We start from the raw sequence: 288,358 nt of genomic DNA, 5'->3' as shown, positions 1-288,358 counted from the left end.
AGCAGTCTTCCCCATGATTGTGTAGCCTACAGAACTAGACTGAGAGACAATTTAAAGGCTTTTGCAGGTGTTTTGAGTTAATTAGCTGATTAGAGTGTGGCACCAGGTGTCTTCAATATTGAACCTTTTCACAATATTCTAATTTTCCGAGATACTGAATTTGGGACTTTCATTAGTTGTCAGTTATAATCATCAAAATTAAAAGAAATAAACATTTGAAATACATCAGTCTGTGTGTAATGAATGAATCTAATATACAAGTTTCACTTTTTGAATGGAATTACTGAAATAAATCAACTTTGTCATGATATTCTAATTTTATGATCGGCACCTGTATTGATTTGGGAAAATGTTACACCGGATTCCCTTCCTGATGTAACCCTCCCCATTTATCCGGGCTTGGGACTGGCACGAACAAGCACACTGGTTTGTGCATCCCCTGTGGCTTATTAAGAAAGGGAAAATGTTTAGTGAAATTATAATACAAGTATTAACGAACCGAAACGAAACCTGCTATGTATGCCTAGGGAAGACCAAATGCTGTCTGTGTTTGTCAATTCTCCAGCTAGCTGTTATTTTGCAGCCACAGAGTGTCAGCCCTGTGGTGCTGGTGAGGCAGGGCAGGAGGTCATAAAGAAAGGTCAGCAAAAGGCTTCTGCAATATTGTGGTGCTGTCATGTGATGACAGGGTGTGGGTTTGCAGGGATTTTTCACTGTTGCAGAAAATATGACCAGTGTAAAACATTATTATGACTGCAGGATATGAAGAAATTATCTATGAAAAGATATGCAAATAATATATTATAACTCAACAGGCTGTCAACTGAAGGACTCAGGGACTGCAGTTCTATCACCAATCCAGAGGCTGGCACTGTGTCCTAAAATTTTTTATTTTCCTCCTGCAGACCAAATGATTGATGGCTATAACACGTCTGTCACCTCTGGCATCCATCTACCAGTCTGAACACTGGATGCTCCGCCATCTTATTCAGTTCTATCCTCAACTTGCATTTGTAAAGACATCTTTGCAATTATTGCATGTTTTTCTTTTGCTTTGCAATTCAATTATACAGAGTTACCTGGCTGTAACCCCCTATTGTCCTCTTTTTTCCTCTTCTAAAGCATAATGTATTATGTATTGCAAAGTTCTAATTAGCCATGTTATATAGTAGTATACATTACATAGCATTAGTCATATTAATGGCCTGATTTCTTTGTTATTTAAAGATGAGGCAGGTTCTATGTGAAGTGAGGATATTAGTTTAATCTCAGGATCAATGCCAGAGTTTAGAGAGGGTTGTACTTCTGGGTACATGCCAGAGGTAACAACAACTGAAGAGGATAAAGAAAAATACTCGGGTAGGGTACTACAAGCTTTCATTACTTTGCACATCTCCCATCCAAAGTTCTTCATCTGTTTTTTTTCTGTCCGCACCAACAATCCCCAAAATAGAGTGCGTTGCGGATGTGGTAAAAGTGATTGGAATTTGTAGCCTTAGATATTTGGGGTACAAAGCTGAAGTTACTTGTACTCTACAGGATATCACACTTGAACATTTAATCTTGTTGCTCCTTAGTAATTATTTAACTCGCTTGCACCAACATCTAAATGAGAACATTAAAAGAGCAAGAGACAGCTTATTGAGGAATTATATGTCTCTTTTCTTTTGTTAGCAGTTGCCATGGTGGCCTAGTAATATCCTGCAGTAGGGGTGGGCTGGTCTGAATAATGTTCCTCCAGTGCTGTAAGACAGTCCCACTCTTTCCTTGGTAGGCAGTAATGATTAATTTGATTTACTGGACGGAGAGAGGCTTCCTCTGATGTTGTGCAGGACCCATGAAGCTCTGTCTTTAAGGTGACATCAATCATAAAATTCAAATTATACCTGACACTTTCCTATACTTTTGTCAACTGAACTCATTTGTCACTTGTATCCCTTAATGTCTCTGGCAAATTTCTTCATCTGATTTGGGATTGTCCCCCATTTTTGTTTTTCAGTCTGTAATCTGTCTGTCTTCTTTTCTCTCTTTTAATATTTCCATCTTTTCTACCAGGATTAATTCTTATCCTCACTTTTATAGAGCAGTGGTTATTTTTCATAGCATGGTTGTTGCGAAATTAATATCCTTGCCTCGCACTGGTAATAATTTTGATTCTTTCTTTGTAAACTTTGCAAATGTGAAAGTTCAATGACACATATCAATGTATAGAAAATTGTTTTGGTTCAGAACCAGTTGATCAGTGGTCAGCATTGCATCCACAATCTTAATTTCAAAAAATTACAACCAGGTTTTATGCAATGAGTAGTGATTTTATATAAGTTAGTTTTTAAATGTAAAAGCATGATTGTTTGTCCAACATAAAACAAAGAATAAAAATGTCTTACTTGATGTACTTTGTATATGGAGGTTGGTAGTTCTAGTCGTAAGATATCAATGTAGCAACAAGACATCATTTTTTAGTAAGTATGGTTTTTCTGCTTTTTGATTCAGATGGTTTGATTTTAGTTTAGTACATGGACCTATGGGTTTTTTTGGTCTACTAGGGGACTTTGCCCCCTCCTTGCTTCGCTCGCCAACATCCCCCTGGGCCAGGGCTACGTGCCAGCCACTTCCCGTCTCTGCCGCTCGCGTTGTGAAGTGGAGGGCTGAACACACCCCAAAGAGATGCGGTCGCTCCTCCGAAACCCCCTCTTAAATGGTGATACAACGGGAAACAAATAGGCTTTTTTTTTTTTACCTCCTCTTTCCTCGATCAGCTGCTGGATTGCTGGTACTGCTGCTATGCCGTGTGATCTGCATCTTGCACGGCGTACGTCTGTCATATCACCTATGTCCATATATTCGATCTCTTTTTGCTTTTATCTTTTCATCAATATCACATTGAATTTTGATTCCGTGGTTGGAATTACATCATGACAACGCAATGTATAACTGTCCGTGAGTGAATATCGTTTGTTTCTCTCTACAAGAAATGTGTCTGACAATAGCTTTCACACAAATGAGAATTGATTTCTCTCGTGGGATTTCACTTTCACCAAACAACAAATCTTTTAATTCTCACAGATACGCCTCTTCATTGGGAAGAAACACTACATTTTATCCCCTGATGGCAACATGAATTAGATGATCTACAAGTCTCCAACTTAAAGTTTAAATCTGAACAATATATTCGATCTCTTCTCACTCTTCCATTATTTCACCGAGTAATAATTTCCATTTGTTTGCGCTAATCATTTTTTTGACTATTATTTTTTTGAGACTTTTGAATTTTTGTACTTCAATTATCTCTAAACTGCTCTGCATGTGTACCATGCCAACGTTTTTGGAATCTTTTATTTCCGCCCCCGGGTGTGGTTAAATCTCTTGGCACAAAGATTCGTCTTGTAGGACGTAACAGTGTCCTTTCAACCTTACAAGATTTTTTTTTATAATAGAGAGATGTCGACTGAGTCTATACTTAAAAAAAAAAAATATTTTTGATGCAGCATCTGTACATTTTAAGGGTCATTTTAAAAACTGCACCAAAATTAGTGCACTTAGTTTTTTAGAGCATAACAGAACCAGCTGTAATGTAACTTGTCAGTATAAGGAGATAGATACAGTAGATAGATGGATAGATAGATCTTTGTCTCTTGGTCTGTGTCTCTTCACTAATTTTGGGCTCACTGTGTCTGTCATGTTCCTCTCACCAGTCTACATGGGCATCAATAATGTTTGATTCATTATAACTCTCTTTTTATGGTTTGTTGTGGGTTGTGAATGGGAGGTTCTCAAAACTTACCTTTTATTGTTAATATTTAACTTAAATTGATTTTCATAAATGTGTTTTCTTTTTGAACTTAATTAAAATTTGATCATAAAAAAACTCCTGACATTAATGCTTGCACTTCCTGTATTTGCCTATTGTTTTCAATTTATTGTTTACCTTACTACACCATGTAGAGGTTGCTATGTGCAATCATTTAATTATGTATGGCAGGACGTTTGCAAGCCCTTATGTGTATTTTGTTACATCTGTTGTTGATGGGGATTCAATTTATTTATGTATTCTTATCCTTATCATCTTATCATGTGTCACATCATAAAGACCTTTGACAGGCTGGTCTTGGGATTATATGAGTCCTCTTGTGTTAGACCATCTGGACCCACTGCAGTTTGCCTACTGTACAAAGATAGGAGTGGAAGATGCAAGTATCTACCTGCTTCATAAGGCTTATTCCCATCTGGATAAAGCAGTTAACACTGTGAGGAATCTGTTTTTTGATTTCTCCAGTGCCTTCAATACCATCCAGACATCCCTGTTAAGAGGTAAGCTCAGAGTTATGCAAGAGGGATGAGCCCGGTGTTGTTCTGGATAATGGACTATCTGTCAGGCATACCACAGCTTTGAAGACTTGAGGACTGTGCATGTGAGCAACACTGGTGCATCACAAGGGACAGTTCTATCTCTGTACACCTCAGACTATAAATATAACACCAGGTCAGGTCACAGGCAGAAATTCTCAGATGATTATGGACTGTTGGGGTGTACTTTTTTTCTTGGTGCAGAAAGAACTGTCTCTAACTTATCAGCAAAACCAAGGAATTAGATTTTGCTGCACCAAAGAACCTCTGTGTCCAGTCAGTATTCAAGGAGTGGCTGTAGAGTTGTCCCCTCTCTACAAAAATGTAGGGTCCACATCAATGATAGGTTAGACTGGTCTAGTAACATGGAGGAACTATATAACAAAGGGCAGAACAGACTCTTCTTTTCTTAGGCGATGGTGTTTCTTTAATGTGGGTAATGCCATCCTTCATATATTCTTCAATTCTGTGATGGCCAGTGCGATTTTCTATGCTGTGGTGTGCTGGCCTAGTAACATCACTTCAAAAGAGGTCCACTGAATCAACAGATGAATTTAAACAGCAGGATCAGTTATGGGAGGCACCCTGGACCCCCTGGAGGCAGTAGCAAAGGATAAAATTAGAACAAAAGTGGCATTATGAACAAAGATGCACATCCTCTCTGTGACACACTAACACTGGGCATTTTAGCCAACAAATTATTCAGCAAAAGTGTGTCAAGAAATGCTACTAGGGCTTCTTTATATCAAATAGGAAATTTTCTTTCTTTTTAGTTATTCTGGTGTGTGTTCACTCAATAGTGTGTTTGTATGTATTTATTTAATGAGATTCTGTAAAAAGCCAAATTTCCCCTTGGGGACAAATAGATAGATAGATCTATCTATCTGTTTATCTAAGTAAATGAATCTATATATATATATATAATTCACTAAGGCAAGACACCCATGGAAAGCACGCTGGAAGGGGTGTGGATTCACAAAGCCGCCGACAAGTAAGATGGAGCCACGCCGGAGGTGAATCACCATATACAGCATGTAAAACGGTTTACGAGGAGTATACCATGGGATCCTTAAAACAATCCTTTACAACTGAGGTTAAAACACAATGAAGTAAGCAGTCTTTGAAAACTGAGTTTTCGCTTACGACGCACGACCGCGTGCACCATAGCAAACTGTTTTACACGCTACATACAGCAATTCGCATCCGCGACAAACATGCGTCTTCTTAGATACTCCTGCAGGAACACGGAAAGTCTACATGAGTCACAGGTGCATCTGGACTGTGCAAAGACAACAACGACTCAAGTGACGAGTTGGAGGTAGGCACATGAGCGATGGCGGTCCACCAGTTTTTAGTCACGGACGATTTTGTGTTGGTTCGTTCCGTGCATTGTTACAATGTTGCTTTTCTTGCTGATTTATTACATTACTGATTTTTCAATTGTTAATTTTCTCCCTGTGCTTAAAAATCATTAAAAAAAACGGCCTGATTATGCGACATTTGGTACGCTGCAGGTTGACTAGTAGCAAATAATCTCTTTGGTTTTTTTCCTCCACCCAATCCCCAATGTTTACTCCACCCAGTGTCGGAAGCAGTATTGGCACCAATCAATATCAAGTCATTTTTATTGAAATTCACAGCTAAAAATATTATAATACATTACAGTAGGCTTAAAATGTTGCATCTTTGTATGTGTCTGCATTGGTTTACATTAATAAAGAATACATAAAGCATATTACAAGTGAGAAGAGGTACAGTCTGAAAGATCAAACCATGAGATGTTGTTGTTATGCTTGTACCCCAGCCCCAAATGCAGCTGCTGCTGATGGCCGGCAAGCCCACAAAACTGGTAATGCAAGTCCATTGGGCTCACAGACTCATGGCAACTATTTACTACTCAGCTGAAAAGTTCAACACACACACCAGCTGGTTACATGGCCGCAGGTCAGTTTCCAGGAGAGAATCCAAGTAGTTTGGTGGCCAGTCCCAAATGTGCTTTTATTAATGTACTGGTCCTTGAATGCCCAGATTGGACTGCTGATGCAGCATTGAATTGTAAGGCTGATGGGGTCATCCTCATGGGCAAGCTACAAAAGCCTCTCCATGGCAGCTGGAAAGCAGATGCTTGTAGGAGTGATAAATCACATGGAATACACTGTGGTTGTTTTTTGATATGAAGCTGCTATTTACAATAAAGCTTAATTGAATACTTTGATGAGATGAAATGGCATCTCCATATCCCAAACTCCCACTCCAACACTGTCATATGTAGGGAAATGGGTTAGAGGTGGAATAGTAAAAAGGAGGCAGAGAGACCTTGGTAGATGAAACTGCCATATCATCAAAGATAAAGCACAGAGCTGGGCAGCAGAGTGAGTATCCAGGACTGAAGTGCCTGCTAACAGAAGTGTATCTGAGCCTTGGCTTCTAACAGAATTGAGGAAAAGTAAGACGAGATTGGTCACCTGAGAATGCCATCCATGCTTGGGGTGTGGGCCTTTTTTCTGAGTCGGTGTTGCCTATTATTAAGCTCTACAGAAAAGTTACGCTGATTGATTATTTAACTGATAAGGGCACTGACAAAGAAAGGTGAGAAAGCCACAAAGCAGGGTGAGCAAAGGAGAAATTCTGAGTTGGGACATTAGGCAAGGAGAAGAAAAGAGACATGAATCATGAAGAATGAAATATATGGGGGTTACAGCAAGGTGGCCAACAACAGAGTAAAACCAATAAACTTAAGGGAGGAGAAAAAGGAGACGATGTGTTAACTAGAGCTAGGCATGAAAGAGAAATTGAAAGAATCTGCAGATATGAAAATCCAGTAAAAATCTGAAGAATGTGTAGAAAGAAATAAGTGCAAACAACAAATGTGAGACATACAGTATAAGGGAAAGAGGGGTAGAAGGTAGAAGTTCCCAATGGATTTTGTGTGTGATCTGCTTTAAATAAAATCTTGCTCTGTACACTTTGTTGTCAGGTAATATACTCACTTTAATGAAATATTTAAAAATAAAAAGGGGAAATAAAGATATATATATATATATATATATATATATATATATATATATATATATATATATATATATATATATATATATAATGTTATAATTGCAGGCTTCCCCTGCTTTGTGAAGCTAATGCATTCCTGAAAACCTCTTTTGTAAGGTCCAATTTTTATTTAGCTTTTAAACTACTCTATGACTTTACATTGAAAGGAATGGCTTTTCCGTTTTTTTGTATTTTTTTCAGTTCTTTTACAATCTTTTTAAGAGTCATGACTCTCACAATAAGAGAAAAGAGGTCAAAAGCACAGCACGTGAATACAGCATCAACTGTAAGGGTGTTGTCGAGTCAGAAATACCACATGAAAACTTGACAAGCTCAAAATTACAACTCGAACAATTCAGATAAAACCGAGCAAGCTGTATGTAACATAATGCTGACCTTTCACCCTAAAACATACAGTATAACCTGGTTGTCCCAAAATGCCTTTTTTCTTGGACAAAATGTATTTGGACTGAAGTGATACATGTTCATTATGTTTATTTTGCTCTTTATTTCCACAGAAAAATTACATTTATCTTTAATTTCTTTTTCTGGCAGACTAAGTGACAAATCAACAGTGATTTTGCATTTTTCCAAATAGTCCGACTGAAGTGCAAAGGTGAAATGTTGCAGCAGGGAGTTACGAAAAGTCTGGTAGTACATGAATGCAACGGAAGACTATGATTGGGCATCACCAACTCCCAGCCGCTACCCTTCTGCAAGTTGCAGTGAGGTCTACTTGGAATGACTGTGAAAATGATCAGATGTTAGCGCCAGGGGTGCACATTGGAAAATTGTCCCAGGCTTGGTCTGCATAACTGTGAAAATTGAATTTCATTTTGTTTCATAAGATGGAAAGTGGTACTAAATGATGTTCTTTAAATATGAACATTTTCATAAGCTGGTGGTTCATAATTCAGGGGAAGCCCCTGCTAAGCGGGTAACTGCTTTTGCACTGGGAAGTATTTCTGTATTCTTGCCTTGTTATGCAGGTAACAGTCCATCAAACAAGAATGAGAAATATGTATTAACCTTTGAGAGAAGTTCATTCATGTCAGATGGTAATAATACCTCCTTATACTTAAATAAGCAGGTAGTCACTGTGTAACTATAATGTAAGTACACTATAACGTCAGACAGGATAGTGCTAAAAAGATGATAAAAAGAAGAGAAAATGCATAGAGTCTGAAATGAACAAGGCTGAAAGGGAGCAATGAATGTCAAAGAGAGCAAGATTCAAACAGTAATAAAAAGAATCTCCAAGAAAATAGGGGTCAAAAAGTGGGAACTTCAAAAAGAATGAGTGGCATAGACAGAGAAGACAAAAAACCAAAGCATGGTACACCAGCACAAGAGCTCAGACAGGTAAGTGAACATTTGTATGAAAAATTACTAAAAATACAAAGGGGAGGCATAAGAAAAGATATTTAGACAAATAAACCGATGGAAATAGGAGAGCAATGAGGGAAATTGGGCTCAAACAGCACAAACCAGAGGGTGACAGGTTCACTCAGGGTCGTGTATCCCAGTGAAAACAAAACCCATAGAAAAAACACTTATCTGATGGCAGGACATATTTAGTTGAGTTCCTTTGCATGGGCACATGGTGTGCTTGCAAGCTCTGTGTCGTGTGTGTGTGTGTGTGTGTGTGTGTATGTGTGTGTGTGTGAGTGTGAGTGTGTGTGAGTGAGGTGACCCTAACAGGAGCCAAAGAACACACAAACTGTGTTCACTTCCCTTTAACAAAATGTCAAGCTGGCAATCTAAGAACTCGGGTTTTGTGTATTAAAATGGCAACTCACAATTGCATAGCGGGCATAAATGTTGAATCAGACAAAAAGATGGGATAAAGCTGCATGGCACTTGGACAAGAACTCCTAGTGTCATGTTATCCCAGATACTGCTGCGCACAGCAACTTTGGGACTATTTCTAATAGTGAGTAAGTTAAACAATGATAATAATTATAATATCAATCAAAGGGAAGTGAACTGAACTTCATTGCCACCCACAAATAATCATGCTGTCGTGCACCAAGTACGTACTGGCAGTGAATTTAGTTTGGCCTGATGCCTAGCATGGTGTCTACATCTTGCTCTGGTTGAAGGGTGTGCCACTGGGCGATGGGGCGTCTCGGATTAGCAAGCATGTCTGACCAGTGACGAAGCTCAGTGCCTGAAGAGTTGCAGCCCACAAACACTTTGCCAATGGCGTCGTTCTTGCCCAGCTTGTCATAATCCAGGACTGTGAGGACGACCTGAACCTTCTGCCATGTGGGATAGAGAGAGAGAAGTCAGTGAGAGTTACAACAGATAGACAAGATTGACAAGCTAAAATGAAAGGGAAAAGACAACCATTGCAAGGATTCTGAGGACAGTGGTTGAAGTGCAGCTCTGCTCAATGAGACCAGCATTTTACAATTCCAATGATCAAGAATATTTTAAGCATTTTCCTATAACATTGAGCCATTTGTACATACATAAACATCAATAACCCAACTTTCCACTCCTGTCAATGTACAATAATCAAAACATACAAAATATTAAAAGGATAATGGAATTACACTAATTATAGGTTAGGATATAATCTTATATTCTATATAGGATTGTTAGTTGCTAAAAGACCATATTAATCCATATTGATAGAATGAACATTCTATAACTGCAGCCACTTAACCAGCTGCTTTGTGCAGTTATGACATGTGTATTCCTCCATCCCACCCGCTTAACCCACATGAGACAGCATCAGCACAAGTCATAAAACAAACCTGGATAGGAAATCACTCCACTGCTCCACTGTAAGGAGCATACAGCTAATGGGGCAACTGACAGCTCTCACGTGGGATATGGAGAGTGGTATAAAGAGGACAACCCCGAGAAAAACCCACAGAAAAGCAGAGAACATGCAAACTCCACCAAGACAGTGAACAGAACAGAGTTTATACCCAGTCTCCTGGAGCTGTGAGGCCACGGTGCTAACTACTGTGCCACTGTACTTTCAGAACAACTGGCCTCAAAGTGTCTATTCTGGCAGTTAAAACCTAATGTGGACTCGCAGTGACAATTCCTACAGTGAAACTGTGCAGGCTGACATACATGGTGGCAAGTAGAGATGCCCTATTGTCTGATAAAAACGGGGCTATGAATTAACTGACAATGACAAAAGTGGCCTTTAACTGGTGCAGTTGCGTTTGCATACAATGTGTTAATGCACCATCCACAATTGAATGTCTATAGGATCGAAACAAGTTCTTTTGGTTTGTCGCTGTGACACCCCGTGTAGTGGGAATTGGAATCACCAGCCTACACTCTAGGTGTCTAGTATGTGGGACCGAGCGTGACCAGGATGATGGTGTAAGACAGGGAGACACAGACACAGACACAAAAAGGGTTGGGTTTTTTGAAAAAGAAAGTGAGGTTTTATTTACAGGTGCACTTAAAGAAAATAATCAAAAATAATGTCCTGCGGAATTTATATATTAAAACACAGTCCAATGCCGCAAAGGACACTCAAAATCAGTAATGGAGCCCAAAATGACTATATACAGTATTTACAGTGCTTCCTGAAAGTCCCAAAAGAAAAAGAATACTGCACGCAAACTTGTGGAATCCAAATATATACATGCAAGGCAAAATGTGAAGCGGTCTTCCTCCACAGTGATCCAAGTCAGGAAGCTGCTCCTCCAAACAGTGTATAATACAGAATTCACTCAAAAATATTCAAAATACAGAAAAAAAAGAGTATATACAAAAATAAACAGTGCACCACTAACGACAACCCAATAAATACCTCCACCAATGTTAATCCAGAGATATTTATATGAAAAAAATATTTACAAAAACAAAGCACAAGCCGTAATGTTGTTCTGTCAGGTACCTTTCTCTAAGAAGATCTAGTCAGAAAGAACCCCCTCTAGAGGCCACGATTCCCTTTTGTATTCGGGCGCCCTACGCTGACCAATTAAACCGCTGTACGTCATCCCTCCCGGGGTACGCGATGACGTGAACAAGTTTGCGAAAAGCTGCGTCTACTATCCCACATAATTGCTATAAAAATCGAGCAGCCGGCACGCGCGCGTATAGTTGTGCCGGCTTTTCAGACACGGACTGCACTTCATGCCTTAAGTGAACGTAAGCACTTTCCATTTTTTCCTCCTTCCCTTGAGCTACAATAACTAATATTGAGGCGCTTCACACTTTCTTTTGGTCTTTTAGAGTTATGATGTCGCGGGAGGCACATGCAAGAGTGGAGGACCGACAATGCCATCCCGGCCGGTCAATGGCAAGGCTGTCTCTCCAGGCTACATGAGATCCACCGCAACACTCCCCAAAAGACGCTAATATCGTCAGCGAAGACATCTGTCTGCACTATATAAATGAAAAAGGCAAGTTTCCTTTCTTTATACCTTTTTTCCTCAAACAAAAGCCTCCCTTTTTACACAGCAGAGGACGCTAAACTAATTTTATTTAATTAATGGTAATGCCAGTAAGGCACATTACCACAGTCGCACATCTGAAAACTCACTTCTCTCAGATATCAGCTCATCACTTACTGAAACATACCAGAAGAAATAACAGCATTATAACAAAAACACAAGTTACATTTCATAGTTTTCTCCTTAAAACCATTGCTAAAGCCTTGAAAACAATACCCTCTAGGCACAGATAGAGGAACCGCGATCTGCTCATGATGAAATTACAGCTGATGGACTAATTCTTGGAAAGGCCAGATACAAAAGTAACTAAAATGATCAAAATCGCTATGACAAGTTCCCTTGCAAAGGTTAATCAAATGAGGCTGAGTGCCAATTGGCCATGTGTGTCAGCTATAAAAGACGTCCAACAAATAAACTTCAGTGTGTGAGTTAAGCAACTAGCAGAATTCCAGAGAGACCATACAGTCAGTGTCCATCAGTCACAAAAACTGCAAACTTATTTCATGTGTCAAGGGGGGGGCATTTTCAAAAATAATGACACTTTGCAGCATTGGTCACACGTTGAAGGACTCCAGAAGGAATAGAGTGACACTTCACAAGGAATCTACTAAGTGCTTCTAAAGTACAACCTCAAAAAACACCACAGAATTGAATTAGCACTTCTCTGTCCCTGAACAACCTCTGTGTCAACAGAAGCTGCACATTGTGAGTTTACAGATATGGAATTTATGGCATCTTGTATCTATAGCCAGTGCACAGAGATGCACAACCTGGTGTAAGGAGCACAAACCTGGACCACTGAGTAATCAAAAAAGTTGTCTTTAACAATGTTTCCTACATCTGGACAAGTTTCTGTTTGGAGAAAGTCAAAGGAAATTTGGGCTTCCATCCTCCCATTTTCTGAACCTGCTTATACAGAGCAAGGTCACAGAGACAAGGATGCCCTCACCTACAATATCTAATGACAACTGTTGAACATAGTGGGGGATCCATAATGGTATGAGCAGCTGTTGTTTTGGCAGCCATTGCTCTGCGTGGTTTTATAACAGTCAAGAAATATGATGCCAAACATTGATACAATGTTGTTCCCTTGTTCCAGAGTTATCATGGCACCAAACCCATGCTAAACTAGTTCAGGAATGATTTTGGGAACACCTGGATGAATCCAAATACTGTCCTTCCTGACCTCCATAACTTCCAGATCTGGACATCACTGTTTTTTAATGTAATGTTTTAATGTATAGCAATTTCCGCCTCCTTCATCTCTCATAGAGCTGGGGCTACACACAGTTCAGGACTTGTATGACGGCACTCCAAGAAGGATAGAAGTGGATCTAAATGCAAAAGGGGATTCTACTCCTTATGAGGTCTTTATTGCTAATACAGCTTCATTTTTACAGTTATTTTTTCCGCTAAACAAAGAGGAAAAAAGTGAATGCTGAAAAAAAAAAATACAAATATACGGCCTCAATTGAAGAGTACTTTTTGAAAGAATCATACAAAGAAAGAGAAAAAAATCAAAACACCACAAAAGTAGGAGGAAATCTGGTGGAAATCATGAGAAGGTATCATGAGTAGCAAGGTGGTATGAGGTGGCCCTGGTTTAGTTATCTCAGTGGAACTTGCACGTTCTCCTCTTGTCTGCTCAGATTTTCCTTCCACACTCAAAACACATGTCTGTTGGGTTAGCTGGCAGGTTTAAAATGGCCCTGTGAGTGTGAAGGAGTGAGTGAGTGTGTCCGTTATTCCAGAGTTGGATTCTTTCTTGACTCTGATACCGTTGATATAGGCAGCAGCCTCTCTGACCCTGAACTGCAATAAATAAACAGACTAAACAATGAACAGATGTTTGGATAAGAAAAAATAAAAAGGTTTTCATTTCTGGTCCCTTATTTAAATCTGCTTGGGCTCCAAATGTAAAGGTATACATTGCAACAAATTATGATGCTTATGCAAAGGGATCTGTGAAAGTGCAAGCCTTTATAGGCAATATACACTATATGCTATGAAAGAAATGTAGTTTTTTAAAATTGCTACTATTGCACATTGATATAAAACTCTTTTATTGTTTTTTTAGCACTGGGACTTAAAAGAAAGCTCTCCACCTCACCTGAGGAGAGGAGATGGACGACACTTGCCTGGGAGGAGTGGAAGAGAAAGAGAGAATAAAGGATTGTGCTTTGTGAAAAGCAGTCTGTTAAAGGTACACTGCTCAATTAAAAAACTTATTTTGAAGCCGGGGACTTGTGTCTGAGGTTTGGGGCTTGGTGCCACCCTCTAGCGGTCACACATTCATATGCTAAATATTCTCTTTTATAGTCATACTCCATAAAGCCTTTGAAGCCTTTGTCTAACAAAGGATTGTCAACACCACCATTGCTGCATTGTTTGTTGTGCTCCATGGGCGTCTTTGTTAAATAAATTTCTTACATGTTCCTGGAGTCTGCAGAACCTTTTTATCTAAGTAGAACCCAGGATCAAGATATTTTCCCTGTCAAAGGTCATGCTTATCATAGTGTCAGCAAAAACCAAAGAAGAACTAGAGGTGGGCAAGAAGGCAAATTACCTGGATTTGTTCAAATGGGACCTCAAAACTGAAGGACTCATTATAATAGGGATTAAGCGTGTTTTTCTTTATGGTTGTTTTCTTCTTCTTGAGTCGCTTGCCATTTTGCATCAGATGGATCTTCACATACGGATCTGCAGAGAAAGTTAGTGAGAAGAGTTCAGGAGACTGAGGGTGCAGGGCAAATAGCATTAGTGGCAACTACACTGTCTCAATGTTCATGCCGGCTCAGCCATGTCCTGTTGTTGACTTTCACTGGATATGGCTAAATAAAAACAACGAAAGACAGATTATGAAACTATCTCAGAGATATAGACAGACAGGCAGACATACCGAGTCTATGCAGAAACATACAGCAGATACATTGAGAATCTACTCAGGTGGATCACATGAATTAACTTCAGTAGTTTTAGTGTTTAGAACTTAGACACTGATTATATTGCATCAAGTCAAAATGAAACACAGGCTGGTCAAGAAAAAGTGATTTGATCACAATGTGATGGAGTTAATAAACAGCTGGAATGTGTTTGGACAAAGATGGTGGAGGAGGACTAGGTACTGTCTGTCCAAACAGACCAACGTTGATAATCGTCTGCTGACTCTGGTCAGGTGTGTTTGGTCAGGAAACACTTAAATGTTTGCAGAGCTGAGGGTCCCAAGGACATGGATTAAAAGACCCCACCTCTGTGACAGGAGGGCCTGTACCTGAAGCAGCACTGAGTACTGTTCACCTGGGTCACTTGTGGAAATCTGGAATAAAGCTTTTGAATCATAACCATTTCTTTCATTTTTAAATGAAAACTTAAGAATGTTTTCACTAACACAAACCATTAAAACTGAATGAAGAGAATGATGCCGAATAATGAGTGAATTTTGCAAGGCGTACATGATCAGATTATATAGCAGAAAACAATAATATAATGTATAAATAACAAATCATTTGTGATGGGGTAACTTTATCAAATCAAAATTTACTTGAATAAAAATACACTAAACGAGTTTAATATTTAGATGTTGAAACCATGCAGAACTGCAGGCATGGTTAAAGCAAACTATTTATATGAATTCTTACTTCACAATTCGAATGAGCCTCCAATGTATCAAAAAACAGACTAGTGTGGACATTTTCTGCTGTTGATTCTAAGAAGCCACAAATAAATAGAAAGAGTGAAAGACAGGTCAAGACAGACAGGTTTATGAAAGGTGCTGTATTACACAGATAGAGAAATGCACAAAATACCAAAGACAGACACACAAAGACATCATCTGGTTCTTGAATATAACCAACCATAGATAAACAGAAATAAACACAAACATACAGAGTACATAGACAGATCATCAACTATAAAAAGATTAGATAGACAGACAGACAGACAGACAGATAGACAGACAGATACCGATTCTATGCAGACAGATAGATACCAGACAGCCCCCCTACATCCATCTTCTTGAGGTTTTTGGCCTCCAGGACAATCACCGTCAGTTTTCCTGCGGTCGGCACATAGCGGAGGGAGAAGCAGATATCTCCAAGCTTCTCTTGCTGCAGAGACAGACAGAGAGTGAGGAGTTCCCACTGACAGACTAAAGGACAAAGGAAGTTAGGCAGACTAAAAGAGGGGTACAGACTGCTCATGCTTCATTTGATGGGACACTGACAGGGCTAATAACTTCCCTGGCAGTCACCTTGGCCTTGTGGAGGTTTTACTCTCAGCTTATTCTTACTTGTGGCTGCTATGTTCAACTGATTATATACTTTCAAATCCATGTGGACTGCAAATGCTTGCACTAAATAATATTATTCTATTTATTTATTTTTAACTGAAAATGTGATCCCAGGGTTTTCATTCTTTGCTGATGTCCCACACAGAGAAAAAACACCCTTGCCTCACCTCCTCTTTTTCAGCGCTTTGCAGGTCTCTCCATTCCTCAATCAGGTGTGCCAGGTCCACTTGGTTCATGGGGATGCGCACCTCTCCTATAGCATCATGTTTGGAGAATCGGTCAAAGTCATATACAGCCATCACTAGGGTCTTTCCACCAAGCTCTGCATAGGGGATCTGTGGAGGAATGAAAGCAGAGGACGTGTGGAAGACAAGAGAGCAATGAAAATCTTAACAGCAACCATAGAACAAATAGAAGAGAAGAAAGCAGGACCCTAGAGGATTACAAGAAGACCTTTAATGCCAGGAGCTGGAGTCCAATGTAGTGTCCAAGGTTTAAGAGACGGCTGGCAGCTCAACCCGACCGGAATGCCCTTGATATAGAAGGATGGGGGAAGGCAGCATTTTTAGGACACTGCCTCCCCGAAGATGCTAGATGGCACCTCCCCTGGAGTGTAGTGGTGCCCCAGATTCCCACAGGGCATCCTGTGGCTTGGAGTTTGGTATCTTAGCCCTGTTGGGTGCCAAGGGTGCTGCCAGGGGGTGCTGTGGAAGGATGTTAGGAGATAATGTTCTCGCCTAGCCCAGAAGTACTAACAAGTCATGGGAATGGAAGCCCAGAAGTACTTCAGAGATGATTAAAAAAACTTAAGTTCTCCATCTGACCCGGAAGTGCTGGCAGGTCATGTGGACAGAAGAGCAGAAGCACTTCCTGGTTGGACACTATATAAAGGACTGCCGTGAACCCACAGGCAAGCCAGAGTCGGGTGGAGGTGGATGAAGCTTGCTGGGAGGTATGGAGGAGAAAAAGATAGAAAAGATTTGTGTTTGTGCTTGATTATTTGCCTGTTTACTGTGGCTGTGCTGCTAAAGAAGTAATAAGAAATAAAAACGATCTTGGTGCTTTTACCTTGTGTCCTGCATGTCTGTCTGTTGGGTTTAAGGGGCAACAATAACCCATAGCGTCCACAAAGGATAATCCTTGATAAGGTACAAAGTGTAACTGAATATACTGTATAATGTTAAAACCCCACCTTAAAGTAAAAAGACTCATTGAAAACTGGACACAGTGTCTTCCGATGGACCTTTGTCTCATACTTCTTCTTCTTGTCAGGCAGCAGGTATATTTTCACGTAGGGATCTGACGTACCGCCGATGTCCATCGCCTGGAGGTCCTTGGCTTGAAGGATGCCCACAATGAGCTGCCGGAGAGATGGAGGTGTTTATTGTCATCCTGACTACTTATGAGATTTTTGCCATTGTTTAAACTTTCTTCTCTGTTGTCTCTCATGACAAATATTTCAAGGCATAGTCCTACCAGCAGTATCTCTGTCCACCTGTCTTCTATAAAGCTGGAAATTGTCAAGCCCTTCTGTCCCTTTTCTATCCTCTACAGTGCCAAACACACATCTTTTTCCACTGACAGCCATATTTAGTGGTAATGCTAGTGACCAAATTCTACACATATCTGTGTCTCATTTCCATAGTGCTTATGATATTTATATATTTACGGTTATGTTGGAATTAAATAATTATTACCTGCATTTGTATGTCAAATGAGGAAAATATGGTATAATACAGTATATACAATTGACATTCAACATGCAATTTTATGATCAGCTTATTTTGTGAACTTGTACATTCAGTGCTGGATGGGGTGCCAATGTGCTGGAGGGCAAAATCAGTCAATAAATTACCAGAGTCAATTTATAGACACCAGATAGACACATCTTTAGAAACTGGAGTCCCAGGAGAAACCTCAAAGGTAGAACACCTGCAAAGTGACTTGGCCAGGATATTTTTAGATTTTAAGCACTTTTACCATAAAGCATAGAGCTATCCCAAAATCTGTGTATACAAGGGGGTGTTAACAACTCAAATAAAAAGTAAAATGTGCAGTTCACCCTGATAGTAGGCCTGAAGGTCCCATTGCGGTGTTCTACACACCACCAGCGACACGTATCCCTAGAATAAATTCTGAGCTCATTAGTCTGTTGTGGTCTGGTCAGGGTGCAGTGGCCTATTGGGAAAATTCTTGATGTTTTCATCTAGAGCACACCCATTATTTCAGCACTTCGAGGGAACACATTTACAAAGAGTGGGACCACCTTGCATTTAGCAGATGGCCCTGTATATTTGCCCACCTGTCCTGCCTGGAAGTCATAGTCCAAGGAATACTGAAGTGTTCCAAGCTTCTCTTGTTCTGGCCTCTTCTCATCCAGACCTGCGTCCAGGTCCTCTACGTCTGGTTGCACCTGTGGATATACACAATACATTTATTGAAGACTTTGAATGAGAAGACAGGTTTCTATCTGCCTGTGTGTAGCCATTTGTTTTAATGAAACATGGCAGCTCAGAGGAATATGTAAGACTATAGCATCAGAGTCATCGTCACTCTTCTGTTTAGAGTGGGTGGCATCATTAGGTGAACTCTAAAAAACAGGGTAGAGTGTTCTTCTTATTAATGACAAAAAATGAATGAGGTGAATCTTCACATTGGCCAGAAAGACAAATGGATTTCAAAATAAAGTTAAATTTTAATCGGGAGAATTGGGGATCAAACCATCAAAACTCAAAACAGAACCCAAATTTGTAGTCAGAATTCAAATAGGAAAAAAAAGATGAGAGAACCAGAAAACCCAAATAAAATTTGAAAATGCTTTCCTTTGAGAAATTTTGCAAAGTAATTGACTTCAGGATAAGCACTTTATAGTCAATAAACTGAGACCATTTGATGAAGTCACTAGTAACCAGATGGCAACCAGTCAACACAACTGTAGAAAATAGCAGTTCCCATAATGAAACAAAAAGACATTACAGGAATGCACAAATAAATTGAAAATAACTATGAATTAAAAAACTGATATCAGGAATATATTTCTAGCATCAGACACTAATGCAAATAATTAAATCCCAATGAAGAAGAAAGTCAGACATGGCAGAAAATAGCACAGAAGACATTTCCAAGTATTAAAAAGATGAAATAACAGATCTGTTTGGTTTGGTAGAAGTTATCTTGTCAAAAAAAATAGTACTTATTAGGGTTTCTTAATCTACTGGTCATGACCCAAAATGGGTCGCTGGTTGCCGCTGTTGGGTTGTAAGTTACTGTTGTATTTAATGGTAATGGGTTGCAGATGGTTTGCAAAATGGGTTGTGGTAGGTCATCGCAGGTTGATTAAGCAATCGACATTTCTCCGATGATCATTAACCACCTCCCAATCATTGTCAATGATTCTCAAAGGTGGACCCTGCTCTCCAAGTGGGATCTCTCCCCCACACTGACAATCGTCCAGGTATTCAACAAATAATGGGTCTCAAAGACACAAAAAACTGAGAGATTGGGTCGCAACAAAAAAAGTTTAAGAAACACTGCTACTTATTATTCCAGGGAAAACAAACTGGAACCAGAAGCAGACCATTTAAGGTGATCAATGGATGAAAAAAATATCGAATCTCTGTAACCAATCTCTCCAGTCCTTGTGGTCTAGACTAAAGTTATCACAACAGGGTAAAGTACCTTTAGATGTTTCTGCCACATTTAACATAGGTGCTTCAATACAGTACAGTATGTCTGATAAATTTGCTCCATCAAAATTCTTTTAGTTGAACAGTAACTGTGCATTTCAGGACCCTAGGAGAGGATGTTAGTTTACCTTCTTCACGCAAATGATTGTGGGAACTGGAAACAATCTAACAAGTCATGTAGCCGAAGCAAAAAGTTTAACAACTTTTGAAGGGTATCTGACTGAGATATTGGGTCAACTTGGCTAATACCTAAGTAACCAAAGTCTCATTTTGCTTGTTAACATAATCATTTTGTTAAAGTCTGAATCAACACATGAAATTTTACTTACTGTTTTAGAGATGTATCAGAGTTTTTCAAAGATTTTAATTGGTGGTATCCATAGGGAATGGCTCTTGGGATACATAAAAGGAGTTCAGGTCAACGGAATTGGATTCAGTTGTTTTCTTATGAAATACATTGTTAATAACTTGTAATACTGGGGGTCTTTAATGTTTCATTAAATTAATGTGTTTTAGTCAAATTTATTTAATTCATACAAAAGAACCTGGATGGGCCACCTCATATCGGGACCCAAGTGCTGCTGTGCAGTGGGCGATGCCTCAGCACCACACCAGTTCCAATCCCCAAGAGCCCTGACCCCACTGGCTGTCTTTCAGTTTATAGTTTTCCTGTGATGAAGCTCCTGAGGGTTTTCCCTCATCCCCTTCATAACGCAGGCAGTCTTTCTTTTTTTTTTTTTTATTTATTTTTTATTAATTTTATTGTAATCATTCCATACAAATCGATCAATTTTTACAAAAAATAGGATTGAGAACAAGTCGACCTCTACACCTGAGAGAGAGAGCATGGCCAACGGGGTAAAACTTAAGGCTTTGTAAACATACCTAAATTGATGAGTTTGACAGGCCAATAGAGATGAATGGAGAAGAAAAAGAAATGCGGAAATAATTGCTTCCTCGGTGCTTTAGGAGCTTATTCTGAAATATTATTGATTAGATCCTGCTATGTTCTGAAAAAAATCTGTACAGATCCTCTAGCTGAGTATTTGATTTTTTCCAATTTCAAATAGTATAACACATCAGTTTCCCAAAGACTTAAAAGAGGAGAGTTAGGATTCTTCCAGTTTAGCAAAATAAGTCTGTGTGCCAAGAGTGTAGTGAATGCAATCACAGTTTGTTTGTCCTTCTCCACTTCGAGCAGCCTTCCTTTGGGCAGCTACAGCAGAGATAGTACCACGGAGAGCAGAAAGGAGTCCTTGTTCTTTTTGGAGTTTTTATGGTGGCTGGAATGCCAATCTTGTCACCAACCACAAAGTTTTCTTTGCAATTTTGAGGACCACTTGCAGGGCGAGACACAGTTTAATGCCATACTCAAGACAACAGGTTCCAGGCCTTTAATTACATCTTGGGTGCAGCCATCAGCAGTGTGTCTGTCTGTGGAGAGAATGTTGACCTTGTCGAGAGGTTTACTTACCTCAGCAGTAACATTCATGTCTCTGGTGACTCTTCCTATGAAGTCAGTAGACAGATTGAGAGAGCATGGGGGGTCATGAGTTCGCTGGAAAGGGGTGTGTGCTGCTCCGGATATCTCTGCAAAAGGACTTGACTTTGTATTGAAAGGGAGGTTGCTTATGGAGCTCTGGATGAGGCACATTACCTATATTGTGAGGGAGCATCAGTTGCATCACTACGGCCATGTGGTGAGATTCCCAGAAGGTGATCCGACTTGTGGGATCCTCATTGCTGAGGACCCGAGTGGCTGGCTGGATTTTCTGTAGGGTGGGACTGGACTGTGTGTCTGCCTGATTTAGGGTTGCCAGCTGGGATCCTGAGCTGTTTCGTTGTGTAGTGGAGGTGGAAATGTGCGGTACCAATGCATGCTCCACCAACCTGACTTGATACAAAAGAACTCCACCTACTGTTTCTTTATGGGATTTTCCACTACAGGTATACATGGTGGTTAAGAATGTAGATCTTACTTAAGATGATGTTTTATTGTACTGCACAGAGGCACTGAGTGTTAAAATGGAAAACCAAGCCACACTTAGGTTGTAACCTTGGCAAATGCTGTTCACCACCATGAAGAGAAAGAGGAACTAAAGTTTCTAAAGCCAAGAATTCTTAAACTTTACTTTGTCTTTATTAGTCACATAAGCACCACTATGAAATATCCAGTTCCATCCACTAAGAGCAGTGTAGCAATGTGACGTTTCACTTGTTATCTCAATCATGAATATTTCACCTTTTTCTAATCCAGTACATTTTAATGGTATGAAGAAACAGAAATAAATAACAAGGCCAAAAAATAAATTAAAATAATTTCTTATTCATCAGAAGTCAATTTTCCTGCAGTGGTGTGGCAAGGGGTGGTCTGCCTCGGGCAGCACATTTTTGGGTGTAGCATAAAAGGCCAAAAGGCTCAGTACAATTCGTGTGTAAGCAGCAGGGTCTGGAAAAATACCACTCATGAATGAAAAAAGTAAAATTCTCTGATTTTTTCAACAAATGCTTCAAAAATAATTTTCAGACTGTCCTTCTGTGACCGCATCAGACACAGCAGTTGAAATACTAATTTCTAGGAAGATAAAAAACTAATTTACAATTGCTAATTTTTTTTCGTTATCAATCTGAATGTGTTCTTGCTCTGCGCAGAAAACATCCCCACTTATCACGTGTATACTACACTGGTTTTGGTTTTCGTAGTGTAATTATATTAAACTAATAATTAGAATACGGCTTATCAGTCAGTCTATACCATATTGTCTAGTTGATGCTTATAAATAATTATATGTGAAAAATTATTGCTGTTTCTTTATATATGAATAAATCTAAACAAAATTTATCTTCATTTGTCTGTATATGTCATTTTAATTTTCTGTTTAAATAGGTTAACATATTCAGATATGTTGGAGGGCGGCAAATTGAAGCACCACCCCACCCCGAGCGACGCAAACTCTAGCTGCGCCATTGTTATCCTGTTAAAAGTGTTGTTGACTTCAGTAAGGAAGACTGAAGTTTCAATGTAAGGTGATTGTTTAGCACATGCAAGTACAGTGGAACCTCGGTTCACGAATGTCTCGGTTCATGTACAAATCGGTTTACAACCAAAAAGTTCGCCAAACTTTTGCCTCTGTTCATGACCACACACTCGGTATACGAACAAGCCAGTTTCCCTTTCAGTTTGTACGTGTTCAGTCTCTCCCTGTGCACTTCCTGTGCAGCGAGCGATCAAGAGAGCACAACACACATACAGGCACGCGAGAGAGAGACACACACACACAGGCGCACGAGAGACACACACACACACAGGCGCGCGAGAGAGAGAGACACGCACACACGAGAGAGAGAGCTGGATGCATAAGGTAGAGAATGCAGTTAAAGAATGCACTGGGCTTGTTTTTGTCTTCAGTTCTGTTTACAGCGATCGGTTCGTAGCGTGCATTGTTGCAATGTTACTTTTCTTGGTGGTTTATTAAATTACGGATTTTTCAAATGTTCATTTTTTCCCTGTGCTTAAAACTCATTAAAAAAAGTGTTTTTAGTGAGCGGTTCTTAGCGCTATAGCGCAAACTATTGCAGTGTTAGTTTTCTCTGTTGTTCAAGGTTTTCTCAGTGTTATTCAATGTTTTTACATTTAGTTTACTATTACCCTGTGCATTCTATGCTATTAATTAACTATATTTGTGCTTAAAATCTAAAAAAAATATATATATTTACATACAGTTTGTACGGTCTGGAACGGATTAATTGTATTTACATACAATCATATGGGGGAAACTGCTTCGGGTCACGACCAAATTTGGAACAAATTATTTGGAACGGACAGATTTGGAATGAATTACAATATGGTTGTGAACCGAGGTTCCACTGTAAGACTTTCATTGTATACTCTTAAAAATAATGATTCTTTAACAACACTTTATGGTTCTTTTTTGGGTTGTGTGGTTTCGCATAGAACTATTGCTTGACCAAGCACCATTTTGTTCTGGGAAGGGTTCTTTGTATACAGTGCGAAACTGGTTCTCTGTGCTATGAAAAACTTCCTAACAAGCTTAAATCTTCAATGTATGGTAGGCTGTTGGGCACTAACAGATTAAGAAAACCTGAATTTAGCCAGTGCTACTGTATGCAGCAAGTGTCCTTCTAAAATTGTGACCCACTGGTATTTCACAAATCTGTTACCATCTAGTCATAGTTATAGTGGTGTTATGGACTAAGGAACTGCATATCCCACCTGACCCTTTGGTGTTGCACTATTGGACAGTTTCTGGACAGTGGCTAGGTAGGAATAGGGCCTGTCAAGGGAGCATGATGTATAGGGTGGGTGCTACACCCAGTAAGTTGGGAAAATTTTGGTAGAATGAGGGGAATGGAATGTTGTGAGTCAAATAAGGATGACGAATGTGTTGGGAGATAACAACAATATTAAAAGTAAGGTTTGCCCATCATTTTTACTTGATCTGAGTCTGTGTGTGCATCATGCAATAAAGCTTGATTCAACTGCCATTCCTGAGACTCCATGTGCATTTCTTGGGAGAGAGGGTGTCCCCTGACCCTCCACAACATATTCTTTGTCTCTGTGTGAAAGTGGTGCTAGTCAGTCCAAGGCCAGGTGCGTTCCTGAGATCCCCACCAAAAAAAAAATAAAGCAAATCACTACATAGTTATTTACTGTTTGGAACCTGTTACAGATCTAAATAAATTAAAGGTTTTTCTGGAACCTTCATGTGGATGAGTTTTTTGGGAACCAATGGCATTGCTCTGATGAATCATTCTGGCACTTTAATTTTTTAGAATGTACAGTGTACACACAATGATAATGGACTAAAAAACATATACAAATTTCATAAATTAAGCATACACAGCTTTCAGGATTTCAATTGCCATGACAAACTGGAGCAGACTGTGTTTTTTTTTTAAATTTATAATTCAAAGTGAAGGGTTTAATTATAACTTTCTTTTGTGTTAAAAGTGGGAGCGTCGACTTGAATAAATGAGCAATTTGAAAGTAAGAAATTGGCATTTTCAGTGTGCAATCAACCTTGAGCTGAACCGAGCATTTAACCAACTGTATAATGAAACATAATTACACTGAAGAGAAACCAAACATCATATTAAAAACAATTAATATTCATCTTACTTAGGCGAAGATTCAGAAGTTCAAATAATGTGCAGTGATTGCTTTTAACAAATAAAATATGCTGTAAGTTAGTTAGTGGAAAGCTGACCAAAACAAAAAAAAAACAACAGTTTTAATAAATTTAATTTATATAATACAATTAGTGATATTTTTACTTGGTTCAGTTTATTAAATGTGTACGTGTAAAGCTCTTAACTGATTGGTTACAATAAGTTTGCTGGTAAATATTAATTATTATAATGGGTTTCAGTGAGGACTGCAGTTGTCTTTCTCTGTTAGTTTTGTTCTTTTTGTCATTTTTATCATTTATCCTAAATCTCTGATCCTGGTTTACATTTTTTCCTGTTTCATCTCTTTGTGTTCAGTCCCTTACCTCATTTCTAATCACTTCAGGTTCTTAATTATCTAAACACCCTATTTAAGACGCCTGCTGCCACAGCTACCTTGCTCTGGCATTTTTTCTTAGTTTCAGGGTTCTTTGACTACTTTTAGGGTCCCCTCGTAGGTTTGTGTTGTTTTCATAGCAGTGAGCTTGACTGCTTAACTGTATCTGAAATTTATGGAAAATTGGAACAATACAATTAAAGCTGAACAATCTTAACTGATAATGCTGGCTCATTGAAAAAAAATAAAATCATTAGTTCACGAATTGCACAACACAAGTTTGGGTTACCCAATGTAATGTTTTTTGATGTTGTAGTGTGAAATTTTGCATACAAGTTGATAAATATTTTGTATGTCTTAATTTGTAAGTTAGGCAAAGCAATGTAATATTAGTATTTCATTAGTGAGAAGCATTCATATTTATCCCCCAGGATTAAGTCAGGATAGTGAATTTTACAACAGGGTTGGGTGGGAAGTGCCTCAAACAAGTTTGGCAGATGTTTCTCTGCTGAGTCTCTCAGCCAACCCACACTACAGGAAGGCCAGACAGCGTAGCTGGCAAGCTTCACGGGGGCAGGTGTGAAGGTATTGTCTGCCCCATTGGTCTGAAGTATGGCTGTTTGGAATTGGCTTGTATCAGAAGCCTTTAAGAACCATGATGTCCTATTGGCTGTAGGGGTTGGACAAAAAATCTATAAATTTGCTTGCTTTACCCCTCTCTCCCTGTCTTACCAGCTAATAAAGGAGCATCTCACACCATGAACTGAAAAGGAAAACACAATGAAGAGCACAGCTCGGCAGTCATGTTGAGACAGGTATGTGGCCTGTTCTGAGGAAAGCTGACCGAAAATGAGGACTTAACTTGAGACATTTTAAGTAACTAACAAGTCTGGGTGCCGCCTGCAACTACACCTCAGCATTTATCAGGTTGTATGGTTGCCAATATTCAAATATACTTTGCATATTATTATTATTTATGAATATTAGCAATAATACATTTAAATTGTAACTTAACTCCTGTTTGTCTTTTACTACACCTAATTGCCTAAATTTATAAATGTAGAAGGGAAGGTGGGGGGTTATAAGTTATATGGTACAATACCTTATAAACAGTCTTAAGTCTGTGAGATTTGAGGCATTCTGACAAAGGCTACATATTCCATCCATCCACCCATTATTCAACCCACTGTATCCTAACTACAGGGTCACAGGGGTGTGCTGGAGCAAATCCCAGCCAACACAGGGCGAAAGGCAGGAAACAAACCCCGGGCAGGGTGCCAGCCCACCGCAGGGCACACACACACCTAAACACCAAGCACACACTAGGGACAATTTAGGACCACCAATGCACCTAACCTGCATGTCTTTGGACTGTGGGAGGAAACCAGAGCACCCGGAGCAAACACACGCAGACACAGGGAGAAGATGCAAACTCCACGCAGGGAGGACCCGGGAAGCGAACCCGGGTCTCCTAACTGCGAGGCAAAGCTACATATTAATAATATTAATACATTAATATTAATGTATTACTCTACCAAGACAAAACATTTGGCTATAGGAGATGTGCCTGATAATGAAAGTTAAATATATATGCCCCAGAGTATTAATTTTTATCCAGGTTTGTTGTCTTCTGTTTTGTGGTGTTCAGCAGCTGCCATACAGAATGGTGTGGTGTGATCTCTTTACTTTTAATCTGGCACATTTTTAATAAAATGACATAATTGTTAAATTAACAGGGAAAGCAGCACCAGCCCCAAAATATTACACCAATTAACATTTATAAGCAACTGAGAGATTGCTAATAACATTTGTATTAGCCAATTGAAGAGCTTAAAGCAACTTGAACTTGTATTTAATCTGAGTAGTTGTTGGATTTTCTAAAATGCAGACTAAAGAATGATTGGAAAACTGAAGCCCTCCCTTGAACAACAAAGGAAAGCACACCTATGACCTCCTGGGCTGGGATTGTTTTGCTGAATCCTTATATGCAAAAGCCCTCTAAATCTCCAAAAGGACTAAGATAATAACTTTTAAAGGCAAAGAGACATCTGTTGATAACTGGAAGTATGGTCTGTTCTCAGTGAAGAATCCAACTACTCAGTATCCTTAGGTAAGGTAAGCCACAGGTGCCAAGGACTTCTGTAAAGGGGACTGTAAGATTAGAGTTCAAGTAACTACTGCACAAATTAGGGGGTAAAATAATCTCTAAACAGAAGACCCCTTTTTTCAAATGAAAGGTAAAGGTACCAAGGGTGTACTCATGACTGAGTTTATAGTTACTAAGTGATATCAGTTAGTCCCATATACCTTGAGAGATGTAAAGAAGTGTCTGTTTAGAACATTGACTGCAGGGAAAGACCTTGAGATTTAGCAAAAAAGAAATGGATAGTTTTTGAAACATATCCAGAAGAAAAGTCATAGTCTAATGCCAAAAAGAGTTGAAAACAAAGGGATTCAGATGCCCAGTTACCAAAGCCAATATCGCAAAACATAATCAAAGTCAAAAATACTAGCATGAGTCGAGACCAGACAACATTTTCAAGAAATGGATTTAATTTGAACAAAAGGGGTTTTGGAATCTGCCAATTCATCTTTTTGATGATATATTAAACTCATTGTACTGCTGACAAAGGTTACAGCCTTTGAGGACATGCCTCTAACAACACAGGAGCACAAATGGTGACAACAAAAAAGGAAGTGAAAACAGCCCAAATAAATGTATAGAATTGAAACCAAGCTGCTAATCCGCAAACAATCTAGGGTATTAAAAAAATTCTCAAAATGAGTCCAAGAACTCAAAAGAAGTGGTGGATTTCATACATAAAAATGAAAGAAAATCACAAATAATAACAGGTAGACTGTGGCAGGACTCTCTCTCAGTGTCACGTAAGAAGCACTGGTTCCCATTGAGCACCGACAAACCTGCTAACTGGTTTTCGACAAATGTGCGCCGACAAAATCGCGAGAGAGGCCAAGAGAGTGGGACGCCCTTGCTGCAATTCTTCCTACATATGCAGGGCGTGATCTTAAGGACTATCTGCGTGCCGTGCTGATGGCATGCCGCGTCTCATAATATTGACTTCTAAAATAAACATTATTATATATGCTTTAAACTAGTAATTCATATTTCATGAAACTTTTGCGATTTTGTCGGCGCGTTTTAATCGGTGCTATGTTGTCGGCGCGCAAATGACAGGTCACAAAGAAAACAAGGGAATTTTAAATGAAGGAATGGTGCAAAACCCTCTCTATGCCGATAGTATGGTTCTGTTCATCACTAACCGTAATGTATCACTGTCAGCTTTAATAAATGCATTGAATTACATGGATTTAAAATTAATCAGCAAAACGTCTGCTTTAACACTTACAGTATATTAGAAGGCTAACTGCTGACATCAATCTGGGCGCTACAGTTACTAGTAAGCTTGCTGATCTTTTTAATACCATTTGAACAGTTTGAAGGAAAGCACTAAACAAGATATCAATATATAATCAATGTTTCACCTCTCTCTAGGCAGAAGAAGTAATTTATAATGCATATTCTCTCCAAATGTGTATCTCTGTTTCAAAGTATTTCTATATTATTAAGAAACCAGTAACAGTGCACTGCACGATTATGGGCACTGAATACACTTGACTTTAGCAGTTTTCATCCTTTTTCTCTGTATGTTTAGCATTCGTTTGCTCGGAGGTTGATGCGCTTGCTGCTTCCTGAGCAGCTCATCTTCTCTTCACCCTAGTGACCCGTTGCTTCTCTTCTTTCACCTGCATCTTTTCGCACTAAAAGTGATTAAGTCAGTGTTTGTGTTGCAAATACTTAGTACATTCGCTTTAATTTTTCACTTAAGCTGGCACTTAAGTCTTCAATCTGCCTCAAGAATGATTTAAGATATAAAGAGGTAGGGGAATTGACAATGAAGGTGGTAGGGATGAGAACGGCGCCCGTATGCATGTGCTGCGTAACCACACTGCTGGCTGCTGCTGAGAGTTGATTCTACAATAAAATGAAATAAAAAGAGGAATAACCTTGGAGGTCAATCATCACCCCAAAAGCGGACAGTAGACATTACGTAGTATATGTGTTCCAAATTTCAGGTCAATAGTTCAAATGGTTTGCGAGCTACAAACAAACAGCCACCGTAGCGTATTATATATAAAGATTTTTTAAAAGATCGAAATTTATCGAAACTTGTTTTTAAGAAAAAAAAACTTTGTAATAAAAAAATCAGCTTTAAAAATATCAAAAGCAGAGAGCGGCATGGTTCTGGGTTATAAATATTCATAGTTTGAGACAATGGAAAGAAAAAAAAAATTGTTGAATATGTACCAACTAGCTGGAACTAGAAAGAAAATCTTGTCAGAAGTCCCCAGTATGTTCTATACTATGCAGTCTTATTTTTTTAGATAAGAAGTGTAAAATTTATGATCATTGCAAATTTTCCAATATCACTGTTTGGAGTTATTTCTGATGATTTTGGACTATTAGGTAATAAACTGTTTTTTATTTCCTACACTATATTGTTTGCCTGTCGACTAATTCTGCTTGGTTGTTAAGATTCTTAATGCACCCTTCAAAATTCAGTGGGAAAATGATATTTTATCTAAAACTAGAAAAAAAAAACATTTCCTTTGTGTGGAACTGTGCAGAGACTCTGAAGAAACTGGCAAATATTCATTAATGTTGTTCTAAAATAAGCCTGCTGGGCTCCTGCCAAAACCTCTGCTAAACTCCTATTGTTTTAATTAATATGAGGATGTGTGACATAGTGGGCTTCTTTATATTACTGAGGGTGAGGTTGGTGGTGTTTGTTTGGTTTATGATTACATTTACTTAATGATTACAGTTATTGTGTCTGAGTTATATGAGATTGAAATGAACATCTAAATGAACAGGCTTTTAAATATCTTAATTGTGTTTCTCTGTAACTTATGTTTGATTATTAAATTATGACACTTTTATAATGCATATTCTTTGAGGAAATTAAATATTAATAACAAAACCAATGAAAATGTGATGGAATATAGGCTTATTTTGCTGGATCACAAGAAGATACGCGATCATGGAATGAAACCCATATCTCCAAGGACATTGGAACAAAAGATATTGACTCCTCAAGCATAAAAATGGCAGGGGAAATAATGTCACTCTAAGAAAGAGTGTGGAATTTCTTTCCTTCTTTCTTTTTTATAGCAGAGAAGTTCACCCAATCCCACCTGTTTCAGCATCTGGAATATTTTGCTGACACACATTTTGAGTAAAGAACTCAAAACAGGATTGTGGGTGGAATGATTTATGGCTCCACTGCAATTCAAAGATCATGAAACTGATGGGATTCTTTTATTCAAAATTTCCAAGATGACTCTGGAGCTTTTGTCCCTGGAGTAAAAGTGATGAACCTTAAATGATTTTTGCCCTAAAAATGAGTTTCCAATGAGTCCTATAAGTGTTACTGATAAGAATTCCTTTTGGCCAGGGTAGAAATGGGTATTCAAGATAGGAGGAAAGACAACCAGACTTGATCAGATGGTACCTAGAAATCCCACAGGGAAGGCTCCTGTCCAAAGATGCCTCCAAACAGCTGAAAAGAGTTTTATTAGAAGAGCCCCATGTTGCAGAAGCAGGAACTACCTGTCATACTACATGCCTGGCCCGTAATATCTGAGTTGTGTCACCTCGCCCTCCTTGCTTGTGTGTCCCAAGGCTGACCTGGACAAGGTAGACTCCCTCCCATGTAGCAACACACATCACCCTCTCACCTTGTCAACATAACTCTGGCCAATCTCATGGACCTCCCGGATGTTGATATGAGCCCGCACTTTCTCCTTTGCTTTCTTCCCTTTCTTCTTCCGACCGCAGCACTTCCTATAGATGCAAACACAGCAGCACAGGAGCAGCAGGGCCACCAAGATGAAGGTGCAAGCTATAACCCATGATGGTACTGAGGAATGGGAAGACAGAAAGAGACATCATTTATTTATTTAAATTTCCTTTGTATAACAATTTGTAATTGTAGAAAATGACAAAAGTTGTTATTTTTATAGACGTCTCCAAAGGAGAAGAATAAAGTGGTAGGAATCAGACAAAGCATGAAAGGCAGAGAACAGGTCTACATGAGAGCCAATATGCAGGTAGCAATATAGGTATCCACAGGAAGATCCACAGCTTTTTGTCTATGCCTGTCAGAATCTTTCCAATCCACACTAAAGGCTTTGTTGTAGTCCAAAAGGCACTATATAAAAATAGACTTGTGGACATCATATGAAGCTACCATTTACTGAATAGAAAGGAGTAAGCTGATTTAGTTGCTGGGCAACTAGAGATAACAGAAAGGAGGCAAGCTGGTCCCTATGGCAACATGAGTCCAAGGTCCAGGCCACCTGGGACACCCCCACCTACACTTGCATGGGTGAAAAGCAGACAGGAGAGAAAGTATAGTACAAAGGGAGCTAAAGGAGTGGAGTAGTGGGCAACCACTGATCTGCTCATTTGGGAGTAGGAGTCGGCGTATCTTACCTTTACTACTGTGGTCTGTGGACAGGACAAGAGAAGGAAAATGACAGAATGAGAAGTTATTGAGAGCGAGGATCAGGCTGAGTTCAGCCCAGAATAGCAAAGAGAGCACGACACCTGGACTTCAAAGAGTGCAATGGAGGTAGCAGAACAAACAAAGTAGCTGCCACTTAAGGCCTCCTGTGTGTCCTACCATGCATCTGCACTTGCACCTATGCCTCTGTCCAGTGGCTTTTATATATTTGGTCTGTCCCAAACAGACACCCTACTCATCACAAGGTTGATGCAGAGAAATCCATCTTGCAGGACAATCTGAACTGCCTTGAATGCAATCTTCAGTCTTGTTAAAGATGCTGCTCAAAATAAAAGTTTATGATGCTAATGGTAAAATACACTGTATTGATAATCACTGTACCCATAGTGCTCACTTTCAAAGATCAATCCATTTTTAAACTGTTTTAGTACAAATAAGGAGAGCGAGGCAAGTAACAACTGTGAGTGGGATGTCATTTCATCACAGGGCTCACTCACACGGACACCCACACTCATTCACAGCTTAGAGTTGCCAATTAACATAACAAACGTGTGTTCAGGAACAGAAAAGTACCCAAAGGAAAACCCAGAAAGACATGGGGAGAGTGTAAACTCCACACAGAAAGTGACTGGACGCAGGATCTGAACCCAGTCTTCTGAACTGTTAAGACAATAAATCACTGGGCTACCATGCAGGCCACTGTCACTGATGATACTTAGAAAAACAGAGCTAAGACTTTGGTCACATCACAAAAACTTCATTTGATAAAACATTTGCTGCAAAGGGTTTTGCCACAGTCCTCACTGAAAAAGGGGCAACATGAAATGAAGATTGACTGGAAACTGTTTCGTCAGGTTTGTCCTGGGTGATATTGTTAGATATGATATTACCGACTGTAAAGTGCTTGACTGCTATGAGTGTGCATGAATGTGCCTGGTGAACAACCGATGCTGGCCCAGGAATGGTGCCTGTCACTACACCCAGGAGAAAATCCATCTATACAGACTGCTGAACTGGATAAAGTGGGTACAGATAATTGTTGGATTAAGTTTATTAAAACAGGTACTGACTATGAAAGATGCTATGCTATATAAACTAAGACTGCCTCTGAAGAATTTTATTATATCTTTTATTGTGTAAAAGGAACTTTATGAAGGATTTAGTAACTAATAATACTCACTGTGAAAATTGTTCCATAAAACAAGCTATAAAGCTCAGGGTGAGTGATTGAACATTAGTACATTAGAAAAACATTTGACAAGAACATGCCATTCAGGATAAACAAAGCTTGCTAATCCTATCCACCTAATTCATCCAAAATGACATCAAGTCTAGAATTTAAGATCGATAAGTCCTAGTGTCCACCACATTACTTGGCTCACAATACGCTTCTGTGTGTGAACAAAACCTTCCTAATGTTTGAGCGACATTTACCCTTAACAAGTTTCAAAATGTGTTCCTGTGTTCATGTTGAACTCATTTTAAAATAACAGTCTTGCTCCACTGTACTAATTATTCCATAATTTTTAAAACTCCAATCATGTTACCTTTTGATCTTCATTTCCTTAAACTGAAAAAGTTCAACTGCTTCATTTTTCCTCATACCTCATCCTCTGCAATTGTGGAATCAGTCTAGTTCAGTGATGGCAAACCATTTAGAAACCAAGTGCCCAAACTGCAATCCAAAACCCACTTATTTATCGCAAAGTGCCAACATGGCAATTTAATCTGACTACCACCTAAAACTGAACACCAGTATAACCAAGGAGCTGGTGGTGGATTTTAGGAGGCCTATGCCCCTCATGGACCCTGTGATCATCAGAGGTGAGTGTGCGCAGAGGGTACAGACCTATAAATACCTGGGAGTGCAGCTGGATGGTAAATTGGACTGAACTGCCAATACTGATGCTCTGTCTGTCTATCTACTGAGCTTTTAGTTTAGAAAAGCCACTCATACATTAACATCTTTTGTCTCAAAAGAAAAGCATAATAATGGAGCTTTCAATGATACAAACAACTTTTGTTGAAAGGTTAAAGTTTGCATTCGGTATGCTTTTGAACAATTAATGTGCTTTTTGCTGTTGTATGCATGCTGATAATTTGTCTAACCTTGGCTCATACTTTGTAAGCTTGAGAGCAACACATGCAGCACTCAGGTCATCTGTTAGTCTGTTTCTGGTGTCAGATTTGATTTAATTCAATCACAAGCATAAGATGTTCCAAACAAAGTAAGGAAAACAATCTCAAGTGCCTTCATTGACTTAAGATTATTTGGCAGTGAATTCCACACTTTAAGGATTTCATTTTCATAACTAACTGTGCTGTCCTTTGTCATCCCTTCGATCCTCTCAAGTGTTTCACGCAGGTCTTCCCTATTAAGCTCCGCCCCCAAAGCTTCCATTATACAGTATATTACGGGGTCGTGGATCAGGTGTGGCGATTAGCAACTCCCGGCAATAATTACAGATGCGGACGACTCCTCACCTATACGCTTAAGCGAGGACTGCCCGCGTCACAAAGCTCCCGGAAACCGCTCCGGCCACTCTACCACAACCCCCTTTAAGCTATCTGTTAAAACTGGCCTTTTCAATTTTGAGCTGTGGACCCGCTATACCACATCCCCTCCAACCCCACCACGAGAATCACAGGCTCAAAAGGCTGCAGTCCGTGCCGCACCCTCAAGCAGCATGTGTGCCGCCCGCCTTACCCCAGACAGGAGAGGAAGGAAGTGCTCCCATTGGGCTGCTGGGCAGAGGGGCGGGTGATGTGAGAAAAGTCCTCCGGCGCGCGTGAAGAGGGGGAGCGGTGAAGGGAGCAGCCCGGCCCCACATTCCTCTGGCTTTATAGTAACGAACTCTGTGCTCGGGCGATGGCGCGCGTGCCCACTGAGAGGGCTCTGAGTGCCCCCTTTGGCACGCGTGCCATAGGTTCGCCACCACTGGTCTAGTTGCTCTTCTCTGGGCTTTTTCTAGTGGTGCTATGTCTTTTGATTAAAACTTCACACAGTACTCCAGGTTGATTAATTCATTGATTGATGGATGGATGAACAGATGGATGGATTAAGTAGTTGTTTTCAGTAATACAGCTTTTTAAAATGGAGGGATGACATGCAGCTTCTAATATAAGAAATGACAATGCAGCCTTTATATGAAGAGAGATGGGGTGTAAGCAAATCTGAATTCTGAGAATGAAAGTGCAGAGCTACCTACTGTGCGCCCCGACAAAGAATAGAAGGAGAAATGCTGCAACATTAAGGAAAACCTTAGTTGGATTAAAAATAATGAACTCTTTAAATTACACAGACATCTTTCTTTCCGGATTATACTAAAGTAAAGTTTGCTTTTACAGACATTGATTTAAATCATTCATCTGCCCCAGTGTGCTTGCTCAAATAATTCATTGTTTAGTTCACTTCAAAAGAAATGACTAGGAAACTGGAACAATGGTTACCTGGCAGGAGAAGCTCCTTGTCCTTGTTGGACTATGTGTTGGATGTTTGTTCAGGTATGAGCTGTGCTCATTCTTTTAGAATTATGTGGCCCTTTCAGGGGTAACAATGAGGTAGCCAGCCTCTGGTCTCTGCTAAGGTACTGAAGCTGAGGTTGCCAGCCTCGGTCAAATAGCTCTATTTGAAAGGCAATGATCTGGGAAGTCCCAGCAGCAGTGCAACTGTTGGCCTTTGTTGAGGTATTCTGAAGTACAGCTCTTTCATGGGAAGGGACCTATGGGCAGCAATAGGTTCTTGGTCCTGTTAAGGTATTCTCGCTGGGTATTTGATCTGTAATGTGGCAGGGGCAGTGACAGACCCTTGGTCACTGTTGTGTTTGAGACATGAGTGATGAGTGAATGTAACATAAGTAATGCAGGGTGTATATGTAAATTAAATTTAGGAATTTCCAGTAGTAATTTGCCCACCAATTTAAAAATAACCTTGGAGGTTAAAGTACCTTTTATGAACAATTTCACATTAAAAAACAATCATGACATAACAAGTTTTAGCTCAATTCAAGGTGTCTTAGTGTCATTGCCTTTCCTGGCAAGAAGGAACCAACCCTCTATGCAGTCCAACCCATTGTAAGGCCCCCTTGTGCACACGATGATCCAATTCAGGGTCACATAACAAACGAGGATTCATTGAGCAGGGTTTACAACACAAACCTTAGGCTAAACACACAGTGATATGATGCAGAGCAGCTAAGCTCCCCGTGTGTACCTTTACTGGCAGATAGCTTTTATTCATAATCAATAAGACACAAAAATTCCTTTCAGACTCTTCGCTAACTCGATCAGAAGTAGCTGCTTTGTGTTACATCTGACATCAGCTGACTGTTAAACAATACGCAGTCCTTGCCTGCCTGGCATTTAAGTGGTGTGCAGTGTTTATGTATTAGCAGCAGGACTATTAGAATTGCAAACTGGAACGAATATAGTCCCTTTTTATAATAAATGATGGCAGCTCTGGAAAAAGCCCTGGAACTCTTGCTGTGCTACACAAGCATGACCTGTGATTAGGTTCCTCTCTAAAATGTGACCAATTTTCACATATATGATCATTCATGTGGTGAACCTGTCACGGATTCTGAGGTGGAGTTGGGGGGTTTGTAATTCTCAGAATTTGCTGCTTTATTTACATTTTCTACTCTCGCTTAACTTGCATATTGGAAGGCTGCTCTGAGAAGGCTGCTCTGAGAGTGAACACACGAGGTGCATTGCAAGTGTAGGATTAAAGAGTTTGTATTTGTGTTTGTATCTGATTTTTTTTACAGTGTAAGATGTCAGATATTCAATAAGTGAGACCTGAGAGAACAAATAACACCAAGGCTGAGTAGCATAACTGTAGGCGGTGCTGGTGAGGCAGTTGCACAGGCGCCCATGGGACTGCACTGTTATTGCTTCACAAGGCTTTATTATTAACATGCTTGCGTACTTGAAATCCTAATGAAAATGTTAATGGTGGTATCCCCACAACTCCATAAAGCCTAGTTATGACTTTTGACCTTTAGTGTAGCTTATATCCCACTGACAGCGTTTAATTTTTTAATTGACTTTACTTTAAATTCATATGGGGTGTGTGGTTAATTTATTTTTTGCACTATAGCCCATTAAATTCAACTTATGCCACAGCTAAGGATGATTCTCATTTAATGAATAAAGTTATTCATTACCCAATATGCTTTATGAAATAGTAAGTGCCACTCACACTTTGTTGCAGGTTATGCACATTCATCATCAAAAACTGCAAACAGCTATTTCCAGCAGTTATTGCAAGGTATCTCACAGCATTGTCAGTGTGCTGTTTCTTGCAAAACTACTACAATTCATTGACATCTGAACATTTTTTAAGCTTATTTTTTAAGCTTGGTTCAAATATTAATACTAACAGTGCATCCGGAAAGTATTCACAGCGCACCACTTTTTCCACATTTTGTTATGTTACAGCCTTATTCCAAAATGGATTAAATTAATTTTTTTCCTCAGCATTCTACACACAACACCCTATAATTACAACGTGAAAAAGTTTACTTGAGGTTTTTAAAAATTTATTAAAAATAAAAAAAACTGAGAAATCACATGTACATAAGTATTCACAGTCTTTGCTCAATACTTTGTCGATGCACCTTTGGCAGCAATTACAGCCTCGAGTCTTTTTGAATATGATGCCACAAGCTTGGCACACCTATCCTTGGCCAGTTTCGCCCATTTCTCTTTGCAGCACCTCTCAAGCTCCATCAGGTTGGATGGGAAGCGTCGGTGCACAGCCTTTTTAAGATCTCTCCAGAGATGTTCAATCGGATTCAAGTCTGGGCTCTGGCTGGGCCACTCAAGGACATTCACAGAGTTGTCCTGAAGCCACTCTTTTGATATCTTGGCTGTGTGCTTAGGGTCGTTGTCCTGCTGAAAGATGAACCGTCACCCCAGTCAGAGGTCAAGAGCACTCTGGAGCAGGTTTTCATCCAGGATGTCTCTGTACATTGCTGCAGTCATCTTTCCCTTTATTCTGACTAGTCTCCCAGTTCCTGCCACTGAAAAACATCCCCACAGCATGATGCTGCCACCACCATGCTCCACTGTAGGGATGGTATTGGCCTGGTGATGAGCGGTGCCTGGTTTCCTCCAAACGTGACGCCTGGCATTCACACCAAAGAGTTCAATCTTTGTCTCATCAGACCAGAGAATTTTGTTTCTCATGGTCCGAGAGTCCTTCAAGTGCCTTTTGGCAAACTCCAGGCAGGCTGCTATGTGCCTTTTACTAAGGAGTGGCTTCCATCTGGACACTCTACAATACAGACCTGATTGGTGGATTGCTGCAGAGATGGTTGTCCTTCTGGAAGGTTCTCCTCTCTCCACAGAGGACCTCTGGAGCTCTGACAGAGTGACCATCGGGTTCTTGGTCACCTCCCTGACTAAAGCCCTTCTCCCCCAATCGCTCAGTTTAGATGGCCGGCCAGCTCTAGGAAGAGTCCTGGTGGTTTCGAACTTCTTCCACTTACGGATGATGGAGGCCACTGTGCTCATTGGGACCTTCAAAGCAGCAGAATTTTTTCTGTAACCTTCCCCAGATGTGTGCCTCGAGACAATCCTGTCTCGGAGGTCTACAGACAATTCCTTTGACTTCATGCTTGGTTTGTGCTCTGACATGAACTGTCAACTGTGGGACCTTATATAGACAGATGTGTGCCTTTCCAAATCATGTCCAATCAACTGAATTTACCACAGTTGGGCTCCAATTAAGCTGCAGAAACATCTCAAGGATGATCAGAGGAAACAGGATGCACCTGAGCTCAATTTTAAGCTTCATGGCAAAGGCTGTGAATACTTATGTATATGTGCTTTCTCAATTTTTTTATTTTTAATAAATTTGCAAAAATCTCAAGTAAACTTTTTTCACTTTGTCATTATGGGGTGTTGTGTGTAGAATTCTGAGGAAAAAATAAATTTAATCCATTTTGGAATAAGGCTGTAACATAACAAAATGTGGAAAAAGTGATGTGTTGTGAATAATTTCCGGATGCACTGTATATAGGCCATTCAAAAACTCTTAATTTCTTATTGTTAATCCATTTTGATGTAGATTATTTTAATATTTCAGATATTAACAACAATAACTAACAGCTTCACATCACTTATGGATGGCCTGAAATTCCCAGCAAAATCTTCTGATACAGAACAGTGTTAGCAAAGATAATATACCATTCATGCTCTGGTGCAGCATTTATTCTGGCCAAGGCTGATCTAAATCAGGCCTGATTTTTAGCCTACAGTAGGTACCAAAACAGCTAATACTTATTATCCCAACAAGTCAAGTTCATGGTGAAACGGGGAGGGGCAATAACTTTTTCAAACCATGAGATTGCATGTTTCATTATCTTGTACACAAGACACGGAACATCAGAACATTATACTCTGGTGTCATTATGCATCTCAGAATATCCTTATATATAGTCCACAAAACAGCTGACTAAGGAAAGAAATACAAATATATAGTACATTTTCTTACACAGACTGGCTAAGCGGCATGTTCAGTGTCAAACAATAACTTGGAGGCACACTTTGGCTGTCAGCCTTAAGAAGTAAAATCTAGTGCCTTAAAATTGTAAAAAGGTCTCATCAAAGTCACAAAAGTCAGGGAGTGTCCTAACTGCAGGGAGTAGTAAGTGGCAGGACATTAGTCAGAGTGGATCATGAAATGACAGGCTATGTGATGAACTGAACACAACCAAAATGTTTCAAACCCAAATCATCCAAATCATGATCATGGGAGGTTGGAGCTAATCCCTGAAACATTGGGTGCAATATGGGAACCAATCTTGGACTGGATACGAGTGCATCAAAGAAGGCAGAGCTCAATCAAATAATAAGAATACAAATTTTCCACAGATACAAACACTGGGTGTGGGCAAACCCAAACAAGAAGTTACAGGATGCTCACATAACACTTTTGACTACAGCACATCAATTAATTAATCAATAAATCAGTTAACTGTTAATTAATTGAACAACAAGTCAATTGCTCAATTAAGCAATGAACTAATTAAATGCTTGGTTAATCAATCATGAAACAGATTAACCGATCAAATGGCAAGCATCTCTGACAAGAAAACAATTGTTCTAAATGCCTCAACAATGCAGGAGTGAGAGTTGTTTCATTTACAGTGGCATTGTTGACTGCATCTACTTTACAAAAGAATCCATTGGGCTTTTAATCTGTCCAGCATATAAGATGCTTTTCCCATGAAAAATCAAAACTGAGCTTTGAGCATTACAGTTCTATGTTAGCAGATTGCCACATCAGCTCATTTATTTTATTCAACACCGTTATGAGAGGTCTACACCTATCGGCCATCATCATTTCACCCTTGCTAGGTGGAATAAATTTGTGTAGTCAATTTGGTGTTCTGTCAGTGAAGGTCATATAGTGAAGCAGATAAAACAAGCAAATGTGATCAGGGGCAGATCTACCACCAGGGCATGCTGGGAATGTGCCCAGGAGTATTTTCATCAATACAATACACACCTCTCTCCCACAGCATATGTTGAAATGACCAAGATGGGCATACTCAATGAAATGATGCAGATACCAAGTGCCAAATGACCAAGCGGACTCGACTATATTCCTGCTTGATGAAATGATCAAGTCTCTTTATGCAGAAATGACCAAAGGGACAGCCACCTTGATGAAACGGTCAAGTCTCCACATGCTGAAATGTCCAAGGGGAACACGCTCAATGAAACAATGTAGAGACCAAGTGCCAAATGTCCAAGGGGACTCGTCTACAACCCTGCTTGATGAAATGATGGAATCTCCCTATGGTGAAATGACTAAGATCTGTGAAGGTCTTAATCCTGGCTTGACAGAGATAGTAACTTATAGTGGCTAACTAAAGCAATGACTTGTTATTACTGTATAAGGTATTGTCCCCTAAGCTATCCAAATGACTGAAAAATTCACCCCTTACTACCTGGCAGTTTAAAGATATAGGTGGCAAAAGGGAAAACAGGCCAAGCTCAGAGACAGTATGATTGGGAAAGAACAGTGGCATTTTGGTATCACAAACACTTGGGAAAGAGACACTTTTAGAAGGGACAAAGCCATCCTGCAAAGCCACACAGAGGTTGTATTTGTGTGTGTGTTGAAGGTAGATGAGAGTGATAAAGAGAGATAAAGTATGATCAAGATTGGGTCATGGCCCCTTCTTCAGGCAAGGAGTTATCCTTAAATAGAATATGTTTCAGCCAAAACCTTGGGCCTATCTTGTGAAATACCTAACCTAACCTCTGCCAACACTTTTCTTTTTGGTTGATGGAGGATTCATCCAATGCAACTCAATCAGTCTTTTATGGGATGATTAGATCCATCCTTCCACCCATTGTTTGAACCTGCAAAGCAAAGTCAAGAAGAGCCAAAGCCTACAAGAGCAGCAATGGGCACAAAGAAGGAATCAGCCAGTGGACAGGATGGGAGTCAAAGACAAAGTGCACTTTAATTCGAACAAATATACTCATTCTCAAAATGACGTAGAGGCAGTCTGGTTTCCAGGGTTACGGTAAGGTTATGGTCAGCCAGTTCCTTAGCAACCAGTAAAACAAACATTAGAAAGCCTTGCTGAGATAAGTTTGAATTGATGCACAGCAAACCATGGATAGTCCTTTGTCTCTTTTTATACACTCAGTGTAATGCAGTACCGATTGGGTGACAATGGTAGGCAGCACTTCAAGAAGGTCAATCACATGCTGGGACTGAGCTCTTGAAAATGTTAGTGGTGGCTAGAGGAACGAATTGAACATATGTCTAATTTGGCATTGGCTTCTGTTTCGCACCATACCTAGTTGGCAGTGGTACCCAAAATGGAGCAGGAATGACCAATTGACCCCCAGATACCCTCCTCAACATCAATGAACTACACTGCAAGACAGACAGAGTCTTGATGGCAATTTCCAAGAGCTTAGCACAAGAGGAGTAGGGCAATGGCACTTGAAAGTTGATGAAGCCAAGTAGATATATCAGTGGGCCCCTCATCTAGGGCATGAAAGGGGTACTTGCTAAGAAGACAGCTGTCACTGTAGTTCTGTCATGGTTTTAGGACTCTCCAGAAAACCGGATGAAATCACTACAATTATACGTGATTGTGTGTAAAGGTGAATACACCACTAGAGCAGTCTTGCGTTTAAACTTTTCTTAAGCTAATGTTAAGGTCTGACTTCATCCATTCCCCAGCCCAATAAATTGTTGTAGAGCCTGTAAATTATACCTAAGGCAGAATCAACCCTATGTCTATTTCTAGTCCAATTCAATTTCAAAAGCCTAAAGCATTTCTTATCTGCTGGATTTAAGAAGTATGAAGCACACGAAATGCTTTGAGGTGAAGAAGGAGGCCAAAGTTGAACCTCACTAGAAATAAACTCCTTAGTTGGGAGCTCTTCAGTCACTTCAGGCGCAGCTTTCCTGAACCTGTTTATTCCAGTGTTACAGTACCATGAAAAAAATGAGGAGGACTTCTTTCAGGGGCACAAAAACTATATTTACACTTAATTTCAGTTAAATCAGTGGGATACTCATTCATACATCTAGCCTCTTGGAGCCTCATCACAACTGCCATAAATGTTCTCTGCATTGAACATACATCTACTTTGGAATTAAACTAGCTGTTAGCTTAGCATGTCAATTCTTCAAAACTTTTAAGAAACATTGAAAAATCTTTGTTATACATGTCTATTCCACCCACCCAGGCTCATGCTAGTCCCAACAAGCATCGAGTGCAAGTCAGGAACAATCCCAGGACAGGGCAGCAGCTCATCGCTGGATGAATATGAGCACACACATACACTAGTAGTGTCAATTTAGCATCACCAAATCCCCTAACTTGAATGCCTTTGGAAGGAAACTGAAGCACACGGAGGAAACCCACTAGGAAAACATACAAATTCCAGGTAGAGGACGTCAGCCCCTTACTGCAAGGCAGCAGCACTTCTGCAATGCCACTGTGCCTCCACATGTTTAATTATTTACAGTATACATTATTTAAATGAATTTAACAATTTATCTGTAAAATGTAATATACATTAATGCATTTCATCATAAAAATGATATCAAGTATACATCCTAGTATTCTATAACAGCACACAGCTCCAAGAGGATAGCCCTTGGAAAACAAAATCGACTTAGAAACCAGCCACCATCATGGGACAAGAAATTGATATGATCTCTAAATATTCACTCTCTTTTGATTCTTCCATTTGTGATGTCTTCTAACAACGCAGTTTGGCCCTTCTGTGTAGCATTATATTGTTATAGATTGATTACAATCAAGCACCTAAAAAGTGTAAATGATATGCAATTAATTTTGGTGCATTTGATAAAGCCTGCGTCAAGGATGTGGATCTAGAAAAGAAAGGAAGCAGAAACGTGTACGCACGGTGTGAGGCTACCATGAAAATGTGAGTAGCATTACGCCAAGTCTAGTTTTTCTACATCTCGACTTGAGCGTGGAAACAGCATACATACATAACATTTTTTTGCTTACACACCATTTATACATGAGGCCCCAGGTCTGTTTTTTTCTATTTTTTCTGAGAAGACAAGAAGACATGGAGAATATATTGACTGACCCAGCTGGCACAGAGGGCACAAGGCTTTGTGATCCACAGTTGCATAAGTGAGATGTGATCAAGTGCAGATAAAGGGCCACCTTGAGCACATTGCCTTTGAGAAGCATTCTTGGATACCCCCTTGGAAGTTTTCACATTTTATTGTTGTACAACATTGAATCACAGTGGATATAATTTGGCTTCTTTGACACCAATCAACAGAAAAATACTCTTTAATATAAAAGTGAAAACAGATCTCTGCAAAGTGATCTAAATTATTTGCAAATATAAAACATAAAATAGTCGATCTCATAAGTATTTACACCTTTAACCCTTTAAACTCATCCTAATTATTTTGGACCGACTGGCAGGACTGAACAATAATGTCTCTCTATTATATAAAAAAATCTTGGGACGAAATGAGACCTGTTCAGAGAGACGAGACGTGACTTTCTCAGAAAGACACTTTCATGTCCTGTGAGACGAGACTTTGTGCCAAGAGATTTCACCACACCCGGGGCTAGAAAAAGACAAAGAGTAGATGACAAAGTAGAACGTCGTAAAGAATTAAAAAATGTTGGCGCGATACACATGCAAAGCAAGTTAGAGAAAATGGAAGCAGGAAAATTCGAAAGTCTCAAAAAACTGATAGTAAAGATTGTATTAGTGCAAACAAACAGAAATTATTGCTCGGTGAAATAACGGAACAGTGAAAAGAGATCGGATATATTGTTTGGATTTAAACTTTTAAGTCGGAGACTTGTAGAGCGTCTAATTTGTGTTGCCAGGAGGGGACAGTTCCGTCTCTCAGTTAAAAGAATAGAAAATCTGCCACTTCATAGGGGCGCACCTCGGGAGCGGGACCCCCAACAGGAGCAGAGGATGTCAGGGGGAGAAGAGAAACAAGGCAGTGAGACAAAAGGACAGCTGGGGTACAGGCTTTTAAACGTTCGAAGCACTGCATGAGATGCAGATCACGCGGCATGGCAGCAGCAGCAAGCCAGTAGCTGATCGATCAAAGAAGAGGTAAAACAAAATTGTATTTGTTTCCCATTGTATTAACATTTAAGAGGGGGTTTCAGAGGAGCGACTGTGTCTCCTTCGGGTGCGTTCAGTCCCCCTTTCCACAACTCGAGTAACAGAGATGTGAAGTGGCTGGCGCGTAGTGCAGGCTGGTCTAGAGTGTTGGCGAGTGAAGCGAACAGGGGGCAAAGCACCCTAGTAATATTAAAAAAAAGTAAAAAAAACTTTCAGTGTTTTGCTATTAAAATGCTGTATTGCATACCCCAGAAATATTTACTTATTTGACTCACACCTTTATCCAAAGTGACTTACAACATTTACGATTACAATTGGTTACATTTCTCATGGTTTGCCAATTGGAGATGAGGCAGGTCAAGTGACTTGCTCAGGAATGCACAGCCTCAGTAGTGGGATTTGAACCCACCATCTCAGGCTTTGAGATCCAAAGCCTAAACAACTTCACCATACGTCCTGCCATTGTAAGGTTTCATTTCTTCCCTCAAAGATGGACAAATTGCTGTATCACAGCAGCATCTGTGTGGAGTTTGCATGTTCCTCCCGTGTCTGCGTGGGTTTCCTCCGGGCGCTCCGGTTTCCTCCCACAGTCCAAAGACATGCAGGTTAGGTGCATTGGCGATCCTAAATGGTCCCTAGTGTGTGCTTAGTGTGTGTGTATGTGCCCTGCGGTGTGCTGGCGCCCTGCCCGGGGTTTGCTCCTGCCTTGCGCCCTGTGCTGGCTGGGATTGGCTCCAGCAGACCCCTGTGACCCTGTGTCAGGATATAGCGGGTTGGATAATGACTGACTGACAGCAGCATCTGCACCAACCACCCTCATGTCTTTCTTGGATATCCTGATTCAGCCGTGTACTATCTGAAGGACAGACTACTATCTACCACATGAGAGGGATGTTTCAACTTTCAAATGACAAAAAATTCCACTTTCTATGTTTTCTAATTTCTATATTTAAAAAAAAGTATTTTTTTTATAAAGAAGTTTTTGAATTTTGTAACTACTTGTATTGTAATTAGGATACATAAAAACATTTCTTTGCCAACTATACATGTTCTGACAGAGTAAGATCCACCCTTTAGAATGACACCTAGGTCATGGGTCTTCAAAAATAGATGTGTATGCTACGTGTACTTATTCGAAAACAGTAAAAATGGTGAAAAAGAATCTAATATTTGTACTGCAGTACAACTATATACAATATCTGTAGATATGTTATAACCATTTTTTCTGGGTGTTCCTGATGCATTCAGTGATACTTTTATAGTGTTTGGAAACTTAGTCCAACATCTGTGTAAATAAGAATAACATTCAAAGTTCATTATTTGGTAAAAATGTTAGTGAATTTTGCAACTAACTATGCTGTAACATATTCTTCAGCAGTACAATTCTGAACGAGAAATGCCTGAGCTTTATTTTGAGGGGTAAAACATGAATATTGAGTGAAGCGTGATGAAGTGATAGCCAGTTAATTCAAAGTAGCAGAAAACAAACAAACAGGAGTTTGCATTTAAAGGGTGAATATGGCACACCTAATCCTTTACTGGTGCAGCCAATTGGTTTTAGAAGTCACTGAATTAGTTCAGTGGCGATCACCTGCCCTATTGTCAAGGGGTTTACGTTGATTGTAGTAGAGATTCACCTTATCTGGGAGGTCCAGCTGGGAGTGAGCTAGTATGGTGGCCTAACCTACACAACAAAGATGAAAAAACACTCCAAACAACTCAGTAAAATGATGACTGAAAAGCACAAGACAGGGGATGGAGACATGAAATTATTAAATGTCACCGAACATCCCTTGGAGTATAGTGAAATCAGTCATTAAAAATGAGTGATTGTGCAAGAAGAAGGGACCACAAAGAGACCTGCGATGACTATGAAGGACTCACAAGTGACAGTGGCTGAGATTGGAGAAACAACAGTTGTACCCTGGGTGCATCACCAGCCACAGCTTTATGGGAGACCCTCAGTTTAAAAAATGCACATGGCATCTCAGCTAGAGTTTGCCAGAATGCTCATATGAGACTCTGAAGTGGAAGATGGAAGAAGGTTCTGTGGTCTGATAAAACTAAAGACTATCAGACTGAATCAGACTAAACACCATATTTGATGTTTGCCAAACACTACACATTATCAAAAACACACCTTTCCCACTGTGAAGTATAGAGAGGGCAGCATCATGCTGTGGGGCTTAGTTCTGTGCAGCAGGCTCTAGAAGACTTGTGAGGGTTAAATGAATGCAGCACATGCAAAGAAATCCTGGTGGAAATCCTGATGCAGTCTGCAAGAGACTTGCCACTTTGGGAGAAGATCCGTTTTCCGGCAAGAAAAAGGCTTCATGCATAAATCCAAAACTAGAAAGGAATGGCTCCTGGAGTGGCCGAATCGGAGTCCAGAAATGGAGAAAACTGCAGCATCCAGATGTACAAAGCTGACAGAGTCTTGTGCACATAGATATAAGGCTGTAATGGCTAACAAAGATGCATCTACTAAACACTGACTTGTAGGGGGTAAAAACATATGCAATTAATGATTGTGTGTCAGACCACTTTGTAGAAATCTGTTTTCATTTTGACATTAAAGAGTATTTTTCTATTGATCAATATCAAAATAGCCAAAATAAATAAAATGTGAAAACTTTCAAAGGGTTGAATACTTTGTATAGGCACTGTGCATTTGGAAAATGCAGAGCTGGGGGGAGAGTTTGGCTGATAGTTAATGGTAGGTGGTCATGATCAGGTAATGTCGTTGGAGGTGAGAAGAACATGGTAGATATTAATCTCAATATATACTCTCTGAGAAAATTATTAGGGTCACCTGTACCCCTGCTTATCCATACAATTATCTAATCAGCCAATCAAGTCACAGGAATGTAATGAATTAAAATCATGAAGATACACATCAGGAGCCTCAGTCAATGTTCACATCAAACACCAGAATGGGGAAATAATAAAATCTCCATGATTTCAACTGTGGCATGATTGCTGGTGCACAACAGTCTCTCTCTCGTGTTTACTCAGAATGGTGTGAAAAACAAAAAAACATTCAGTGAGCAACAATTCTGTGGACTGAAACACCTTTTTGATGAAAGAGATCAGAGGAGAATGGCCAGACAGGTATGAGTTGACAGAAAGACTACAGTAACTCAGATAACCACTCTGTACAAATGTGATGAGCAGGGAAGCATCTCAGAAGGCATAACATGTTGAACCTTGAGGCACACGGGCTACAACAACAGAAAACCACATTCCATTCCTGTTAGCCAAGATCAGGAACATGAGACTGTAGTGGGCACAGACTCACCAAAACTGGACAATTGGAGACTAGAAAAATGTAGCCTGGTCTGAAGAATCTGTTTCTGCTGAAGCACACAGATGGTTAGGTCAGACCTTGGCTCCCACAGTATGAATCCATGCATCCAGCATGCCTTGTGTCAACAGTCCAGGCTGGTGGTGGTTGTGTAATGGTGTAAGGAATATTTTCTTGGCACACTCTATGACTGTTAATGCTAATCAAACATCTCTTGAATGCCACGGCCTTTTTGAGTATTGTTGCTGACCATGTGCCACAGTTTACCCATCTTCTAATGGCTACTTCCAGCATGATAATGCACCATATCACAAAGCTGAAGTCATCTCAAACTGGTTTCGTAAACGTGACATTGAGCGCAGTGTTCTTTAGTGGTATTCTCGGTCACTGGATCTGAATCCAATAGAACAACTTTGGGATGAGGTAGAATGGGAAGATCAAATGATGAATGTGCAGCTTTCAGATCTGCAGAAACTGCGTGATGCAGTCATGTCAACATAAACCACAATCTCAATGGAATGTTTCCAGTGTCTTATGGAATCTGTACCACAAAAAACTGAAGCTGCTCTGAGAAAAAAGGAGATCTTACCCAGTATTGGTATAATGTTCCTAAGAATTGCTCACTGAGTGTAGATTTAAAGGTTTATAGCAGTGTTTCCCAAACTCCGTCCTGGGGACCCCTGGTGGCTTCAGGTTTTTGTTCCAACCAGCTTGTTTTTAATTGAACTCCTGGGCTAATTAAGTGATGTATTATTTACCAAGGTCTGTGTTTTGGGAACAATATAAAATTAGAAATTAGAAAACTAAGTTTATATATATATATATATATATATATATATATATATATATATATATATATATATATATATATATATATATATATATATATATATATATATAAAAATGTACCGAGCAGTTATATGGGAATAATGTATTTTTTTCTTTTTAACAATATTTTCATCTTGATTTTACTTAATCTATTTTTCTAGGTGTTCTATAATTGTTTAATTAATCCGTTATTTACTAATTAGTGGGTCTGATGCTAAAGTAGTTGCAGCCTTTGATTATTCAGTGCTGTTTGCCAGTGTGTCTGCTCTGCTCATTTTTGATTGTCATTAATAAGATACAACAAATGGAAAAAACTGCACAGAGAAAGGGAAAAATATAATGAAATTACCAAAAGAGAAGTTAAGCATTTAAATCTATAGAAAAAGCAGATATATTTCTAAATGTCTTATAAATGTAAAAATTATGCTGCTGTGCTTTTCTGAATGTAAAATAAGAGAAAACAAAATACCAGCTAATTAAATGAGTTCAGTGTTATCAGGTGTTGTCACTGACTAGGAATCTGGTTGGAACAAAAACCTGCAGCCACAGGGGGTCCCCAGGATCGAGTTTGGGAAACACTGGTTTTTAGGGTCAGTATTGTCAAATGTACAGAGTACAGCAAAATTCTTACTTGCAATACTCATGAAGATGGGTCTAAAATAGGAATTGTAATGTTTCATCCCTGTTTCAGGTCTCCAAGATTCAGGAGCAAATTGAAAGATGGCAGCACATCACACCACTGTGCCAATCATGCTGACCATGCACATTAAAGTAATTGCACAGATCTGGGCAAAGTAACAATGAAGCAAATGTGGTGAGAAAGTAAAACAAAAAATGGAAAAACAACAGAGGGCAAATTCAAAAATAGTATCCAAAAACAGAGGTTATTAACAAGCAATTCAAACAAAAACAGAATCTCAAAACATATTTAAACAAAAAGAAGAAGAAAGCCAAAGATTAAAACTGGGGGCGCTCCACATGGACTGTTGAAAAAGTAACAAAAGACAATGCTCAAGCAAAACGCCATTAGAGATCCTTCAATGTCCCTGCTCTTCAATTATATGTTAAATGTCACAGGCATAGAAGTGAGAGGTCAGGGGACAAATGATAGACAAAGAGAAAAGCTAAAGGCAAACTCCCAGCCAATTCTCAAAATAAAGGAAGGAAGGACTGTTTACCTTGAAGCATTCCTCTTAAAATAAAGATCAAGAAATTTCACAGTACTGTAAATTTAAATCTTTCTGTCGACTGCTATACTAGAAATAATTAAATTGGTCACATCAAAGAGGCATTTCTGTAACTCAAAATACAGTAAATCTACATGGAACTTCAAGATCCACAAACAGGTTTGCTCACTCACGGGGTATGGGTTTCAGTAGTTCATAAAATTTGGCCTTTAGGTCATCAAAGCTTTTTGTTTTGTTGCCACTGGGTGCCGACTCTGTCGCCAACGTTGCATCCTCCAACTGGATGGATGACCACCTCAACATTCTCACCTCTGGCATGGGTGTCACACGCATTTTCCCCTGAAAAAAAAGAAAGAAAAGACCCATTAGTGAAGGTAAGAGTCTAAGCAGAAACCATCCAAGCTTAAAATGGCAGGCTGCCGATGGACTGCAGTGTGTCAATCAGTTCACTCTCAAGTGGTTTGTTTGGCAGTTCCAGCTGCAGACTCATATCATAGTACTCCTCTGTGCATTATCTATAGAAATAAAATCATAAAATGTTTGTATGTCTGTTAATTTGATCACTAATAATCTAAAAACTGGTGTTGTTGGTCCAACTTCAGATAAAATGCTGTATGGCATATGCAGATGAGAGAGTGCAAAGGGAGGGAGACAACCCTAAACCAGCTCCAATATAGGGACTGCAATTCCCATCAGGCAGCAGGGGTGCACTGAGACTGATGGAAGGACATCATCATCAGAGCTTGTAAACATTTCTTATTTAAGACAGTAGGTACAGTTTTAGCTTGTTCATTTATATCTGGGCAATGCTGGGTACCACGGCTAGTATACCCGTATAGTTATAATTTGTCCCACCATGTCGATAAAGAGTGTAATGGGAGGTTCCTGAGGTCCAGCTCTGTGCTTTCTGCTCCTCTTAAACTGAATGCTTGGCTCCACTTTCAGAAACACCCCACCTCAGGGAATCCACTATAGGCAAACTGAATGTGCCAAAGAAAGCAGCATTTTACTGTGGCCCTAAAGTGCAATGCGCAAAAACAAATGAAATCATACAAAAACAAATCAGAAAACACAAAAACAAATTGGAAACACAAATACAATCAGAGACTTTCCCTGAAGCCTCCATGTTACTCCTGATGGCTCTTGCCTTGCTTGCCCCCAAGATGCCAAGGATTCTATAGGTCTTCCACTGGGATTGTCCTACAAACCCCCTATAGCACACCTCTACAGGCAAGCACCTTGTTCTTCACCTTCACCGCTGACAGCCCTCAACCAGCTCCTCACATTGTGCTTTCTTCCTCTCTCGGGTCTCCTCCATCCTCTCCTTCCATGGAACCGTAAGCTCTACCAGAATGAGCTGTTTTGTGGCCTCCAAACTGATAAAGATGTCAGGTCTCAGTGTGGTCTGGATGATGTGAGATGGTATTGTAAGTTTTTCTAAGTCAACTGACATCACCCAATCCTGTGCTGTGTGTAGCACACCAGTCTCACTGTGCTTTAGTGGCTGCCTTGGCTGCTCTCCATCCTTGATAAATGGTACCACTTTGGTAGACATGCGGACAGTTCTACTGGCATCTGTACCCTTTCTGATCATGGTGACAATTAATCCATACAAAATATTACGCCTGAGAAAGTTAATGCATTAATTAATGTGACCTGTTTAACATGTTTGTCACATCCATGGCTGGCAACGAGGCTTTAGTGAGGATGGCATTTCATGTAATTTTTTTGTTTAACAATATGATACAATAATACAAAAGAGTTAAGTGTGTACCTAAAGAATTACATACATATCCGGTACTGTATTTATATAGCACCTTTAAAAATTTAATGAAATAAAATTTTCATAAAGGTTTAAAATTTCGTATTACGTGATTCACGGCGATAATGTCACTTATCAATACGTAGCACTGGATTTACTTACTGACATAGGTGCAGGGGAATGGGAGGAAAGAGGGCGGGAGGGTGGTTTATGCCAATGCTGGAGCAATGCTAGAGAAAATTTGCAAAGGTAAAAGTTATGCTCTCTTTTTTTTTTCATTTCATGTTTGTGTAAAATTTAATCAATGTCATGTCACATAAGTGCTAAATAAGCTATCTTTGAGTGTCACTAAAACCAAACGAGGATCTACTACAGGCAGCGTTAATGTTGGACCCAGACTGAGTGACAGCACTATCCGGACTGTGATGCATTTCTGAGAAATGAATGAGAATGATAACATTCATGCAGCAATTCTTTTTTTTCTTCTTAAGGTGTGTATGTCTATTTATGTCCCTCAACAGAGAGAGAATCAATGCATTTGTTTCAGTGTTTTGGGTAAAATGTGTGGATGCAGCAGAAAGAAATAAAAGAAACTAAACCGCAACAGGGAGCAGGGCTTGTTCCAAAAAAAGGAAAGTAAACACAGAAGACTAAACTTTCAAAGATTAATGGATGAACCAATATATGTTAATCCCTTCTTTGTCTCCTGTACTCCGAAACTCTGGCTTTAGTAAAAAGTAGCAATGTGATGCACCACTATGAGAAAAAACACAGGTTGTTTGTGGAAACGTATTCACTGCAGTCCGAAGTGAGGGAATATAAAATAACTGAACCGAGAGCTCACTATGACGGATCCACCAGAGTCCTCTCACATTCATTTACAGCCCAGCAGCGTGAAAATGAATGTTTGAGTAAAGTAGTGTGGATTTTGGGGCTACATAAAAAAACATTTTGTGAGGTAAAGGAGTGCACTTTTTAATTTTATTGACATGGTTCTGTTTTGTTTTCCTTAAATGTAAATGCGATAGGCCTACTTTTATTTTTTATTAAATAGAGTTGTTTATTTGCTTTGTATATTATGTTTAAGATAGTCATTTGTATTTCATACAAATATAAGGCCAATTAAAATCTAAGGGGCCACATGTTTAAAGTCCTTACTGAAAATTGAAAATAAATATTTTTGAAATGCTGTGGTAATTATAACTTTTTTTTTTTTTATAAACATTCAACGACTACATACAGTATATAAGGATTTGAATTATAGCACAAACGTAAGGTTCGCACCTTAGACAGGAGAAAATGTTGTTGGTCAGACCTCTTTAAATTTGAATTCATTGTCCTGTTTTAGCACCCGCGTATTTAACTCGCCAGTCTGCCAGGTAGCTTACAGTGCTGACTGTCCTAATATACTGACGAAACGAAAGAGCAATGTAATGATTAATAATAATAATAATAATAATAATAATAATAATAATAATATATTTTATTTATATTGCGCTTTATATTTAACAATCTCAAAGTGCTACAAAATAAAAATAAATTAACAAACAAGATAATCTATAGAAATAATTTAACAAAATGCCTTTCTAAAAAAATAAGTTTTTAGGTTTCGTTTAAAAGCATCAGTCGACTGTGGGGCTCTCAGGCAATCAGGGAGAGAATTCCACAGCCTCGGTACCACCGAAGAAAAGGCCCTATCACCCATACTGCTAAGCTTAGTTCTGGGAACTTGCAGAATGTTAGTATGTACAGAGCAGAGGGTGTGTGAGGAAGTATGAGAGATAAGGAGTTCCTGTAAATACAGAAGAGCAGATCCATAGATGCACTGATGGGTAAGGAGGGAAACCTTGTACTCTATTCTAAGTGGTACAGGGAGCCAGTGAAGGGTTTTCAAGATAGAAGTGATGTGGTCCTACTTTCGCACCCTCATCAGGATCCTGGCAGCGCTGTTCTGAATGTACTGGAGTCTCTGGATACTCTTGCCAGGAATCCCAATGAGAAGCGCATTACAGTAATCCAGCCTGGATGAGACAAAGGCATGGACAAGTCTCTCTGCATCTGCCAGGGTAAGTGTTGGACGAAGTTTAGCAATGTTCTTGAGATGATAAAAAGATGACTTACAGAGATGTTCAATGTGGGTGTCAAAAGTGAGTTGAGAGTCCATTTTAACACCCAAAAATATAGAAAGAGGAATGTTTTGACCAGAAAAAGTGATGCTGGTGATGGCAGAAGAACGAATATGGTGTGGTGTGCCAACTAAAATAGCTTCTGTTTTAGATATGTTCAGCTGAAGGAAGTTGAGCCTCATCCATGTCTCTATTTCCTCCAAACAAATAGTCAGTGTAGATGTTGGCAGAGGAGCAGTAGAGGAGGTGGGGGTAGTCCTAAGATAAAGCTGTGTGTCATCGGCATAGCAATGGAAAGATAGACCATGTCTGCTAATGACACTTCCAAGGGGGAGCATGTAAATGATGAAAAGGATGGGGCCTAACACAGAGCCCTGTGGAACACCACAAGTAACATTATGGGTGTGAGATTTTGCACTGCCAAGAGCGACATTCTCAGTTCTACCGGTCAAATAAGATTTAAACCAATTGTGAACATTTCCTGAAAGTCCAATGGTGTATTGCAGATGGTGAAGAAGAATATTATGATCAATTGTATCAAAAGCAGCTATCAGGTCAAGGAGAATGAGTAAAGAAGGAGAACCAGTATCTGCTGACATCAGAAGGTCATTAGTGACCCTGACCATTATTATCCTTACCCATTTTCCAGTTTGCAGTATCTTCACTAATGTATGCAAAGAATGCAACATAACCATCCAAGTAATGCACAGTGTCCGTTTTTAAGCGAGATAGCAGCTACTGAGATCTTTTTTAGTGATCCAGGAGCAAAGATGTAGGTAGAGCAGTGTTTTCCAACCTTTTTTCTGTGGTGGCACACTTTTTATAACCCAAAATATTGTAAGGCACCCCACTATTCTACCAACCCCAAAAGCATTAAATAACTTAGACATGCTAAACTCTCTGAAGGGGTGGAGCAGGGGGGTAACAAAAAATGCAGCTCGGAGATTGATATTCACAGACACAACACTCAGTGAGCACTTTGGAGGCATTTCCCAGCTGCTTCATCCCTTTGCCCACTCATACAGGCGGTCCTCTCTCTGCCTCACTCCACTGTCCAAGGGTCAGAGGCAACTCGTATGCCCACTGGCCCTTGTCTCTGCAAGATTCACTGGCAAACATGCACCCACTCAGAAGGAACCTCGATACATCTCCTGCTGCTGAAGTACTCTCTAAGTGCCGTGTCTGCAAAATGGCAATCACGGAGCTGCATTTATGTCAGCTTCTCCAGGTAGTCCCATCCTTCTCGACAGGTCTCGACCACCTGAGGAGCATGTGTCTCTCAGGTCAGGACCCGGGTTACTACACTGTTATTTCCATGGTGCGTTAGCTGAAAAACACTTCTGCAGAGTATAATTATCAAGTCGTTGATGGTCATGAACAATTTAGGATACTATTTGCGGAGTTTTGATATATGCCCATTTAAGAGATCCTTGTAATTTCAATTAAATCAGCCTTCAGCAGTGCATTCAAAGTCAACAGTCGTTTCGATCATTTTTTACTTTGAGACATCTGTGTCTCATATACAATGCCAAATTGAGAATTAATACATTGGCCTCATTTTGTTATTGCCTTATTTTCAACTTGCCTTTTAGGAAGGCATTTAATATCTGGCTGCACTTGCTCAAGTAGAATTTTCTTAAAAGTTCATATTTAATGTCATTGTTTAAGTTTAAACTATACCGTTATTTTTTTTTTTAATTTCTTTTGTGTTGATTCTACATTAATTTTGTGATTCAGTGTGCATTTACTTCATGATTTATGTGATTAATTAATTTTTAATCAATTCCCATCCTTAGAAAATACACATCAATTTTTGAATCTAACAATTTTAAATCATGGAACTGCAGTAAAATATAACAATCACATACAGTGCATCTGGAAAGAATTCATAACGCATCACTTTTTCCACATTTTGTTATGTTACAGCCTTATTCCAAAATGGATTAAATTCATTTTTTTCCTCAGAATTCTACACACAACACCCCATAATGACAATGTGAAAAAAGTTTACTTGAGGGTTTTGCAAATTTATTAAAAATAAAAAAATTGAGAAAGCACATGTACATAAGTATTCAAAGCCTTTGTCATGAAGCTCAAAATTGAGCTCAGGTGCATCCCGTTTCCCCTGATCATCCTTGAGATGTTTCTGCAGCTTAATTGGAGTCCACCTGTGGTAAATTCAGTTGGTTGGACATGATTTGGAAAGGCACACACCTGTCTATATAAGGTCCCACAGTTGACAGTTCATGTCAGAGCACAAACCAAGCATGAAGTCAAAGGAATTGTCTGTAGACCTCTGAGACAGGATTGTCTTGAGGCACAAATCTGGGGAAGGTTACAGAAAAATGTCTGCTGCTTTGAAGGTCCCAATGAGCACAGTGGCCTCCATCAACTGTAAGTGGAAGAAGTTCAAAACCACCAGGACTCTTCCTAGAGCTGGCCGGCCATCTAAACTGAGCGATCGGGGCAGAAGGGCCTTAGTCAGAGAGGTGACCAAGAACCTGATGGTCACTCTGTCAGAGCTCCAGAGGTCCTCTGTGGAGAGAGGAGAACCTTAAAGAAGGACAACCATCTCTGCAGCAATCCACCAATCATGCCTGTATGGTAGAATGGCCAGACGGAAGCCACTCCTTAGTAAAAGGCACATGGCAGCCCGCCTGGAGTTTGCCAAAAGGCACCTGAAGAACTCTCACACCATGAGAAACAAAATTCTCTGGTCTGATGAAACAAAGATTGAACTCTTTGGTGTGAATGCCAGGCGTCACTTTTGGAGGAAACCAGGCACCGCTCATCACCAGGCCAATACCATCCCTACAGTGAAGCATGGTGGTGGCAGCATCATGCTGTGGGGATGTTTTTCAGTGGCAGGAACTGGGAGACTAGTCAGAATAAAGGGAAAGATGACTGCAGCAATGTACAGAGACATCCTGGATGAAAACCTGCTCCAGAGCGCTCTTGACCTCAGACTGGGCGACGGTTCATCTTTCAGCAGGACAACGACCCTAAGCACACAGCCAAGATATCAAAGGAGTGGCTTCAGGACAACTCTGTGAATGTCCTTGAGTGGCCCAGCCAGAGCCCAGACTTGAATCCGATTGAACATCTCTTGAGAGATCTTAAAATGGCTGCGCACCGACGCTTCCCATCCAACCTGATGGAGCTTGAGAGGTGCTGCAAAGAGGAATGGGCGAAACTGGCCAAGGATAGGTGTGCCAAGCTTGTGGCATCATATTCAAAAAGACTTGAGGCTGTAATTGCTGCCAAAGGTACATCGACAAAGTATTGAGCAAAGGCTGTGAATACTTATGTACATGTGATTTCTCAGTTTTTTATTTTTAATAAATTTGCAAAAACCTCAAGTAAACTTTTTTCATGTTGTCATTATGGGGTGTTGTGTGTAGAATTCTGAGGAAAAAAATGAATTTAATCCATTTTGGAATAAGGCCTGTAACATAACAAAATGTGGAAAAAGTGATGCGCTGTGAATACTTTCGAGATGTACTGTAGCATATACAATCACACACACACACCCTGCCATCCAGACACCAATTCCCCTTAACTACACACACAGAAAAACAAAAAAATAAACACAACGTAAACAGAGAAAGTACAGCCTGAACTGACATCCTTGACAGGCCACTCACTATCTGGAACAGCACAAAATGTATACAACTCAGCCCTGTAAAAGGGTAGGGTGAGCTCACACCATGACAAAAAAAATGTTTTAAATGAATTCAAGTCAGACATTATTCAAATTAACAATTTTTCAGTGACCACACTGTGCCTGGCTGTTTTGTAGCTCAGGGGAAAACTGCATTAGCATTAACATAATATAATAAAGAAACTCCTGTGTTTTTATGTACTCATTTTGTCTTCAGATGCTGCATATTGATAATTGGGGGAGTCCTGCTGGCAGAACACTGAAATCTTATTGCCTTACTATGAAGGATTTGCCTGTGTTAGGCATATAAATTGAATTATACACAAATAAAGAGTTTTCAAACAAAAAACATACCAGCATCACGCGGGAAAAAAGACACTTTTCTTCAACGATGCACACTTAAAGGCTGTCTGTCACAGAATCATGCAACTTTGCTTTGACTTTTGTGTTTCTTGCTTAAGTTTGGATGCCAGCTTCTTACAAAGCGCACCTATCTCCCATTGGTCCTGTATGTGTTCGGTGCAAGCTGTCCTCCCGGTAGTACTGTCACAGAATCATCCCGATAATGGGTTTGTTTATTGAACACTGCATTCTAAGAGCCTAATGAGTCCAGTTATTTTATGTCTGCAATTTTACGGATAACAGGAAACAAAACTAATTCTTTGAGTATTAACAATTGCTGTTAGACTCTTCACCATCTCTGAGAAGATGCTCCATACAGGCAAGAACTACTGTAACACCTACATGGAGGGTTCTAATTTAGTTATTTTAAGGAAGTCTCAGCTCCCTTTCCCAAACACTCCTGATTTAAACAATGTGCTTTCAGTCCTTACCAATGGACTGCAACCACTCAAACATCTCACCCCGTCCAGCCTGCTTCCAGAAACTCATCCTGCCCCTTCCAGATTGTGAAGCACTCACAGACTACCATCTTTTAAATCCTGTCTGTAAAGAGCTTTCTGTGGTGATGATCTGCGCCACCATCCAATCAAAGCACCGTGCTGCCCCACCATTACTGGATTGAAGGACACAGGTCCACATGACCATCATCATCAAGTTCTTCCATGTGAAGCATGAAAAAACTGAGGACTGATTGAGATCTTTTATGTTAGGTAAAATGCCTAGAAAGGGGCTGGGTGGTCTCGTGTCCTGGAACCCCTGCAGATTTCGTTTTTTTCTCCAGCCGGCTGGAGTTTTTTTTGTTTTCTTCTGTCCTCCCTGGCCATCGGACCTTACTTTTATTTACTTTTTCTATGTTAATTAGTATTGCCGAATTTTATTTTTAGATTTTGTCTTTTTTTCTCTTTCCTCATCCTGTAAAGCACTTCGAGCTACATCATTTGTATGAAAATGTGCTATATAAATAAATATTGTTGTTGTTGTTCTGTACCACTCCAATGTCACAGTGGTTTCTCACCATTATATAGGCTAAAAATTCACAAAATACTGTATCTATTTCTGATTCTAAAAATTAAATCAATAGCTTTGTGGCTGGATTTGTAAAAGTCTGGAGCAGTCCCTTTGGGTCTGAGGCACTTTCTTACTTCAGCAGAGGTTGCAGCAGCATCCTCTATATCAGTGACTGTGCCACTGCTCCATCTTTCTGGATCCCTTTACCCAAAGCAACACCGATGAGGGTAACAAAAGGTTGTACTGTATATACATTGGAAATGAAGGGATGAATAAAGGAAAATACAAAATAGGAACAAAAAGATAAAAACAACATCCATAGCATGAACTTGTGATCCTTCTAGTTAAAATTGACTTTGAACTCCCATGAGTCAACCAGTTGCCTTTATTGGACTGAATCTCTCTGGAAATTCCTCAGTTGTTAAACCTAAGGAGGCTCAGGATTTGGGTACAGCCAATGCGGGGCTGAAAGTTATTGACAAGCCTCTTGCCAGTCATCACTTTTCATGGCCTGCCACCATGTGCTGGCCCTTATCAGATGACCTCCTGCTAACCCCTTGTGATCTGGCTCTCTTAAACAATGGTCAAGCATCACTGACACCTGCTAGGTTGTTTGTCCTCTAAGGCCCAGGGAAAGAAAAACAAGTTTCCAAACCTCTGTTTCTCATACTGACACTGCCTTTTCATCCCCCGAAGCATATGCAGGACTTACAGTAACACTTCCTAGCACAGAAGTAGCTGTAGTAGTCCTGTTGTCAAATGTACAGATTATCGTGAAATTCTTACTTGCATCTCCAAATAACACTCAAAATATCATCACTTTGTGGTGCCATGATGAAGAAAAATGCCTTAAAATATTAAACTTCAACAACATCTGTGCTCCTATTACCTGAAACCTTGCAAGAAAGAAACCTGACTCTGTTTACATCTAGTAAAATCTGCTCCATAAATTATCTTGATAAGAAAAAAATATATTAAAAGTCAAGTCACAGCACACCAACTTGCTGTCAAATCTTTATTTAAGATGCAGCATCTGGACATTTGTATGGACAGGACGTCTCCGACAGCAGTGTGGCTCATTCACTCTGTCATGGAGATCTCCTGTGGTATATGTCTGGAATATTCCTCTTTGATGTCCTTACTCTTATGACTATCTATCTATCTATCTATCTATCTATCTATCTATCTATCTATCTATCTATCTATCTATCTATCTATCGTCTGTCATATTGATGCACACATTCATAAATATCAGATTTTAATAAGAACACTCTGCACTCATGAATATGATAATACACAAAAACAATGTTCTTAGGTACAAAATAATCACAAGGTAGGAGTGACTTCATCTGTAAAAGATCAATATGGTTCCACTCCAAGTGCTACTGTTTATTGGCCAGGAGATGGTTTACCCTCCAACCAATCTTTTGTCGCCTTTTCTTACCTCTAAAAGGAGGGTCATGCTTCTCTAGTTAAGGTGACCATCTGTCCCCGTTTTCCGGGGACAGTCCCCATTTTGGACAACTGTCCCCACTCAGAAACATGTCCCCGTTTTGTCCCCGGTTTCCTGCAACTTTGGCGAGAAATCACGTGATAAGCTTTCGCTTTGTATGTGGTCTACGCTCCTCTAACCTCCACCCCCATGTCCCCGGATTGGCCCAAAAAATTCTGGTCACCTTACTCTAGTTGCAATTTGCTTTCTCAAGCTTTAAATATATTTTAGAAAAATAAGAAAAGTTGCTGCAAATGGAAAGTATTTTATGTTGTGTTTGATATATAAATATTAACTATTGCCTTTTCTAAATACAGCAAACCTGGACTGGACACAGGACTTACAATCAGCCATACATATGCAGAATGTACAAGGAACTGCTGTGTTTCTGAATATACTACATGATGTCTCATTGTTAATATTTTAGCATTATCTTATATTTCTTTTAGCCAGACTAAATTTAAAACTATTACGTATTTCCTTGGGCTCTTCAGCAGAAATGCACTTAATAAAAAACACATTGAATCGAGGCCAAATTACATCCGTGTGTATCCCCAGGATTTTTCTGTCAGGGCTTTGAAGTATTGTTTTCAGTTCACCTTTCCACAAAAAAAGTGCTTAGTGAATTTAGAAAATGGATATCCTGGCCATCGTGGGCATTGGTCTAAAGATCAGGAGCACTCTGCCCCAAATCTTAGCCTTCACAGAGACACGGACAAGTGGATTAGCAGCCTGGAGCTTATCGCATGTCCGTGTCAGCAGTTTTCTGTCTGACCGCTAATCTGATTAACTGTGGCTCACACCCACACTCTTCTCACAGAGCTGCTGAAGGCTTTCTAATCACGCAATCAATGACCAATAACATGCAATTTTTAAATAAATCAAGTACATTTACTACAAAAAATACAATACAATGGCATTGTTTTTCCCGAATATTTGACCAGCTTGTGGCATATTAATGTCATCTAGTTGATATATGCACACTCAAAAACTCACTTTAGCTATCAATCCATTCACTTCTCAAAACAATTTATTTAACTCCACAATCCCACAGTGATGAAGCATCAGACGCAAGGTATGAACTAACCCTGCACAGAAGGCCAAGCTGTTGCTGGGTACACTGAAGCACAACTTGACATAGGGACAATTTAGAGTACTCAGTATGCCACTGATTGACCAAACACAGAGTTTTGAGAATATGATAGGAAAGCAGAATACCAGGAGAAAAAAACAACACAGAAACAGAGAGTATGTGGACATTCCACACATACATCTACTGGACCAGGTGTCTGGGGCCATAAGGCAGCAGTGCTAACAACTGCATCACATCATAATAAACAAGATGGTCAAATATGCATTATGAACGTGGCACAGTGGCAAGCACTGATCCCTTGTTGATTCAGTGTTCAGGGTTTGAATCCCATGTCCTGTAGTTATTGATGTAGAGCTGACACATTCTCCCCATGACTTTACAGTCTTTTTGGTGCTTCAGTTTTTCCATCCCATATCTCTAAAGACACACACGTTAGGGCCATTGCTGACTTGATATTGTACCGCATGTGTGAGAGATTAGGTCCTATGATGGACTGGTGTCATATTACAGATGGCGTTACTGGCACTGGCACCCAGCAATTGTGAACTGGATTAAGCAGATCTACAAATGTTACAAATGTTATGTTAAGCTACTACATAATGTGATTTAATAGGTACCAGAGAAATCATTACATGAATATGAACTGAATTGACAAGTGATGTAGCAAATTACATTTAATACTAATACATGATGCATTTTACATAAAGTAAGAAAAAATGCACATTATTTAGTGCAAATGAAGTCATTTTTTAGAAAAGCCCAATTTATAGATTCATCAAGTGACTGCAAAAGCTCACAGAAGTTGGATTGTGTGGAGAAGAAGTCAAGAAAGCTTGTTCTTAAACTGTACGGCACAATTGTCCATCTTCATCTGGAATGCTGCAACTCAATTTTGACTCTGCATTACAGAAAGAAATAAGAGAAGAGGTTCTACAAGAACTGCAGAGCTGTGAGGAGTTCAATCTTTAAAGCTCAGTCTCATGAACAGCAAACATAGTACAAGTGTTCAAATTTAAGAAGGTAATAGGAAGTACTTTAAAAAGGCATTCCTCAACAAAACCAAGGAGGCACAGATGGTTGTTTAACCATCAGCCACTTAAATAAGCAGTTAGTTATATTTAACCAACCTGTAGATATTCATCAAACTGCTTTTGCTCTAGACCCTTTATACTTACATTAGTTAAGGAGAAATTCTGTGCAGAATTCATAAAGAGTAGTAAATACAGCAGCACCTCAAATTTCAAATTGACATTATTCTGAAAGCATTAAATGACTGGGAATCAAAATGTAATACTGAGTGGTGATTTTTATCAAATAGATTAGATTCATGGATAAAACAGCCTGTCTTCCTCTCCTTTAGAAAAAAGTGATGACAAGAAGTGATTTGGCTCCATAAGTCTGCTTTCCAAAATTAGCAGAGTGAGTACATTAATCTTCTCTTATTCTTCTTCATTAGATTGCAATGCATAAAATATGAGCGGAAACTAAAAAAAATAAATATATATATATATTGTAAAAAGACAGTGTAACCTGATGTGCCAACCAAAGCTTTCACATGACTTCCTTCCATTACTTTTATGGGAAATGTGTGGTACTTCTTTCTTTCTTTCTTTCTTTCTTTTTTTCTTTCAGAACTTTCTTGATCGCTCTTTGTAAATAGCCTATATGTAAACCAACAGCAGGATGACCTTTAACCTGTCATAGTAATGGATTCATGGGCTAGCGAGATATCTTTGCTGACGCCTGAGAGTATGTATCTGGGTACCTCATCTCTGCTTATATTAATTTTCAATGGCATCTTATATTAACTGCAGTGGGCTGGCGTCCTGCCCGTGGTTTGTTTCCTGCCTTGCGCCCTGTGCTGGCTGGGATTGGCTCCATCAGACCCCCGTGACCCTGTAGTTAGGATATAGCGGGTTGGATAATGGATGGATGGATGGATCTTATATTAAGAACACAATCACAAAGCATTTTATTTGAGTATTATGTAATCTTAAATGTTCTTATGTGTTCTCAGTGCTATACTTCATCTTTTTTTATAGTAAATAACTTACAAGAAATTCCTTACATAAAATTTGGAAGGGCAGTTGAAAAGAACAATAATCACAGTGTAATTCCCAGTGGAATACAATCCAAAGCTCTGTGTGGAATTGAACACAAGACATGAAATCATCTTGGATAAAGGAGCATTGGAATAATTGGATGGAAAGCTTCTCTCATCAGATTGGACAGCTAACACAAAATCCACTGTTAAATACCCAGGAAGGGGTAGGTAGGGGTCTCCAAATCTGTGTGTCTGCCTTTGTTTTTGACTTTCTCTTTTACAATTTTAATCTTGTTTGGCATATTTCATCCATTCATTAATGGACAGATATTGTTGGTTTCCATTTCTGTTTAATCATTTCCTACATCCTTCATGTCATTTAACAAATCTGTATTTTTGTGTGTACTAGTTCTGTATTTAGTAATTAGCGTAATCCATACATGTTTTTAACTGAGAATTGTTTACAGTGATCTGTGCCTATATGCAATAAAGAGTGCCATATGAAAATAAGTTTTAATTGCCATGGTAATTGTAATTGCAGCATTGTAAGTATTGAATCTTAAACCTATCCTCAAATATACTTGATTTTTCCTTTCGTCAACCCACTCTTTTCAATGGTAAAGCCAAACAGTCCACCTTAAGGTCTACTGCATAAGTCTTTGTTATTTTCCTACAATTTTATTCCTTTTATTTTCTTACCACTTTGGTTGAAATCCTTGAGTTCAAAGGATCTCTTTTTTCATCTTATTGTCCCAGCAAAAGCATTCTCCTGCCTCCTGCTTGAAATGCCCACAACCACACTCATCACATCATGAATCCTATCACTTTCTGTAGCTTACACCAAATGCAAGAATGTAGCTGATACACGTCTCCATAAAATAGCGTCCCATAGAAACATAGGAATGTGAACAATATCATATTAATAATGTGAAAACCAGTAAGCTATATTGTTGCAGAACAATTGTGTTGGGTTTGCCGGATAGATAGATAGATAGATAGATAGATAGATAGATAGATAGATAGATAGATAGATAGATAGATAGATAGATAGATAGATAGATAGATAGATAGATAGATAGATAGATAGATAGATAGATAGATAGATAGATAGATAGATAGATAGATAGATAGATAGACGTTTCAATTACTCAATATAAGTCTTTCTCTGTTGCTTAGCAGCATCAATGGCATAGCTCTTGCGCAGCTTCTCTCTCTCTCTCTCGCCCTTTCTTTCTCTCGTTTCGTCTGTTTTGTAAATTAGGGATCCATGCACTCACTGTACTGGACAAATTGGGTTTACCACTCACCTTTTTGTGTGACCCACTTCTCGATGATACAACCCCAGAAGTGACTGGGGTTCGTTCGGGAGGGGTGTGTGTCTGCACGAAGTCTCTTGGTGGTTTCTTCAGTCCGCCCACGCAGCTTCCCAGTTCGCGCGTTTGTCGACCACCCCTGTGCGCCGACCACGACCCTCTTTCAGTGTACGGTAGATGCTAATCCCTTTCTTCTTTCCCCCTCTCTCTCTCTCTCTCTCTCTCTGTCTCTCCCTCTCTCTCTCTCTCTCGCTTCCGTCGTTGTCTCTCGACACTTTCTGGATCACCCTCTACATACACACCCCCACCCCTTTCTCCACCTCCCCCGTTAATCTGCACATTTCCTTTCCCTCTTTCCGTGTCTCTGTTCCAGCCCTTCCTGCTTCGCAATCCCGGTTTGCTCTCGCCATCCTGAGTGCTTTTTAGTTAGAAAATGTATCTTTAATCGAAGAGTATAGTTAAGATAACAGGCGCCCAGGATGAGCTCATTCTTTTATGACATGATTATTTTTATTGCAAAGGCGAAAAAATGTATTGATTATATACACACAATGGGGAGTGTCGCACTTTCTTTCTTTCTTTCTTTCTTTCTTTCTTTCTTTCTTTCTTTCTTTCTCCATCTTCTGGTTTGCTCCATCACTGATCCCCTGCTCTCTCCCATCACTTCCGTGCACTCGTCTTTCGTTGCTCCATTTCAGCACCGAGTAACTTTGACAGCTCCTGTTCTACGGGCGTGTTTGTTTGGCCGCTACATTAATCATAATAATATAAATAAAAACATACCGAACACTCAAAGACATTACAGAACTGCCCTTTCCTATTATCTTACTGTGCCATTTCTTACTATTTACTTTGTATGTACATATCGTTAATCCATTTATCTGTAAGATTGAATTTCGGGACATTCAGACTATGGATAGGCGTTATTTAATAATCGCTGAACCTTACTCATATGTAGCACTGTATGCAAGGCAGGGGCTCCGTGACGCACACACACACACACTCGTTAATTACCTCCCACCTTCACCCTCGTCTCTACCTCAGCGCACTCCCATGAGGTTTCTTAGTGTATCTGGAGGGCTAAGGCGGGGCTGCACGGGGTTTCCGATAAGGCCTCGCTACTTCAGGGGATCAGGTTTGATTCCTAGTCTGTACTTTCGTTCGAGTACAACGGTTGGTCCCAGGTCTCAAAAGCATTACTATTGGATTCGTTGGAGTGACTTTTTAACGAGTTTGGGCTGCAAAGAACTGGCGCACCATATGAGGTTGATTCCTACACTATGCTTCAGCAACTGGGAGACGTAATAAATCAGAACAGCATCATAAAGATCTCCATGTAACACTCACTGAAAACGGACCAGTTTAAAGGTCGAAAATAAACCTCACATTCGAGTCTTTTGGGCATGGGAGGTAGCTGTAATTCCAAGAAATGAATACGGGGAAAATGCACAAATTTCACGCAAACAACAAGAGCCGACTGCTTTCCTACTGAGGTAAGGCAGGAGTACTAAGCGCTTCGCCACCGCGCAGCCATGCCGGTATTTATTAATTTATTTAATCCGCCAATTCGAAACCGGCTTAATTGACCGTTTTGAACAAGAGGACCAATAACCTATTCTGACAGTGTGAGTTCCAGAACGTGTTTTTCGTTTTAAATCCTTGTGCAACTGTAGTTATTATGATTTTTTTTTTTCATTTCAGACCATCCTGCTAATTGCTCCAGTGAGCTTCACTCATCCATTATTTGAGCGGTTAAATCGAATTCATGTTCCTGAAATACACGACACGATCCAACAGCGGTTGCGACAAGGGGGCGCCAGTCTAATGCAAGGCACTGCAAGTGACGGCTAAATACACACAAGGAGTTGGGACATTAGCGGAGAACTGGACGCATGGCAAAAACCCAAGTGGCCACAGGGAGAACATGCCCACTATTTAATAGTACGCGTATAAAACTGCCCTACGGACCCTCATATTCCCCCCGCCATGCCCACCGTCCCTAAAAAGATTTGCTTCAATAAATGCGATCCTTGGTGTCAAAAAGGTTGGGGACGACTGCACTAAAGGATCATTCTGAAGTATCATACACAGTATTTATCTACATAAATAATACACGTAAAGCAAACCTTTAAAAATATAATCTATTGTTAAATTTAAATGAATTTTTAATACACACTCGGCACCTGAACTGAACAGCCTACAAAAGAGGATTTTCTAATTACAGTATGATGACTAATCCCATCCCTCGTGACTTCCAGTGCGCCTTCCAAGCATTCGTTCTGAACGCTGCGATGTGTGGTTAGTTGCGTTCGTTAATGTCTGCTCCCCTCGGAATTTTACAGCCGCTTTGATGGACTTGATTGAACCTCATGAGGATATTGCATTTAAATACCTGATATTTGGGTTGCAAATTGCATGAGAACATTTTCACAAAGCGCTCATCGTGATCATTATTATGTGAAATAAAAGTTAGCATTCATTACACGAACAGACGAGTTTTGTAATGTTTACTATAAAAGAAGCAGTAAACACCAATTGACGTGATGATTCTTGCTGTGAAGGTATAACGATACATTCTAACACATGATTGATGTCTGTGACAGCATTCGTTATAAACGTTACGTACAAAATAATGGCTTAACTTACTGACTGCCTGTTCGACAACCCAACTGCTCTTTAATTTGAATTATCGGGACGACAAATTGTTGAAGTACTCACAAACAAAAATGGTAATACCTGTGGCAACTTGATTGTACATATTATAAAAGGTGCTAAACGTAACATTAGCTTGTCTTTGGACAGCGCCAAGTATAACGGTGTTATCGGAAACGGACATTCCTTTGAGTGAAATAAGGCACTATGAAAAAAAACACCATGTATGAACAGTCTGACCAAGAGCGGTTAAAAAGAACACGGTTAAGGAAATCTGACAATGATGGTTGCTTGCGTATGGAGTTAGATTACGTGGTACTGTACTCTGACACGGACTTTTGACAGTAATCTAACTCTGGCACTACATGATAAAAAATACCGATTTGAACTCATTTTTTTTGTTCGTAATCAGTAAACAAACCAACTAAGCCAGGTTGCAATTAATGAAGTTTTGCTCTTCCGTTGCGCTTCTCCTTAGTGATAATGTCGTCATTTTCAGCGTTTCATGTTAGTTTCAGTTTATACAAATGCATCGTGACGTTGGTGCTATTCTTGCATGTTCAAAATGCGCGTCTTCTACGAGAATAAACTTGTGGACCCTTCAATTACGTGCTTTGCAAAGAAACCTGGAACCGTAGCATGTAATGTCACTTATTGTAATTCTTGGTCAACACAAGTTAAATGAAAGTGCTAGGTAGTTATTTAGGAGTCTGACAAAACTGGGTTTATAATCCAAATGATTTCCAAAGGGACCGTGTATTTCCGTTGAAATGTGCCTAGACTTTAAAATCGCTACGTTATAGCGCCGCACCTGGGCAGCTCCTTAAATCAAGCAGAGACGCCCCAGCTCAGAATAATCTAACAAAACAGACCTGAGATATACCTGTGCCACTTACAAATGCAGCTGCCGACACACGAGGTTGCTTTTTTTTTAGTATACCCCGTGCGAATGTAGTAATTACCCACATTAACTTCTCTAAACAATATACCTCGACCCAACCCAAACAATCGTTACTACTGTAAAGTGAAATTAACGCATCAGAATAAAGCCAGCAACAAAAGAATGAAGTACAGTATATTTGTAATTAAAGGGAACATGAGGACACCGATGATGCTGAAGAGGAGTCTTGTCAAGTCTGGGTGTATAACTGCTTCAGATTTTTCTTCAGTCTGCAGTGTTGGGTCTGGCTAATTTAAGAAGAAAATGCAGATATTCTTTCTGGGCGAGGGTGACCATCTTCCCTCACAATCCCCCCTTTGAAGAGGCATGCTTCCCAACAAAGGCTTCACTCCATGAGAAATTTGATATGGTGACAATTAAAATGAATGTGAACATGACTGGTTTTAATGTTTTCATTCACAGGCTGATGTCCCTTCAGGTCCTAATTACCCAGGCTAGCAAATTTCAAACACACAGAGGTAAAATCCATAACCTGGGCATTTCACAATGTTGGTTGTTATGCAACTGACCTCAAATACTATGGGCTACATTTGTATTCTGTGTAGTCTTCAAGTCAGCAAGAAGTGTTTGAGTGTATTATAAAATCACTCTTCATTTATGGAAGCTTTATTTCTTATCCAGTCATAGCCCATGTGTCCTGTTGAACTCTGTGCCCCCACAGTTCTAACTGCCTTAAATATCTGTACTCACTTTTAATGTCATAGCTCAGTACTGCTAATCTGAAGATTCATTTACATTTTTATATGGCCTATTCTCTGCTCCCCATTCACCATACAGACAGTATCTGACAACCCCTGCTGAGAAGCAAATTCATGTCAAATTGACCGACAGTTTGAAGCCAGGTTTAACTGACCAATAACCAACAGTTAAACATACAAATGCTCTAAGCAGTTTTATGAAATCTGACATTTTTATTGGAATGACAGTCACATTTAAACAAATCCCCGTGGAGTATATAGGAAAGCTCAACATTTATGGTCACATTGTAGCATACCACTAAAGAGAAATTGGGACACAATACCAAGTCCTGTGCAACCAATGGAATGCTTACTAAGCACTATATAAAATTCGGTTAACTGCTCTCCTTCAGGGAGAGTTTATCAAACAAATATTCTGGCAACCCACTGCTTGTAGCTCCAGTCTTGTTCAAGGTGGTGATGTAGTTGCCCATTTTCTTGATGATTTCCACCTCTTCATTCAGAAAGTGGCTTTCTAGGAAGTCACATAGCTAGGGAATCAAAACAGTTGCTTTAGGGTTCTATCATAAATACTTTCAGTACAATCAAGAGGGGTTTAAGGTTGTAGACCCACATACACACCTCAAAAGCCCTAAACAGACAATGTCCTTTCACTAAGCTTGCTATACAGTGCATCCGGAAAGTATTCACAGCACACTTTTTCCACATTGTTATGTTGCAGCCTTACTCCAAAATGGATCAAATTCATTTTTTCCTCAGAATTCTACACAACACCCCATAATGACAACGTGAAAAAAGTTTGAGGCTCTTGCAAATTAAAAATAAAAACTGAGAAATCACATGTACATAAGTATTCACAGCCTTTGCTCAATACTTTGTCGATGCACCTTTGGCAGCAATTACAGCCTCACGTCTTTTTGAATATGATGCCACAAGCTTGGCACACCTATCCTTGGCCAGTTTCGCCCATTCCTCTTTGCAGCACCTCTCAAGCTCCATCAGGTTGGATGGGAAGCGTCTCTGTACATTGCTGCAGTCAGTCATCTTTCCCCTAATCCTGACTATTCTCCCAGTTCCGGCTGCCGAAAAAACATCCCCACAGCATGATGCTTCCACCACCATGCTTCACTGTAGGGATGGTATTGGCCTGGTGAGGAGCGGTGCCTGGTTTCCTCCAAACGTGATGCCTGGCATTCACACCAAAGAGTTCAATCTTTGTCTCAGACCAGAGAATTTTGTTTCTCATGGTCCGAGAGTCCTTCAGATGCTTTTTGGCAAAGTCCAGGTGGGATGCCATGCGCCCTTTACTAAGGAGTGGCTTCCGTCTGGCCACTACCATACAGGCCTGATTTGTGGATTGCTGCAGAGATGGTTGTCCTTCTGGAAGGTTCTCCACTCTCCACAGAGGACCTCTGACAGAGTGACCATTGGGTTCTTGATCACCTCCCTAAGGCCCTTCTCCTCCGATCGCTCAGTTTAGATGGCCAGCCAGCTCTAGGAAGAGTCCTGGTGGTTTCGAACTTCTTCCACTTATGGATGATGGAGGCCACTGTGCTCATTGGGACCTTCAAAGCAGCAGTTTTTTTGTAACCTTCCCCATATTTGTGCCTCGAGACAATCCTGTCTCGGAGGTCTACAGACAATTCCTTTGACTTCATGCTTGGTTTGTGCTCCGACATGAACTGTGGGACCTTATATAGACAGGCGTGTTCCTTTCCAAATCATGTCCAATCAACTGGATTTACCACAGGTGGACTCCAATTAAGCTGCAGAAACATCAAGGATGATCAGGGGAAACAGGATGCACCTGAGCTTAATTGTGAGCTTCATGGCAAAAGCTGTGAATACTTACGTACATTTTATTTAATAAATTTGCAAAAATCTCAAGTAAACTTTTTTCACGTTGTCATTCTGGGGTGTTGTGTGTAGAATTCTGAAAAAATGAATTTAATTCATTTTGGAACAAGGCTGTAACAATGTGGAAAAAGTGATGCACTGTAGAAAAACATGCAATATTCAAACAGACTAATACTGAACAGAGATGTGCATCCAAAAAGAGAGCAAATGCCAGTAGCTATATTTTTGTAATTGCTTATGTAACTGGCAGGATTGACTTACTATAACCAGACTGCTTTTTAAAAAAAAAAAACCACCACACACACACACACAACAAAACACACTTAACTGCTAGGTCACCATGCTGATGCATACTTACCTGAGGGTCCCCACGGTCAGATGCCATTTTGTGAAGGTCTAGTAAAGCCTGGTTGATCGTTTTCTCTAGCTTTAGAGCCGCCTGCACTGCATCAAGACCACAGCCCCACTCATCCTTTTCCGGTTTCTGAATGGATTTAAAGTTAAAATTAAAAAATAAATGCAACATTTCAGGACAAGAACCAACTATATAAAAACGTTAAGGTCTGTGGATGTCCAGTTCCATACAGGAAACTGATTGGTCAGAACTGTCAACACAATCGAAACAGGAAGTGCTAGCATTACACACAAGGAGTGACGGTGTAGGAGACACCTAGTCTTGCCTTAAAGAGGAGGAATGCGAGAGGATAGGTGGTGAGCAAGGAGCCTTAAAACAGCCAAAGAAGCAAACCCTTATAGGAATGCGACAGAGGAAGTGCTGGCCAAGACAGGCACTGAGGGTACACATAGGTTACATGAGATAGAAGATTCATATTACCTGGTAATATGGCTAGTTTAATATATGTCAAAGCCACAAAACCGCTGCACACAAACCTTGATGTCCTGAAGGAAGATGCGACCACCCCTTTTGTTCTGATATTCCATCAGCTCCTGTGCGTGCTCATTCCCTTCATCACTTTGCTCTTTGAAAAATTTTGCAAAGCCTTCCAGGGCCACATCATCACGTCTGAAGTAGTGAGACTTAAAACAAAAACCATAACAAAAAAAAAATAAAAAATTTGCAAATCACTCATCCATTTGTACACTAATTCTAAATTAGCTAAAGCCTGCCTAAAGTAAAACCAGGCTCAAGGATCATTATCATATTCATATACTTTGAAGGTCAAATGTCTGCTATACTGTAAAAAGCAAAATACAACAAACACTTTCCCAGTAAACCCTAACACAAACTTAGAATTATAGACATGCATTGTCAGTTAAAACAGTGCTTCATTGCAAATGCATTTCAATCTTCATTCAGCTGCTCCCATTAGGAGTTGCCACAGCGGATCATCTTCTTTCATATCTTTTGGTCCTCTGCATCTTGCTCTGTTACACCCATCACCTGCATGACCTTTCACCACATCCATACACCTTATCTTAGTCTTTCACATTGAAATGGCAAGAGGAAGGCCTATTTTATGAATTAATGTACTGCCAAAAAATGTAGTACTGAATTCTATGATTTGCATAAAGTTAGTATGCACCCAAGGCAACAGCCCATTTGCAGTAAAGCTGCAAACTCTTCCTTGTAACTCATTTTTGCAATTGGGGAAACATTTAATGAGGGTTTGCAAAATAACGAGTTTTCAGATTTTGTGTTTAAGGAAGCCGATTTATGCCAAGTTATCTTCAATATAATGGGGAAAATTCAGAAAAGCAACAGCTACATAATCCAGTGGAGATGGGAGTTACATTCTGTATATATCAGATTACTTGCAATCACTAACATTTGCTGGTTGATGTTCTATTTAATCTCATACAGGTGAATAAGCGGTGTATTGAACATACAGTACAAGTTACATCACTTATTTAGCTTCAGTTGTTTTGATTCGACACAACTGTAAGATGCAACTAAAAACAGCGTACACTGGTCTATGCTCCTTAAAGTTTTTCGACGGTTATTATTGGTATTGCATCCGATAGTAATTTAACCGTTAAATTACCAAATGTTTACGGCGTAAAGTCAAACAGCCAGAAGTTACTGCATTCGATACGCACGTAGACAGAACAAGGCATTTTAAAACTTCCAACTACAGCTGACAAGATTGACGCGCAGCCTAAGAATAAATGAGCCTCATTACCCGTAAAGAAAAACGATTTAAGCAGCAGCACTGGATACGCCCTCCACGACTAATCTGTTGTTCTGATAGTTATACACACCAACTTAAAAGAACTGGTGTATTTGTACATAATGGGTGCAAATTAAAATACAACACTAGCGCGTGTTAGCCAACTCCCCAGGTTATGCCTACCCATACGCTGACAGCACCATGCTCATGTTGAAACATCGGTATAAAAACCTATTAAAACAATCTACTGTTAACCCCCGCTTAAATGCTTTCCGGGAATCCATTCGTTATTAGTATGCGCAGATAGGTTATCAGAACCTTTTCATTTGATACCGTTTTATACTTCCAATTGTGAACATGGCGAAAAGAAAAATGCTGAAAATCTGACGTCACGCGTCAGTCACGAGACTACACGGCAAACAAAGAGCAACATGCGCTCGGTTGCTCATTTTACCAACACGTGGCAGAAACCAACCTGGAAAAGCAAAAACTTCAAATAAGGGAATTTCGGGTAGAGATGCCAAGTGGGCTGTAGCTATCGAGGATGCAGCCAGTGAACAGGCCGCACTCACCATCGACATGTAGGTGTAGGAGGCGGTCAACTCCATGTTAACCATGCGGTTGATGGCGGCTTCACAGTCGCTGTGGTAGTTCTGGCGAACCTGGGATGCCATTGTGAGAGTTCCTCTAATGACTGAAATAAACAACAGACAATGAAGTCAGAAAACGTGGACACTGTTGGACTTTGGGGGGGTTCCGTTCAATCACTGTTGAAGCAAGAACAATTCTCAATCCTACCGATTTGAAGTCGGGTCCAACCCCCTAAAGTGGTATTTATAACAGCACAGCGAGAAGGGCGGGGTCAGAATGAGTACGTTTAGGGAACGAGAGAAGCCCTAATGCCAATGAGCGACGGCTGGAGGCGGGCTCTGTCGGAGAAATGTTTGGAAAAAAACAGCACGTCTCCTTTCCACAGTAAAGACTGGCTTTTCGTGTTGCATAAAGAGTGTGGTTTGAATTTAATAGAAACTCCGCAGGAAGTTGCGTACAAGTAAATGATCGGGTATATAAATGCTAATCAAACGTCAACTTTACATACATTTCAATCAACGGTAATCTGAGTGCCAGTGCCGGATAAAAGACACGGGGCAAGGGGGGTGGGGGGTTTGGCGGGTACGGGGATTTCCAAGCGCGCGCCACTTGAATAACTTAAACGGTGTTCCTCGGTGCCCATACCACGTTTTCGGTATTATTAGACTTCGAGGTCCGGAGTACGCGCAACTTTTGTTACCAAAACGGTGGAGGGAGTTTGGGCCAGTTAAAAACGCACGAGAACGGCGTCCGTATATCACCGAACGGATTGACCGGCAATCCACTGAGTTACCGTCTGTTGCAGGGATGGGTAAATTCAGTCCTGGGGGACCGCAGAGGCTGCATCTCTGTCCTTCTTCAATGTTGCATGAATGTTGGTTATCAACACACTCAGCATATTTCTCAAGAATTGTATATGAAAGGCAGACTCCTAATTTCACAGGAGTTTTGACGATTCCCACTCAAATTCACATTGAAGTTGGATCCACCTGACACCTTGCTGACCTGCAGATGATTTTGTTTTGTTCTTTATTTCGCCTTATACAATTTCTTAGGAAAATTAGGAATTTGTTAGTTTTCGCATACCCCTTGGGGTATGTACCCCTTGTACAGGTTAAGGGTCTTGCTCAAGGGCCCAGCAGAGTAGGATCTCTTTTGGCAGTGACAGGGGTTCAAACCGGCAACCTTCTGGATACCAGCACAGATCCTTAGCCTCAGAGCCACCAGTCCTCCCTTTTGTTTTGGAATAAGTGAAACTAATGAGCGCTTGTATTTTGTTTAAGTAATGGTGGATGACTACAAAATCCACTCTGGCATTTTCTCTTTACCTACCCATATGAAATTGATGTTCTTGATAGTTTTAGTTACAGGTACCAACTTCATATTTTGTTCATTTAGTAATTAAACCAGGTTTTGTCCAGTGTTATAATTTATTTTGTGGTAGACTTTGTCATACATGGACAATATGCATTTGGAATATAGGCATGAAGTGATTTTTCCATTATGAATGCCTCATAAGTCAGAAAGTTTGATTCTTGCCGACAGATGCCTGGTTGCTAATGAAGAACTATAACATGAGTAATACCTATGAAAAGTTAAAAAAATCTAAAGTGGTTTAGAGTGAAGATATTAAGGGCCAAAGTTCCCCTAAAGCAGAATATAGTTTATTTTATACAATTTTCAGCAATCATAAACTAGCAAATATGCAACTGTGGACCAAATAACTTAGACATTAAATAAATTTACACTAATACTAAATAATAATCCCTAAAAATTGAACACATCAAACATTAACATTTCAAAATGTATGACTTTTGGAACATTGTCATTTTTTTTAGTAGCACTCATTTTTTGAGTATAATTTTGGCGTCACCCAATTTTTAAAATACACGCCTAAAATTTTGCACAGTAGTTACTGGATACAGTGACATTATTTTCAGCAAGTACGTATGAAGAAAATCGAGGATGGCCAGTCAGGAACATTTTCTAAAATCTGTGGATTTGAATTGGATTGACTATTTTAGCTTTGAATGAGACTACATCGACTAAAAATACATTAGTAATGTATTATTTCAAGTCAATTAAAAGAGGCACATATCAAAAAGTATGTCAATTTAATCCCTAGTACTGTTAGATTTTATGTAGCTTTAACTTTACTCCAGTCCTTCACTTTGACCTCAAATGGCATCCCCTATGTATATTTGGTTTTGTGATATGTATTTTCTGCATGGTGACCTCTACTTGCATTACTTCAGGTGGAATAATGTATGCTATTACCGTGCCTTGATAAATGTGTGACTGGTCATGTAATGTGACGTGGTACACATTAAAAGGCAACTGTTTTGTTACTGTTTCCTCCACTGTCACCTCTAACATAGTTAACAATGCACAGCATTAGTATTATCGTTACTTTTTTTTTTTTTTAAATAAAGCCTGAAATAAACTCTAGGTATCTGATAACACTTTCATTAAAACTGGTATGTGGATTTAATGTGTGCTTTTGTATGCACACATGAAACAAAGAGGACCTTAATGAATGTGAGATGTCTGACACATACAGCAAAGAGGCCATAGAACTACTATTATTATGGTTTCTTCTAAAGTCAATTATTACCCAGTTTACAATTTAAAATAAAAATGCAGTCAATAGGCATGTTGGTGAAGGGAACAGTGGAGACGAGGAGGTGATGGGTAGGTATGGTGTCAAGGAGAGGAATGAAGAAGGTCAGTGGATAGTGGATTTTGCCAAAAGGATGGACATGGCTGTGGTGAATATGTATTTTAAGAAGAGGAAGGAACATAGGGTTACGTACAAGAGTGGAGGAAGATGCACACAGGTAGATTACATCCTATGCAGAAGAGTCAATCTGAAGGAGATTAAAGACTGCAAAGTGGTGGCAGGGGAAAGTGTAGTTAAGCAGCATAGAATGGTGGTCTGTAGGATGACGTTGGAGATCAAGAAGAGGAAGAGAGTGAGGGCAGAGCCAAGGATCAAATGGTGGAAGTTGAAAAAAGAAGACTGCAAGGTTGAGTTTAGGGAGGAGGTGAGACAGGCACTGGGTGGCAGTGAAGAGTTACCAGACAGCTGGGAAACTACAGCAGATGTAGTAAGGGTGACAGCAAGAAGGGTGCTTGGCATGACATCTGGAAAGAGGAAGGAGGAAAAGGAAACCTGGTGGTGGAATGAGGAAACACAGGAGAGTATACAGAGGAAGAGGATGGCAAAGAAGAAGTGGGATAGTCAGAGAGATGCAGAAAGTAGACAAGAGTACAAGGAGTTAAGGTGCAAGGTGAAGAGAGAGGTGGCGAAAGCTAAAGAAAAGGCGTATGATGAGTTGTATGAGAGGCTGGACACTAAGGAGGGAGAAAAGGACCTGATTGGCTAGACAGAGGGACTGAGCTGGGAAAGATGTGCAGCTGGTTAGGGTGACAAAGGATAAAGATGGAAATGTACTCAAAAGCAAGGAGAGTGTGTTGAGCAGATGGAACGAATACTTTGAGAGGCTGATGAATGAAGAGAATGAAAGAGAGAAGAGGTTGGATGATGTGGAGATAGTGAGTCAGGAAGTGCAACGGATTAGCAAGGAGCAAGTCAGGACAGCTTTGAATAGGATGAAAAATGTAAAGGTCATTGGTCCAGATGACATACCTATGGAAGCATGGAGGTGTTTAGGAGAGATGGCAGTGGAGTTTTTAACCAGATTGTTTAATGGAATCTTGGAAAGTGAGAGGATGCCTGAGGAGTGGAAAAGAAGTGTACTGGTGCCAATATTTCAGAATAAGGGGGATGTGCAGGACTGCAGTAACTACAGGGGAATAAAATTGATGAGCCACAGCATGAAGTTATGGGAAAGAGTAGTGGAAGCTAGGTTAAGAAGTGAGGTGATGATTAGTGAGCAGCAGTATGGTTTCATGCCAAGAAAGAGCACCACAGATGCAGTGTTTGCTCTGGGGATGTTGATGGAGAAGTTTAGAGAAGGCAAGAAGGAGTTGCATTGCGTCTTTGTGGACCTGGAGAAAGCATATGACAGGGTGCCTCGAGAAGAGCTGTGGTATTGTATGAGGAAGTCGGGAGTGGCTGAGAAGTACGTAAGAGTTGTATAGGATATGTACAAGGGAAGTGTGACAGTAGTGAGGTCTGCATTAGGAGTGATGGATGCATTCAGCATGGAGGTGGGATTACATCAGGGATCGGCTCTGAGGCCTTTCTTATTTGCAATGGTGATGGACGGGTTGACAGACGAGATTTGACAGGAGTCCCCGTGGACTTTGATGTTTGCTGTCATCTGTAGCAATAGTAGGGAGCAGGTTGAGGAGACCCTGGAGAGGTGGAGATATGCTCTAGAGAGGAGAGAAATGAAGGTCAGTAGGAACAAGACAGAATATATGTGTTTGAATGAGAGGGAGGTCAGTGGAATGGTGAGGATGCAGGGAGTTCAGTTGGCGAATGTGGATGCGTTTAAATACTTGGGATCAACAGTACAGAGTAATGGAGATTGTGGAAGAGAGGTGAAGAAGAGAGTGCTGGCAGGGTGGAATGGGTGGAGAAGAGTGTCAGGAGTAAGTTGTGAGAGATAGGTACCAGCAAGAGTGAAAGGGAAGGTGTACAGGATGGTAGTGAGACCAGCTATGTTATATGGGTTGGAGATGGTGGTACTGACCAGAAAGCAGTAGACAGAGCTATAGGTAGCAGAGTTAAAGATGCTAAGATTTGCACTGGGTGTGACAAGGATGGATAGGATTAGAAATGAGTACATTAAAGTGTCAGCTCAAGTTGGAAGGTTGGGAGACAAAGTTAGAGAGGCGAGATTGCATTGGTTTGGACATGTGCAGAGGAGAGATGCTGGGTATATTGGGAGAAGGATGCTAAGGATAGAGCTGCCAGGGAAGAGGAAAAGAGGAAGGCCTAAGCAAAGGTTTATGGATGTGGTGAGAGAAGACATGCAGGTGATAGGTGTAACAGAACAAGATGCAGAGGACAGAAAGATATGGAAGAAGATGGTCCGCTGTGGCAACCCCTAACGAGAGCAGCCGAAAGAAGAAGACTGGCATTCCGAAAACCTTAGATATTGCAGATCACACAGACTCTACAATGAAATGTGATGCAACGAAAGAAATTGCATCATTAAGCAACAAATAATGGTTTATTTTAGATACAAAGTATGTCCATGTGTGATGAAGCTCATGCATACTACTAGCTATAAAGTTTGTGCATGCTACTAGGGAGGTTTAACATCAGCTCTAGCTCTGCTGGATAAAATATTTTGTTCACTGAAGCTAATGAGACATTAAATCGGTAAAGGACTTTAATAATATTCATTAAGACTAACAGAAAGTGTAAACAATCAGCAGCCATAGTACATTGCACACAGTGTCTATGTGAGGTGCACACAGCAGGCACTGTGCTTCACTAACTAACATTCTTTTAATAAATCATCCATTTTCTATACCTTCTTATCCTGAGTAGGGTCATGGGAAGCTGGAGTCTATCATAATATTAATAAACTAGGAAACACTCTGACCTCGTGTTGTCAAAGAAAGATGGCTCATGCACTTCTTATTAAACACAGCATCCTAGGTCACTCTTGTGAAGGTGCCACCAACTCTTTTATGGCCTAATGATGTGTCTGACATACTGTATATGCAATTAAAATTATCAGTTGGCCTGTGAAATGTGCCTTACTGTCAGCAGATGTCGCCATTGTTCTTTTCTGGACTTGCATGGCCATGGCACCGCTCTTTGTGAGAAGGACCTCCCGCCCAGTTTTGTGGTGGAGGCAACCCGCATCTCAAATTCTTTGTTTGTGTATGACTTTCTTTTGTGCTTGGAGTGTATGACTTGTGTTTGTGGCAAAAACAGTAAGTAGACCTTGGTAGTGTGCTTCACTGTCAGCAGATGTTTCCCAGGTTCTTTTCCTGTCAACAATGCAGTTTGAAGTGCCATTCATCCTGTCAGCCATGACGTGTGGCTGCAGCACCATTTTCCATGAGAAGGATCTGAAGTCCAATTACGTGGCTGAGGTAACCCGCACCTCCAATCGGCCCAGTGGATCACAAGTTTTTGCATGACAGACAGAAAACCCATACCAGTTTATAGACTGTAGATTTAAAATGCAGAGCACAAAATAACGTTTGTGTGTGAAGTGCATAGCACAGAATGATTGGTTGTTGCTAATGTATCATTGTAGTAGCAGTATTGCTACATGTAAAGAGTACGGTGAAATTCTTATTTACATGTCAGACCGACATGTTGCCACTTATCAGTGCCATGATAAATAAGAATATACTAAAATGCAGATGTTCATTATAATAATAGAAACATACCAAAAAAAAACCAAACAAACAGTATTATACAAATGGTGGCTGTGCACATGCATAGCATAGCTTCCTAATTAAGATTAAGGCTTTGAAAGGCAAGGTAACAATGGTCCTGACTGCAGACAGTACAGGTAATCCACTAGTATTTGTGACTGGGCTTACATGTCTAAATGAACTCTCACTACTTTACTTGTGGATGATACTTTGGCACCTTGGTTAGCACTGCTGCTTCTTGGCCCCTTTATCCTGGGTTTGAATCCTATGCCCAGGCATTCTACATATGTGTTGCTTATATGTTCTGTCCTTGTCTGCATGTTTTTTGTTAAGTTTTTCTCTTACATCACCAAAGATGTGCTGATTAGATTGATAGGTGAGTCCAAAATATCTCTGAGTGTGGGTGTGTATATGACTTGGTTAGAGAATTGTTATTATGCTTAGTTTCTCTGTCATCGTAGTTACTATTAATCCCTGTTGGCTGGTGATACCAATTTCCAGAAATTGTCCTTAAAACCAGAACAACACTTACATTAGTATATGAAAAACTTCATTAATTGAACTTAACTTTATCATGGCACTGTATACTATGCCCAGCCCACAACAGATCTTTACTTTTTTGTTTGGCAATTACACTGTGTAGCAAGAAGTAGGTCAAACATGGAAGCAAAAACAAATAAAAGTACATAAATTAGAGGCATGAATCATTTTCTAAAGAATCCCATAGAGTTTTAGTGACTGTAAGGCAATTGCATTCTCCAAGATACTGCAAGCTTGGAAGCTAGAGACAAACTGCATGAGGTGGGTACAGATAAGTAGGGATAATAGGAGAAGGGAGGTTAAAAATGTGCATTCTCCAAAAGGTGTTCATCTTTATCAGTAAAGCTCTTACATTCGGTCCCAGTCACAAACATAATATAACATTCTTAAACTGGCATGATCCAATTTCAGGTTTGAAGAGGACTGTAGGACTGTATTAAACACCAGAAAGCTGCCATTCTAGGCCTTTTTTTTAAATGTGCAAAAAAAAAAAAAAAATCCAAGGGCACAAGGTAAACATGTGGAATGGACAAGAATGCTGGATCTATGAGGCGCCAGGGCCAACCACACCAGCACTCCAGTCAGAAACAGCCAAGGCAGGTTTTGTTCTTAACAGGAAGCCTAAACCTCTGATCAGGTTCTGCTACATGTATAACAGAAATGATGTGCATGTTCATATTTTCATGGTAAATCACTTTTTAGGGATGCATTGGAACTGCATCTCAGTTTCATATTATTTTGGATACTTTCAACCAGCTTTTGGATTTATTTTTTCTTTCAGTTTGTTTCATTTAAACTCCTTTGAAAAGTGCATTTTGGTTAATGAAAGTGTAAGACTGGAACAGCAGACATCCATGTTCAACATATTTATCCATTGAATAATAAGTTTTAAAATAAAATACATTTTACATTATAAAATTAAATATTTCTTTAAAATAATTGTCTTCAAGTAAAAAACTGTTATTTTTACCATTTGCTGATATGAAATATTGCTTGTTATCTGTGTTTTTATATGTCATTGTTAATTTTCAGTCGGAATGCAATATTGATCGTGTGCAGTTGCAGCCAACATCAAGATGATAAGAAAAAAGATCCTAATGTGTGCTTTCTGCATGAGTAGCCATGAGTAATAACAGAGGTCCACACTCACGCTGGTGTAAAATGATCGGAGCGAGATATTCTTTTCTTTGTAGTTGTAATATTTTACACTTAAAGCGGCTCTCTTTTGTTCCTGATAAACGGAAAGTTGCTTCCATTCACAGAGTCAAGCAGTTGGCATGGTGATGCTGGCAAAATTCCCACATAGCTGTTTACAGCAAAAACACAGGAAGGAAGGTGAGGGCCGTGTTTCTTTGAGTCATGAAATCGCAAAAGAAGCTGTGAAGAAAAAAAAAATGCACAGTCCAACTGTTTTTTGTTATCTGTATGAAACATGACCATAGGGACATCATGTTTACTGAGGCTATTGTCCCATTTCTGCTGTGTCACTGCCCCCTTTCTCACTCTGGACTTTCAGATCAGTGGACTTCTCATTGTGCAAAAATAACAAAAAGAAGGACCTGCAGAGTGAAAATGAGAGAATTAGAATGAGAGAGTGAATTTCCCCTTGGGATTAATAAAGTATCTATCTATCTATCTATCTATCTATCTATCTATCTATCTATCTATCTATCTATCTATCTATCTATCTATCTATCTATCTATCTATCATCACAAGAAGTCCTGCCATTGAGGATGATTTGTACGAGAAGCAGTCTGTATGTGATATTGGCAGGTCTGTTGAGAGAAAGATGGAAATCAGAAGCTCTGAGAGCATTAGTTTAATAAGATATATGGTTTTAGTTAAAGCCACAAAATCTGAAAGGGTTTCCAAGACTGTTGATGGTGAAATATAATGAGAGAAAGATGTAAGCACAGAAACAGAGCTCTTTGTTTACTGCAATCCAACTCTATTTTAACCAGACCCACCTTTAGAACCACTAAGAGTTTATTATTTGGAGTCTCTTCATGATCTCTTTGTTCAAAAGAGAAAAACAAACAACAACACTCTTGATCATTTTTTTCCAGTTGCAAATGCTTGCTCAGTCTTGTAGTATATTCCCAAGTTAAGCCAAAGAGGTTGGTACACAGGCTTTTAGCATTCACTCAGAGTCTGCTCCGGCATCACCGTCCTGCCTGACCAGCTCCCCTCTTGACTACTCTCTTATGTCTTTCATTGCATTTCTGAGTTTTGTGTTTGTTTCTCTGTCCTATAAATTATTACATTGCTGCGAAGTAAGGTGAAAGCCCCCCACACTTTTGTATATTTATGCATTCTCAATTTGAATGACCTGAAGCCTCCTTGTTAGAGCAGATCTCTAAAGATGCTGAACTTTGAATGGAATAGACAGAAGCACCTGATGTAACAGTGTGCAGCCATTACAAACTGACTCCACTGGGAGTGAGATCATCCCAGCAGCATTAACCTGCACTTTCTGTGAGTTAATGAGCAAAGTCTTTAAGCAACTGGTTGTGACCGGTGCAGGCCTGAGTTATCAGGTTTCTTGAACAAGAAGAGTATAGCAGGTACACATTTAGCCTTCATGACCCACACATTTAATGCGTGACCTTGACAATCAACACCTGTGCTGACTGTTGCTGACTCAGGACTTGAAAATATTTAGGGATTCAGCAGTTTTGAGGTTGTGGTAGCTGTCTAGTCACATATCACTCATTACAGTTTGTATCAAACTTGTACTCTTGCTTTTGTTTTTATCATTGTAATATACAACAATTACATGTTATTATAATTCTTGTTATCGTTTTTGTGTTATGTGGCTTGAACTTATAATGCAGGTGTCAGAGTAGAAAGATATAAGAGTGCCTTCATTTTGTGAGGCGTCTGAGGATAAGTAGGATTACTAAGTGGATTCTTTACATTTTATTGCTGCATGACACAAAGTCTCTTGCCTTGCGGCATTACTGTGTGGTGGATAGAAAGGTCATTCAGAAGTTTGTGATACATGCTCAGAAATCAAAGACTAGAATCATGACTTGTCTTCATTTGAAGAGCTTTAGTATGGCAGCAATTGACAACATTCCCAGGCACAAAGTATTATAACCTAAATGGTCTGGAAATTAGCACTTGGACATTGCCATGTTCACAGACAGTTTTTACTCTCCACACTGTGTGTATGTCATTTTTGCACCCTACCTTGCTAAAGTGCCATACGCTATTGTGCATTTTTTTTTATTTCCCATACTACTTTGGGGTTTCCCTATGTACTTATCACATAGTATCATTTCTAAACCTCCAAGGACTGGAATTAACCTTGGCAGCCTTGGATACAAAGCAAGAACCAGTCTTGGACAAGGTGCCAGTCAATTGCTGAGCTCACTCACATCCCACTGTAATTTTTTAATCTTTTATTATTTACACAGAGAATACAAATAGGAATTTCCCTGTGTCAGTTACACTGGTCTGCACCAAAATCCTCATACTCAAAAAAATTATTTAGGTGTGCTAAATCCATTACTGAAATTAGGACTTCTCTACCACAAGCCATTTCCACGAGATATCGGATTCAGTGAAAAACATAGCTTTCAAAACAAAATAGCTGGTTTTTAAAAAAAAATCATTTACATTTGTTTTATGTCATAAGTATTTTTCATGTGCAGAATATTATGTGAAGTATAAATTGAGCTGAAAAATGTCAGTCTTCCTCATTCTTAACGTCAGTTGAGGTGGAAACAACCCAAAATCAAGTATTTGCTACATATTTTTTGCTCCAAATCAGTATTTTTTCCTTCTTCTTATTTCTTCATTCTAGCCCGGATTTTATATGTAGAATGTAAGTAAGAGGCCTTTTTATTTTCCAGAAGACAGAAAGCTGTTGATTAAATAGTTTTTACAGAAATATGGAAGGTCAAGTTGATTCACCACTTTTCTGCATCAGATAACAGTTAAGCAAATGGTAAAATAGAACATGTGACTGGTGTCTGATGAACTTGGGCAGATGTTCTACCTGGACATCACTCAGAAAGCTAGATGGTATAATGGAAAGTAGAGTGTGTCCATGTTAGCAGACACCTGTTGGTTATTCCAAAGCGAAACAACTTTCAGAGGGCTATACGAGAAAAAAGCTACCAAGTGACTACTATTTTGTAATAAGTTATAATTATATTTTAAATATATGTATGTCATGTCATCTCATTTTCTAACCTGCTTAATCCAGACCAGGGCTGTCGATATGTAATGGGAAGTGTGGCGCCTAGCCCAGCTAGCATAGGGTGCAGTGAAGGCAGGAACAAACCCTGGAGAGGGCGCCAGAACATTGCAGGCATATACTGTAGGTGTATTTTACAGTATATATATTTTTTCCAAGTCTAAATAATTATTTTAAAAATATTACTTAAAATAGTGCTTTTTCATTGTAAAACTTCATCTCTGAACAACTGGCTGTAATAGAACAATTCTCTAGATTTGGATTCAGCATCCTCAGGTCTAGAAAGAGCACCTACATTTGTTTGGAGACCAGTGTTATATAAAGAATATAAAATAATAAACATCTTGCTGTAAATGTTTTCATCAATGTGCTTGTTAAGGTATGACTGACAAGTATCCAAATATTATCCCAGCTATTCAGAATATTTTGTTTATCAAGTTATTCCATTTCATTTTACTCCTAGAAAGCAGTTGTCAGAAACAGTGAAACATTGTAATACCATTAGTATTAATATTGTCACGTTAATCGACTACAGTTTTACTTGAATGTCTAACCTGCATGCAGCATGTCATTGGTCTCTAATTCATGATAAACTTTTTTATATTTTATAAGATAGATAGGTAGGAATGGCACTACATAAAAGGCAGATTGCTATGAAAGGAACATTATTAGATAGATAGATAGATAGATAGATAGATAGATAGATAGATAGATAGATAGATAGATAGATAGATAGATAGATAGATAGATAGATAGATAGATAGATAGATAGATAGATAGATGTACAAGGTCAGTACAGTATATGGCTGCTTGTGCACCTTCACTGTCAAAGACTCTTAACTGATAAACCTATGAACATTGGATGGACTGTATAGTGCCACAAATGACGAAGAAGCATAGCTGCGAGTCCTGTGGAGAAATACACTACAATATATCTTATGGATTCCTTAAAACATGTGTGCTGTAAAATCAAGGAGCTGCAAAGCTGAAACATCTGTCATTACCCACTCATGGCCGGCTAGGAAAGACCCTAATAACATCTAGATCATCCCTTTTTTAAGTTTCCTACAAAAAAGCTGGAGCCTATTGTAACAGCATGAGGTACAAGGTGGAAACCTTTCCTGGACGGAATGCCAGTCCATCATAACGTACACTAACATATCACACTCCAACACTCGCTCATACTGGACCAGTTCAGCAGAAAAAAGGAAAACAAACAGTTATTACATGGTTATTCCTGAGTAGTATGTACAACTGCAGAAAGAACATTTGAAAATAGAGCTAAGTTTGGTTTTACCTAGGAAGAAGTCCATGTTTGTGGGTAATGCTGGACTCTGAAGGCCACACTTGGTCATTATAAGAAATGTAAGGTAAAGAGATGCTAAAGTCTGGCTGACCGCAGTTGCAGTTGTCATGTGTCATGCAGTGTTGTGAGTTTGTGTAAACTTTGTATAGTATGACATACCCCTTGTCACTATTGCTTTTGCCTTCTTGTTGAGTCATGCTTAGTTTACTCTCCCAATCCTCAGTGGATCTTGTGACAAAGAGCGACTGCCATAATTCGTATTAAACAGGAACACAAGCTGCTGGCCGCACTTCCTAGCTTGCCTCACACTCCCTGATCTGTTCTCAAGTTACGCAATTGCATTGGAGAACAGATAATGAGAAGAGCAGTGGGGGGAGGCCCGTGCACATAACAGCCAGCTTGTGTGACAGCACACCTGAAGGACCGCCCTCCCCTCAGCAGCTGCCTCGCTATAAATATCTGCATTTTCTCCCAGACAACTCATCCAGAGCTCTCGCTTCAACAGTGATTGAACGGAGTCCTGGTCACTTTGTGCTCCAACTTCAACCTTTGAATTTGCTGCATCTGAGCTCACCTTAAAATATCCACCATGACATCCCAGGTCCGCCAGAACTATGACCGTGACTGTGAGGCCGCCATCAACCGCATGATCAACATGGAGCTGTTTGCCTTCCACACGTACCTGTCGATGGTGAGTCTGGGGTAGTGACAGGGGTATATCGGTACTGGGGACTTGCTGCTACTTTGGTTGTTTACATGCACATAAACAAAAAATGTGGAATCCATAGATAAATCAGTGTGGCTGAAGGGCCTGATGCTTTGGATGTGATGTGTCATCTGTGCATGTTTATGGGGTTTAAGATTAATTTCCATTTTTTAAAAATTCACCACCTTTTTAGAGATACAAATACAAAGACAGGTCATTAAAACCACATAGAAAGAGTAAAGTGACCTTTCATCAGTGCATCCCCGTCATCTTTCTGTTGTCAGTTTGTTGCTTAGAGAGGAGCTCTTCCTTCTCCTTCTTCTTTTTCTGTCTCTGGCTGCTCCATCTTGCTTACGACTGCTCTGTCCCTCTCCACAGGCTCAGTACTTCAAGCGGGACGATGTGGCTCTCGAAGGCTTTGCCAAGTTCTTCAAAGAGCAGAGTGAGGAGGAACAAGAGCATGCTAACAAATTCATGGAGTTCCAGAACAAGAGGGGTGGCCGCATCTTTCTCCAGGATATCAAGGTGGGTTCCTCTCTTGTCATACATTTCTTGTTAACAAGATGGCTAGTTTCGGGATTGCTAAGTACAACTCCTCTCTTTATCTCTGCAGAAGCCTGACAGGGATGAGTGGGGTTCCGGTCTGGATGCAATGCAGGCTGCCCTGCAGCTGGAGAAGTCTGTTAACCAGGCTCTGTTGGAACTGCACAAGCTTGCCTCTGACCGTGTCGACCCTCATGTAAGTTATAGGCCTGGGTGACTGGTGTAATTGTTTGTAGGGTGGACATCAAGCTCTTGCTTATTGTATAGCTTTTCATGGCTCTTTGTCTCCTCCTTCCCTCAGCTCTGTGATTTCCTGGAGACACACTACCTGAATGAGCAGGTGGAAGCCATGAAGAAGCTGGGTGACTATATTACCAACCTTCAGAAAATGGGGGCACCACACAATGGCCTTGCCGAGTACCTGTTTGACAAGCACACCCTAAGTGGGAGCAGCTAAACTGCACATGTGGGGTCGGCTCACAGTCATTGGTTTGAGAGAACAGTGCAATTTAATAAAATGTGTACACTTGTAACCTGAATAAAGTTGTTGAGCTTTACTTGGTGTGTGTGGTTTATTGTAAGGTGGGTCCCAGACAAGGTGGGAGGAAACTGGCCATACTGAACATGGGAAAAGAAGAGATTTGTATTTATGGTTAGGGTCAATCAGTGTTTGATCTTTCAAGATTGTGGCAATGCCATATTCCAGATTATGTGGGGGTAAGGGGGCTCTTTTTAAGACTGTAAAGCATTTCTTACTGACTATAAGGGTCCTAGATATTGTAGTGCACAGCAGGGCAGCCCCTTGACTATTTATAATCCTTGGAGGCTCTCCTGTTCCTAGTGTAGCCTTTGGAGGTTTCATCCAGCAATAGCATCTTTACCTGGCCCTTCATGGCCCTTAAGAAAGTGGGACTGCTGAGTAAGCAAAACCAGGCTGATCTTATGTGACCAAGGGATTTGTGGTCTTCAGTCCTCCAGAATGACAGAGTGGAGGAAGGGAGTGCAATCCAAACAATTCATGCTTTTAGGCAGCTGCCGGGCCTGATTTACTAAACATTTGGTGTCAATTTGATTACATGAGAAGTTAAAAATCCCTGGTGGTCAAACATAATCACTTTACAAACCTATGAGGGTCATGCTGAATGTGCCTAGGCAGCAGCTTCATATGTCACTAATGGATCTGGGCTTTTGTGGAGCCATTTCTGCCTCAGCAGGATTAAAGAGGATCTTTAAATCAAGTGTAATGGTCAGAAGACCTAACGGCATCACTTTCCATGCAACAAACCATAAATCCATCCATCTTTCAGTTGGAATCTGCTTCTTCTATTACATGCTTGTAGGGTGCCAGGGCTTTTCCTGGTAGGAACAGTAGGCACATACAAACCCAATATAGACAATAACTGAGCTGTAGTTTGAACCCATGTATATAAAAATGGAATGGATTGTAGCTATGACAGTATTTCCCAGCTGTCCATTTCATAGTCGCATTGTACCAGTGCCTGTTCCAGCCAGAATCAAGCAATAGATGTGGTTTGGGTGCATTGCAGGCTACACCTATACTGAAACAATTCAGAGTCACCAGTCAATGTAACAGGTGCGTGTTTAGCTTATGGAAGGAGGCTGGGACACCAAGAGTCAAAATCCACACATACATAGAAAGAATGGGGCCAGACTGGCAATCAATCCCGGGTTCTAAGAGCTATTATACAGATATGTTACCAGTATGCTACTTTGACATCTGTTTGGTTCTTGATGCTTGTGGGAAACACTGCTGGTCCATAAAATAGGTCATTATCTAGGGCAAGGTATAAGATTTGGGGAAGTTACTAGGTATGGCCCACATTTAGTGAGACCTTAAAAAGATCTAGGAGGAACCCAAGAAAATTTAAAGCAGGCCAGGTAGCAAAGGAACATTTATGGATGCCTGGTTCTTTAAAACAAAGTTAAGAGCTCATGGATGTAATGGAATTTTGCACCAGCAGTGGGTGCTGCAACAATATAGCCCCAGGATTTTGTGACAGAGGGCTGTGATCCCAGAAAGTATTTTTTGGGGGGTGGGTTGTTCATCAGTGGGGCTTTAAAGGCAGAATTTACTAATCTGATGTAAAGTGAGGAAGGTTAGGAAAACCAGGGGCACAATCCTTGATGGGACATTGCTTTGGAGTCAAACTGCAGATTTGCACTGTGCTTTCTGTAAAATGTTGCACTACAGGGCTTTTCCTGGCCTTTCTTGGCCTCAAGTCTACAGTATGTGACTCCCCCACCACCTTCTATCTCAAGATCTGCTGAGCAGGGCACATATTTATCAAGTGTCTCAAAAATAACTCCTTAAGTCTGACTAGGATAAGCATTTTTCCTACATCAGATTAGAATAAAAGAAGGAGTTGTGAAGAATCCTACACCCACTCCCAGCAAGAAGTAGACGTACACATTTGAGAATAAACAATGCCACATTTTAATGGCACCCCAAGCCGCAAATTGACACTCGTTATGACATTTTGTAATTTTCTGATACTAATGCTGAGGCTTCACCACAAAGATAATAATAATAATTGTAATAATCTAAGAAGAATTAGGAAAGCATAACAAAGTAGGATACTGTGCTATGCTGCACGTAACTGTTTCCACTTTAAAACAAACAAAAAAAATGAAAAGACACCGAGACACACACACCGAATGAGAGTTAAGCCTGATAACAGGCACGTTTGTTAAACAATGAATGATCCACAGCCATACTTTCAGAAAAATGTTGTGGTGTGCTGTTATGTCTATGGGAAACATCTCATAAAGTAATAGTTACTGAAACTAGCCGTGGCCATTTCTGTACTGTTAGTGAAGTTGCATTCCCAGTAATCTTCTAAAGTTGCATGCCATGTCTATCTCTGTGATTCCCCCTTATCTTACACGAGGCTCTATTTATCCAATGTCTCGGAAATCTCCATCTGCATTTTTGAACTTTGTAAAGTGTAAAGCAAATATCCCAGAAGTTCATGGAATGCAAAGCTCAGCATACCTGTTTGGCATGTCACTGTCGATTGCCCAACCAGCTCCATCTGTCTTTAGGTTAATATGCTGGCCACTGCAGTACAGCTTTCATCCACGTGTGTTAATACTGTGATATCGCTTGTGATTCAAAAATGTGTGCTCATCCACAATGATCTTTATGTGCACCCTAATTTGCATGAATGCTGCTTGCTTTAGCATTAGTTTGCAAATTAATCTGCGTATTACCTCACACATGGTGAGGGCATTCAAAGTTTGGTGCAAAATTTGAGAAACGCTTGGTTGTGACATACCTAAAATTTTAATATTGCAAAGCTGCCTCTGCCAACCTGACCAACACTTTAATTTCAACTTCAGCTTTTCTGTATAGATGGATTGATCCCATAACGTACATGATTTGTTACAAATATTGTTCCATCTCTGGCAGATCTATATATTTTTATGCGTTCATTGTTGTCCAGTGTTTCCAAATCATCCGGCATTTCCAGGAATGTGCGTGTTGATCTCTGCCTGAACGCTATCTTCTTTCAGCTCCTATTAAGTTAGGACAGCTCATGACAGGGCTCTAGAGTGCGACCAATTTGGTCGTACGTGCGACCTAATTTCTCAATGGTGCGACTAAAAAAAATCAAAGGTTGCACCGGTGCGACCAGCTGTTCGAGGGGGAAAAAAACGAAACTCCGTGACTCTTAAAGTCTCCCTGTTGTTCAACAACAGACACACATTAGGCCCATATCGTGGTCTAAACCAATCAGAGATAGTGAAGGGCGGATCCCGCCCCCCCTCTGATTGGCCGTGGTCCAGATATTCCTGTACGTGTGTGTACGTTTGAAAATGCATGTGATGCAGTCAGACAGAGAGAGGTGAGTAGCCCATAAGGTAAACAGTGGATGTAGCCGCGGATTATGAGAGAAGATGAAAAGAACGATTGACAGCTTTTTCGTTAAGAATGTTAAGTTAGGGCCAGATCCGTCCGAAAATCATAACCAATGCTCTGACACGGAGCCATCAACCTCCCAAGTTATAGCAAGCCCTGGTCCGGAGACGGCATTAGATAATGAGCCACATACGATCGAGTCCGAGCCCACTGAAATTAAAAGGGGTAAAGTGTATACATTTCGAAAAGAGTGGCTTGACCAGTTTCCCTGGCTAAGATACAGTAAAGCCGATAATATAATGCACTGTATTTACTGTAAAGAGTGTGGGAAGACCATGGCCGGCAGTAGTGCATTTGTGACTGGTTCTAATACATTTAGAATTGAAACGCTGAAAAAGCACAATACATCTATAAAACACATTACATGCCGCGATAAATGCACTGCACAAGTGTCCCCTCTCCCCGCTGCCTTTCAGCGGCAGGCAGCAGCAAACAGATCAGACGAGGCCGAGATGATAATTAAGTTTAACGTTGCCTACAATATTGAAAGAAGAACTTCCCTTCACTAAATTCAAGTCCGAAATAATTCTTATGAAGAAAAATGGCTTGAACGTAAACCCGACGTACAGCAATGATGTCGCGTGCGCCCAATTTATAGGAGTCATCGCAGATACATTGAAAAAAAAGACGTCTGTGCAAATTGCGAACAGTGCGTACATGGCATTCCTGATCGACGGAGACACAGATATCGCCACAAAGGAATGCGTCATTGTGTACGGTCGTATCTTGCGGAGAGGAAGACCGGTGAATATACTTATTGGACACATTGAGGTTGAGCATGCTCATGCCCAAGTCTGGAAGATTTTGATGCTAGAGAGAGTGTGGCCAGCTGGTTTAGTCAAGGCCAAAGATCAAGAAGGCCAAACTACAGGAGTTGGCCATCCGAGGGCATGTGACTGCAATGGGGATAGTCCATAAGACATTGAGCCATGAGATGTTCAGTTTGAAGCCCTTAAAACACTTAATTTAGATTTTCTTTTTAGTTAATTTATCTTGAGATTTTTTAAGTTTAAATTTCAGCTCAGTAAAGCACTTTAAGCACCAACACTTTTTCAGTAAGTTACCTTTCTTGTAGAATTGTGCTTGCCTTCAAATAAAGAACTTTATATTGACCAGATTGTTAGTTAATCATTTACAAGTCACTATTGCCTATATGGACAGCGATTAAAAAAAAAGAAATAAATAAAATAAATAAATAAAGTGAACGTGTAAAACTGGTGTTAAATGTGATGCGGTTGAAAATTTTGGTGCACCTAACTTTTGTGCTGGTGCACCTAAGAAAAAAAGTTAGGCGCACCAGTGCAACCAGTGCAAAAAGTTAGTCTAGAGCCCTGCATGAGCTTTCTTAAACCCTGGTGAAATTAGGAGTAGTTTCCTAAATTATGAACATAGATAAAATGCTTTTACTTCTACTCTTAAGAGTAACGCCAAATTTATGTCACTCTAAAATTTTTGAGCCAGTTAGGACCGTTTTCCTACTCTATGATGAACTCTGGAGCTGCTTTCGTCATGCAGATGGGACATTTTCTTTTACTGTTCCACCCTTTATGTCTCAGTGTTGCTACAAGCTTTCTGCAATCTGCCAAACTTAAATGTTTGAAGTAAGAAGAATACAAAACTTGCTTGTACTGAGGGTCACATGTTCACCTAGGGTTGAGTCTGACACCTTGAGTGATGATCAAACAGTGGCAATCTGATGCCTGACAGATGCACTCAGTGACCTAAATTAATTTTTAACCTAACTCCACTCTACCTCTCTAATTATTGTCACATCACTGTGCAGTAGTCACCCTGAGGTACACAGAACAAGTGACTACAAAAAAGCAATACCAAGAGCTGAAGGGATTCAGGAGTTTGCCCAGACCTGCATCAATCTGCTCTGCTGAGGCCCTTACTTTAAATTAGTGTTTTATTTTCATTGCATGTTCTTTTAGGAGCTGCAAACTACACATAGAGGAACACAGATGGCAGGGAAGACAATGTTTGTAATAAAATATGGAAGATTCACACTGCTCAAGGGACCCTCTTGCTGATTCATTTTTTCCTAACCCAGATAATTACAAAGCTGTGGAAATGGCCTCCACATGGGACTACTGTCTACTAATCTAGTCTTGATGTTAGCACATGAGATTTATTGTTTTAGGAGTCCATTAGCTCTGTGGCCACCCAGCTCTTGGGAACCAGGATTGTGGGGAATCCTGAAAGCATTGGGGTTAATGTAGGAGCCAGTCCTCATACTCATACACAGACCCACTTTCTGGGATACAGGGCCAGTTATGAATAACCAGTCAAGTTAATATGTACTGTATGTCTTTGGGGTGTGGGAAGAACATTGAAGTACAGGGAGAAAACCGCATATAGGAAGAGAGAGAAAATGCAACTTCATACAGTGACTAGTCCAAATTGTGAACAAAGGAGCTGTGATGCAGCAGAATTAGTGCAGTGCCACTATGCTGCTAACCCAGGACTGCTCAAACACAGATCAGACAAACAAGACCGCAAAGAGACTCTCCAGGATTATCCATAATATCTGTCTGTGTGGCTTCTGAGATGACATCTGTGGAAACTTTAGACAAAAGGCTACAAGACTCTCTAGCATTAAGTCAACCAGGAGAAAATCCTTCAGAATCTATAGAGAAGAGACTATATCCATGAACCTCATGTAGAAGGCAGCCTTGATCACATTTTCTAGATACAGTACCAGATAGTTTAGGGAAATTTGGAATGCCAGGAGCTGGATACTTCTTTCATCAATGGTTTGGTCACAACCTGGCATTTGTTTCAGACTCCCAGAACTAAGTTCAGTCATCAAAGGGCATAACTGAGCCAGCAAATGAACTAATCCAGTAGAACCCCGTGAGGGATGGATAAACAAAGGGTCACAGTTTCCATCTATCCTTGTTCTGAAGCCACTTTTAACTTTTCCATGGTTGAGGAACGTCAACGAGTATTCCAGCATACAGCTTGTGCAAAGCAGCAGCAAACCATCAGTAGGATGGCAGTCCATCTCAGGCCAGGGTACAACAGTGAGCCCAATTAGAGTCACCCATAATCTCAACCCTCATGTCTTTTGGATGTGCTTAGAGAAAACTAACATGAGGAACATACATATGCTGTAGAGACCACAACCAAGCCAGGAATCAAAGTCAGCTAATCCTTGAACTGTACCACCCTCTCAGACATTGAGCATAAGCAAATCTTTTCTCCTGACTACCCAATGAGCCCATCTGCAGCTGCCTTTGAATGGCCCACTGGGTGTCTGTTGTGGTGTGAAATTTTGTATACAGGTTTATAAATGTTTGTATGTCTTTATTTAGTCAAGGCAGTGTAATATTAGTGCTATATCATTGATAAGAGCAGCAAATAGTTTGAGGTTTAAGAAACTCCCTCCACAATCTTTAGGACTGAATGAAGAATTTTATGACATGGTTGGGGGAAGTGCCTAAAACCAGTTTGGCAAGTGATTCTCTACAGGACTCTCTCAATCAAACCCCACAGAAAAGCCAAATTACCTAGTTGGCAAGCATCAGCTCAACAAATGGTTTTGAGGGCAGGTGTGAAAGGCATTGTGTGCCTCTATTAGTCTGAAGTATGGCTGTTTGGGATTGGTTTGAATCAGAGACCATTCTGTAGCAGTGGTGTGTGGCGAGGTTCATGGCTGGTGAGGCACTGACTGCTTCATAGTCTTCTTTAAAAATATATGAACCCCAAAGAGTAGCTTATTCATCATTCAATTGGCAGTATGCACCTTGACTACTGGTTATATTTCATATCTCATCAGCATTCTTTACACACACATAGGTAAGGTACTTATTTGGCTAAGAAAGGACGTTACATTTATAGTGGCAAGAGAGAGAGTGCATTATCTCTGCCCCCTCCATGTGTTCTAAATTCGCCGTTGCAATTCCACAATTCATACTCATTGAATACAAACGAAAGTATAGAGTGGTGTACAAAAAAAATGGATTTCAATTTTGACCTTAATTGAAATATTTAGTTGTTTTTAAAACCTTTTAATTCTGATGCTTAATCAATTTTAATACAGACTGTTCAACAAAAGGATGACAAGAAAAACAAAAGAATATTTCATTTAAGGTCAAAAATTAGTTCTTAAATATTGGATTTTTTTTTTCTTAGTCTGATCCGATTTTTTATAAACTTGAAAACCATTTAGGGCCTTACTTTTATTTGTAAATGAAGTCCATGTGCCTATCCTTCGCCACAAAAATCTCACTTTCTTGTAAAAGTCTTCCTAATTTTCTTTTGGTTTTAAAAATCTTAATCTTCCATTTTGGCAGTCAGTTGGAACAAAAAACAAAACCGCTGCAGTGCACTTGACTTCCTGATATCTCTAACTTATTTGCACCTCTGCGTAGAAGAGCAGCAACAAGCACCTGTTCATATGTACCCCCTTCGGTGCGGCACGTTACTGTTTGCCTCTACTTGTGCCTTCTCATTTTGGTTTTATGTCCGATCAGCAAGACTAAATAAGTCACACACATTCATTAAACATATTAGCCAGACTGTGGAAAGTCAGGGAGTATAATGAACATGTCTGTAAACATTATATTGGTGACAAACGGAGAGACAGCAACAGGCACGCACCAACTGCATGCATCAACCCCATGTGTGAGGGACAGTGCAGTCCGAGGTGAGGCTTGGCTTGTTACTGCCGCACATTGTGTTTCTCCCCTGTATTTGAACAGGAAATGCACCAAATTCAGAGATTTTGACTAATAAAATGTTAAAAATTATTGAAATCATACAGAAAACAAATTTATAACACAGACCAGTGGACAAATTTATTTTTATGTTATCATTATTAGTTTTTTTTACTTTTCGTGATGACAGGTAAGACTGTGCCTCACTTGTCTCCCTTGTTCTGTAACACAATGCCCTAATGGTGAAAGAATTTAGACAAAGAATGTATTGTGACAGATAGGGGGGCGCTATCGTTCCCTTGAACCCTCAGATCAAACTCCAGATCGGTAAAAGTCCAATAAGTTGACTTTTTATTATTCAACAGTGCACTAAGCACCCTCCTCTCCAAATATCATTAAATTAAAAAAATACACTAATCAATAAACCAATCCTCCACTCCCAGACGTGTTGCCACCCCTCCACCCAGCTCAGCTCAACGTTTGGGATTTCCCATCGTCCTTTTATAGTCCCCGTGTGTTTCCCCAGTGTTTCCAATCCCCCAGTCCATGTGATATCCTATCACTTCCAGGTCAGACAAAACGTCTTCTTCTTCATCCCGGAAGTATGTCATTCCTCTTGTCCATGTGACTCGGACGTACTTCTGGGGCGTAGGGCAAATACGACTCTCTGGGCCTCCCTGCAGTGTCCTCTGTTGGCCCCTGTGGTATCCAGCAGGGCTGTAGGGGAAAACTCCATCGTCCTTGATTCCCTGCTGGTATCCGGGGCACCTCCATACTGCAGGGAGAGCTCCATCTGGCGGCCTGGGGGTACTGGCCGGGATGACAAGCCGGCCATAGACCACAGTATACATTTGGTTGCTTTACCCCTCCCTGTCTCTCTCTCACACTATCATGATGAAGTAGCATCTCACACTGCATGGACTGAATACTGAGACAAGCATGTGGCCTGTTCTGAAGAAAGCCGACTAAAAATGATGACTCAGCTAGAGACATTTTAGCTAACTAACAAGTCTGTGTTCCTCCGGACACTACATATCAGAATTTATCAGGTTGTACGATTGCCAGTATTCAAATGTATTTATCTTATTATTTAATGAATATTATCAATAATACATAAGTTGTAACTTTACTCCTGCTTGTCTTTTACTCTATGCAATTACCTGAGGTTATAGATGTAGAAGGGAAGGTGGGGAGAAGTTATAAAGCACAATACCTTATCAACAGTGCTAAGTCAATGAGGTTTGAGGCATGCTGACAAAGGCAACACATTAAAGAATACAAAAGGGGAAAGTAGAGTAATATAGAACTCTACCAAGACAAAATAGTGTCACTTGGTTAAGGCACATAGGACCTTTTGATACACAGAGCAGAGGTACAGAGTAAAATCAGCAGTGTTAACATGACCTCCTTCAGTGTTAAAGCAACCCCTAAAAGTGTATGTGTTGAAAACATTAGCCCATTTATCAGGGTTGCCAGAATTAATAGGTGCCTTATAGCCCAATCAAAGTCATAATCCCTCCCAGTCCTACAAAATGTGGCCCAGAGCTGATTAGTCCATTTCAAACAAGCAAACTGCCACCCAAATACGCCTTCCTATCCCCAATCTGCAAACATTCATGAATGTCACTCTTGTGACTGGCCAACGGTCCTTCATTTGTATGAGGGGGTGGGGCCAGAGAGTAAAATTTATCGGAATAACTAAGATCTGAGTGTAGAACCCACAGAGCAAGGCCTTTAAATGTATTTCTTTAAATAATTATGATGTACGGCACAAAAAAATATAACGAGAATCCATTTGATTATGTGCGTTGCATTTATTTTTAACATAACAGATGGTGAAGAGTTGTGTCTGCTTACAACTGCAAAGGAAAAAAGTTAACAGGTTATTTCCATGCTGAGTAAGAGATACAAAGTAAAATCATCACCATGCGTGACACCGAGATGTTGTCTCTTATCGACTTTCTTGCTCAGCTTGCATGTAACCTTTTAACTTTTTTCTTATTTTGACATTGCTAAACCCAAGCACTACAATTACAAATGTCACGGTAAAATACAACGCACTGCACCCATTCTTTACAAAAACATAGTACCAAATGCATACACATTTTTAACATTTTTTGTTTATTTTATAAGCAAGTATTACTTACCAACTATACTTCAAGCTTTAACATTAGTATTGTCTGAAAGAACAAAAGTGATCAATTGTTTTAAATCAGGCATTATCTTCCTATACCTTCCAATACATTTCCTTTTAGTTTTTAGACACATTTTTATATTTTTCTTTTTTTTGACAAAATGTGGTCCAACAGTCATTGAGTTACGGTGAAAATACTTTCTGTACTGGAGTTATACCACCTCTTTATGCTTTTAGACAGTCTGTTTTATCAGCCATAACTGGTTGATTCTTACTGCATTTCCCAAGTTTATTGATAATTGACATAGCAGTAGCTGTGACTGCAAGGTCAATGGGTGAATGAAGTTTATCTGTGAAACTGACACGTTTTAAACTTTAATGTTGTATGAAATTTCACTGTCATAGGCTGGAAAGAAAAAGGAGGTTTCAAATTTTACAATCATCCTACGATAGAAGTGGGAAGCCGGAAGTTGTAATTGTGTTATTTGCAAACCCCCATACGTTCACTCTACCCATGTATTACAGTAAACATGGATGCTCCTATGAAAGCAGGAGTTTGACTGATGTTGGAGCAACAAATACTAGATTATAGTTCTACCAGTAGTTAACGTGCAGTGAATACACTGTCATCCTCTTTCTCTGTACATTTAGCATTCATTTGCTCAGAGGTTGATGCGCTTGCTGCTTTCTGAGCAGCTCTTCTTTTCTCCACCCTAGCTGCCCGCTTCTTCTTTTCTTTCATCTGTATCTTTTCTCGTTGAAACTGATTAAGTTAGTTTTTGTGTTGCAGTTACTAATTTTCTTTAATTTTTCACTTAAGCCGTCACTTACTGTAAGTCTTCAATCTGTCTCAAGAATGATTTAAGATATGAAGAGGTAGGGGAAGTGAAGGCAATGGTGGCAGGGATGAGAATGGCCTGCATTGCCCTACTGGCGCTAGAGTTCATTCTACAATAAAATAAAAATAAAAGGGAATGACCTTGGAGGTTAATCATCACCCTGAAAGCAGATAGTAGACATCACGTAGTATATGTGTATGAATTTGAGGTCAATAGGTCAAACGGTTTGCAAGCTACAGGTGATTTAAAATCCTGGACTGACAAACGGACAGCAATGGTAGCGTATTATAATGTATATAACCATATTATGCTGAAGAAGAAACTGAAGAACAAGAAAGGTACAAAATGTATATTGCAATGTCTAAAAAATGTTAATGCTCTTGACTATGATAAATAGTACCATTTCTGCTTAGAAACTGCCATTAAAAAGTGTACAAAGTAACCATTAAGCTCAATGTACTAACGGTTGTACATATCAAGCTAACATCAGTTAGTCCATTATTGTTCTTTCTGGTAATGTTAATGCTTATGTTCTCAATATTTAGTATTGTGTACTTACTTTTTTTTGTCTGCTCCTGTTAGGGTTGCCACAGCAGATAATCTTCTTCCATATCTTTCTGCCTACTGCATCTTGTTCTGTTACACCCATCACCTGCATGCCTTCTCTCACCACATCCATAACCCTTCGCTTAGGCCTTCCTCTTTTCCTCTTCCCTGGCAGCTCTATCCTTAGCATCCTTCTCCCAATATACCCAGCATCTCTCCTCTGCACATGTCCAAACCAACGCAATCTCGCCTCTCTGACTTTGTCTCCCAACCGTCCAACTTCAGCTGACCCTCTAATGTCCTCATTTCTAATCCTATTCATCCTCATCACACCCAGTGCAAATCTTAGCATCTTTAACTTAACTCTGCCACCTCCAGCTCTGTCTCCTGCTTTCTGCTCAGTGCCACCATCTCCAACCCATATAAGATAGCAGTTATTAATTTAAAGTAAATTCTTCTAATAAACAAATTAAACCTATAAAGTGTTACTGTAGTGTTCATGGTGTATGTTGCCATTTTGGATTGACGTCATAATCTGAAGGCAGACAAACACTGACTTGAGATACCAGTTCTGAATTTGTGACTAGGAATTTCAAATTTGGGGCGCATATTCTTTCTGTTTTCCAAGTTGAAGGTCAGATATTTTGAGTTCCGAGTTTTAGTCGAAAGCAGCAATAGTTTAAAGGGAAGTGGAAATACAAATAGACATTATAGTGTTTACAAAATCATATACAATTTCAAGAAAAGCAGCCTAAAATGAGACGTCATACCCAAGTCATTATTCTCATGTACGTTTAACACTAGACCAACTTAGTGTGGAACTGCCTAATCTGGCAGCCATGCCAATTTAATGTTGCCGATTTTACTGCATAGTGGTCCACATTTACAGAGCAGTGGTCTTCATTACTTTAATTCATCCATCCCATTTATCAAGTTCAGGGTCTCAGGGCACAAGATAGGAACCAACCCTGGATAGTGGTAAGGTCACGGAATTTTTCAAATACATATTATTATATATAGTACTTCTTGCCATGTAACACCTTTGATACCTCTGATAAATGTTGTTCCATTTCTAGCAAATTAAATGACATACTCAGGGTCATGAAGACATTCATTCTAATCCTTTAATCACAAGGCCACATCAAAACAACTGTACATCCTACTGAGTTAATAACATCACCCTGATGTGGACAAGCAGATGCCAGAAAGTAATCAAAGGACAGATAAAGAAAGACAAAGACACAGAGTCTGCCTTCTATTGACTTGGTCTCCTGTCTTCCACAGTCTGCACTAGTCTCCATTGAACAAATGATACACGATGACTCGGCCTTGCCCTGTGTTACCATCATACTGCAACAATGTCATCATGGCTAATCGTTTTCTTTTGAATAAGTAGGTGCTGTCCACGCTGAGTCATCCCTGCTCCTCTCTAAGTGAAGCGTGGCACCCATCAGGCTGCAGTGGAAGAATCATGACGTCTTTCATCCCCCTTGGATTGTAGCAACAAGAGAGCCAGGCAGGAGCAAAACAGTGCCAGCTGTCTAAACAAGCATCATCTGCCATGCCCAGCCACCTGCACCCCACAAGACACACCCACAACAAGCAAGCAGGGCGTAAATTCTCAGTGCTGAGGCTAACAATGAACGGCATATGTGGATACTGGTGCAGTCATCCATTCATTCACTTCCTGAGCCTGCTTTTTGTAACATAATGGGGAGCAGGAGCCTATAAGGAGCAGCCTCAGGCTCAGAGAATGAAACAGCCCTGACCAGGGTGACAGTCTATAATAGAATATAATCTGTAGATTTGTATTTCATTTTCCAGACCTGCTTATTCCAATACAAGGTGCAAGGAGCACTGTAGCCATTCTGACAGCATTGGCACAAAGTGAAAATTAATGCTAGCTCATTACATGGTCCAATTCATTCATTCATTCACTTTCTAAACCCACTTATTTTAATATAATGCCACAGGAGGCTGGAACCTCTTTTGGTAACAGGACTCAATGGGTGTCAATTTTAATTTTTATATTATATTATACTAGTCAGATAGTCAAAGTACTGGTCATCACCTGAGTGTATTTGTAGAATGAGTTTTCTCATAGTTATCATAGTTTTCTTTAAAAGGTGACTCTGTTATTATTACTAGCTGTCCCATCTGTCGTCCACATTGCCTATTAATGTCTCTGCTCTCGTGAGTTGAGAATTTGTTCATTTAGGGACCTAAATAGATTCCAGAATCACTGTAACTCCCTGCTTGGTGGTAACCATGATTTATTTATTTTCTTCATTCAAGGTGGACAGTTTCTTGTGCTTAATTTATGAAGAAATACAGACAAAGAAGGAAATAAAAAAATGACCCTTTGATTTTCCTTTGTGTTACTCTTCATTTCACTCTTGATCAAGCCTCACTCAACACCCCCCTTCAAAAGCACATGATACTCCTCTTTGTATTACAGTAGATGGAAGAAGCACGCAAGTAAGTAATGTTAAGTTCTGCTCATTTTGTCTACTACTCTGGTTTCATTCTATTCGAATGTTTCACTTGCTCTGAGTCACAGGTGGACCTGGTGTGCAATCTGTAGCACACAGGATAAAAAACATACTGGGACCCCCAGGGTCAGCATTTTAGGATTCAAAGTAGTCTGTCTTGTGTGTATGGTCCTTGAGAGCAACTATGTAAAATTTGGTCCAAATTGGTCAAAGGGTGTAAGATTGTATAGGGAACATACAGACAGACAGACATTATATTATATTATAATTATATTATATTATATTATATTATATTATATTATATTATATTATATTATATTATATTATACCAGTAACGGCGTACTGCATGATAACGTGTGAATACTCTTGACTTGAGCATTCCTAGTTTTCATACTCTTTCCCTGTATGTTTAGCGTTTGTTTGCTCAGAGGTTGATGCGTTTGCTGCTTCCTGAGCAGCTCTTCTTTTCTCCACCCTAGTGGCCCGCTGCTTCTCTTCTTTCGTCAGCATCTTTTCGCGTTAAAACTGATTAAGTTAGTTTTTGTGTTGCAATTACTTAGTACGTTTTCTTTAATTTTTCACTTAAGCTGGCACTTAAGTATTCAATCTGCCTCAAGAGTCATTAAAGATATGAAGAGGTAGGGGAAGTGACCGCGAAGGTGGTAGGGAATGAGAACAGCGCCGATACACATGTGCCACATGGCCGCCCTGCTGCACGCTGCCGAGAGTTGATTATACAATAATAAAATAAAAATAAAAAGAGTAATAAAAATCATCACCCGAAAGTGGATAGTAGATGTCACGTAGTATATGTGTACCAAATTTCAAGTCAATAGGTGATACTGTTTGTGAGCTATAGGTAATTTAAAACAGACAAACGAATAGCCATGGTAGTGTATTATATAAGATTATATTATATTATTCAGCTTCAGTAAAATTTTTAATTTCCCCTTGCGGACAAAATAAATTGTAAAGAATGCCCCAAAGTGTAATTATCTGTTCATTACTGGATACAATTCCTTCCTTCCTTCCTTCCTTCCTTCCTTCCTTCCTTCATCTTTCATCTTTACAAATGAACAAATTTCCAAACAAGACTGAGACAAGCCTGTGTCTATCCTGATGGCAGTGGATGCAAACCAGGAATAAACCTGCATACGGTACCAGTTCATCACAGGGCATACTTGATTCATTAATTGTTTCTGAATCCACTTATTTCAGTATAAGATCATGGTGTCATGATTTGGTATGCTTTTGGGTCCTCAAAGGCCGCCAGTGTTTATTTGAATTGTTAGGTCTACTACCAGCATTGCTAGGGGTGTGGCCTCTGAGATCAGACCTTTGCGTAATCATTGCGAAGGGATAAAAAGACAGCTATGAGTGCAAATCTTTATTCAATCTGCAGATGCCAAATCTCTGGAATATTCAAAGTTGATCTTTGTGCTCTTTCCTCATGTCTACTTTCAGTTTTCACTCACTTGTTCTCTAACCCACAATTATTGTCTCTCATATTGGGCTTCAGTTTCATTTCGTTTTATATCTTTTTGCTTGTTTTGCTTTGAATTTTATAAACATGTACTGGTTTTTGCTCAAAGTTTGATCTGCCAATTCACTGACAGAACACATGAGAGATGGGAGCAGTTTCTGGCAGCATCAGGTACAAGGGTACCAACCCATCACAGGGCAAATCTATCTATCTATCTATCTATCTATCTATCTATCTATCTATCTATCTATCTATCTATCTATCTATCTATCTATCTATCTATCTATCTATCTATCTATCTATCTTATCTAATTACTGCAAAAAAGACCTAAAACAAGGGTTTTTGCCTTGTCTGGTAGCATAGGACACAAAGCAGAAATAAACCTAATTAGAATTCCTCTTTTTTCATTCATTTCTTTATCAAACCTACTTTTCTATTTTAAGGCCATAGGCACTGCCAGTGCTTTTCCTTGCATAATTGGATACAAAGTCTGACAAAACCTGTATGGGATGGTAATTCATCACATGGCACACATCATTCTTTCATTTTCTGAAACCATTTATTCCAATGCAAGGTCACAGGAGACTGGAACTTCTTTTAATACCATCAGACACAAACCAGGAATCAACCATGGATGGGCTTCCAGCACATTGCAGAGCATATTTTATTCTTCCATGAATTATTTAATTCCATTTTAGATTAGATGAGATATATTAGATAAACTGTATTAATCCCATGGGAAAATTTAGATGCATACAGAAGCACAATCATAAAAAAAACAAAAATGCAGACTCACAGGACAGATAATACAGCCAATCAATCAATTAATAGATAGATAGATAGATAGATAGATAGATAGATAGATAGATAGATAGATAGATAGATAGATACTTTATTAATCAATCAATAAATAAAAATAAACTTAACAATTACATTGCATGGAAGCATTGAATTGCCTGATAGCAGTGGGCAGAAAAGACCCCCAGAGTTGATTCTTAGCACACCGTGAGCCTGTGGCTAAAATTGCTCCAAGAGAGCGCCTCCTGGAGGGGATTGGAGGGCATTTATTTTTTGCCAACATACAGTTAAGATCATGGCAGGGGCTTTGCAGTTTACCTGACAACATTTGACACAAAGTAGAAATAACCCATCCATTCATTACTCAACCTGCTATATCCTAACTACAGGGTCATGGGGGTCTCCTGGAGCCAAACCCAGCCAACAAAGGGCGCAAAGTAGGAAACAAACCCTGGGCAGGGCGCCAGCCCACCACAGAGAAATAACCCAGGACTGGCACAATTCATTCATTCATTCTTTTACTTTCCAAACCCACTTTTTCCAAGTCAGGGTTAAAACTGCTGTTAGAAACTTTTCCGTTAGGGCTCAACTGAAATCAGGGATCAGCTCCTAGTGAATGGCACAATTCATAGATTCACTTATTCAGTCAGTTACTCGAAGACATTGTCACAACAGGCTGCCTTGGCACCTTTCTTTTTTTTTGCTCATTTATTCATTTTCTAACCTGCTTAGTTAAATGAGAGTCAGCTGGGCACAAAGCTGGTGGATGGCACGTGATCAGATATTTCAAGCTATTTCTAGATTTTTCTTTAAATGATTCAGTTCAGATTTACTTTCTTAAGGCTACTTATTGCTGCTCTGATGGCACAGTAGTTAGGGTTGCTATTTGGATCCCAGCATGCTTTGAAATTCTCTATAGAGATATTAGAGCATAGCAAAAATAATTTGCAGAAAGTATGGATGAACGGATTTTGTTTTGTAATTAAAAACTGTGTGGGTACCTCAGGCTTTAAAGCTGTCTTGTGGCCTTTACTGTCACACCCCTTCTGGGCTCTGAAGCAGCAGTGTGTGGACACTTGGCTGAGGAGTGCATTGATTTAGCTGATCTCCGTAATTCTTCTGCCCCTGGCTGCCTCTGCCCAGGTCTTCAGTGTTTGACAGCTGCATGTCATTCTGACTGACCTGACCAAGCCAGGGTAAAGCAGTTGTGTCCTTGCAGCCTGGCTGTATCATCTCTTTTAGCTTGGGCACATTTAAAATATTTACTGGGTTTATCAGGTACTCCTGCACTTTCACAAAAGTCCTACATTTCAATGTGTTGTAACTCAAATGATAGCAGTGTGTGGTATAAAACTGGCAGATCAACGTTTTTAGTGTCACCTAAAGCTCAGTTGAGTGTTTGAATGACTGAAATGAGTGATTTTGAGCATGGAAAGATAGTTGGCAATAGATGTGTTGAACTCTCCCAACCAGTTTTCAATATAGACTTTTCAAACAGGGTCCTCCTTGCGTGGAGTTTGCATGTTCTCCCCATGTCTGCGTGGGTTTTCTCCCATAGTCCAAAGACATGCAGGATAGCTGCATTGGTGATCCTAAATTGTCCCTAATGTGTGCTTGTTGTATATGTGCCATGTGGTGGGCTGGTGTTCTACCCAGGGATTTGTTCCTGCCTTGCTCATGTGCTGGCTGGGATTGGCTCCAGCATACCCCCATGACCCTGTAGTTAGGATATAGCGGGTTGGATAATGGATGGATGGATGGACTTTCCAAACACAATGGCTTACTGAGCATAACACAAATAGGCGAAAATCTACCAGTGACAGTCCATACTGTGAACAAAACGGCTTATATGTCAGAGGAGTTAAAAGGAAAATGGTAAGAATCATTTAAACAAACAGATGGGCAAATTCATACAAATCACATCTGAATTGAACACTATGTGCAGAAAGTCATCTCAGAAAACAACACCTAATGAATGCCATCTTAAGTGCAAATGTTGTTTAGCGATATTTATTTAAAAGTTCCTCTACAGTGGCTACAGAACTGTTGAGAAAAAGAAAAAAAAAGTTATAGGATGAATTCAGGTTCCTTTTGCATCATACTGGTCAGAATTTGGAGTGAGCAATATGTGTCCAAAGAGCCACCTAGTTTGAAGTCATTAGTAAAGGTCAGTGAAGGCAAGTTTCATGGTGTGGGAAATAATTACTAATTACACACTATGACCCTACTATCATTGAAAAGCATTTCAATGGAAAAGCATATCTGAACGTCTTTACTGACAAGTTCATCCCTTCATTGCTGCAGTTTTTCTACATTTAGACGGACATTTCCAGTAGGTTTTAATTGTTTCAGTGGCTTTAACACTTTCTGGATCTCAACCCTACTGAACATCTATGGGATGAGGTGTAAAGAGCGTTTTGTAGCACACCTGGCCAGCTCTCCAATTTGAAGCAACTCTAATTTCCACATAGCAAACATTCTAAAATATAAACATTCCAATAATTATGAACTGCTACTAACCCTACACTGTTCTGTTTCTTTTCTTGGTATCTTGTGCCACTCTGTGCCACTGCTCTACTGCGAAGCTGTTTTCCTGCCCAAGGAAAAGTAAACTCATATACAGGTAGCATTGAAATTAATGAATTGAAAGCTCTGTCATCAGATTTGCCGGCCCAACACAGACTCTGCTACAGAATTTGGGGTGAACGGCCAGTTGGCAGAGGTTGCCAGGACTGGTGGTGTCTGACTTCAACAGCAACTAGTCTGAAGCCTGCTAAATTCTTATTGATCTTCAGCTGAGGAAGTGGGAGGCCCTGCCCCCTTGGGCTCAACTTAGAGACTAATAAAATTACAAGCTAAACTGGTATAATTAAAAGAAAAAAAGGAAAATTACAAACAAGAAAAAGCTTTAAGGAATATAATTAACTAAAAAAACAGGTAATTGCATTAACAAGAGCAACACAATAATTTACAAAATATAAAAAACTAAACTAGCAAGAAATAAAGGAACTAAGGCTAAGGATCAAGTTCTACTAAAACTTTAACACTTACTGTATAAGCTCAGGACATATATAAATATGTGTATTTGCATCCTGCATGTATGTGTGACATATGATGCACACTAGTGGCCTGCAGAGGCTTAACCATACGAGGTGTGATCAAAAAATACGGTGAATGTTTTAAAAAAGAAACGTTTATTGCAGTAAAAGATTTACAACCACTAGCCACCCTCAAAATACTCTCTTCCACTTCAAATGCATTTATCCCAACGCTCCTGACACTTTGTGAGGCAGTTCTGGAAGTTTTCTTTCGATAGTGTCTTTAGTAGGGCTGTTGTGGCTGCCTGGATGTCCTCCATAGATTGAAATTGTTTGCCATTTATAGTCATTTTCAATTTAGGGAACAGCCAGAAGTCGCACGGTGCCAGATCTGGCGAAAAAGGTGGATGCGGACACAGCGTAACATTTTTATTCGACAGAAATTGTCATACTAGAAGGGATGTGTGACAAGTAGCGTTTTCATGGTGAAGAATGAAACCGTTTCAACATTTTTCTTGTTTATTGATGTTGAAGGACGTCATGATCTTTTCTCGTCTTCAACCGAGTCAGATCCATTACAAAATTGATCAAACCACTTGTAAAAAGTCTTAATTGTCGATGCAGTGTCACCATAAACCAATTTTAACATCTGATAGGTTTCCTGAGCTTTTTGTAATTTGAAACAAAAATTTCATGTTAATGCGTTGCTCGATATCAATTATTAACGACAAACTTGAAAAACACACCTGAACTCAACAGTGGCTCACAAACGACTGCCAGTATCAAACAAGTTGAAACTTGTCACAAACTAGGCTCTAGGATGGACATGTCAGAACCTGCATTGAATTGTTTTGCGTTGCTCTTGAACGGTGCTCTGCATCAACATTCACCATACTTTTTGATCACACCTCGTATAACCTATCAATTTCTATAAATGTTAAGTCTAGGTCACACTGGATGGTAAAAATGTACAATGGATTGCTTACAACTCACATTATGTATTGAATTTTAGGACTTTGCTCAAAAGGTCCAGAGTTAGTTCAACAAAATATGTAGCAGAAAAGGGAAAACAGTAAAGCTAGAGGGTGTTCTTTGTCCTGAGATCCACTGGGCTTTACAGCAGAGTAGCCAGACAACACATAAGTGTTTGCTAAGAGTTTTCAAGAAGGCACCTATAAAATACTCTCAGACTAGGAGAAACAAGATTCTCTGATGATAATGGTGATAGTCTGATGAAGCCAAGTTTGTTTGATGTGCTTAGCCACATTTTTAAGCATCAAATCTGAAGGAGACCAGGCACTGCTACTCAACTGCATAATACCATTACAAAGGTGGAGGCAGCATCATGCAGTGGGTTGGTTTTTCAGTGACAGATTCTGAGACACTAGTCAGGGTTGGAGGAAAGCTAAACACAGAAAAGTACAGAGATAACCTTAATGAAATCCTGCTCCAAAGCACTCTGAACTCTGGACAGTATTGTGTGAAGGTGCAGGTCATCTCCACGTTTCCAGTTGCATCTCATGAGCCTCTTGAACCTGCCACTGTTTCTAATGTAACCAAGTGATGAGCCAAACAAATGAGGACACACACAGCAAAGGGGTAGCTGCATAAAATGATTATACTGCTTTAATTAAAGCCATCAAAAAAAATATTGTCCAAAAACAAACTTCAGTACTCAAAACTCTTCAATAAATAATCCTTTAAAATTGTGACTGTCCAGGAGTTAAAAATCAAGAATTAAAATGAGAATAAAAACCACCAACACAATCATCAAGGCAATGTTCCTTTCACTCTTGGATGAGCCCAGCACATCTTGTCCTTCGTCTCCCCAGCACACTGGATATTCACTCAGCTGGTGGAGACACTAGCAATCGTGGTCCTTACCAACCCGACCCCCGTCTTGGCTGCCTGAAATGGCATCAGCTAGGCTGCTTGGGGTTGGTTGTTCTCCCGTCATCCTTCTCGCTCCCCTGGAGTATTTTGGATCCCTGGAGAGTGCTCTGCCTCGATCGTATCTACTCCTCCAGACCATCAGTGGGGGCGATGTGCCCCTAGAGTTGCTGATCCATTGCTCCATTGCAGGCCTACGACCGCGTTGTCTCTCACACACTTGCTGGCTCATCCTGCCTCTTCTCCTGATGCTGTTCTCATGGCTCAGTTCTCTCTTTTCTTTTTCTTTCTCTCTCTTCGATTCTTCCCCTTATATCCCATGCAGGCTCCTTTATCTTCTGCTCCCTAATTGGGTACGGGTGCAAGAAGCCGCTCCCTCCGCAGCGTCATTGAAGTGCTTGACTAATCCGCCTGTCTCCACATGTATATGTGGCGCAGTCAGCCAGCTCCCCAATTAACCATGGAGCGAAACACACCCAATTGGAGCCTCCACCTTCTCAAGGCATTATTATTTATTTAAAATTGCCCACTGATTTTCTAGCTGTGGACCCATTGTAACACAGATTGGCTTAGGGTCAAGTCTAGGAAATGTTCTTAGGTGGATTTGATTCCAATCGAACATCTCTAAAGGGACCTGAAAATTGCTCTCCACTGATTATCTCCATCCATCCTGATAGAGCTTGAGTGCATCTGCAGAGAAGAATGGCAGAAAATCCTCAAATCCGGTTACACAAAGCTTGTTGCGTTCTACGCAAGAAGACACTAGGTTGTAATCCCTGCCAAAGTGACTTTAATGAAGTACTGAGTAAAGGGTCTGAGTAATTGGGCAAGTGTGATTTTTCAGTTTTTTGTTTTTAAAGATTAGCAAAAATTTCTAAAATCTTGTTTTTGCTTTATCTTTCTGGGGTATTTAATGTTGCTTGATGAGGAAAAAAATAAATTTAAATGATTTGAGCATGAGGTTGCTATACAGCAAAGTGTGTAAATTGTGAAGGGGTCTGAACACTTTCTGAAGGTACTGTAAGTTATGTGATACCACTGGCCTGTCAAGATGATCCATCCATTTGCTGAACCTGATTAATCAGCTTACATGGTAATGGGATGCCTCTCTGGGCAACATTAAGTGCAATGTGGGGACCAATGTTGGACATCACAGAGCCAAAAACTCCAATCAGACCCACCCGTACATTATGCCCCTGCATTTAGATTGAAGAGTACCTGATGCCGACCACTTGCTGGGCACTCTCACCAACACACATATACACCAGACCAAATCAATTTTTCCATTTAACCTAATCTACACATCTTTGGCAACTAGGCCATCAATTATGCTGTCTGTTAGGCTTTCTCTGAATTTACTGTCTTAATCCTCTTTATTTATTTATCTGGTTTGTACAATGCTATATACTGTATACCCTGCCGTTCTTTCTTAAATTCTGTGAAGTGCCTTGAGCATGGGAAAGAATAAAATAAATAAAATAAAATATATTATTATTATTATTATTATTAACTGGAGAACCTGTATAAAACCCCACAAAGACAACAGAAGAGCATCTGAACACCACACAGACTTTGATTAACCAGGACATCTTCTAAATGTGTCACAGCAGCACTGACCACTCTACTTCTACACCACCCCCATCAAGATTAGTTAGTCCATTTATCCATTTCAGATCTTGAATTTTTAAGCTATGTCTTGTTTATTTTAGTTATCTGTCTGTCATTCATTCCATGTCATTCCATGAAAACTACCGAATAATTACTCCCACCACATTCACCTTGAACTGTTATCACTTTCATCTGCTTTGTGGCAGCCCTGACACAGCTGAGTCATGCTTGCTTGTCTATTCCAAAAGCTGTACCTGTCCGGGAGAAACATCAGCATCATGCCACTCTTTCATTCTTCCAAGAGTTAATTCACACATGGTTTCAGTTTCACTCCCATATGCAGGTTGAATTATTGATTTTACGCCCGGAGAACATTTTGTGTTTTCTGCAGAAGATGGAGATCTCAGAGTTAAGATAAAGAGAAAACAATGGAAATCAAAGACATGATTCTTAAAATAAACAACACGTGCTTGCCTTGCAAAACAAGAAAAGCTCATGAACAGAAATATCAATGAGTTTTAGTGAGAGACAACAACAAGCACCAGGATGTCATCTTTATTCTAATTAAATGTGGTCTCAGTGTGACACTGCACATAGGGGACTGAGGTCATGTTACACTCACAACTCAGCTGGCACCTGCCCTCCTCCATTGGTTTGACTGCTAGCACAACCCTCCCGATGATACTATAAATTTGGCTGTCACTTTCAAAGAGCACCTCAGAAAGCCAGAGAAACCAGAACTTCTGCTTCAGCAGTGACTGAACGAAATTCTATACTCTTTCTAACTTTGCTTTTATTTCTTTTGATACCAACCAACCCATCACAATGGCATCTCAGGTCCGCCAGAACTATCACAGCGACTGCGAGGCCGCTATCAACCGCATGGTCAACATGGAGTTGTGTGCCTCCTACACCTACCTGTCGATGGTGAGTTACTTTCTTTTTATTTTTTTTTTTATTTTATTGATTTTATTGTGATCATTCCATACAAATAAATCAATTTTTACGAAAAAAATAGTATTGAAAACAAATCAACCCTCATCCCTGAGAAAGACAGCATGGCCAATGGAGTAAAACGTAAAGCTTGTAAAAATACAGGTGAGTTACTTTCTATCAGTAGTGTGTGAAGATTTCATTCTGTGTCAGCTCCTGCCTGAGGGGGCCCTCTTGATGAAGTCTTTAGGCTTAAAATCACATCAGAGGAAAAAAATAATCTTTTAGACAAGTATATTAAGAGAGGCAACTGTCTGCTTAGTGTTGTCTCCATAAGGAGTTAGCAAACTGCTTTAATCATAAAACCTTATGCAGCTGACTTGGTTCTTAAAAAACTTTATTAAATTCCAAGTGGATGGCCCACAAGAGAGAAACAATACAACACATGGTTGCTAGGCTTGGACCCTTCTGCAATGGCATAATCTTTAAATCAGTTTCAAGTTCAGTTGTATTGTTATATGTACATGGTACTTTGAGATTTTTACTTGGGTGATTCCCACAGATTAGTGGCTGTAGTACAACAACAACAACAGGCAGTACCTTACATTAAAAGCACTGCCGGTCACTTTCTCAACACTTCTCTGTATGATCTGGGTGGTTATAAACCACCTCTGGTGAGTTATAGCTTTGAGGAGGACCACATGCATAATTGTTTGCCTAGACTCACCAAACACCAACCTTCTGGGTAACAACTTTCCATAGAGCAGCCACAAATGCTATGTAGCATTCTACTGTGGGCACCAAAACCAAAGATTTAGGGATTAGTTTCTTCCTAAGGTCCCAGAAATACATTTTGCGGGTTCCATTCATCCACTAATGCCACCTTTTGTACATATAAAATTCAACATAATTGTCTACTCTGTTCTGGGTTTCCAGTGGTAAAAAATTTCCAAAATTCCATTTTGTATTAGCTTTACTATGAAGGTAAAAGACAATCTAATCTTATTGTTTGTAATGATGCATGTGATGATATTTCTCAAAATGAACTGCTTGAGATACACTATTGTTGTGTAGAATCCAAAATCATATGACACGGGTGGTCTTGGGTGTGGCTGCATATTATGCATGGCAGGTGTAGCATCAGAGTGACCCTTTTAGGCTGTAAATGGATTTATGAGTGCATCGATCACACTGTCCACTCATTGATTCAGATGTTTGTCTTTTTTTTCTTAGCAATGTGTGCTACTACAGTATTTATTTTTTGATAAATGTGTATTTGGTTCACTGTTTTTGGACTTTTTTCATCTGGTGTTTCTGGCTTTTACAGTTTTAATTATTTACATCACTTTTGTGTTTATTTTGCTCACAATCAGGCACTTAGTGCAAATTTTTTGTCACTTGAACATCAGGAAAACTCTTATTTACTACTAATCAAATGTGAACCCTTCCTTGAAACCTTTGTATTTACTATTCACCAAACGTTCATATAATGAATAGTGAGTGAAGTATTATCTATGAGCTGGACCATAAGATCTTTGTAATTTGCACTATTTCCAGGCTAGCAACAAATTATTATGAGTCCCAAAGTACATAAGACCTAAAAACACATCCAAAAATGCCCAGTAGAGGTGGAAATCGCATCAAAAATCCTGGCTAGGCACATAAAGGACCTCGTTACATTTTTATAAAACAAAAGATTTATTCTTCACAAAAACTGCTCTGTAAAACTGTGAAGTTCTAAAGAGCACAAAAGGCACACAATACCTGTTAAAGGCAAATCCAAAAGCAAACAAAGTCTCAATGCAGAGACCAAAGAGAGGTCAAGAGAATAAAGCAGTATGTCAAAAAATTCAAAAACAATCAAAAAAGCACTACGCGCAGCAAAACACAACTTACCAATTGTAGAATCCATTCACGATGAACCTCCAGGGACTGTGGGTGATTCTACAAATTTACAGGGCGGAGGGGCAGTTCCTGGCTGAGGCTTTGCATGTGACTCTGCCTCTTTGAGGACCACCCACACAAAACATAGAACATAACATGGGCTTAGATACAGATACATTAGATGTAAAGAATACAGCAAATCATAAACAGAAGAAATAGTAACACATCCAAATAAATCAAAAATGTACAACAAAGACACAAAACAAGAATTTGAACACCAGCCCTGGAAGAAGCTCTGAATGACATGTGACACATGTGTTCTCTGCAAAATGACGAAGGTCCAAGTGTTTAAAGTCCTGGTGCTTCCTGTCTTGCTGTATGGTTGCGAGACATGGGCACTACCCAGTGACCTGAGGTGAAGACTGGACTCCTTCGGTACTGGGTCTCTTCAGAGAATCTTTGGGTACCGTTGGTTTGACTTTGTGTCGAATGAGCGGTGGCTCAAGGAGTCCCAAATGAGGCACATTACCTGCATTGTGAGGGAGTGTCAGCACTACGGCCATGTGGCGCGATTCGCAGAGGGTGATCTGGCTCGCAGGATCCACATTGTTGAGGACCCGACTGGCTGGACCAGTTCAATGGGATGCTCATGTAACACCTGGCTGCAACGGTTGGTCAATTCCAGAGGGTGGGACTGGACCTTCGTGTCTGCCTGGGGGGGTTGCCAGCCAGGATCCCAAGCTGTTTCGTCGTGTGGTGGTTGCGGCAACACACTGTAGCAGTGCATGCTCCCCAACCTGACCTGTTCATTGTTTTGTCTGCCTGTTGTTAGAAAATTCCTTAATGACGAGTAGTTTCTTTGATCCTGTTAATTATTTTGATTTGTATACAATCTAAACTGTGACAGCAACATCCTTACATGTCCAAACACAGTTTCAAATTCTTTGTGACATGCAACAAAGTCCTAAATATGACCTGAAATGGGGGGACCATATTTAAAAAGTGGTCATTTCTACATCATGTGACTGAAATATATGCAAATACCCTTAAGTGAAAGTCTGCAATGTGCACTTTAATTGCATCTGAATTGTTTAATTTGTAAATTTAAACTGTGGAGCAGAGGGGTAAATCAAGGTATGTGTCTTTGTCCCGAACATTACAGAGAGTACTGTATATGGAGCGAGGATCATTTAAGGATCACGGACTGATTGTTCTCAAAGATAAGGCTATGATATTAAGGTTTGGAGTACAAAATATTTTAGACATTTGGGCAACATCTTTGCATACATTTAATTTTAAATTATATTTATCTGCAGCATTTTTTGCAGCTTACAGTCCCATTTCATTCCAAACTTATTTCTTAACACACAGGCTCACTACTTCAAACGTGATGATGTGGCCCTGGAAGGCTTTGCTAAGTTCTTCAAGGAGTTGAGCGAAGAGGAAAAAGAACACGCCGACAAGCTCATGGAGTTCCAGAACAAGAGGGGTGGCCGCATCTTCCTGCAAGACATCAGGGTGAGAATTTGCTGTGGGGCTAAGAAAAGAGTGGGGAGCTCTGATTACCTTAACAGAAATTTAAATAAATAAATTTCAATTGGCCTAACAAATATATTATAAAACCAGCCAGCAATTTAGGGTCATTCTGACAGTATCTGGGTCCATGAAGGAAACAGTCGTGAATATGACACCAGTCCAGAACAAAGCCCACTCAAATTCATACTCATACTTTGACAAATTGGAATCATCAGTTAACCTGACAAGCTTGTTTTTTTTTTTTTTTATAAAATGTGTATCTGGAGATTGCAAATATATTAATACTCTGCATACACATATCCTAGCCGGAACAGATGCAGCAGAGATGAGACCCACTAAGATCCAGTAAGGGGCATTGCAGCACTCCTTAATCACAACTGTAAAACAAATAGAGCAGGTGTATTATCCAAAGTACCTTACAACAAGTGTCTTACACATTGTGTTTCCACAAATGTTCTTTGCTCCTCTCTCTCCCTCTATCTTTCTTTCTTTTATTACTCCACTTCTCTCAGACGACTGTTGTCCAGCTCCTCTCCTCATTCTCTCTGGGTGAGATTGAGCGGCTTCTTTTATCTTAGACCTGGGAGTACTTCCAATGCTAGGGCATAGCCTGACAGAAGCACTTCCGGATCGAGCAGAAGTTCCCGAGAGTAAGAATCACAAATTCTCACAGAACCACACCTCAGACTACACTTCCCAGTATGTCTTGTGGGTGTCCATACTGGTAGTGGTGCCCAGGGATAATGTCATGTAATGTATTGGGGGAGCATGTAGCCCTGACCACTTGTCTCGCCCGATTCTTCTGTCACACTGACCACCTGGCCGGGTATGGTTCTTCAATTCAGTTCTTCCGGGATGGCACCATACCTAGTTCTAAACTGGCATCTTCTGCCATCTTTGTGGCTAAGGCAGAGAATGCCTTTCTTCTTGAGCTTCCAATGGGCTGACCCATCCAATAGGTACCTTGCCCTATCTTGCAATAGGTGCTATCTACTATAATAGATAGATAAACAGATAGGGTTCAGTATTGTGGTAGAGGGCCTTCAGTGAGGCATCTCCCCATTTCATAGATAGATAGATAGATAGATAGATAGATAGATAGATAGATAGATAGATAGATAGATAGATAGATAGATAGATAGATAGATAGATAGATAGACAAGAATGTGATAACACACAACAATTCTACTTTTACCTCCACCTCAAGTGATACTTCAGTACTTGTTTCACGTGGCTCCTTACTTCAATGGCACTTATTCCTTAAAGCATTAGGTCATGTGACAAACCTTTCTACAGGTGTGATGCCCAATCAGTGTTCAGCATTTTCTTGTTTCATTCTCTGCTGTCCATGGTGCCTTGGCACACAGTTGTTTGCAGACACTGTAGCTTACAGATGGTGATATTGCTCGATCTTAAAGACCAACAAATTGTCATTGTTCTGGTTACTGCATAATAACATTCACATCACAGATAAGCTAACATTCTGCAACCCCCATTCTACCCTTGAAAACGGACCTGTCAAGGCTGACATGCCAGTGTGACATCAATGTTCTTTCTTTACTTTCAGAAACCTGACAAGGATGAGTGGGGCAGTGGTCTGGATGCTGTTCAGACTGCACTACTGCTGGAGAAGAATATCAACCAGGCTCTTCTGGATGTGCACAAGGTTGCCACTGATCGTGTGGACCCTCACGTAAGTATAAAGATTAGCATGTAAAGCTGTGCCAGACAGGCCATTTATTGTGCTCAAATCTCAAAGACTCAAGAGTAAGCCTTCATTTACATATAAAATATACAGAGCACAGAAGCTACTAGAGACATGAATTTGCAAAAGTGTGACACCATGAAATCCCACATCTTAAACTACTAAAAAACATCTGTTCATTTAGAAATAACATTTACCCAGTGAAGTCAAAGCTGACAAACACCTGTGCTTTGGTATCAAGTTGATGAATAAATAATCTGCCATCCTGTGAAGTTCACAACCTCGATGTAGATAATTTGAGTTATGTGGTATTACGAACGCTTTCAGACAGCAAACACAGAACAATGGGAGCTGCTCTTCATTTACCTTTAGAAATTTAAGAATTAGCGCTTTGGAGGTGATCTGATCTTTTTGGCTCAGATAGCACCACTAAAGCAGACGGATGAGTCCCCTATTATCTATCTTGGTCTCCTTCATAACTCCCTATTTTTGTAATTGCCATGTTTAGGGAAGCTCTGCAGTGGGCTGGCACCCCTCCCAGGGTTTGTTTCCTGCCTTGTGCCCTGTGTTGGCTGGGATTGGCTCCAGAAGACCCCCGTGACCCTGTAGTTAGGATATAGCGGGTTGGATAATGCATGGATGGATGTTTAGGGAAATCAAAAATTCAATGAATAATTAGACAATTGAAGTTGAGACTGAAATCATAATAAGCAGAACTATACTAAGTATGGTTTATGAGAAAGACTAGAGAGTCTTATTGTGCAGAAGACATTACAAAGGTTTATAAGGTGCCTGGTTATATAGAATAGTTTGTGGAGAACAAGTTAAAAATTATTACTTGCATTAGGTACTGGTGAGAAATATTGTGTGCAGCTAAAAGGTTTGTGTAACAGCAATAGACAAGAAGATCAAAGGCATCCATATTTCAAGGCTAAAGGTTTCAAACAATGAGCAGGGCACCATTTCAAAGATCAAAAGAATAAGCAAAGCTGATTGAAGCTGACACTTAAACATCAAATTTTCTGCAATAACAAAAAGAACGTAGGCAATGGCATGAATCTGTCCTTTAAAAGACTGCTATCCACTTTGGAGTTGATAAAGTTCTTGCTATCCCATCATTGCTTACCTGACCTGATTTTAAAAAGCAGGTTTAAAAATAGATGTTATATGAATATTGGAATTGTTTTTTATGCATAACATAAAGTTGTAGATACATAGAACAAGTTACCATAACAATGTGGTGCATAAAAAACAACTTAGGTCTTCATATTAAAGGTGTGTTTACAAAATGTAGGAGATGATAAATGTGATATGAAAATGATCCCCAGTCCAGACATGAAACTTCTTGATTCTCAACATCCCTTTCTATCTTAATTCCACAGCTCTGTGATTTCCTGGAGACACACTATTTGAAAGAACAGGTTGAGATCATCAAGAAACTGGGTGACCACATCACCAACCTGAGGAAGACTGGTTCCAGCAGCGGTGGGCTGGCTGAGTACTTGTTCGACAAGCTCACCCTGAAGGAGTAACCTGCTCATCTCCTCTCACAAATGCCTCCTGAAGAAACTAGACAACAACTTTCTAAATAAATCTGCACCAAGTAATCTAGAAAAGCATAATAAAGATTAGAGGCAAAACCCTTTGCTGCAATGTGTCTCATTAATGACTGAATGAACTTGGCTGGGTGCGATTCATCATCTGTGTCCAGTCTGTGCTCTCTGCAGTCTAAAAATAACTTGGATGAACAAATATCTTAAGTGATGAAAGCAGAGGAAAGATCTCCCCCTGCTCTCACCTGCGTAAATCCTTTTGTTACCACCAAATTCAATTAAATAATGTATGTGTGTGTGTGTGTTTACCCTGCCAGGGCCTTATCCCCTCCTTTTCAAGGATTTTTCCAGCCTTTCACACTATGCTTGCTGCAATAGGCTTAGAAAATGGATAGATGCATAATTAAAAGGGTTAATATTTGCCATTTCAGCATTACATTATCTGACATTGTGCTTGATTTGATATTTTTATTAATAATCCCAAGGGTAAATTGTCTTTTCGCTTGACCTTTAGGGTTCAGTGCACAGGGTTATCCAATGTACAGAGCTCTTGGGGCAATTTTCAGCATAAAGGTTTTGCTGCAGAATCCTTTTTGGCAGTAATGGGCTTTGAACTGCTAACCTTGCAGATACCAGCACAGATCCTTAGCCACAGAGCCACAGAAATATTCATTTATCATCTGCTCATTCAAAATAGAAATTAATAGTAATTGGAGCCCAGTAGTGGCTGGGCAGTCTCATGGCCTTGGGACCCCTGCAGAGTTTGGGTTTTTTTTTTCTGTCCTCCTGGCCATCAGACCTTACTTTATTCTTTGTTACTTCCATCCATCCATTATCCAATCCGCTATATCCTAACTACAGGGTCACAGGGGTCTGCTGGAGCCAATCCCAGGGCACGAAACAAACCCCGGGCAGGATGCCAGCCCACACTAGGGACAATTTAGAATCGCCAATGCACATCTTTGGACTGTGGGAGGAAACCAGAGTACCCAGAGGAAACCCACACAGACAAGGGGAGAATATGCAAACTCCACGCAGGGAGGACACAGCAGGCGAACCCAGGTCTCCTAACTGCGAGGCAGCAGTGCTACCACTGCACTGCCCACTTTGTTACTTAGTATTGCCAAATCTTATTTTTAATTTTTTTCTTTTTTCTTTCTACATCTTGTGAAGCACTACATAATTTGTATGAAAACGCGCTTTATAAATACATGTTGTTGTTGCAGTGTTGAGGGATGCCACATTGGCTATCCTCATTGAATCTAACATCCTGCACCTGGTCAAAGTGGTGTTTGTATGTTTGTCCTGCAACAGCCTGAGTTATTTTGTGGGTATTCCAGTTTTCACACCAAATAAATTTGTGTTGGGGGTAATCTGTAATTCTAAATTATGAAAGTGTGAGTGTGGATGTGGATTTGTGTGTGGCCCTGTCTAGGGCTGGTTCAAACACCCAATGCTTGAGGGAGGGACTGCAGCACCCTGTCATCCTCAAATGGATGATTTGAAAGTGTTATTCTGGTCAGATTGTTAAATAATTGGGTAGCAAAGCTTCTCCTAGGGAGGAGAGGAGAGTGGACCAAGATAGGCCAGTCATGTCCCAGTTATCCAGCTTTGTGAGATTGCCCCTAACCATGAAAGAAATCAGAAGGGGCTACAAAACAGCATCCACCCTTACAAATACCAGGTTCAAGATGTGTGTTGGGTGAGAACTTTGAATATTAAAAAGAGTACGCTTTTATTGATACATCTTTAAGTGCACAAGTGAGCTCTTTCCACTGACTGGGGAAGAATTCCCTCTTTTTAATTTACAGTGGCAAGGGACATACCTTTACAGTGACATTTCCATCAGCACTACTCACAAATGGTCTCCTGTCAATATTTCACTGTGGTTTTACTGATCACACCTCGCAAAGATGTGATATCAGCAAGGTGATATGTCAAAGGTAAATGCATACAAATCTAACCATACTGCACGTCAGGTCTGTGTTCCTACACCATGGCCATGTCCTATTACTGCGATCCAAAAAGATTTCAGATGAATTTACCTTCAGATCCCACAAAAAGACGCCAAATAAGGCAAAGCACCACTGAAATAAACCTTGTCACCCAACGTACACCCTTCTGCTCCTAGTGTGATATTTCCTAGAGCTCAATGGCCAGAGAGTCAATATCACCGTCCAGTTTTCAGTTATCCATCCATCTGTTTTCTGACCTGCTTATCCAGTTCTGGGTTGTGATGTTCTGAAGACTAACCTAGGAACATTGGATGGAAGAAGTAAATAACTAACTCTAAATTATGTGTATTATTTAATTAAAATAAATTAGCTTTATTCTCAAAGATCAAATAGAGCAAACCATGTGTATATTAAAAATTCAAATGGTATGATTTGCATTAATTGCTATGAATCTACCACTAATTCAAATCATCTGATGAACATACTGCTGCCTGAGTTGTCTTCAGTTAATGACACATTCTGCATCTTGTTCACAAATACCAGCTTGTGAAGCCCTGGTGCCCACAGCATGGTATCTTCTTGAATCTGGGGCATCAATACTCATGAAATTGAGATGGACTAATGCACTAAAGTCACACAAAACAAGACTGGTATAACTAAAGTACATTTTGCAGTTTATTCATATAAGTATTAAATAAATAAATAAAGTGCAGTTTCTCCAAGAAATATATAATCCAATAAAATCAATGCTCATCATGGGTGGTAAAATCAGTCTATAAACAGATAATCTAAACAAGGGCTAAAATCAGGTAAAAACACAAAGATGAAATCAAGATGCTTTTCTTTCTTCCACCAGCATACCATACAGCCTTTCTTCTCTTACCTCTCCTTCCTTATCCATCAGGTCTCCTCAGTTGGTAAGAGATGCCAGCAAGCACTCCTTACACTCCAGCCACCTCAGCTGGTCACTGCTAGAATGCCCAAGCTCGGCTTCATTGTCCCACCACTATCCTTTAGACATCCACAGGATGATCCCTTGAAGTCAACTGGCCGCACCTGCTCCTTGGGTGCTCAGCGGGAGTGACCTAACCCTGTAGCCCCATTCCTCTCAAATCCATGAGGGTCTTCCTCCTGACCCACTAGCCTCCTGCCAACTACTCTGACTCCCAGCTCCCAATCCTCTTCTTTCTTTACAAATTTTTCTTGATTTTTCACTCTCGTTTCTCTTTCTTTCTCTGTTGTTTCTTTCCTCAATCCCTTCTCTCGATTCCCTCTCAACCTCCCTAATTTCTATTTTACTCGGACTTCTCTTATTCCTTTTATGGCTGCAGGTGCTTTTCCTAACAATGAGGTAACTGGCTGAGCTGATCCAGTTCGCATGTGAATTCGCAATCAGCCAATCTCCTCATCAAATACTTCAGAGCTGCATGGCATTGCCGCGACATGCACCCACACCGACAAGCCTGAGCTGCACTGTTTTTATTACAAAAAATATCTGTCGCCACCACAGACCCTTAACACATTTCATCACATCACATATTTGGAGCATGTCCAAATATTTCTGTGTTAGATCGAATGTAATATAAAATAGCTTCAATGTGAAGCTGCATTGTTGGCCCTGGGGTCACAATGGATGTCAGGGAATGTGAGTGTGTGTGCCATGCAGAGGATGAGTATGGCATCCAGGACTGTTTTCTGCCCTTTGCTGCTGTTATAGGCACAGGTTCCTTATGACCATGAAATTAAAAGACCTGAAAAAATTGATTTGAAAATGTACCCCAGTGGTTAAAGATGGATAACACATCCCAACTGTAAATATTCCTGTGTGTCAGAGAGTGCTAATACATGTAACTCTTGTTACTGCTGCTTTGTCTTGGCTTCAGCATCCTGGGAACAAACCCCATGACTGGTGACACTTTCAGATTTACAATGAATGCTCTAGATAAGGCTGTGATGGACTATTATTGTTTCCCACTGTATGCTGTCAAGCACGTGCAAGTAGGAGGAAGCTGTATGGACCAGGCAAAGGTAAATCCATGCCAGGTCAGGGGCTGGTGGGGTGCACTAAACCTTCTCCTGTTATCTCTACAGACCAGCTGCGGGAAAACCTGTCTGATTCAACATTGAAGACGTCACTTCTGGCGCCCAAGATGATATTACTTTCCGCTTCTGGTGTGTAGGATGACATCACTTTCGGTTCCAGCGCCTAGACTAATGTCAGAAGGTCACTTCCAGTTCCCCTACATCACTTCTGGTTTAGTCACTTAAAACCACTGTCTTTCCAAACCTTCAACAGTTCATGTCTGGACTCGAACCAAGACACTTGTCTCTAAAATCAACCCTTTGCAGCCATGGATAATATACGGGTGGCTGCCACAAACTTAGTAAGTAATTACTTTAATATTTTTACAATTCAAATGCAAGGTTATGCACTCTGCAATCTTTCATAGGGACAGAATGATGACATTTTATATTGTGACCGTAGCTAACAATGGGGATCATTGATACAAATAACACAGTGGCATTCATGCAACTAACACACAGAATGGCAGCATTCATTGGAAACTGGCAAACCAAATGGAGACATAATGATCTCATTAAAGCAATGTGAAAGTAAATCAAATACAAAAATAGCAATTTTGCATAAAAATAATCTATATATATAATTCACTAAGGCAAGACACCCATGGAAAGGCAAGACAACCATGGAAAGCAAGCCGGAAGGGGCGTGGATTCAGTAAGCCGCCGACAAGTAAGACACCTATGGCGCACACAGGAAGGAGCCACGGCGGAGGTGAATCGCCATGTGCAGCGTGTAAAACGGTTTGCGAGGGGTATCCCATGGGATCCTTAAAACAATCCTTTACAACTGAGGTTAAAACACAATGAAGTAAGCAGTCTTTAAAAACCGAGTTTTCGGTTACAACGAATGACAATGTGCACCATAGCAAACTGCTTTACACGCTACATACAGCAATTCGCATCCACGACAAACATGCGTCTTCTTAGATGCTCCTGCAGGAACACGGAAAGTCTACATGAGTCCAAGGTGCATCTGGACTATGCAAAGACAACAACGACTCAAGTGACGAGTTGGAGGTAGGCACATGAGCGATGGCGCTCCGCCAGTTTTCAGTCACGGACGATTGTGTGTTGGTTCGTTCCGTGTATTGTTACAATGTTTCTTTTCTTGCTGATTTATTACATTACCGATTTTTCAAATATTAATTTTCTGCCTGTGCTTAGAAATCATTAAAAAACAGCCTGATTATGCGGCGTATGGTACGCCGCGGGTTGGCTGGTTCAATATAAATAAGGTGGCCAGAATTTTTTGGGCCAATCCGGGGACATGGGGGGGGGGGTATAGAGGAGCGTAGACTATTCCCCTCGTGTTCCTTCATTGAAGTTCTCCCACCACTACTGATGGAAAACTTTGAGTCGCACACGCTGCAGATCACAACAGAAGCATCTGGGGTCGGACGCAAATACGGAAATTCACGCTGAAGCCCATCATTGAAGTGACACTTCCTTTTAGCACTCATGTTGAATCACAGGGATCACCGTGCCAAAATGCAGAAACAACAGGCGGAAGAAAAGAGCCGCCACGCTGCTGTCGCATCCAGAAAGCAAGCCACGTGTAGACACAGCCACAGGCTGAGGCAGAGCATGGCGTGCCTCTCTTAGAATCTACAGATCATGAGTAGGGATTCTAAACACTAAAGAGTACAAAGCGAAAGCTTATCACGTGATTTCTCTCCAAAGTTGCACGACGCGATGAAGCATAACCTCCGTCAAAACACCGCGCATGCGCGCCGAGTTCAAATTATCGTGGTGATGAGATACATTCAAAAAAGTGAACCAGCTCAAATCGTGGACGAAATCTTAAACCGGGGACAAAACGGGGACATGTTTCTGAGTGGGGACAGTTGTCCGAAAAACGGGACTGTCCCCGGAAAACGGGGACGGATGGTCACCTTAATATAAATCACAATTGGCTCCAGTTCCTAATAACTGTTTGCTGTAGCCAGTGCAACAAATGAGGAGTTTCTTACCCCGTAAGCAGAGAGCTGCAGATTTTTTCCTTTTTTTTCCAAACATGGCCCTTATGTTTTTCAGTTGAAACTACCTATTGTTGGCTGTGAGAGCATACTATCACATAATAAACTGAAACCTCCAACACCAGCCATTCAACTTGTCCAGTGTTGCTTCCATCAGATTGGTGAAGCTTTTCTCTGCTCAGATGTACAAACAAAAGCACACATTCTTGTCAACATCCAGACGATTTGTTCTTCTTTTTCCATTGATGTCTAACTGCAGCTGGTGGACATTGGACTCAGCCATTTCAAATTTGTTTTGTAAACTTTCCTAAAAAAACAAGACTGCAGAATGTAAGCCGTTTGAACAGTTTTTGTAATAATAGGAAAGATGGCCAACAGACTTTAACAGTGGTCACCATGTGAACCTATTACCATAAATGGGTGCAAACTTCATGTCATCATCAGTTAAGAACAACAGTCAAAAAATGTCAGAGCATCTTTGTAAAGTGCTAAGTAATGGAATGCCAGTATTCAGGGGCTGAAAGCAAGCAACAGTATCTCTTTGTAATGCGGTCCACTCTCATATTATTTTTCTCAGTGATATTCCTGGTGGTTTACAGCTGTAAAAGCAGTTAGCAGGTGTGTTTACTTCACAACAAACTCAAAATGAGGCCAATAGTGCTCGCACACTAAGCAAGAATGCCATTCCATTTTTTCTTCAAGCCAGGGCAGTAGTTGTACACCGTTGGACTCCATTTCTGCAACCTTCATTTGTAGAGTCAAATTCGGTATGACTTTATAAGTCATGCACCAGTCACAATCACAACCTTCCTACCAGTGTGTGTAGGGTGGGGTGAACAACGTCAGTCGCGGAGGGCCTCACTGGCTACCGGTTTTTGTTAAAGAGAAGTCAGTTATTGCTGATAAAGCACTTATTGCTCATGTGACATTTTCCTGCTTCATTTTAGTTGTCTTGCTTGTTAATATTTTAAATCGTTAATTGCTTATTTTAGTCTTAAACAGCTACATTCACTGCTTTTAGTTGCTCCTTGTGAGAGAATAATTTAGAGGTAACAATTGAACTTTATAAGGATTGGTTTTGGAAAACTATGAAGATGGTCAAGTAAACAAGTGATGTACCAGAAGAAAGTTGATGTCATACACAAAATGTACCAAGAAAATGACTGGCCTAGTCCAAATGTAACCAGGTATTTTTTAAAATGGGAGTTTTCCTTCTTAGTTCATAAAAAAAAAATGTGCATATGCGCACTGTTTTTTAAAAAATCTCCATCCACAGGCACACGCAAAAATCTGTTGTCAAGCACTGTCAAGAGCAGAGATTCTCAACCTTTTTCTCCTTGTGAACCCCTTCAAAACACCGGAATAAATTGGCGAACCTCCTGTGTAGTCATTACGATAGGTTTACCCTTGTATGTTGGATTTTTTGTTTCAATGTGTCTACGAAGAAGTGATGGTTTTAAACTGCTGTTGGCCAGGACTTCATTACAAATTACACAAAGTGGTTTAGGTTCCGACTCATCCCCGGTAAAATAAAAACCCATTCGTAAATAGTCGCTGTCATATTTTCGCTTCTTCTTTTTTGTCTTACTATGTTCGCCTATTTTTGCCTTGCTTTCAGTCTGGAGAGACGGTAGCTCACTACAACATTCAGTGTCATCACCCTGTGTTGGTACCAAATCAAGGACTGAAGTAGAAGAAGAAGCAATTGATTGCTCATCCAGCTTTTTGTCAGACTTGATAAAACTACCTGTTTTTAACTATCGATACATAATAAAATTACGGAGTAATAATTATTCACTTTCACGTTCGATGTGCGCACGTTTAAGTAAAAAGTCTTTATCATAATTTATTTACACACACTATGCACTACCAATTTATCTAATTAAAATTAGTCGTGGATCTTAAGCGTCTTGTACGATTCAATTCGACTCTACTCTCCCTTGTCTGATTGAGGCGTTTTTATATCAGCAGACGTTATTCTTGTTCTTTCTAGCAGATTTGGGGTTCTCTGCTTGCTGAATTGGAAGTTTCCGGATCATACGAGAACGTACACGCATCGCCAGAGGCGTAGCGTCTCATTGTGTTACAGATTGTCATCTGTTGCGACTCGACAATTTTACGGAATCTTCCATCACAATGCGTAAGTGACTGAGGTAATATTCATGAATTTGACATTTAATTGATTTGTTGACCCATTTTATTATTGTATTATTAATAGTACTGTGAATATATTTGCCTACAATTAATATTTTTGGTATTGGCCATTACAATATTTTTTTAGTGAACCCCTTTTAAAAAGCATACGAACCCCCTTTTGGTAATCACTGGTCTAGAACAAGCCAAAACAACACATAACCTTAACCGTTACACCATGTTGGCCAATCAGAAGCCTGAAAAAAAGTTATTACCGGTTTAGGAAATCTAACAGCAATGGCGGATAGAGGTAAGGGGGAATTGTATTTGTGGACTGAGAGTGCTGTTTATTCCTCAGTATCACGCTCAAATATAAAGTCAGCAAAACTCAGGAAAACCTAGACTGGGAATCTTTCCAAACTAAGGCTGACATTCTAGCTGTTTTCTTAGAGCAGTACTATTCTGAGATGTCCCCAGAGTTTCCTTGACACAAGGAACATATAACCAGGGTCCTCATCACTACACAGCTCCACCGCCAGAAAATCTTGGGCCCGACAATTATGGCTGAGCACCTGGGCCCCTGGCTCCTTACTATGATAATTTTGCCTCCCCAAGCTGATCGAGTGATGTGCCTATACTACACTTAAGTTAACGTCAGTCACATTGAAATTTCGCGCAACCATAATTAAATTAATATAATATCGTATTACATGTCATGTCTCATGATGCGTGGAGGGTCTGGCAGCTCTGGATTAAAATTATTAACAGAGTCAACGCATCCTTTTGCAAAGTTTTTATTTCTGTATGTGTATCTCATGATGTGATATTAATGATCACAGTGCCCACCTTTGGACTTTAACATTTGCATCATACACGTTCTTGACGTGAATCACCTCATCTTTCAAATGATGTGGCAGATCCTTTGAATATTTTGCATCTAACTTTGCACAAGAGGCTGAGATCTCCTCCATGCTCGCATGCTCCTAAAGTTTGAAATTGGACAAAAAAGGCAACTTATGTTGTTTAGGCTTTCAAAATGCCTGGATAATGCTGAATTTAAGGAATCCATCATTGCGTGAAACGTGCCTCTTCTGAATTTTACTTCTGGATTTTGGAAATCCTTATCATCTGCATCTGCATCAGATCCGTCAGACTCCAAGACGTCTTGGTCTTTTACGACGCCGACCTGATTTGAACACTGCAGGGATTTCCATTTCATTTGCTATGGCTTTACCCTCCTGCTTGGAGCCCCTGACATGTGTTTTGACTGTCCTCCCTCTGGCGTCGGCTTTGCACTACTAAAATGAAGGCGATGGATATGCTGGGTCCGCAATTCTGTTCTAGAATTTGTTTTTCTGACGAGGAGATCCGGCTATTTCACCACAATGTCAATAAATGAACACTGGTAATCACAGATGGTATGAATGTTAAGAGAAATATTCCATGGAATTTGTGGATCGCTGCTTTATTTCTACATGAGTCCCACTCATGGCACCGATGCACTGAGGGTTACCATGGGCTTGTGAAATTCTGCTACAAGTTCCTCTACTATGGACTCAGTGACAGGTAATTATATATGCACAGGGCCCAAAGGGATAGTAATTGCTTCACCTACTTGCCTTACTATTTTAGAAACCACCTGCCTTGACAACCCAAAGAAAGGTGTTTGCTGTCTGGCATAATCTCCCCCCATCTACTAAAAAGACTAGTGTGCAGGAGCTTTTTTGACAACAATGACAGTTGATCTCATTACAGTTGTCTTTCGTTGATGTGCAGACGAAGCAGCTCACTCAAAGACAACAGTGATGTCCTTAACAAACGAAAATTCTCTCGCCATTCTTCAGCGACAACCACTTTGTTCTCAAAGTTGTCCCACCAACTAGAAGTCAGACCGGGTCTTGTCCAAAACTGGCAACGTTGGCGGCTGGGTCTGTATTGTCAGAGTGTTTAATGTATTAGTGACCTCTGTAGCGCATTCTGATGTCCCTGTTGCTCAATACAGTGATAACGTAATCATAAGTTTAAATACAAACATGTAAAAAGTCCTGTTAACAAGGTTAACACCAGAACTACTTTAGCTACAACTGCCATTGCACAAAATTGCCTCATGTAAATAAAACAGATAATGGTTCACACACTGACATCAAACAAAGAAGATACCTGTGCTCACTCTGACATTACAAGACAAAAATTCCATTATCCCTGTCTACCCATAAACAGGGAAAATGGCGTTTCTAAACAGCTACACCCTGGAAGGAGTTTTTCAAAAGGTCCATTAGCAGGGACCTAAAATGAAGTTTGCGTGTGGGCAAAAAGCCAAAACACATACAAAAAGTTATGTTTTAAAAAATACCTGAGTATATGTGGACTAGGAGATCAGCAGCTGTTCTGTAAACAGCAAGTCTGGACAGTTGTTACATACACAGAAATTTCAAGGGTGATGAATAAATCCAAAGGATAGGAGAGGAATAAGAATATCCATTTATTATCCAACCCGCTATATCCTAACTACAGGGTCATAGGGGTCTGCCAGAGCCAATCCCAGCAAACACAGGGGGCAAGGCAGGAAACAAACTCTGGGCATGGCACACACATACTAGGGATAATTTAGGATCTGCAATGTACCTAACCTGCATGTCTTTGGACTGTGGGAGGAAACCCACACAGACACGGGGAGAACATGCAAATTCCATGCAGGGAGGACCCAGGAAGCGAACCCGGGTCTCCTAACTGCAAGGCAGCAATGCTACCCACTGCACCACCGTGCCACCTGAATAAGAATATAATTATTCTTAAAATAACAACAAGAGAAACATTACAAAATGGGAAAAATCTGTACACCTCTGACATTAGTGTGAGTGGACATCATGGGTAGCGTTGCACCACTGCTTCTCACAGGCCCTTGGGAATGCTGCATTTTTCTTCAGTCAGTCTTCATTTGTTACAATATCAGTAACAGCACTCATCCTGAAAAGGCGTCTGTGACAGGGTAAGGAGCTCAGCAATACAGGAGGACTTTAATGGAGCCAGCTGAGGTGTTCTGGCAATGTATTTAGGATACTTTCTTGGACTCCTCAATTGCAAGGTGTACAAGATGTGGCTCACTAGGACAAGTCTGAGGGGCAGGCCCCTTTACTGAGGGGATTATACTGTATTTCAACCATCCTGCAATAGCATAGGTATTCTCAAAATAGGGTGGAGGAAATGGGTTGCTGGGCATAGGGAGCCCTGATCAGACCAACTCAGGTTATTGACACCAGGAAAAGACAAATTAATATAATATAGATGATAATGATGAAAAAATGAAAATACATCATCAGAACAAAGCAGCACACAGTGTCTAAAAAACAAACAACAAGAGGTCACTGGGAGAATACCTGATAGATTTAACACAGCAAGTGTGAAAAGGATCTGAACACATCTAGGACTGCTGTGGTATAATATTACAGAACAGGGCACATAACAATAGTGATACCATTAGCGGTAATATGAGGAGCTGCACAGTTCCTTCTTTAAAAGGGCAGACACCCAGAATTTTGATGTTGTATTTACAGAGACAGACTCCGTACACCTTTTTTCTGTTTTTCCTCCTGCAGCAGAAACACAAGCCTTGATATCAGAGAAGTGTGGGGACCCTCCAGACCTCTGGAATCCTTTATAGTGACTAATTATAAGTCAGATAGTCCCCTCAGCACAAGCCTAGTGCTACTATTCTGCCTGTACAATGTGGCACAGAGCAACCCCCCAACAACAAGATACCCACCCAGGTAGAAGACATAGAACCACATGCCTTCTACTCAGGTTTTCCTTTTTCTGGTTAAACACCATTCATGACTATCCTTGTGAGGTCTACTGAACAGATTCATCTGAAAAGTTGATTTTAAATCTACAAGAGAATATGTATACATCTGCTTTTTTTTTAGTGTCCATTTCATGAGGTACACCTTCCACCTTCATGTAAATGGTGCGACTCAAACCACTTTCACCTGAACACCAGCAAAACTAATGAGCTGGTGGTGGATTTTAGGAGGCCCAGGCCCCTAATGGACACCGTGATCATCAGAGGTGAGTGTGTGCAGAGGGTACAGACCTATAAATACCTGGGAGTTCAGCTGGATAATAAATTGGACTGGACTGCCAATACTGATGCTCTGTGCACGAGAGGACAGAGCCGACTATACTTCCTTAGAAGACTAGCATCGTTCAACATCTGCAATAAGATGCTGCAGATGTTCTATCAGACGGTTGTGGCAAGCGCCCTCTTCTATGCAGTGGTGTGCTGGGGAGGCAGCTTAAAGACAAACTGGTGAGGTTTGACATCCGTGACAGAGCGACGGACACTGAGCAGGCTCCTGTCAATAATGGAGAATCCACTGCATCCACTGAACAGCATCATCTCTAGACAGAGGAGCAGCTTCAGCGACAGACTGCTGTCACTGTCCTACTCCACTGACAGACTGAGGAGATCGTTCCTCGCCCACTCTGTGCGACTCTTCAATTCCACCCAAACGTTAACATTATACTAAGTTATTGTCTGTTTTACCTGCATTGTTATCACTCTTTAATTTAATATTGTTTTTTTTTATCAGTATGCTGCTGCTGGAGCATGTGAATTTCCCCTTGGGATTAATAAAGTATCTATCTATCTATCTATCTATCTATCTATCTATCTATCTATCTATCTATCTATCTATCTATCTATCTATCTATCTATCTATCTATCTATCTATCTATCTATCTAAATTCGACATTACACAATGGGTGTGTAGTATATATAAAGCAGACCAGTCTTTCTAACATCAGTTAGTGTTCAACTGAGCATTGGAATGGACAAAACAAATGACATTAGGAACCATGAACATAGCCTGGTAGGTGGCAGTGACAGCTGATGACTGTGTCAGCTGTGAATTTTGTCTGCGACAAACAAGAAAATGTAACATAAGTGGGCACAGAAACATCAACACTGGCCACTCGAGATGTTTGGTATATTATTATCATTTCAGAGGAATTCAGGTTCCTTTTGCATCATACTGATGGAAGGATCAGAATTTGGTGAAGCAACATGAGTCCATGAAGCTACCCTGTTTGGTGTCAACAGTACAGGCAGGTGGCGTCAGCTTGATGCTGTGGGTAATGTTTTCCTTGCACAGATTAGGTCTCTTGATACCCACTGAAGAACATTTGAATGAACACTGTTGCTGACTAAGATTATCACTTCATGACTACAGTTTATCCACACTTTGATGAACACTTACAGCAAGAAAAGACACATATTGTCACTAAACAGTTCTAGGAACATAACTGTGAGCATCCATTGTCTGCACAATCTCAACAGCATTGAGTGTTTTTTAGATGATGTGGAAAGAGTTGTTCTCAGCAAGACTTTGCTGCCTCCCAATTTGCACAGTGAAGAATATCCAGCATCTTGTTGACTCCATGTATACCACAATAAATAAAAATGTTGTGTTATTTAATTGAAAACATAAATCTTCTTACCTGATATTTACTGTATGATGTATACGTTTGGTGTTCAAATGGAAATATTCCACAGTAATGCCATCCTTGAGGTCAGGAGCTTGACTAGTCAAGCTGATGGAATTCCTCTTTAGCTTCACTGACTGAGATGATTGGTTTTCACAATCTGTGCAATGTGTGCACTCAAGTTTATGTCCCAGGAATCAAGTGGTGGTTGACCTGTGTGGGAAGTGATGACCAAGTAAAGAGAACATGATGCCAAGACCTGGAAATGCCAATGAGAGATGGAGGAAGAAGAATCCAGCTGTGATGAGCAAGATTCTGTGAGGAAAGAGTGTAGCAGGTCTCAGATGGAAAAATAAACATAGATATTGGATATGCATTTATAAATCTAGTCAGGTACATGTTGGTCACTACCTATTCTGGCAGAATTGAGTGAAACGGAGGTGCCAGCCCTGGATAGAATGCCATCCCATCCAAGGCACACTCACTTACACTGAGACATTTTAGAGACCTAATTAACCTTTTGAGATGTGTAAGGGGACTGGAGTACCCTGGAAAAAAACACACAACATACAGAAGGAGAATACAAGGAGATCTGAACACATATTGCGTGATGTGTTATTTTAACTCTTATAATATTTGCAATCCACACTGGACTGATTATCCTAACAGCAAGTCTTTGCACAGTGGGAGTATGCCAGAGTCTGTATAAATACATACAGAGACATTGGTGTCTAATCAGGATGGGACAGCAGCTCCAGATCTTTTAAGTTATGTCCCACACCCTTTCTTTTCCACCTAATTATTGTGGGATAAGAACAGGCATCACTGGCCAGGGAAGAGCTCAGGCTGTTACCTGGATGGGAGGCCCAAGAGGAATGTTGTACAGACAACTCGTAAGTAATGGGTGGACCAGCAGAAGCCAGAACTTTCATGCAAAGAATTATTATTATTATTATTATTATTATTATTATTATTATTATTATTATCCCTCATGCACTAGGTGGCAGTGGACCTCATATAAGAACTCAGTCAGAACACCTGCAGGGGTGGTAGGAAAATATAGTTCCAGAAGTGCAGCACTGTAGGGGTCCCTTGGAATGAATAGAGGGCACTGTAGGAGGAGGACCACTCTACTTTGTCTATGGCCCAGAGGTGCTTCATAGAGGAGACAGAATGGCACCAGAAGCTTTCCCTCGTATGGCATAAAATAAAGCCTGCTGCAACATATGGGAGAGTCAGAGTCGGGAGGCAGCGGCAGAAGGAGGAAGAATTGGGAATTATTAAATAATTATTGCATACTTATGGAATATTGTTGGGAAAGGATTGTGGAAAGTGTCTGGAAGAACAATAAAATCCATTATTTTATTCTATTAACGTGTGCCAAATTACTGCCCTCGTGTGGTTACACTATAAAAAGGCACATTGGCTGCAGTGTTCATTCCAACCAGGTTCTCAATCAGTGACCATTTTCCTTTCTTTTACTGCAATGAACAAATTCACTCCAGAACAGTGTGGGACCCGTTATACCATTTATTAAAGTGCATGGCACTGTCCCTGGTATCTTCTGTCAAGCATGGGATGTTGAAGATCAGGCCTGAGTGAGAATGACAGTGTATTTGCATTTAGACTTGTGCCTTCATCTTTGAAATAGACTGAACAAAACCATAATGCAGTTTAGCCCTTTGAAGCAATGTTAATGTGCCATAGGAGAAATTTTGGAATAGACAGATTTCAAGGAGAATTTAGAAAATAAAACACCTGTCTGAGTAAGAAATTCAACTAGAGGACTTCAGTAGGGGTTTTGGTTTAAATGAAAGCAGCTGATCAAACATGGATTCGGGAATATCTTGAAATATGTAATATTATTGAAAACTAAATCAATGCCACATGGTGGAAATACTCTTTTTAGCATATTGTCAGTGGAGACAATAGTGCTCCATTTCCAGTGGCCCACTCAATTTAACAACTGACAACCTTTAGTGATAGGATGTAGTGACAAAAATACCAGCTGCACGCTGCAGCGCAGCACTCTTTGCCAAGTCATGCTGCAGCAGGGGTTTTCTGCTTTTGCTGTGTCAGTCTACTTTATTCTCCTTTCAGACTATATTTCAGATCAGGTGTCCATTGCTTATATTTTCCTGATTGGTCCTGCCTTTACAGGAGCTCATCTAACACCCTCTTCTCCCACCTCCACACCTATCAAATTCCCTTTATAAAAGCAGGGTCAGAGGTGATTTTGAGGTATCCAAGGTTCTTGCTTCAACAGTGTTTGAACGGAGCCCTGATCCCATCTCCAGCGACAGCTTCATATTCATTTATTGTTTTGTCATCTCCACTACTAGGAAAAAAATCAACATGGCCTCCCAGATCTGCCAGAACTATCATCGTGACAGCGAGGGTGCTGTCAACCGTCTGATTAACATAGAGCTGAGTGCCTCCTACACCTACCTGTCACTGGTGAGTGTGATTTTGAACTGTAAACGGCCTTTTACTTTTTGTCCTGTAGGGAATGTATGGCAGCAGAGATGGATGGCACCTGGAAGACCTTCAGAGTTAAAGCTTCTTTGTATTACATGTTAGATGTGTTTACTGTAGCCTGAGGTGTGATTTTGACTAATTATCAGAACACATTGTGCAGATGCACTTCTGTAGTCGGAATTTAGACTGCACTGCTCCTACTTACTGTATGTGTGGTAATGTTACTCATTACATGCCTACAATAGGGTTAGGGTTAGGGTTAAGCTAAAGATGTGTCTGAGGTCGCTAACTGATTAAATGCTGTTTATTGTTTCTAGTTGGACTAATGGTCATGAGCAAATTATTCAGCAGGTTATGAGTCTTTTCCTTAATCAATTTTGGTTACTGCTCTTAACTCACGAATCCAGTGTTGCTGGTTCAAAGTCATTGCCTATGTGGGTTTCCCTCCAATGTCCCCAAAAATTGTAGTTTTGGTGATTTGGTGATTCTTGGAGTAAATGTGGGTGTATGTGACTGGGCACTCTGATGGACTGGGTGGTTTCTTGCCTTGTACCCAAAGCTCCCGGGATAGCATTCTGAATTTTATTTCACAGGTTTATAAATGCTATGTCTCGATCAACTGAATTTCTCAATCAGGGCCCACTGAGGTGAAGTTTTTATTTTAGATAAGGAAGAAAGAAGCTTCAAGATAAGGTAGTAATACTCACTAGTCAAGAAGCCAGCACACACAAGTAAGAACTTCACTGTAATCTGTATACGTGATGGCATTGACACTAAAATACAGTATATAAACCCTTAAAGTGCCGGCATCTCATTCCATGTTAGTCCCCACTTTGGACTTTAATGTTGCTAAAGACGTTTATTTTCTAATGTTGCTGAAAAGGATTAACAAAACAGAAAATGGATGAATGGATGCAATTAGTTTAGTTTACTTCAGCCGTCACATTGACCTGGGCTCTGTTAAGGAAAGACAGGATACAGATTATTTGATTTTTAATATAGCATAGGTTAAGGTGAAGGTTGGAGTAAACATTTAAATTACATGCATCCATCCAACAATAATCCAAAAGAATATTTAATTCACAAAGAAAGCAAAGATCTGTTTTAATTGAACAAGTGCACATTTTACTTTGTGTCTTGAGGATCTAGTTTATAATGCTATGTTTGGTCCTTTTTCCTTTTTTGAAATTATCCATTAAAAAAATTAATCAAACCAAATATAAAAATAAACTTGTGAGCTAAAATCTGTTCATCCATCAATTTCCCTAACCATTTTTTAAGGGCTGGGTTTTGGGGCAGCAGGAGCCTATCCCAGCAATCATAGAGAACAAGGCAGGAGCAACCCCTGGAAAAGGCGTCAGTTCATCACAAGGCAAACATGAACACACACACACACACTAGGGTCTGTTTAACATGTACAGTAAAAAGCAGAATTTAACTTGAAGATATCTTAATCGGGAGTTTGCATAGGCTTTCCGTGACTGCGTGGGATTCCCTTGGGTGCTCTGGTTTAATCCCAAAGTGAGCAAAAATATAAAATGGAAACTTTTGCAACTGATCTGGAAGCTTTTCTCCTTAAAAGTTCAGAAGATGGATTTTGTAGGCATATTTTGTATAAAACTGTAAAATTGTGTTCCCCTAAGTATCATCTCCTATTTGAAATTATTTTAAAGACTAGTGGAACATGACCTTACACGTATCATGGTATAAGCTGTCAATGGAGACCAAGATCAAGGTTCAAATACGAGTTTGTGAGTTTTGGCATGACAGAGAACCATTAACATTTTATATATATAGATGCTCTCATTTGTCGAAAACACTCGTTATCCTTCCAACATCTCAAAGGTAGATACATGTGTGCATGAAATTTGCTCTAAAGATCCTACCACCTGTATGGAAAAAGCCAACCAGGAAAGGAACAAAGCATCTGTTACCTCCAACCATAAGTACAAATTAATTTGATTCCGAGAACTATTACCTGGAATAAAACAGATTGGACAAAGCCAGCTAATGTATTATGATATTGGTGTAAATATAACAAAAAGATAATAACCTTGTGAATGATATATTGTGGCACTGTGTTATATGTGTCTTCCTAAAACCAGTCACGAACCACAGAAGTATTTCTCACGCACACACGCAGTCAGAGAGACAGAAAGAGCTCTTTGTGTGTGTGTGTGTATGTCTTGATGATAAACCCAAGCAGAGGCCACTGTGAGAAAATGAATACCACTTGCAGACAACAGAACTTTCATATCCAGCCAAGGAATTTATCCAACTTAACCACGTGAATTGCAAAATCATAAGTTCATAAGTTATGTGCTTTTTTCTATAAAAGAAAAAAGCTTCATCTAAGAGAAAAGGTAGAATACATAAATGAAGTGCATTTTCAATAGGAGAGAAAAAGTTAAACTAAGCTTTCATAGTTTTATGTTTTGCGATTTTCGTTATTGGCGTCTGTCTATAAATATCTATTTAAATATATATCTATATATATTTGCATATATCTATTTTCTATTATATTATGCTATAAGTACTGTAAATTATATTACTTTGTTCATTTCAACAAGCATGTCAGGGTTATTTTTGAAAGTAAGTCTCTGGCCACATTTTAAATCACAACAGAGAAAGTGAAAATGCAAATGTAGACTTTTGTTGATTTATGAGCCCTGTTCGTAAATTGTACAGATCTCTTCATATTTTTGAAGAACCTACACCCCATCCCAGTGATGGACAAGTTAAATGACTCTCTTTTCTACTCCCTGCAACTATGAAATGGATTAAAGAGGAGAAGTAGGAGGAGAATGAGGATGAGGAGGAGGTTGGAAGCTTGCACTGATAGAATGTGTTGCTGCACCCACCACATGGCGAACCACCTCAGGATTCCAGTTTAGGACCCGAGTGCAGCCATGCAACAGGTGACACCTCAGCACTGAAATGGATCAAGTGAACTTGATAATGGATAAATGGACATCATTGCATACTAAGCATTTTAGTAATAATTACATTTTAAAATTAAACATAATTTACCATCAGTTATAAGAAAGCTTATGAGCATCTCTCTGCCATCTCACTTTGTCTCATTCTTTGCATAGTCACAAGCACCTACAACAAAGTATCTCACATTTTGCAATAAATCGTAGGCATCCATGTGCTGGCATCTTTAAAAACACTTCCTTTTAGTGGTATTATTAAATAAACAAACATTCAACTCCTAATTTAAATTTACATCGATTGATCTCTTAAGTTTATGATATGATATGGATCAAACCTGTATATCCATGATTTCCAATATAAAATAATATCTTCCATTCATTTATTAGCTGAAATATCACAGCCTTGTTAGCATTAAAATTGATTTCATTTTTCTGAAAATAAATCCCCTGAGGAGAGCACCACACTTAAATGAAATTCATTTTACTATTTGTTTTGTCTTAGCCCTAATAACATTTTCTAAGCCTTACATCTCATAACACAAACATCACAAAATTTCACTGAAATCTAAACACGAAGTTCATTCAGGCACCAGTCCATATTCACCGTTAGATCAATTAAACAATTCAAGTTGTGTTCAAGTTTACCCAAACGTGGATTTAGGTTTGCTCTGGCTTGCCTGAATTTTTATATAAACTAAAAGCTACTTTTGTACTTTTACATTTTATTCCAAAGCTGCTTACAAATGAGGTGAACATATTCAAGTCAGCATGTTAGGGGGCTGCTATAAAACAGATGTTCCAAAACTAGGTTAAAAAATTGACCAACATAAGTAAAAAAATGTTCTAAATCTTAAAAGTAAGCAATTATTAAATCATCTAGTTAACCTTGCTCTAAATACAAAAGAGCATTGCATGGAAACAATCACCAGTTAGGAAGGTAAGGCTACACAGAGGTGGAGTGTATGAGAGACATCTTATTACGTCTTGCTCTACAAATCTTTTCTGACCTCCTGTAGGCTCACTACTTCAAGCGTGATGATGTGGCCCTGGAAGGCTTTTCCAAGTTCTTCAAGGAGCAGAGCAAAGAGGAACAAGAACATGCCAACAAGCTCATGGAGTTCCAAAACAAGCGGGGAGGCCGCATCTTCCTCCAGGATATCAAGGTAATCAATGATTTTGTTATGGGCAGATGATGCCATATGACCTTAGCCTGGCTCAATTCAATAAAAATTGTCTTAGCAGAAGCCAGACAAGGACGAGTGGGGTAACGGTCTGGATGCCATGCAGACTGCCCTTCAGCAAGAGAAAAACCTCAATCAAGCTCTACTGGATGTGCACAAGCTTGCCTCTGAGCGCACTGACCCACATGTAGGTAGACGATATCGATCCATTTTGCTGTGCATACTAAAGTGAGACTTAAGAGGTTTCCAACATTTCTCATTATGTAGGGCTGGTAATGATGGAAACGCTACTCTAACATTAAAGATACCACGTTTCTTCCTGCAGCTCTGTGACTTTCTGGAGACCCATTTCCTGAGAAATAAAGTGAAGATGATCAAGAAGTTGGGTGACCACATCACCAACCTGAAGAAGACTGGTGGCAGCAGTACTGGACTAGCCGAGTACATGTTTGACAAGCTCACTCTGAATGAGAGAAGCTAAAATTGGCATCTCCACAAGTTTTCTCAATGAGGCAATAGTTTTGAGGCCTTCAGTACACACCTGCATTACTAAATAAAGATTATGAAATCAATGTTTTACTACGTGTGTTGTGTGGCTGCCATGGTGAACAATCACTCAATTAAAGGGAAGATACGTAGCATGGGAAACATCTTCTCTTCTTTATTATCTGATGAGTACAGAAAGTATTCAGACCTCTTCACTTTCAGCACACTTTATTGTGCTATAGATTTAATTTTAAATGAATAAATTTGCTATTTTTGTCTAACAATCTACACGTAATAATTCACAATAACAAAGGGAAAACATATTTTTGGAATGGTTTGCAAATTTATTAAAAATGAAAAAGTGAAATCTCTCATTCATTTAACTATTCAGGTCTTTAATTTAGCACTTTGTAGAAGCCCCTTTGGCAGCATTTACAGCTTTGAGCCTTCTTGGGTAAGACTCTACAATCTGTGCACAACTGGATGTGGGTAGTTTATCCCATTCTTCTTGGCAGATCCTCTCAGGCTCCATTAGCTTGGATGGGAAGTGTCTGTAAACCTCCATCTTCAGATCTCTCTACAGATGTTTGATGAGGTTTAAGTATAGTCTGTGGCTTGGCCACTCAAGGACAGTTAGAGACTTGTCCTGAAGCCACTTCAGCATTGTCTTGGCTATATGTTTCAGGTCATTTTCCTGCATGAAATGTGAACCGTTGCCCCAGACTGAGGTCACGTGCACTCTGGAGCAGGTTTTCTTCAGGGATCTTTCAGTATTTGGCTGCATTCATCTTCCCCTTAATAATTCAGACAAGTAACCCTGGGTTAAAGACCATCATCCCACCACTAAGGCCCAACCAAACCACATCAATTATGAAATCTGATATCAGGCTTATAAAATTTGATATAGAGCTTTTGAAATTTGATACCGTACTTTTGAAATCAGATATCAAACTTGAAGATGTTGATATCAAGTTTCACAACCTCGATATAAAATTTCAAAAGCATGATATCAAATTTTAAAAATGTGATGTAATTTTTCATATACTCACTATCAAATTTTAAAAACCTGATGTCAAATTTCAAAAGCTCAAAAACAAATTTTAAAAGTGTGATATCAAATTTCATAAGTCAAATATCAAATTTCATAGAAAGGATAATAGATTAAATGTTAAATCGGCCTGCCATACTATACTACCATTTAAGCTCTCTTTTTTGAAATTAAGTTTCAAAAGCAATATCAAATTTCAAAATCTTGATATTAAATTTAAAAAAATTGATGCCAGATTTCAAAAGCTCAATATCAAATTTATAAACGACAATCTCTGCGTTCTAACTGCTGATATCAAGGAGAATGGATTAAATGTTAAACATGGCCTGCCATATTTCTTTCACACTTGCTGTAATTTTCAATGCAGAGTTGCGTACAGTAAACTGCTCCACTTATGGCACTGGCAGCATTTCACCACTTTCCTCTTCTACTGATGTTTTAAACATTGATGCTACTTTTGGTAGTTTGGCAGTGACCTGTTGTGCCAGTTGGTTAATTTGGGCAGTGCTTATTTTCTTCTTATTATCATGATGGATCTCTTTGCTATCAACAAGTACTATAAGGAATTAAGCAGATTTTCTCATGATTACCTAGCTGTCTGCTGCCTGTAAAGTCACAGGATGCAACACACCTGTTTTTTCACTGTCTCGTTTAGTCCAAAAATGCACAAACGTGCTTTTTCTTTTTGGAAATATCAAATGTATTGTAGCGTGGCGATCACTGCGCTGGATGGATTTTGTGCTCTTTACATGGCTCTTTGAAGTGGCTCACTATCCTTAAAGGGACTTCTTGTTTTTTTCTGCATTAGTTGGAAAAAGTCTGTGTCTTTGCAGGCTTGCCATTTATAAAGACAACCCTGCCTCTGGTGATGTAATGCCAACTCCTACTTAGGTGACTTACCTTATAGAGTTCCCTTGTGTTTTCCAAGAGAAGTCCAACCTGTCATTAATGTGGACCCTAAAGTACTTGTAGGAGTGAATCACCTCTACATCCACACCTTGAATAGTAACTGGACATAGAAGCTGTTTGGTGCTGCAAAAGCCAATACCCAGTTCCTTAGCTTTGCTGATGTTAAGATGCATCTTTTTGCCCCAAGTTCTCCATCTGACTCCTGTACTCTATCTCATCCCCCTTATTAATACACTCCATAACTGCAGAATCATAAGAGAAACTCTGAAAGTGACTTGACCTGGTGTTATATTTGTAGTCAGAGGTGTACAGAGTGAAGAGAAAAGGAGATCGGACTGTTCGTTGTACTGCTCCAGTGTTCCTCACATCCGTATCAGAAACACAGTCCTCAAATCTTGCATACTGTGGTCTGCCAAACAGATAGTCCTTTATCCAGGACACCATAGGCTCATCCACCTGCAGAGTTTACCCCTTAACTCGGATGGTTGGATGGTATTGAAGGCACTGAAGAAAACAAAAAACAGAATCCTCACAGTGCTGCCAGCTTTGTCCAGGTGAAAATAAACCTTGTGGAGCTGATAGATAATTGCATCATTCACTCTAATCTTTGTTCAAGGCAGTGGGTCCAGGTGGTCTACCATAACAGGACCCCTATAGTCTAGGACCAGCCTCTCAAAGTTCTTCATGATGTGAGATGTGTCACTGATCTGTAGTCATTAGGTGAAGAGGCACCTGTCGTCTTTGAAACAAGGACAATGCAGGACTTTTTTCACAGCAGCAGCGCTTTCTGATTCCTTAGGGACAGACTGAACAGGTAAAAGAGGACACCACAAAGTTGGTCAGCACAGGTCATCTGGTCACATGACTTTTCCTGTGTATATTTTCCTCAGTTGTCTCATTACTTGGTCTACAGTTATGGATAGCCAACAATGATTGTCAGAGGTCGAGTTGTCAATCTCCATTCCACTTGATGTGTTAGGGAGTTGTTGATGTAGTAGGGATGGTTGTGTGCAGACTGGTCATTGGAAGAAGGTGGCAGTGGAAGGGGAACATCCATCAAAAATTTTGAAATTACTGTTATCCAGCTCACTCAGTAGAGTTCAGTGATGTGACAGCTGGAGCCCATCCTGACACAATAAGACAAACCAAGATGGAGAACAATTTCATCACAGGGCAAACTCAACCCCTTCTAAATTCACTTATTTGGGGTCAGCTAAAATTGTCAATTAGCTTAACATGCAGATATTCAGGATGTGTAAGTGAAAACTGGAGAAATCGCATGCCCAACAATAGGTGCCACCACGCTGCTCCACTGCTTTTGTTTTCACATGAATCCTATCTGAATAAACAGACCTGGAGTTACAGATCCAGTATTTACAGTATGTAATCCAGGTTTTGAACAGCAGACTACAGTTGGATTTTTGTCATTTATTTAAACACAAAGATGATCACACAGGTGACATCTGACGAGACTGGCAACAGCTGCATTTGGCATAAACAGTAATGGCAAAGAAATAAACTGTCACGTCAAAAGTAAGTTATTCTGCGAGTAAAAAGCAATGGTAACAGATTATACCTACATGAAATGGAATTGTAGTTATAATATATTGAAATGAAACCTATAATTTAATTATAGTCCATAACGTCAGTGATTATGTTTTAAAAATATAAAGACATTCACTCACAATTACAGTAATTAAAAAATACACAGCATAATGCATTGCTCACTACTGGAGTTATAATACATGCACTATTATGAAACGCATGCAAGTAATGAATAGTCTGAGAACAACTAACAAAAGTCAGTTTACATTTTTTTGGTGATAAAGCATGGTTGTGGCAAGTAGTTGTAGATCAACGAGGTGTCCTAGAATTGTACAGCAATGGCTCCCCTTTCCCATTATAGTTGTCATGATTTCTATAGTTGTCACACAGAATGTGATCTTCATACCATTCCATTTATTATGGAAGATGTCTGGTGGCTTTTTACTCTCCCTCATCAGTTTCTCTCAGTAGTGAACAAAGTGACCTTTGGGTTCATATAGCTGTCCCAACTCTCGTGGGACAGAGCTTACTGTTTGTATTCACCTCTCCAACCTATCAGGCATTATGTATTTGTCAGTTTTCTGTTGTACTTCCACATATGGCTAACTGGAGACCCAAAACTCCAGTTTTTCTATTGTCAGTGATCAGGTCTACAGGCATTCATGCAGATGCCCCTCTTCCTAAATGGCATGTGACACGATTTTTCCGATACGAGCTTGACCTTATTTATGCACAGTTTGATTTTATATGGGATTCCATGTCTGTAACCCAGGAAAGAGTTGCAAGTGTATGTGGCAAAACGTGATGATACAAACCTTGAATGATACTGTGAACAAATTTCCCAATAATTTGTGGAAATTATGTTTATTTATAAATCAAAAACCTCAACAGTACATAAAACTAAAAAAAAAAAAAATCTAAAAAGAACAGCAAATACGTTGTTGATGGTCATTAAAAAAAAACTTAACAGAAAATAAATGGAGGCAGACACAATGATTTAGAGCCAGCTTTAATTGTCACAGTTTCAAAAAAATCATGGTACCCATTACAAACAATAAATAAAAATAAAAATGAACACACTTGCTCCAGCTGGGGTAACTGGGTCAGCTGACAAAAATGTCCCTTTATCAAAACACGTTCTGAGAGGACATTTATATTTAAGGTTTTCTTTGAACCACAAGTGTTGATGCTTGTCCATGCAGGTTCTGGGCTCATGGGATTTGTGGATCCAGATTCCCATACAAAAACTGTACCTATGACGAAGTGGAACAGATACATAGGTACACTGTCCTAGGGACCTAAAACTGGGACAAACTCAATTCTTTATTAGAGTCTTACAAACATGCCTTCAAGAAATTCTACAAGGCCATCTGCAAATGTTGGCCAGGCCAGCAAAATGTTAAGAGGTAGAGCAAAGAAAACATTTTAAATTTAACAGTAAATGTGATGTGAGTAGTAATGGGATGTTCTGTAAGAAAAACTCATTTACTAGTTATATCTTGCCCTGGTTCTTTGAATTCACTAGCAAGTAAAACAGAATTTTCTTTGCATGCTACACTGGATACACATCCTTTTACACAATATTATCCAATTATTATGTATTCAAGCTTCAGCACAAACTGACCCTGTAAGGCAGCCAGTACTTTAGCAAGTGCCATTTGTTTTCTAAAAGCTTGCCTTCTTCTTCTTATACCATGGGTGATTTGGTTTTCCTTCTGTCGGCCTATTAATGTGCCAATTTCAGCCCCAGATCCTCCATACTGCTGGATGAAAGCTTTAAAGCAATTGTCACGATGTGGCAGAATTGGATGTCACAGTTTAAAAACACTATGAAACAGTGATGGACATTTGATTACATAATTACAAGGACCATATTTTGGCTCCTGGTGGAGCCACTGTCTGTGTGGAAAATGTCAATTCTCATAATATCTGCATGGGTTGTCTCCAGATACTTTAATTACCTTCCATAACCTAAAAAGTTACATTGTATGTTGTGTTGACTGGCACAGTCACTGGCTTTGAGTGAAGATTTGTGCATAGGTGTGCCCTGAATTAGTTGGCCATTTTATCCAATGTTGATTCTAAACTTGCAAGCAATGTTGCCAGGATAGGTTCAGACTTCCTTTAACTCTGCAACGGACAAAGCAGGTATGGAAATTGGATGGAAGAAAGAATTGGATTATAGAAATTTTCTTTTATCTTCATAAGTTAAAATTTTAACAATGAAAAGCCTCTTGATTCTTACGGAAGCTCTGAACCTCACAATGAAAAAAATTCTGAGATAACCCTTTTCTCTTACTGTATGTACATGAAAATATCTTTTATGTATGGGATACTTTCACATACTAACAAGATAAAGTTAGAATAAAAAAAACTGCAAATGTGCACTTTAGGTATCCTGTATGTACATGAAAGTATCTCATACATATGTGAAAACATCTCATATGTACGATATTTTCACGTATGTACAAAATCAGGGTTATGTCATGATTTTTTTCACTGTGAGGTTCAGAGCTTCCATAGATTCTAACTGCATCGACATACAAAGTTTATAATGAGTGACCTAGTAACTCAGGATCTGTCCTTTCAGTTACATTTTCCATTAAAATACAAGGAAGAAATTAATGTGGCTTTTTCTGAATGTTATGTACAGGCATATGCACTTTCAGAAACTGTAGCATAGCAGTGTGTATGATTTTTCTGTCTATGGTCACAAAATTCTTAAATACAGAATGGTTGGATTTAGCACCCCAGAGCAACCTGATGAACAAAAAAGGATGGCTTTGCTTCCAAGGTAATATACACTAAAAGCTCAGCCTGCATGGAAAAGAAAAGCAGAGACAACGGCTGGATTAGGCAGAAGTAATGACGGAAGTGGTTTAATGTCCTGTCATCAAATGAGTTCTGTGCCCAACTGCATGTACCCAATCTACAGCAGCAATTGATAACCCTGTACTTAAGATGGTACTCGTGTTTGCCAGTTTTCATTTCTACCAAATGTCTTATTTGAAGCAACTCTCATGCATTCCAAAATCCTGTTCTGACACCTTTCATCCCTGTGGTGGTCAGCCAAGTAAATTGGGGATTAGTGCAGAGTACTGCACCCTGGTAAGAGATCTGCTTGTCCAGTGGTGCAATTAAACCATGAATTGCATCACTCAGGTCTTTTTTAAAATTTTATATAGCACCTTTAACTGTAAACATTAATCATGAAATACAACACAAACCAATACACTACATAGATGCATAGTTTTACATTTTGTAGTGTAGCCAAAGTAAATGACTGGTAAACCTGCAGAATGGTGGATAATAAACTAGAAAAATAAAATATACTAGGATATAATTTAAAAATAAAGTCTAAAAACTTACAAAACACAGTTTACTGCAGTGGGCAGCAATCTTAAAGAGTTTTTACAGACATTAAGATAACTGTAGAGTTTTCAAAAACTGTGAAGATGCTACCTAATATTTTAGTAGTCTTGAGGGATCAGCTGCAATGAAAATCAACACAGCAGTAACTGCCTACATCAAAAACACCCAATGCTTACAGATGCTGCCTCCTTATTATGATCCTTGAAATTTGCTAGTGAACACCTCCAGTCCAGCAGAACGGGTACCCTAAGTAACCCACAGCTGGCCTGGGTACAGCAGATAAGACTGACTGACATGCAAGGAAGCGTGATGATCTCTTGTAAACATGATGCATTACTGTAAAAATGACACATTTTTTACAGCAAGTTGCTTAGAGACTTTTTATCATGAAACAAACACTGACCCACAACAAGTTTGCAGCTTTAAGAAGAACTTTTCAACATTTACTCAAAAGATTAGCAGAATAAAGTGTTTGTTTTTAGTTTATTTCTTCAACATGATTTAGAATTACGTCCTGCTGCCATCAGGTTTGCCATCTCAACTTTGACAGAAGTGCAACTTGGTTGGGTCTTAGTAAGAAACATGACTAGCATCACACCCTGTATTTAATCCCTTTTCACTCATCTCTGGGCATCCTGGGATGGACTGAATTGTTTGAAGTCAGTAATAATAAGTCATTTGGGCCAATTTCATTAGGACATGAAGAACTGAAGTTAGCCAGAAGACAAACAGACCACCCCATGCTCAGTTCTAGCAGAAAGAAAAATCTCTAAAAATCAAGAACAAAAAAACAATCTTAACGATTAAAAACACATATTATAATAAATCAATCTGAACATATTTCTTATATATATATATATATATATATATATATATATATATATATATATATATATATATATATATATATATATATATATATATATATATATATATATATATAATACAGTTGTTACCAGAGCTGTACCACTAAAACACTGAACTGCTCTAGTCATAAAGCAGTCTGACTGACCCATTTTAGTTTTGGGATTGTGACCAGTGCGTACAAGCCTAGACCGATTTTTGTTTAAAGTCAACATACAGAATGTCAGATGCAAAAATAGGCTAGGTGTGAAATTCTGCTGCTTACAACACAACTGACAGGGACTTTCTTCCTAAACCCAGAAATAATAATCTGCAAAATTCATCACAGATACAGCATTTGCTGTGGTCTTGCTGTCTGGGTTTCTACATAGCAGGCAACTGGCAAGGCCTGTAAACTGGTGATTATGAAAGTAAAGGTAGTGGTGCTCTGGCTGCAATTAAATTGGGGAGAGTACTGCTTGTTAATTTATCAAAGTAAATGTCCACAATTTACAATTTTGGTGGAAGTAAGCGATGCTGGGACTATCAGCTAGAGAATACAGAAGTGAGGAACGCTACTTAAGTTGTACTCTGGACTTAGTGATTATGAAGATGGCAGTGTTTACGAGGCATGTTAGGGAAAAAAGTAGGTTGTGTAGTGTTCAGATTTTCCTTTGGTACTCATGTTTACATCTCATGGAAAGAAATAGATATAAACAGGACAGAAGGTCCAACATAATGAATATGATTAACATGGAAGGTGTTAGAAGAAACAGCCTATGAACTGCTTTTTGAGAGTAAAAGCTGCGAAGGAGAAAAATGAGTACAAAACAAACACCATCACAGAAAATTAAATTTCTGGTTGCAAACCATGGAAAATGAGCAGTGCTGTGTTCTCAATTCTGAAAACAGGGAAGTAGGAACAACATGGTCATTATATAACAAGAACACAAAAACAAAGAATGAATGCTATTGATGCTATATCCTGGTCCAAATCCTGGTCCTGGGTAACAAGACAACCATATTTAGGGTCTATCAAAAGAAAAGACACTGAGATTCTAATGGAAATGGGATAAGTGTATGGGAAGGTAATGTTAAAAAAAACAAACCTGAAGATTTCTTGATATTGAGGGTTCTTGCACTGCATTATAGCATAAACGTGAGAGAGGCTGGTAGTGCTGTGATACTGTAGCACAAAAAGGGATGGAGCAATAGTAAACTATATATATTAATTTGCACTCCTTCCACTTTATGCTCATGCATGGAATGATCTCAGATGGCTCTCAGTGGATGAAAAAAGTTTTCATTTGCTCCCCTCTTCAAGTGCATAACAATTTCTTGAATCTGTGAGTAGCAAAGCAGAAAAGAAGGTAAAGCGTTGGGTGTGGGGAATGTGGAAGTGTGTGCCTTCATTCACTAGGAATGTATCAAGTGCTATTGAGACTCATCAAAAGACTCTGCAGCAAGTCAGAAAATACATATGCATCTTCCTCGACAATCTTGGAATGTAGCATGTGATTTACTGACAAGCTGGGAATGCGCCATTTTGCTTTATTTTTTAATAAGATTAAGGTCACAGCAAAGGCCTTTTGAAGTTCTGCTAAGCAGAAACTTAAAGAGTAGGGGCCCTAGTTTGTTTTGGGGCCCAGTTTCAGCAGGGAAATCTTCTCTCTGAACCTCAGCACCCCTGAATTCACTAAAACAACAGAGGGCGCAAACACAGAGCACAAAGATCACACACACACACACACACACACACACTTACGCGCACACACACACTAGCACTCGCTAAATAATACACTAACTCTAATTATACAATATAGCTTTTGTATACACCTTCACATGTAAATAATAACTTTGTAGCACAGAGAGACAAACAGAGAGGCATGCTGGGACATATTAGAATGATTCTCCCAATATTTCTCCACTCTAGAATGAACCCCCCTTCATGTCTTTTGTTTTTCTGTGTATGTCTTTTTATGTCTTTAAATACATGCTCTGGAGAAGTGTTTTGCTCCAGAACATTTTGCCCTTCATTTGTTTCTTAAAATTGCTCTGCCACAAGTTCACACAACCTCTTGGAGACACTCTCCTTACTGCTGCGCAGGGTAAGTCGGTACATCTAGAGGGCAAAAAAATAATATGAAAGGTTAGTCCAACATTCCCACAACCGGAATCAAAATTCCAAAGATAAGGCCAAGCTACCCAAAAAACGAAATATAAGATCACAGCATTTCAATCCATTTTCACAGGGACAAATGGCAATTCCCAAGAAGCTGGAACATTATCAGTACATTTATGTATTTTTTGATTAAGATTACTTTTGAAGTCATAAAGAAAAATGAATAAATTAAATTTTTTTATAAAAAATGTTTGCTGTATTTCTGAACAATAAAACCTGAATACAAATGCAGTATTTTCTAAAATATATTTGCTATAATTCAGAAAATAAAAGCAGAATACAAATCTATACTAATAAAAGGCAAAGCCCTCACTGACTCACTCACTGACTGACTCATCACTAATTCTCCAACTTCCCGTGTAGGTAGAAGGCTGAAATTTGGCAGGCTCATTCCTTACAGCTTACTTGCAAAAGTTGGGCAGGTTTCATTTCAAAATTTTGCGTGTAATGGTCATATCTAGAAGCTATTTTTCTCCATTTACTGTAATGGAGTTGAGCTCGAAAGTGTGGGGGGCGGAGTTTCATGTGACATCATCACGCCTCCCACGTAAACACGCAGTACATAGAAAACCAGGAAGAGCTCCAAAAACCGCTGAAGAAAACATAGATTATATAATTAAGAAGGCAGCGAAACAATTAGAAGTGAGCGAGTGACATATAAAACCATATTCAGCGGCTCACGTGAACTGACACAGTGCGCAGACAAAAAGCAACAGTTCCAAAGAGTGATGAACAAAAACTGAATTATACTGCTATGCTCAAATAGACAAACCACACGCCGTGGCGCAATAGTAGAGGCTTCGCCTCTAGCGCCGGCTTCGGAGGTTCGATTCCGGAGAGGGGATGCACTGAGTATGTAAGCGCGCTTCCCGATACATTTTAGCCTCGCATCCCCTTGGTTTGAGACGTATGAAAAAAGATGCGGTTAACGCAGAAAGACAGATCACCAATTGAAGCTTTATGAATAATGGATACTTTATTCGCGATCAATGATTGTTTTGGTAAAGCCATACTCAGTGTATTCATTAGATGAACGGTAAAAAAGTAAGAGCGAGGGGAGGATGACTTCTTGAGGCACGCAGGCAAAACCACAATAGCACGCAGGCTCGATGTACTGTAGTGCGCGTCAACTCGATCTGAATTGCGCGATCACATTTGAAAAAATATATCTTTTCAAGTTCTATTTAGTCCATATGTGTCAAACTCAAGGCCTGCAGGCCACATCCGGCCCGGCGTGTAATTATATCTGGCCCACGAGATCATTTTATACATTATTGTTATTAATGGCCTGTGGATATGAAGTGCTGGTAATACAATAAACTACAAATCCCATAATGCAGTGCTTCAACTGCCTTGCCGAACACGTTAATCAAGTCTAGCTTATGATGCTGCAAGTTATTGCGAAGCTAGCCCACACGATGCCGAAGAGAAAAGGTGATTCTGAACATAGAGCCTTTAAAAACCCATGGGAGGCTGAGTATATGTTTACTGACATTGCCGGTAAACCCATGTGTCTCATTTGTGGAGCTAATGTGGCTGTAATTACAGAATTTAATCTAAAAAGGCAATATGAGACAAAATATCAAGATAACCTTAAACACCTGAATGCAATGCACAAGATACAGAAAGCAGAAGAGTTAAAGAAGACTCTGACACTTCAGCAGACGTTTTTACCCGTGCAAAATCACAAAGTGATTTCAAGTGAAACTACTTTTATGGGAGACACAAATGCACCAGTGCAACTTGCCCCACTTTCCCTGTTGCCAAGTAATGTCGAACCAAGTCGGCACAATGGTGTTCCCAAATACGCACTTTGCTGATAAACTGAGCGCACTGCGCACTGAGTTCGCACGGCGCTTTGGTGACTTTGAAGAACAAAAAAAGAATTTTGAGTTGTTTCGCAACCCATTTGCCGTCGATGTGGAAACTGCACCTGTGCAGATTCAGATGGAGGTGATTGAGCTGCAGTGTAATGGCACACTGAAGGCAAAGTACGATACTGCAGGGCCCGCACAGTTTATTCACTCCATTCCCAAAAATGCTCCAGCTGCTCCAGCTCGAACCTTGTGCATGTTTGTGCACATATCTGAGAAGCTCTTCTCAGTGATAAAGACTAACAAAACAGCACACAGGAGTCGCCTCACTGATGAGCACCTGCAGTCCATCCTGCGAATCTCCACAACACAGAACCTCACACCAAACAAATGAACTTATTGCCAAAAAAAGATGCCAGGCTTCCAGCTCTGATAAAATGATATATGAGCAAAGACAACTGAATGATTTGATTTGTTATTGCTGAAAAGAACAAATTTTATTTATATTTCCAGGTTTTGTTTTGCACCATGTTCATATTTGAATTTGTATAATTTTGACAGGATATATTTTTATGGAGAGCAAAATCTTTTGGGATATTTAAAATTTAAGTTTATTTTTATATAAAATTACATAAGAGTAAAGAAATTTGAATGTTTGTTCTTTTAACGTTTACTTTATTTCTAACTTGTATAATTTAGACAGGATATATTTTTATGGAGAGCAAAATATTATAGTTATATAGTTATTTAAGGTTTGAGTTGATTTATTCCGGAATAATATTCTGTCAACTAAATAAAAATTCCTTCTATTTAAAATTTAAATAGAACTTGAACAGAAACGATAGTTGTGTGTGTGTGTGTGTGTGTGTATATGTAAATATGTATGTATATATATGTTCATATATATGTGTGTATATGTATATATATATATATATATATATATATATATATGTCTATATTTGTACATGTGTATATATATATATATATATATATATATATATATATATATATATATATATATGCCAGCAACATTCATGACAATGACAAAACAATTACATTGTCAATCATGTTACGTTATTATTAAAATGTTTCCTTTTCTTTTTACTTCTCCGCTGTCAAGCGCGGGTATTTTGCTATATATAGATATAGATATATATATAGATATATATATATATATATATATATATATATATATATATATAGATAGATATGACAACAACACTCATATCAATGACAAAACAATTACATTAACAATCAAGTTACGTTATTTTTTAAATTTTTCCTTTTCTTTTTCATAACTTCTTTAACACACTACTTCTCCGCTGCGAAGCGCAGGTATTCTACTAGTATTTTTATAAAATAAAGTATGTTTGCTATAATTCAGAACAATAAAAGCAGAATACAAGCAACTTCAGGGAAGCGCCGACCAAATATTTGGTTTTTGTGACCAGTTTTGGAAAGATGCTGTACAATGCTATAAACACATCAGATGAGCAACAGACCAAACACTGGTAATGACAAGAGAAAATAATATTACATTTAAACTGCCAAAGAGACAAAGTTTTGTTTGATGTAATTTGAGTGCTGGGTTGTTGAATACATGTCCTCAGTAAGCTGTGAAGGATGATGACATGGTAAAAAGAAGTAATAATAATTATTTAACCGTTTTTAAATTCTAGAAAATCCTGCCTGCCAATTCTGGAAATGTTGGTGTCAGTGTTTTTAATTAATTTTTAAGAACATAATTAAAAAATAGTCATTTATCAGTTGTAATAGATGGCATGGATAGACTGGGGGCCTCCTGGCTGATTAAAGAAATTAATCACAGGCAGAATAAGTTGTAAATATACAGCTGAGTTCCACTTGTTCAAACATTCCTGCAGTTCAACAACTATGACAATCAGTGAAAATGTGGTTGCTTTTAGGTTAAGAAACACACACACACAATCAATGGTGACATCTGCAGGTCAAGCAATATACTACAAAATTAATAATTTGCTTACTGTTAAACTGTAATGCTCACAGTGGAAGATTGCTGCTTACTGAATATCAATGATATTGTTATCTAATAATTTAACTAATCACTGATGCAAGTTTTTACTAAAAGACTGTGTCCAAAATACTGTACATTATTTTGTTAATATTTTGGGCGGCACGGTGGTGCAGTGGTAGCGCTGCTGCCTCGCAGTTCGTAGACCCGGGTTCACTTCCAGGGACCTCCCTGCGTGGGGTTTGCATGTTCTCCCCGTGTCTGCGTGGGTTTCCTCTGGGCGCTCCAGTTACCTCCCACAGTCCAAAGACATGCAGGTTAGGTGGATTGGCGATTCTAAATTGGCCCTAGTGTGTGTCCTGTGGTGGGTTGACACCCTGCCCGGGACTGGTTCCTGCCTTGTGCCCTGTGTTGGCTGAGATTGGCTCCAGCAGACCCCCCGTGACCCTGTGTTCGGATTCAGCGGGTTGGAAAATGGATGGATGGGTGTTAATATTTTAAAACAATAGATGACTGAAGAGGAAGTGTTAAATTAAGAATACAGGAAATTAGAAATATCAGTTATATAGATTTACAGAAGGACTTGAACCGTCACCTTATCATGGTGGAGGGGTTTGCGTGTCCCAATGATCCTAGGAACTATGTTGTCCGAGGCTTTATGCCCCTGGTAGGGCCACCCAAGGCAAACTGGTCCTAGGTGAGGGATGAGACAAAGAGCGGTTCAATAAACCTCTAATGAAGAATAAAACTTGGACGCGTTTTCCCTTGCCGGGCGCTGGTCACGGGGCCCCCTCTGGAGCCAGGCCTGGAGGTGGGGCTGATGGCGCGCCTGGTGGCGGGCCTGCACCCATGGGGCTCGGCGGGCACAGCCGAAGAGGTAGCGTGGGTCCTCCTCCCCATGGGCTCACCACCTATGGGAGGGGCCAAGGAGGTTGGGTGCAGTGTGAGTTGGGTGGTGGCCGAAGGCGGGGACCTTGGCGGTCTGATCCTCGGCTACAGAAACTGGCTCTTGGGACGTGGAATGTCACCTCTCTGAAGGGAAGGAGCCTGAGCTAGTGTGCAGGTGAGAGGTTCCGGCTAGATATAGTCGGACTCACCTCGAAGCACAGCTTTGGACTCTGGAACCAATCTCCTTGAGAGGGGCTGGACTCTCTACCACTCTGGAGTTGCCCCCGGTGAGAGGCGCCGAGCAGGTGTGGGCATACTTATTGCCCCCACTGGAGCCTGTGCATTGGGGTTTACCCCGGTGGACGAGAGGGTGGCCTCCCTCTGCCTTCGGGTGGGGAGAAGGGTCCTGACTGTTGTTTGTGCGTATGCGCAACAGCAGTTTGGAGTATCCACCCTTTTGGAGTCTCTGGAGGGTTGCTAGAGGGCATACCTTCTGGGATTCCCTCGTTTTGCTGGGAGACTTCAATGCTCCGTGGGCAATGACAGTGAGACCTGGAAGGGCGTGATTGGGAGGAATGGCCCCGATCTGAACCCGAGCGGTGTTTTGTTATTGGACTTCTGTGCTCGTCATGGATTGTCCATAACAACACCATGTTCAAGCATAAGGGTGTTCATATGTGCACTTGGCACCAGGACACCCTAGGCCTCAGGTCGATGATCGACTTTGTGGTGTGTCGTGGACTTGCGGCCATATGTCTTGGACACTCGGGTGAAGAGAGGGCGGAGCTGTCAACTGATCACCACCTGGTGGTGAGTTGGCTTCGATGGTGGGGAAGATGCGGTCAGACCTGGTAGGCCCAAGCGTGTTGTGAGGGTCTGCTGGGAGCGGCTGGCAGAGTCCCCTGTCAGAAGTAGCTTCAACTCCCACCTCCGGCAGAACTTCAACCCGTCCCGAGGGAGGTGGGGACATTGAGTCGAATGGGCCATGTTCCGTGCCTCTATTGTTGAGGCGGCTGACGGAGCTGTGGCGCAAGGTGGTGGTGCCTGTCGTGGCGGCAATCCCGAACCCGTTGGTGGACACCGGCGGTGAGGATGCCGTCAAGCTGAAGAAGGAGTCCTATAGGACTTTTTGTCCTGTGGGTCTCTGGAGGCAGCTGATAGGTACCGGCAGGCCAAGCGAACAGCGGCTTCGTTGTTGCTGAGGCAAAACTTCGGGCATGGGAGGAGTTTGGAGAGCCATGGAGAGCGACTTTGGACGGCTTGAGGAGATTCTGGTCCACCGTCCGGCGTCTCAGGAGGGAAGCAGTGCAGTGTCAACACCGTATATGGTGGGGATGGTGCGCTGCTGACCTCGACTTCGGGGCGTTAATGGGTCGGTGGGAGGAGTACTTGAAGACCTCCTCAATCCCACTAACATGCCTTCCAATGAGGAAGCAGAGCCTGGGGACTCTGAGGTGGGGCTCTCCCATCTCTGGGACTGAAGTCACCGAGGTGGTCAAAAACTCCTTGGTGGCAGGGCCCGGGGTGGATGAGATCGCCGGAGTTCCTTAAGGCTCTGGATGTTGTAGGACTGTCTTGGTTGACCGTCTCTGCAACATCGCATGGACATCGGGACAGTGCCTCTGGATTGGCAGACGGGGTGGTGGTCCCCTCTTTAAAAGGGGACGGAGGGTGTGTTCCAACTATAGAGGGATCACACTCCTCAGCCTCCCTGGAAAAGTCTATTCGGGGTTCTGGAGAGGAGGGTCCGTCGGATAGTCGAACCTCGGATTCAGGAGGAACAGTGTGGTTTTGTCCTGGTCGCGAACAGTGGACCAGCTCTTCACCCTTAGCATGAGTCCTGGAGGGTGCATGGGAGTTTGCCCGACCGGTCTACATGTGTTTTGTGGACTTGGAAAAGGCATTGACCGTGTCCCTCGGGAATCCTGTGGGGGTGCTCGGGAGTATGGGGTACGGACCCCTGATAAGAGCTGTTCGGTCTCTGTACAACGGTGTCAGAGCTTGGTCCACATTGCGGCAGTAAGTCGAGCCCGTTTCCAGTGAGAGTTGGACTCCGCCAGGGCTGCCCTTTGTCACCGATTCTGTTCATAACTTTTATGGACAGAATTTCTAGGCGCAGCCAGGGTGTTGAAGGGGTCGGTTTGGTGGACTCAGGATTGGGTCACTGCTTTTGCAGATGATGTTGTCCTGTTTGCTTCATCAGGCCGTGATCTTCAGCTCTCTCTGGATCGGTTCGCAGCTGAGTGTGAAGCGGCTGGGATGAGAATCAGCACCTCCCAATCCGAGCATGGTCCTCAGCCGAAAAGGGTGGAGTGCCCTCTCAGGGTTGGGGAGAGATCCTGCCCCAAGTGGAGGAGTTCAAGTATCTCGGGGTCTTGTTCACGAGTGAGGGAAGAATGGAGCGTGAGATCGACAGGCGGATCGGTGCGGCATCCGCAGTGATGCGGGCTCTGCATCGGTCTGTCGTGGTGAAAAAGGAGCTGAGCCGTAAGGCAAAGCTCTCAATTTACCAGCCGATCTACACTCCTACCCTCATCTATGGTCATGAGCTATGGGTAGTGACCGAAAGAACGAGATCGCGAATACAAGCGGCTGAAATGAGTTTCCTCCGCAGGGTGTCTGGGCTTTCCCTTAAAGATAGGGTGAGAAGCTCAGTCATCCGGGAGTGGCTCAGAGTAGAGCCGCTGCTCCTCCGCATCAAAAGGAGTCAGATGAGGTGGCTCGGGCATCTGATCAGGATGCCTCCTGGGCGCCTCCCTGGTGAGGTGTTCCGGGCACGTCCAACGGGAGGAGGCCCGGGGAAGACCCAGGACACGCTGGAGGGACTATGTCTCCCGGCTGGCCTGGGAGCATGGGATTCTCCGGAAGAGCTGGAAGAAGTGGCGGGAGAGGGAAGTCTGGGCCTCTCTGCTTAAGCTGCTGCCCCCGCGACCCGACCTCGGATAAGCGGAAGAGGATGGATGGATGGATGGACTAACATTTATAAATTTACTGTTTGTGGATAACAAGAATAAATTAATTTCTAAAAACTAATACTGAACTCTTCTATCCATCAGAGTTAACTTAATCTGCAAGGTAAGTTAGACATGAGTAAGTAAATGGGTATTACTGCCATAAACTAACAACTGGCTAATTTTTTTCATCATGTACAGTATAATACTTAGCCGAAATAACAGAAAAAACCTAGCTTTAAGTTACTGACAGAGAAAGAAGATGGTATCCATTACTATTTTCTTTTCATTATGTTCATTTTATGTGGGGTAAAAATAAAAACAAATATTTGTATGAATTATTTTCTGTACTAAACAGAAGTTTGGTGTTTTTGAAGTTGAAAATACTTTTACAATACTAATGTGCTTTTATTTGCTCTAGACACTTGCTTTGTTAAGTCAAGCTGTACTGAATATAGTAATTCTGTAAAAAAGACATTTCCCAAGTGCAAAAATGTAGCCATAGGGCACCACAGCAAAAATGAAACGAAAGCCTCAAACTTATAAAACAGTTCACATTTCACAGTTCACAGTTGTGCACAACGATCCCCAAACAGAAACATTACCATTTTTTGTTTCTTTCTTTGAACTTTCCTCGTACTGTTTTTTTTTTTTTACCCTTTTGTTTCCTGCGGTTTTCAGTGATACCTTTTGCTTATTGCTCATCAACATTTGAAAAACATCCATTGGAATTTAACTCATTGTCACCCTCCTATAGAAACGGCAGACACGAAAAAAGATAACAGTTCATATTAGATAAAAAAACTTTACATTTTTGCAGCTGTCGATTGCGGCAAAAAGAAAAAAGACATTGCCAGTGAATTAGGAATTTTGCCATTGACACTGTCAACTTTCTTGAAAGACCGAGCAAAAAAAGAAAAAAAAATCTCGGGTTGCAAACGTATGTGAACTGCTGCATTTGAAGACATCGAAAAAGCAGTTTTTATGTGGTTCAGTGATGCTCGTTCAAGAAACATTCATATTAATTCAAAAAAATGAGGGGTTTGTAAACTCTCTTGGAACCTCCCCTAACTGTAAGACACGGTGAAGAGCGTTGTGAAGTCTGATCTCCGTGTCTATGGGGCAACAGCTGGCTCAAAGCTATGCTGCTTCTCTCAGCTATGCTGTGTCTCTCTGCCAAAGCAAACAGAAAAGATATCGATGGGTGATGCAGCCCGACTGCTGTGTCTGTGTATAGCAGAGTGGCAGATCACTCTACAATAAATAAGTGTGCCGTTCCTGTTTCAAGTCGAATAAAGCTGGTTTTGTTAAAGTACTGAGACTCAACCTCGTGTTTTGGGGTGCATGACAGGGACTTATAGCGCGACACGATTTTTTATGATTTGCTTCTGTGTCGCTTCACTGCAGTGCTATAAGCCTGTTTTTGCCCTGCCCCGGCAACGGACAAATAATCTTCCACAGACGTTGAAATCTCGCTTCGGGACGCACTTCTGCGTGTCGTTCTAATTGGTTGGGGAGTTCCCAAAAGAGTTCAAAAACCTCACAATATGAAGAAGAAAAGGATGATTCGGCACCTGATTGATAACTGTGCTGCCCACAACATGCTTCCACATTTAGATAATGTTCACATTGAATTCCTCCCACCCAACTGCACAGCAGTGTTTCAGCCATTGGATTTGGGCATCATTCGCACCCTGAAAGTGTATTATCACCTGGAAATGCTGAGAAAAATTCTCGTCAGCATAACTTGTAGGCAGGAGGAGATTAAAATTAATGTGAAAGAAGCTATTGAAATGATTGCAAACGGCTGGGCGCAAGTTAAAGAAAGAACTATAGTAACAAATACAGAATCTCATTCCAACAAAATTTTCGTTACAATGAAATATTTTTTAGGTCCTTGGGAGTTCGTTGTAATGGAATTTTACCTTTATTATCTACTAGCAGAATACCCGCGCTTCAGCAGCGGAGAAGTAGTGTGTTAAAGAAGTTATGAAAAAGAAAAGGAAAAATTTTAAAAATAACGTAACTTGATTGTTAATGTAATTGTTTTGACATTGATATGAGTGTTGCAGTCATATCTATCTATCTATTATATATATATATATATATATATATATATATATATATATATATATATATATATAGCTGAAAAGTAAAGAGAAGTAAAAAGAAAACATTTTAATAATAACGTAACATGATTGACAATGTAATTGTTTTGTCATTGTCATGAGTGTTGCTGGCATATATATATATATATATATATATATATATATATATATATATATATATATATATACATATACACATGTACAAATATAGACATATATATACATATACACATGTACAAATATAGACATATATATACATATACACATGTACAAATATAGACATATAATACATATATATATACATATATATATATATCTACATATACATACAGTGGTGTGAAAAACTATTTGCCCCCTTCCTGATTTCTTATTCTTTTGCATGTTTGTCACATAACATGTTTCTGATCATCAAACACATTTAACCATTAGTCAAATATAACACAAGTAAACACAAAATGCAGTTTTAAATGATGGTTTTTATTATTTAGGGAGAAAAAAAAATCCAAACCTACATGGCCCTATGTTAAAAAGTAATTGCCCCTTGAACCTAATAACTGGTTGGGCCACCCTTAGCAGCAATAACTGCAATCAAGCGTTTATGATAACTTGCAATGAGTCTTTTACAGCTCTGGAGGAATTTTGGCCCACTCATCTTTGCAGAATTGTTGTAATTCAGCTTTATTTGAGGGTTTTCTAGCATGAACCGCCTTTTTAAGGTCATGCCATAGCATCTCAATTGGATTCAGGTCAGGACTTTGACTAGGCCACTCCAAAGTCTTCATTTTGTTTTTCTTCAGCCATTCAGAGGTGGATTTGCTGGTGTGTTTTGGGTCATTGTCCTGTTGCAGCACCCAAGATCGCTTCAGCTTAGTTTGACGAACAGATGGCCGGATATTCTCCTTCAGGATTTTTTGGTAGACCGTAGAATTCATGGTTCCATCTATCACAGCTAGCCTTCCAGGTCCTGAAGCAGCAAAACAACCCCAGACCATCACACTACCACCACCATATTTTACTGTTGGTATGATGTTCTTTTTCTGAAATGCTGTGTTCCTTTTATGCCAGATGTAACGGGACATTTGCCTTCCAAAAAGTTCAACTTTTGTCTCATCAGTCCACAAGGTATTTTCCCAAAAGTCTTGGCAATCATTGAGATGTTTCTTAGCAAAATTGAGACGGGCCCTAATGTTCTTTTTGCTTACCAGTGGTTTGTGTCTTGGAAATCTGCCATGCAGGCCGTTTTTGCCCAGTCTCTTTCTTATGGTGGAGTCGTGAACACTGACCTTAATTGAGGCAAGTGAGGCCTGCAGTTCTTTAGACGTTGTCCTGGGGTCTTTGTGACCTCTCGGATGAGTCGTCTCTCGCTCTTGGGGTAATTTTAGTGGCTGGCCACTCCTGGGAAGGTTCACCACTGTTCCATGTTTTTGCCATTTGTGGATAATGGCTCTCACTGTGGTTCGCTGGAGTCCCAAAGCTTTAGAAATGGCTTTATAACCTTTACGAGACTGATAGATCTCAATTACTTCTGTTCTCATTTGTTCCTGAATTTCTTTGGATCTTGGCATGATGTCTAGCTTTTGAGGTGCTTTTGGTCTAACCTCTAACCTCTCTCTCTCTCTCTCATTTCTCCTAGGGCACGAAGTAGAAAATGGCCGACAGTGGGGTAACTTCGCGTTGAAATCGTAATTGAGGAACTCCAAGCACTTGATGAAAAGATTCAGAAACTCCTGTCCCGACGGAAATACCTGAGAAATCTGAAGGCCCGGCTGTTGGATAAACCGTCCTTGCCATCTGGAACCGTGAAACATCAACCCAGCGTTGTGCGACCTCACCCCGCGTCTCGTAGGGAGCGGCGCGCTGCTGACCTCGGTGGATTTCAGCTATGCAGGCGGGGGTTCAAGGCCAGAGCACCGCCATCGGCACAGGCGAGCATTTTATCTCAGAACCGGTTTGACCCTCTACGCGTCCCCATTTCGCCTTCAGCACCTGGTGATGTATTAGTGGTAGGTGATTCCATCGTTAGAAACCTTAATGTCGCATGCCCTAATGCAAAATCGTTTGTTTCTTGTTTTCCGGTGCTCGTGTCCGAGATGTAATGAAGCGTCGCCAGCAGTCTACGAAACACAAGGAGAGGGCAGTTGGATCAATCGTCTTGCATGCGGCGTAAACGATATAAGGCACCGACAATCAGAAATCCTGAAGGCTGACTTCGCAGCTTGATTAGAACACGAAGGAGAGGACCCCATCGGCAAAGATCTTCGTTTCGGGTCCACTACCTCTCGTCAGACGATCCAACGAGTACTACAGTCGTCTGCTAGGGTTGAACAACTGGCTACAGGGTTTCTGCAAGAAGAAGGATGTCGGTTCATCAACAATTGGAATCTCTTTTGGAAAGGCGCGTCTCTTCAAGCGTGATGGCCTGCATCCGAACAGTTTCGGCGCCGGGTCCTCTCCAAAACATATCGAAGGTAATTCGTTTTCTTGACTATCTATCTCTGCTCTTAACCCCTTCCGAAATAATACTGCTGTGCCAGGACATGATGAATGTTTAATAGAGTCTTCCGTTAAAGTTCACACCATTAATACTGTAATAAGCAATCTCAATGCACGTAGAAAACCTAGGAAATACGGCATAAACTCCAATAATCTAATTAAAATCACTATTTTAGAGGAACAATGTATTAAAACTATAAAACAGATCACAGATTAAACAAAAATATACACAGAGCGCTAATAATAATAATTTAGTTCCTATTCCAAATAACAATAACGCACATAGTACTCATCTCTGCACCTCCGAAACATTAAATATGGCACTATTAAATGTCAGAGCTTTAACTAACAAAACGTTTTTATCAACGATCTTATTAGTGATAAAAATAGATCTTATTGCACTAAATGAAACATGGCTGAATTCAGATGCGCGTCAGTTTTAATCGAATCTGCCTCCGGATTACAGTTTTACTCATTCAAACCGCCAGGGAAAAGGGGCGGATTGGCTAACATTTACTCGAGCGATTAAAATGTAAAGATGTCAGTTTTGGTAAGTTCAAGTCCTTTGAGTATCTCGCCGTTGTTATTCATGGAGATTCTCAAGTTCTAATACTATCCGTGTATAGACCTCCTAAATATAACGCGTTTTTGAGGAATTCTCTGACTTAATGTCAATTTTAATTACTAATTATGACACACTCCTAATAGTTGGCGACTTTAATTTTCATATAGATAATCAGTGTGATCTAAAAGTAAAAGAATTTATGAACCTCCTGGATTCTTTTGATTTGAGACAACTCATAAATCAGCCTACACATAAAGCAGGTCATACATTAGACTTAGTGATTACTAAAGGACTGAAAGTTGATATAAAACAGATCATTGATATTGGTCTATCAGACCATTTTCTTCTACTTTTAATATAGAAATAATGATAAAAACACTCATGAGAAGCATATTGTTAAAAACGCTTCTTTGATTCGCAGCAGCTTTAAAACTTACAAACATTTTAAGCAATCAGTCCGTTTATAGTGCCAGCTATAATAGCGAGGACAATGTAAATAGTAAGGTGGAAAGATTTAATTCTAAAGTGAGAGCTGCTGTTGACATAGTTGCACCTGAAAAGACAGTGAAAAAATCTTCTAGCATTGGTATACCATGGAAGACCCAAAGAGTGTCTGATTTAAAGAGAACATGCCGTAGAGCTGAGCGTCAATGGAGGAAGACTAAACTTACTATCCACCACGAAATATTAAAAGTCAAAATAACAGAATACAATAACACTGTCCGTCTTGAGAGACGCTGCTATTTCTCAAGATTATAAATAACAATGCTAGTAATCCTAGAGTCTTATTTTCAACAATTGATCGCCTACTAAACCCAGGTAGCTCAAAGGAATGCCTCCTAAGTGCTTCCAGTGAAACCTGTGAGGCTGTCGCTGTATTTTCAATCAAAAATTAATGATATTAGAAATAACATAGTATATCTCCCCAACACTAAGGATCCCCTAAACCCCAACATCCTGTTATAAACAAATTAAACTCTTTCACTAGGATAGATTTACCTGATTTACAAAAATAATATCTCAATTAAAACCCTCCACCTCGTCCTTGACCCGATACCAACAAGGTTTTTCAAAGAAGTATCAGGCGTGCTAATTGATAATGTTCTTGACATAGTAAATTCGTCACTAGATACTGGGGTCTTCCCAGACTGTCTTAAGACTGCTGTAGTTAAACCCCTACTTAAGAAACATAATCTTGACCCTCGCTCTTGAAAATTTTAGACCCATCTCTAACTGCCCTTCTTAAGTAAAGTTCTAGAGAAGGCAGTCATTATGCAGTTAAATGACCACCTAAATAAACATGCTATTCTTGATAAATTTCAGTCAGGTTTTAGAACAAATCACAGCACAGAAACTGCACTCGTTAAAGTAGTAAATGACTTGCGGGTAAATGCAGACAGAGGCCATTTATCTGTTCTCATCCTCTTAGATCTGAGTGCTGCATTTGACACCATTGATCACAACATTCTTAGAAATCGCCTTAGTCAATGGGTGGGCCTCTCTGGCAGTGTCTTAAATTGGTTTGAATCCTACCTGACAGGGAGAAAATATTTTGTTAGTTGTGGGAATTACAACTCGAAGACACATGATATCCAATATGGTGTTCCACAAGGCTCTATCCTGGGTCCGCTGTTATTCTCAATCTACATGCTTCCGTTAGGTCAGATTATCTCAGGGCACAACGTGAGCTACCACAGCTATGCTGATGACACACAGCTGTACTTATCAATAGCACCTGATGACCCGATTCTATTGATTCACTAACACAATGTCTGACTAGTATCTCAGAATGGATGAATAGTAATTTTCTCAAGTTAAATAAAGAGAAACTGAAATTTTAGTGATCAGCAATAATGGATACAATGAGGCTATTAGAAATAAACTGGATACATTAGGATTAAAAGTCAAGGCGGAGGTAAAAAGCTTAGGGGTGATTGTTGACTGTAATCTGAATTTTAAATCACATATTAATCAGATCATTAGGACAGCATTTTTCACTTAAGAAACATAAGTAAAGTTAGACCTCTTATATCACTGAAAGATGCTGAGAAATTAGTTCACGCGTTTGTTTTCAGTCGACTAGATTACTGTAGCACTCCTCTCAGGACTACCCAAAAAGATATAAATCGTTTGCAACTAGTGCAGAATGCAGCTGCTAGAATCCTAACTAGGAAAAGAAAATCAGAACACATTACTCCAGTTTTGATGTCACTACACTGGTTACCTGTGTCATTCAGAATTGACTTTAAAATTCTGCTTATGGTTTATAAAGCCTTAAATAATCTCGCCCCATCTTATATATCGGAATGTCTGACACCTTATATTCCAAATCGTAACCTCAGATCCTCAAATGAGTGTCTCCTTAGAATTCCAAGAACAAAACTTAAAAGAAGTGGTGAGGCGGCCTTCTGCTGTTATGCACCTAAAATCTGGAATAGCCTGCCAATAGGAATTCGCCAGGCTGATACAGTAGAGCACTTTAAAACACTGCTGAAAACACATTACTTTAACATGGCCTTTTATAACTTCATTTTAATCGTAATTTAACTTAATCCTGATACTCTGTATGTTCAATTCATCATAACAACTATTCATGGTGGCTCTAAAATCGGTACTGACCCCTACTCTCTTTTCTGTTTCTTTTTCCGGTTTATTTGTGGTGGTGGCCTGCGCCACCTCCACCTACTCAAAGCTTCATGATGCTCCAACAATGATGGACGGATTAAAAGGAAGAAGTCTACGTGACCATCATCATCATCAAGCCCTTCCGTGAGAACCCTAAATCCAAAGAGGACTGTTTCATTTATGTTAGGTAGAATGCCCAGAGGGGACTGGGCGGTCTCATGGTCTGGAATCCCTACAGATTTAATTTTTTCTCCAGCCGTCTGGAGTTTTTTTTGTTTTTTCTGTCCCCCCTGGCCATTGAACCTTACTCTTATTCGATGTTAATGTTGATTTATTTTTTATAATTATGTCTTTCATTTTTCTATTCTTTAATATGTAAAGCACTTTGAGCTACTGTTTGTATGAAAATGTGCTATATAAATAAATGTTGTTGTTGTACTTCTCTGTGTCAGGCAGCTCCTATTTAAGTGATTTCTTGGTTGAAACAGGTGTGGCAGTAATCAGGCCTGGGGGTGGCTACGGAAATTGAACTCAGGTGTGATACACCACAGTTAGGTTATTTTTTAACAAGGGGGCAATTCCTTTTTCACACAGGGCCATGGAGGTTTGGATTTTTTTTCTCCCTACATAATAAAAACCAAAATTTAAAAACTGCATTTTGTGTTTACTTGTGTTATATTTGACTAATGGTTAAATGTGTTTGATGATCAGAAACATTTTGTGTGACAAACATGCAAAAGAATAAGAAATCAGGAAGGGGGCAAATAGTTTTTCACACCATTGTATACATACACACACACATATATACACACAAATACATATATATATATATATATATATATACACATACACATATATATGAACATATATATACATACATATCTACATATATACATATATACACACACACACACACACACAACTATCGTTTCTGTTCAAGTTCTATTTAAATTTTAAATAGAAGGAATTTTTATTTAGTTGACTGAATATTATTCCGGAATAAATCAACTCAAACCTTAAATAACTATATAACTATAATATTTTGCTCTCCATAAAATATATCCTGTCAAAATTATACAAATTCAAATATGAACATGGTGCATAACAAAACCTGGAAATATAAATAAAATTTGTTCTTTTCAGCAATAACAAATCAAATCATTCAGTTGTCTTTGCTCATATGTCATTTTTATCAGAGCTGGAAGCCTGGCATCTTTTTTTGGCAATAAGTTCGTTTATGTTTGGTGTGAGGTTCTGTGTTGTGGAGATTCTCAGGATGGACTGCAGGTGCTCATCAGTGAGGCGACTCCTGTGCGCTGTTTTGTTAGTCTTCATGACTGAGAAGAGCTTCTCACACAGATATGTGCTACCAAAAATGCACAAGGTTCGAGCCGCATGTAGACGGAGCTGGAGCATTTTTGGGAAAGGAGTGAATAAACTGCGGGCCCTGCAGTATCGTACTTTGCCTTCAGTGTGCCATTACACTGCAGCTCAATCACCTCTATCTGAATCTGCACAGGTGCAGTTTCCACATCGACAGCAAATGGGTTGCGAAACAACTCAAAATTCTTTTTTTGTTCTTCAAAGTCACCAAAGCGCCGTGCGAACTCGGTGCGCAGTGCGCTCAGTTTATCAGCAAAGTGCGTATTTGGGAACACCATTGTGCCAACTTGGTTCAACATTACTTGGCAACAGGGAAAGTGGGGCAAGTTGCACTGGTGCATTTGTGTCTCCCATAAAAGTAGCTTCACTTGAAATCACTTTGTGATTTTGCATGGGTAAAAACATCTGCTGAAGTGTCAGATTCTTCTTTAACGCTTCTGCTTTCTGTATCTTGTGCATTGCATTCAGGTCTTTCAGGTTATTTTGATGTTTTGTCTCATAGTGTCGTCTTAGATTAAATTCTGTAATTACAGCCACATTAGCTCCACAAATGAGACACATGGGTTTACCGGCAATGTCAGTAAACATATACTCAGCCTCCCATGGGTTTTTAAAGGCTCTATGTTCAGAATCACCTTTTCTTCGGCATCGTGTGGGCTAGCTTCGCAATAACTTGCAGCATCATAAGCTAGACTTGATTAACGCGGTAAGTGTTCGGCAAGGCTGTTGAAGCGCTGCATTATGGGATGTGTAGTTTATTGTATTACCAGCGCTTCATATCCCCGGGCCATTAATAACAATAATATATAAAATGATCTCGCGGGCCGGATATAATTACACGCGGGCGGATGTGGCCTCGGGCCTTGAGTTTGACACATATGGACTAAATAGAACTTGAAAAGATATATTTTTTCAAATGTGATCGCGCAATTCAGATCGAGTTGACGCGCACTATAGTACATCGAGCCTGCGTGCTATTGTGGTTTTGCCTGCGTGCCTCAAGAAGTCATCCTCCCCTCGCTGTTACTTTTTTACCGTTCATCTAATGAATACACCGAGTATGGCTTTACCAAAACAATCATTGATCGCGAATAAAGTATCCATTATTCATAAAGCTTCAATTGGTGATCTGTCTTTCTGCATTAACCGCATATTTTTTCATACGTCTCAAACCAAGGGGATGCGAGGCTAAAATGTATCGGGAAGCGCGCTTACATACTCAGTGCATCCCCTCTCGGGAATCGAACCTCCGAAGCTGGCGCTAGAGGCAAAGCCACTACTATTGTGCCACGGCGTGTGGTTTGTCTATTTGAGCATAGCAGTATAATTCAGTTTTTGTTCAGCACTCTTTGGAACTGTTGCTTTTTGTCTGCACACTGTGTCAGTTCACGTGAGCCGCTGAATATGGTCACTCGCTCGCTTCTAATTGTTTCGCTGCCTTCTTAATTATATAATGTATGTTTTCTTCAGCGGTTTTTGGAGCTCTTCCTGGTTTTCTACGTACTGCGTGTTTACGTGGGAGGCGTGATGATGTCACACGAAACTCCGCCCCCCCCACAACTTTCGAGCTCAGTAAATGGAGAAAAATAGCTTCTAGTTATGACCATTACGCGTAGAATTTCAAAATGAAATCTGCCCAACTTTTGTAAGTAAGCTGTAAGGAATGAGCCTGCCAAATTTTAGCCTTCTACCTATACAGGAAGTTGGAGAATTAGTAATGAGTCAGTCAGTGAGTGAGTGAGTAAGTGAATGAGTGAGTGAGTCAGTGAGGGCTTTGCCTTTTATTAGTATAGATTTAATCAATCAGTCAGTCATTATCCAACCCACTATATCCTAACACAGGTCACAAGGCAGGAAACAAACCCCGGGCAGGGCACCAGCCCACCGCAGATTATCTATTTAATTCCCTAGCAAATCACAGATATCCTGTATATACTACAGCTGTTGCAACTAGATACAAAACAGGGAGAAGCTCAACTGCAAAATAACAGCAGTGCTGATGTTAAGAGCAGTATAAATTACCTCAGATTATAGTGCAGAAACTGTGCATTATTTATCTAAAGTAACAGGTTTTCAGTTCATGCTTATTTTTGCTCTACTTCTATCTCTGTCCAACATCCAAAGTCGAAAGAAAACCTGGACAACATTGCTTTCATTGCCAGGCATATTTCTAGTATTTTCATTATCTTGTGTTATCTGGCAAAAGTATGGAGCTGGAAACTTTGAACAGTTGTGCATTTTATATAAATTAAATTGTTTTACTGTAAATTATTCATTTGAAATGGGCAATATGGTAGGACAGTGGCTCCTGCTTCACAGTTACAATTTGGCTACAACGTGTGTAAAATTTGTCCATCCTTTAATTAATGTGCGTGTCTGAACATTCCCTATGACAGACTGGCATATTATCAAAGGAAACATCCAGGGTTAGATCTGGCAGTGCATGGCATATTGAAACATATACTGTTTATACTGAATGTATGCAGACTAGAATTAAATTAAATGAGTATTAAACATAATATTTTGAAGCAGTTTAATTCAATTTCAAGGAACCCATCTATAAAATGTATACAAAAAGTTTTAAAAATATAATTTCACGCAATATGCATGAAGATGATGAATGTTTTTTAGTATTAAAAAAAACAACATAAACATGTCATCGTAAATTTCCTGTGATAGTGTTGCTCCCTGACAAAATGTGCATTTCTGTTTTTTATGACATTGGCCCAGAAGGTATAGTGCATTTAGAAACACCACCATGTTCATAGATGCTGTTATGGAAAACCTAACAACACACTGTATTCAAATGGTACATCACTCTTGATTTTTCAGCTAACAATTATTTGAAAATACCTGGTAAATTAAGGCATTGTCAACAACAACACAATAAAATTACAGTTACAGTCATTCACTCATCCATTTATTAAAACTTGTTTATTCATTTGAGGGCCAAGGAGATCTAGTGAAGCAACTGTATGTGTTTCTATACATAATGTATGCATTTAAATTTACTTTACAAACTTTTATGAGGGATTTGTATACTAGATGACACATCCTACATAATAAAGTTGCTGTCATACATGTAGTATATTTATAGAATAATAAAAAAAACATTTGCAAAGCTGGTAACATTTTGCATTTTTCACTCAAGCAATTACCAGTTTTATTGATTAGGATTACTCATACCATACATATAACAAGCATATGCTGAATATTATTCTTTACTTTCCACAGAACTACATACACTTTTCTGGAAAGTAAGTCTTGCACTCATATTAATCAACATACTGCCAAATGGTAAAATGTGTTAACCTCAGACTATGACCAAGTTGTAATCAATTTAATTGCTCATTGTAAAGTTTGAATGCTGCATACATGTGTAAAAAGGACATTAATTACTGATCACTACAGTTTTGTGATAAATCATGTGGCTTGTTTGGTACAAGGTGAACTATGATTGCTGTGAACTGCTTATAATCAATCATCTTGTGAATGAACACAGAATTGTTTTAACATTTGTTTTGCTTATATTTAATGGCTATACAACCATTGGCAATTCTAAAAACTATTACTTTCAACTTTAATCAGCGCATTAACGTGACACAGGAGCAATTCGCTGTGGCTCTTTAAACAACTTCTTTCTTATTCTTTGCTGTGAACACACTATCAGAGTCCTGCCTGCGCTGATGGCTTTCAAAGCATATAAAGGACATAATCAGATTTTCATGAGGCTCCAAAATTTTACTACACAGTTCCTTCAAGGAGTTTGCTGCTGATGTGTGAATACCCCATGTAGGTGTTTTCAAGAGTTTCAGTTTGGGCAGGGTTTCTTTTGTAAACGATGAAACAACCTGAGTGTGGATGCAGATTGTTTTCATTTATATGAAAATGTGATAGTGTGGAAGTAGATTCAGTAAAATTTTAATTCTTTTATTTATGTTGTGCTTAGTGCCCTAGTGGCCAGTTTGTCAGAAGATGCCTAATTTACAGTGGGTACGGAAAGTATTCAGACCCCCTTCAATTTTTCACTCTTTGTTATATTGCAGCCATTTGCTAAAATCATTTAAATTAATTTTTTCCCTCATTAATGTACACACAGCACCCCATATTGACAGACAAAAAAGAATTTTTGAAATTGTTGCAGATTTATTAAAAAAGAAAAACTGAAATATCACATGGTCCTAAGTATTCAGACCCTTTGCTCAATATTTAGTAAAATCACCCTTTTGAGCTAATACAGACATGAGTCTACTTGGGAAAGATGCAACAAGTTTTTCACACCTGGATTTGGGGACCCTCTGCCATTCCTCCTTGCAGATCCTCTCCAGTTCTGTCAGGTTGGATGGACAGCCATTTTTAGGTCTCTCCAGAGATGATCAATTGGGTTTAAGTCAGGGCTCTGGCTGGGCCATTCAAGAAAAGTCACAGAGTTGTTGTGAAGCCACTCCTTCGTTATTTTAGCTGTGTGCTTAGGGTCATTGTCTTGTTGGAAGGTAAACCTTCGGCCCAGTCTGAGGTCCTTAGCACTCTGGAGAAGGTTTTTGTCCAGGATATCCCTGTAGTTGGCCGCATTCATCTTTCCCTCGATTGCAACCAGTCGTCCTGTCCCTGCAGCTGAAAAACACCCCCACAGCATGATGCTGCCACCGCCATGCTTCACTGTGGGGACTGTATTGGACAAGTGATCACACTGAGGAGTGGCAAGACACATGACAGCCCGCATGGAGTTTGCTAAAAGACACCTGAAGGACTCTGAGATGGTGAGAAATAACATTCTCTGGTCTGATGAGACCAAGATAGAACTTTTTGGCCTTAATTCTAAGCGGTATGTGTGGAGACAACCAGGCACTGCTCATCACTTGTCCAATACAGTCCCCACAGTGAAGCATGGTGGTGGCAGCATCATGCTGTGGGGGTGTTTTTCAGCTGCAGGGACAGGACGTTGCAATCGAGGGAAAGATGAATGCGGTCAACTACAGGGATATCCTGGACAAAAACCTTCTCCAGAGTGCTAAGGACCTCAGATTGGGCCGAAGGTTTACCTTCCAACAAGGCAATGACCCTAAGCACACAGCTAAAATAACGAAGGAGGGGCTTCACAACAACTCTGTGACTGTTCTTGAATGGCCCAGCCAGAGCCCTGACTTAAAACCAATTGAGCATCTCTGGAGAGACCTAAAAATGACTGTCCACCAACGTTTACCATCCAACCTGACAGAACTGGAGAGGATCTGCAAGGAGGAATGGCAGAGGGTTCGCAAATCCAGGTGTGAAAAACTTGTTGCATCTTTCCCAAAAAGACACATGGCTGTATTAGCTCAAAAGGGTGCTTCTACTAAATACTGAGCAAAGGGTCTTAATACTTAGGACCATGTGATATTTCAGTTTTTCTTTTTTAATAAATCTGCAACAATTTCAAAAATTATTTTTTTGTCTGTCAATATTGGGTGCTGTGTGTACATTAATAAGGAAAAAAATTAATTCAAATGATTTTAGCAAATGGCTGCAATATAACAAAGAGTGAAAAATTGAAGGGGGTCTGAATACTTTCCGTGCCCACTGTATTTGCATAAAATCACTGAAACACATAAACATGCATTGGGTGCTGTACTCTTCAGAAAGTTGAACTTTTGATTTCATGTTTGGTGTGGTGCCCTAAAAACAATTTATCTGGCTTACTGAAGGGATTTATTTAATTTTAGACCAAATGGGTAGCATGGTAAACTCATGACTAAAAGAGACGGCTTAATTCCTGGCACAAGCACAAGCTGCACAGAATTCTGTTGTGCGTGTTTACATGGGTTTTTCTGTGGTTAGTCTGGTTTTCCATCTGCCTTTCAAAGGTATGAGTTCAGATTAATCAGCAACCTAAAACTAGCGCTTCATGTGCAAGTCTGGGTGAGAGAGTGAATGTACCCTACAATAGACTGGTGTCTCAAACAAGGTTTGATCCCTCCTTAAACATGATGCAGCCGGAATATTCTTGACACGGGGAGAATATACAAACTCCACATTGGCAGTACAAGGGCTGGGATCTGAACAAAACCTCTGTAATGGAGGGGTATCCATTCAAACCATAGTGTCACTGTTCCACAAGACTAATGATTGCTATTACCATGAGAAGAAATGTGGCTTCTGTAACTGACATAGTTCAGAAGAAATGCCTGTAAACTAGGTCAAATCTAACTCTTCCAGCTCGTGATGTGATCTGAATTAGACATAGACGACAGCATTAGGTGCATTCTTAGATATACAGTAAGCAGAAAGGTGTACTTTAATAAACAACCATGACAAGTCAACCTGTTAGTACATGATCACTGGTGTTCTCATTACCACAGCTGCTAGTCCCTGTCTGCAATTATATTGTTTGACTCAGCTGCATCTCTCCAGTTCAATTTCCCCCTGTGTAAAGCCCTTATACAGTAATCCAAGAGGAGACCTTCTCCTAGGGTTAGATATAGACTTAAAAAAAAGTTACTTCAGCTTGGAGATGTGTGTGTAACAAGAATCTTTGAGGAAAATGGCATACACTGAGATTACACTTACTGTCCGGGACTGAAGCACATATGTTTTGCTTTTTTTTTCTTCAATAAATGCTACTAAAATAAAATTCTTTAGGGACTTGCTGTAAGTTTTGGTATGGAATAATACATGAATTGCTGTTAAGAAACTGAAGATTACTCACCTGCGCCTGAGCATTAGGCTCTAGACGTAGCAAACACCCAACCTGCAGTGCTTTTGTTTGGATCACTCCAGCACACACAAAGTTTTCAGGATTTGGGTCTACATTTTCCAGCAAAGCTGTACCGAGTCCAAGTAGCTGAAAGTAAAAGATCACATTAAAATAGAAAAGTACAAAATTAATTCAGTGTATTAAAGTCTGATTAGAAGACACCTTATTTTCTAAGATGCTTGTTGATGTTTTATAAATTACCTGATTTTGCTATAATTCCAATTCGTGCTCAGTTACAGATCACAAATCTCCATTTAATCATAACAATAGTTTTGAAGGCATGAAGCAAAAATAACACGTAGATAATGGGCAATGAGTAGCAGGATTTGTCACTGCCATTTATGGTTTTATTTTTGGTAAATTCATTACATTAAGGCAATATAACATTTGCAGGACTGAATGAAAATGATTCCTAGTTTTTGCATTTGACTAGGTGGTACAGTCACAAGCAATTGTTATTTTAATTCAAGACATTATGCATACCTTGCCTTTGAGTACTTCTGAATCCATTGGATGAGTAGCCTTGAAGATCTTTTGCGCTTCTTGCTGGGGCCTGAGATTAAAAAATAAAGGTATGTAAGAATGAGCTTAAGACCAATGGCTGTTAAGAAAAAGAAATGGTGACTAAAGAATAGGCTCTCACTGGCTAAGCTGTTTCCATCGCTGGAAGAAATCTTGTGATGCCATTTCTGTTGGCTGAAAGAACTTGTTGATGGTGATGGGAAGCTTTAAAGTGATATTTTGAAGGGTACCTCCATACCTACAAAGAAAAAAAAAGTAAACCCTTATCTTTCAGTGGAATCCATGACAAGCAATTAACTTAATATGATTATGACTTGCATTATTATCTGAAAAAGTTCCACGGTAGATATAAGTAGAAAAATGTTGGCCCACCTTATTGAAATTGAAGGTATTTTATAAACTCATACAGGCATTTTGCAAAATATAGAAATACTGCATGTTATCATAACAGTGAAAGTGACTTATCTAGTTTAATCAATAGCAGAAAAACACTAATCTCTCTATTATATTAAAAAAGTCTTCCATTGTGTCCACAAAATTCAGCCTTAACCAATCCCCTCCACACCGCTTGCCCAATCATTACTCCTAATGTGCTCATCTTCTCTCTGTAGCACCTCTGTGGCTCTCAGTGCTAACTCATTCTTCAAAGCAATTGGTTATAATGGCAAGGCAGAAAAGCAAATTATTTACTCAATTATTCATTATTATGTTGACTTTTAGATTGTGATAGAAAAAGAGCAACAAGAGCTGAAAATGAACATCAAAAAAATAATAAGAACAAAAAACAGCTGCATATAATAAAAATCAGGAGTGGTCTCACCTAGACTTTCTCATATACTAAACTGCAAGACAATGATTATATTTTAAAACTGTGTACATTAAAGAACCATCAACAACAAATCTAATAAAATTAATAATATATTGAAAAATTAGTATAAAAGTAAAGTTAAATCGGACTCTGCAGCTGCATGAATAAAAGGTAAAGTACCACTTCTAGTTAATGGAAATAGCCCAGATGTTGGTAGAAATCTACGTTTTGTACCTAATACTTGCATGCAAAATTTGATTGACCTAAGTGAAAGTGTACTCAAGTTATCGTATTTACATACACACACACACAAAGACATAATATCAAGGAGGTCTAAAATGTCAAGATTCATCAAAATCTTGAAAAGGAATTTTTGGAGGATTCCAATAATTTCTCTATACTTTGTATACGAGAAAGTCAGAGAGGTCCAAAATGTTGAGATTTATCAAAATATCGACATCGAATCTTTGGACGATTATAATACTTTCCCTATGCTTCTTATACGAGAAAGTAAAAATCAAGAACAAATTGAATCATCCAATAAACAAAAATAAGAAAAATACCCCAAACAATATGTAAACAGAAATGCAAAAAAGCAACATTTATAGTTGCTAATGTACGTTAGAGGATAAGGTAGTTCATAATGTTGTTTTTGAAGAGGCATTAACGTAATGTAATTTTTTTTTTTGCTCTCTAGCTGGCATCCAGCCAAGGGTGTCCTTGGAGCCAAATTGCTGCTGTGGGTGCCAATAGATCTCAGATTTTGACATAAGTCGCTTCCATGCCTGGTGGTCTTTGGTAATATCTCTGGCTTCGTCGCTGTTGAGTCATGAGTTCGTCAGGTCTTCCTTGATTTGTTTGGACCATGTTTATTGGGAGCTGTATGTTGTATTTTCCAATGGCTGGGTTTTTGCCACCAGAGGAGGTGGTGTGGTAGATGGCTACCACTCATGTGAGAAATGCAACCAAACCATCATAAGCGACACTGTTGAATTTGCTCTTCAATGGTTGGCTGCCATCTGCAATTCTGCCAAATGACTTCGTTTTGGATGCAATTACGAATAGAGAATTGCAGAATTTGACGTAAGCATTGCATCTGGAAGACTTCCAGCTTCACCAGGTCAGATTTGAGCAGTGTCCACATTTCTGATGCATATAACGGGATTGGTAGGATTAGAGTCTGGAAGAGGTGAACTTGGTTGTCATCGAGAAGTTTTTGTTTGTTTCCACATGCACCATTTGAGCGATGCAAATGGTGCTTATACAATCTGGCTGTGGCATTCTGCTGTGGAGGCCACCTTCTTTTCTTGAATTAGTGATCCTAGATGCTTGAATTCATTAACCTGTTCAAGTTGGGTTCCATCCAAGTGGGCAGTGGCTGGTGACCCATCTGTTGTGAGTACCTTTGTCTCGTCTGCGTTTATTTTCAGGCCATACGATTGGACTATTCTGTCGATTTGTAAAGAGTATCTGTCGCCTCCACCTAGCACCTCCAAGGTGCTATCGTCAGTGAACTTTTTGTCAGTGATAAATTCATTTTCATCATATTGAACTCCGCGCGCGTCTTGGAATACTTTCCGCATGATTGCATCAATGACGATATTGAATATGAGGGGCAACACAACGTCTCCTTGACAGACTCGGGTCTGGATGATGAACACCTCAGATAATTCATTTCAGAAAATGATTTGGCTAGTGGAGCCATTGTAGCTGGATCTGAGGAGTGTGATGAGTTTTTGGGGAATGTGTTCCCTCTCCAGTGCTACCCACAGTGCCGGCAAGTGGATGCAGTCAAATGCTGATTTGAAGTCATTAAAAACAATAACAGTTCATTTCCCGCAGCAAGTTCTGACTTCATTGAGTTGTTGCAGGGTGAAGATCTGGTCACAGCAGCCACACTTTGGCGGGAACCTGCTTGTTCCTCGTGGCTTGTCTGTTCACTGTGCCACTGCAGTCTAGATTGAAGGACTCTCATAAATACTTTGGCGATGATTTAGAGGAGAACGATACCACGGTAGTTCTTGAAGTCCCAATTGTCATCTTTTTTGTGAATTGGTACGATGAAGGCCCTTTTCCATGCTATTGGTACTTGCTCTGTGCACTATATTGTGTGGAGTATGAAGTTGATTAAGTAAGCTGTCTCCACCAGCTTTGATTGATTACACAGTAACGTAACCTTGTCGAGAGTCAGCTCTGCGCCCGACATTGGAATTTCTGGCGGGTCGATTGGTGGCAGATCTTCTGCTGGTCCTTGTGGAGGTTCATGATTATATAGACCCTCAAAAGTTCCATTGCTCTTCTTGATGTTGTCATTGGTTGCTTTGATTTTCCCGCTGAGCTTCTTAAGCATTTTGTAGAGCCTGTGATATTCGTGTTTTGATGTGGCTTCTTCTAAGTCAATGGCCACTTGGTTCCAATACGCCTTGTGCTGACAGATTTCTCGATTGAGCGTCCAATATCAATTATGATTGACTAACTTGACTCGATTCCGGTCCTCCACCCCTCCACCTTATCCAGACACTCATCAGATATCCATGCCTGCATTTTGTACCAGACAAGTGGGCATAGTAATTTAGAGCAGTCCATGATGTCTTTGGATACATGTTGTTCTTCTATATTGAAGTCATCTGATGATGCTAATGACGAGAATCGATTGCCTAATTAATTTGGAATTTCCAATTTTTTTATTTTACTTTTTATTACATTATACTCTTTTTATTTCTACTACATTTTTTATTATTCATTGACATTTAAAATAGACAGTTGTAGCAAAAAAACATATTTTCAATCTATAATAACTAAGGACCAAACCATCTTCCTTCCGCATCCCGCATACTCTTGTATACACCCACTCTTTAAATACAATTGCTTTCTCTAACGGAGGAGCGCCCCAATGCTCTTTGTGCTGTGAGATTCCCAGGGGTTGGCAAGTGAACCGAGCAGGGTTATTTATGATTAAAGAAAATATCAAAAAATAAGCAATGTGCAATATATTGATCCAAAAAACAAAAACATTTTTATACAAGTCTTTGGTGTTTAAACAATTTCAGATGGAGAACAAATTTTGTAAGGTCAAAATATAGAAAAACATGCATGGTGAATAGTCACAGGTTAGTGAATATCTGCATTTCAATTACCAAATTTATTCAAAATAAACAAAGAGGTGTTATTTTGTGATGTCACCTGAATAACAAACAACTGGGAGGAACACTTAACTACTGTGACAAATGTTTTGAGTTTCAGTGGTTAGTTATAGAAGGTCTCTAAAACACAAAATCAGAGGCAGGTGTAGACATGATGGGAAGCAGTATAGAAAATATTTGGCTAGTGTTAACAGAAAATAAGGCTATGGAGGAGATTTACATAGCAAGAATGAAACAAAGATGTATAACAAACTTGTGTGGGGGAAGGATTGCTTCATTCAAACTTAAAAAAAATTGATTTAATTATTCAGTTACAAGTAATTTATTAATACATAAATACTAAACTCAATTTGCTTCCAGTGACTAAATATTATTAACTACTAGAAGTCAAACACTTTAAACTGCGTTTTTAAACACTGTAAAAAATGAAACGTAATTTGCAAATTGTAATATGACTAGCACTGTTAAAAATGCCGGGAAAGGGTGGAATGCTCTCTCTGGGTTGGGAACACATTACTGCCTCAAGTGGAGGAGTTCAAGTATTTCTGGGTCTTGTTCACGAGTGAGGGAAGAATGGAGCAGGAGGTTGACAGACAGATTGGTGCGGCATCTGCAATAATGCGGGCTCTGCAACGGTCCATTGTGGTGAAGAGAGAGCTGAGCCAAAAGGCGCGCATGCCCCACTGGGAGAAAGCCACATGGCAGACCCAGAACAGTGTAGTTTCGGTAAAGTGGTATTTTTTGACTATACATTTATGAAGTCCCCTGTCAGCATTCAAAGAAAGAGAACAAAAAAAAACACCACAATGTAATACACTTGCAAACTAAGAATGCAGGCACAATGATGGTGCTATTCAAGAAAGAACAGCAGAGCAAGTGGCTTTGAGCAGCATTACCAACTGGAATGTCAATGTTTGACAAACAGAATGCATTTTACCTACAGACACTATTTGTTTCTGGCAACTTCAAATTGTGGTTGAAGTGATACAATCACAGCCTTGTCAAAAAAGTGTATTAATTCCTGGTTTTTAATGTGGTCTAATGCTCTTCGACCACAACCACATTAAAATGTAACTAAAATGCATGTTTATATATGGCATAAATGGAGCCGAAGACCGTTTGGACTAGAGAGAACAGTTAATTTCCAAAAGTGGCCCAAGAGGGAGTAAAAGGTAAAAAGAACTGAACATAGTGCTCATGTTATTTACTACTTTACTTTTGAAAACAAAAAAGGTTATTTCCTTACTATCCTATTAGGAAAGGGAAACCAAAAACTCATTTGTTAAGCAAAAATGTGTACCCCTCCACCACAGTACAATGCGAAAAGCACCTATTTTTTGAGTGCCGACCTGATGCCACAAGTGGAAAATTCCACACCAGGGGTCTGTTTTAAAAAGACCTCACTTTGATTCAAAACATATTTATTTTTTCAGTGTGGTGGGGAAGCCTACAAGTCTGTGATGCCTAAACTGCCACAAAGCAGTAACTCATGATTGACAATCTGGGGCTAGTGACGGGGGAGCTCCCACAAAACAACAAATACTGTGAGGAAACAATGGATGATCGACAATGGGGGGGAGGGAATTGGGGGAGTACCCCACGAAGCACAGCGTGCTGCTATGCAACAAAACACAGTCGACGAGCTTTGTCCCCAGTAAAGCGACACAATGAAATCTGCATTTAAAAGTGCTGTGCGGCACTGTTAAAACTGCAGAAGACTTTTGCATTAATTAAATGTTACTCTTCAGAGTTAGAAAATTTTATTGTAATATGAGTTAAGTAAATTGCTCCAGTTACACTGGGAAAAACAGACGCTGCTGCAAATTGTCTTTTTTATATTTGCAAAAACATTTTATGTTTTGTGAAATCCACACCCACTCAATGTAACAACTCATCAGTCAATGACTTCCATCACAGACGAAATGATGAAGTGAAGGTTGGGCGAGATATTCATAACCTCACTGAGAAGTGACAATAGGTATCTGATATAAACTGACAAAAAAAACAAAAAAGTTCTTCAGTGCAAATACACAGCATTGACCCTCTTAAAAGGGAACTGAAATACAGTCTACATATCATTTGAGGTTTAATTTGTTTATCACATTAACTCATTTTAGAATAATGGCTCGGCTATACGAATATAAGCATGAGTCATCATTTAGTTGGTTTACCTGCATTTCCCTACTTGACATTTCAAGATATTTCATTATGTATAAAAGAAAATATTCCAAAATCCAAAAATATTCAAAATATAAATAAGTCCCAGGTATTGCAGAGTAGGGATGCTAAACCTGTACCTTAATCATGAATTAGTTTTATTGTATTCTATTGTTGTGTTTATTTTGTAGGTACAAGAGCTTTAAAAAATTCAGAGAGCCAGAGTATAATATTTATTGGGATGATAGTGTTTGGCAGACACAGAAACTGGCAAAGCAGGGAACAGTGGCACAATTGTTTAATTTCAGAGGAGTTTTAACCTTTAAACCTGATTATTTCTAACACTTATTGGATTGCATTACCGAGCATTTACTACATAATTCCAACTATCTGCTTATTTTGGCCCCATTAACTTTTGACAGACAAGTTGGCATATTATACTTTTTAGATGGATTTTGTGTTCATTCTAAAGCAGTATATCAATGTGTAGCAGGCCTTTTTCCAACTAAGATGCCAGAAAGTGCTGCTAGAAGATCATGGTGAAGCACCTGGAGCACATTCAGGCCATTTTAAAAGGGGCCGGTTGGGAGCATGGAGCTGAACCCACATCATCACACCGCCTCACTCTTTTAAAAGAGCCGGAGTTGGGTGGAAGAAGATGATGTTTGTGTGAGAAGGAGTGAAGGAGGCAGAAAAAAGAGAAGAAGAAAAGAGAGAAAGTAGAGGACTGTCAGTTGAGTTGTTGTGCAGTATTTGGTGATGTAAAAGAAGACTATAAATAACCGTGTGTGTTTTGGCACTTCTGGAGTCTGCCTGTGTCGGGGCTGATCATCACAGGTGATAAGGTAGAATTGCTTAAAATTAGGAAGGGAGTTAATATGGCTGACGTTACATGTTACTTTAAACTGAGTTCTTTAGCATGAATACCAGCACACAGATAGAAGATTGACAAGAGTAAATGTCACATAAATGTTAGAATTTTTTTATAAAAAGAAACAGAATACCACTACACTAAATAAGCTACCAAGTAGTTTGGAAGAAAATAGCACTTTTGGGACCTTACAATGCCCTCCATAATGTTCGGGACAAAGACATACTTTTCCCTCTGCTGCACAGTTTAAAGTCAAACAATTCAGATACATTTTGGTCACACCATGTAGCTATTACAACACTTTTCTAAATTCTGCTCAACCCAAACTCCCTATTTCATACGAACATAATGTTTGGGACAATGTAATGGCAGGTACAGTAAAGCAGTGATATTTTGTTTGTTGCATCTTCCTTGTATGCAATGACTGCCAGAAGTCTGTATTTCACAGACATCACTAGGTGCTGAGTATTTTCTTTGGTGAAGCTCTGCCATGCCTCTACTGCAGCCATCTTCAGTTCCTGCTTGTTTCAGGGGCTTGTCCCCTTAATTTTGTTTCAGCATATGGAATGCGTGATCAATTAGATTTAAACTAGATGACTAGCTTGATCATTCAAGAATTTTCAACTTTTTAGCTTGTCGCATGGGACGCCCAGGAGGACCGGAGGAGGGCTTGTACCTCCTCCAGACCGCGAGGGGGCGACCGCCCTGGTTGCGTTGGGGGCCACAGGTAGAGGGTTTGGAAGCCCAACCCTGTAAGGGCCCGTGGCCACCGCCAGGCGGCGCCCCGGTGCCTGAACAACCCTGGACCTCAGCACTTCCGCCACACTAGGAAGTGCTGAGGGGAAGAGAAGCAGGGACACCCGAAGGGCTTCCGGGTGCGCAGCCGGCACTTCAGCCACATGGGGGTGTGTCCGCAGGAGATTGCCGGGAAGCAGCTGGAGCCCATCCGGGTTCCTATATAAGGGGCCGTCTCCCTTCATTAAACGGCAGAAGTCGGGTGGAAGAAGGACGGAGCTGGAGAGAGGACGGGAGGCGGCTAGAAAGGCATTTGGACTGTGAGGCCTGGACTTTGGGGGATCGGTGCTGGAGGCACTGGGACGTGCACTGAACTGTAAATATTGTACATAGTGTGGTGTGAATAAACGTGTGTTGGGTGCAAAAACGATGTCCGTCTGTCTGTGTCCGGGTCCAGTTCCACAAGCTTTGAAAAACTCCCGTGTTTCTTTAGCAGTATGTTTAGGATCATTATCTTGTTGTAGGATGAAGTGCCATCCAATGAGTTTGTAGGCTGCAACTTTCAGCAGATAAGATGTTTCTATACACCTAAGAATTCATCGTGCAGTAGTTCCGTTATCAATGAAGATAAGTGTGCCAGTATCTGTGCCTGACATATGTACATTCCCAGACTATAACAACCATACCACCATGTGTAATGATAATGTTTTATTCTTTGGATCTTGGGCAGCTCCATTCTGTCTCCACACTTTGCTCTTCCCATCACTCTGACACGGTTTCATCTTTGTCTCACCTGTCCCCAAAACCCTTTTCAAAGAATTCTGTGGGCTCTTTTAAGTACTTATTTGCAAACTGTAAGCCATCCTGTTTTTGTGGGTAACTAGCGATCTGCACTTTGTAGTGTGGCCTCTGTATTTCTGTTCATAAAGTCTTCTGATCTGTCTGACAGCCGTTTGGGGCTTTTTGTTTATCATAGTGAAGATTTTTCTGTTATCAGCAATGGAAGTCTTCCTTGGCCTACTGGTCCATTTGCAATTACTGACCTCACCAGTGTGTTCTTTCTTCTTAATATCCCATTCTGTTGATTTAGGTAATGCTAAGGTTTTACTGATGTCTCAAGTGGCTTTATTCTTCTTTTGAGCCAGGTAATGGCTTTTTTGGCTTTCATTGGCACAGCTTGTGTTCATGTTGAACAACGGCAACTACAAATTCCAAAGGTGGTCTGTAGGTAGAAGCAAGCCTAGGTATCTTAAGCCTGCACTAATGAAGCAATGAAACACACAATTAATCACAAACACCCATGACGCCAATTGTCCCAAATATAGTGTGGGGACCAAGTGTAAAAAGTGTTGCAACTTCTTCATGGTGTGACCAAAATATATGCCAATACCCTTTAAAATAAATTCTCAATGTGCACTTTAATCACGTCTGAATTGTTTGTGTTGTAATTTTAAACTGTGGAGCAGAAGGGTAAATCAAGGAAAAACGTGTCTCTCGATTTGATGATATTTTACAAATGTTAGCTTGACAAACTTCATTCACTTAGGTTGGGCTAAATGGCCGGTTTTCAATAGCACCTTTTTACAACCTTATGTTATTATTTCAAAACATAGTCAAGTAAACAGTAAATGTTTATGTTTTTTTGCATAGAAATAAAAATATTTTTTCCCTTTACATCTTAAAAAGTTGTCTCAAGGCGAGCCATATTTGTAATATGGATGGCTGCAAAGTTATGGTCTATTTCCCTTCATCTCCTCCTAGTAACATCTGTTATGATGACTGCTATAGCTCTAACTAGTCCACTTTTGTATGCAGTTCATGACATTTATGTTTACTGCATAAACTAGATTTATGATATACAGGCACAAGAAGAAATTAATCATTCTTAGCCCTGGATGCAAATTATTCACACATCGAATGCAAAAAACAGACACTATACTGGTTTGCTGGTTGGTACATATGCAAGTATTTGTTATATCCACTAACTATATTTCTGTGCAAAGGTTTTTATTTTTCTTTAGCATTTGTTTAACTATCCTCATATTTCATGTTTAATCAGAAATTCTTTAGCAAAGTTAAATTCTTGGTCCACCATGAAAAGTAGCTCTTACCTGAATCTGATGTTAAGCAGCGGTGCTTCTGTAAAATCTGACAAACATTCAATATTGAGGACCTGCTGAACCTGAGCCCCACCTTCCACCAGTGGCTCCACTGGTTTTGTCTGGATATTTAGCTGTAGAGAGTTAAGTCAAGGTAATACAGATTTAATATTTTTTCTGAAGTTTATACTGTAATTATATTTGAATATGACCATTACGCACATGGTGTGGAAACAGGGTTAAGAAGTACATCAGTTAAGATGATTTGTGTTTTCTAACAAATAACATAAATTTATGTATTTTAATGCTTTCTTATTTAACATGATGGGACAAGCAATCTCCGTGTTTACATAAGTAGCTATTATCTGTGCACCGCACAATCGCACCTTCAGAGGCAGTTCCCTGTCCGCACTGAACACCTCACACTGACTTGTGTGACAAGGAAGCTGAAGCAGGAGGATAGAGAGCAGATCAATACCTACCCCACATGGTACGTAGCTCAAGCTAAAATGGAGGCTCAGATTGGGCGTTAGAGATGGGAGAGTAGTCATGAAAAGTAGATTTATGTTATTTAGCCATGTAGATTGGCTAGAAAACTGGCAGGATGTAAAAGCAACAAACTAACACTGGTGTCCAAGAAAGCAATGGGCAGACTTCAAAGATGTAGCCAAAAAACTAAACATAGGAAACACATTAAACGGTGGACTAGTTTGAAGTCTTTAACTCAGGTGACAACTCACAAAGCTACAGCAGAGTACTTAAGTTAGTTTTTTTCTTGTCTACAGCCATCCTCCTTATAGCAACATGAACAAATGAAGGACAGGTTGAACAAGTGGCTATATTTATACCAAAGGCATAATATAAAAACTTATCTTTAGAATGGTGATAACATGAAAGAAAAAAGAGTAAAAAAATTTCACCCCTTTAAGATTTTTAATATTTGGTAGGCTCTAGAAATGTTGCTTGTAGACCTTCTCAGCTGCAACAGAAGAAATTTCTTCAAATACAATTTTACTTCTTTAATATCTATCTATTGTGGATGCATGTAGGCATCCCCAGCAATAAAAATGCAATATGCAATCTGTAATACATTTTACTTCTCATTAATAGTAGTTCACTTTAGGCCTAGTTAAACTTCCAAGAATTAATAAAAATATGGTATGAGGTACAGTCTTTAGTTAAAGGGCCGCCAAACTACAGAATGATGACTGATCTGTGTCAAGCTGACAACATTATTCTCAGCATTTAAATAAAGTCTTTAGACCAATTCTTCTAACATACTGTACACTTGTTAAAGTAGTTCAACCTATTATCAGAAGACAATTTTTACAGAAAAACTGGAAACAAGCAAGCAAATTTGACTTAAAACTGTTCAACTTAAGGTAACATGAACAATTAATATATACAAAATAAATGTGATCTTGACTTTGTGTTTCACTTCTTTTTATTATTATTTTTTATTTATATGTGGTGTTATGGACCCATACGTAGAACTGAGCTTAATAAGAATAGAATGATTCTGAAATAAATGTCATGTGAAAACACAAATATACTTATGCAAAGTGATTTGGTTACAATTTTACTCTTTATTTATAAGAGATAAAGGATTTATTTTGTGTAAAGTGTTTTAATGGATTGTATGTTGTTGATGACATCTCAGATTCTGACATCAATTTAACCAATAACCACAGCAACTATAGTTGTGGGACCTTAGCTCAGATCACACCCAAACCAGTCCTCAAAGCCATGGCATTAGCAAGACACTATAACAAACTAATTTACTTGGGAAAAAGAGCTCTTTGTAATCTATGAGACAATAATTTTCCATTTAACAGCAGCACATACTAAATAAAGTTATAGTATTTTAAAAGATTTTAAATATGAATAACATAATAAAGAATGCAAGTGTTTTCTGTTTATGTTTTGTGATGTCAGAAATCTTATATGATGTTTATAATAAAAACAATAATTATATGGAACTCACCTGCTAATGACTGAAAATTAGTTAAAATAATTCTTATTTTTTATAAAATTCTTCTATGAAAGCACACTATACATAAAAGCTAACATATCTGGCTGTCTAATTTGTATCAACTAAATGCAGTAATTCTAACGATGCAATATAAAATTAATAAGATAAAATATGTCAACGAACTAAAATATATTGTGAATAAACTAAATTATTATGAGGGAACAAATGCCGATGATAACTGAAGTTCTGTGAAGGATATGAGATTGTAGCTCTCCTGGACAAGTGACTGTGGTACTGAAACCAATAAACTGCATTGATGTCTTGTTACCAAAGAAGAGATACATCCGACCTGCAGATAAAAGTAAAGAAACAGAATGTTTAAGAGAATGTTAATATTAATTTCTGTTTTATATATGATGTTACATACATTAGGGCAGACCTCCATGATGGGTCCCTCATATTTCAACAGCATTAATGTAAGTAAAAATATCACTCAGACAACAATATATTTAAGCAGTGTGCACAACTATTTCAAAGGTTACATCTTAATTTGGACAAAATGGGAGGAGATGTAATATAAGAAAATCTTCATAAGAATATCACTAGAAATTCTGATTTCACAGATATGATACATTCCAATGTGACTTTCAGTCTTCAAGATTTTTTTAATGTTTTAATTTCTTTAAGATGAGAATCGCAACTTCAATTAAATCATTTTTCACTTTGTCTGATCAGATTTTGCATATTAGACCACATCTCTCTATTATAAAAAAAATAAAAAAAAAAATCTTGGAAGAAGATGAGATGTGATTTTCTTGGAAAGACACTTATACATCCCGCGAAAAAGAGATTTAACCATGCCCGGGGCTGGAAATAAAGGACAAAGAGTAGATGACAAAGTAGAACGTCACAAAGAATTCAAAAATGTTGGTGCAGTACACATGCAGAGCAGGTTAAGAGATAATGGAAGTACGAAAATTCCAAAGTCTCAAAAAAAGAATATGAAAGATCGCATTAGAGCAAACAAATGGAAATTATTACTTAGTGAAATAACGGAACAGAGAAAACAGATCAAATATATTGTTTGGATTTAACCTGGAAATCAGAGACATGTAGATCGTCTAATTCGTGTTGCCAGCGAGACTTAAAAGATTCCGAAAACGTTGGCGCAGTATTTAGTCCCGTGAGACCGAGACTTTTAAGATGAGATTCTTACAAGTCACGCCCTACTTACAATTATTTTCAAACAAGACCACGGTCATCTAACCTCAGTCATGTGAATGCTTTTGTCAGACACAGTTCCTGTGCTCTCAGCTCTTAGTCATGTGAATGCTTTTGGCAGACACACTTCCTGCTCTCTCAGATCTTATAAATTTTATCAGGACAATAATTTTATATGTTATAGATGACATGTCAATGACAAAGCGAAGAAGAAAGAGCATGGAGAAACATTCAAGAAAGTCATTTTATATATTAAGAGAGAAAAAAACAACATTCACTCACAGGCAGTTATATGTTGCGTTGTCACTATGTAAGTCCAAACAAGGAATCAAAATTCAATGTAATCTTGAAGTAAAGTTAATTCCAAATATTGTTTTTACTAAAGTTTTAAAGTAAAAGTGAAAATAATGCTTATGCAGCAATTCTCATGAAAATAACAATCTGGTGTGGACTATGGCCGGTCAGTCATCCCGGCCAATACCCCCAGGTGGAGCCCTCCCTGCAGCATTGAGGTGCCCCGAATGCCAGCAGGGAATCATGGACATTGGAGTTTTCCTTTACAGCCCTACTGGATACCTTGGGGGTCAACAGAGGACGCTGCAGGGAGGCCCAGAGACTCTTACGTGCCCTATAACCCAGAAGTAAGTCTTAGTCACAGCGACAGGGTAAATCACGTACTTTCGGGATGATCTGACCCGGAAGTGATAGGAAGGCACATGAACTGAGGGTATGGAAACACTTCCGGGTCAGAAAAAAAAAAATAAAATAAAAATAAAAAAATAAAATAAAATAAATAAAAAAAGACTGTGGAAGATCCCAGACGAGTGAGCTGAGCTGGATGGCAGGGTGGCAACGCTTCTGGGAGAGTGGAGGACTGATTATTGATTGTATTGTGGATTATTATATGAGTTTTGTGGAGTGAAGGGTGCTTTGTGCACGTACTTGTTCAAATAAAATAATAATTTGGACTTGTATCTGGTGTCTGGCGTCTAGTCTGAGGGTTTAAGGGGACGACAGCACCCCCAATCTGTCACACTGGAACACCAAACCCGGGAATGGGCGAGTGAAGTGACCAGGGGGCGGAGCCCCCAGTACATAAAAAGGAAAAAACTGTTAACGTACAAAGAACTATCGTTAGCATACATAACACTTACTATTACCTGAAAATTACTCTGGGTAACAACATGATGTCTATATATTCTCCCTGGGTTTACATAGGTTTTTCACCAGGCACTCCAGTTTTCTTTCTACATTCCAAAGACATGTCAACTGGGTCGACTGACAACCCTAATCTGATAATGTAGGAGTGTGTGAAGGTGTATATATGAATGTGTTTTGTGGAAGAAGAATGACGCCTAGCATGTTTTTTACTCTTCAATTTCATCCATTGCTATTGAGAAGGGCTATAACTTTTGAAATCCTGCATTGCCAGATGGATGGAAGGATTAAAATGATTAAAGACCAGTTCTTACTAAAGCCAGGTCTGAAACAAAATATGACATACCAAGGTTCTGTCGGTATTCAGACTTTATTCCTATTTGTAATAGATGATTTTCAAAAAGCACACCATTATTCTTGCAAACAAACCTGAAAATAAAAGGGGATATCATTATTTATCCTGCAGTGTAGGTAACAAAAATCGTATGTGTACATTAAAAACTAGAATCTCCTCCAATTTAAACAGACTTCCAAGAGAAATTAAAGTGCTCAAAGCGCCTGCTTAATCAGTAATCTACATTTAAACTGAGCTCACAATATGACTATGACTGAAAATGTAATAAATTAGCAATCGTTTAAACTAAGATAACATGATGCATCATGCTACCTGAAACACACAAGCTCTGTAACACAAAGATCACCTCCACTGGCTCCTTGGTTCACTAGTTAGTCTTGTAGTTGCCTCAAATAGGCCATAAAATGTAAGTATTCACCTGCACACACAACAAAAGACAAAGGAAATTGCCTTACTTGTGAAGGAGCTCATCTGATTCAGGTAGAGCAGGGGCAGGGTCTTCAGAACCAAGAGCAGATGAAGGGGTAGAACTGGATGTTAGGGGGTAAGAGTATAAGAGTGGCATGAAGGAGAAATAAACCAGGAGAAAAACAACAGAAAAAAGGGAGGAGAGATGGATGAAATTGGGAGAAAAGCAACACGATGTTAGTGATCAATGTTATAATAAAAAGAATGAAAGTAGGCACATACATTATCCCACAATAAGAACCCCACATTAAAAGATGAACACATTATTTGAGAAATGAAGGTTAACCACCATACCCATTAAGTATTTTTCAGTATTTTAATCAGAATGAAGAAAAAAATAAACACACAGGCACACACACTTCTGTATTCTCAATCATCTGTGTAACACTTTTTCTTCCATATTAACCATCAACTAGTTCAAACCACCTATGTCACTGTCTGTTGCCTGAAACAGCAACAGAAAACAGCAAGTTTTTCTTCTTTGTTGGTAAATAATAGTACATTTGAGCTCAAACGTATACAAGTAAGTTCGGCAGTCTTATCAGGGGTGTCATACTACAACCAATCGAGTTCTATAGTGATAGACAATTACTTTTCTATTCAACATTCTCCTTTTTAAATTTTATGAATATGCTGAACTTGGTTTTTTTTTTTAGCAGTCAGACGAGAAAAGCCACTCATGGTATGCTTTTTGATTTTGTAAGTAATGTATTACCTATATTTACAAATGTGGACATAAGTCTATAAATGAAAAATGCACCATATAAAAGAGTATTGAAAAAGGCTTGATATACTTAAAAGATTAGCTGAGCCTCTTCATTGCTCATCATCTCTTTCAGGAATATTCCAGAGAAAAAAATAGCAAATATAATCCCATTAAAATGCATAATGTTCAAGATGTGTTCAGAGACTTCATTAACTGCTTTGCTTGAACATTTTAAATTTTTGTTTACTTACTTCAAAGAGTTGGGTATCATATTTCAAAAATAACTGTGATTTATGAATGTAAATACATACTTTAGGAAAGTAAATAGTATAGTTTTCATAGTATTTTACAATACCATATTGTTTAAAACAAATCCAAATAGGCTTGTGGTGGCTTAGAAAGCATTAATAGAGGGTCAATTCCAAATCATAAGGAAAAGAAATTGCATCAAATGATGTACTATTGTAAGTTGTTGGTGGTGGAGGGTCTATTGCTCATTGTAGTGTAAAACATTCATTCATTCTCTATTTTCTTAACTCACTTAATCCAGGACAGGGTTACGGAGAAGCTGGAGACTATCCTAGCAAGCATAGGGTACATGGCAGGAACAATCCCTGGATAGGTTCTCAGTCTATAGCAAGGTGAACACACACACTAGTGCCAACTTTAAAAATGCCAATCCACTAACTTGCATGTCTCTGGATGTGGGAGCAAATTTGAGTATTGAGATAATTTTTAAAAGCACCCATCGAAAAAGAGGTAAAATCTATGTTAGGGCCATAAGATAAAATTGTTGGCTGCAACAGATCATGATGAATAAAAGGTCATTTTGGAACTTTGCAGAGAACTTAAGCAACATGGGAATACTGAATTATTATACTCTGCTTTTAATATAGCAGTGAAGTTGTTATTAGTGTAACGTAAACACAGAGTACATTTGAACTCACTGTATGCATAACAAGTCACACAGCCCCACTTAGGAAACTTTAGTATTATTATATTCATTTCCAGATATGTTAAGGTGTTTGAGTTTTTTACTTTATGGTCACAAAGACAGTGTAACTTACCAGGTACAATTTTAAGCAGCAGGATAAGTGAGATGGTGTGACCAAGTTTGACATAAGCTGCTGCAACTACTCGTACAGCCAGCAATAGACATGAGCTGCTGCCATACTTGCGACTCTACTGGTGCTTAACTAAACCCGTTGGCACATTGCAAGACTACTAATTAGAGAGGGAAGTTGAGATCCAGTAATTACAAATCTCATTGATTTGAGAATGTCTACTGCAAGACTTGGAATCATATCACTTGATAAATTATACAACTCACTACAGACTTTTCAGTGCAATTTCACATTTGCAAAGCCCTGTTAGTTCACCACATTCTAGCAGCCAGTAATCTATATATTACATGACTGCAGTAGTGCCTATACCAAGGTCTTGCCAGTATGGTTAAATGTACAGTGCATCTGGAAAGTATTCACAGCGCATCACTTTTTCCACAATTTGTTATGTTACAGCCTTATTCCAAAATGGATTAAATTCATTTTTTTCCTCAGAATTCTACACACAGCACCCCATAATGACAATGTGAAAAAAGTTTACTTGAGGTTTTTGCAAATTTATTAAAAAAAAAAAAAAAACCTGAGAAATCACATGTACATAAGTATTCACAGCCTTTGCCATAAAGCTCAAAATTGAGCTCAGGTGCATCCTGTTTCCCCGATCATCCTTGAGATGTTTCTGCAGCTTAATTGGAGTCCACCTGTGGTAAATTCAGTTGATTGGACATGATTTGGAAAGGCACACACCTGTCTTTATAAGGTCCCACAGTTGACAGTTCATATCAGAGCACAAACCAAGCATGAAGTCAAAGGAATTGTCTGTAGACCTCCGAGACAGGATTGTCTCGAATCACAAATCTGGGGAAGGTTACAGAAAAATTTCTGCTGCTTTGAAGGTCCCAATGAGCACAGTGACCTCCATCGTCCATAAGTGGAAGAAGTTCGAAACCACCAGGACTCTTCCTAGAGCTGGCCGGCCATCTAAACTGAGAGATCGGGGGAGAAGGGCCTTATTCAGGGAGGTGACCAAGAACCCGATGGTCACTCTGTCAGAGCCCCAGAGGTCCTCTGTGGAGAGAGGAGAACCTTCCAGAAGGACAACCATCTCCGCAGCAATCCACCAATCAGGCCTGTATGGTAGAGTGGCCAGACGGAAGCCACATGGCAGCCTGCCTGGAGTTTGTCAAAAGGCACCTGAAGGACTCTCAGACCATGAGAAATAACATTCTCTGGTCTGATGTGACAAAGATTGAACACTTTGGTGTGAATGACAGGCGTCACATTTGGAGAAAACCAGGCACTGCTCATCACCAGGCCAATACCATCCCTACAGTGAAGCATGGTGGTGGCAGCATCATGCTGTGGGGATGTTTTTCTAGCAGCAGTAACTGGGAGACTAGTCAGGATAAAGGGAAAGATGACTGCAGCAATGTACAACGACATCCTGGATGAAAACCTGCTCCAGAGCACTCTTGACTTCAGACTGGCGCGACAGTTCATCTTTCAGCAGGACAACGACCCTAAGCACAAATCCAAGATATCAAAGGAGTGGCTTCAGGACAACTTTGTGAATGTCCTTGAGTGGTCCCTGAAAAGTCACTACACTTGGACACAAAATTTTAAAAAATGCTTTACGCACTGTAAGGATTATAAACTCTTTTGGGTCCCATCCCCACCCCCAACAGGACGACACGCGGAAGATTGTCCAAAAAAAACTGCAGGCTACCAGCACTGTAGCAGTTTGCCGTAAAAGCAAATCCGAAAAGATCACGTCGTTCTATAATGCCAGCCGTCGATGTGTGACGCAAGGAACATTATAAATGCATAAATGATCTCTCTCTCGAAAACGTCAAACGTTACTCTTTTACAATCTCTAGATGCTAATGTCTGATGATCAAACAGGTATCAGTAACTAAGTGGAGGCAACATATGCTCAAACATGTGGTGAGAGGCATAGCGACTCGTACGGAGGCTGGAGCGTGAGTGAGGATGGCCCTGCCCTGTTCCCTACTCCTGAGGGCCCACCTAAACCACTCCAACCCAGCCTGCAGCCTGTCTCTTGGAATTGTGCGAATAAGTCGGTGCCAGAAATGAACTATGATACTTAGTGTGATGAGAGAAGTTGCAAAATCAACCAGAATGTTCAAGCAAATTGCAGAAAAACACTCAATCTAAATCTGTTAAGTAGTTCTTTTGTGAAAAGATGACAGAAATTGGATTATATATATATATATATATATATATATATATATATATATATATATATATATATATATATATATATATATATATATATATATATACATATACACACATACACATACATACATACATACATACATACATACATACATACATAAACAAAAAATGAAGCAGCACTCTGGATGTTGAGGGAAGTTCCACATCTTTAGGTCCATTTAACAGACCCCAGTACGATACTTAATGTTCAATTCAGCCTTACAAATCTACATCTAACACCATCTGAAGGGTGACAAATTTATGCAATAGCTCAGGATCCAGGACTACATGAAGCCCCACACTTTTGCATATTTCCTATTTCTCTGGAAAATTGTTTGTTACAATCTTATTAAGAAATAAAATAAATTTGATCTGAAATTAAACCCCTTCAGAATACCTAAAATTTTCTTGTAAATTTAAAAAGAAAGTTTAATGATAGAAGTGTCACACATCTGTCAATATTGTGAAAACTTAGCCTTTCTGTGAATACAGGAACATCTTGGCAGGAAAAGGAGTGCTAGAAATAGCAAGCAGAAGTAAAGAAAGAGATGCATTCAGAAAATACTGCGGAGGGTCAGAAAAGAGAAAGATAAAATTAAATAGAGATGAAGTAAATGCAGTACTTGAAAGGTCACTGAACTGGTCAACAAGCTAAAAATGATCCATCCCATCAATCTAAATTACACCTGCCTGAACCAGTTCAATGTTGTGGCGGCTACAGATCAACTGCATAGAACTGCATGCAAGACAGGAACTAATTATGCTCAATCCATCACACTCGCAGTTGGTAATTAACATAACTCACAAATCTTTCAGTGTGGGAGGAAAATGGAGAATTCATTCTTCACAGAAACCAGCAACACAATTCAAACCATGGAGCCTAGAGCTTTCAAGCAGCAGTGCTAAACACTACCACCATGTCACCTACTCAGAATGATGCATAAAATATTTACTCCAAAAACAGTCATGGTAACTAAAGACCTACAATTTTAACAGTAACGTCATGGTGAGTTTCTAAACATTGAGCAGTTGAAAAGAATTTTGCTATCAAACCTGTTACTATGGCCTCAATGAAAAGTTTTTCCAAATTGAATATGATCAAGAACTGTGGACAATAGTGTCCCAAAAAAAGAGCCTGTAGGCTTATAACACTGTGAAGTAGAGAAGGACATCAAAAAATTTACAGGAACTAATCTCTCAATCTACTGCTAAATAGGCTTGATTAGCCTGTTGCACCTAATGTGTGACTATTGAGCATTTATAGCTCTTCAGCTCTGTCCTAGACAACAGCACTTTCTTAACTGACATCTTTGATCAAGGGGATGTTAGTATGTATCGTGATCGTGATTTAGAGAGAATAAAAGTGAAAAAAAAAGTAACTTTTACAAGTCCTATAAATGTACACCGTGTGTTGCAGATGCAAACCAAGTGTATGTGTGTACTGTATAATATTAACAATAAGAGCAGCTCACTACTCAAAATGGCAAATATAGGAGTGAGTCTGGATCGAACCGGGGACTCTTGATTACAAGTCAGTAAATCTTATCGCTAGGCCATGGAAGCTGTTGTCTTTTCCTTGAACCTTTTGTGAAAGTGTTTACTTGATCTTTGGACTTCAGGTTTCATACATTTTACAGTTTATGCCTACATTTTGTCATTTACTACTAAAATATGAAAAACGTTTCCGTTTTAAAATGTGTTTACACAGATTACTGTAGAAACGGAACACACATGAAATGCGTGTGTTCGAAATAACGATCTATTATTTCCACTCTAAAACTCCACTTCACTCCCAGATAATCAATCAAGGCATGAGCTGGGAGAAGTTTGTGCACATTCTAAGTCGGTGGGGGGATGGAATAGCCAGCTGCTTGCAGCTTGTCTTTATCGGCACATTTAGAGGACAAAAGACGCTGGCGGAGAGGTGCAAACGGATTTAAAGTGGGCTGCATCTACGAGTTTTTTACTCTGATAATTCTAGTGTTAAGAATTTCACTGCACTGTGTACACATAATAATGATCCTATTATGTGAATGGAGAAAAGGGACAGAATGCTTGTGCCCTGGCTCTTACCTTGAGCAATTTATTATCTTATGCCATGCAGAATATTTCCCATAATAACGCAATATATGGTGCACTGCTTTTTTCCTTAAGTATCGTTTCAACATATTTCTGATGCTGATAAAAGATGCACTCCAGACATACTTCTGTAACACAGCCATGCAAATTTGCTTTGCTAGTCTGTTTTAGGGGAGAAAACCTAAACTAATATGTTAAGAATTGTTTTTGTCATACGATTTTTTAAAATTAATTTCGTTTACATGATTGTGCACTTGACTTGCACTTTTTGGTAACAATGGTAAGTCTGCAAAAATCATACAGAATTTCTCTTTATGCCTCCAACTAGAAAGAGACACTGATGGAACAGACAAAGGAAGAATTAAGTAATCGAAATATATAGATTTTCACTTCACAGAACACACTGGCTGTCTTAGAGTCAGGAATGTTCAGCCTAAGCCGATCAGAAGCAGCACACAGTACATAACAAAAACACATTTTGTCTGTTATGTAAGTGAAGATACATACTTGTAAAAGAAAATATAAACAAATAACATATAAATATGTATACTGAATAATATGCATATGGATTAAACAATACTACATACAGTATATAAACAGATGTTTTTTAGATACCATTAGAAATCCACTTTGCATGGTGGTATCCTCATATTTTAAAGTTTGCATCATAAAACCTAAAACAAAATTAAATAAATAAAATAAGCTTAGCTACGACCCCTTACTCAGAGGCCAAGGCAGAGTCCACCAATAAGGAGTCAGAGCTTTCTGTAGGCAGGTCCAGGTCTCTGGAACATCCAGTGGCAAGAGATAGAGAGAGGAAAAAAGAAAGAAGAGAGAGAAAAAACAGAAAGAAGCAAAAGAGAGAAAGAGAGCCAAACACAAAACAGTCAGATGGAAACACAGAGAAATGGACGAGTGTGGTTTGACTAACATATTAACCAACAAGTGCTAGGCTCTATGGATCACTTAGCCAAACAGTTCATTGTACTAGATTTTTGAGGAAAAGTGTGCATCTTCTCGGTTTGCCAGGGAGTATCCAATAAAGTAGGCAACAGAACTAAGTAAAAATACTTCTGATAAAAAATATTTTTGTTGAAATATAATTATAAAAAGGCATAAATTATTTGTGTCATGCTGCTACTAAAGTCAGTAAATAGTGATGAAATACATGCAAAATCAATTTCATGCATTTTTCTGGAAACACTGTAGGCACACAATGCACTTCAGACTTGTACCTGGGTCCTAATGTGGATTGAATTTGTGCCAAAATAGGAATTTTTTCATAACCTTTTCTGGAGAGTGTTTCTAAGATATACATGAGTTTGGATGGTAAATTATTTCACCTGAACTGGCATTCAAGTACAAATGCTTGTTTCTAAGACAACATAATAACATTTGTTATGTTTTTAATTTCATTGTCAAGAGCACTCTGCAAGTCTGTGTCAGTGTGTGCAACTTGTTCCAAATTCTGCTACATGCTGATAACAAACCTTTTAAAATACTATGAATGCTAAGATGAAGCAAAGAACTATTCATGAAATGCAGAGCCAGAATTGCTTTGACATTTTTAAAGAAAATGAAATGTTTAAATATTTTGCAGTTTTCATAAATGAATGACCAACGGAATCAATTAAATGTATTGTATGTAAAAATGTGTAAATTTGTGTATTAAAATAGAACTATGCAACAGCATAAGGTATAGCTTTAACTATTTCTATGTTTATAGTAAAACAACAGATGAAGGTTCCAAATTATGTGTCAATGAAATAGCGTAGGTATGTTGGTTAAGCAGGCAAGAAAGAACTCTGTACATGTGACAAAAAACTTGAACTGGATAACAAATCTCACTTCAAAATGTAAAATGATAAATCCAAAAAAGTCAATAGCGATCAGAGTTCAAGACTATGAACACCTAGGACCTATAGAAAAAATGTATTATATTAAATGTATTATTGACAACTTTAACAGAAGCCTTAGAAAACGTATCTGAGTAGGTATCTCGAAAACAAAAGATTTGTGATGTTTAGGAAAGGAGGAAAAACATAACTGGTAAGTCAAATATGCAATACTGCAGTTGCACAAAGCAAGGTAACAGACAGTTTGCTGAGAAAGTTGAACTTGGAAAGAATGTTTTCTAAACTTGTTTTTAAGACCGATCACATTGACAGGTGCTGCTTCATTGATGTACAGAGACGACTATCTTAAAACTTTGCAGGAAGTCCAACAAATAAAAAAAAAACAAAGAGCAGCTGTAAAATGGTAAATGCAATTCCTATTGTCTGCACAACAAAAAAAGCACTGCAGTAGACTGATCATTCATTGAAATTTCTAGCCATGATGTTTTCATCTTGTGAAGTACAAGAGTACTTTATATCTAATACTTCCATATATAGCAGACAATGGAAAGTATACACTGTTGATGTTTGTAAAACTGATAATGTTCTCTCCTCAAACAACCACACAAATCACCTTCACTGGGCTAAGCAATGAACATGAAATCCAAAAAGGAGTTCTGCACTAATGAACTGCTGGTTGTAATTGCTTTTGTAATGTTTTGTTTAATTTGTAATCGTTCTGCAAGGTGTAGCCACTTATGCACAAGGTGTTCTGCTGGCAGTATACCACTGTATTTCAAAGTTGTTTGTACATGTTACAATAAACTCAATGAAATGCCTGTGCAAAGTTTCACGTAAGGAGTCCTTTGATTGAATGTCGCTGGCCATGTGAACTTTCATGAGGGAAAACTCTTCAATCAAATATATTTGTACTGTGCACTGCCATGCTGTTCCTTTAAAGTTTTACATAGGGGAATCGAATGTCACTGAATCATACAAAGTGGACTTTCACAGGGGAATGCTCTTCAATCTAATGTCACTGAATCATGCTGTGCTATGGTATGTCACCGCTTGCAGTTTCAAATGGAGAAACCCCTACTTTGATTCAATTTCACTGTATCACAGGCACAATAGGAAAAAAAGCTGTTACAGCTATAGACTTGCTTCTATAACACGGCTATGCACATTTGTCTCCACCCTACCATCCTTCCACCAAGGGGATAGACAGCAATAAACAATATTTTGCATCCCATTTCTAATTACACTCGTTTCACCCAGCCCCCCCAAAACTGTCCTCTCCATTCCAAGAAGGCAGAAACGTGCACGATTAGGATAGTTGACAAACTGGAGGTGAATTTATACTGTGAACAAATCTCGTGCTCGGGTCACAGCAATGGCCACTCGCAATTCAAAAGAGGCTGGTAAATACTGGTTTAGGGGTATGTGTGGTGCGTGTGACAAGCTCAGGGGGGTGCTGTCCAGTGTTGTTTTTAGCCCTGTGCCCAGGTCTGCCAGGAAATGCATTGTCCCCACCATTGCAACCTGCACTGGAAGAAGCCGGTATGAAAATATATGTATATACTTAGCTTATTCCAGATGTGAAATGCAAGAAAAAAGCAACAACAAAAATAAATAAACAGAAACACACTAAACCTCTAAGGGGGCAACTGCAACAGAAAACAGTGGAAGATGGGGGACTTGTAGAATAAAAGCTCCATTCTATTATACAAAATGTAATGTTTCTCAGTGTTGCAAGGAAAAAATAATTTTGAAAGCAAAAGTCTGGATTAATACATAATTATACATACATAGTTATAAACTGTTCAGTTGTTTCAGAATGAGATATAGTGTGTGTTTATGTACAAACCGGATTCCAAAAAAGTTGGGACACTATACAAATCGTGAATAAAAACTGCATGCAATTATGTGGAGGTGCCAACTTCTAATATTTTATTCAGAATAGAACATAAATCACGGAACAAAAGTTTAAACTGAAAAAATGTATCATTTTAAGGGAAAAATATGTTGATTCAGAATTTCATGGTGTCAACAAATCCCAAAAAAGTTGGGACAAGGCCATTTTCACCACTGTGTGGCATCTCCCCTTCTTCTTACAACACTCAACAGACGTCTGGGGACCGAGGAGACCAGTTTCTCAAGTTTAGAAATAGGAATGCTCTCCCATTCTTGTCTAATACAGGCCTCTAACTGTTCAATCGTCTTGGGCCTTCTTTGTTGCACCTTCCTCTTTATGATGCGCCAAATGTTCTCTATAGGTGAAAGATCTGGACTGCAGACTGGCCATTTCAGTACCCGGATCCTTCTCCTACGCAGCCATGATGTTGTGATTGATGCAGAATGTGGTCTGGCATTATCTTGTTGAAAAATGCAGGGTCTTCCCTGAAAGAGATGACGTCTGGATGGGAGCATATGTTGTTCTAGAACCTGAATATATTTTTCTGCATTGATGGTGCCTTTCCAGACATGCAAGCTGCCCATGCCACACGCACTCATGCAACCCCATACCATCAGAGATGCAGGCTTCTGAACTGAGCGTTGATAACAACTTGGGTTGTCCTTGTCCTCTTTGGTCCGGATGACATGGCGTCCCAGATTTCCAAAAAGAACTTTGAAACGTGACTCGTCTGACCACAGAACAGTCTTCCATTTTGCCACACTCCATTTTAAATGATCCCTGGACCAGTGACAACGCCTGAGCTTGTGGATCTTGCTTAGAAATGGCTTCTTCTTTGCACTGTAGAGTTTCAGCTGGCAACGGCGAATGGCACGGTGGGTTGTGTTCACTGACAATGGTTTCTGGAAGTATTCCTGAGCCCATTCTGTGATTTCCTTTACAGTAGCATTCCTGTTTGTGGTGCAGTGTCGTTTAAGGGCCGGAGATCACGGGCATCCAGTATGGTTTTACGGCCTTGACCCTTATGCACAGAGATTGTTCCAGATTCTCTGAATCTTCGGATGATGTTATACACAGTTGATGATGATAGATGCAAAGTCTTTGCAATTTTTCACTGGGCAACACCTTTCTGATATTGCTCCACTATCTTTCTGCGCAACATTGTGGGAATTGGTGATCCTCTACCCATCTTGGCTTCTGAGAGACACTGCCACTCTGAGAAGCTCTTTTTGTACCCAATCATGTTGCCAATTGACCTAATTAGTGTTTATTGGTCTTCCAGCTCTTCGTTATGCTCAAATTTACTTTTTCCAGCCTCTTATTGCTACTTGTCCCAACTTTTTGGGATTTGTTGACACCGTGAAATTTTGAATCAACATATTTTTCCTTTAAAATGATACATTTACTCGGAATCAACATTTGATCTGTCATCTACGTTCTATTACAAATAAAATATTGACATTTACCATCTCCCCATTATTGCATTCAGTTTTTATTCACACTTTGTTTAGTGTCCCAACTTTTTTGGATTCCGGTTTGTATATTTTTTCTAACAAAATTATATATATAATATATATATTTATTTATAAATAAATAAAACTAAAAACTGCAATACTTATTTAAATAGATTTTTTAAGTGTCTACATCAAAAACCTGATCAGCCAAAGCAATAAATGCAAAGTGAAAAAGAACACAATCATTAGAAGTGAAGATAAGACTACGAGAGAAAAAGCTGAGAAAAAAAATTCAACAAAAGAGGCGACAAAAACAAACACATGGAAAAGGTAAATGGAAATGAGACGTGCAAGTAAACAGGCCACTAAAACTGGGGAAGTTAATTTCTTTAGGAAAAAAGGTAACCATAGGTAAGGCACTGGAACAGCAGCAAAACCAGAGATGATGGTATCAGTCACTGACTGAAGAGAAAATATCAGGAAGAGATTTGGAAGTTTGGAGAGTTAACAAGGCATTTTGTGTGCATATTGTAATGTTTGGGTGAAGTAACAAATGAAACAGTATCTGCTGATACATTTTACCTTGTTATTCTATCAAATGACTTCCAATATTTGTGCAAATAAAGTGTTTTCATGCAAAAAGAACACACTTTTATTTTTTCTGACAATACCAAAAAATCTTGAATACACAGAATAAAATTAATGTCGTTGCATTTTCAAAACAATGCAGGAATATACAATGCTGGCTTAGGTCTCCTTCACTTTGTTATGCAGTGCTAAAAGTCACTTCAGTTAATTCCTACTGACAAACAAAGGCTGTGTGTTTTAATGATAAATTATTAAGGTTTATTGTAAAATAAAATACAAGTGCTTCCAAGAGCAATATTGTCATTTTCATTATTTGTAAAGCAGCGAGCAAGTTAACTAGTGCCAGGTTCATTTTCACATTTTTCACAGTTTCTATCCAGTAATTGTAATTTAAATATTTGACTGTCTATTTTCTTGTTTAATATAAAAACAACTTCAGTATAATGACTTTGGACAGTCCTGTGACATTCCAGTTACCATACCCTTATATATAAAGATACAGTATATAAACCTAGTGCATCAATCCCTACATATCCTCTGACCGAATTTATTCCTGGCATTTTTATTACACTGCTCACTATAACCAGGAGCAGTGATACATTGCTTTAAATGTAAAAAATCGATCCAGCTGTGACATACAGCAAATAAAAACCATGACACAGATTCTCTAATATGGTGGAAAGAACATGAAGCCAACATTTCACAGGACAACCTTAAAAAGAGGGCTCGAGTATTCCTATAATAAATGCTCTTTAAGAGATCATTCAGTACTGGCAGTCATATTGTCAACTGCTAGAGTTCATTCTTGAAGATGGTGTAGACAGACTGATCTTGTTGGCTGAGATGTTTTTAAGACTATACTGTAATAAGCATCAAATTTAGAATTTATTGTCCAGGGAATTAAATGATCTTGTCAACTCACCTTAGAAAATTCTCGTCAGTCCCTGAGGAAGCAGTAGCAGCAGTGCCAGACTCAGAGAAGACATCCACCAGTAAGCTGCCAGCACCAGTAGCAGAACCGATTCCTGCGGCTCCAGATCTCAGACCCAAAAGATCAGCAGATGGAGAAGGAGTTGACTAAAAAAAAAGACCATTTTAAAAACAGAAGCTAGTGAGTGGACTACATGATTAAAATCAGTACTACATTATACCTATGATAAAAAAGTCTCATTAAAATCAGTCATATATCAACTACCTACATAAATGATTAATGTCTGATGTACCAACTACCTGCTGTGTACATGATGTTATTATTTATCGTGATCTAGCTGACTATATCATATGTTATGAAATTGTGCACTTTTTTCTACATAAGCAATCATGTTCCATAGTCATGCAAAAATGTTCCCCTCACAAAGCAAATGAAAAAAAGCTATACAGACAAAAACATATGTTTATATGACAAGAAATGGGAGAGAAAATTCTAAAAGTATTTTCAAATCTACAACTGTTGCCTATTAGTTAGGATACGTACAACCTAAGAAACACTGTAAAAACCTAAGCAACATTAGGCAAACAAAAAAGCATTCTTCATTAGATATCAGTTCAACTGTACTTTGAAAATAAAAACTCATAACTTGTATGACAGCCAACTCCAGACAGAACAGAAATTCCAGAATGACTTAAGATGTCAACGTGCATTTTTTGATAATGTTTACAGTTTGTTAATGACAGAAGGATAAAAAAGTGCCACATATATGCCCAGCTTAAAAACTGAAGAGATATCTGGGAAAGGTAACCCTTGCTAAGAAAGGTGCTGTTATTTCATACTGACCTGGCCAACATCCTCTTATTGGCAAAATGACTTTGCAATCAGAGGCAAATGGACTCAAAGTTGAAAAACCTATGTAGGCCAATGTTAAACAATCATTCAACAGAACCAAAAAAGGCTGGAACTGCATTTGAGGCAAATACTTCAAGAATGTCTGGTGTTACATTGGACATCCAAGTATAATTTCTCTATAAATTTAAACCATCAGCAAGAATTATTTAATGATAAAGCCTATAAAAATCTCTAGTCATTTTACCTCAACCAACAAACAAACTTAGGATTGAAGTTACAGCCAATTGACCTACAGTAAAACATTCAGGACCATAAAAGAACAACTTATGCCTGATAAATTTATAAAATTAAAATAGTGTTTTTAAAAATCCAGTAACTCTTTAGATATGATTAATGATTTACTGCCCCATGGCACGAGTTATATAAATGCATTCATAATTTCTATCTATGCAAACAATACCAATTGCCATTGTCACAATTTTTTTAGGCATGAAACAAAAATAACATTTTATGGAAGAAGGAAAACACTGCTTAAACATGCATGTACATTGCCCTGGCTGGATGTTTGCCTATGGCATACAGCTTAAAAAGCGAGGAGGAAAAGATCAAACTCATCTTCTACCTTAAGGTAGATAAAACTGATAACTCCAATGTGAACATAGGGAGTAATAACAGCATGAGGGCAGCCTTTAAAAACAATATTAGGGAAGCTAAAAGGAAGTTAAAAAGGAATACTGCAGATAAGGTGAAGGTTACCAAAAGATAATCTTTCAGCATTTTATTAGTAAAAGAGCAGTCAAGAAGAGTGTGAAGTGTATCAGGAATAGAAAAGGAAAATTAAAATACACAGAGTTAAATAGCAAATGCTCTAAGCTTGCACTTTTCTGAAGTCTTCATATCGTAGGGAGTGAATAACTTCCCAGCAATAACATAGACTACCACGGAGGTACTGAGTTATTTGGAGATAAAGAGAGAAGTACTGCTCAGATTATTTAGGCTAAAATCAAATACATTACCAGGACCATATAATATCTGTCCTCAAGTGCTTAAGGAGGTTAGCGAGTACATATGTAAAACCTTGATGCGTATTTGTAGCAAGTCACTGCGCACTGGGGAAATTCTGAAGGACTGGAAAATAGCAAATATTACCCTGTTACATAAAAGGTTGTAAGGGCAGATCCAAGTAACAACGTATAGGCCAGTAAGCTTACAGTGCATCACTGGTAAACTAATTGAAGAAATTATTGAGGAAAAAGATTGAGCAATATGTATACCGAATCAGGCTACAAATTCTACATTTGTGAAATCCATACTTTCTCTGCAAAGAATTATTTGTTTTTTTTAAGTCCTTGAAATGATTTTGTTATAATGGCACTGATTTGTGCTTAAAATAGACCTTTTCAGCTGATGTAATGAAGAGCTTCCTGTTTAAACGGGGCTTTAAGACGTGAACTCAGCTCTGCGGCGCACCTCATTTGATTTTTTCCAGCAAACAAATTTTCAAAACAAACCGTATTTTACAACTCTAATCAGAGTCTGAGTAATAATTATGTTGGTGTGGTCATTTCAGATCGGAGATCGGCTAAAATTTAAACAATGACCGTTGTTAACACCCAGCCGTCATTAATCAGTTTGCCAATAGATGTCAGAAGGATGCCAAAACTGAACTGCTCAAAGATTGATTTCGACGTACCAAGCAAATGGCGATAAGTTCTAAATTACTTACGGTTCCGGAGCTGTCGCAGGGTTTAAGTCAGTTGATGATGTTAGCCCTGGAGAGTACACCCCACCAAACCAACGTTCCAAAAACAAACCGAACTTACTGTTATCTGCTCGAACCAACACCAACTTACTATACTCGGCCATCCAGCAGTATCACTGAAGCATTCGAACATTCTTAGCCAATCATGCAATACTGCGTCAGCGTTTGCCACGTAATGTTGTAACTACAGGGGCCGAGTCCCATTGTATGGTTCTAACTTGTATTGAGTCGAGGCATTGACGCGAACACCATACATACGGGGTATTAACGCGAACACTATACATAAGGATGGTATAAAATTATATATAAGGATATAAATATACATATCTATAGATATACTGTAAAATAATTTTATATACTGCAGAAATGCTGTCTGAGTCCTCGAAACTGAGCCATATTTTTTCCAGCATAGAGGAAGGTGGGAGATGAGGAAAATCGGACAAGTTCTGTTTAACAAAGTTTCTAATTTGAAGATAGTGAAAGAAATGTGTTGCTGGAAAGTTAAATTTGGAATGTAATTGTTCATAGGATGCAAAGATGTCTATATAAATATCTCTAAGTAATTTAATCCCAAATGTTTTCTAGATATTAAAAACTGCATATGTTTGCGAGGGTTGAAAATGGTGGTTCTCATGCAGAGGTTCCACAGATAAAAGATTCTCCATCTTAAAATGCTTTCTATATTGGTTTCATATTTTGAGTGAGTGAAGCGCAATTGGGTTATTAGTATATTGGTGATAACTTGCATTTATACGGGCACAAAGCAGGGAATATAAATGAAGTACTGCAGGATTTTATTTCTATTGCGCACCAAGCTTGTGTATGTTCATCTATTTGTGTCCAGGTTTTATAGCTTGTATGTTTGCTGCCCAGTAATAAAACTGAAAGTTAGGTAGAGCCATGCCACCTTCTGCCTTAGGTCTTTGTAGGGTCGCTCTTTGGATACGTGGATGTTTTAAGTTCCAAATAAATGAGGTTATGGTTGAATCTAATTGCTTAAAAATTATTTATTGATGTATATTGGAATGTTTTGAAACAAAAAGAGAAGCTTAGGAAGCATATTCATCTTAACAATGTTAATTCTTCCAGCTAGAGTGAGATGAAGGGTTGACCATCTATGCAAGTCCTGCTTAATTTTTTTTCCATACACATGGTGAAATTTTGTTGATAAAGAGCTTTATGTTTACTTGTGATACTTACCCCTAGTTATTTAAACTGATCTGCAATGATAAAAGGGAAGGTGTCCAATCTAATATTGTATGCTTGAGAATTCACTGGAAAGAGCACACTTTTATTCAGATTAATTCTGAGACCAGAATCTTTTGAAATTCTGTAAGTGCTGTTAAGACTGCAGGCACAGTATTTTGTGGGTCTGATATATAGAGTACCATATCATCTGCATATAGAAATTTTCTGTTGAAGTCCTTCTCTGATAATCCCCTTTATCTGATAAGCATTTTGACAGTGAACTGCCAGTGGTTCAATGGCGATTGCAAAAAGTAGTGATGACAGGGGGCATCCTTGTCTGGTACCACGTTCTAGTTTAAAGTAGTCTGAGCAAATGTTGTTAATACAAACTGAAGCTTCTGGATTGGTATACAGTAGTTTGATCCATGCACAAATGTTTGGGCCAAACCCAAATTTCTCTAATGTAGTGAAAAGGTAGTTCCATTCAATCATATCAAATGCTTTTTCTGCATCCAACGATAATAATATCTCTGGGGTGTTTGACTTTGCAGGTGAATATATTACATTAAACAAGGATAGAAGATTGGAAGCCAAGTGTCTGCCTTTAATAAATCCAGTTTGATCTTGTGATATTAGGGAAGGCAGCACTTTCTCCATCCTTCTAGCTAGGACTTTGGGAGAGTATCTTAACATCATTATTCAGAAGTGAAATTGGTCTGTATGATGCACATTGTAATAAGTCCTTATTTTGTTTAGGAAGGATGGTGATTAATGCTTGGTGAAAAGTTTGAGGTAGAATTTGATTGTCTCTAGCTTCTGTAAATGTTGCTAACAAGAGGGGAGCTAGCTGAGTGGAGAATTTCTTATAAAATTCGACAGGGTAGCCATCAGGGCCTGCTGCTTTCCCACTCTGAAGTGACTTTATAGCATCTAGTAATTCTGATAGCGTCAGAGGTTTATCCAATTCCTCTGAACTGAGTATCTATTTGTGGTATCTGTAATGCATCCAGGAATGCATTACATTGTGTGTTGTTTTCTTTAAACTCAGTAGAATATAAGGATTTATAGTAGTCTCTAAATGTGTGCATTATATTTTTATGGTCAATGATTTTATCTCCGTTCGTGTTGGTGATTGCTGGGATTGCATTGCGAACTTCTTGCTTGTGGATTTGTTGAGCTAAAAGCTTATTAGCTTTCTCTCCATGTTCATAGTAATGATGTCTTGATTTAAAAATTAGCTGTTCAGTTTCTTTGGTTGTTAAGAGGTTGAGCTCTGAATGCAGAGCCTGCCTTTTCCTATGAAGAGCCTCACTTGGACACCTGGCATTTTCTTTATCTATTCTAGTAATTTTGCTGGTTAGCTCTGATACCTTATTGGTTTCTAATTTATTTCTGTGGGAAAGATACGAAATAACCTGTCCTCTTAACTGAACTGACTGTCAATGCAGTACGTAGAAAACCAGGAAGGGGTCCAGAAAGCACTGAAGAAAACATGCATTATATAATTCAGAAGGCAGCAAAACAATAAGAAGCAAGCGAGTGACATATACAACCATATTCATGAGTGCTGCTACTTCGGAAACAAAGCACGGTGTAAACCTAAAGTTTAAATTAAGTTCATAGACAGGCAGCCGCTGGCGTTTGTCATGCCCACGGGTAATGCGGGATACAAGTTTAATGAGAGGACGCAGGATATAAGCGAGTTTTGATCACTTTGTAACTAAGTTAAAATTGCAGGTGAGGGGCCATGCTTATGCAAATTCCGAGAGACTGTGTTTGTGGGGCATTGACAGTTAAGGTGAGTGGGGGAGTCACGTCAACATCTCCCCTCATATTCACCTCATTTCGCTCTGAGCTGCGCTCCGCAGCTAACGCAGTGTTACGACTTTGTGACGCTGCCACCAAATACTCACAGAAAAATCCACAAGTTAATACACACGCTGTCTTTAGAGTTTCTCCACACTGAATCCTCCAGGCACTACTTACAAAAGGTTACATTGACAATTTTCTTAGCACGAGCACAGCTGAGAAGCTTTGATGCATGTGCTCCATAACGCGTTTAAAAATCACGCATTTAATCACAAGCAAAGGGGAACTTCTGTCAATGCATGATTTCCTGGTACACTGATTACATTGATCAGCACTTCCCGATTCATTTTACCCTCGCACCCCCTTGGTTTGAGAAGAAGTATGAAAAAATATGAGGTTAACACAGAAAAACAGATCACCAATTGAAGCTTTATGAATAATCGATTCGCCATCAATAATTGTTTTGGTAAAGCCATACTCAGTGTAATCCTCTTTCCATTTTATAATTTTTCCGCCACTAGCCATGATTAAATGAACGGTAAAAAAGTAAGAGCGAAGCGAGGGTGATTTATTCAGGCAGGCAGGTGACAGCTCAATAGCTCGAATTTGGATATAAGTAGCTTCTATTTAGTCGCCAGAAATATCTTTGTTAGGAATGGAAGTTGAATTTAGTCTTTAAATTTCTATGGTAAAGAAAAAGTTATGCAATGATGACTACATTTAACTATATAAAGTCAAAACTTGTATATATAAAGTCATTTGCGAATATATAAAGTCAAAACTTGTTTATATAAAGTCACTGTCGGAATATATAAAGTCAAAACTTGAATATATAGCCTAAAGTCATTCCCAAATATATAAAGTCAAAACCTGAGTATATAAAGATGGCGTTGGAATATTTCGGAATATATAAAGTAAGCGCTGCAATATATAAAGTCAAAACTTAAATATATAAAGTCAGCGTCTGAATATATAAATTCAGCGCTGGAATCTATAAAGTCAAATCTTGAATATATAAAGTCAGCGTCGGAATACAGGCTATAAAGTAAAACTTAAATATATAAAGCTGCAATATATAAAGTCAAAACTTAAATATATAAAGTGAGCGTCGGAATATACAAAGTCAGCGCTGGAATATCCATCCATTTCCCAACACGCTGAATCCGACCACAGGGTCACGGGGGTCTGCTGGAGACAATCCCAGCCAACACAGGGCACAAGGCAGGAACCAAGTTAACAAAAACGTATTCAGAAAAATAAATAAAAAAAAACACTGTTCAGTTAATGTTTTGAAAATGATGCATGTGCCCTACCCAGGATTGGTTCCTGCCTTGCGCCCAGTGTTGGCTGGGATTGTCACCAGCAGACCCCCGTGACCCTGTGGTAGGATTCAACGTGTTGGGAAATGGATGGATATTCCAGCGCTGACTTTGTATATTCCGACGCTGACTTTATATATTGAAGTTTTGACTTTATATATTCCAGCGCTTACTTTATATATTCCGAAATATTCCAACGCCGTCTTTATATACTCAGGTTTTGACTTTATATATTTGGGAATGACTTTAGGCTATATATTTAAGTTTTGACTTTATATATTCCAGCGCTGACTTTATATAATAAAGTTTTGACTTTATATATTCGCGAATGACTTTATATATACAAGTTTTGACTTTATATAGTTAAATGTAGTCATCATTGCATAACTTTTTCTTTACCATAGAAATTTAAAGACTAAATTCAACTTCCATTCCTAACAAAGATATTTCTGGCGACTAAATAGAAGCTACTTATATCCAAATTCGAGCTATTGAGCTGTCGCCTGCCTGCCTGAATAAATCATTCTCTCGTCGCTCTTACTTTTTTACCGTTCATTTAATCATGGCTAGTGGCGGAAAAATTATAAAATGGAAGGAGGATTACACTGAGTACGGCTTTACCAAAACAATTATTGATGGTGAATCGATTATTCATAAAGCTTCAATTGGTGATCTATTTTTCTGTGTTAACCTCATATTTTTTCATACTTCTTCTCAAACCAAGGGGGTGCGAGGGTAAAATGAATCGGGAAGCGCTGATCAATGTAATCGGTGTACCAGGAAATCATGCATTGACAGAAGTTCCCCTTTGCTTGTGATTAAATGCGTGATTTTTTAACGCGTTATGGAGCACATGCATCAAAGCTTCTCAGCTGTGCTTGTGCTAAGAAAAGGAAACATTTTAAAAATAACACAATTGTCAATGTAACCTTTTGTAAGTAGTGCCTGGAGGATTCAGTGTGAAGAAACTCTAGAGACAGCGTGTGTATTAACTTGTGGATTTTTCTGTGAGTATTTGGTGGCAGCGTCACAAAGTCGTAACACTGCGTCAGCTGCGGAGCGCAGCTCAGAGCGAAATGAGGTGAATGGGAGGGGAGATGATGACATGACTCCCCCACTCACCTTAACTGTCAATGCCCCACAAACACAGTCTCTCGGAATTTGCATAAGCATGGCCCCTCACCTGCAATTTTAACTTAGTTACAAAGTGATCAAAACTCTCATTTATATCCGGCGTCCTCTCATTAAACTTGTATCCCGCATTACCCGTGGGCAATGCAAACGCCAGAGGCAGCCTGTCTATAAACTTAATTTAAACTTTAGGTTTACACCGTGCTTTGTTTCCGAAGTAGCAGCACTCATTAATATGGTTGTATATGTCACTCGCTCGCTTCTTATTGTTTCGCTGCCTTCTGAATTATATAATGCATGTTTTCTTCAGTGCTTTTTGGAGCTTTTCCTGGTTTTCTACGTACTGCGTTGACAGTCAGTTCACGCGATTAAGTGGGAGCGTGATGATGTCACTGAAACTCCGCCCCCACAGCTTTCGAGCTCAACTCCATTACAGTATATGTAGAAAAATAGCTTCCAGTTATGACCATTATGCGTAGAATTTCATAATGTAACCTGCCCAACTTTTGTAAGTAAGCTGTTAGGAATTGGCCTGCCAAATTTCAGCCTTCTACCTACACGGGAAGTTGGAGAATTAGTGATGAGTCAGTGAGTGAGTCAGTGAGTGAGTGAGTCAGTCAGTCAGGGCTTTGCCTTTTATTAGTATAGATTGAGGAAAAGTTAGTTCACAATAATTCTCTCCCTCTTTATCGCCCAGACCTTGTGGACACCATGATATTCTTCTAACTGGGAGGAATGTACCCTACTGACATTAGTAATTGAACAATACTAAATTAAAGAGAACCTGTATGTTAAAGAATTGTACCAAAGATGACAATATTATGACTATTATTTTCTAAAATAGACTTTCATAGCATGAACTAATCTTTACTTTACACAACACCATTTACACATGTGGACAAAATTGTTGGTACCCTTCAGTCAATGAAAGAAAAACTCAAAATGGTCACAGAAATAACTTTAATCTGACAAAAGTAATAATAAATAAAAATTCTATGAAATTTAACCAATGAAAGTCAGACATTGATTTTCAACCATGCTTCAACAGAATTATTAAAAAATAAACTCATGAAACAGGCCTGGACAAAAATGATGGTACCCCTAGAAAAGACTGAAAATAATGTGACCAAAGGGACATGTTAATCCAAGGTGTGTCCACTAATTAGCATCACAGGTGTCTACAATCTTGTAATCAGTCAGTGGACCTATATATAGGGCTCCAGGTAGTCACTGTGTTGTTTGGTGACATGGTGTGTACCACACTCAACATGGACCAGAGGAAGCGAAGGAAAGAGTTGTCTCAGGAGATTAGAAAGAAAATTATAGACAAGCATGTCAAAGGTAAAGGCTATAAGACCATCTCGAAGCAGCTTGATGTTCCTGTGACTACAGTTGCACATATTATTCAGAAATTTAAGATCCATGGGACTGTAGCCAACCTCCTGGACGTGGCAGGGAGGAAAATTGATGACAAATCAAAGAGACGGATAATACGAATGGTAACAAAAGAGCCCAGAAAAACTTCTAAAGAGATCCAAGGTGAACTTCAAGCTCAAGGAACATCAGTGTCAGATCGCACCATCCGTCGTTGTTTGAGCCAAAGTGGACTTCATGGGAGACGACCAAGGAGGACACCATTGTTGAAAACAAATCATAAAAAAGCCAGACTGGAATTTGCCAAACTACATGTGGACAAGCCACAAAGATTCTGGGAGAATGTCCTATGGACAGATGAGACAAAAATTGAACTTTTTGCCAAGGCACATCAGCTCTATGTTCACAGACGGAAAAATGAAGCATATCAAGAAAAGAACACTGTCCCTTCTGTGAAACATGGAGGAGGCTCTGTTATGTTCTGGGGCTGCTTTGCTGCATCTGGCACAGGGTGTCTTGAATCTGTGCAGGGTACAATGAAATCTCAAGACTATCAAGGGATTCTAGAGAGAAATGTGCTGGCCAGTGTCAGAAAGCTTGGTCTCAGTCGCAGGTCATGGGTCTTGCAACAGGACAATGACCCAAAACACACAGCTAAAACACCCAAGAATGGCTAAGAGGAAAACATTGGACTATTCTAAAGTGGCCTTCTATGAGCCCTGACCTCAATCCTATTGAGCATCTTTGGAAAGAGCTGAAACATGCCGTCTGGAAAAGGCACCCTTCAAACCTGAGACAACTGGAGCAGTTTGCTCATGAGGAGTGGGCCAAAATACCTGCTGAGAAGTGCAGAAGTCTCATTACAGGAATCGTTTGATTGCAGTGATTGCCTCAAAAGGTTGTGCAACAAAATATTAAGTTAGGGGTACCATCATTTTTGTCCAGGCCTGTTTCATGAGTTTAGTTTTTTAAATAATTCTGTTGAAGCATGGTTGAAAATCAATGTCTAACTTTCATTGGTTAAATTTCATAGAATTTTTATTTATTATTACTTTTATCAGATTAAAGTTATTTCTGTGACCATTTTGAGTTTTTTTTTCATTGACTGAAGGGTACCAACAATTTTGTCCACGTGAAAGATGCATGAAAGATAAAGAAAAAAAAGACAAACATTTATATACATACAAATAAACAAAATGTTACACCATACATTTTATGTAGCACCTGAGTAAAGTAGACCCATTATACAGACTATAACTTTATAGGGGATACCTTTGTAATGGGACGAGAAACAGATGCATGAAAGGCTACAATGAAAACAAACTTTTGCTCAAGTGTGTTTCTGCTCATTTTTCATATATTCAGTTTTGTTAGCAAATCTTAGCAAGGATCTACAACTCAGGTCTAAGAACGACCAAGTCTTTTTGAAACTAAATCTCTGACACCCGAGTGTGTGACAGTGCACTTCTTGTCTATTGTTTCAGATGCCATGTCACTAGGAGATGGCAATAGACAAACAAGGACTTTGCCGTAACCATTCTGAACTATCAATCAAGGTTCAGTCAGATATAATTAAATTTTAGAACTGTGATCTGAGAAATGACAAATGTAGGTTAAAATTGTACACTAGTGTGCACAAAATTGTACACTAGTGTGCAATCAATACGTTTAAGCAGCCACACAGACTTGATTAGTGAGCAAACAAGTCCTCTGTGTGTTTACAGCTTTCAGTGAAAGAAAAAAGGCACAGTTGCATATACAATTGACCAGAAAGCTTCAACCCATATTACATGGGTGACTCACAGCATTGGAGGCAGCAGCTGCCGACTCAGCTCCTCCTCCACCATTGATTTCAGAGCCAGCTTCTTTCTTCCCATCCTCAAGCTCAGAAACTGACACAGCACCTGGGCCTTTTTTCTTCTTTAACTTGGCAAGGATAGAAGACTCTCTTTCTGGGAAAGGGGGCATCTCCTCCAAAACAGTTGCCTAGGAAACAAAAAGTAACCAAAAAGGCAATTTCATAGACAGAAAAGCAGACATAATGCTATTAAATATATAAACCAAACAAATATCCTACTCTGACACCACAGCTACAAGAAATAAAGAATATAACCAGATGTCACCAGACAGTAGCATTGTTATTAATACCATTCCTGACTGAGCAAGTAAAAACAGGCAACAAGTAGCATATTTATTTATACCATCCCTGACTGAGCAAATAAAAATAGGCAAAAAGAAAGAAAGGTTCACTATTCTTTCTATTTAGGCAAATGTGCGAAATACCAAAAAATAACTAATTTACATATTTAAGGCAAAACTGAAATCGCTTATCAGTTGATAAAGTCTGACACTATACAACAGGATCTACATTTTACAGTGTTAATGAAAAGTTCTTTTGAATAATAAAAACATTTGATACAAGGTCTGACAGAATAACAGACAATGAAAATATTCTATAGCTATGGCCCTAGGTTTATTATAACAAGTAAGGTCCGGCAGTGTTATTGTGGAGCAATTCAAAGATATATGCATGGTAACACTGCATGTTTCAGGTCTGTGTGATTTAAAAGCAGGGGTCTCTCTAAGATGATAAATTGGTAAACTGTAGGTTTCATACGCTGGAAAAGATACATCAATAGTATAATAAACACCCCCTTCATTGTCTTTAAAGAAGCACTTAATATTATGTTATTGTCATAATTGTGTTCTAACTTACCAAGACATCAGTACTAGCAATTGAGGACAGCTTAAGATATTCTACTGCCCTCTGCTGTAACTCCACATCCGAATTGCGTATTTGGCTGTCAGACCGCAGTACCTCCTGGATGGTTGATTTTGTTTCTGGGAAAAGGTTGATGAACTTGATATAGGCCGAAAGAAGAAGAGCACGTGTTGGAACAGAGCATAGGTGGAACTTTGAGTGCAAAAGGTTGAACTGAACAAGTGGACTAAAAAGAAAAAGAAAGAACAGATTAAAAATTGCATTTTTAAGTCTTTATAATCTAAATAACTTATTGATTATACCATACAGCATTAAAAATGATGAATCCCAAATTTCCCAACACATTAAATGTTTTCTTTAATTAAAATCTTTCTAGAGAGAATACACTTTTAGTATATATCTGCCGTAGAAGAAGTAATGCATATACCATTTAGCTATTGAGTGTCATAGCTTTTGCTAATATTCAGTGTAAAATACAGAAATGGTAATGAAACACTTGTTTTTGAACACTACAAAAGCATAATGATCCATGACAAACTGCTAAAGATTGCACTTATTTCAGTGAATGAGTATGAATTAGAATGGACACTGGTTTTTTAAATGCTAAATTGCAATTGGCTTCTTAAGTAGACAATACCAAAGTCACTTAAGCAAGTTGAACTGGGTGATAGGAGGCTATGTTTTAAGCATATAATAATAATTTGCATTTACTTTCTGTTTCAGTCATATCACGATCTTCCATGTATTCATCTGTTTTCTAAACACGTTTAATCTTAGTTTAAGAAAGTGAAGCTTATCCTATAAGCATTTAATGCTAGAGAGAAACCAACATTGGATTTGGTTATATGAAACACTCTAAAAATAAAAAATAAACAATATTTACCCTCAAGAAAATGTTAATCTATGTAAATAATATTTTAAAATATGTACAGATACAAGGCATAGTTTAAACACTGTCATATTTCTTGATTTCCTTGAGAATTTAGTTAACTTCAATTAAAATGCCAAGATTATTAAAAGACAGTTAGCTGGAAAAGTTTTACAGGTAAAGATTATGCTGCATTATTAATGCCTGACTGCTAGAGCAGCCATGGGTCAGTCAATTTGTAAAACATATTAAATACTAGCGCTGTGTTAGAAAGGAATGTGTAAAACAGCAGGTTTCTCTTAGAAGCTATTGAAGAGATATTAATTTACAAGAGCAGAAAAACTAAAAATGAAAAGCACAGCTTAAATTTCTATTATAATGTAGTGAAAAAGACAAAGGAAACAGGATATTTCCCAAAAGCCAGAGCAAACATGATACATAAATATTTCATCACAATAGCATTTCTTTAATGTATTACTACACCTTTATGTTTTAAAAATGACAATAAAGACAAAGTTTTAAAAAGCCCCACTGCTTTTTTTTTTTTAGTAACAAGGCATTAAGGTTTTCACCTTACACTATTCAGCATCGGCAACCAAACCAACATGGAAGTGGGAAGATGACAATGTGGTCTAATGAATAAAAAGCCGTAAGTTCATTTCATATGCAGAATGCACTTAACTATCAGAATAACTTGTATCCTGATGCTAAAACGAGTCTCTTCCAAAGGTATATTGCCTGTTTAAACAGACCCTTACAAATGGAAATTTTTACCACAAAGTACAGTTTAGACCGGGGTGCCCAAGACGTCAATAAAGATCGACCGGTAGATCGCATTGCATTCAAAAAAATCTTTTTTAAACGTTAGTTTATCATATATCCTCCCCATGGCATTTGCCACTTTATTGACATACAGGGTGGCCAGTCTGAGATCTCTTTTCTTCTAACACACTGGTCATCCTGCACGCACAATCAAACGTGCGAGCTACTGCAAAACTTTATATCGACTAAAGAAGGGATTTTTTTTTTTTTTAAATTGTTTGGGGGAGGTTATGGGCTGGATGTGGAATTGGAAGATGTCACAATCAAAGTGTGTTTGTCTGCTCTGTCAATCTATCATTGCTATTCCAAAGAAGGAAAATGTGGAAAGGCACTTTTGAACTGTTCATAAAAACTACTAAACTGACTTCCTTCCAAAAAGCGATCTGAGAAAGAGAAAGGAGAGGGAACTAAAATCGCAGTTAATTGGACAGCCGTCATTTTTCACTCGGCTGAATTCAAAAGCAAAGGCAGATACACCGAAGCATCGTTCCGGGTGAGTCACTCGATCATTAAGCATAAGAAGTCCTTCCATAAGCTACCTCCTTGACTGCATTATTCGGCTCTACTTATTTATGCAAGTCAGCCTTTTCCCACATGGTAAATGGTAAATGGCCTGTATTTGATATAGCGCCTACTAGAGTTCAAGAACACCCCTAGGCGCTTCATAACACAACAGTCATTCACCCATTCACCCATTCACACACTGGTGATGATAAGCTACTTTGTAGCCACAGCTGTCCTGGGGCAAACTGACAGAGGCGAGGCTGCCGAACACTGGCGCCACCAATCCTTCTGACCACCTGGTTCCTTCTGGTTAAGTGTCTTGCCCAAGGACACAACAGCTGCATTCTCATGCCAGGAGCCAGGATCGAACCTGCGACCCTCCGATTGCTGGACAACCCGCTCTACCGACTGAGCTACTGCTGCCCTGCACATGAAGATTATTAAATCCAAATACTGTAGTGACCATAAATGTATTGAAATGTTATTGTGCCATAAAGGTTGTTTAGTTATGCAAGGTATGACAACATATATTTTTTGTATAAAGCATACTCAGTATATTTTATATATATATATATATATATAATTTTTAATGTAGGTAGATCATTTCGACCTGATTATTTTAAAAGTAGCTTGCAAGCCAGAAAAGTGTGGGCACCCCTGGTTTAGACAATAAAGGTGTACATAGAGAATGTGTTTTGTAAACGATCAGCTCTAGGATGTTTTCACTGAAAGAATTGAAGGTATAATAATAAATGAATGAATCCAACAGAAACCATTTAGAGGGAACAAAACTGAAAATTATATTAATTGTGAGGAAAGCATATGCTATAAATGTTATTAATATTCCCATCTCCTCAGTTAGTACCACCCCATATGCCTAGTTATGTAGCACCTGGACATAATGGGGCGGATTACAGAAAATAACTAAAAACTTCAGAAAACATCAGAATACCCTAACAAAATTAAGAAAATCCAACTTCTACCAATAGTCATGCTACTGATGGGGTCATTACCTAGATCTTGGATCTCCAGCAATAAGGTTTCCAAACTCTCCCAAGATGTAGCCTCCAACTTTCACCATGTTCTCATGACAAGCTGGGGCCTGCAAAGCCTGGGTTGGGAAAATGCAGAATGTTAGATGCTTAAAGGAATGAATGAAGCTTAAAGGAAAATAAATTTGACTACCACTCACCTCAAAGACAGTCTTGGCTGCATAACCTTGCACATCGTCTCGGTTGATAACAATCTGTATGACACGATACCAGACCTCTTCACTCACATAGTCCCCAGCAATTCGGATTAAGTTGAGAATAGTGTCTACATACCAAGAATAGTCTACCGCATACTTCTCTGCCAAAATGGCTACTTTTAAGACCTAGATGCAAATATAATATACAATATAATGGGATAAATGCCCTCCACTTATTTGTCAATTTATTATTTGTCACTTATTTTCTTATATGACCAAACAATAGATACAATAAAAAGTTCAAATTTTTGTAGGTCTATGAATGGAGTCTGCTAAATGGCCCAAAAAGGGCTTTAAAATTGTATCTTTTCACTAATACTTTATGTGGATTCTGTGGTATGCTGGTCAATTTTCCATAAATGAGGTAAGTATGTCACAGTAAGTATTTCTGTCTTACTTAACTAGCATTACTATAATGAAGAATGATTTTCAGTAACAGTACTGCAATTGTTAGGTAAATGGTGCGGCAGCTAATACAGGTTACATATTGACATGGTATAAGGCTGTATTAATATGTGCATGAAAATTCCCTACAATGGCCTTGTATCTTAAATGCAATGCTGCAAAGGAAGGCTCTAGTCACCTGTGATTCTGAATTGGGCGATCTGGGTACAGAAAAAAATAAACATGCATGAACTTATTTATGATTTGTTGTTGGCAAAGTTTCATCTACCCAATTTTAAAATGAAACACAAATATAAGAATTAAAACCCATGATCTCATACACATTGGTTTAGAGGAATCCACACTGGCGTATTAATAATCTTCACATTCAGCCTTAGAAAAGGTTATGAGTGTGTGGTGAGTTACTGTGGCAAAAGACAGAAATACTCACAATTTCTTCTCGGATGGAATAATCTGCGGTTTCCAAGTAACTCAACATTTCAGCCACAATCTGTTTGGCATTGCTTCGGTCACACATGGCATACAGGAGGTCAGCAGCTCTCTGTCGTACACTCACATCTCGCTCTGTCTGAAAACATGATAAAGGAGGAAACTTGTAGATCAGCCAAGTGTAGAATCATGATAATTTACACTTGACAAATGCAAAACATTAAAATGGTTTATCAAATCTCTTCTGCCATCAGGAGGGCAGGTGAACTAAAAAGTATGTTAAAGAATACATAGCACTGATTTTGAAGCCCTTGTATTTGTGCTGGACCACAAAACCTGCCAATGATAACATCTCATATGTTATCATCCAGGTCATCATAAATACAAGCTTCATCATCATTTAAAGAGAAGCATAATTAATACAGAAATGTTTTAAAAAGTAGTAATCTACCCAAAGTTCTGACAATATGCCATTATATATATGCCAGTAATGGTGGACTGCACGATAACGTGCAGTGACTACACCTGACTTATAGTTTTCATACTCTTTCTCTGTCTCTGTTTAGCATTCATTTGCTCAGAGGTCAATGCGCTTGCTGCTCCCAGAGCAGCTCCTATTTTCTCCACCCTAGAAGCCCACTGCTTCTCTTCTTTCTTCAGCATCTTTTCATGTTAAAACTGATTAAGTTAGTTTTTGTGTTAGAATTACTTAGTACATTTTCTTTAATTTTTCACTTAAGCTGGCACTTAAGTCTTCAATCTGCCTCAAGAATGATTAGCGAAGGTGGTAGGGAAATGAAAGCAGACAGTAGAGGTCACTTGAGTTGTGGTAATCAAATCTCAAAGACACATGATATCCGATATGGTGTTCCACAAGGCTCTATCCTGGGTCCGCTGTTATTCTCAATCTATATGCTTCCGTTAGGTCAGATTATCTCAGGTTACAATGTGAGCTACACAGCTATGCTTGATTCTACAATAAAATAATGTCACGTTGTACATGTGTACCAAATTTCAAGTCAATAGGTGAAATGGTTTGTGAGCTACAGGTGATTTAAAATCCTGGACAGACAACTCCTCTCAGGACGAACAGCCACGCTGCTAGCGTATTATATAAGAAGATAAAATAAAATAAAAAGAGTAATAAAAAATCATCACCCTGAAAGCAGACAGTAGAGGTCACTTAGTATATATGTACCAAATTTCAGGTCAATAGGTCAAACATTTTGTGAGCTACAGGTGATTTAAAATCATGGACAGACAAATGGACTTCCACGGTATCATTTTATGGTTTATAAGAAGATATTTGAAAATGTCCAAGTTTAACAAACATGTTACTCTGTATGACTGTTAAAAGCTATATACGGATCATGGTAAAATATATAATTTTGTAATCCTAGATGCTCATAAATTAACTATTTATTGTTTGTATACTGTTTAACCATACAAACACAAGAAGCACAAACATGCTAAAATAGACCAGAACTAAAGACAAAACCAATTTTCGTGTATTAAAAGGTCAAAAAAGTTGTCTTTCAGAGTTTCATACATAATTAAAGAAAAGTCACAATATTGGTAATTTCTGAAATTGCACACTAAATGCTGAAACAAGTTGTCTTAAAAAGGTGAACTAATCTCAGGGAACAACCTGAACTAAATTAGTATCAGATAAAACCTGCACACAACTGCAGCAGCTAAGAGTAGGGCTACATTAAGCCATATTCATTGAGATACATTTCATAGTTAAAAACAATGTACAAATGTGCTCCTCACACAAATGTTTCAGTATCAAGGAAGAAAAATTGCATATATATCAACTTTCTTTTACAAAACACAGCAACACACTATACAGCAGAGCATTATTGATTTCCAGGAAGTAAAATCAGCTACCATGGAATGCATCTAAGTATTGCGGCTAACCATACATTTAGATACAGCTACAGTTAGAAAGCAAGGCATAATGCGTACTAGATAACTGTAGAAACATTTTGACAAACAGGACGATTAAAACAATCTATATTTGTTTAAACAAGTAATACAGTACTTAAGATACTAATCAATTTAATGGAAAATTCTAATTGATCTAAGCCAATCACATTATAACCATGGCAATAAATAAAAATAAGCCCAGGGTATAAATTATGCAGCAGTTCAGAGCATTAGTTTAAATCAATCATTTATTATATTATACCATTTTAACACATGAAGCAACAAAAACAGTTTATGCAGCAAGCAAGAATACAATATAATATAAAATATACAAACTGACCACTAAAATAATATCGACATGATATAAATAATACTGCAGTACTGATATAAACAGATGCTGAAAACTACTGTCCACGTAGGAACAGCAAGTATCAAATGGTTTTAGAAATGCCAGTTATAAAATACAACTACAAAGCATGCTTTGTAACAGATGAATAATACCATATACATCAACGTTGCTTTTTTTTTGGAGAGGTCTCAAAGCTAGCTGTCTCAATTAGTAAAGTATACAATGTCAAACTGAGAGTACCAGTACTACTTTTGTCAACAGCACAGGCTGTAACATTCAAAAATAAAGTTACACCTGTTAAAAAGCCAGAAGGATCACGTGAGCTTTAACTCTGGATATGACTATAAAAAAAGACAAAGCCTCACAAAAAGGCCAGAAAAAAAGTTATATCTTTCAAATAAACCTGTCCACTTTTTTGTTTTTGTTTAATGTTGTCCACTGAAAGACAATCTAAATGAGAAATAAAACAATAAAAAGACACTTTAATTTATATTTAAAATAACTACTGAGATTTCATTTCTTTAAATGACAATGTTAAAATTCTATAATGTGCAACTTATTTTTTCATAGTTTTAGAAAAGGTGAGAATGGAATAAGATGAATTATTTTGCCACATGGCGGCACAGTGGCACAGTGGGTAGCGCTGCAGGATTTTTTTAACTTTACACAAAGAATTTAAAAAATTTAATTACAAACTTTAAAAAAATGCGTCACATTTGTTTTGCAAAATCATAGGAATTAAAAGACAATTGTGAAAAATTAAATATTTTTATATCTTTAGTTACATTTCTTAAGCACTGTCTAACTTTTTGCTCAAATTACTGTAGAAATGTTTACATGCATGTTTTTGATTATTTTTTATTTATCTACTTTCACTGACTAGTTATGTTATTTACTTCTATGTTATCTGGACTTCCATCTAGTTCAGCAAAGGGGATGGGTAATCCAAGGAAAGGACACAGCTGATAAGCAATATTATTCATATAAAGTATCTTCTTCAGACAAATAATAAGAATGACAGAGACTACTAAAACAAAGTCTGCGCCAACAACCACCTAGCATATCTCTCAGTTTTATTAACTTTACACAATACTAAATTATAAATTACGTTGTTGTACTTCAGAAAGGATACTACAGGTTTCAATTAAGATGATTGACATACATTTTCATAGAAACAACTATAGTATCTAGGCCCACAAAAAGATGCAGTGTAAACAAGCTGTGCAGTTCTTTATATCAAATAAAGACTACTTCATTATTATTTGTAGTCTCCTCTATGTGTAGCACTATACCTAAAACACATGGTGTATCATGCTTGTTATTTAAAAACATTTTTAAGAAAATGAAGACATAATAGTATTCATATTAAAAATGTGCAAAATCCAATAAAATAATAGTTATTCTTATTGTACTACCGTTCCCCACTGCCATTCTAAAATACTCAATGCAAAACAAAACACTGTGCAAAATTTCCTTTAAACCCCTAAACATCTCAGTTACACACTGTATATAGTAGTTCTTGTAAAGCCAGCATAAGATAACAGGTGTGGAAGCTTTTTACCTTAAGGGCATTAATAACTGTCTCTATGTGTGTCTTCACAGCTTCATGTGAAAATTCCGAGCTGGCCAGCGTACACATGCTCTCTAATGCAAGATAACGCAAGTTAGTCTCCCGGTGCTGCAGAAACTGGCCTAGTTGGTTGCAGGCTCTCACAAGTAGGTTGGGTTCACTGCACAAAGGTTTAAAAAAAATGAAGGAGAGTTTCAGATGATTTGGACAGAAGTAGGGAAAACCTTTTTATCTACAAAAACCATGCTGCTCCAGTAATCTGATATTAACTGTACATGTAAAACAACTCTTGCAGAGCTTTATTTCGTTCAGAACTTTTAAGACTTTAGCCTTCATTACAGATATGCAATGTAATGATGTGTGCTTTTTCACTTAACTAACCAAATTTTAATTCTATATGGTGCATTGCATACAGAATTTCTGTAAGTTTTTCAAATGTACAATATGGCAAAGTAAGACAATCAACAAATTTCATTTTTCAGAAAAAAATACCTTCATAGTGAGTAATTTAACATATAATGTGTTTATCATATATTTTACTTTTCGTTTTCAATACAAACACATGTACAAAGTTCTTAAAACAGAAACAAATTGAATACAACTTACAGTTATCTTATACACACCTCTTTATATATGAATAACATCTAAAGGTCATTTTGTGCACACTACCAGTTCAAGTTTTAGAACACCTTAGTTTTCCTTCAGATTTACTCGGTTAACACAGTCGGTTCCAGCTCTAATTTAAGACAGATACAGGGTTTTTAATTAATAAACAGAAGTTGGGACACCTGTGTAAATTGTTTGCTTCAACTTACAGGGCTTAATTTACAGTACTTTAAATGCTACAGAACATCTCTAAGTTGTAACCTATTAGTTGTTCCCTGAAGAAGGCCCATTTGTAATGTTGTGAGATTTCCTTTTTCAGTTTTTGCTAGCCTAAGCTTTAAATTTAAACCTTTACTGCTTACCTTTTCAACATTTTAGGTCATCCATTGTATTTCAGCTGATTTAATTTGAAGAAAAACGGAGGTGTTATAAAACTTTTGACCGAAAGTATGTGTTTAGTATACATGTATTTGGCATGATTGAAAAAACTAGGTCTAACACAATGTGTGTTACAGAGCAGAAGTTCAAATATATCTTACACATCATCTTTCAAAGTAAGTTCTATCACAAATTAGTATCAGGAGAAGATTAGAAATATTGGTGGTTTATGAACCTTGTGTTATGGTCAGTTGGATACATTTCACAAAAACCAATAAGGTTACTCATCTTGAGATTCCAGAATAGCACATTTACAGAAATGCTTTGGACAAAGCCTCACCTGTCATAGTGAATGATCAAACTGATGGCTTCAAACAAAATAGCATTCTTTGCATTAGAATGCTGCACTTTTTTTGACTTCGGTGGTTCTTGTGCTTTGTTCAGAATTGTCTCCAGGCATTCCACCAACCGTCCCTTCACAGCACCGTCTTCTGGTGGTGGATAACACTGAAGTAGTCTCAAAAGCTTGACAGAGAGCCAAGGTGCAGGAACAAAGTAATAAGTGTAGTCCTGCAAGTCTGTTGAGGCTGAAGACACTATCTAAAAGGCAGGGAAAAAATAGACTTGTTGGGAGGATTCCGTAACGGTAAGAAAATAAGGTTTCAATGGGAATTAACCTTACAAAAGAACCTTACTCGGCTGAGTCGGGAAACAGCAAGTGAAATGCAGGTTTTAAACTCCTCTGGATTCTTTTGGCTTAAGCAGGTGATTAAGGAGATTGCAGCAGTTACAACACCCTGAGTGAAAAACAGATGGATACATGAAAAATACATAATTTTATTACAGTTTCTGCTTTGAAACTAAACAATCCAAGATTTGCCCCAACAATTTGATGACCTTTCTGCTGAATGATATGGAGAAATATACATTTCTTACTACAGTGACTGCAGAGTGGTCAGGCAAGAGTGATCAGGTGTCATTCACAACATCTGGCGCCTTGATGTGCCATATTGCTGTGTGTTGCATATTGTAGGAAGAATCTCAAGGATATGGTGTTCGAAGTACACTTGATTTGGCAGAACAAAACACGATACATCATGACATTCAGACCATAGAAGTGCCTTCCAACCTGAGCAATATTTACAGTATGTTTCCCCTATCCCACTATTGTTCTCTTAGTTTTGTCTTTCTCTCTGTATTTGTTTCTGTTCTCAAACTGTAAATCAAGGCAAGTCTGCATTATGTTAGATCCATATTAAATAACAAATTTTTTAAAAATTGTACTTATAGTATGACCTGATCCAAATTCATGCTAAGCCTGAAGCATTCTCATACTGCAATACACTAACTGCTACATTCAGTTCTTGTAATTGTTACAAAAAAGAAATAGTATTATCTACACCCAGGCCTGACAGGAACATCTAATACAGAAGACTGACTGGACAAAACGTGAATGAGCTTAAACTGCATGTTAATTAGTCACTACTTTGACTGGCTGTCTAGTAGAACATATGCACGTGTGTATATATAAATGAATGCACAGCCAGTACACCTGCCTCAAGCTATGATCCCACACTGGCATCTGAATGAATCTCCTCCCTTTTCCAACAACACAAAAGCAAGCTACGATTAATGGCACTAATTAAAACTTTTTAAATTTCTAATGTCCAATTTATAAAGCAAGCCAATAATTAAAGCCTCTTAGAAAACTCTATAGGAGATTTTATATATACTGTACATATACACAAGGGTGTTACCCTTGTTAATAATGCTTGCTCACCCATTTAGGAAACTGGACTCTTATTCCAGCCCAGTCACGGACTTATTTAAGAAGGTGCACAGATATATACACCCCTCTACGTACAGTTCAGTGAGGTGATTTGCTCAGACATCGATAAAGGCTTAAAGGGGATTGGGGCTTTGCTGCCTGTATAATATGACTCCTTGTCAAGGATCCTAAGGATCACAGATTATGGAAACTTGATACTGTGGCATGTAAGGTGCATTTTTTCTTGTTTCTTTCTGTATATTGCATAATAATATATTAGTCACTTTAGCATAGATACTGAATATTGGTGCTTGGCAAACCTGCAATATTGTTCATGCGAGGACTCGAACAGTTTTAAGGTGAGGGAGAAAAGACTTGTGTGTTAGTATGGAAACAAGTAAGTTTAGCCACTTCTGTCAAATCTAAACTAGATAGTTGAGAGTAAGCATTGCTATGTGTACAGTAGATATGTACCCTGCAATCAATGAATACTCTGTCTATTAATGCCACTAACTTTCCAAAGAATTACAACACAGGAAGACAAATGAGTGGCCAATCAATTAGGCATAACTTTACAAATGTAAAAAACCTTTCACAGGAATCAATAGAACTGTAACTAGATTTGGCTATTTTCATAGCAATTTATCATGACCAACTGTTATACCTGTATAACTTTGTTCACAACAGTCTATCAATATGGTGTAATTTTTATTTATCTCTTACAGCACCACAACACTGATCCTACTCTCTACTTCACTCATTGTTGTCATTATTAGGGTTACAATTAAGCAAGCAAACATAACAGAAAAAAGTGAATTAATAGGAACATGACAAAAGACAGTTATTAAAACTCTGGCAATACTATGAATACTTCTACATTTCTTATGAATGTAAAATCAGTGAAGAACATGGGCAGAGGGCAAGTTTTGTTTTTACTGATTTCTCACCATGTGTTGGTCATTGAGGAGGTGAACCACCCTTGATGTCCACTCGCCCATGTGTACCAGGTCTGGCGAAGTCTTGTAGAGCCTCAAAAGGCAGAGTGCTGCACTCTGCTTGACACTGTCCATTGTATCCCTGTGAAGACAGAGGCAACCATATAATATGAGAAGCAAAAAAGTTAAAGTATAGTGCCTTGCAAAAATATGCCTAACCCACTTAATCCAGACCAGGATAGTGGGGCGTGGGGGTGGTATGGGGTGGAGGGATAGGGGCTATGAGGGGAGGTGTGCTAGAGCAAATCCCTGCCAACATAGGGCACAAGGCAGAAGTGCGCGCACACACACACACACAAACACCCCAAGGCCAATTTAGCACTGCCAATTCACTTAACCTGCATGTCTTTGGACAGTGGGAGGAAACCTAAACAGACACGAGGAGAACATACAAACTCCACACAGGGAAGACCCAAGATGCGAACCCTGGACTCCTTACTGCGAGGCAGCAGCACTACCACTACTATTTTATATTCATTATTCTTTCAATTTTACATAACTTAAAATTCATGTAATTTATCACAATGCTTCAAATTTACTTATTATTGCTACATTTAATATTGCAATATTTTTGATTTTACTATCATGCATAGAAATTACTACATTTTCTAGGATGCATCTATAGCAGTCCGTGTAAAAGTATTCATTCTTCAAGTGACTACCCCGGGCCTTGTTTATAGTCATAGTAAATGTAATTTGCACAAGATATCACAGTCACTTGAAAATAAAAGTTATGTTCGAATTATGTTCAGATTAATGCACAGTCTTGTTAAATAAAGTGATTCTATAAACCTTGCCATGGAGGTCTTCACACATTTAGTAGTCTTGTTCCACTACACGTTTTAGAAAGGTCAAGAATAAGCAATAACATGATCAGGGCACAGATTTTTTTTTTTTTTTTAAATTAAGTTGTGTGGTTTCATCTATAGTGACTGGATATATAATACATTACTGGCAATTGATAGCTTATTTAATAAGTCATTTATGCTTTCTAAATGTCTTGCAAATGTTATGAAAAACTTTATTTTATTAATTTTGAACTGACTGGACGAATGTTTAAAAATCTGATGAGAAAGAAATTAGATTAGCTGTAGTATCTGCAAGAAATCTGGCCACTGAGATTGCAACATGCATTATCTATGTATAGAAAATGTAATAATAAAGAAAATAAGTTAATATATATCAGGAATATCTGATTATTCCTTAATAATAATTATGTTATAATATCAACAAATTACTAACTTGTTGGTGTGTATTTTGTATGTTATTCGTAAACCTATAAGGAATACGTTACTCTTGGTGAAATGTAGCTCACCTGTACAGTATACCATTGTCTATCTGTCTGTCTATGTGGAGTAGGTTTCATGGTTTCTGCATGTCCTACATTACTTGCAGTGGCACAAAAAGTCACTTTGCAAGGTTTTGAACTGATAGCTCAAACAGTATGGAATGTATAAGAAACAGTCATTCAATTATATAACAATATAAGGGAGCAAGGGGATGACATTAGTATGTAATTAAATATCTTGTACATCTTGAGACCTCGTGACTGACACTTCACCATGCAACAGGATAAGAACACACCGCATACGATTCTACCAAAGCAAACTATGGGGTTAAATGGTGAAATAATTTGAAAGTCTTAGACTAGTCAAGACAAATTCCTGATTTAAAATCAAATGACTCTACACTTTAATTGCAAGGGAGACTGTTGTCAGAAACCCCCAAAAGTCAAACAGAAAATGAAAATGTCCACATTAAAGGCTTGGCAAAGCAATTCAAAAGAACAAACTAAATGTTAATGTATTTATTATTAGAAAATGTTATGAAACAAAGTAATTGACTTTATTTTACTTTATACTACTTAACTGTTAATCAATACCTGAAAAGAGGTATGCTAACAGAAAAACAGATCCTGTTCTAAAGCATTAAAGAATATATGCACAAAAATAAAAAGTAACACTACACAATATCATATGCTTAATCTCTCACTAATTTTCAATCCGATTGTTTTAATAAAGCAAGAATTGCAACTTTAATTCCACTTTCCCAAAGACTGTTTGAAGGTTTATAAACTTCTGCAGTTATTTTAAATGTCAACTATACAATTATATCCTTACCTACACAAAACTAACCCCTACATTTCAGGGAAAACCCAGGAACTTTGTAAGTACATATTAACAGAGGTGCTGCCTGAAGTTTGAGAATCTCTAATATATTTACCTATAGTTTCCATTTTACTAACAAAATCTTGATCAGCCAAAGCTAGCCCTTAATTATCTAAAAGAAACAGTAAATATCTAAGTGCTTCTGGAATCTCAACTGATCTAAATCAGAGGTTCTCAACCTATAGCCTGCTTCATTTGAAAATTCATTCTGAACAGGCTTCTGAATGCTGTAAATTACTAACATGAAATCACAAATCATTTCCACTGGTCATTACTTCCCATTTGTATGTTATGTCTGACTAATGACTTTATTAGAACACTGTGAGATCCCACATAAGTGCTTCTAATTGTGACAACCATTGATCTAACAAACTTTCTTTTTAGTATCTAAAGTTAACCCCTCCACTTATACTCTAACAATCTGGTAATCATTTGTATCTGATTTGGTACATATAATATGAAACATAATGAAATTAACAGAAGTTAGGGCAAGGTGTTTGCTTAGTTTTGCATTTCAGCTAACTTTGATTAATCTATTGTGTTCCCCTTCAATGCATTTATAGGGAAGACAGCAACGTTGGAATCAAAAAATTAAATTTTTATGAACTCTAAAATGTTCGAGCATCTAACATATAAACAAATAGTTTTTCGTTCTTCCATTTGCTTCATTTATTTTGTTAGTTTCACGAATTGTTCTTATCCAGCTGGCTGGAATACTATAATATAAAAAAATCTGATCTGTGGCAAGCAATTTTTTTTTTATTAATCAACATTCTTCATTTTTCAGTAGTTACTGAATCCTGCAAAAGCATGTTCACTTTATTCCAACCCTACTTTTCCAATTTCAAATTATTCAGTCCCTCACCCGGCAACTAGAATCCGAGGTATTTCTCCAGCAAATGCCTCAGCCATCTCACGACTGCCCACATTAGCAATACAGTGCAAAGCCAAGCACATGAAGGTTGGATTGCGACTGGCCAAATCGTTCTTAATGGCATTGTTGATGAGCCGAATCAGCTCGCTGTTGGAATTGACAAGGACGGAAATAAAGAGATAGCCCTAAAGGTATAAAGAAAGAAGAAGAAAAAAAAAATCAGATTTAAGCAAAGATTCAACATGAAAAAATGAAGCCAACAATGACTTACAATCTGCTTTTCTGTATACTTGTTGGAACTGAGCAGGTTGACAGCCTCCATGTGACCAAAATCAATGTCATGCCCCAAAAGGAAGATGAAAAGCAACTTGCACACATACTTCTTCTTGCTGTAGCCATCCAAAGCTTTGTCACCTTTAAACTTTGAGCGAATGTTTGCCAGCTCTTTGTTAATCCGCTTAATCTCTGCTTCTTTGCTCTTACCTGTTAAAAGACAAGTGAGGTTACAAAATTAAACAAAATGCCAAGAACAAACTGGATTTCTTTGTATCTCGGTTGTTAATTATGCTCACTAGCTTCACAGCAACACAAGATGGCTTTTAACTGTATATGAGTTTTCTGTAGTCCATCCAGATCCCTTTAGTGAGGAGGTTCCCAGAATCTGCCCTGTTGAAAAATCTCTGCTAAACACCTGACTAATTAATATTTTTGCTTAATTAGTTGACACTTTTCCACTTTGATTATGAAGAGAAAGAAACATACTTCAGTTTGAGATTCACTTAAGGAAGGAATGTCTAACATTAGCATTGCAACCTCGCTACACCAAACGAAGCATTTTACTTTTTATTTTTCACCTTTTAAATCCAAATAAAAATTGCCAATACTTTAATTTTAAACACTTTCTGAAAAAAATGTTAGTCCAACTATGTACACTCTCAGAAAACAAAAAGCTCAATTTGCATCATAGCATCAGTAAATGCTTCATATATATTAAACTGAAAACATATAAATGAATTGAAGCCATTCCACTTTAGAGTGACTTCATGAATAGCACCATACTTGAATTATTACTTCAGCTATTCCCCTGGTTTATTTTAATTACTTCCTCAAAAACAACACATTTGGACTGGTATCTTCAGTATCTGGAACAGTATTGTGGGACATTCTTAGACAAACAATTACAAGATTCTTAGATGTGAAAAGCTTTGCTAATTCTGCTGCCTACACTTCTAGACATGTCCAGATACAGAAATAATCCAGAAATAAATATCTTTTCTCGTTACATTGCTTCCTTTTTCCATTAAAATATTTCCTAGTTCTTGCCTGACCTGCTCTCTAAATCCTGTTTTAGTGCTTATCAAGCATTTTAGCGCCTTCGACAACAACCTTATTATGATTACAAACTGATCACTTCATCCACGAAAGATTCCAGAAAAGATCAGATGAAAGTCAATCCAATGGGCATAACTCACTTAAAAGCTGCTGTTTTATGCATAAAAAGAGGTATTTGGATCCTCTTCTTCCAGTCAGCACATAATCAAAACTGAAAACTGAACTGACATTGAAGGTAATGAAAACAGCAAACATTTATACTCATACTATTCCAGTAAAAAAGCAGCATTAAAGAATTTAAGATGTTTTACATGAAAAAGGAAAAAAAAATCACAAAGTAGCAGCAGACTGCAAATGAACTAAATAATTAATCATACATCACCAAGTAATTATAAAATAAGGAATACCTGTTGACCAGAAAGTTACCAGTGTGATGAAAGCATAAAAATGGATTCCATTGAGCATTGACTAAGGTGCCATACTCTTAATTCAATCAAAAATACAGAAACTATAATCAGAATTAGAAGACTACCTATATGAAAAAAATGCTCTAAACAATGTGCCAGTACAGTTTCTTGAGAGAATGAAAAAGCAAATGCACAAAAATGAAACAAAGAAATTTACTTAGACGTTCAAAAACCCTTATCAAAGGTCAATTTTGAAACTTGACCCCACTGGCTTCAAAGAAAGTGAGAAAATGAAACTTCAAGCTGTTTCATTGACCAGAGACATGGAATACAACTAAGAGTAAAATGCACAACGTGGGGTAAAGTTAACAGTATGTCCTGAGACCACAGCTCTGACTAACTTATACTAATGACAGAGATCCTGGTATAATTAACTTTTAAGACTTGACATGAAAATATTAGGACAGAAAATACTGAAGCAACAGCTAAGAAAACGTAAAAAGACCCTAACAATCTTCAAAACTGGGCAAAGACTTGGAAAGGCTTTATGGGTTTATACTGAAATAACTTTTTGATTGTCTAGGTAATATATAGATCCATTTAAAAAGGCAAGTAACGTGTTAAGTAAACTTGTAAAAAATTGTTCAATATAAAGGGACATTATGCCCAAGCTCTACAATTCCTTATTAAGGCTACCTCTGGAGTATGATGTGCAGTTCTGAGCACTACATTACAAAAAAAAAGATGTCAGTTTTAGAAAATATGCAGAGAACAGTAAGCAACTGAATCCATTGATTGGAGATAACTCCAACCGTACAATGGAATTAAACAACTTTATACTTAAACAAAGAATGCTATATGATGACTAAACTCAGCTCTTCAATGTTCTCAAAGTTTATCCAGCAAAGTCCTTAAAATAAAATAATAAATCCTGTCCTCAACCACACTGTTGGAAATTAAAAAGCCATGCTTTTAAAACAGAAGTCAGGAAGAACTTCCTTACACAAACAGTAATCATCAGTGATCATCAGAGGTGACTGTGTGCAGAGGGTGCAGACCTTTAAATATCTGGGAGTGCAGCTGGATGACAAATTGGACTGGACTGCCAATACTGATGCTCTATGTAAGAAAGGTCAGAGCCGACTATACTTTCTGAGAAGGTTGGCATCCTTCAACATCTGCAGTAAGATGCTGCAGATGTTCTACCAGACGGTTGTGGCGAGTGCCCTCTTCTACGCGGTGGTGTGCTGGGGTAACAGCATAAAGATGAAAGACGCCTCACGCCTGGACAAACTTGTTAAGAAGGCAGGCTCCATTGTAGGATTAAAGTTGGACAGTTTAACATCTGTGGCAGAGCGACGGGCATTAAGCAAACTCCTGTCAATCATGGAGAATCCACTGCATCCACTGAACAGTGTCATCTCCAGGCAGAGGAGTAGCTTCAGTGACAGACTTTTGTCACTGTCCTGCTCCACTGACAGACTGAGGAGATCGTTCCTCCCCCACACTATGCGACTCTTCAATTTCACCCGGGGGAGTAAATGCGAATATTAATTTAATTTTATTTTTTTCATTTTTATTACTATTTAATTTAATATTGTTTCTTTGTATCAGTATACTGCTGCTGGATTATGTGAATTTCCCCTTGGGATTAATAAAGTATCTATCTATCTATCTATCTATCTAATAGGAATCTGGAACAAACTCCCAAGTCATGCAGTAAATGAAGTAAAACTCTGACAGCTTTTAAAAAATATTTAGATGAGATACTACAGTAGGACAGCTTACCTATTAGCTAACCCAACAAACTTATATTTGTGTATAAGTTCTCATGTTTAAAATATTTAACACAGTGGTACCTGCAGAACATGACCACATATACACATTAGTCTGTCCAAGTGTTTGCAGCTGCAAAACAGTTAAATTTCAAAGGTTTCATGATGATAGCCTATGCAGCCTACAATAGAAGAAGATCTAAATGTCCATGACTATAGTATATAAAACAATGATGTGTCTTATGATCAATGTTTGTAGCACACAGGTCAAAAGCAACTTTTGCTAAGAATATCATAACTGCTTGAACTGAGTATTCTAGAGCTCAATTTAATTAAGTATGCATTTACATTAGGCTTCAAGACCAAGAATGATTTACACTTAATACATAACTGATGCCTATCATGTTAGTTAACAAAAAACATTTGTGATGATCAATATAGTAGTATATGAGTAGGGGACACTCTAATATAATTATACCGTTGTATATAAACATCTTCTTCTTCCAGCTGCTCCCATTAGGAGTTGCCACAGCGGATCATCTTTTTCCGTATCTTTCTGTCCTCTGCATCTTGTTCTGTTATACCCATCACCTGCATGTCCTCTCTCACCACATCCATAAACCTCCTTTTAGGCCTTCCTGTTTTCCTATTATCTGGCAGCTTCATCCTTAGCATCCTTTTCACAATATACCCACCATCTCTCCTCTGCACATATCCAAACCAACGCAATCTCGCCTCTCTGACTTTGTCTCCAAACCGTCCAACCTGAGCTGACCCTCTAATGTAAATATGCAACATTTTCCAAACAGGCATAACATATTAGTATGGCATACATGACATTACTACTACTAGCAACATAACTGCTACTTCTGAATCAACAAGTTTTTTAAAATGTCAAATCTGTGACACTGGAGTATAATTTTGATAGTTCTGTAAGTTATTAAATAAAAAGTATGTAACAACAGAAACAGTAAAACATCAAGAAGGTTGAACATTTGCAGAACACATTGTAATAATGATGGTCAATTTTTACATTTTCACTTTTACCGAAAGTCTTCTGTCATTTCAAAATCCACTGCAATTATGGTTAGAAATAACACATTTCAATATTGCACTTAATGACAGTAAAAGGAACTGGATCTAACTGATCTTTTCAACTGATCTCTCAGAATCCCACAGAGATTGTAGTCCTCCACTTTATGCAAAGTAAATGTTTCCTTTCTAAGTGAGAGAATGGGAATCTTTTACAAAGTTACCATTTACTTTGCTTCATCAATGATTATTGGATATGCTTCATATGCTGGCATGCATTTCTATATGAGTAAGCATTTTTAAAAGGAATATTTTCACATTCCCAGTAATGCAGATGGTATCTCATGCCAGGTACCACTCTTACCAGCTGTGAGTGTTTGAAAAGAAGATGAATAAAAGAAAAAGGAATGCAAAAACTCTCATAAAAAAAATGTAATTGTTTTGGCTATAACACAGGATTCAAATGTACAACTGACAAAGGTCTATCAAATTCCTTTTAGGGATGCAAGATCAATGGAAGATTTGTCAACAGACACTGTTGGCACAAATTCAAAGCCAGTTTTAATTTCTCAAACAAGCAAGGAATTACAGTCCTTGAAGAGAAACAACATAGGGAGAGACATTTAAAAACAAACCAAAACGAGAAGTAGAAAAACCTAAATTCAGCACAGATCCCTGACACAACCTGTTAAAATTATTTCAGTTAACACCAGCTTGAGCTTTTAAATTGAAATGTGAGTTATATCCTCACAAATAGCTATGACAGACACTGTAATGGCTGGACTGGCAGAGAAAAAAATTATACAGATGTGGTATGGCAAAACACAGAAACTATGCTAAGAAATCGATCCTCTGAGAAAGGGAGAAGAGAAGAAAGGGTGAGGGATTGGAGACCATAAGAGAAGATTAAAATTTAGGAATACAGAAAGATACACATGATGATTCTGCATAGGAACTGGGAGATACTAATAAGATGTGTTTGTAGATGAGGCAATGCGTGAAGGCAATTGCCTGTTTACTGCAAGTGACATCTTTGTGATCAGTTTCAGTTAGACAGTTGGGAAACAATCATGCTGGGGAGGTTCCTGAAGGCAGAGAGAATGTTGATTTTGGAGTGCTAGATGTCAGGAAGGACTTACTGAATTTAAATTTCAAAGAACGAGTCATGTGGATTAGTTGAAAATTGTCATATTTATAGGTTAAATGAATACATAAAAGTGCCAGTTTTGCTTCCTGGGACTATAACTATATGTTTAATAAATCATCTTATAGGTTTATGGGGTCTTCTGTAGTGATGTGACTCCAGGCGAGAATATTTCATAATGCATTGCTACAGTATGAATCAGCACATTTGTTATTGTTTAGAAATCGCAAGAAACTTAACCAATCACTGAAATTGCTCATATACATATATTCAATGTTAGCCCAAAGGGCATGCCAAGCAGTTATTTGATGTAAAATGACAGACATGGGCTTTGATAGTGATTGGATCAGTGCATGTAGCTTTCTTATTTCAAATTATACCGCTTCTAATTGATGACGTTTTATCTGTAGAATATGAAAAACTGATTTAGTTTGGGATGTGAAAGGGAGGGGGAGGGGATGAAGTGAGCAAATAATTTGAGTACAGCAGCAAGTAAAATTGATGAGCTTGGTCGGACGTGCACTGGGGTAGCTATACATCAAATACAATGGGAGTATACCATGTAGACTGTGTAGTCATACAGGTGAACAGGTGGGACTCCACTCTGAGGGTCCCTATAGAAGGCAGCGTTTTTGACGATACTGTGACCTAAGAGTTTAAGAAAAAAAAAACCGAAGACATATCACTCTCACATCTCCCTGTCTGCAGTATAATTGCGCTCGTGACCTTCGGAAATGTGGCCTGGCCATGTACGTCGCGCCCAACTAACAAGCCACTACCGCACACAGCTGAGCTCATTCACCCCCCAACACTGAACACACATCCCGCACGAACACCCCCGCGCGCGTTCACTCCGGACAGAATGATTCTATTGGCTGGTCAGATTTAGTTGGACTCACAGTTCCTGATGTCGGAGATGAAGACCGCAAGGCCCCGCATCCCGTCGCCCTTGGATACGGCCGGCATCTTTGCCTTTTAAAGCAGCCCGGTGCAAGCTGTCGTCGCTCCTGCAGCCCGCTTCGCCGTTCGCTGCCGTTGCGTTACGACACTGGCCTCCTGCTCCGGCTGCTTATGACCTACACCGATGACAATGCCAAACCTGTACACGGAGTCGTCGCTGTATTTTTCACAGGGTTTCCCGCTTGCGTTCTTGCGCTTTTTCTTTTTTTCCTTTTTTTTAATTTTTCTATTAAGAAAGGCTCGTGACCCAGACTCTATACCGGTTTAGAATCCTACGCGGGCATGCGCTTACTCAAGCGCAGGCGCGGGCTTGGACTCGGGTTCGCGCACGCGACCGGAAATAATGGTAGAAGGAGGAAGAAGTATTGTACATGTCAGTTCAGTTTCTCCAAGCTTTATGTGTACGAAGTAGCACATTACTTTGTAGAAATGATTTTGCAGTGCGATAATGCGGGCATTTATTGTAAAGTCTCTTTGGAAATTTAAAATGCAAACCGAGGAGTCATTTTTGCCCTAGTTTTATGATTTTAGTAGGGAAAGAATTTCTGGTGTATTTCAACCTGAGCCACCTGCACGAATGAGGTGCGAGCTTTTTATCAAATGTTGTTTCTTGATCGGAGAGGTATAGGGTGAGTGTATTAAGTACCGAAATTAAAAGAATTTTAAAAAAGAGATAGTAAGTACTGTACATTCAAATATGGTCTGTATAGGATGATGACATTTGCAAATACTGTATTTGGAATGCAGTGTTGGTGAAGGATTATCAAAACGTTGGTGTACAAGCCATCGACGTGTGTTACTGTATTTTAATACTTTTGCATTTCACAAATAAAAATAATTCGTAAAAAAGAATTGTGAATATTTGGGACATGGCCATGAAGAAGGAATGTTGATTTCGGATTGGGATCCACAGCGAAGAATCAGTAGGAAAGATTAACTGTAACAGTGCATTGCTCATATTAATAAACCATGGGAGAGATTTATTTAGAGATTGTAGCCATAAGTGATAATATACGTGTTTTAGGACTGTCATATTGGCCAAAAATTAAGGTTTGAATACCCTGTAAAGTGTGCTTGATTGTTGTAATCAATTACTTTCAAGTAAGGATGTACAAGTTTCAAGTAAGGTAGATATTTCAGATAAGCAAGACAGACGTTTTAACTGAAGTTACGTAACACTGATCATAGTGCTGGACAGTGGTGACGTGTTGCATATTGATTAGCACTTGCAAATAAGGATTTCACTGTACTCTGTAAATATGACTAAATTGACTCTCCAAACTTCTGTCGTTTGAAGAGAAGTATGACTGTGTTTTCAAACACGTGTATAGTGCATTTTATTGTGTAAGACGCTTATAACTGCACAGTTCCCTTTTCAGCATCAACTGTGCATCCATTAGAAAATGGGTTGTTCTCGCAACACTGTAATAGCAAGCAGTGCATTTCTAATAACTCACAAAATACAATGCAGACACTTCCTGTTAATTTTACCTCTAGAAGTTTTCATTTCGAAAGGACCTTGTTTCGCAACTCATATAGTACATTCCAAGTATAAGGTAAAATACTTTTATATACAGTGTGTGTGTGTTTATGTGTATGTGCAAGAAAAATATATGTGCAAATATAATAAAAAAAAATGTATGCACGCACAAAAAAGGTAATAACAGAACAAAATACTATCCTTCTTCCACCCAGTTGGAATCATCAGCTACCAGTATAAAGAGGTTAAACATACATATTTTAAACCTGAGGAACTTTAATTAAAATGGGCATTTCACAATCATACAACTTATTTATAGAACACAACACTAAGATACCAAATCCATTTTATTTTGGCATAAATGCCAGGGAAAATCCAAACAAATACAATATAGATGCATTGTCAATTCCTGGACCTGGATAGTAATTGTATGGAATTTACAGATTCTCCCTATGTCTGGTTGGATTCTTTTCCCTGGGTGCCAGTGATGTTTCTGCATTAAGGATCAGAAGGGTGGTTGCAAGGCTTTACTTAGTGTTTAAATATATATGATTATAGTTTTATCTTATGATAATGATGTCAGAAGGTATCACGATTAACTCAAGTCATTTGAGACAGACCAGGCATCAGCAACCCATTGTTTGAATGATTGATTTTGATCTGAATGGGTATGTGAACGTTAATGTTTCGCTAGTAATTAACTAAAGAGGGAAAATATTATTAGGTAGTTAAAGTTTACATAAGAAAAGCCTGCACACATATAGGAAAATCTGGTATAGTCCCACCAGAATGTTCATGCCAAAAACACCAATGTTGGGTTTGCTGGTCTTTCTCCCACATCCCAAAAACATGTAAAGCCAGGATTAATTGGCATCTATAAACTGACCCACTGTTAAGTGCATGTAGGTGTGTGCATGAGTGTGTCTTGTGATATGTTGGTACTCGAGCCAGGGTTGGTTCCTACTTTGTTCCCAGCATTGATAGGATAGGCAAGAACTACCCACAATCTTGAGCTGGATAAATCGGGTTGAAGATAGATGGATGGATGGAAAGATGGATAGTTAAATACATAGACTTTGATTTTTCTGTAAACCATAATTTTACACTGAAAATATCAATGCTGCAGGTGGCCAATCAGATGAATCAATTTCATAAAATTCACAGTTTTAAAAACAATTTGCTGATTTAAGTTAACTGAAAGTTTGAAGTCCATCATTTTGAAACTCTAAGACATAAAATTAAAGATGACTCCAGAAAAAAGAACAGAAGCAAAAGAGGGCAGGAGTCTCTAAAAAGAAAGAAATACAAGGCTGTGCATAATGTATTCCTCTAATAAACAAAGGTTGGTTCAAATGGAAAAAACAGCAGGTGATAATTCATGTTTTTGGCTTCTTCATTAAGCTAACAATTTGAGACAGCTATGTTTTAAGTTTGCAGAAGGAAATATAGTATGTAGAAGACAATGGGCGTTTGGGTGTTCCCCCTCACTACAATTCCCACAGGCAGCCTTAAAGTACCAAGAAGTTGTGAGAAGGATGGTTATCACATACTGGCAATGGGTAGTGGCCTTGTTAAGTCTGCACATTCACAATAAACCTAATAATGTGCCTGTTTGGGAAACAAGATAAAAATATATTGCTCAATGAAAACCACAATCACACAAAGAAAATGTGAAAACTCCATTATTTCAGCCAGTTTCAGTTCCCCCGAAGGGGGTTTGGATAAGTTGGACATGGTAGCATAGACGATTGAGCCTCAACTCTGAGCCTGATCCGTACCAAGATAAAAATGAAGCTTAGAAAGTAGTGTGGGTTGAGATTTGAGAGTTCATGGAACTGATGTTCATTGAGTAACTCCAAACCTTTTTTAACAGCTGTATTGTTGCTTCATTCTTAGTTACACTAATCCATCCATCCATTATCCAACCCACTATATCCTAACTACAGGGTCATGGGGGTCTGCTGGAGCCAATCCCAGCCAACACAGGGCGCAAGGCAGGAAACAAACCCTGGGCAGGGCGCCAGCCCACTGCAGGGTGCACACACACACCCACACACCAAGCACACACTAGGGACAATTTAGAATCGCCAATGCACCCATGCAGACACGGAGAGAACATGCAGACTCCATGCAGGGAGGACCCAGGAAGCAAAACCAGGTCTCCTATCTGCAAGGCAGCAGCGCTACCACTGCGCCACCGTGCCGCCCCTAGTTACACTAATGTTCACATAAAATGTAATGCTTATTATAAAATGTTACAAAGTTAAAAGCTTCTGTGTCCATTGAAAATGCCAATAATTAATATGTATCTGTGACAGATAGGGGGTGCTATCGCTCCCTTGAACACCTGTCCACAACTCCAGACACCAGGTAAAAGTCCAATAGTTGACTTTACTTAATCACCACAGTGCACAAAGCACCCTCTCCTCCACTATACTCATACAATCACAATTAAATACAATAAATCAATCCTCCACTCCCAGACGCGTTGCCACCCTTCCACCCAGCTCTTCTCGCCGTCTGGGAGCTCTCATAGTCCTTTTATATTCCCTGACCCAGAAGTGTTCCTAGTCCTCAGTCAATGTGATCTTGTATCACTTCCAGGTCAGGTAAAAAGTCCCTTTCTTCACCCCGGAAGCACGTCGCTCTTCCTCTGATGCACTTCCGGGTTATAGGGCACAAAGGAATCTTCGGTCCTCCCTGCAGCTCCCTCTTGCGGCCCCTGTGGTATCCAGCAGGGCTGAGGAATAAAACTACAAAGTCCATGACTCCCTGCTGGTCTTCGGGGCACCTCTATACTGCAAGGAGGGCACCATCTGGCGGCCTGTGGGTATTGGCTGTGATGACAAGCCGGCCAAATACCACAGTATCATATTTCAATTATAACATCATTTGTTCCCATTAGTACTGAAGTTTAATCCCACCACTCTAAAAAAATTAATTGTGTTATTTAACAAATGTATTGCATTATTTCGGAAAGATATTGCCCGCTGTGGTCGATATCATCATGAACATGCAAGTTCCAGTCAACCTGTGATGGCTAGTGTGGGACAGATTAAGGATGTGCATAGTGTGCAATCAAGTGAGAAGAAACGAAAAGATGTCGTGGCAATACATGTAATCCTGCAAGTGCTGAGGGGCATATTTAATCCACCCAGTTTAGGGTGACAGAAAGCAAGTGATTTTTGCAGCAGCATTGGCTGTTAGGCAAGAAGCAACCATGGTGGATGGTACTCTGGTCCTTTGCAGGGCTTAGTGCCACAGAAAAGAGTGTGCTGCATACAATTCAGTAGCAGAAACCTATAAATAAAGAATCAGTTTAGTTTTTATTAAGTTATTTACTATAGATATTTTAAAAAAGTTGTAATTGGGTGGCGCATCAGCTAGTGTTGATACCTTTATCCATCTGTCCAGATGCTCAGGATAATTTGTGTGTATGTGTTATATCACAAATTAAGTTATTTGTTCAGGATTTTCTTTTAGTATTGAATTTTTACTGTTTATTGTCTTTTATTCTATTTAATGCTTTGTTTTTTATCACCTGTATTTATCTGTTTACAGTTCTATGCAGAAATATTTGTACCCATTGAGCACCTTGAGTGTGGAAAAGGAGCTATATAAATAAAACATATTATTATTGTAATTATTTTAATCTTTGAGCCTGGTATCTCTGCAGCCTGGATCCTCCACCCTAGAGCTCCAAGTATCTGGAATTGACAGCCACCATTATTTTGGTCAGATAACCTTAATCTTAAGCATAGTGTAACTGGATGGAGCTCTGGAGGTCTGCACCTAGTTGGACTCCAGTGTGGAGGGTCCGAACTGTAGAGATATATGCACTGTTAAAACTACTGGTTCTGTAATAGCACTTATTGAGCTTTGAAAGTTTCCTAAGATGTGGACAAAACAGAAACCTCTAATGTATAGTATGGTACCCATCAAGATACCGACAGATCAAGAAAACCCAAAAATAGCCTGTATTATCATTTACAGCAAATGTCCTTTCAAATTAGGAATCCATTAGTAATCCATTTAATCCATCCATCCATCCATTTGCAAACCTGCTTATACAGAGCAGGGTGGTAGAGAAGCTGGACCCAATCCTAGCAAGCACTGAACACAAAGCAGAAACAATCCCTTGACTGGGCACCAATCCATCACAGTGAACACAAAAACACACACTCATTGGAGCCAGTTAGCAACACCAATTCATCTAACCTGCATGTTATGGGGGATTAAAATTAAAGTTGCTTGTGGGGCCCCTCTGGGATTAAGGGCCCCAAAGCTAAAGTTTCATTAATTTCATAGTAGATCCATCCCTGAGTATTACTGACACATTTCAGTATCCTATAGGTTAAAACAGGAAATCACACACAGTTTAAGCACACTCATTGATACCAATCAATCTACAAATGCAAGGAGACTACATAAAAAACCCCATGCAGACCTGGCTTGTGAGGCATGGCTGACAGCCCTGTGCTACCATTTTGCCTGTTAAAACACTTGTGCTAAACTTAATTTAACTTTATCCTGTGTGGTGAATGGCCGGCCGTTTATCCCGGCCAATACCCCCAAGCCGCCAGGTGGAGCCCTCCTTGCAGTATGGAGGTCCCCAGAAGACCATCATAGACATTGTAGTTTTTATACGCAGCCCTGCTGGATGCCATGGGGGCCACTAGGAGACGCTGCAGGGAGGAATAACAGGTATTTTCCCTACGCCCTTGAAGCACACGTGGACAAGGGGAAATGACAGGCTTCCGGGGTAAAGAAAAGGACTTGTACCTGACCCGGAAGGGATTGAGAGTCACATGGACTGGGGATTAGAACATTTCTGGGTCAGGATATATAAAAGGACTATGGGAGCTCCCAGACGGCGAGCTGAGTGTATTTATAATTAGTATAAATATATTCAATTACACACCTCAATAATTAATTACATGTGGCCTTTTCATTATTATTATAATAGTCCATATTGTTCTGATTTCACTAGTGAGATTAAAAAGACAAAATGCTGTGAGGATCTTCCAGTAAAACAGAAGCCCTTATAAATATTGACAGGTACAGTACTTGTACTAAATTAGTATGGATGCTGTGTGCCAGTTAAAGCCCATTTGGAGTCCTATGCAAGGAAGCTGGGTGGGGGGGTGAGGTTTGTATGTCCCCTTCAGTGTCCAGGGTTCAAGACCTTTAGAAGCCTTAAGTATTTAAAAACATTTAGTGCCCCCACATACAAGTGTATATTTAATTCAAAACATAAAAAATAATAAACAGTAAAAAAAAAACTTTATTTTTGAAATGAAACAAAACTTACAGCAAGATGGAAGATAATGTTTATTTTGTATACTTCCACTTTATTTATATTTGAAAAGTTTTCTCTTAATTTTTCTAATTGCAAAGTCTAAAAACTAATCTTACATAACACATTTGCTTCTGTACTTAGAGATAAGGCATCCAGCCTGCCTCTATTATTACTATTTTATTATTGTATACATATGTAATTTTAACATGGGAGTCCCTTTTTGTGGAACCTGGTTCAGCTGTACCATTTGCAGTTATTTTTGCACTATATAGTCCATGGTAAATCTGGCAATGGAAGATTTCTGTGGTGCCCCAAATGATGTCCGAAGCACATATAGCCATATGAAAAGGTTTGAGAACCCCTCTTAATTCTTTGGATCTTTGTTTATCATTGCCTGAGCTTTCAAAGTAGCAACTTCCTTTTAATATGACATGCCTTATGGAAACAGTAGTATTTCAACAGTGACATTAAGTTTATTGGAAGAAAATATGCAATATGCATCTTAACAAAATTAGACAGGTGCATCAATTTGGGCACCCCAACAGAGATATTACATCAATACTTAGTTGACCCTCCTTTTGCAAATATAACAGCCTCTAGATGCCTCCTATAGCTTTTGATGAGTGTCTGGATTCTGGTTGAAGGTATTTTTGACCATTCTTTCATATAAAATCTCTCCAGTTAAATTCAGTTAAAATTTGATGGCTGCCGATCATGGACAGCCTGCTTCAAATCATCCCAGTCAGGGGACTGTGATGGCCATTCCAGAACATTGTATTTCTTCCTCTGCATAAATGCCTTTGTAGATTTCAAACTGTGTTTTGGGTCATTGTCTTGTTAGAATATCCAACCCCTGCGTAACTTCACCTTTGTGACTGATGCTTGAACATTATCCTGAAGAATTGTTAATATTGGGTTTAACTCATCTGACCCTCAACTTTAGCAAGGGCCCCAGTCCCTAAACTAGCCACATAGCCCCACAGCATGATGGAGCCTCCACCAAATTTGACAGTAGGTAGCAGGTGTTTTTCTTGGAATGCGGCATTGTTCTTCCGCCATTCAAATCTCTTTGTTATGACCAAATAACTCAATTTTTCTCTCATCGGTCCAAAGCACATCATTCCAAAATTAATCTGGCTTGTCTAAATGAGCATTTGCATAAAACAAGCGACTGTTTGTGGCGTGAGTGCAGAAAGGGCTTCTTTCACCCTGCAATACAGGTGTTCTTTGTGCAAATTGTGCTGAATGGTAGAACGATGTACAGATACACCATCTGCAGCCACATGGTCTTGCAGGTCTTTGAAGGTGATCTGTGGGTTGTCTGTAACCATTCTCACAATCCTGCCCATATGCCGCTCCTGTATTTTTCTTGGCCTGCTAGACCTGGATTAACAGCAACTGCGCCTTTGGCTTTCCATTTCCTGATTACATTCCTTACAGTTGAAACTGACAGGTAAACCTCTAAGATAGTTTTTTGAAGCCTTCCCCTAAACCATGATACTAAACAATCTTTGTTTTCAGATCTTTTGAGAGTTGCTTTTGAGGATCCCATGCTGTTACTCTTCAGAGGAGAGTCAAAAGGAAACACAACTTGCAATTGACCACCTTAAATACCTTTTCTCATGACTGGACACACCTGTCTATGAAGTTCAAGGCTTAATGAGCTAATTCAACTAATTTGGTGTTGCAGTTAATCAGTATTGAGCAGTTACATGCATTCAAATAAGCAAAATTACAAGGGTGCCCAAATTTTTGCACCGCCAGTTTTTCACATTTGATTTAATTTCATACAACTAAATACTGCTTCACTAAAAATCTTTGTTTGGAAAACACCCCAGTACTCAGATGTTCCTAGGAAATGAAAGACATACCACTGTTATCTTTTTTGTTGAAAGTAAATTATTATACAGGCTGAGAGGGGTTCCCAAACTTTTTCATATGACTGTACTTATTTTGCTTAATGTTTATTTCAGCCCTCAATAAGAGAGACATTCTGAGCTGCCTCACAAAACCAAGTATGTTCTTGTATATAATTTTTACATGCTGCCAAGTGCGTATTAAATTTCCACAGAATACATAGTTGATTTAAGTGTTTAAATTATGGTATTTGGGAGTTTAGCGCTTTTGTCATCAAAGTGGGCAATTGAAATTTAACTTTTTTAATAATGCAATTAACATGTATTTATGATTAAAGGGCACAATTTCAGAACAACAAATTTTTCTCTGTTGAAGTGATGTTACCAGCCCTGCACACCACTTCAAGAGAGGCCCATCAATCGACAAGGTAATTAAAAGGGCAATCTCAGTTATAGGACACACTCTGGTCCCTCCGGAGGCAGTAGCGAAGGCAGGGACTAAAACAAAACTAAGTGTCATTATGAACAATACTGTTCAGCTGAAGTATGTCAAGAAATGCTACTAATGCTCCTTTATACCAACAGCAATACGCCTGCATAATGCTTCACGGTGACTGTGCTAGCCGAGTAGGAACTTTTTCTTTTTAATTTTTTTTTGCTTTATCGTCATTCTGGTGCGTGTTTAGAACAATGCGAGTGTGCATATTTATATAAAGAGTTTCTGTAAAAAGCCAAATTTCCTCATGGGGACATGTAAAGTTCCATCTATCTATTCTCTGGCATTTGTCTGCCATAGAATGCCACGCAGTTTCGTTTACAATTCTTACTACAGGACGCATTATATTTTTTGTTATTATAAAGTACAGTTCTACATCTGGTTCAGTTGCTGAAAATACCTTCCTGCCTCACATACTCTTCTATATTACAATAATCAAATTATACACTTTTCACAGCTACCCCTCAATACACCGTGCATACCATCAGCTTCATATTTGTAGCTGATGTACGTTTTGAGTACTGGTAGATGTTCCCAAATATCGTTTCGCGGGGCTGTTTAAATATTCACGAGATCATTTTATCTTTGTTAACGAGAAACACTTTGAGTTTAAGGATCCGATTGTGTGACTAACGAGTATATAACGAGGTTTATTCAAACGTGACTTATGCAGCTAAACCCCAGTCTCACAAACGTGCTCTGTGGGTTGACCTCGGGAGTCCAGCCAACGTTTTTGCTAAACAGTTCATCATCATACCTTCCACATTCGTGCCTATTGCTATAAACAGGCATTTCACATGTCCAATTACTATGCTCTATTCGCTGCGCACTGTTTAATTTTTAACCCCGCCTTAGTTTATGGGCGTTGCTTTCGTGCCTATTCATCCTATCAAACGCGCAAGAATTTACTCAGGGGTGTGGTTAAGCGTTTGCTTGACTGACGCGTGTAGTGCCGCCAGAACTGAGGCACTGGCAGATCTCGAAATGGCGGAGTGTAGCAGCATGGAGGTAAGAGCGTATGCTTTTCGAATATGCTTTAACAGTCGAAAAGCACTTGTATTATAATTTTATTCGTCATTAGTTTGATATAAGTTTGTTTTCAAAATATGGCTTTGTGGTATAAAATGCTGATCTATTCTTTGTACTCAGCCTATGAAATGTGGTTTAAGTCATTCATTCAAGCGTGGTTGTGTCCGTATCAGCTTTGTTTCAAACCAAGCCATTTTAATCCTTTAGGCCTCAAAGTGGGGTGGGGGGTTTATTTTCTGTGGGCCGTCAAAAGACAAAATATTTTTTGCATCGTATAAAGGCTGATAACAAGGTTTTACCCATTAATTTATTTTGAAATTCCAGTTTGCTAGTAATGCTGGAGATTTCTTTGTCAAGTGTTGTAAGTGCGCCACGCAGCTGTGAGCACGTTGCTGGCGCCGCCAAATGTAAGAGTGACTCGAGGCTTGTCGCCGCATGCAGCTACTTTTCATTAAGTGTTTTACTTCTTAATCTGAGTACAATGTATAGCTAATGTATTTTTTTTGCCCATTTTTTTTTTTTTTCCTTTCTTTGGACATTCGTGTTAAAGGCCCAAACCTGGACTCGTGAGTCATGTGGCCTCTACCGGAATGCATTGCCGCCGACTCTCGGTTCTTTTAATACTGTTACTCTTAATATTTAGGGATCACCTTTCCGTGAAGCAGATGGCTTAAAAGTTTATATGCATAGTTCTACACAATCTTACAGACTTTAAGTTTCTTTAATGGATGACCACAAAAAGTACAATTGTTTGATTTATTTAAAATACAATTATTTGCACGTTATCTAAATGTAAACTATAATGAAGATATTAGCACTTTTGTTTATTGTGGTAGTTTACATCTACCATTAGTAGTAGTTTACATGGCTCCATTTTACATTTGCGCCCACTTAGCTGTTTTTTTCCCTTTACAGGTGTCCAGTGGACAGGCGGAGGCATCTGAGAAGCCAGCAGCAGAGGATATGACCTCAAAAGATTATTATTTTGATTCCTATGCCCATTTTGGTATTCATGAGGTATGTTGATATTCTTTCTAAATTTTTTGTGTGCCTTTAAATGCTAAGTGCATGTCACAGTTGTCTCCTACCGGGCAATCCATTAATTCCATTTCTCATGAATTCCATAGGAAATGTTAAAGGACGAAGTGCGCACTCTCACATACCGAAATTCCATGTTTCACAACAAACATCTTTTTAAAGATAAGGTGGTTTTGGATGTGGGCAGTGGTACCGGGATTTTGTGTATGTTTGCTGCTAAAGCTGGTGCTAAAAAGGTTATTGGGGTAAGTTATTTCATTTAAAGGTAAGCATAGAGATTAAACTTTTACCTTTTTATATATAAAAAAGTGTCACTTCTGTGAAATGCTATGTTCTTGTAGTCCAATTCTATACTTAAACCGTGTTAAGTTTAATAAAGGTGTTTGTCTATATTTGCTGTTGATAAATGTAGCAATGAAATGTTTTGGCCTGACATAACACAAGTATGTACTTTTAGGGTGTTCAGGAACTATAGTTAAACATGCTTAGTGCTTAACTAACTACTCACTGTGAAGTTAGGGTTGTATGTTTTGGTTTTCGCTTGGTTAGTTATGCCCTAGTTTCTCTTATGTAGTTGGCACATTTTTTTGCTAGCTTTGTGTTTTTAATTTTTTTTTTTTTTTTTATATATATATAGATAGAGTGCTCCAGCATTTCAGATTATGCAGTAAAAATTGTCAAGGCCAATAAACTTGACCATGGTGAGTTCTGTGCTCAAATGTTTTTAGTAAACCTAACATACAGTACTAATGTTTTATATTTTATTTTGTAATGTGACTTTTAGTTTAATGGTTAAAGGGTTATTTCTTCACAGTCATGGTATTTTCCACATGCAGTTGTGATTTGAAGGGTTGTTGTAGCTTGCAATGGGGCTAATGGATACAATGGTCCAAACCTGAAAAGAAGTCTTAACTATTGAATGTCTAATTTTTTTCAAGTCAAAAATGGAGACTATGCCCAGTCTTATTGTGTGGAATCTTTCAGGGCAAGGGTTGTGTGTTCACCTTGAAAGGTCAAATGCTATTAATTGACAATGAATGATGTCTAGATGTGAATTACTATCTCTGGTTTGTCGACAACTCAACAAAAATGGGACCTTTTTTTTTTTTTTAGTTAAACGATCATGTTTTTTCATTATACAGAAACTTATTTCAGCAGCTGCTTCCATTACGCAGCAATGTGCACTCATGCCTCAGTCTTGTCACCCAGGGTCCAGTGGTTACACAGTACAGTCTCAGTTGGCATTTTTCTACCAAACACACACATTGTACTGGCAATCTGTAATGTGGTGGGTGGCTGATAGAACCTCCAAGATGGATAATGAAAAGTAAGCACCGTTTAGGAAGAAATAATATATTGGCACAAATTTTATTACAGGACCCATCACAACATAATGGGGTTAATAGTATTGTAGAAGCAAAAGGGATTATAAGCAGAGTATAACTTGGCACTGTGAGTTGGGGTTGTCAAAATTCCACCCATGATGGTGGCTGTAAGCAGACAAGAAAATAGAAAATGTATTCTTACCTCTAAAAAAAAATCTAGTTTTATCACAAGGAAATGCATAACGCATAATGGCCATTTTGTAGTATTCCAGTCAGGGTTTTTACGGCCAATACTAATCGGATTGTGTTCCTTAATTGGCCAAAAGGATGTGGGTGAGTGGTTGTATACTAAGTTCCTGCATAATCATACATGTAGAAGTCTTATGTTCTATAAAAGTGTTTAACTTTGTTATTTTTACAATTAAACTATACACCACTGGTGCTACCTGTTGTGGGTTTTTTTTTTTACAATGAATTTGTTCTAATTGTTTAGTGACCTTAAAATATCCTAAATGTGCAGTATTTATCCATAATATATATTGCATAATTGTTGGATTGGTGTTAAAATTTCGAATTCGGCATCAATACCAGTTTTCAGAGCTCAGTAAGCATACCAAAACGGTTCCAAAGCAAGCAACTCTAAAAATCCCTCTTGTCTTCCAACCTCCCTGGCGCACTGCACAATTTTGTACCTCCCTGGGGCATCAGGCCTCACTACTAGCTGCTTCCCTTTTATTGCATTAAAGTCTTGATCATGTTCCAGTGTAGTGGGTCTTTAATGAACTCTCATAGCCTGTGGTTTCATTTTGTAAACTCTATAAAATAGATGGTTTTTCCACATCTACACCAACAACGTTTGGGAGTGGAGGAGTGTTTGGAAGGGATTGGGATGAAAGGCTTTTACTTCTGGTACTGGAAATTCTGGTATTGTACAGTTTTAAGATTAGAATTTTTCTGGTTTTCCAGTTCCATCATACAATGCAACCCAATATGACAAATGTTTATCATACTTGCAAACTGTCATTGTTTAATTTCTCTTGTACTTATTTGAAACAAAGCACATTTAAATAAAGTTTTCAACATTTGTATAACAATATAAATCTCACATTGATTCAATTAATTGATATTGGCAGTTAAACATGCTCTACAACTTTTATGCTATTAAAGTATACACTTGCTATATATAGGTTTTCTTGTGTACCAGCTAGGCATTCAAATTCTTGAGGATTATAATGGAGTACTTGTTTGTTACCCAAACATGTACTGTTTAATACTCATAGTACAAATCTATCAACTGTTCATAAGATGTCTATCAAGGTGATACAAAACTAATTTGGTTTACAAGTAAAATAAACCACTAATTAGTCTATTTTCCATTCAGCAATTTAAACTTTCTTTTTGTAATTGAAAATGTGAACTGCTGTACTAAACATGTGCTTGTTCATTGTTCACAAGACGAGCAGTTTTTGTTTTAAAGGACAAAATATTTTCTTTGCTAAAGTAGCTTTTTCTTGCTGGCTGTTTGAATTCCACAGGACGACATCTGATTTTCCTTTTCTCAGTTTATTTTCATTAATGCAAAGGCTAATATGGTCTTTGGTAAAGTCTGCCTTGTTGCTCTTTAAGGAAGTTGCACAGCAAAAAAAGCTAGCTGTTATGATCTTGCATAAAGGAGCACCTCGCATACATTACTGTAAAGCTTAGAGAAGCAGATGTTGAAAAAATAATTGGCCATTTTTTACCGATTTTAAGTCTTTTGAAGTGAAAATTGGCAGATTTTGATCCGCAGCCAGTCAATTTGGAGCATTACTGTTTTATGTTTAGATCCATGTATCGGTTACCCTTGGCTGTTTTAACGGCTTACAAAGGGCTATGTTGATAGATGGAGAGAGAGAGAGATATATATATATATTTTTTTTTTTCCGAAAAGTGCTGCTTACTTTAGAGCACAATTTTTAATTGGGCAGATGTAATGCATACTGTGATTGTGAAGAATTGACTTGACAAATATCAAACTTAAGTCATCAGCTTGTAACAATCACTATGATTTTCAATTTGTATTTGTTTAGAAGGGCATTTGGGTAAATTTTATGATTTGATGTTTCTGTATTTTACTGTTTAGCACTATATAACTTATCTGTGGTCAGCACCTTAAAATACTTATCACTATGTCCATAAACATACAGTATGTATACCTTGTAATTTTGTTCTATAGTTTGGTTTCCAATAGTTATATATTGTGTGCGTTTTGTAAGTATACAGGCATGGTAAAATGCAATATCTGTGAATTTCATAACTACTAGGAGAGGCTGTCCAGGTATAGGTTCTAACACCCCCATCCACCCCAAAAAATAACTATAGATAACTATTGATTTTTTTTTTTTAAACCAAAGTGCACCCCATTAACCCTGAAAAACATGGTTTGCCAGGATATAAAATGTGGGGCTTTTAAAATTAGTCAAATGTTGGTTCAAGTATTCATATTAAAATTTGCATATATTCATGTGGGTTTTATGTGCAGTTCTAAAGTGTCTTCATTTTTTCTCACGTGTCTAAGGCTCAAAAATACTTTTCTCAGGGAGGCTTGGAACTGCTTGAAGTTGACTGGATAGACCCGACATTAAAGCTTTTTTCTTGTGTGTTGCAGTTGTGACCATCATTAAAGGCAAAGTGGAAGAAGTGGAATTGCCTGTAGATGGAGTGGACATCATCATCTCAGAATGGATGGGTTATTGTTTGTTCTATGAATCCATGCTTAATACTGTCATTTATGCAAGGGACAAGTGGCTGGTAAGTGCAGTTTAGTCCTAGAGCCTTTAGAAATAACTGATTACATTATTTTAAAAAAAAAAAAAAAAATTATTTAAATTTTCAGAAACCTGATGGCTTGATCTTCCCGGACAGAGCAACTCTGTATGTTACAGCGATTGAAGATCGTCAATACAAGGACTATAAAATCCACTGTGAGTTTTTTAGGTTGTCTCTTACCATCCTGCCCTAAAACTGTATTTAAGCTCATCTAAATTTTCAGATGTGTAAATATATTATGCGTATGTATTATACCTTAAATTTGGTGGGTGGGCATGTAGCCATCACATTTTTCTTTTGTCTTGAACATGTGATGGTAGGTTAAATCTCTTTAAACAAAAGTATATTTTTAAAGGTGACATTCATTGCCCACTCCGGTAAGACTTATTCAATGGTACAAAAATTTACATTGTGGTTCAAGTGATGTGAACTGTATTACTTCTGAAGGAGCATCAGGTATATTGTGGGCCGGTTACTCTTGTCATTTTATTGCATGAATGTGCCTTTTACCACGATTTTAAATATTTTCTACTGAAACTTGGTTTTTAAAATCTATAGTAAAATAAACAGAACACTTTTGTCTTCTTCCCAGTGCTGTCAGTAGTGGATTTTTTTTTTTTTTTTTAATGTGCATTGAACTTCCACCATGGTCTGTGTTTAAATTATAATGTTAGGTATATATTTTGTAGACTAGTAGCTTAGGCTTTAAACAGTAACCTAAGAAGTCTGTACTTGTAAGCACACTGGAATGGCAATCGCCACTCGAGTTGTATATTGCTTCCAATGATTACTTTTTTTTTTTTTTTTAAATATAGCCTATAAACTGACTCTTTGTAGTTTTCAGCAATTTTATTATTGCTTATGGCAGATGTGTGGTGTTTTTTGGCCTGTAAATCTAAATTGTGTGAACATTTTAAAAGTACATCTTGATGCTACATTGCTGATCAGAGTTGGCACACAAGCATTTGAAATTTGATAAGTGAAGCATAAAATAAAGATTTAGTACATGCAAATAGAGGGGGAACTTGCTCTAGAACAGTGTGCATTGTTTTGTTCTCAAGTTGAAGCCCCTCTTCCCAGAATATTTACAGGGTTCTGTAACAAACTCTTAAGTGGTTAAAATATTCCCCACCTCACCTTCTGGGTGATACTATGACAACTTTACCAATTTGCATAGCTAAAAGGTTAATACACTGATAAACCAGATGAAACTATTTAAACTTATTTTTGTAAATTGGAATATCCCCACAGATGTTTAACTTAATTGACAAAGTTTGGATACAAGACAATGTAGTCCATTTGCATGGTCTCTGATTTAAAGCTGGTATGGTGAAGCACTAGTGGTCTGCTGTCATTATTCCAGCAGAATGCAGAAAAGTACTAAGTGTGCATTAAGTAACACGTGGACAAAGTGTACACCCTGGCCCTTGCCAGTGCAAGCATAAGGTATATTTAAACAAAAGGAACAACATATTTTTCATCTCGTTTCAGGGACATTATGCTTTAAACATATACTATCATTCCTATGTAGTGATGGTTTCAGTTTGCATTAACTGAAGAGAGATTACCTGACTGTGGGCAGCTGGCTAATCTTGGTCAAGGCACAGAAGCTACCAATTTAAGGCTATGTTCACACTAGGAATGTCATGATACTGGAATTTTTGTATTCGATACAAATGCCATTGACATTTCACAATACAGGAATCCCATTAAAGGCTTTTTATTAAAAGTACCTACCTCATTCAAGTAAATACTGTGCTTTTCGGTTCTTGCACTTGTGCACTGAACTTTTCCTGCATAAACGCAAGCATTGTGTTGATGTGGTGCTGTAGCCAACAGCCAATCTTACTGTGGCTTTTTTCCCTCATTTTAGTTTTGGGGATTCTATTCTTGTGATTGTGCTGTTTGGGTAAAATTAAATTGAAATGGCTCCTTGGATGGAAGGTCAAAGTACTTAAAAGTTTTGATGGGTAGGTAAATTGTACCAATATCTTTTCCCAGATGCTTGTCCCCTCGTTTGGTAATTTGCAGCTGGATATTGCCAGTGAAGTGTGAAGACTTCTATAGTTGAAATGGCAGCTTATGTTTCCATTTATGGCTTAAAGGTCTATCTAGTGTTGTGTACTAGATGGAGAAATAGACAATGTCTGGCAACAATATGCAGTTTTCCTGTTGACGGTTTCTTTAAAAGACTGCAGTTGGTACAGACTCCCATTTGTATACAGTGTAGTACAGTCAAGTACTGTTCCTTTTGATCTTTCAATGTTTTAATGCTTGTGCTCAATTGTAATTTTTTTTGCAGGGTGGGAGAATGTGTATGGTTTTGATATGTCCTGCATTAAGGATGTAGCCATTAAGGAGCCTTTGGTTGACGTTGTTGATCCAAAGCAGCTTGTTACTAGCTCCTGCCTCATTAAGGTAAGCTTTTGATTAATTAGCAGTATATCATAAAATGGAGAAAGCTGTAAGATGAGTGGGTTCACAATTCACATTGCAGTTGAGTGATTGCAAACCAAACATACATATAAATTTTAGATTTTTATCTCTTGTTTCTGAGATTTTCTGTTGGGCATAATGTTGGATCTTAATTTGAGAGTAATGGAGTAGGGCTTTGATATTTAGCTCGTCTTACAGCGCAGGTGCAGCAGACTGAAATATATTTTCAGAAGAAAAGGTTTATAATATTTACAAATTCAGAAATACAATACAATATTTGTAGTCTATCACAATATCCAAGTATTTTAAACTGGTAATGACTGCTTAACTTTAATCATTCTTCACCCCTATGGTCTGGCGGTAGTTTGGTCTTTATTGTATGACAGACTTCTGGCTGAGGGGAAAATGTTTGTACCTGGTATGATCTCTAGACAATTAGACAGCTTGCTTAATTTAGGGGGAAAAAAAGTAGTTCTCGGAAAAGGATTTTATAGTATGTATTAAGATTTGCTTTAAAATTAACCTGTAACAGCCAGGGTATTTTTAAGAATTGCATATGTATAGTCATAAATGGAAGCCTATCAGCATGCTTGTGAGACCATCTCGTGGGCATCCTGTTAACTCCTCAAGCTAGCAGGTGACAGCAGCCTCAGTAATAGTAACAGTGTTTCAGGTATATTCAGACAGCCCATCAGTGAGTTATTGTGGGAGAGAGTATGCTACTTTGGACTGGTTCGTGGGATGAGTGTGATTGTAGTGACAGTAGCTTTGCAAGTTATGAATACAAGCAGCAGTCAGTTGTATATCTAGCTGAAGGTTTATTTTGTCTTGCTACAGATTTCATGTCCGTTATGTAGACACAGGTTAGTGTGTTCCAAATGTGGTTTATAAGCGTATTGGCAATGGCTAGCTGGACCTTTTTGGCTTCTGCTCTTGCTGAAGTGATTTCCTATATTTGGCCGATTTGGGATATGGTAAATATTGTATCTTGGCTCAAGATGACAGCCACTGAAATTCTTTTCTGTTAACTGCAATAATTATGAGAATTTCATTCTTTTGTTTTTTAAATCTTGCTAGTGCATTTTCTGCACTTCAACTTTGTGAGAAGGGCTTGTTTTGTGTATGTGTGCTTTGTTTTACTTCCACAGTGTTGTGTGGTTTGGAAACTGACTGAAAGGGTCAAGTTTTCTGCGAAGTGTGCAGCATCTAGCAGGTTTCTTTTGCATTGAAGTCTGCTTTGATCCTTGATTTAAGTGTGTATGATGTAAGGCACAAATTCTCTCCTAGCATCTGGAAATGAACAAGTGTCAAAAGCTTCTCTGAAATTTTGCAGTGGTGCATGCGAATTTAATTTCCCAATGCAAATTGAATTCATTCGATCAGTTTAATGTATTAATGTTAATATCCCTTATCCCAAGAAAATGGTGACACTAGTCACTTGTTCACACATTCTAAGAACCCTATGAGGCAGTTGCATTTCAAATTGATTTTCCTGAAAAAGGTTAGATCCACAAAGGAACTTGAAAGGCTTGCAACCACCAATTGCAAAGGTTCCTAATCCATGCTTGAGTGTCTAGTTCCTTTATAGGTCGGTCTTTTAGTGTTTTATATTGTACGTAAGTTAGACTAATTTTAAGAGATGACAATCATGATTTGTATAATACAAAATAGCAGATTGGATATGAAGTTAAGTGAACTTGAGGCCACAACCTTCTGCCAAACATTTGTCATCACATGAGCCTCAAAAGATTTATTTTATTTTTATTTTTTTCACTTTTATGGACATGCAAACTGTAAATAAGGACATCATGACACCTTCACTCAACATTTGTTTGGGCATTTTGCTGGGTCAAGATTTAGAGTACTTTCAAGGAATTTCACAACCTGGCATAACGGAAAGCCTGTCAACTTTACTGGGTTGCCTGAGCTACTTTTGTTCATACATGCACTAGCTGTAAATTCAAGGCTTAGCCTGCATTGGTAAAATGAGTTGGTGAGTAATGCTCTTCCTTTGTGCAAATTTTCAAAAAAAGAAAAAACAGGTATAAGTAAACGGACGCTTAACATGTAGAATTCTTTGTCAGTATGCTAAGATTTCTAAAGTAGTTGCCTTAAACTAGTTCTCTTCTTCACAGGAGGTTGATATATACACAGTCAAGACAGAGGACCTTTCTTTTACATCTCCCTTCTGCTTGCAAGTAAAGAGAAATGATTACATTCATGCACTTGTAACATACTTCAATATTGAGTTCACAAGATGTCACAAGAGGACTGGATTCTCTACTAGTAAGTGTACTAATATTGTGGGTCTCTGTCTTGTTTCCTGGTATCCTTAATCCTCAAAGTATGGCTGCTTGCATTTACAAATCTGTGTGTGTGCTCCCTAGGCCCAGAATCTCCTTATACTCATTGGAAACAGACAGTCTTTTACTTGGATGACTATTTAACTGTAAAGACTGGAGAGGAAATCTTTGGAACCATCAGCATGAAACCCAATGCAAAAAATAATGTAAGCACTGAAGTTAATTACCTGGTTCTTTCAGTGGATGTCTGAATAGTGTTTTTTCAGCTAGCAGTACTGATATGTCTTTGTGTGTGTCTTTGCAGCGGGATCTGGACTTTGTTGTAGACATTGATTTCAAGGGTCAGCTCTGCGAGATGAGCAAGACTTCGGAATACCGGATGCGCTAGAGCAGATGTCTTGAAGACAAATCCCCACGTAGTACAAAATTACATAGTTCACTTTGTTCACAGTTTCTCCATAGAAATGACATCCTGAGCAATGGACATGTTTTTGTCATTGCACTGCCTGCCTAAGGTGCCATTCCCTTATGTTCCTGCCATTTTTGCTATTTCATCTTTCTGTGTGGGAAACTTGTACTTTAAATGTTGTGAAATAAGTGATTAACAAAGGACTGTAAGTTAAATATTTGGACAGTCTTCCCTGACTGACAAAGGACTCTTTTATTTGTGTTTGCTGCTTTTATATATAAAAAATGAAATGAAATAAAGCTAGTTTCTTTGGAAGAAGAGGTGACCCCCTCTCCTGGATTTCAGAATTGTGCTTGTTTGCATGCTTTGCCATAGTGGGTATGGGTTTTTTTTTTTTTATGGGTGGGTTTATGGGTTTTTTGTTTTTTTTTCCCTCCCCCTTTCTCCTCTTAACCATTCAGGCAGCAGTTTTGACCTTTATCAGCGTGAAATTTAAAATCTTAATGGAGGCACAATGGTATCCGTAATTGTTTGCTTTTATTTCTTTGCAGTCATGATGTATGTTTGTCAATTTTAAAGTGAAGCTTTTTATCAATTTTAAATATCTAACCTGCCTTTTTGCCCTTTATAAAGGAGTTGACGGAAGGGTATTAATTTCCCAACATGAAAACAAATTTTAAATCAATTGCTTTTCTGTTAAAAGTAGAACGTTTAGTTAAATCTTGCCGCCTTCGTTTCTGAGGTATGCTTGTGAAAACCAAAAAAGTAATTTTCACAGGTTCTTGGCACAGTTTTCTTTGTAAGGCTTATTCTGTTAATCACTTTTTATTTATAATTTTTTTTTTTTTTTTTGAGGGGAATGATACTTTGGTTCATAATTAAGACATCTTTATCCTTGTATGCCTGTAATGCATATTGAGTCATCACTTGATATTTTTAAAGGCTAATCATACAGTGTTTCACTACATCACTGAAGCACGAGTGTTAGCGTGGCAGCAGGCAAGTAGCCTTGTGAAATAACAAAGGAAGCTTCTGTATAGTTAAAGATGGAGTAATCGAAGCACTCCATACATCGCCAAACTCCCAGTAATTGTCTAATCAATGTTGATACCTAAGTGTGAATTGCAGTGTCTCAAACTGCTTGGAGGTGATAAGTGTATGCTTGGATGACACCATGCACTTGAGGCTGAAAAGTTGCTGTGGAATAAGACAAAACGGCAACACTCACAGCTTGCCTCCTTTTAAAATGTCTGAATATCAACACCCCCAGCCCCGAAAGAATTGACACGGATACATTGTTTTGGAAAACATTTGCAATCAATATGCAGATCAATACTTTATCCCTTTTTCTTTATAAATTGACATTTTCAGTTAAGTTAATTTTGTTTTTATGTTGGGATCATGGTATCCTCCAATTAAAAAAAAAAAACGGGCTATTTTGTGTATGGTTAAATAAAAAAAGCTTGACTTTAAATTCTGATTGTTCTAACTTCAGTTTGAAAACTACTGAACCAGTTTAAGCATGTGGCACATTTACCTGTTCAAAGCCAAGAGAGTGCAAATGAAAAAGGCTTGCATAAGAATGTGTAAAGTGTTGAGTATCTGGTGATTTTTGTTTTTAATATAAACGTGCCAGTACCTTTGCCCTTGTGTAAGATAAGTAGACGGGTAAGCATAGCATGCAAGGTGCATGTGTGTTAATTTCACAATGTATATAGAATCACATTTAGTGTTGCATGAAGTATAAACCTTGCTGGCCTTCCTCTATTTAGAGATCATGTGACATCTGGCTCTTACATGTGAAAGAGTTAACCTAAAACTGGTTTCTGTGGCACCACTTGGTGAAAGACATCAGCCTTTCTCTCTTTAAAATCAGAGTGGAAGGCTGGCCCTCTTGCACATTTTCTGAAAAGCTTAGTGTAAGAATGTGAAATGGCAGTTTGAAAAATTCTGTAGTGTTCTGTCTAGAGTTCCATAATGAGACAATCCTAATGCAGTACTTGTAGAAAAGTTACAAGTTGTGGTAAGAAACAACAACAAACACTGTACAAATATTATAAAATAGCTTCAAATGTTCATAAGTTTGAGATACAACTCACATGCTTTACAAGTCTATATGCAAGATATTTTGACGTAAAGCTAACAATTCAAGTTCTCTTATCTTTTCTAATTGAAAAGCTGGGGCACTTAAAACAAGCTTGCAGTCAAAACACGAATGGCATCCATTTTAATTAAAGGACTAAATAAAAGGGTCTGAATTCAATAAAGTAACACTTCTTGCCATTTTTGTTTAACTGCACACGAGAACTTCTCAGATTCCCTTTTCTCAGTTTGATTGCTTAACTTTAACATAAAGGCTAATATTCCAATCATGTCTGCTTTATTGTAAAACTAGATGCTGTAGATGCTGTTTTTGCAGAATGTTAGAATTTAGTGTACAGTATTAATATTGGTATGGGGTGATACATTAAATATCAAAAGATAAATAATGGGTCACTGGTATCAGTGTAAGTATTGTCATTGAACCATGGGCATCATCTGCCAGGCACCAGATTACTTTGTGTAAGATTTTGAAAATATTCAGGATGAAGCGCTCTCTCTTCCTTGTGGCATGCTAAAATCTTCAGTTTAGGTAGATGGGCTTCAGCTCTTTACTGGTATATGGACATTTTTGATACTGAACTTGTGTCAATTTTAACACTCCCAAGAAGCCCACTCAAGCATTTGATTATCTTTGCATAGGTCTTGGCCTTTATCTTCACAGTATACTATAGTGACCTATGGAGATGCCTGGCAATAATGTGTAGAAGTCAGAAGTTTGTGTTTTAAATATTTGATGTAAATTTTGTAAATGGACAGTCATGGTTGTCCGATTTAACGACACTGTCCATCAGTCTGTCCATCTCCATCACTCCTCCTGTGTGTGTGCTGGTGGGAGAGCAGGCCACTTTGATAAAGGCAGACCCAGGGTATGATGGGCAAGGGAATTCCACCCCCAGAGGTTCAGTAGGTTGGTTTCATTGATGATGTCTTGCCATTGCTCCTTGTTGATGTGTCCATTGTTCAAAGTGATGGATTCCTTTATTGGCAGTCCCCAAAGCGGGCTGTCCTGATCAAGTTTCTCACGCTGCATATGTGGAATGGAGCAGGCCTTAAGAGAACATTTCAAGTAGTCCTTCCAGCATTTCTTTGATCCACCTTCAGGTTGGGATCCTTCAGCAAGCTCGCCATAGAGGGGAGCCCAGGACTCTCATCCGTAAAGGAGTGTTGATATACATAGAGCATGATGTACCACAATGTTTATCATGTAAGGGTAACTGGATATCTAGGACTAGAATAACATGGTTTAAGGAGAATTTTGTTAATCTTGGTGGCAGCTAAATTATATGACTGCATAAATACTTATTTGCACGAAAGTAGCACAAAACATAAATGTTTCTGTCAGATTTTAGCACCCAAGCTCTAGCGATTGCTTGCACTTATCCTTTTAAATCCGACACCGAGCAAAACCTACAGAGACAAAATTTGTTTGTAAACCCCTTGATGATTTCCTTTGGGTTCTTGGAGGCTTCATGCAACATCTTTCAGTCTGCTTTTGGGGTAACTGATGAGATGGCTTAGCCTGAATACATTGCTAATAGTATGAAATTTTCTCCATTTGAAGATTTAGCTTGGTGGCAATGTGATTGACTTTAGAATGACTTGAAGTTGCTTTAATCCCTTCCCACCCTCTTGCATGTTTCTTTGAAGTGCCTGTAAGAACTCTCTTGATCTTGCCATGCAAGGTAGGAGTTGGGTGTGTCATCTAGAATGTAATAATGCATTTAATATATATATATATATATATACACACACACTGTTTTTCTTGAGTGTGATAGTATTCTGTAAGCATGAGGTTAGTCAGATGGAACAGGAAACACTGGCTTGGCCAGTCCTATCCCCTGCTGAGCTTATCTGAAATCTGCCCTATTTGGAATGTCTTTCAAATACTGTACCTAACCAAAAATCTCAAGCACTTTACCTCAAATAGAGAAAGTTTTTTTGGTTAAGTCCCAATGCCAATATCTAATTTTATGATTAAAAGAAAAGGTTGCTGCTATTGTTAGAATGGAAATAATTGGATCAAAAAATACCATATTTGTAACCAATGACTTTGATATAGCCTAAAATGATACTGCACATGCTTCTGTTTGAATTATATCACATTTTATCCTTCTTGGAGGGCTGAGACCACTGGTTTAAAAAAAAAAATATATCAAAATTATGTTTGTAATCATCAACTTTGGAATAGCAGAAAATGACACTAATTATTTTGAGCAATCTGGATAGACAGGTAAACTGAAAGAGGGAGCAGAGAATTAGTTTAAGGTAAAAACCTTCCTCAACAGGTGAGTTTCAAGTTGTTTTTTAAAAGAATGAATGGTGTCAGCTGATCTAATTAATTTTGGGATGTCATTCCAAAGTCTGGGCGCTATACAGGTGAAGGCCCTGTCACCCCCAGAGTGCAGGTCAGTGTGGGGCACAAGGTTGACAGAATCAGAAGACCTTAGTGGGCAAACCGGAGCAAAGCAGTGGAGAACGTCACTGGCATTGTCTTGTGTGATGCCGTTTAAAGCACAGGGAAGCAGGATGGGTGTGATGTGCATGCTGACTGATCTCACTTTTTTTTTTCTTTTTTAAATTTTGTAAAAAAAAAAAAAAAGTACTTTTGAACCCCCATCTCCTTAAGGGTGAACCCCTGAGGTCAGTTGATGTGGAATGCACCACCTCAACTACTTTTGATCATTTTGCTGAACTCATCTGTTGGTTTATCACAAGGGTGTAATTTCCTGCATAAAAAATGCCCCAAAATGAGTTAGCCAACACTATGGGACAACCCCACAAAAACCCAATGTCGAGCATTAGTAAACATCAAGATGAGTTGAACAGTACTGTATATCATATTTGGGGGTTTCTCATGCTGATGAGTCAAGAGGAACTGGACACAAAAAAGTAAAGTGATTTCAAAGTGTTCAGAAATCATTTTTATTAACGCAAAAATTATCATGTATTAGACCAATATGTAAATTAACTGGAAAACACAGGTGAGAGAGCAAAAGAAGCTGATCAAATGACTAGACACTAATTAATTCAAAAGCTAAAATTGCAGGTATCATCTCAGGAGCTCGGCTGCACAAGGTAAGTGGAGCTTAAAGTTTACACTGCAGGTACTTGGTCCCACGCCTTTGAGAAGTGCCTCTCTCTAATACGGTGTCTTTATATTATTTTGACTCCTATGGCCAAACCACAGCAAGTCAAGCTTGGATTCACATTGTGGGCTGTGTATACCATTTGTTTAAATGCTGCATCTATATTCTGGCATGGCATCATTGCATTTCCTAATGGACACTAATATTAACATGCTTTATTTTTGTTTATACATGCAGTGAGATGTTTGGTGCTTTGAAGCCTCATTGGTGGTTCTGCTGGTGTCGTTTGAGTGACGTTAGTCACATTTGCTGATTCAAGTGTTTGGAATACAGACGTGTGTTTCCTGTGGCTCTGTGTTATCAGCTCTCTTAATGGCAGCCCTTTCCTTCTTCTTTTGACAGGGTGTAACCCCAACATTCTTGTTTTTTTACTTGGCATTGCTGAACTTTTTCCATTAACAAGATAGAGTGGTTAGCTATGGAAAATATCTTGCATGCCCCTCCTTTTACAAACATCAGTTTAGTGTTTGTTGTGTTTTTCCTGGCTTTTATTGTTTGTTCTTATTTACCATTCAATCACATTCTATAGAATAAAGAAGGAAATGGTAGAAGGGTAGCTCCTCGTTCGTGGCATATGGAGAAAGAGTTGGCTCAACAGCATTTGCCACTGTAAAATATGGACAGTATTTTTTTTCTCAGCCAATAGCTTAAGATAAAAGAGAAAGTAAATGTAGAATAAGATTTAAAAGTAGTGTGAAAATTTACTGTAAATTTATTTGAAAAAAATTAGCTGGTGGGTGAAGAATATAAGGTGCTAAAGAAGTGGATGTTATAAGAAGAAGATTGAATGTGTGGAATAATGTTGTGAAATTCTGTTTTTCTAAAAATGAAAAGGAGCTCCTTTGAAGCTTCTCTTATTCTGTTTAGCATCAAATGGAATATCCAGATGGTCTGGAAATCCTGTGTTCTTAACTTCGCCTTTCTTAAGCTCTCTACAGTATGGCCTAATCCAACTCAAAGATGGCATTTCATGGTGCAGCTGGTTTGGGTTGCTGTTTCACTTTTGTTGATTATTGATTGTTTGCATTGTTTGAAGTCTCTTCAACATTTTATCTTTGTATCCAACAGGAGGCATTAGCTCTCTCAAGTCTTAAATTCAAGCCTCAAGTATTACATTCATGATTAAATCACATATTAATCAGATTACCGGGACAGCATTTTTTCGCTTAAGAAATATAAAAATGTTAGATCCCTTAGACCTTTGCAAGATGCTGAAAAATAAGTTCATGGTTTTGTTTTTAGTCGACTAGATTACTGTAATGCACTCTTATCACGAATACCCTAAAAAGACATCAATTGATTGCAACTAGTGCAGAATGCAGCTGCAGAAATGTTGACTAGGAAAAGAAAATCGAAGCACACCTCTCCAGTTCTGATGTCACTACATTGGTTACCTGTGCCATTTAGAATTGACTTTAAAATACTACTTATGGTTTATAAAGCCTTAAATAATCTCGCTCTATCCTAATTTCAGAATGTCTTTCACCTTACACTCCAAACCTTAACCTTAGATCTTCAAATGAGTGTCGAACTATTTTATAATTCCAAGAGCTAAAATTAAAAGAAGAGGTGAGGCAGCCTTCTGCTGTTGTGCACCTAAAATCTGGAACAGCTTACCAATAGAAATTTGCCAGGCTAATACAGCGGAGCACTTTTAAAAAAAAACAAAAAAACTGCTAAAAACTAATTATTTTAATATGGCTTTCTCATAGCTTCATTTTAGTGAAACCCCGACATTCAGTATCGTTATATATAATTTGATGCTATCCGTATGTATGGTGTTCACGTCAATACCTCACCTCAGCACAAGTTAGAACCATACAATGGGACTTTGCCCCTGTAGTTACAACATAACGTCGCAGACGCAGTATTGCATGATTGGCTAAGAATGTTCGAATACTTCAGTGACGCCGCTGGATGGCCAGGCATAGTAAGTTGGTGTTGGTTGGAGCAGATAACAGTAAGTTCGATTGGTTTTTGGAACATTGGTTTGGTGGGGCGTACTTTTCAGGACTAACATCGTCGACTGACTTAAACCCATCGATAGCTCCGGAACCGAAAGTAATTTAGAACGTATTGCCATTTCCTTGGTACGTCAAACTCTATCTTTGGGCTGTTCGGTTTTGGCATCCGTCCTTCTGACATCTACTGTATTGACAAACTGAGTACACTCTGATTAGTCGTAAAATACGGTTTATTTTGAAAATTTGTTTGCCGGAAAAAATCAAATGAGGTGTGCCGAAGAGCTGAGTTCACGTCTCGCAGCCCCGTTTAAACAGGAATCTCTTCATTACATCGGCCAAAAAGGTCTATTTTAAGCACAAATGAGTGCCGTGATAAAAAAATAATTTCAGGGACTTAAAAAAAACAAATAATTCTTTGCTGAGAAAGTATGGATTTCACAAACGTAGAATTTGTAGCCCGATTCGATCGGGCTCAAAGTCGCTAGTCTGTATTTAATTGTCATTTTTATCATGACTCCACAATCCGTACTAACCGCTACTTTCTCTGCTGTTCTTTTTCTGGTTTTCTGTGGTGGCAATCTGTGCCACCACCCTCCGATCAAAGCACCGTGCAGTCTTTACATTGATGGATTGAAGGCCAGTTGTCCACATGACCGTTATTATTTAATTCTTCTACATGAACCTTGAAAACCAAGAAGTCTGATTGAGATCTTTAATGTTAGGTAGACTGCCCAGTTGGGGGCTGGGCGGTCTCGTGGCCTCAGAACCCCTGCAGATTTTTTTTTTTTTGTTTTTTCTGCCCCCCTGGCCATCGGACCTTATTCTTTGTTACTTTGTATTGCCTAATCTTATTTACCTAATATTCTGTATTTTTATTTTTTGCTTAACTTTTCTTTCTTCACTTTGAGCTACAGCATTTGTATGAATATGTGCTATATAAGTAAACGTTGTTGTTGTTGTGAAAAAGTTAGTACACCTCACATATTTGACCAGGCAACCAGTTTCTACAGAAAAGGTGATATACTTGAATTAAAACACAAGGAAAATTTGCATTTTTAATCATTTATTCAACGAAAATAACGATAGATATAATGATCTGCTTGGAAAAAAAGCAATTACACCCTTGACCTCAGAAGCTGGTACTTTAGCAGACTTCTCTGTAGGTGTTTTGCATTGCTGCCCACCTGTCACTAACATCAACTCTATGAAGATTTTGTATACTCTTCCATGCAAATTCATTTTGTTGCAAGTTGTTTGTGTTTTGTTTTTTTGGCATGTACTTCCTGTTTCAAGTTCCCCCATGCCATTTAAGTGGTATAGTATTCAAATCAGAGTTTTGATTAGAGCAGTCCATCAGCAACAACTTCTTCTTTTTTGAGTCATTCCATGGTGGATTTGCTAGTGTACTATGGATCATTATCATGTTGAAAGGTCCATTTCCACTTGAGCTTTCAGACAGAAGGCCTCACATTCTCCTCAAACACACTCTGATATGAAACAGAATTCATATTTGACTCAATGACTGCAAGCTTCTGAGGCCTTGAGGCAGCAAAGCAGCCCTAAATCATAACATTTCCACCACCCTGTTTCACAGGTGGTATAAGGTTCTTCTGAAATACCATCTTTGGTTTGCGTCAAACATGTCTACTGTTACTATGGCCAAAGCACTCAACCTTTGATTCACCTGGCAAGAGCACGTTATTCCAGAAGGCCTGTGCTCACCTTGCTGTAATGTTCTGTTTGAATAGCAAAGACTTTTCCTGGCAATACTCACATGCAGGCCACGTGAGCAATTACTTTCTGGTTGTAGATGTTTGACACCAACATTTGCAAGGATTACCTGCAGATTCCACAGATGTTGTGTTTCCTGGAGAGTTCTTTTAGTATCAAATGGTCAGCTGTTGGGCTGAATTTGCTGGGCTGGCTAGTATAGGACAAATTAGCAGTCATTTGAAATTTACATCACTTGAAGATACAGTGTAACGATTGATTTCAAATAATTTGGCGATCTTTTTTAAACCCTTACTAGCCATTAGTTCAAGTCTATCATCTTTACCTGTGGGGCCGTTTCCATGTAGATCTAACATTTACCTGTTAAAACACCTTAAAAAGGCAACAATTTTCATGGGATATACTTCTATTTTTCTCATGACTGTATATTAATAAACTGTAAAATGTCCCTTTCACTCCAGTTAGTGAAAAAATGACTAGAACTCTATTAAACTAAAGAGAAGAATAACACTTAGCTCAATTTCTATAAGCGTTTTTGGGGACAGTCATTGGAAAGACACCATAAGTTGAAATGTGGACAAAACGCAGATGATTGCTGTTAATAGATGACTATATTCACTCTAACTGAATTATTCTGGAGGAGGACAGAGCAAAGTGAAGCACAGACATTTTCTTTATTTTAAGCTGATGGTGTTATATCTTCACATTGTAGAGGGCTCCTACTTTCCTTAGAGTCACAACTGTATTTTTATACAGTTACCTAACCAAGCTGGTAGAGGATTATGGTTAGGGGTTAGGTTAGGGAAAGAACAGGGTTCCCATGGGCTCTGTCTGTTGATTGTTACTGGTCCCATAGGTGTCCAGAGATGCACAGACCATCTCCACTAATATTTTAGGGCCTTTTTATGCCAAGGTCCCCTCACATTATAACCTGTTTAGCAAGTGTGAAGTTTTTTTGGAAGCCAGTTTCTCACTGCTAGTTTTCTCTCCCTGTTGAACCATTGAGGGTTTTGTTTAAGTTCAGAACGTTGGTCCAGTAATGATTTTTTTTTTTAAGATAAGGGTTTGTGGCGCTTCAGGTGGGGTGTGTAGGAATGTTGGGGCAGACAGGGGAAGTGCGTTTTTTTAAGTATGGGCTTAGTATGGGTTTTGATTTAACATCAGGGCCTAGGACAGGGAACCCTAACTCTGGTCCTGAAGGGCCGCAGTGGCTGCAGATTTTCATTCTAGCCATTTTCATAATTGGTGATCAGTTTTTGCTGCTGATTAACTCCTTTTCCTTTCATTTTATTTGACTTTTTTTTAAGATTTGTTCTCCTGAATTTCTTCATCATTCCTCTGAATTGCTTCATTTCTTTTTCCTTAAGTAGCATCCAAATAGAAATGAAATGTAAAGTGAGTGAGTCAACAGAAGATCAACTAAGTCAGGGCCTCAAACTCCGCCCAATTTCACTCTAACCAGTTGTTTAATTAGGCGCCAAGTCTTGTTGTTAATTAAACACATTCTTTAATTCCATGGCTTGTTGCTACCCTCGTTCTGCAATAGCATACATTTCCAAAATTGTTAATTTTCCCTTTTCTAAGAGCACTGTTAACATTTTTTGGGGAACTGTGCAGATCAACATTGCTGAGACCTTCGTCTTTCTTTATTTTACGATATTATATGATGGACACAGTTTACTGGTCATGTTTTGCCTCATTTTGTATCTCATTATTGTTTGTCTGCTAATTAAGGAAAAAGAAACAATTTAAGGGATCTGAGTCTTCAAGAAAAAGTCAATTAAAATTATTTTAAAAGAAGGTAAGTAGCAGCAAAAACAGGTCAGTAATTAGGAAATGAGTTAAAACGAAAACCTGCAACCACTGTGGCCCTCTATACCCCTGGCCTGGGGGGGTCTGTTGCCAGAGGTGTAGTGATGTTACGTTTAGGGTTTGGGTGTTGGGATTTTGGAGTCGTCTTAGTGCTATGGGAAGAGATCTTACTCAGTTGGCCCAGAGTACACATTCAGCTATTGAACCTTAGGTTTGTGTACCCTGGCTAAAATTGTCATTGTTCGTCCTCTCCTGTGACTTACATTATGGGTGGGGAGTAGTCTCCAGTCCAGGAAGTGGTCCCAAGGAGGAATCAACCTGGTTAGGCCTGTTCTTCTCTCTTTGGTCCCCTGTAAGGACCTGATTCTGTCCATGTGGGTGTTGTAATGGCCTCTAGCTATAGCTCCAATAGAGTGTTCGCTTGTATGGGCCTCTTGTACCCTCCTAGGCCATTCCCATAACCAGATTTTATTTTCAATTACAGGGGTAGATCCCTAAGTACAGGTATAATTCATAGGAGATTATTACTTGGTTTGGCCTTTTACTCTTACCCTGCCAGTTTCTGCACTCAGGGTCCTCGTGTGTTGTGGGTGGAAGTTGTTTGGATTGTCTAGGTTGTTTTTTTTTCTTTGATACACAACCTCACCTCAGTAGCACATCAGACATTGTCCCAGCACATTAAGAATTATTATGTTCACCTTTCCAAACCTCAGTGATATTTCAAAATTTCATTGTTATAACCCAGATCATATGATCAGTGGTTCCACTGCCACACAATGGTGTGAATCTGACTTTAAAAACTAAACAGTGAATCAAATGTCACAAGCAGCGGCCATGTTCACAGATGCAACACCCCACATACTGGACTGATGTCCACCGTTTTCATATATTACACAAATCTTCAAGAACAAGTTCTGCAACAATCTTAGTAAAAACTTAATCACATAAAAAATGAGGAGGAAAAACTGATTACAAAGATGAACTACATCAGAGAAAAATGGAGTGAAGAAATGACAGAAAATTTAGAATAGTCCTATAGCACACTTGGATATGAAAAAAAAAATACGAAGAGAAAAATTGTGTTTTTTGGAGAAAAGAAGAAAATATAAACTTTAGAAGGCAGGCAAAAGAAAATGAATTGGGAAAGAAATGTAGTGATGACTTGGAAGATAAAAATGAGAACGTCCAAAAAGATAGTAAAGTCATACAATTTTATAGAGACGGACCAAGATGGAAAACAAAACAAATATACCCATCTATCTATACATCCATCCATCCATCTTCCAAACCTGCCTTGACCTGAGTTAAGTTACAGAGAAGCTGAAGCCTATGCCATCATGCATAGCGCAGAAGACAGGAACAAACGTTACATAAATTTATGAGTGATATGGAAAAGATGTTCGATGGTAGGCAGACAGAAGGTTTCTGTGAAGAGTTAGAGATGTTGGAAATGTTTCCTAGCAGACTTTTATTGAATATTTTCGGAACAGATTAAGGGTGCCTTCCTGGAAGGTTACAGAAAAAAAATAGAAGAAAATGAACAAGGTGGACTTTATAACATAAATTCCAAGCAATAACCTGACATCTGGTAGCTACATAAAATAACTGATAAGAAGCTTAAACAAAGTTAAGAGGATGACTTTGTTTTATTTGATCCTGGCACCAGCTACCACCCTCTACCCATGAAAGGTATGCTCAAACATGGTCTAGCATAGTAACGGTCACACAAATGTGTTAAATTAATAACATCCCTTCATCCATGTTCCAAACCCGCTTATATATGGCAGGGTCACAAGGAAGCTGGCGACTGACCCAGCAAGAATGAGGTGCAAGGCAGGAGCAAACATAAATGGATATGATGACAAATATGAAACATACAATTAACTGGTTGACTTATTTGGGCATTGATATCTCTCCTTTTCAGCAGGACATTATCTCATCTAATTACCACAGTTTCTTGATTCTTTCTCACGTTGTCATTTCATATGAACATTCATCAAAATGAACATAGTCCAAAATGTTCAATTTATGTTAGTGCCAGGCCCCCCACTCTTTAAATTATTGGTCTGAAATTAGACCACATCTCTCTGCCTTTCTTTGGACTGTCCCATGAAGCACTCTTGTTTTGATGTGTGTTCCTGACAGCCTCACAATTATATCATTGTGCTGTTTCTCCTTTCACCTGGACAAGCCTGGATAAATCTTCCCTCTAATACTCAATCCTAGTATTGAAATCAACATGCTTTCATCTCGATCCATCTCTTTTCTTTCATTCACTTCTTTTAAAATTAAAGTCATGCCCTACTGCTTTTGTGAGAATTTGGCTTATATTGTTAAATATATAAAAGTATGGATGTCTAATAGAATTGTCTTCATATAGACCAGGGGTCCTCAATCATAGTCCTGGGGGGCTGCAGTGGCTGCAGGTTTTTGCTCCAGCCCAATTGCTAAATAAGAAGCACTTATTGCTCAAGTAACACTTCTGCTTCACTTTAGTGGTCTCGCTACTTAAGATTTTGAACCCTAATTGCTTATTTTAGTCTTAAACAGCTATATTCTTGGTTTTTAATTGCTCCTAATTAGCGATAACATGCAAATGACAGGGCGGTATGGTGGCGCAGTGGTAGTGCTACTGCCTCGCAGTTAAAAGACCCGGGTTCGCTTCCCGAGTCCTCTCTGGTTGGAGTTTGCATGTTGTCTGCATGGGTTTCCTCCGGATGCTCTGGTTTCCTTCCACAGTCCAAAGACATGCAGGTTGGGTGGATTGGCAATTCTAAATTGGCCTGTTTGGCTTGGTTCCTGCCCTGTGTTGGCTGGGATTGGCTCCAGCAGACCCCTGTGACCCTGTGTTCGGATTCAGCGGGTTGGAAGAAGGATGGATGGATGCAAATGACAAAAAAGACCAGCATTTCTCCATTTAGCTTGTTACCATTTACACCTCTGTGTGTGTTTATCATGCAGTATTGGGTTTAATTAAATACTTGGAAGGAAAGTGAAGAGAAGAGAAAAAAGTGAAGGACAGAGAATTATTCATCCATTTTAGCCTTCAAATCATTTGGATGATATCCTTAGAAAGGGGAAGAAAATCTAGGATATGAGAATGACATAGCAGAGTTAAAGCATTAACAAGCCATGAAATTCAATAATTGGCAAGAATTGCTTTTTAATTAAGCAACCAGGTTAGAACAAAAACCTGCAGCCACTGCGGCCCTCCAAGACTGTGATTGATGACCCCTGATATAGACAATGTAGCAGATGACCAAAGTGTCTTTGATTACAGAGTTGGAGCATATGATGTCCAGATATGAGGGAAAGGTGAGAAACATCTTGGAACATCATCAGTATGCCACAACCATAGCTGTCCCCAACACCCCCCATTGGTTCATTGTGTTGGTGATATGCCCATCACTTTTTTGACATAGGGTGCTCAGGGTATCTAAGTATTGAATGTTCCAATTACTGAGGTCTAGGTTCTCTGTTTCTCCTTCCTTCAACTCCGAATAGTCTTTAAAGCAAAAGGGGTCCTAATATCCTCTTCGTTTTCCTCCTACCCCTCCTTATAACTGTTTCAGCTTGTTATCTCCAAACTTTATGCCACTTGCTAGACCTCTACCTTAATTTTCAGTCTGGCAGTGTGAAATGATTCCATTCCAGGCCCTTAATCTGCAATTACTTTCTCCCATGTATGACATTAACCTGCATCCAGCCCTGCCAGGTCTTTCCACTTGCAGGGAAAACTTGGGGGTTGGTGTCAGGATTGGCACTCTAGCCACCTTAAAAAAACTCACACTGTTCCTTTCCATTTGAACTAGTGTGGTGCTGAGGAGTCATCCCTAATTTGGGATCCTGAAGTGAATGTGGCAATGCACTATATGGGTTTATACTTCACACAATGCGACGCAAGCTTTGTACTGTTTATACTTGCGCGTGTACTTTACATAAATCTGGAAGATTCCACAAGGTGGCAGTGCGAGATATCATCACGGTGAGAAGACATTCAACTTCCCTATGTTGTGAACTGCCTGAAACATCCATTAAATTCAGAGGACACCATGCCACAGTATCTCTGAAAATGATGTTTAATGATTACATCCATCAATCCAGGGATGCGCCCATTCCAGCAAGCATTGGGCGCAAGGCAGAAACAATCCCTGGACAGGGCATCAGCTCATCGCAAGGTGAATACCGGGTGGTCCAGATCTAATTATGCAATTTTCATGATTCTATAACTTATTAAGTTTATTACATAGTCTGTATCCAACTGAATGGAGGACAAGTGGGACATTACATGGAAAATCAGTGAATTAATTCAATGTAAGTCTATTTTTGTTTATTACAAGATATTTTGAACTATTCTTTTGTCTTGTATTGTTTTCCTGCATTGCATTAAACGTTGCACAATTAGATCTGGACCACCCTATACAAGCACACACATACACTAGCATCATTTTAGCGTCACCAAATCCCCAAACCTTCAAGTCCTTGGAAGGAAACGGGAGCACACTGTGGAAACCCACCAGGAAAACATGCAAACTCAGGCAGGGAACACCAGAGGCATGACTCCCTGCGACGCAGCAGCATTACTGCTCTGCCCCCACATGTGCAATTATTTACAGTATCTATTATTTAAATAAAGTTAACGATTTATCTGTAAAATGTAACATACATACTTTAATGCATTTCATCATAAAAGTGATATCAAATATAAATCTAAGAATTCTAAATGTGCAGAGAGCTGGAATATAGTAAATTAAAAGTGTTCTGTGTGCCAATTGCTGCTTTCTGTAGCTCTCAGGTCAGGAGGAAGCCCCAGAAACTCGTAGCGATTAACAACGCCAGTTTTAAGATAACGTTTACGACGGTCTCCTTTAATGATAAAATAAACAAGATTATAGTGGACACTTTGAGATTAAAGACGAAATTTCCAGTTTAATCACAAAATAGACCTTTTCACTGTGTTCTTAATTTTTTTTCTCTCTGGCTCAAATATGCTGCCGTACATTCTGATGCCTTTGTGAAGGTGCAAAAAAAAGACACACAGAAGATAGTATGTGAGACTTTTAAAATACATTGTGTCATTACATTGGGGAATGCGTGACGCTTGAATATAAAAGCACCACAAATGCATTTGAATGTTGCCATTTTGCTTCACTACATCGAACCATTCATCAAACATTGAAGCACGCACATCAATCCTGTAGGATCCATAAAGTTGCTTTCTGTCACATGTAGGTACTAAACAGAGACTCTGATGTCATGTTCCGACTTGATCACCCTGCGCCCCCTGACTTTTTGCTGATACTGCAACTTGCACACGGGTTGTGTCTCCAAGATGACTCATCAAATGAACGCTGAGAACACGTGGCAGTCGTGATATGTGTATGTACATGTTCCGAGTGTGAAGTATAAACCGGCCCTTAACAGTGCATGCTCCCAACCTCCTCCAGAGTGACTTCCCTTTTTCTCTCCCCATTTTGTGGAGAGCTATATTTAACAACTAGCAAAATACCAACGCTTTGCAGCGGAGAAGTAGTGTGTTAAAGAAGTAATGAGAAAGAAAAGGAAACATTTTGAAAATAACGTAACATGATTGTCAATGTAATCAATGTAATTGTTTTGTCACTGTTATGAGTGTTGCTGTCATATATATATATATATATATATATATATATATATACACACACACATACATATATACATACATATCTACACACACATATATATAAATACACATATATACATCTATCTATCTATCTATCTATCTATCTATCTATCTATCTATCTATCTATCTATCTATCTATATCTATATCTCTATATCTCTATATCTATATGTCTCTCTCTCTCTATATATCTATCTATCTATCTCCTTTGGGGTGCGAGCAACTGTTGCTGGGGGTGCCAGAATCCATCAAGGAAGAAAAATGAAAAACATTATTTGTAAAAAATCTTAATTTATCTATCCATTCCTAAATAATTAAATGGGCAGGCTATTTAGTATCAGTGCAATATGCTACTTGTAAAAACGGATGACTCCAGCTCTTACGTGCACTTATTGTAGTGCTGCATGGGTATTATGAACTATCATATCTGTTCAAGTTCTATTTAAATTTTAAATATAAGTAATTTTTATTTAGTCGACAGAAATATGTTTGGCAGGAATGTACAACAACAACAACAACATTTATTTATATAGCACATTTTCTTACAAAAAAAATGTAGCTCAAAGTGCTTTAGAAAATGAAGAATAGAAAAATAGAAGACACAATAAAAAATAAACATAAGTCAACATTAATTAACATAGAATAAGTAAGGTCCGATGGCCAGGGTGGACAGAAAAAAAAAAAATAATAAATAAAATCTGTAGGGATTCCAGACCAAGAGACCGCCCAGTCCCCTCTGGGCATTCTACCTAACATAAATGAAACAGTCCTCTTTGGATTTAGGGTTCTCATGGAAAGACCTGATGATGATGGTCACGTAGACTTCTGGCTTTCAGTCCATCATTGTTGGAGCATCATGATGCTTTGAGTAGGTGGTGGTGGCGCAGGCCACCACCACAAAGAAACCGGAAAAAGAAACAGAAGAGAGAGTTGGGGTCAGTACGGAGTTTAGAGCCACTATGAATAGTTATTATGATGAATTGAACATACAGAGTATCAGTATTAAGTTAAAGTGAAGTTATAAAAAGGTCATGTTAAAGTAATGTGTTTTCAGCAGTGTTTTAAAGTGCTCCACTGTACTAGCCTGGCGAATTCCTATTGGCAGGCTATTCCAGATTTTAGGTGCATACGATTTGGAATATAACGTGTCAGGCATTCCGATATATAAGATGGAGCGAGATTATTTAAGGCTTTATAAACCATAAGCAGTATTTTAAAGTCAATCCTGAATGACAAAGGCAACCAGTGTAGTGACATCAAAACTGGAGAGATGTGTTCGGATTTTCTTTTCCTAGTTAGGATTCTAACAGCTGCATTCTGCACTCGTTGCAAGTGATTTATGTCTTTTTTGGGCAGTCCTGAGAGGAGTGCGTTACAGTAATATAGTCTACTGAAAACAAAAGCATGAATGAATTTCTCAGCATCTTTCAATGATATAAGAGGTCTAACTTTTGCTATGTTTCTTAGGTGAAAAAATGCTGTCCTAGTGGTCTGATGAATATGCGATTTAAAATTCAGGTTACAGTCAACAGCTACCACTAAGTTTTTTACTTCCGTCTTAACTTTTAATCCTAATGCATCAAGTTTATTTCTGATAACCTCATTGAATCCATTATTGCCAATTACTAAAATTTCAGTTTTCTCTTTATTTAGTTTGAGAAAATTACTATTCATCCATTCAGAAATACCAGTAAGACATTGTGTTAGTGAATCGAGAGAGTCGGACTCATCAGGTGCTATTGATAAGTACAGCTGTGTGTCATCAGCATAGCTGTGGTAGCTCATGTTGTAACCTGAGATAATCTGACCTAACGGAAGCATATAGATTGAGAATAACAGCGGACCCAGGATAGAGCCTTGTGGAACACCATATCGGATATCATGTGTCTTTGAGATGTGATTACCACAACTAACAAAGAATTTTCTCCCTGCCAGGTAGGATTCAAACCAATTTAAGACACTGCCAGAGAGGCCCACCCATTGACTAAGGCGATTTCTAAGAATATTGTGATCAATGGTGTCAAATGCAGCACTCAGATCTAAGAGGATGAGAACAGATAAATGGCCTCTGTCTGCATTTACCCGCAAGTCATTTGTGCGGTTTCTGCACTGTGATTTGTTCTGAAACCTGACTGAAATTTATCAAGAATAGCATGTTTCTGCCTTCTCTAGAATTTTACTTAAGAAGGGCAGGTTAGAGATGGGTCTAAAATTTTCAAAGGCAGAGGGGTCAAGATTATTTTTCTTGAGCAGGGGTTTAACTACAGCAGTCTTAAGACAGTCTGGGAAGACCCCGTATCTAATGACAATTTACTATGTCAGAATATTATCAATTAGCGCCTGATACTTCTTTGAAAAACCTTGTTGGTATTGGGTCAAGGACGCAGGTGGAGGGTTTCAGTTGAGAGATTATACTATGTAATTCAGGTAAATCTATCCTGGTGAAAGCATTTAATTTGTTTATAATGGAGTACTGGGGCTTTGGAGGTTCTGCAGTGTTGGGGAGATATACTATGTTATCTCTAATATCATTAATTTTTTGATTGAAAAATACAGCAATGTTCTTACAGGTTTCACTGGAAGTATTCTGGGGGCATTCCTTTGAGTTACCTGGGTTTAACAGACGATCAATTGTAGAAAATAAGACTGTGGGATTACTAGCATTGTTATTTATAATCTTAGAGAAATAGCAGAGCCTCTCAAGACGGACTGTGTTATTGTATTCTGTTATTTTAACCTTCAATATCTCATAGTGGATAGTTAGTTTAGTTTTCCTCCATTTACGCTCAGCTCTGCGACATGTTCTTTTTAAATCAGACACTCTTTGGGTCTTCCATGGAATAACAATGCTAGAAGATTTTTTAACTGTCTTTTCAGATGCAACTATGTCAACAGCAGCTCTTACTTTAGGATTAAAGTTTTCCACTTTACTATTTACACTATCCTCGCTATTATAGTTGGCACTATAAACGGACTGATTGCTTAGAATGTTTATAAGTTTTAAAGCTGCTGATGAGTCAAAGAAGCGTTTTTTAACAAAATGCTTCTCATGAGTGTTTTCTATCTTTATTTCTATATTAAATAGTAGAAGGAAATGGTCTGATAGACCGATATCAATGACCTGATTTATATCAACTTTAAGTCCTTTAGCAATTACTAAGTCTAACGTATGACCTGCTGTATGTGTAGGTTGATTAACAAGCTGTCTCAAATCAAAAGAGTCCAGGAGTTAAATTTAGTCATCATTGCATAAATTTTTCTTCACCATAGAAATTTAAAGGCTAAATTCAACTTACATTCCTACCAAAGATATTTCTGTTGACTAAATAGAACCTACTTATATCCAAATTCGAGTAATTGAGCTGTCGCCTGCCTGCCTGAATAAGCCACCCTCGCTTCGCTCTTACTCATATTTTTTCATACTTCTTCTCAAACCAAGGGGGTGCGAGGGTAAAATGAATCGGGAAGCGCTGATATATATATTTTGAACATATTGAAATAGTTTTACTGTCAAATAATGCAAACAGTACACGGCACGTGTTTCGCCCTAATTCTGGGCTCATCAGGCGTACACACTCACTGCACCCCCTCTCGGGAATCAAACCTCAGACGTCATCGCTAGAGGCGAAGTCTCTTGTGTTGCGCCACGGCATGTGGTTCGTTTATTTGACAGTATGTAGATCGGTGTATATTAATATATATTCAATCTACATGCTTCCGTTAGGTCAGATTATCTCAGGGCACAACGTAAGCTACCACAGCTATGCTGATGACACACAGCTGTACTTATCAATAGCACCTGATGACCCCGACTCTCTTGATTCACTAACACAATGTCTGACTGGTATCTCAGAATGGATGAATAGTAACTTTCTCAAGTTAAATAAAGATAAAACTGAAATCTTAGTGATTAGCAATAATGGATGCAATGAGGCTATTAGAAATAAACTGGATACATTAGGATTAAAAGTCAAGACGGAGGTAAAAAGTTTAGGGGTAATTGTTGACTGTAATCTGAATTTTAAATCGCATATTAATCAGATCATTAGGACAGCATTTTTTCACTTAAGAAACATAGCTAAAGTTAGACCTCTTATATCACTGAAAGATGCTGAGAAATTAGTTCACGCATTTGTTTTCAGTCGACTAGATTACTGTAACACACTCCTCTTAGGACTACCCAAGAAAGACATAAATCGTTTGCAACTAGTGCAGAATGCAGCTGCTAGAATCCTAACTAGGAAAAGAAAATCTGAACACATTTCTCCAATTTTAATGTCACTACACTGGTTACCTGTGTCATTCAGGATTGACTTTAAAATTCTGCTTATGGTTTATAAAGCCTTAAATAATCTCGCCCCATCTTATATATCGGAATGTCTGACACCTTATATTCCAAATTGTAACCTCAGATCCTCAAATGAGTGTCTCCTTAGAATTCCAAGAACAAAACTTAAAAGAAGTGTTGAGGCGGCCTTCTGCTGCTATGCACCTAAAATCTGGAATAGCCTGCCAATAGGAATTCGCCAGGCTGATACAGTAGAGCACTTTAAAACACTGCTGAAAACACATTACTTTAACATGGCCTTTTTATAACTTCAATCTAAATTAATTTAACTTAATCCTGATGCTCTGTATGTTCAGTTTCCTCATAATAACTATTCATGGTGGCTCTAAAATCCGTACTGACCCCTACTCTCTTTTTCTGTTTCTTTTTCCGGTTTCTTTGTGGTGGTGGCCTGCGCCACCTCCACCTACCCAAAGCTTCATGATGCTCCAACAATGATGGATGGATTAAAAGGCAGAAGTCTACATGACCATCATCATCAAGCCCTTCCGTGAGAACCCTAAATCCAAAGAGGACTGTTTCATTTATGTTAGGTAGAATGCCCAGAGGGACTGGGTCTCAAGGTCTGGAATCCCTACAGATTTTATTTTTTTCTCCAGCCGTCTGGAGTTTTTTTTTTGTTTTTTCTGTCCCCCCTGGCCATTGGACCTTACTCTTATTCAATGTTAATTAATGTTTTATTTATTTTTGTTTTCTTATTGTGTCTTTTATTTTTCTATTCTTTATTATGTAAAGCACTTTGAGCTACTGTTTGTATGAAAATGTGCTATATAAATAAATGTTGTTGTTGTTATATATATATATATATATATATAAGATAACTCCTGTAGCCACAATAAATGCCTTTATTGAATAGACAAACCAGGAATGAAAAAGTTCTACTGCAGCCACAGCCGCGACACACATAAAAAACATCAATAATAACTCATAAACTTGCAATGTTATTTAGGAAAATCACAACATTTTACTCACCAAAAATGCAGATTATTTGTAAACAAAATCCATCGTCCTCTCTTTCCTCAAAAACAGTTCAATTACTCTGTTGTACGGATTATCCGTGCGCTTCAGTTCCATCAAAACCTCACTTTCTATCACCATTGAACCTAATGCTGAAAGGCGAACTCGCCGTATGGTATTTCTGGCATAAGTTTCAATTCGCTTTAGGGCTGAAAATGTCTGCTCGACAGAAGCAGTGTACACAGGAATGCTTACCGCCAAATATACCAATGTGAACAGCTGCCCCATGCTCTCATTCAGATTTTTCTGATGAAGGAAGCCAAGGAGATCAGTGGGAGATTTTCCTGCAAAATCATCCATGGCATACATTACAGTCAGTTCTGTTTTTAGCCGAGACTAAAAAGCGCTCCGTGGCTCTTGTGCTAAACTGGAGAAGGTTGCATGCGTGAAATTTTTCTTGTATTCCCGAAACTTCTGGGGCTCGAGGAGCGTGACAAACATCAGGTTTTCGTGGTCTTGAAATCTGGACTGTGTCTGGCAAATAATATTGTCCAGAATCCTGCTATGGAGTTGGCCGTAGTGCACGTGACACTTGGAGTGTTTGCGGTGCATTCAGTGGCCTCATAGAGCTCCTCATATCGGCTTCTATCTAATCAATGGGTCTGAATACGGTGACGTTGCCGTACACCTGCTAGAGGGCCCTACTGACACCAACTCAAAATCTGATTGGTTGAAGCAACAGGTTAATCGACATTTATTCTGTGTTAGAGTGCCTCCACAACAGATTGTGAAAGCCTCTCTGCCTGGCAACAAATGATGGCTGAAATGTGATTATTTAAATGCTTTAATACGAAATTCCGCCTCCCACGACTATCGAGCTGCATTCTATTACAGTATATGGACGAAAATTCATTCCAGTTATGACCATTACGCGTAGAATTTTGAAATGAAACCTGCCCAACTTTTGTAAGTAAGCAGTAAGGAATGAGCCTGCCAAATTTTAGCCTTCTACCTACACGGGAAGTTGGAAAATTAGTGATGAGTGAGTCAGTGATTCAGTGAGTGAGTGAGTGAGTGAGAGGGCTTTGCCTTTTATTAGTATAGACTATCAAAATACCCGCGCTTCACAGCGGCGAAGTACTGCCTTAAAATTTTTATTAAAAAGAAAATTAAACCTTTTTAAACTGAGGGAAAATATACCAATAATTATTTGTTAAGGATCTCTTTGTATACCACGTTGTGAGTTCGGCCCTCCGGTTGTAATATGACCAAGCTGTGCGCTGAGCTTACTCTTGAGCATGCAACGTACAGTTGGCCATGTGAACAGTACTCTTGTTTCAAATCTCACAGCTTGGATTGCTGCTGTCATAATCAGTTTGAGATTCATGGTTTGTTTCAATTATGACAGTATTTGTAGGACTTGTGTTGAAGAGACATTTCATCGATAACTTCACATCCAGCTTTTAACAGTTTAAACATTAATAAACATCAAAGTGTCCACTACTCAAATCGTCACCTGTGAATCTAAGATGTTTAAGAGGCATTGGCGGTTGTCGAAAAGTCTAAAATATTTGGCCATTTCGGTACACTTGAAAGCGACAACCGAACAATTCATCGGCAGCCATCAACTCACATGCAGAACCATAGGTGAAGGGCTTAAGCATTTCACTCTTATAGTGTTCCTGTGTAGTATAATTATCTCCTGTGCTGTCATCAGTCCACACCTTGAACCTGTCCCAGTCATTCAATACATAAGACACAATGTTCCTCCGGATATCAAGAGTGAGCCTGATATGGCCGTGCAATATGTAACAAAGAGAATGGAAAAGGTAGGTGCCATCTCCGGGCATGGAAACCACTCAGTAAGTGACAGTTCTTTGATCGATGGTGATCATCTCGATAGACATGTTAATGGGGGTACGGCTGGAATGATAAAGGAAATGGGTACCTGAACAATGTAAAGTAAGTCTAAAATGCCTACACAATAACTACAATTGTAATAAATGAACAATAAAACAGTGGAGAAGCCGTGGATTAAATAAAAAGGCTGTAGTTATCAGCAGGGAGACGTGAATCCCGTGGCGAAGCAAGGAAGGGAATGTAGAGACTGGAGCGACGGACGGCTTTATATAGGCAGGCAGCCAACAACGTGGGAGGCGTTGGGATGGAGGACCCAACGCCACTTCACACGGTGACTGAGCTGCAGGCTATGGACGTATATATGTACGTAAGTAGGATTCAGTTAGCGTTGGGAACCCGCATACCAAATTTCTTGAAGATGGGCCCATAAGTAACAAAGACCGTTGAAAAGTTCAATATGGCGGCCAACAGTGGCATCATACCACCGAAATAAGTACATACATTGGTTTGACGTTTGTTAGGCGGCTGACAGTGGCGCCATACCACGAAATAAGTACGGTTTCGTTAGGGAAGCCACCTTCAAAATTTCGTGAAGATAGGGCCATAAATAAGAAAGTTCAACATGGCGGACATTGTCGACTGTTATGACCGTTACGTGTAGAATTTTGAAATGAAACCTGCTTAACTTTTGTAAGTAAGCTGTAAGGAATGAGCCTGCCAAATTTCAGCCTTCTACCTACACGGGAAAAGGGAGAATTAGTGATGTTGCAAAGTTCAATATGGCAGCTGACAGTGGCGTCATACCACCGAAATAAGTACGTACATTGGTTTCAGTTAGGGCAGGGAAGCCGCCTACCAAATTTCGTGAAGATGGGGCCATAAATAAGAAAGTTCAACATGGCGGGCGTTGTTGACCGTTATGACCGTTACTCGTAGAATTTCGTAATTAAACCTGCTTAATTTTTGTAAGTAAGCTGTAAGGAATGAGCCTGCCAAATTTCAGCCTTCTACCTACATGGGAAGTTGGAGAATTAGTCAGCATATTGAGCATATGTTTGTACATCACCTGTACCTCACCTCTCAGAAACATTTTCCTAGGCAATTGGTAACCATATGTCACTTGTGTTCCACAGATGTCCCAGGCACTTTTGCTTGTTTGTTTTCTGATTGTCCTCCAGTTGTTGCTTATTGATCTCCTGGATTTCATCTCCTTGATGTCTCTACTCATACTTTTATTTTAATCCAGCAGTGGTCATTTTGTCTGCATACGATCATCACAAAACTGGTGTTAGCTCTTCACTGGAAATCTTCTTTCTTTAATCTAGTTCTAGTTGAACTTTCAGGCCTCAGATCAATGGATCACCTGGCTTCAGTTTAGGGAAGTGGAAAGGGAAGTGCGCTTGATATTACAAAATGTCCACAGGTTGGTTATCCAGTTATTTGCTCACAACTTGCAAAACATATACAATTTTTGCTAAAATACGTCTGAATAAATACTTCTGCAAAAATCAAAAAATTTTAAATTGAAGAGAGGACATTTAACAAATGAAAAGGGGGAGAGGCAGCTCTTCATTTCATCTTCATAAAGTAAGTAACATAACATTTATGGGTAGAGTATTTCTCTAAAGGTTCCCTTTTACAGGGTAGGCTTGGGTGGGTTAGGACAAGTTTGGGGACCATGTTGGAGTTGTTGCTGCTTGTTTTGTTTTTATAAGAATTATTTATGAGTACTTTGAAATCACTTTATAGTTTTTTCATCTGGCACCTCCTGGTGTTAGAAACCCCCCAATATATTATGTACAATTTGACTCGATATCTAGTTAGGCAAGATGTGAAGCTCTTTTGGGGTTCCTCCTCAATTTTTTGCGCTTTAGACCCTAAAATTCCTCATTTCCAGGCCTTTTTTGGACCATATTTTGTGTAGGACATTTCAGTTTTATGGTAAAGAGTAAACTTTTCGGAAACAATTATCAGAAGGGCTTGAAGTTTTACATGCCACATCAAGTGACTTAAGGGTTCACTCCCTAATAGGATACAAGGGGTCAAAGCTATTCCTTTTAACAAAAAATTGAAAAATTGGGGATCTTGATTCAGGAACATGGAGTATCATTTTATGCTAGATTGAGGTTGCTGATCATGAATATGATAATATTTTGATATCTGGTCCTAGACTTCTAACAGCCACTCTCAGCAGATTAAAAATTACAGATTTCAAGCATATGCATATGGGGTATCATTTTAGACAATTTAAAAGTCAATGATTGCAAATATTATTGTTGATTTTTGATTTAGCTCAATTTGGATGACTATCAGAGGGTGATAAATGACAAATTTCTTTTACAGATTGATAATATTTAGACTTTAAACTGAAGTACACATTTTGTATTTCAAAAAATGGACACCGCTATTTTTGATTAGATTAGATTAGATTAGACAAATTTTGTTAATGCCAAAGTAAAATTTTGATGAATAAAAAACAAGGATACAGACTCACAGTACAAATAAAGCAAGCAACCTAATCAATCAATAAACTGATAAATAAATATATTAAATAAATAAATAAATATTGTGCAGAAATTTCAAAATGAATTTAAAGAGTACATTGGGATGAAGCATTGCATTTGTTTCATTAACGTTTCATTACTTTATTCAATGTTTTGATCCTTATGGTCTCTATTTCTAACTAGCATAACACAACCAGGCAGCTTAACATAAATACAGTACATACAGATGAAAGAAAAAAATGCAGCATTTGTTGTTAGACTGTAATTTCAAACTTCAAACAAACACATGAGAAAAAGGAAGCAAAACAGTACGGTGACAGTAATTACAGGAAAACAATTAGACCTGCAAACATTAACAACAGTGCAGTGAGCAGTTCTTCAGTATCTCATATGACCACGTCTTACACCCATGTTAACTTGACACTTTTAGCACTTAGACCCAGTGAGGTGCTGGATGACCCTTGCATGCTGCAATCCAGTGCAGATCAGAACTTCTGATTAATTTAAGATTAATGAGAAGTGAATTAAAGTGAAGCTAAAAAGGTAGAAAAGGAAGCAAATCCTGTTCATTAGAAGCCATGGTGTGAATAGGAGTCTTTCAGGATATCTTTTTAAAATTTTCTTTGAGTTTAAGATCAAATGACAATCTGTAAAGCACATCCAATCCAAAATGAAATCAATACAACCATTTAAAAAGAAAGTTAGGATACTGTAAATTAAAATGGCAATAAAGCTACCCACCACCCAGGGTCATCTTAACATATGGTCACAGTGGGCACTGGCGAGGGCCCCAGGAGTATAGTGACCCATGATATTTCTGTTTTGCTGTCAGAATTGGGGACCCAGCACACTACTTTGCACGGGGGCCTATGATGCTTTTAAGACGGCCCTGCAGAGAGAGAGAGAGAGAGTTATTTGAACACATTTATAAAATACTGTAGTTCTTCAAATTTACTCAAACATCAAAAGGAAATAAGAGTAGGCTTAATTAGAACAACAATTCTAAAAAAGCTTTGTGCTTTTCTTTATAAAGAACATTACATTTTCCCTAGTTTTAGATAATACAAAACATTGCTTTTTCATTGAGTTATTTAAGATGGGTTAGGAGTCTTCCAAAAGCTGATGCGTTGCCAATGTAGTGTAAGAAATTACAGTGAAATAATGGTAATTAACTTTATCCCATTTGGCGTTACTCCAAACACTGCCATGAAAGGCGTAGCAGTAATTGTGAGTACAAAAGTATCTGACAATTAAGTAAACATTCTCCTTCTCAATGGCGTTTATTAAGGACAACCCCCAGATAAGGCCTAGTGATACTGGTGCTTGATGCCATCATTCACAGTTAGGCTTCAATCCCTGATATATATTTGGATGAATTTAGTCTTGAAAACTGTTTTAACTTTGGAGGAATGTTTTTTTAATCACAAATCTTTCATGAAGACCAGTTCTGAGAAGTTATTTCCCAACTCTAAATAGGTCTACCAGTATCCTTGTGGTTTTTGCTAGTTCTCAGCTGATAGCAGTGGACATGTTCTGATTTTGAAGGGAAGACATTCCGTTTCCATGGCTGACCACCGTGTTTTAGGCCCTCAGTCTCATCATTTACCTTGTGCTTCTTCAGAGGAACTTAGTCATCACATCTTGAAACACCTGACTGCTGTGTAATTTATGCTTTGCAGAGACTTTGATGATGCAAGATGACCACTTTATGTCATGTTGCTATGCTCATTCTTGCCATGGAGTAAGAACTTGTGATTTCAAGATTAAACTGTCATATATACCACACCCTTACCTTTTAGTTTGGTTGTCCTTTGCTCAGTGTTGTTCCCTCTTAACATCTATTTCTGTCGCAATTAATCAGTTTAGTTCCTTCAGCTCATGACGCCATTGATCATTATCATCTGTTTGTTGTATTTGTTTAATCCTACACTTGGCTATGCTATAGGTGTACAATTTATCTTATAAGTAGTCTATTACTTTATATACTACTTACTTTAATGAAGAGGACAAAAACTGAATATCTTAGGCAGAATTTACAGTTAGGTTCATAAGTATTTGGACAGTGAAACAATTTCCATAATTTTGGCTGTGTTCACCACAAAATGGATTTGAAAGAAAGCAATCAAGATGTGATTGGAGTATAGACTTTCAGCTTTAATTCCAGGGGTTTGTAAAAGCTGTTTAGAAAAGACAGACATTTTTATTCATGGCCCCCTTATTTTCTAACATTACTAACACAATCTACTCTCTATATATAAAATCCTAAGCCTTAAAGTACAGTACAACGATTTTGTGCAACGATTTTATGTGACGATTTTATGTCACGCTTTAAATCGGGCTTATTTTAAAACCTACTTATATATGTTTGGTATCGTTCTTTTCAGAATGTATCAAGTTTTAATGTGATGCTGTTAGATTTTCAGATTCTTATTCCATTTTTAAATTATAAACTAAAAAGTATCAAGACATCACATCTCGCAAGGCGAGACCTTGTGCCAACAGATTTAACCATGCCAGGGGCCAGAAATAGAAGAAAAAGAGTAGGACAGCTGCTGTATAGGCTTTTAAATGTTCAATGTGCAGCATGAATTGCAGATCACGCTGCACGGCAGCAGCAAGCCAGCAGCTAATTGAGCAAAGAGGAGGTAAAAAAAACTATTTGTTTCCCATTGTATCACTATTTAAGAGGGGGTTTCGGAGGAGTGACCGCAACTCATTGGGGTGTGTGCACTTTGCTTCTAATCTTCGACGTTTGTTTAATATAATATATTCACCGATTAAATCTAATACCCCAGAGATCTTGCTATCTTTGGATACAGAAAAAGCCTTTGTTATGGTTGAATGGGACTATCTATTAATCACATTGCACAAATTTGGGTTTGGCCCAAACATACTGGATGTGCTTTGCCCAAACTGCTTTATTCCGGTCTAGAAGCTTCAGTTTGTATTAACAACATTACTTGACAAAGATGCCCCCTATCACCATTTCTTTTTGCAATCGCCATTGAGCCTTTGATAGAGAAGGACTTGAACAGAAAAAAATACTATATGCAGATGATATGGTACTGTATACATCAGACTCACAAACTTCCATGCCAGCAGTCCTAAAAGCACTAGTAGATTTTCAACAGATATTTGGACTCAACATTAATTTGAATAAAAGTGTGCTTTTTTCCAGTGAACTCTCTAGCACACAATACTAGACTGGACAACTTCCCATTTATCTTGGCAGATCAGTTTAAATATCTAAGGGTAAATATCACAAGTAAATTTAAAGCTCTTTCTCAACAGAATTTTGCCGTCTGCATGGAAAAAATTAAACAAGTTGTGAATAGATGGCCCCAACATCTCACATTAGCAGGGAGAATAAACACTGTTAAGATGAACATCCCAAGCTTCTTTTTTTATTTCACAGCATCCCCATATATGTTAACTAATCATTTTTTTATTAAATTAGATTCAATCATAACCTCATTTATTTGGAATTTGAAACATCCATGTATCCAAAGGGCAACTCTTTACAGAAGGGGGCATGGCACTACCTAACTTTCAATTTAATTACTGGGCGACAAATATACAAGCTACTGTATAAAGACCTGGACACCGACACAAATTGATTGACATACACATGCTTGGTATGCAATAGAAATAAAATATTGCTGTACTTCTTTATATCCCCTGCTCTGTGCTCCAGTAAATACAAACTTTTGTCAATACACTAATAATCCAATTGCCCTTCATTCACTCAGAATATGGAACCAATGTAGGAGCACCCCGAATAGGTGCTCTTTTCTGCTATTATTGTTCTTAATATTGACTTTCATCGTTTTACACACGGAAGCGAGCATCCACTACAGTCATCAAAAGCTTCTACAGATCGGCTCTGATAGCAAAGATATTTTTTATAACACAGAAACAATACCACAGGAGATTCTCAGATCACTGGGACTTATGTTGACTCCTACACTTGGAAGTCGGCGACACAGATTGCACAGGGAGAGGAAGCAAAAAAGAGGCAAGCGATCAGGATTACTAACTAGGCTAAAGGCTACTCCACATAAAACCCCTCTTCTAGCGTTCTGGTTAATTTCTATAGATGCACTATAGAGAGCATCTTAACTAACTGCATGATGACTTGGTACAGCAGCTGCACCACGGCTGCTAAAGAAGCCCTGCAGTAGGTCGTAAAAACAGCAGAGACCATTATTGGGACTTAACTGCCATCACTCGAACTCTTGTATAAGACTCGCTGTGTGTGAAGGGCCAAAAACATTCTCAAGGACAAAACTCATCCTGGAAATTCTTTGTTTGAGCGCCTCCCATCAGGAAGATGCTTTAGGTCAATCCGTGTACGCGTAAAAAGACTAAAAATAGCTTTTTCCCACCTGCCATAAACTTTCTGAACTCTGAATCTCCGCAGTCTGAGATCATTTTTAATTGAACATGAGCAATAAGCTATATTGGTAATGTGCAATATACTGTAAACAAGACGCTTTATAGCGCCCGACCCGGCACAGAATACGCAGAGGCACGTGTTCACACTCAAGGTCTTTTATTTTTTCCTCTTCAGCCGTGGGCACACGTCTTCCCCGTGTCCCACCGGCCCAACACAGTCCAAAGCACAAACACACAAAGAAACCAAAACAAACCCACACTTTCCTGCTCCACCACTCCACCCAGGCAACCTCGTCCTCTTCCTCCCGATTCTGGCCTCGATTGCTGGGAGGCAGGCCCTTTTATACCCCACCCGGAAGTGATCCAGGTGCCTGACCAGCTGGTCTTAATTGCACCTCCGGGTGGGGCTGATAAACCGTCCAGTGTGGTGGCTGGCTCTCTGCAGCACCCCCTAGCGGCCACCCCATCTCCCAACCGGGCTGCTGTGGTGGACTCCATGTCCCATGGAGCCACGGGGGAGATTGAGGAGGAATCCATTGCCAGGGAGAGTGCCCCCAAGCGACCCGGGGGAGGTATTGCAAAGTCCATGATGGCTCCCCCGGGACATATGCATCAGAGGCGTCCCGGTCGGGCATGGGACCCGGCTGTCCGTCACAATACTAATGTAATACAATATATAATATGTAATGTACTATTCATTAACAGGTGCAATAACAATTTATGCTGCTCTACTTTGAGCAATAATAATTTGATCTGGTTAGTTGATCACTTAACACTGTATACAACATATTTGGAATTACTTGACTTTTTTTTAAATGCACCTTGGGGCTGTCACAAAAAGTAATTTTGTTATGTTACACAATGACAATAAAGTGCTTGAACTTGAACTTTAATACAAACAAGTTCATATCTGCTGCTCCTCTACGTGACAACCACTCTTTTTTATCCTCTCAAACATATACAGTATTTAATGCTTGGAAAATATCTGGGACTAAAACATTTAGAGACCTGTACATCGATAATGGTTTTGCATCCTACGAGCAAGTAAGCTTCACATTTAACTTCTCATCAACACAATTTTTCCACTTCTTTGAAACTGGAAACTTTGTTAAACGGAATCTGCCCAATTTTCCTTACCTTCTGCTTATTTCTATTCCAGAAGAAATATTGATCAGTCTTGTAGACTCAGAAAGCATTTATTCCCTTTAAAATTATCCAAAATTTTTCCAGGGCAAGATTCAACCTGTGAACGTTGCAATCTAGCTCTAGCCTCAATGCGCCTCAGGTTTTGGGTATGCTCCACATTAACATCATTTTGGACAAAAATCTTTGAATGCCTATCAGCCTTGGTGTCACAGTCACTACTAACCCATTAACAGTGGTGTTTGCTGTACACCCAGATGAGCTTAAAGTGTAGACCAGTGTTTCCCAAACTCGGCCCTGGGGATCCCCTGTAGCTGCAGGGTTTTGTTCCAACCAGATTCCTAGCCAGTGACAACACCTGATAACACTGAGCTCTTTGAATTAGCTGGTATTTTGTTTTCTCTTATTTTACATTCAGAAAAGCACAGCAGCGTGATTTTTACATTTATAAGACATTTAGAAATATTTCTGTTTTTTCTATAGATTTAAATGCTTAACTCTCTTTTGGTAATTTCATTACATTTTGCCCTTTCTCTGTACATTTTTTTCTCTTTGTTGTGTCTTATTAATGACAATTAAAAATGAGCAGAGCAGACACGCTGGCAAACAGCAGTGAATAATCAAAGGCTGCAACTACTTTAGCATCAGGCCCACTAATTAGTAAATAATGCATTAATTAAACAATTAGAACACCTTGAAAAGTAGATGACAATCAAGATAAAAAATATTGTTAAAAGAAAAAAAAAACATTATTCCCATATAACTGCTTGGTACATTTTAATATATACAGTATATATAAACTTAGTTTTCTAATTTCTAATTTTATATTGTTCCCAAAACACAGAACTTGGTAAATAACACATCACTTAATTAGCCCAGGAGTTCAATTAAAAACAGAAGCTGGTTGGAACAAAAACCTGCAGCCACAGGGGGTCCCCAGGACCAAGTTTGGGAAACACTGGTGTAGAAGGACAAACAAATCGCAATTGCCTTTACCTCACTTCTAGAACTTAGACTTATCTTGTTCAGCTGAAAGAATCCCATTCCACCACATTTAAGTCAGTGGGTAACCGATGTCCTATATTATTTGAAATTGGAAAAAATCTAATTCTCACTTAGAGGATCTGTTCAAAACTTTTTAAAAATATGGCAGGATTTAATCAATAACATTTTAGAATAGACTTCTATATCAGGGTAAAGAATACTCTTCCATCAACGCTTTTTTTAAAGATTTGCTTTGTTGGATGTTTCTCCTCTGTTTCTTTTTGGTGGGGTTTGACTTTTGGATTATTAATGAAATAATGAGGGAACTGCTCCCACCTGGCTATGAAACAACTTGTCAGTCAATTGTCCAAATACTTTTGAGCCCCTGAAAATGGGGGGACTATGCACAAAAATGGCTGTTGTTCCTAAACGGTTCATATATTTTTGTTAAATCCCTTAAATTAAGAATACACTTGAATTACATACTGATTGCTTTATTTCAAATCCATTGTGGTGGTGTACAGAGTCCAAACTAGGAAAATTGTGTAACTGTTGAAATAATTATGGACCTGACTGTATATAGCATATACTGTATAAAAGCTAGGGTGTTTAAAACTCTTGCTCAGTACTGTATACACACCTTTCTTCTTCTTCTTCTTCATATTATTATTATTATTATTATTATTATTGTTATTATAGTGGTTTACATGTTATTCCGAAGAATAGCATGTAAATAAAAGGTTTCTGATTTAAAACATATGTACTACATTGAAAAGACTATAACGTTTTATGATGTGAGGTTAATTTATAAAATGTGAATG

General features: G+C 38.8%; 7 protein-coding genes across 9 annotated transcripts; 4 read left to right on the top strand and 3 right to left on the bottom strand.

Annotated features, from left to right (window-relative positions):
* Positions 1-8,335: 8,335 nt before the first annotated feature.
* syt5a (synaptotagmin Va) lies at positions 8,336-64,977 on the bottom strand. Its single transcript, XM_039774132.1, has 9 exons — positions 64,707-64,977; positions 49,985-50,150; positions 31,081-31,262; positions 18,416-18,526; positions 17,306-17,473; positions 16,281-16,448; positions 15,814-15,931; positions 14,392-14,525; positions 8,336-9,656 (listed from the first exon to the last, which is right to left on the bottom strand). The coding sequence occupies exons 2-9, from the start codon at positions 50,142-50,144 to the stop codon at positions 9,447-9,449; spliced, it is 1,251 nt and encodes a 416-aa protein (XP_039630066.1). The 5' UTR covers positions 50,145-50,150; positions 64,707-64,977; the 3' UTR covers positions 8,336-9,446.
* Positions 64,978-69,216: 4,239 nt separating this feature from the next.
* LOC120543409 (ferritin, liver middle subunit-like) lies at positions 69,217-73,827 on the bottom strand. Its single transcript, XM_039776501.1, has 4 exons — positions 73,582-73,827; positions 71,772-71,918; positions 71,239-71,364; positions 69,217-69,553 (listed from the first exon to the last, which is right to left on the bottom strand). The coding sequence occupies exons 1-4, from the start codon at positions 73,681-73,683 to the stop codon at positions 69,398-69,400; spliced, it is 531 nt and encodes a 176-aa protein (XP_039632435.1). The 5' UTR covers positions 73,684-73,827; the 3' UTR covers positions 69,217-69,397.
* Positions 73,828-86,392: 12,565 nt separating this feature from the next.
* LOC120543408 (ferritin, middle subunit-like) lies at positions 86,393-87,769 on the top strand. The gene is made up of 4 exons (XM_039776500.1): positions 86,393-86,654; positions 87,048-87,194; positions 87,283-87,408; positions 87,514-87,769. The coding sequence occupies exons 1-4, from the start codon at positions 86,553-86,555 to the stop codon at positions 87,667-87,669; spliced, it is 531 nt and encodes a 176-aa protein (XP_039632434.1). The 5' UTR covers positions 86,393-86,552; the 3' UTR covers positions 87,670-87,769.
* A 23,581-nt stretch (positions 87,770-111,350) lies between these two features.
* On the top strand, positions 111,351-118,345 carry LOC120543410 (ferritin, middle subunit-like). Its single transcript, XM_039776502.1, has 4 exons — positions 111,351-111,569; positions 114,831-114,977; positions 116,563-116,688; positions 118,083-118,345. Exons 1-4 carry the CDS (start codon positions 111,468-111,470, stop codon positions 118,230-118,232), a joined length of 525 nt encoding a protein of 174 aa, XP_039632436.1. The 5' UTR covers positions 111,351-111,467; the 3' UTR covers positions 118,233-118,345.
* A 15,707-nt stretch (positions 118,346-134,052) lies between these two features.
* On the top strand, positions 134,053-139,047 carry LOC120543411 (ferritin, middle subunit-like). Of its 2 annotated transcripts, none has more exons than XM_039776503.1 (4): positions 134,053-134,337; positions 138,311-138,457; positions 138,534-138,662; positions 138,801-139,047. In XM_039776503.1, exons 1-4 carry the CDS (start codon positions 134,236-134,238, stop codon positions 138,954-138,956), a joined length of 534 nt encoding a protein of 177 aa, XP_039632437.1. In that variant the 5' UTR covers positions 134,053-134,235; the 3' UTR covers positions 138,957-139,047. The 2 variants fall into 2 exon arrangements, with proteins under 2 accessions (XP_039632437.1, XP_039632438.1); XM_039776504.1 differs by having other exon boundaries at positions 134,054-134,337; positions 138,537-138,662.
* A 7,657-nt stretch (positions 139,048-146,704) lies between these two features.
* ap2a1 (adaptor related protein complex 2 subunit alpha 1) lies at positions 146,705-234,788 on the bottom strand. 2 transcript variants are annotated; one of them, XM_039774194.1, is made up of 22 exons: positions 234,390-234,788; positions 228,072-228,283; positions 227,792-227,985; positions 224,711-224,840; positions 222,691-222,792; positions 222,336-222,595; positions 221,003-221,171; positions 217,165-217,302; positions 216,273-216,455; positions 216,094-216,191; positions 212,881-213,112; positions 211,968-212,150; positions 200,721-200,875; positions 194,729-194,791; positions 187,907-187,981; positions 187,443-187,525; positions 184,977-185,066; positions 182,758-182,881; positions 173,054-173,170; positions 172,894-172,963; positions 172,363-172,497; positions 146,705-148,800 (listed from the first exon to the last, which is right to left on the bottom strand). In XM_039774194.1, the coding sequence occupies exons 1-22, from the start codon at positions 234,454-234,456 to the stop codon at positions 148,723-148,725; spliced, it is 2,958 nt and encodes a 985-aa protein (XP_039630128.1). In that variant the 5' UTR covers positions 234,457-234,788; the 3' UTR covers positions 146,705-148,722. The 2 variants fall into 2 exon arrangements, with proteins under 2 accessions (XP_039630128.1, XP_039630129.1); XM_039774195.1 differs by lacking the exon at positions 194,729-194,791.
* Positions 234,789-244,277: 9,489 nt separating this feature from the next.
* On the top strand, positions 244,278-255,276 carry prmt1 (protein arginine methyltransferase 1). Its single transcript, XM_039774472.1, has 10 exons — positions 244,278-244,589; positions 245,526-245,627; positions 245,738-245,893; positions 246,286-246,349; positions 249,621-249,763; positions 249,849-249,936; positions 252,084-252,199; positions 254,353-254,503; positions 254,605-254,726; positions 254,825-255,276. The coding sequence occupies exons 1-10, from the start codon at positions 244,440-244,442 to the stop codon at positions 254,906-254,908; spliced, it is 1,176 nt and encodes a 391-aa protein (XP_039630406.1). The 5' UTR covers positions 244,278-244,439; the 3' UTR covers positions 254,909-255,276.
* Positions 255,277-288,358: the final 33,082 nt, after the last annotated feature.

This window comes from Polypterus senegalus, chromosome 13 (genome assembly GCF_016835505.1).
Source record: "Polypterus senegalus isolate Bchr_013 chromosome 13, ASM1683550v1, whole genome shotgun sequence".
NCBI lineage: Eukaryota > Metazoa > Chordata > Cladistia > Polypteriformes > Polypteridae > Polypterus > Polypterus senegalus.
The sequence above is the reverse complement of the archived record's forward strand: the minus strand, read 5'-3'. Positions and strand labels throughout refer to the sequence as shown.

Coding starts and splice junctions, on each gene's coding strand:
- LOC120543410 (XM_039776502.1), top strand. CDS start 111,468: ATGGCATCTCAGGTCCGCCAGAACTATCACAGCGACTGCGAGGCCGCT. Junction 111,570..114,830: donor CCTACACCTACCTGTCGATG/GTGAGTTACTTT, acceptor CTTAACACACAG/GCTCACTACTTCAAACGTGA. Junction 116,689..118,082: donor CTGATCGTGTGGACCCTCAC/GTAAGTATAAAG, acceptor TTAATTCCACAG/CTCTGTGATTTCCTGGAGAC.
- LOC120543408 (XM_039776500.1), top strand. CDS start 86,553: ATGACATCCCAGGTCCGCCAGAACTATGACCGTGACTGTGAGGCCGCC. Junction 86,655..87,047: donor TCCACACGTACCTGTCGATG/GTGAGTCTGGGG, acceptor CCCTCTCCACAG/GCTCAGTACTTCAAGCGGGA. Junction 87,409..87,513: donor CTGACCGTGTCGACCCTCAT/GTAAGTTATAGG, acceptor TCCTTCCCTCAG/CTCTGTGATTTCCTGGAGAC.
- ap2a1 (XM_039774194.1), bottom strand. CDS start 234,456: ATGCCGGCCGTATCCAAGGGCGACGGGATGCGGGGCCTTGCGGTCTTC. Junction 194,792..200,720: donor ACTGACGAGAATTTTCTAAG/GTGAGTTGACAA, acceptor TGGATGTTCCAG/AGACCTGGACCTGCCTACAG. Junction 173,171..182,757: donor CTGCTTAACATCAGATTCAG/GTAAGAGCTACT, acceptor TTTTCTTTGTAG/GTATGGAGGTACCCTTCAAA.
- LOC120543409 (XM_039776501.1), bottom strand. CDS start 73,683: ATGGCATCCCAGGTTCGCCAGAACTACCACAGCGACTGTGAAGCCGCC. Junction 71,919..73,581: donor CCTACACCTACATGTCGATG/GTGAGTGCGGCC, acceptor TTTTGTTTTAAG/TCTCACTACTTCAGACGTGA. Junction 71,365..71,771: donor TCTTCCTTCAGGACATCAAG/GTTTGTGTGCAG, acceptor AAATCCATTCAG/AAACCGGAAAAGGATGAGTG.
- prmt1 (XM_039774472.1), top strand. CDS start 244,440: ATGGGCGTTGCTTTCGTGCCTATTCATCCTATCAAACGCGCAAGAATT. Junction 252,200..254,352: donor CTAGCTCCTGCCTCATTAAG/GTAAGCTTTTGA, acceptor TCTTCTTCACAG/GAGGTTGATATATACACAGT. Junction 254,727..254,824: donor AACCCAATGCAAAAAATAAT/GTAAGCACTGAA, acceptor GTGTCTTTGCAG/CGGGATCTGGACTTTGTTGT.
- LOC120543411 (XM_039776503.1), top strand. CDS start 134,236: ATGGCCTCCCAGATCTGCCAGAACTATCATCGTGACAGCGAGGGTGCT. Junction 134,338..138,310: donor CCTACACCTACCTGTCACTG/GTGAGTGTGATT, acceptor GACCTCCTGTAG/GCTCACTACTTCAAGCGTGA. Junction 138,458..138,533: donor TCTTCCTCCAGGATATCAAG/GTAATCAATGAT, acceptor AAATTGTCTTAG/CAGAAGCCAGACAAGGACGA.
- syt5a (XM_039774132.1), bottom strand. CDS start 50,144: ATGCGTGTGACACCCATGCCAGAGGTGAGAATGTTGAGGTGGTCATCC. Junction 18,527..31,080: donor GCCAGAGTTATGTTGACAAG/GTGAGAGGGTGA, acceptor GTATATCCACAG/GTGCAACCAGACGTAGAGGA. Junction 14,526..15,813: donor GGATGTAGGGGGGCTGTCTG/GTATCTATCTGT, acceptor CTTTCTCTGCAG/ATCCGTATGTGAAGATCCAT.